The following is a 208197-nucleotide window of genomic DNA, read 5'->3' on the forward strand; positions in this document are numbered from 1 at the left end:
GAGTGTGCTTTCTTTTCCAAGCCAAGGGAAACATCCGAGGAAAAGGAAGCGTAAGGACTGACGATTGGAGTATTGAAGATCAGACGCCTTTGATGTACCAGTCGACTGACCTCGTCAATTGGGAGAATTTCGGCAAACAAGCTCCCAGCGTCACGGGGATGTGGCGTCCCAAGTTCGCGAGTCCCAATGGCTCATAATTTTGGGTAAGCAGCAGCAGTAACACTCTTCAAAGAGGAGGGGAATAGGTAGTATTACTGACGATGAGCCTCGTTGTGTTGATCTAGCTTTACGGCCAACAAGATCGAAACGTCCTGTCGTTGTCCTCCTCGCAGTTTGTCGGGGGTTATAGCCAGAAAGCCAAAGGATTGCTACCGCCCAATAAATATTCGTACTCTGACACTGGGATGTTCTTTGACAAAGCTACTAGTGAGTCTCTCGCAACCATTCGTCCGGGTTTCATTACTTTTCCTGAAAATGAGAGAGCCTCGGCTATCTGATGGGACTGGCTGACTTGTATGTCATTAGATGTTTGGTATCTCTTGACGAGCGCCGACCATAATACGGTACAAATCAACAAGATCAACAGCGACGGCTCTATCGGAAGCCTCGCTAGTACACTGAGTATGCTTTCCCCATTTCGACAAGACTCGATAGCATACAAAAGTCCACTACACACGTCGTGCTGACGAAACCACCTAATCCTCTAGCCAAGGGCGCCTACGAAGCCCCCAGCATCCTCGTGTCCGCCGGCGTCTACTTCCTCCTCGTCTCGGGCAAGACGGGCTACCGCGCCAACGCGAACCAGGCCTTCTGGGCTCCGTCCCCCGCGGGGCCCTGGACGGGGCCGTCCGACATCGCGCCGCCGGCCGAGAAGACGTACGGCTCGCAGAACACGTACGCGTTCGCGGTCGAGGGCAGCCGGGCCACGACGCACGTCTACATGGGCGACGCCTGGGACAGCAAGGGCACCGCGGCTTCCAACTACGTCTGGCTGCCCGTCGCGGTCGAGGCCGGGGCCAGGAAGATCGCGCTGCAGTACTATGCCATGTGGAGGGTCGATCCCGGCACGGGGGGTCGTGTCGTACCCGGCGGCGTGGAAGCGGTATGCGGCGGCGGAGGCCGAGAGGGTGGCTGGAAGAGACGGAGCAGGAGTGCCAATGGCGGCGAAGCGGTGTTTGGGTGACGACAACGTTTGCGCTGCTCCTGCTCCTGCCACCGACAGCGACAACAACACCAAACAACAACGAACCATGGTCCGCCTCTTCCGCACGGGAGACGAAATAGCCTTCCGGAACGTCACCGGCCGCCCTGGGACGCCTCACGAGTGGGTATCGATTCGGTACACGGTCAACGACCCGGACGCGGGCGAGGCGTACGTCAAGGTCAACGACCAGACGGCGCCGGTCAACCTCTCCGAGTACAACTCGCGCGCGGGGTACCACCACACGGTGCCCGTGCGGCTGCGGCTCGACGAGGGCGACGTGAACACCATCACGTTGGGGGCGGTCGGCGCGGCGGGATTCGAGATGGAGGTCGAGGGGCTCGAGCTGCACGAAGACGATTGAGCATAATTGAGCTGCTACGAATAATGGGAAAGAATGGGTCGGGTCCGAACAATAGTGTTTGACTGGGTTTACTGCTGTCTTTATAGTTGGGGTATCATGATTTCTCGCTGGCGGTCACGTTATTTTCTTGACTTAGTGGTACTGTATCGCATGCTTTTTTGATGTACGTTCTCAACTTTTGCCTATTCTTCATTTTAGTAAGATAGGAGTGAATAGTATATACATTTACTTTCCGACTTGTAGACCAAACAGACCGTTGGCCATCTCCTGGGTATCGATGATGTTCCAAAAGCTCATAAACCGTACATGCCCTGCCGGCACCCTCTGCCAGAATACATGAAAAACACTTGGACAACATATAATGCCGTGATACCAAAACAGCAGACAGCTAATGAATGTCTCCAATATCTCAGATATCAGTACTGCCATCATCGCGCCCGGTGAATATCTTATACAGCCGCCTACTCGCAGCCTGGCCGAGAGTGCGGTTGGTCAAAGCGCCGTCCTTGTTCGCGCTCTTTTTGCAGTTCTCCAAAGCCAGGGGTCCCTCTGCTTCGAACCCCCTCACCAGCTCCGACACGGACTTGTACTTGTTGACGATGCCGTACGCCATCGGGGCCGTGATGCGCGCATTCTCCTGTAACATGCGGACGAAGATCTCGTTGGGGCTGTCGCCCGTCCGGACCTGCCCCGACTCCATGCAGAAACCAGCCGAAGCCGCCGTCAGGTCCTTAACCTTGCGGTACGGAATCGTGGAGATGTGCTGCGTGAAGACCGCGATCCACTGCGCCGTCTCGACGGCAACAGGGGTGTGGTGGACCAGCACACCCGGGTGGAGCTGCAGGGCCACCAGCGCATCTTCGATGGTGTCCTCGTCCACAATCTCGTGCGCTGCGACCGCGGTCCTTCGCCGGGATTGACCCGACGGGGGCGGAGCATCATCACCATTGCCACGAACCGCGTTGGTGAATTGGCGGTTGCGAGCGTTCCGGTTCTTCTTCTTCCAGAGCTCGACGCCTTCAAGCAGGTAAATGATAGTCTCGTTGGCAAAATGCATTCGCATCTTCAGTACATGCGCATCGAGGTCGTGGCCCTCGCTTCCGAGTGCGAGCTTAACGAACTCGGGTGCTTCAATAACCACCAGGACATGATTTTCAGGGGCGATACGCAGCGGGACGGGCTCCCACTATATCAATGGGTAAGCAGGAAAGTCACTAGAAGGCAGCAAGCGTTACTCACATATCCTAGGTCCTCGTTGTAGCGCGACTGGACTTTTCTTCGCCACTTCACTATGTGGTCGACGGGGTGGCTATGCCAACTGCCTCGCTGCACTTCGAGGTCTTCTAAAATTTTATTGACTTGCAAATTAATGGCGGGTGCGAAGCTTTGCGGCAGATCAACTATCATTTCGGAGGTGGAGGCTTTCTTGTCGGTTCTCAGCTTGTTGACTTCATCCAGGGCCTTTTGGGTCGCTTTCTCCTGAGCCCGTTGTTCCTTGACACGCTCTTTTTCGATACGCTTACGCTCCTTTTCCGCTTCTCGGGCCTGCTCCTTACGTCTCTTCTCCCATTCTTTCTGCTCCGCAGTCATTGCTGCCGCCTTCTTGGGTGCATGCGCCTGCACCTTTGTAGCCTTTCGGGGAGATTCGCTCAAAGATCGGGCTGTATGCTTCAGCTTGGAGAAGTCGATGGCACTGAGATCCGGCAATTCATCCTCTGAGTCATCGTCGTCATCATCAATTACGAGAACCTCGGCTTTGCGCTTCAATGGTTGGTGGTCTATGGCCTTCTCTGGACTGGACCCGAGCTTCGTGTTGGTTTCTGGCATGGAACTGGATATAGGGTCCCAAGCTGCGTTCTTCTTCGATTTAACGGGCGAAACAAAGGACGGGTCGCTGGGGATGTCTAAGTCAACGTCCACAGCTGGCTTTGGTCGAATTGGAGAATCATCTGCAAAGGGATCGCTGGAGACAGGGGCATTTTCTGTCGGTTCCCGTGTTGGTTTGCTGGTTGCCACTGCGCTGGTTAATTTTGTCGATGACTTTCCCACGCGCGTGGGCTCCGGCAACCGTGAAGTCTCGCGGGCATCGTCTCTCGTCAGATCAACAGCAACAGGGGAGCTACTGTTTTCGATAGGGTCGGCGATCGAGTTCCATCTACCAAAGCTGGTTGGGCGCATGGGACCCGTGGTTCCGGCAGCTCTGGCGCTTGTTGTTGCAGCCCACGTTGAGGACCTGCTGTAGCTGCTACGGGCTTTAGCATCGTTCGAGGACCGCTCCCTGTTACTAGCTGAGTCAAACCCGTCCAGGTCGCCCGTTACATCGAACTCATCCTCAAGGAAGAGGAAATCATTGTCGTGTTTTTCTGTGGGCTGCACAGGCGTCGCTTCGGTTCGCTTCGCAAGGGTACCGACGGGAACGGCGTCCTTCGACTCGAGTCTGTCATTGGCATGATGTTTATCGTGCGCCGAGTCGCGTCGAAGTGGTGGTGGTGAAGATGCAAACGCCACCCGCTCTGGTTGCAGAGACGGAGGTGGTGGGCTGCTCGAGATGAGGTCGATGACTTCGGCGGGCATTTTGAGTGTTTTGGAGCAAGAATTGGCTCCGACACCGGTTGGATTCGACTGGTATCCTTCAAAAGGGCATCATATCATTGTAGCTAGTAGCCCACTTATGTATGCCGTTGACATCCAGCCAGTCGGTTGAAGGACGCAAGGATACCTACTTGGGTAGGTTGCAAGTTGACGGTGGTGGTGACGCGTTGAAGCGCGCTTTGCTTCGCAGTAATTGCCCCACGAGAGCACGTGAGGCCACTTACACCTGGCTTATCTAATTTGGCCGTTTCCAAGAAACTGACGCAGAAGCATCATCAATGCGATCGAATCGATGCATTTCAAAAATTTATAACCATTTTACAGGTGATCAGATTGGGCTCTTCGCGGATCCCTTTGGTCATCAGCGGATGGCTAAAATTCCCAGCTCCCTTACTTGGAAGGGTTGGCAGGCCTATGTCGTTGCTGGGTGAGCACCAACAACAAATGCCAGCCAAAGTTGCCTTGGGCCTCAGTCATTCCAACCTCAAATTCGTTTCAAAGGCGAAGCTATCTTCGTGTGCACTTCCTTCGTTTTGGTCTCGGAGTACTGTCCTCGATGTTCGTCCCAGCATGACAAATATCTAAGTTGCTACTGACGGGCTCGTCCGTTTCAGGATGCTTATGAGAGCTGCGGCTGTTGAATATCTTCTCAATATTGACATCATTCATCCAAAGTATACCTTTTGCATGTGGGACAGCAACAAACAAATGACCATGGCCAAGAAGAAAACAAGAGTACCAACCTGCACACGGGGAAGAGGACCCGAGGCAAGATTCACGCCGGGCTGAATACATCGCTGGAGCCATGGATGTGATGTCACCTCAGATGAGACATTGGCCCAGCTTGGCTGATCTGAGGCTGAAAGTATCTACTTATTGCTCTCATGGGGACGGACACAGAGGACTGCGAACTCATATCACGGGGTGTATTGACACCATGATCATGGCGGTCTTATTGCGTTGCCCAGGGTATTCCAAGCCCGTCTGAGGTATCGGCTGCCTGGATAAGTAGGTATCGACCAGGTATACCTGTTGCACAAACATATCCACCATGCTCCCGGCTGGCTTTTTCTACCTCGCCAATATATGGTGACAAAAGGGCTGAATGTCTCATTTCACTTCATAAGCACTTCAGCTGGGATGTCTGAAAATTCCCCTTGATAGGAGCATCCGCCTTCGGATCGCCCAGGTGGGATGAACTCACCCGTCCCCTAGGAGGAGCACTAAGCTCTTCCGGTTGCCCTTTGCGATTTGTCCTTCACGAATGTCATCTAAATATCTACCGGGACATGGACCTTGCGAATTACAAGTATACCCGAGTATCGGCGGGGCGATCCTCAACTCACCCCGCGCGTGAATTCAGGGGGTCCTCGTCGGAACGAACGCTGTGGCCCATTGATACTATAACAAGAAGTCAACCTTGTTCAACGTGTCTCCTACTCCGATCCCGGCACTCAGGGCCCGTATGCAACGCCAATCGCTTGCTTTGTCATGCCCAAGGCAGGCACAGCACAACTGCCGGGGAGGCGAAGGTGGGCGCACGGGGAACCGTTAGAAGCCCTCACCTGATACCTGCAGCAGCCAGCAACCTGAGATGACGCCTTAGCCCACGACAAGGTAACATCGGCCTGGCATAGTGAGCTGTACATGGGGGGAAAGGCACAGGTCCAGGCCAGGCAATGAAGCAGCTCAAAGGGGCGAGAGCGGTCTTATCTCCACAAGAAGACCGCGGCGGAATACGACGTCGCCTCATCTCGACAGCTTTATTATGAAATTGGAAGGGCCGCTTCTGACGTGGGTTCAACGCTATATCACATGTAGAGCCACCCGCAGCGAGGGCCACGAGGTGAAACCCCTGAAGCGCCTCGGTAGCCGTAAAACAAAACCGAAAATCATATGTGGAAATGGGTATCATTACAGAAGCTTGCACTATTCTTTCTGCTCTTAGTACATATTCCGGTACTCTAGAGGATCGCCATACAGCTAGGCATGGCGGGGCGGGCTTATTTTAGGTTGCAACGGCTTGGAGAGGCTTGGAAGGCATACATAAACACCCACGAAGATAAGAAAGCAACTTAGATAATATTCTCGAAGTAAACAGAGAGAATGGCAAAGAACCAACGAAGCCTCGCGTCGGGGAACCACTTGGCATCTCGTCTAGGTTTGCAGCTGTATGAGAGGGACCAACCATGCTCCCTAGTGGGATATCTCACATCTCATCTATCGCGTGAGAAGGGACGCTGAAGTGAGGTTACATAGTCGACGAGTAGTAGCCCAGAGGCCCAAAAAAGACTTTAACCACCATCGGGCCAATCGCATTGCATATATTCCACGTCTCGTCGCTTGCTATCGAGTCCACTTACAATGGTATAGTATCAGCCAAGACAGGGGGACAAACGTGTGGTTCCCAGGATGATGTGAATCTCAAGACTCGAGGGCCGCTATTCCCGTTCGCACGCCAGTCTTCTTTGAAGAAAATACCAGCAGGGTAGGGAACAAACCATACAATACGAGATTTAAGAAGTCCCGGCTTCATATATGCTCTGCTGGAGGGCACCTATTTCAGCGGCGGCTTATATTGATGATGCGTAGGTTTGACGCGGACCTCTATTAGCAGGGGTAGTCGATCACTGTAGGCGAGATATTTGACGTCCACGCCTACACGCATGTATGTCTATTGCCGTCCCGTCGTTACTCAATGCCGTGCAGTGGGATGGACCTGGCAGCGGGTTGGGTTTAAGCGGGAATGCGGGGTACAGGCTGGATGCCCCAGCAGGCATCGTGATACGCACCGTCGATGTTGTATTTTCTTACAATAGTAAGATAGTGATTAGATAATTAGTAGAGAGTCTCTCGATGCTGAAAAACGACTCTGCTTTGTAAAGCGCATTATATAATAATATCACAGCCACCTAAGCTGAACATGAAAAGTATGTAACCAATACTTAACTTTGCGACGCACACTGACCGTAGCTTCACTTCACGATGCTGCTCCACTATCGGCGGTGCCACACGGATACAGTTCCGCGGGGGTATTTAGAAACTCACTTGTCTTCCGCAGTATGTATGTTTCAACACGAGATTTGACATCGGCCAACACCGATGTCAAAATGGTCTGCCACGTTCGCGACCAGGGAAGTCATGGCGCGTTGCGACTTCATCACGGCGATCAACGTCCGACCCCAACTTCCAAGTAACCTAACCTACTCAGGTTCCTCAAAATGAAATCCATTTTATGAGTATTAACAAACACACCAAAGATAAGGTAGTTAATAGGATTCTTGGAGATTCCTAGGCAGCGCATTTGTTTTGGAGGAGCCTATATCAGCGCCGAGATATAGACGTGCGATCGTCCCAAATTACCGGCTTTGGTGGAAAAGACGGGCAACCAGGATTCTGAGTGACCCATCACTTTACAACCAGTCGCATTTGGTCTCTGGGTGCCCCAAGACCGAATTTCCTCCCGCTCCAGGACCGAGCACACCCAAGACTTGGGTCATTGTCGCTGAGTGGACATTGTCGCATTGCAAGTGTATGAAACGGACCCCGAAGGGTGACGCAAGATCCTACGTATACGAACGGCACTGATATCTTTTGCTCCTTCGATCCCGGAACTGACCCCGGGCACATCACACAAAGCTTCGGGCGCAGACTCTGAGCAGCATGTCTCGGGAACCGGGAGGGGCCTTCTCGTAACACTGCATCCAATAATGACGTCTCCTGAAGTGGCTCACCTACTGTAGGTTAAATGATCCAGTCGGAGGCTATGCATCGCAGAATTCCCAGAAAACGCGTCCTTGCGTTGCGCCGCGATGAAGCAATCGCTCATTCTCTCCCACTTGCACCGCCGTGGTTTAATATGGAAATCCAGGTCATGGCGCAAACAGAACCCCCCCCCTTTTTTCCTGCCTGCCATCTGCATATCAGCCAAATCGGAAATCGGGCTATCCTCATTCGGTAAGAAGAATTGGGCCATCTCGTGCTGCCTCCACGATGCAAACGACTGCACGTCGAGTGGACCGATAAGTCATGCAAGCAATGGATAATGCAATTACCGTTCATGATTCAGTATTGGATACCTCGAGCAGATAGAAGAATTGCGAGCTTCCCCCTCAAAGCTTCCATCGATTGATAGTTCTACAACTAGACTGGAGGTCTGCGGTGACTGGCACATTTTTTCTTCTCCATCCCATCTACTATTTGCTCGCGCCGTTGCACGCTTAATGTTCCGCAAGATTCCAAGCTTCCCGCTTCTGCATGCGCTACGGCGCAACAAGGCCACGTTCCTTTCGCGATTGATAACACTCCATGCCACTTCTAATCATGTGTCATCTTTCACGATGGCATTAGTGAGTCAGTAACACCCTGAATTATTGGTATCCGAAGAACTTGGACCACTTTCCTCGAGCCTGCTACTACCTACTATAAAGATATACCTAGATATATATGACACCGGTAGCTAGGTAGTCCTGACCTTTCCACCACCATTATTGCATCCGGAAGAGGGGACAAGGTCTCGGAGATCGGTTGGAATCCGACTGCGGGTAGGCGGTTCCGCACAAGAGACGAGCCAGGTGCAAAGACCTTCTGCTATCGAGTAGCGGGTGTGCGTACGTTGACTGTGGCTGGCCGGGGGTATGTAGGAGCTGGGGAGCTGGCCTCCAATTGGCTTCCCCCCTTTCCTGATGCGATGCTTCTTTTGCTGCTTGCTTACTTACTGCCGGTACCTTGCTTTTCCTCTGCACTCCTGGTCCCTGGCATGGGGAGCTGCAAGCTTGGTTGGTTCCTGCGCGAACTAGGAAGATATAGACCCCACCACATGCACATACGCTCTGCACCAAAAGCGTCCATAGCGCGCCTTCCACCACCACCACACACTTGGTCAAATTGGTTCGGTCGCCGGCTGATCTTCTCCCTCGTTACCCGTCGACTTCGATTTGGGCGCTTTCTTCTCATTTACGCGGCACACTATCTGTCCACCCGGCACCTATGCACAAACTCCAACTGAGCCGCCTGCTTGTAGCTGTGCGATTTCTAGGTTAACCTGCTACCCAGTAGTGGAAGTTGGTTAGGCCCGTGGCCTGGAGGGAAAGGGGATTTATGCGTCGCGCGCGTGGTCTTCCAAAACCTATCGTGATTCAAGCGTTCCACATCGAACCTCTTGTCTCTTATATGCTCGTCTGAAATATAGGCTCCTCTGGTAAAGTTATCTCCTAACAGATGGCGGGATTCGTCTGAAGCATTCCGGGCACTGCCACTGGATTTTGCGATGGCGGTTTGGTGTAGGTGGGTGGTTCGGTGGCTAGGTGGTTGAACAGCATGGCAGTTTGATGCGTTGCGTTCCGGGTCTCAGATTCTCTCGTCATTTGACAGGACAACTTGAACGAGTCTTCTGCTTCTGTCTCTCTTGCCATGGAACCTTGCCAGAACCGTTTCAGACGTTTCTTCGCCTCCGCCACCAATCAGCACAGCGGCTGCTAGTGACCTCTCTCTATATGTAGCCACAAGAATGTGGTATGCGCTACACAGCCGACCCAACCTACCTGAATCTGTCGTGATGATTTCCCCCTTCGTGCCACCTTGGGCGTTGCTGGAAGACGTAACTCGAAAGGCTAATAGAATGTGGCATATGCATGTACGTACACGCTATCACGCGCATCTCATGCTGATGAACGGACTTTTGTGCGTATGTGTGTGTGTACATCCCACCACCTCTACCACTTACAAAACGTGACGGGTGGTGGTGGTGGTGGTGGTGGTGATGATCTTGGGCCTAATCCGCCATCCCAATCAAAAGGCTGACAGCGCTTGGGACCCTCGTCCTTCCCACATCCCAGCCGGCGCGGGTCTAATTTGGGCTATGCCGGATTGAGCCAGCGTCCCTGCACCTTGCATTGCTGGTCCGCTTGTTTGGGCATGGCGACAGGGACTGGCGAAAGGTGGATATGGCCATTCGCAGTGCCAGCAATGGCCCTACCCCGAATATGTTTCATCAATTGACCCCCAAATTTATCATCTCGGCGCCTCTTAGCCTCTGGCCGACTGCGAGTTGCTTGCCTTTGAAGTACCTACAGCACCAGCCTGCACTCTCCCGTCTCCCACTCGCTGCCCCCCTGATTTAGATACCTACTACTTACTACCTACTACTTACTACCTACTACTTACTACCTTAGATAATAATCATTATACCCCTTGTGTCGTCTGTGACTACCAGCTTTCGCTGCTCGCGACAATCTTACACATACGGTACCTACATACATATCACAAGCAGTCACTTGTTTGCGTGGTGTATGCGAAAGTAGGCCTGATAAAAAAACAAGTTCAGGCAACACGTGCAGCGCTGCCCATCCAATTCATTCATTCACTGATTTCTACCTACATACATCCTCCATACCAACAGGCAGACCTGTCTGTCTGGAATAGGAAGTACTGTGCCGCTGCTGCAGTAAGCGCAAGTCTACATAGGCCTGTCCCTGTTTGCTAATGATCTGGGGGTTTGGGAAATTTACCCAGTTGTTGCACATCCTTCTGCAACCGCTCTACAATCTTTTTCTCTCTCTCTCCTGTTGCGACGAGACACACCCACATGTCGACTTGAAGGAAACCGCGGCAATTTAGTTCAGCGCGGCCGCAAAGAAAGCCCTCATGTAAAGGGGTTTAAACGCCTTCGAGGCCAGACCGACTGCTGCATTCCTTTCCCAGCCGGAACACTAGAATCTGGGGTTCATTTCGCTCTTGAGGATTTCCCACGACAGCCCACCGGCGGCAATTCGCATGAATTGACCTGGCCTTGCATTCCAACGCAAGCAAAAAAAATAACACTCGGCATAAGGCATAGCCAATTTGCCCGTTTCACTGCCTAAGGTTACCAAACCACCCCCGTGGTGTCCTCGCGCCCTCACGAAATTTTGTTGCGTTTCGAGCCTTTTGTCCCGGGTGTCTCTTCGTAGACAGAGACAGCCCTCGCCGTCATGGCCTCTTCACCCCCGGCATCACCCAGCATGATGTCGCGACCCGCAAGCGCCATGATACGGCCCACGCCACGAAGCACCAGTCGCATGAGCTTAAACAGCAAAAGCAGAGCATCTGACGAAGATGGCGGACGGACAGCGGTTAAAGTTGGTAAGTGAACATATGGCCCATTGATTCTCTCTCGCTGGATATCTGGGGCCCCGGGCCCCGGGATAGAGCAGGTTGCGCCGGGCACCACTGCACCGAGAATATGGCTAACCTATACACTCATATGCAGTCATCCGTGTGCGCCCGCCTCTAAACCCTAACGATCCCGGTTTCGATCTGATACCCCAACGTTTTCAGCGTGCTATGGTCCAGGCGACTTCACCTACGAGTCTTTCGATAGATGCGCCGCAGGGCAAGAAGCTCTTTGTATTCGATCGCGTATTCTCCCCCGATACCAACCAGGAAGGTATATGGGATTACCTCAGTGACAGCGTTAATGCCTTTCTGCAAGGCTACAACGTCTCCCTGTTGGCGTACGGCCAGTCTGGAGCTGGAAAGTCATTCACCATGGGTACTTCCGGCCCGGTAGAACAAACGGATCTCGACAGGATGGGAGTTATCCCCCGCGCCGCGACCGAGCTATTCGAGAAGCTTGAAGGGCCCACCAAGAAATCCAATCGCAACTCGATGTCCGGGCTTCGCACACCCCAGCGATACTCCATAGGGCAGACTTCGCCCTCGGGCAGTGCTATCCCGGCCGAGAAGAACTGGCAGCTGAAAGCGACGTACGTCGAGATCTACAACGAGCAGCTTCGCGACTTGCTTGTTCCCGGAGAAACGCCACAGCATGAACGTGGCACGGTTACCATTCGCGAGGATACCAAGGGCAACATCATCCTCACCGGCCTCCGTCAGTTGGACATCCACTCGATGGAAGACTTGATGAACGCTCTGAACTTCGGCTCTACGATCCGTCAGACCGACGCCACAGCCATCAACGCGAAGTCGTCTCGTTCTCATGCCGTCTTCAGTCTCAACCTGGTCCAGAAAAAAGCCACGTCGCAGGGCACCGAGGGAGTCAACAAACGACATTCGGTACCCGTGGAAGCCATGACCGGGGCCGAAACGTGGGTGACGACAGACAGCAAGCTGCATTTCGTCGATTTGGCCGGTAGCGAACGCCTGAAAAACACCGGCGCGCAAGGCGACCGGGCGAAAGAAGGAATCTCGATCAATGCCGGCCTGGCTGCACTGGGCAAGGTCATCTCGCAACTTTCCTCGCGATCTCACGGCGCACACGTATCGTACCGCGATTCCAGACTCACGCGCCTACTGCAAGACTCTCTTGGTGGCAATGCCATTACGTACATGATTGCTTGTGTCACGCCGGCCGAATTCCATCTCAGTGAAACTCTAAATACGGTCCAGTACGCCCAGCGTGCCCGTGCCATCCAGAGCAAGCCTAGGATTCAATCTGTGGAGGAGGGCGATAAGCAGGCAATCATTGAGCGGCTCAAGGCCGAAGTGGCCTTTTTGCGTGAGCAAATTCGTAGTGCTGAGCGTGGCGGAAATGAGCGCCGCAATTTGGCGACCACCGAGAGGTCCGAGCGACTCAACAACGAGCGCGAGGCGGAACTCCAAAACCAGCTGCTTGACGTTCAGGAGAACTACACTACTCTCAGCCAACGTCACGCTAAGTTGATTGCCGAGATGGCGAAGGCACGAGACAACGAGGAGGCTGAGAATCAGCAAATGGAGGAGAGCGCCGGAGACACCGCCACCGAGCGTCTTAACCGCTCCAACTCCTTTGCCCAGGCCGTGGAGCAGGTGGTTCTCGAGTACGAAAAGACGATTCAGTCGCTCGAGCAGTCCCTTTCCAGCACCCGCACTACTCTGTCCAATACCGAGACAACCCTTTTGGAGAAAGAAACCAAATGCGCCTATACTGAGACAATCAACACACAACTGCAAGCCCGTTTGCAGAAGCTGATGGATCGCGAAGCCAACACGGAAAACTATCTGCATGATCTCGAAACCAAGCTTGACGGACATACCTCGGGCGAGGAAAAGAACGCAACGATTATACTCGAGTTGCGAAAGGAAATCGCACGTGTTCGGGAGAATGAGGCTGCCGCAGAGGACTACATTTCGACACTGGAAGAAAGACTGGCCGAGGCCGATCAAGATACTGAGCTGATGCAGCGTGAGATTGACCGCCTCGAACAGGTTATTGAGCGGCAACGAAGTCTTGGAAAGCTTGACAACCTGCTGCACGAACTCGACAGCATCCAACCGGACGGAAAGCAGCCCGATGGCCAGTCTGAATCCAACACGAATGGACTCGGGCAGCGCCGTAACTTCTCCGATCGATCGGTCCGGAGCCACTCGAGCCGACCGCCTACTGTTCAAGGCCGACGTTCTACTCTTGCGGAGGTTGGTGAGGAGGAAACTGACGAAGAGTCGTCTAGGGAAGCTGTCCAGAGTGAGCCATTCTCGGAAGATGAAGAGGCCACCCATCACAACGGCGAGAAGATTGACGCCGACGAAGACGAGCTGCCGCCCCCTAGTCCCGCGCAAAGCAAGTTCGTCGCCGATAAACTGGAAAACGTGACCGAAGAACTTGTTCACCTTCGTATGGAACACGAGAGCACCTTGCACGAGTTCGATGCACTTCATAGCAAATATGAAGAGGCCCTCAAGACATTGGCCGAGCTCCAGGACGCCGTGGACGAGGCTAAGCACCCTAGCCGAAAACGCGACTCTCTCCTTTCGGCCGCATCACCAGGAGATACCCGACCGCCCTCTTTTTTATCAGACGCGCAGTCCAGCGACGTCAAGGATGGGACGCGCTTATCATCGCGATCGCTTTCCTCGGAGCTATCCTCAGCTATGGACTCCCCAGCTACTATCGATTCTACTGAAAACCCGGATGCGACAACGCCCAAACCTTCTGAGTCGAGGGAGACTCTGATTCCCGAGACGGCAAACAATGATGCTGCATTGGCATCGGAGTTAGAAAAGCTCAAGTTGCTTGCTCTCGAGAAGGAATCCGCAGAAAAGAAGCTGGCTGAGAAATACGCCCAGCTCGAGGAACAGCACCAGGAAGCCTTGAATATGGTCGAAGACCTGAAGACCGAAATCATCAAGGCCAGGCACGCCGAGCCCACATCCCCACGGACTGCCACCCCGGTCATTCGCCGCAAGTCTAGTCAAAATGTTATGATCATTGACCGGGCGCATCGGTCCTTCGCATCACTACGAAACATTGCCGCAGATAATTTTGAGGAACAGCCGGACGTGATGCAAAATTTCGAGCTCAATCTCAACGCCGCCATGCACGAGTTGCATGCTCGGTCTGAGCGCATTCAGGAGCTTGAGGCAGATGTTAACAACACTAGGAAGGAAATGGAGACAAAGATGACAATTATCAACGGTTTGACGCGCGAGCGGTCAAGTTTGAAGTCCAGTCCCATGGATATGTCCATGATTGCGACATTAAAGAATCAGCTGGAACAGAACGAGAGCCAACTGCGCCAGATGCAAGAGGTACATGCCGCGCGCGAAACCGAACTCATGAAGGAACTCGAGTCTCTCCGAGCTTCTATGCAAGAGGTCTCTGCTGCCCGATCACCCCCAACGGAGTCTTCGACTGCCAAGGACGAGCTGCTCTCTACCCACGAGAAGAAGATTGCGGAGTTGCAATCGGAACTTGCCGGCTGGGAAGGCAAGCATCAGGCTACCCTCGACAATATGCAGGCCACCGAGCAAACTATGCAACAGACTATCAAGGAGCTTGAGTCGCGAGTCGCCGATGTTAATGCCAAGTACAGCCAGGTCCGTGAGAACTCGCAGGGTGAGGAGCAAAACAAGGAGGCGGATGCTAAGCATCAAGACCTGGTTACGGCCCTAACCAAAGAGATTGGCGATTACAAGGCCATCATCGACAGCAACGCTGCGAAGGTAGCTGAGCTTGAAAGTGCCCACTCTGCCGCAAAGAGCCAGCTTGAGGAGGCCACACGTGCCCGAGACCTGGCCGCTGCCGAGACAGATAAGCACAAGGATCTGCTCGAAAGGCTAGAGGCGCAGATTGCCCAACACGAGGAGACAATCAAGAGCCACCAAGCGAGCTTCGAAGAGCTTGAAACTGAGCATGCGAGGGACATTGACGAGATCCAGGCCGAGTCCAAGGAGGAGTATGAGTCCCAGATCTCCCTTCTTATGACGGAGCATGCCGAGAACATCCGTATCCTGGAGAGCGATCTCTCCGAAGCTCGTGATGAGCTGATGAAGGTAGCTACGGAAGTTGCGTACGCTATGGGTCTCGAGGTCAGCGTCGAGAAGATCTCAGAGCGTGTGGAGCTCCTTATTGCAGACCAGAAGGCGCTTGGTACCGAGAAGCGAAAGAATGCCGAGCTTGAAGGTCACGTTTCTGAACTTGCCTCTATCAACAACACCATCATGCGCGATCTGGAGACAGTCAAGTCGGCATTGAGCGAGTTGCTGCAAGTGGATGGCGAAAAGGTGAAGAGCCCGCACTCGTCCGTCTCGGAACAGATTGCGGCTTTGAAGAAGCGGATGGCGGATCTCGAAGTCAAGAACAAGAAGCACTCTCGCTTGGTAGAGGAGCTCGAGGATCAGTTACAGACAAACTTCGACCAAGCCCAGATTACAAACAACCGTTTGTCAACACTGCAGACTGAACGCCAATCTCAAATTGAGGAAGCCACTACCGCAAGGATCAAGGCCCAGAGCGAGCTGGAGGCCATCAAGGAAGAATATGCCGCCCTTCAGGTATGCTCTCAAACTATTGACATCTCGGGATCCAGAATGCTGACTTTACTCCAGGCCAAATTCGATGAGCAAGGCGCAAACTCGCAAGTCCGCAAGACAGCCTCGCATACATCCTTGCCATCGCCTCCCCCGGCGATCCCTCTCCCTCCTCTACCTGGCATTGGTGGAGCCTCGTCGCCTACCTCGGCAGGAGCACCCGGCGGCGGACGTCCTCAGAGCAACGATATGGCAAACCTGCAGATCCGGGAAGACCAAGAAGCCCGCATTCGCTCCATTGAGCGACACCTCAATGCTGAGAAGCAACTGACTTCGACCCTGGAGGAGGCCCTCACGGACCTTGAGAAGCAGTCCAACAAGGTCAAGACCGACTGTGAGGCTTGGCGCAAACGCGCTGTGGAACTCGAGAACGAAGTCAAGCAACTCAAGGAGAAGCCTCAGCAGGACACCCGCTGGCGCGACAGCCTTCACCAGGTCGAAGAAGAACGCAAGAAGCGCCAAGACGCCGAGAGAGCCCGCGCCCACCTGGAAGAGCGGATGAACGCCATCAACAACAAGAAAAAGAAGAAGGGCAGCCTCAACTGCTTCTAGGCGTGGCCGCTTTTGGCCGTCCTCCTGGTCGGCTTGGCGTTTTTGGCTATATACCTCCTGTACTCGGATGGATACCATATCACCGTGCGGTCTCATTTTGAGCTGGCCCTACCGTCTTGGAGCCAGCTGCTCCGGACGCTCAGGGTGGCTTGATTATAGTTCCTCACCCTGCGGCCACTACTTGTACTCTACTCCACCTTACTGTACCCAGAAACGAAGTGCTCCTCTTTCTAGGTTCATCCCTTCGGGCATTTACGTTTCTTGCCCTCCCCCTTATGATCTTCACTTTACTTTCAACCATGACCCAAACTACACCACATCTTCTTCTGTAGTCAACCTTTGGTTGTTGACCTACAATTTGCGACGACCTTGGACGGGAAACGAACAAAATCCACGCGAGCATAGCAACGTGTCCATGGATGGAATGAAACCTGAGTCCTTCACAACATCTAATGGCAGCGCTTCTTGCCCGCGCCCTCTATACTTAATCTCTCCGCGCCTCTGACATGACGCCCGCTCTCCCCCTTTGCCAAGGGGAGATGGGAGGCTGGGAGAAAACAGAAGGCGGAAACCGACCTACTACATACGAGAAAAGAATGCTGCTTGAGAGGCCCAAGCCGAATTGTCCATTCTGAGATACCACTTTTGCACCCATTTCCTGAATTTTGTCTTCTACCAGTTTTCTAATGTCGTTGCTTCACGTTTTATTTTACTGTGTCTTCCCTTCACTACAGGTGGCAGCGTGTTGTCTACTTCTGCGCGCGTTTTTGATAATCTGCTTTTTTACTGCTGCGACTACTACTACTACCCCCTTTGATGTTCCTCTTACTTGTTTTGATTTCTCGAGCGGGGCGGGATGGCTGGGAGGAGAGGCGGGGGAGGTGGTTATGTGGATGAGAGGGTTGAATACGTGGAAAGAGACAAAGAAAGAGAAGAAGAGAAAGATAGAGAGTTGGGTGTTATGCCTCCCCCATGGGCAAATATGGCACATGAAGATGGTGGTTTTACGTTATGAATGAGGGCGTTGTTGATGATGGTGGACATGAGCGCACAAATCAGCCAGCCTTCTGTTGCTATATAGTTGTCGGAATGTAGAACGTCTCTTTCCACCCTGCTGCATGCTATGCTTGACATATAACTGGCGATACGTGATATTGATGAAGTGTTGTCTAGTTTACCGAAAGGGGGTCATAACCCAGGGCAGACGATACTCCCATTTAAAGTAAAGAAGACTATGGAGGATGGGTCGCCGCAGTGGGAGACAACACTCAACTCAGCGCTATATGTATGATGCATACTCCAAACGCACAAGGTCGCTTGGCACGTTTTTTCTCGGCCGATGCTCGTACCGTGGGATGGGCATGTGCACAATCTGGCCAACACAACATCAACAAGATAGCTCATGGTTTAACTTGCTGTTTCGATTTATTCAACTTATACTTCAAGAGTAGGAACGTTGTGACGAATGAGCGACTCTGGAACACGAATATGTTTGCCATGTTTGCGACAAATGAAACATCCTTCATCCCCATATGCAGTCTCTTCCACACTTTCCCTGGAATGAGATTCACTGCTCCCGATCTGAAAACACAGGAACAGAGGTCGGAGGTGTGACATGCATGTTTGTATGTGCATGTGTCTTCCCTTCCCTCTTAAGCAGCATTCTGCTTCTTGCGCTCCTCAAAGACGGCCAGGACCTCCTCGGCCGCCTTGACGCCCGACAGCGCCATGGCGCCGAAGGTGGGACCCATGCGGTTGGCCCCGTCGACCTCGCTGAGCTCCATGCCGCCGCAGACGAGGCCCGGGACGATCTCGCGGGTGCCCTTGACGATGGCGTCCTCGGCCGTGTTCATGTCGAGGCCGCGCATGCCGCCGAGCTTGTCGAGGGCGCCCATGCCGACGAGGCGCTTGGCGCTGAAGGCGCCAAAGGGCCCGTCGTGGCCCGTCGTGCTGACGATCATGGGGGCGTTGATGGTGGACGGGTCCATGCAGGACTGGTCGTCGTGGTGCATGGCGACGAGAGTCCAGTTGGTGACAACGCCGGCGATGCGGAGGCCGCCCGGGGCGGCGTCGTCGCGGCGCGTGATCAGGTCCTCGACTGTGGTCGCGTTGAAGAGCTTCACGTTGGGGAAGGAGATGACCTTGGACAGCAGGGTCGAGGTGAAGAGGGCGGCGTGTTTGACCACGACGTAGGCGCCCTCGTCCTCAAAGGGGATGCCGAGGTCCGTCAGGAACTTGTCGGCGGGCTTGCGCATCACCATGGCGCTGAACAGCTGGCCACCGAGCCAGGCACCGCCACCTATGTTGTGTTAATTACCTTATGAACAAGACCATAAATGTCACAGGGCCTAACTCACCAGGCGAGACGCTAGCCTCGATGATGGCAATCTTCAAGTCGGGTCGGGCCTTGGCCAGGGTGTAGGCGGTGCTCAGACCGCAGGACCCGGCGCCGACGATGACGACGTCGGACTCGGCGTAGGTGTCCAAGTCGTTGAAGTAGCGGCGGGCCATGGTGCGCGCGACCTGCGACTCGCGGATGGTCTCGAAGGCGAAGTCCTTCCACTTGCCGTCGGCAACGTCGACAGCGGTCTGGGCCTTGCCGGTCCCGACCGGAACGCCTCCCTTGTGGGGGGAGGGTGGCGGGCTCAACGCAGTCCAGAGTCACGGCAGGGGCCATTGTTGCGGTGGTGGTGGTGTATGGTTTCTGATCAGAGGGTTAGCAATTGTGCCAGAGCATATTGGGGGGTTGGACAATGAAGAGCATGATCCTTTCGCTGGTATTATCCAGATCAAGTTTACGCCGTATAATCTCAGAACGAGCTCTGTTTTTTTCTTTCTTTTTCGGGGGAAGAAAGAAGAGCCTCCCTTCATCTCACCACTTCTGGTCCCATATTCCATCTGCAACACGAATAGTGCCGAGTGGGTTGGAAAAGGGGGAGACAAGTGATGGTCCGAATGGGAGGCACAGAGACACGAACACCGGCTCAGCTCGCCTCAAGCCATTACCTAGTAGTGATGATTTATGAGGGTTTGATTTTCACGATCATGACTTCTTTTCTCTAGTCATACGCGGTCACCTATAGTGACTTCTGGATAAACCGTTCGAGGCCATGGCTTCCATCGTCGCCATAGTGACGACCGTACCGATCAAGTGTACAAGTCTGCCATTTGTGTTAGTGGGTGTTGTGGGGGAACAAGGGGACGTAGATATCCGTGATGATGAGTCACGGTGCGTACTAGTGTGTGTTTTCGAGTTTGAATCTGGGTACAGATTCGAATGCAGGTTTGATGATGATGGAACAGAGGGAGATGATGAATGGGAAGAGGGGAAAAAAAGGGAAGGTACAAAAGGGTATGCTCAGTGAGAGATATATACCCTGATATCCGTCGCTTCAGAGAGGTAGGTGGGAGGCGAGATGAGGGGATGAGGGAATGAGGGGTAAGGAAACCGTTACTCACGCCATGTGCAACATCATATCTACACATCGTGTCGTCATGGCCCGGATCGCTTCGCATTTCGCTTTAGTCGGCGTCGAAAACGAATGGTCGAGTTTGATAACAGGGTGGATTCTCATTGGAATCACGTCGCCATCGGCGGGCTGCTGGTTGGACGGACGAGAAATAGGCGAACTGTGTTTCCTCGCGACTAGTGCCGCTCGAATATGCAATCCTACGAAAACTAATAATAAGCAACGGTCAAATGGACAACAACCGCCCGAGACTAAGCGTGTGCTGTACTTTGGCCGACACGGATCTGATGTAATTGCTCGGTACCTACGCTACTGGTTAAAACCTCCGTGCTAGCTTGAACATCACACACTCCCGGCGTCCAACCTCCGTCGAGAACTACCGCGACAGTACCAGGAGGAGTACTGCCCGCCGTTGACGAACCTGCGACGATCTTTCCCTCGAAATCTGGGTCCCTTGCCATCTCTTCCGCAACACAACAGTCCGAGATCAGCAACAACCTGCCTCCGATACTCTGCAGCGCATATCGCGCGCATCTGGATGCCCACAAAGCGTACTGCGCTCCTCGAACCAGCAGAGCAGCTTGCGTGCTCCAGAGCATCGTCATCGTCCCTACGGATCAGCAAAACACCAGTGACGAAATGGCGCGTTCGGATGAGGCGGCCGCTTTCTTCCTGGCCGTGTACAGCGCCGTGCGAGAGATCCCGCCGGGCAAGGTAACGACCTATGGGCATATCGCCAAGCTGGTGGGCACCCCCCAGAGGCCTCGCCAAGTAGGCGTCTGCTTGAAGCACCTCTCGCAAGACCCGGATTCGCGGCACAACCACAACAATGTGCCGTGGCAAAGGGTCATCAACTCCAAGGGCCTCATCTCCCCCAGGTATGTGAACATTAGATCAGGGGAAGACAGGCGAGAGCGAGCCTCTTCTTGGGAGGACAACACCAGGATTCAGAATCCAGAACTCATGGTTGCCCAGGTCACAGTCCTCCGGTGCTCGGAATCAGGCGGCGGCTCTCGAGGCCGAGGGGGTCGAGGTATCCACCGGTTCGCTAGGCGAGCTCTCGGTGGACTTCAGTCAATATGGATGGTTTCCACGCTCGTTGCCGTCCGAAGCCAACGAGGATGACGAGGATGTGGACGACGAAGAGGACGAGGAGGATGGAAGTGAATGATAGCATTCTCGTCCATATAAATTATGTCACACATTGAATCACTAAGCGTCACGTTCAATACGAATTATAAGTATGCGCTTTATGCTTTGGATCGGTTTGTATCATAGATTTCATCTAGAGAAGCTATGTAGGCATAACGTGCAACTTCAACCAAACGGTTGTTTGTTTGTCAAACGTCTCCATGTCACACAATGGGCATCCCCATCGAAGCAGTATGGACATATAACCTAGTGAACCTGATTTTCTCGTAAGCGCATGCCTCAAAAAGGGTTGGCAGAGGAAAAAATGGTAGGAGGGTAGGAATGTCAGATAGCGGTTGGACGAAATCGTTTCCACATTAAAATTCGGAACAGGTCTGTGAATTACGCTTTTTCATCATGAAAAGGGCAGGGTGTAAGAAGAGAGAAAGAGAGAAAGAGAGTAAACATACCATTACGATTGCCATTGGCGATTGGGGTGCCGGACCGAAAAAGCAGTTTTGCTTGGTGTTGTAGTCGGTCGGCCAGACTTACCTTGGCGTGATGGAGCTGCAATCGCGACAAAGGCCCATCATTACAGTGAATGGTCCTGTTGTTGCACAGCGATCTGTACGCAGTCGCGTGCTAGAGAGGCACTGGTAGCATGATCGAGCCTGCCTGGCCTGCAGGCTGTTCTTAATGTTGAAGAAAGATGAGAACTGCAGAAGTTTGGTAGAAGGAATGAATTATATAGCACCAAAGTGGACAGTGGGAGGATTTTTTTTTCTTGGTAGTGGGGGAAACAACCGGCCCAACAATTGACCGAAATGCTTAAAGTTGGAAGTAGGTACTGTACCTAATAAGACCTCCCGCTCCGAGCCCCACTAATAACATTTCCATATCGATACCCTCACCAGACTACTTCCTCATATTCAAGCCAAGGTCTCGTTTCATCTAGTGCAACCAATTGCCCTTAAACAACATCCTGGATGCGCACAGTGATATTTCAAGATACGGTTCGTCTTGAATTCCAGGGTCCTGATCCTCTAGTTGCCCATATGCAAGCAAATCCAACCGCTTGAATGCCAAGTGCCTTTTTACTTGAGGACATCACCCAAGTAGTTTGTGTCTCGGAAGGGAACTGAGGCCGTATTTCCTGCTCGCCCTCGTGGATTCAGTGCAATGGCTGTAGCAGTATGATGATGGAGTCCTATATCAGTGTGGCGAGCGAAACTGGTGTTGTTGTTGGTGGTGCTGCACGACGCTCGGAGAAAAATATACGAGCTACCCCTATTTGCCCGGCTGCCTCGCCAGGTCGGATAGGGGTAGCTCGTATATTTTTCATCGAGCCTCTCCAAATCCTCTGTAACAACCTATGAGCCCTGGTAGGGACTAGTACAACTGTTCCCTAAAACCGCAGGACTGCGTGTCGCCCCGTTTGGACAGTGTTTCAACCTCTATCTGCTTCGGATTCAGCTTTGCGCTTCCTCGACGCCGAAGTGAAGAATGTGTCCATAGTACGCTGTCGAGAGTCGAACTGGGCACTGCCTATACCACCTCGAGTTTTCTTGAGGCCGTTGAGATGGTCTACATTGTTGGTGAATTGCACTGACACGGTGAATTTTGTTGTCGAGGCACTCGGCCGAGACTCCGGAGAGCCAAGAAAATTCCGAGAACCCTCGGTGGTGGTTTCTGCCAACGTTTTGCCGGTACTGGTCCTGCTTTTCACGGCTTGTACCCTTGCCTGCAGCACACCAGTGTTGCCCCAAGCCGCGTGGCTGTCGCCTGGGGCCTCGTTAATGGCGGATGGGAATCTGGTGGCCAAGGCCCTGAGCAGCGAGTTCAAGATGATGCCATGGGCTACAATCAGTACTGTGACGTCCTTGGTCGCGCCGGCCTCAAATACGGGGAGTAAGTGAACATCAACAAAGCGATTGACGCGGACCATCATGGCCTCGCGCGTTTCCGCGTCCGACTCGGCCGCGCGCACGGCGGCATCGTTGGCCTTGGAGCCGAACCTCTTGCCCTCGGATGAACCGAAGTCCTTCTCGCGAAGCTCCGTGAGCTGCGTGACGTCTGCAATGACGAGTTCGGCGTCGTCGCTGGAACGAGCCTGAGCATTGGCGACGGCTTCTGCTGTCTTGTAGGCTCGCTGGAGATTGGACGTGAAGATGTGTGTGATGCGGCCAATTTCAGGGGCGCGGGAGACCAGATGATCTCCTAGCCGTTTGGCTTGGAGAACCCCGTGATTGGTCAGGGGAGCATCGCGAGATCCAGCGCTGTTAACCATAAGTTAGATCAGACGAACTGGGTTTCTATTGCTGATTGCGGTGCCAACCCACTAAAGATTTGCTACGTTATCTGTTGATTCGCCATGGCGAACAAGCAGTAGATGCATTTTCTTGCAACATCCTCCCGGGACGCTCGTTGAAGGGTCTCGTAGATTAGGTAGGCATCGGCGTTAGTGAAGACGGATTGAACAAGGAGGTAAGTGGCTTCCCACGTGACACCACACGCTAACAAGCACCTGGAGCCAGCCCACAGTTGATTGAACCTGGTTGACTCCCAGCAACGATGGCACGATGTAGGGGTCGCACCACATCATATCGCAAATTGTATGGTCGAGGGAGTCCATCTTAAGGACATTGAGAAAGTAACCGCGATTATTAGATAAAGATATCTCGTTTAATATTCCACTATCGTTTGCAGAACTGCGGCATCCTTTCATTTGAAGCATGCAGGTGGCAACTTGAAACAAACAGCGACCTGCTCATTTAGCCCACATATGTACTATCGAGGCTGCCTGCGGCACGTCCACGTCCACACCGTTCCTCAGCGACTTCGTCAAGATGCGTCGGAGGATTGCTAAGTGACTAACAGTCGTGCAGAACTTGTGTAAGGCAAAATCTATCATGCGCGAAGATTCGCTTCGAATCTCAACGATATTTGTCGTATACTTACTTCTCTCCACTTCCTGGTGGTCGCTCTTGTGGCCCGCTGATTCCGGGTATGATGCCCGAAATGCCAGGACGTTTTGGGCTGTAGGCGCCGAGGATCCAAGATTGCATATGAACCTTGATTCAGTGGTCAATCAGAAGCTGTGTGTATCGACTGAAAAGTAAGGGTTCCTTGCTCCAACACACACAGCCATCCTACTACACCTTTATCGTGTCTGTGGGTAGGTATTCAAGATGCGAAGGAGAAGGAGCAGGAGTATGAAATAGCGACTCTCCGACACATGCATTTCCAGTCGCTGCCAACACCTCTTCGTCCATCGCAATGATGCTGCTGCTTCTGTTGTCCATTGATGGTGACTTGCTTAGCTTACCTACAAGTATTGACGCCGACACGCTCATGATGACAACGAAGGGTGGCCCCAAAACGAGTTGGACAATGCACCGGGATCTGCCCCCGGAAATTCAGTGGAGTGGCCAACTGACGCTGATCCACTGGCCGTCTGGGGAAGCGGGGTTAGCGCTACCCTTGAGATGCCTAATCTGGATCCGGCACCACGTGAGGTGTCTCTCACGAAACCACAAAGTGGACAACACGACCGACTTATAGAAAAATCCTATACTCGGATCCATATCTCGAGGTTCTTTCGAACACTGCGCTCGGTTCTGTGTGATTCAATTCGGCATTCCGCAGAGCCTCAGCGAGCAGTCGTCGAGTGACAGACAGCACAGCAGAACAGCCAGTGCCAGGTTACAGTTGGAGTACCTGCGACTGAGTCGTACGTAATACTAGATATTTGTGTGTGTCGCATTGATCCTTGTCGCTGCTGCATCTCACACAGCAAAGCGCAACCCCAATCGGACCATGTATATACTTTGTCACATTCATGCTGGCTGGGTGTCTCCCTGCCAGCCAAAGGATACTCTGCGCCTACATGGTCTGTACTGCAATATAGGCCCCCGATCGAACCACGTCCCTTTTCCTGATGGATGGTGGCTCATTTATTGCTCCGGCAAACATAGGCTGAGGCATCCTTGACTTCCCTTCCGGCACATGATTGGCAACGCGAAGGGAGGCATTGCGACCTTGCTGCCCTTCTCTCATTGATTGGTCTCTTACCCCGCTTCCCATGGCATATCCCAAACAGAGGGAGGATGGACGGTATGCTAGCTGGCAGGTCAGGTAGGTAGGACGAATACCACACGCACACAGAGCGAGTATTATTGATGTCAGCGGGCGGCGCCAGCAACAGCAGCAGCAGCAGCTAAGGCGATAGGGTGGGAGTCTGTGTGTGTTTGTGTGCGTGTGTCCGTCCCCCCTTTATTAATGAATTCCACCCCCAACCCATAATCGTCTTATTACACTGCTTCTCCCGTCTCTTCACTTACACGTTTGTTTGTAAGACGTACACAAATTCCAGCTTTCATAGGCCATCAAGGTCAACCAACCAGTTCCTGCTCAGATCTTGACAACAACAACTACGTTGTCTAAGGCTAAAGCATAAGAGAATTGCACTCTCCCCTGAAGAAATACCTTAGGCGGCTTTACCTCCTCCTTTTGTCGTTTACTTCATCATCATCATCACCACCACCACTTCTTCTTCTTCTTATCCGTCATCCCCATATCACCAGCCAACACCACCACCATGCCCGTCCGCATCCCCGCCGCCCGACCCTCCGAGTACGCCGCCTTCGGCTTCGCGGGCGTCGTGGGCTTCGCGCCCTTCTACATGATGCTCCCGGGCGCCGAGGAGCGCCTCGCAAGCCAGACGATCAAGTGGGCGCCCCGCTGGGAGCGCAACGTCTCCTACTTCGCCTCCCCGGCTGCCAAGGTGGCCCAGCGCGTCGAGCCCCGCGTCGGCAGGACCGTCCAGCGCCTCGACGACCGCCTCCCGCTCGAGCGCGTCGCCAAGGGCGTCGACCGCCAGATCCGCTTCGGCATCGTCAAGGCTAACAAGTACACGAGGACGACTCCCGTCGCCGCTGCTGACAGCACTACTCGTGCTGCTCAACTATAGGGGACGTATGAAGAAGAAACAGTAAGGCAAGAAAGGACACACAAGCCGCACGGAAAGGGTTGTCACGCAACACTAGCATCATCAAATCATTATCACATCAGAGATCCAAAGCATCTAGATGGTTAGAGGCGGAAGAAGAATCAGTATCAAGGCTCTAGACCTAGAGTTGCATTGCAGTCCCTTGATCAGTGCCGAAGAGCATGACGATGACCTGCTCTCGATGATCTTAGCATCACCTTTCTTTCATAAGTAGCTCCCCGGCCTACTTCAATACAGTAAAATCGTTCAAATTTCATCCAAGATACCCTGAGTCCCTTTGTGACTAGCCTCTGTTTACACACATGGTGTCGTTTTACCTCCAGACTATACGCACCACCAGTCGATAAACACACCATCATTGAAACCCTATCAACATTACCGTCCTTCACACTGCCACCCCAAGCCAAGGCAAGTTGCAATCGCGTCCTCAATTGCCATTGAGGGACCATCCTCGCGAGGGAAAACATGCGACCGCTGCTACTCGAGTTCGATACGGAGGGTGTGTGAGAAGTCGCATCTAGCATGCAGGTCCCCGCATAATATAGGCCCAACATCAGCCCACCGATCGCAACACGCCACGATTAACATCAACGCCAAGGGTAGATGGATGGCGCCAGATCTGGAGATTTGGTACGCAACGGCCCATCCCCATCGGCATTTGTTTTTGCTATCCAACAGGTAGAATAGACCCTGGAAATAATATTCGCGAACCAGCTTCTCGATTTGGCAGTCGGTGTTGCCATCACCCGTCCATCAAATCGTATATGCAGCAAGACCGCTACTGTTTATTGGGCGCGCCCTCACCTATTGTAACTCCCATTGGTACCCAGCAGCCTCAACTCAGTAGTCGAGGTCACTGCTCTTGTGGAGGCTGATAGGAAAGCCCGGGTCTTCTTTGGTAAGCCTCTCAGCATGCTGCAAACATGGCCCTGTCACTCGTAGATCTCATTTCTCCGTGGCCCAGGGCTCTGTGAAGAGTATTCTCTTGTCCAACACCCACTTGTTCAATCATGAAAAGTGTCGGCGCTGCAGACCGGCAGCGAGTCATGGACCTCATACCATCATTAAACAGTGCAGAATCTGTTCTGCACGCTACAGCAGTAGCTGCATTGGACCCGTATCTATGGTATTGCTTAGTTGGCATAGAAAGCGTTAGGTAACATACCTCGCAGATCTTGGGTATGTTTGGTCGTGTCATGCCTTCTAGCAGGGCAAAGATACGAGTGAGAATCAAGATGTTGTCGGAAGCAATAGCTGCTGCACCATATTAATGGCCAGCCCCCACTTTGAGCCCCGGTCTCGTCTGTATTCTCCAAGGGCCCTAATGCGAATCGGTAAGAGAAACACAAGCCAGAGTCGCCGTAATCAGGCTAACATCCTCCCAAAGAGTTTTAAGCCTCATACCGACTCGCTCTCATGTTGGCCATATCAGCTGCCACAATACGAAGCCCCTTTGCTTCCCATTGCTATGATTTGGCCGCCGTAGAGCTGAATATAGTCATGGCCAGGCCCACCCGACTGTCGGTCGTCTCGACGGAGGGAGTTTGCCCCATAACGGAATACCAAACGGAGCCGTATAAAGGGGACTCGACTCGGCCCGGCAGCGGCTGGATCGGCGGACCCGTCTGCCAGATGCGATAAGGTTGTTACCACGGTCCTTTGCCTTGGGTATCGAGTCTCAGCTACCCCATATCCAGCACGACTACCCCAGAATGGATCTGACTTCGCATCAATGCGAGTTTGAGAACGCTGTGGGTATCCCCCAACCCACACGTGATCAGACCACAACTTTCAATGTATAGACCTGGTTAGACATAATCGCTGTCAGTTGAGCCAAGAGACCCCGGAGAGAAGCGCACATTGCTTTAAATATAAACTCATCTTCATGCCGACGCCGGAAAACGCTTGTCTCATACACAAGCCAGTCACGTGAGCAGGTGTCTGCTTGTCAGTGCTGCTCTCACCAAATAGACCTACCTACTTTCCAAACTGGATACCCTCATATCTTGGCGTATGATACCTTCAGACTAAGCAGCAGAAACAACTTCCAACTAAAAATCCCACAAACGTGCGGCTTACTCACTCGTGATCAGTGGAGTGAAGCCAACGCCAACAACAACCTCGTGCGTGTTGGCTGGACGTTGCCCAATTGAGAAACACCCGAAGAGAGGACGGTAAGTAGCGGAGTCAAGAGCAAATCGAACATATTTTACCACCGATCAGGAGACGAGGTAGGTATCAAGGGCCAGCACGGCGAAAATCAGTGGCATCCTCGGACCTTAAAGCGTCGCACTCGAAAGAGGAGATCCACCAGGGTTGTTAGTCAGGATCCTGGTCGGCGGGAGTTGAAAGGCAGGGCCCCGAAAGTACAGCAGTACCCGTGCTCCCTTGCTTGCCTCCTGTCTACACCGATTGGACTTTTCGGCCTGCAGGTGGTGGTTCGAGGCAGGATAGTGGATCGTGAGATGAATACTTATGCAGAAGAGTGTGACCACCGAGACCACTCTTTCGAAAGCTTGGACCACGACGAAAAAAGTCGCCTATTAAAACGTCGACCGACTTTGAGCCTTTGAAGGATGCTGTGATCCACGTCCCGGAACAGGACGCCTGATTCGTCTCAGGTGTCTGCAGAGCGGGAAATGGACCAGAACGCCCATTCGAGGCGTTGCAATGTCAATCCAATCCAATGTAGGTACGTGACCAAGGGATGGATGGAATGGCAGGAATGGGATGTACTTCCGGTAGCATTGCAGCACTGCAGCAGCAGCAGCCGCAGCAGCAGGAAGTACAGCATTGCAGCTGTGAGAAGAAAAGAAGGGGAGAAGGCAGAAAAGGCCAGGCCGGGCCGATATAAAATCCCATGCTACATATGCCGACAAAAGCCCTGCTGCACTGGGAGGTGACGAAGCTTGCATTGAAGGGCGAGGATTCCCAGTCCACTGCATTTGAGAGAGCGTAGATGTGGATTTGGGAAAAACCGCCGCCCCTCTATTTGCCAAGTAAGTTGCTTGGGGCCTTGGGCCTTAGGCTTAGGCCGTAGGGGGGCGGCGGCGGAATGGACTTTTGACAGGAAGACAGGCAAGGTACTAACTGCCCGCGGTCGTGACTTATTAGTACTTTGGGTAAGTAGCACCGCGAACAAACGAACAGAATAGCCTGCCTGACCTAATAAGTACATGTAAATAACAAGCCCCCAAGCCCCCTAACGACCACACCACACCACACAACCCTTAACTGACCTAGAGAGCGGGAGGGGAGTTTAGTAGTGGGATTGGCAGGAAAAGGAGCAGGGGGGGGTTGCACACTCGCTCGCTGAATTGGCGGGGCTCAACCGATAGGCGCTCTGGATCTATGTACCAATTCTGCAGCGTATCGTCCATTTGGGGGCTGGCCGATCAGTCAAATTGTGATAACTTATTTTTTTCTCTCTCCCTTATCCCTTCTGCCTCTTTTGGTCCTTTCTCTTGTCTCTACTTTCTATCGGACTGGGGGAGAGGTTGAACGACGTGCACTCTCAATTGGCGGAACCCAACTGGCAGCAAGAATACCAATCCCATCCATCCAATTCCCAGCATCGAACGATCCCAATGCGTCAATTCGTCTCGCCCAGCAGTAGCAGACGGTAGCGCGAGGGAACTTCCCTCTCTCCGTGTCTGCCTCCCGATTTTGATTTTGGTTTTATTTTATTTTTTGTTTGGATTCTCCCACCCCCTTCCGACAGGCCAACTGCCACCTGCCTCCCGCGCACCCCGTCTGTGTGAGAGCAGTACAGTGTGTGTGTGTGCCATGGGCATAGGCATGGCACAACCGCCACACTCGGGCAAGCGCATTCGCTCCAACACGTCCGAGTTCATCAGTGCGACCCCGCAGACCACGGCGCCCGCTCTCCGGCACTCGCCCAGCATCAACAACGCCAGCGTCTCCAACCTCAGCCTCTACAACCCTACCGTCTACAACAATGCCAGCTACGCCGCCCTGGCCGTCGCCTCCGGCCGCCAGACCCCGACCGCTGGCGTTCCCGACTATGCCGCCTATTCGACACTAGATGCCGCCTCCAACGGCTACCCTGGCGAGCCCTTCACCGGCGCCCCTTCTCCCGTCTACCAGCAGTCCTATGACCCCCGCGCCCTCTCGGCCTACAACGTCGCATACGGCCAAGCACACGCCCACAATGGCGGTCTCGGGAGCCCCTACGGCCAGCCGAGGAGCAACAGCATGCAGAACGGTTCGTATGCTCAGATGAAGGTTTCCCATTCGGGCTCCGGCGTGCCTGGCGCCTATTCTCCCCCCGCAGGAGCAGCACCCTTCGACGCCGATACTGCAGCACACCCTGCCCCATCACTTCGGCGGCGAGTCGTATAGCTCCCAACCCGCGGCACATGCCGCCATATTTCAAGGCCATGCCGTGTCCTACCCGGAGCCCACCGTGAACCCACAGTATAGCCCGCCTCCGAGCCAGACGCCCGAACATGGCACGCGCCAACTTCCCCAGACCCCACTTCAGGAGGATATTGGCATCGAAGACGCCCAGGGCGAACTAGAGCAGGGGATATCCGAGGTAAGTAGCCCTTGGCACGGGGCAGGCGTTATTTTGTTTGAATCTCTCTTTTTAACCCATCACTCAGCACATGCAAATGGAATCCCACCTACCGGACGAATCCTCGAACCCGCCAGAATCCAAGTGCGCGTGTAAGAAAGGGCGGGGAAAGAAAAAGGCCTGCACATCGTGCGCCTGTAGTAAATATGGACGCAGGTGTGGTAAGCACTGCTCCTGCGGGACGGCTTGCGGAAACCCTTTCCAGGACTTGACGGCCTTCTTCGGGCCCGCCGCCAGATTTCCCAAGCCCTGCGATGCAAACGCCTGTTTCGCGACGTGGCTCTCGAACCAGCCGAATGTAGAAGAACTCGACGTCGACCTCATGGTAGACATGCTGCTGTATGATGACAAGTCGTGGGCCAACATCAAGGCCAACACAAAAGCCTTCAAGGACTGGGAAGACCGGTGGATCAAGGCGAAGAACTCAAAGGCAAAAAAGCTCAAGGAAGACCGGGAAAAATTGGAATACGAGCTCCTCCGCGGCGCGCTGGGGAACTGCAACGCCAACGATTTTCATGGCTACAACTACAGCTTTTGCCGCGGACAGTGGGTGCCCATGGACGCCTGGGAGCACTGCCGCGAGTGCCGCATGTGCTCCCCCAGCAGCGAGTGGCACTGCGAGCAGCACGGTCGTTGCACCTCGAATCGCGCCTGTCCGGGATGCATGGGCGATGTCCTGCCGTATTCCGGCATGGCCGACTATCCCGTCCAGGCCTGAAGAAATGACCTGAAATGAGAATCATGAAACTGAGGGGAGTTTTTTCCGGCGGCTGCTGATTTGTTTTTACTATATATATTTTCGTGGCTTTTTTTTACGAACCAAATCTCGGTGCTTCATATAGCATAGACATATATACCTAGCATTGGTCGGAGTCAGGGGCATCTAAGCGAGTTATACTAATTCGAAGCATTTACTCATGACTCGGCAGCTTTTTTGTCTTGTCCTTTAGACGTCGAAGCCTTCCTGCCGATCACAGCTGCTGCTATGTTCTTTGACTACGATGCTTGCTCTCAACCGCCTCCCCCGTCATGTACAGTTTTCTGCTTGCTAAGGAGACTTGCATCATCAATGAAAGGACATTTCCCATTTCCCACGACGTTTCTGTACCAGCCCCTGGAGCTCACCACCCAAGTGATTATCTTGTTGTTTTGTTGCGATTTCGAAGGCTGCTTTCAATATCTATCTACCTGTCACAACATAGCGGCCTCGATCTCTACTTTCCCCTCTGCCTCTGACTTCTAGTCAACAGCCCCTTTCGCCAGCTGCTACGGTACAGTCCATTTCGGTCGGCTGTTGCCGCCACTCCACATATCACCAATGGATAGGGGTTACCAATTTCAATGGTTTGGGAAGGAAACAATGATGATTGCTAATCACCTTTCTAGTTGAACCGAGTTTTTGCTGTTCTCAGACTACGTATTCAGCCCTAAGATGCTATCATCATTGTATGCAAATGCTACTAAGCGGCAAGAAGAGGGGATCGTCGCCATGCTACTACCGAAGAAATCCCAAGCCAAAGCTGTCCATTATTGGCGATACTTGGCCTCTCCATTGAGCATATCACCTGCTTAGTCGTCATCGTCGTAGTGGCAGCCACAGCAGAGCCAGCAGCGCAGGCAGATGACCATGGTCGAGCAGCACCCTTCGCAGCAGTCATAATAGTCACCATAGACATCCTCGCTGCCACCACGAAGTGCTGCGGTGGTCGTTGTGTTGGTGCCCTGAGGCTGTGGCTGAGGCGGCGGAGGCTCCTGGTCTGTGACTTCTGTCACGGTTACGCTGGGGATCTCCTTCCAGACCTCCATCGGGCCTCGGACAGGAGGCGGCGTGTAGAGGATCGTGGTGGGATTCTGATGTTCTGTGTTTGGAGGTTCCATGATAGATGTGTATATGTGGGTTTTCTGTGTTTAAGTTACTATTGTGATTTAAGTATGTTATGTTCTTTATGTCTGATATAAAAAAGGGGACACGGTGTAGCCACGAGGTTTGTGCGCGTTTATATACAGTCCAAGTGAGAAGGTGAATACAGGAACATCCATGTCCAAGAATGGGCAGTATATTATATTCACAACAAATAGCTGAGATATGTGAAGAGGTGACAATAATGCAGTTGGCAAACTGCGTGTGATCAAGCACATCCATGGACAGAATCGAATAGGTCATTGTATTCACGTTATACGCGCATTGCTCTTGCCAGAAGTAACATCTAAATGACAAGAGCAATTGGAAGTCATCAAGATTGCCAATGCAACTTGGAAGACAAACGATTGCTTATATTACCACGAGTAGTAGAAGCAGAAGGCAATGCCACATCACAGGGGAAAAGGAGAGAGATCGAACGTTGTTGCTGTTGTTACATTTCAATTTGGCTATCTACTTGGTCTCAATATGCAAACCAGAGGTGGTATCCTGAGCTCGTGATAGAAAGAGAAACAATGTTTATCGTCGTGTTTTCTTCATTACATCTTTGTCCCGTATCTGCATCCCTCAATAATCAAGTAGTCTATCATATCCCGTATACCGACATACCCATCCATAGGCTGCCAACTTGTTACTTTATTCGGCATCAGTCTCAGAGGCTGCGGGCATGTCTTCTGCAGCAGGCTCTTCTGTGTTGGCCTCTTCATTTGTCTTCTCATTCACCGACTCAACGATGGGTGTCTCGAGCGACTCGGCCTCCTGAGTAGACTCTGCCGCCTGAGTAGACTCTGCCGCCTGAGTTGGCTCGGCCTCCTGAGTTGACTCGGCCTCCTGAGTTGACTCGCCTTCCTGGGTGGCATCCTCGCTCGGCTCGCCAGCTGCAGCCTCGACAGTAGCGGTCGGCATCTCTTCCGAATCCGTGGATGTTGTCATTGACGTCTCCTCCGAATCTGTATAAGTTGCCGTCGCCGTGACCTTGACAGTCTCTGTCTCCGTCACAGTCTCAACCACTCGTACCACCTTCTTCTCCTTTACAATTTCGATGCCCTCCTCCTTCTCGGACTTCTCGGACTTCTCGGACTCCTCAGTCTGAACCTCAGCCGCTTCTTGGGTAGCTTGTGGTTGCTCAGCAGAATGTTCAAGAGTTGCTTGAGGCTCCTGGTCCGCCGCGGCTTCACTGGAAGATGCCGCTGTCTCAGGGACCTCAGGGGTGTTCAGGGGTACCTCCTGAGTAGCGGTTGCTTGCACCGAAGGGGTGTAAGAACCTTGAGCCTGCTGTGAAGCTATCGGTTGCGGAAGTTCGGCATGTTGCACCTCGGGGACATAGGCCCGAACCTGTACTGGATGGATAGGAACTTCAGGGACGCGCACCCTAGGAACACTGCTAACATCAAACCAATCATCCTCAGAGCGTTGCATTTCAGGCGCATGGCGCATCGCAAGCAGAACAGCAATGACACCAAGTGCAAGAATAATGATGTTCTTGGAGTCTCGCAACACCACGCGAACAGACTGTAGCAGGAGCTCTGGCAGAGAGTCGGCCTGGCCAGGTTGACGCCGAGGTCCTTTGCGCTCGTATGACGGGTCCCTAGCAGGCGCGGGCGAAGAGGGTTTGGTGGCGAAGGAGTCGTGATGGGCTTCGGAGGCAGCATAATCAGGCTCAGGTGTCGAGCCGTAGACCTCGCGCATACGTGCCTCCTCGCGGAGCCTGCGTTCTTCGCTCAACGATTTGCGAGAATGTACGGATTGGTGACGCTCCTCGGCCAACGGGCTGCGAGAATATGCAGACCCGGGACGCTCCTCGGCGAACGGCTTGCGGGAATACGCTGACTCGGGACGCGCTCCACCTAACGACCTGCCACGAGAATATACGGACTCGGGACGGTCTCCGGCAAACGACCTGCGAGTATCCACAGACCCGCGACGAGAAGCAGATGTGTCTATGTGGGCATGAAGGCCCGATGGTTGGTCTCGCTGCTCTTCCTCCATCTGATGCACAATGTTCGATACGACGTCGAACTCCCGTTGCTTCGCAGCCACCCGTTCTTCGCGGGCCGCTGCAAGACGCACAAGCTCGTCCTGTACGGCCGGCAGGACGACCGGCTCGAGCTCGATGTCCACACGCTCCATCTCCTTCCAGCAAGCGGCCCAGGCGCCGGCCTTCATAAGACCATTACTCGCGTAGACTTTGACTCGGAAGATCTTACCGGGGCCAAGGGACTCGTAACGAATCTCATGTTTGCATGTGTTGCACCAATGGTGCTTGGCTTGTGAACGAACCATATCGTAATCGTCCTCACTGTCTTCGTCCTCGCCAATCGTCTTCTCGTTGGCAGGGCCGAGGTAGTGCCCACATTCCAGTATCCTTGCCCGGCGACGCATGGGGAGTTCTAGAGCCTCGAGTAGGCGCTCCTCCAAAACCTCATAGTCATTCTGGGGATGGCCCAGCAAGATACCTCTCTCCACCACTGTATCCCCCACGCAATCTTGGAGCAGACGCCACGAGTCACGTAGCAACTTGGCATCCTCGCTCATATCTGGAGCTATCCAGGCCGTCAATGATGTCAGCCCACATCCACCTCAGCGGTAGCAGAGTGGCATGGAGAAGAATTAAGGGGGGCTTCTTGCTTCACTTTGAAACGAGAAGGTGTCCTGTTCTTGGGCGAATATTGTACCGAGCCGGCCGGGCTGCCGAGACGTGAAACTGTAGGGAATTTCTTGTTGGTTGAGCGAGGGGAGGCAACAGGTATTGATCCAGATCCATAGACAGACGGAGGAGGTGATGCCATCTGCATAGCTCGGATATCGGAGGGAGTCCTGAAAGCGGGGCGAGATTTGCCGCGCGTGGTCGGGACATAGTCGTCTTTGTCGTAGTGGGAGGAGTATTGCGAGATATCTGATACGCGAGGAGTCCTGGTAGCGACTGTGATATTGTCAGGAACATCGGTCCCCTTTGCGGATCCGGAGCCGCCATCGTAGGACCCCAGAGAGCTTCGAGGGCTTCTCTCACTGAAAACATCTTCATCTACACCTTGCTGGGAACTGCTGTCAGCACCTTCGTCGTCGGCTCGAGCGGCCTCGCCTTCATCGTGATATGCGTCGGAGTCGTCCGCATGGTCATGCTCGTGGTCGATGTTATCCCTAGCAGCAGCTTGCATCAGCTCTTCTGTTCGCGTGGAGGGCCGCCGAGACGAGGTTGGACTATACCCATTTGTGTCTTCGGCAGCAAGATCATCATCCTCAATGCTGGGCAAGATGGTGGACGTGTCGTCGCCCTCCGTGTCGTGACCAGGCTTGTCGTCCTCCATCGGTTCATTCGTTTCCTCGGGTGGCGCGGTGGTATCGTCAGTTGAGGTGGCCTCGTCTGCCTCGTCCGGTATTATACTGGCATCAGCGTCGTCGTGGGGAATGTTGTCCGTCTCGTCGGCGTTGGTCTCTGTCGGCGGAACTTCTTCCGGCGCAATTTGTGCAGCTTCAGCTTCAGCGGGCTGGGGAGATTTGGTCTCGTCTTCCATTGAATCGCAATCGCTCTGGCAAGAAGGGTCGACGTAGATATCAAAGTCGAGATCGGGTCTGGGTTTTGGCATATGGGGGCAGCGAGTGGGAGTCGTAGCGAAACTCAGTTTAGGTTACCTATGGACTTAATGTCCATCAACCTGGGGGATTGACTTTAAGCGGCAACTCGGGCAACGGGGTTCGACTGCAAGCCCGTGTGTCCCAATGGTTCGAGACAAGTGAAATTGTGCAAGGTGGTGCCGGGATACGATGAGCTGGCGTGTCCTGATTGAGTGGAATGTCTCTGCCCATAAGCGAGCGGTGCTTCTTGGTTGGTGGGAGGGAGGGTCGACTTGCAGGTTTGTTTACCCCGACCTCCTCTAGCGGTTGTCAGATCAACCCACCTGCACCCAACCACCACAAAAACCACCAAAAACCACCACACCGACTCGATTGGGCACACACCTGAACCCGAGCCACCCAATTGCCACCTACTTTGCCTAACCTGCCAATTGTATATTATGGATTCCCTGCATCACAGAAGTAACGTCGACATACGGAGTATTTTTTTTATATGGAATAATTCATTGACACGGCTGATTGGTCTCGTACCCGTTGCTGTCTCTTGGCTCCGGCCACGGATCCCTAGCATCAGCACTCTGACGTCATACCAGTGATAGTTCCCTCGCTTTTTTGAGACCAAAAGACGTCGACTTCAGGGGCAATCAATCACTCACATGCTCAGCTGTCTCAGTCGTATTGTTCAATGTGATTACCTAGACAGCTGCCCACTGTCGGTGTCATTCCTAATGCGTGGCATGCATGTACTCTCTCTCCTTGACCGTCAGATTTTCCCATGTCGAGAAAGGGGAATGTCGTCATTGCAACAACCCCCAGTGCCCCTGCCTCTTCTGTCAATCTCGTTTCGATGGTCGCACCACTTCCAATCAAAAAGCTGCGGTAGTACAGGCGGCGTTCCTGACTTGGATGGTCTAGACTCGTTCAGGGTGCAAGCAAGCTGCATAAGCGACGTGGGCGCAAGGAGGCTAGGGCAGCTGGTTGGCCCAGAGTTTGGCTGGATCTGTCCAAGCCTGCGGTAACTCTTACATCCCGCATCCTGTCCAGCCAGGTGGTAATCGCGTGGCTTTCCTCCTGTCACTCTACCGAAGCCGCCTGCCGCCTGCCGCAGGTAGGTAGTGATGATTACTGGCATGTGCAATTGGGTCCTATCAAGTGCAGGAGTGATAGCTGACATCCATCAAGGATGAATGGATGCAGCTTGCCTGCTTAGCTGCACATGTACGACTAGCTAAAACTTGGAATAAACAGGTTGCTCAATATTCTAATCGGCATACGTAAGAACTAAGTTGACAGACTTGAGACGGGTAAGATATCATCAGATGGATCCGTCTGCCTACATAAAGTCACCGCCCTGTCGGCTTGCTACCACTTCATCCCACATGTAGCTGATTCGCTTCTCAGTTCTCTTTATCATATTTTTTTTTGGCTCTGCACAATAATGGTCGCCTTGAGATCTCTAATATAATTATATCTACTCGTTACCACGTAATATCGGCGTCCCGCGAAATTACTCAATATGGCGGAGGAACAGAAGCCCACGCCCGAAAACATGACGATGCTTCAGGGCTTCGAGTGGTATGTGCCTGCCGACCAGAAGCACTGGGTTCGACTCGATAAGCATATTCCGCAACTGAAACACTTCGGTGTGGACAACATCTGGATCCCCCTGCGTAAGAGTCCCCGCAACTCCGTGATAGATAACGCTCGCGTTTCTGACGGTGAAGTATAGATGCAAAGGATCGTCCTCTAAGGGAAATGGTTACGATGTCTATGACTTGTACGATCTGGGCGAATTCGACCAGAAAGGCGGCGTTGCCACCAAATGGGGCACCAAGGACGAGCTGATGAAGATGTGCCAGACGGCTAAGGACAACGATGTTGGCATCTACTTCGATGCAGTCTTGAACCACCGCTTCGCCGCCGACCGCAAGGAGAAGTGCGAGGCTATAGAAGTTGACCCGGATGACCGCAACCAGGAGATCAACGACAAGTACGAGATCGAGGCCTGGGTTGGCTTCGATTTCCCCGGCAGAGGAGAGAAGTACAGCAATCTGAAATACCACTGGTATCATTTCAGCGGTGTGGACTATAATGCCATCAATAAAAAGACTGGTATTTACAAGATTGCGGGTGACAAATCCCATGGCTGGGCCAAAGCTGGTGATGTCGACGACGAAAATGGAAATTAGTACGACAAGCACCAATCTCATCCCTGCCTATGCACAAGTTGGTGGACTAACATTTCTTCCTAGCGATTTCCTCATGGGCTCTGACCTGGACTACGCCCATCCTGAGGTCGAAAGTGACGTCCTCAACTGGGGTAGATGGCTGGCCCAGACACTGCCTCTCAAGGGCATCCGCTTCGACGCCATCAAGCACTACAGCCAAGACTTCCTTCGCAAATTCATCACACTGATGGACGAAAAGTACGGCGAAGGCTGGTTCTTCGTCGGCGAGTTCTGGAAGGATTCTCTGGATGACATGACGCGGTATCTGGAGAGCATGCATAAGAAGTTCTCTCTGTTCGACGCGCCACTCGTCTACAACTTCAGCGAGATCAGCAAGACTAGCGGCGCAGACTTGCGAAAAGTCTTTGACGACACGTTGGTATCTGTCATGCCAGTCAACGCTGTGACTCTTGTCATGAGTAAGTTGCCGCCTCATCTACGAAGGGTTCGTTTACCTTACAGCAACTAACCATTTCCCCAATGCTTGCAGATCACGACACCCAGCCTTACCAAGCACTTGAAGCCCCAATTGAGGGCTGGTTCAAGCCGCTGGCGTACGCTCTCATTCTGCTTCGAGACCAGGGCTACCCCTGTCTGTGGTATGGCGATCTCTACGGTATCGATCCCCAAGGAGAGCACCCTTTCCCGCCTTCATGTGGCGGCGCCCTGCCAAAGCTCGTCCTGGCTCGCAAGCTCTATTCGTACGGCAAGCAGCAGGACTACTTCGATTACGCCACCTGTCTCGGCTGGGTCCGTTACGGCACGTGGGATCGGAAATACGGCTGCGCTGTCGTAATAAGCAACGCCGGCCCCGGCGAGAAGAAGATGCATGTGGGCGAAATACACGCCGGCGAGGTGTGGACTGATGTGCTCGGCTGGTCTGATCGCGAGGTGACAATCGGCGACGATGGCTTTGGTGACTTTGTGTGCGGTGGTACCAGCGTCAGCATATTCGTCAACAAGGAAGCCGAGGGGCGGGAGAAGTTCAACGAGACCTTGTAAGTCGCTCGCTCTGTGGGACTTTACTATTGGCTATACTGACAATTACAACAGCAACGAGAAGATATACGACGAGTAGATGGGGATAACAAAGATGAGCTGGAGGGTTGGGAAATGGCTTGCCTGACGCCTAATAGGCTGAGGTGGTGCCCCTATTCGTGCTTACAAATTCTAATAGACAGCATATTATCAACGGTTCAATTTTCGGCCCATTCAGTGAAAGTAAGAATTCCATGTACTGCCTACTAAGACAGAAACCCTAGGAGCTCACACCTCGCGCGAAATAATACCCAAACACTCTGCCATACATGCTTACCGAGGAGCAGCAGGTGGTATATTGGCAGCCACACCAGCTGAGACCAGAATTAGGATCAAATAATCTCGAAATATGACCTCAATGGACAACAGTCTAGACCGAGTCACTGTGACCTGCCAGAATAGGCAAATCTTCCTAATGCCGGCATATGAACTGGCATGATTGGCTTCCAGGGGAATCTGGGGTATTAGCCGGCAGGGTTGTGCGTATCGCCCACCCAATCCCATCGCTTTGGCTTATTGCAACAATCAACTACATGATACACGGGACCTGGAAGTTACTTGAAGCATATAGTTGTCCAACGTGGTCAAGTGAGATATATATATATATATATATATATAGCCACTCTCTGGACGGCATTTCCCTCTTGGAAGAAGGTACACACGTCCACGTCAACTTCCCAACTTGTAGTGAAGATCGCTATCACCAACATGAGGCCAGGATTCTACATGCTGGAGGCTTTTGCCAGCCAGGCTACAGCACACGCCATCTTCCAGCAGCTATGGGTTGATGGAAAAGATCAGATAAGTCTTTCTTCTCTGTTTTAAACAGCTTGCTCCTACTGTCTATCACTACCACTGCGTATGCCTCGGATATTTCCAAACCGACTGCTAACTGACTGTGTGTGTCCTTCCACGGGTCGACCTGCGTGCGCATGCCAGGCTCCAACAACCCCGTCACCAACGTCGGCAGCGCCGACATGCGGTGCAACGCCGGCGGGTCCCGGGGCGTGTCGGGCAAGTGCGCGGCGGCGCCCGGGTCGACGGTGACGGTCGAGATGCACCAGCAGCCCGGGGACCGCAACTGCCGCAACGAGGCCATCGGCGGCGCCCACTACGGGCCCGTCAACGTCTACCTCAGCAAGGTGGACGACGCGAGCCGGGCCGACGGGTCCGCGGCCTGGTACAAGATCTTCGCCGACGCCTGGGCGCCCGCCGCGGGCGGTGGTGGTGGTGGTGGTGGTGGTGGCGGCGGGTACAGCGCGGGCGATAATGACCAGTGGGGCGTCAAGGACCTCAATGCTTGCTGCGGCCGCATGGACGTCACGATCCCGCCCGATACGCCGGCGGGCGATTACCTCCTGCGCGCCGAGGTCATTGCGCTGCATACCGCGGGACAGGCGGGCGGGGCCCAGTTCTACATCTCGTGCTATCAGTTGACGATCGCGGGCGGTGGTGGCAGCGGCAGCGGTGGAGGGTCGGTCCCGGCGGGGGTCAAGTTCCCGGGAGCTATCAAGGCGAACGACGCGGGCGTCATGATCAATATCCACGCCAAGGTCAACTCCTATGTCAACCCGGGCCCGGCTGTCGTGGCGGGCGGCGAGACGAGGACGCCTGGGAAGGGGTGTACAGGTTGCGAGAAGACGTGTAAGGCCTAGCAGATGGCTGTGGTTCCAAGTTGTGCTTTTCTTGCCTCAAGCTGGCTGGGCGATAGTGAGCATTGTTTTGAATGATCGTTGGGCTCGGGACAGTTTCGTTTTCCCTATCTTCTTTATCACGTACATTACTTGTAAACAGGGCGATACAATGGCAAGAAGTCCGCAGTCGTGCTGAATATGGGTCTCAGTCCATACTGTTAGAATAGGAACCAGACTGTGGAGTGAACGGGTCTCCTTTCAAATTTTGTTTTCCAGATGGCGTTGTTGTTGCAGAGTTTGTGATTGCTTCGTCGTGAATTCCCAGATGGGATCGCGAATACAACAATTTCAATACCAGCGCTATAGTGATGATTCGGTCTGTTCGCCGTTTCGGGATGTATACTTGAATCACAGACCCGCGGCGCATATCCTATCATAAGCTTGAAAACCTACCATATATTGTACATCAGACCCTGAAAAAGAAGAAGAAGAAGATAAAAACAAAAACAAAGAATATTACGTCCCAGTGTTGGCCCATTTCTAGAGTATGTGGTGATTGAGAAGTGGTCGAGTTTCGCACGCCTAACCGAACCCCGTTCCTATTACACTTCTCGCGGCAGCTGCGTTCTGTCCCAACGATCTTTACCTGTGACACTGGCCCCAGGTTGTGTGGAATAACTACCTACTTATCCCACCTGGGACCATTCAACCAGACCAGACGTACATGTATGCAGGCTCGCGCCTCTGCCAGACTAATGTGCATCCCGCATTCGACCTCAGACAAGCCCCTACCCTTCCATCCTTCCAGAGAACCCCTTGTTGAGCCGCCGAGAAATTCTCTATTACGCCACCGTCCAATGCGGCGAGAAAGAGGGAGAGGCTGCGAGGATCCTTTCATTTCCCTGAACTTTGTCGATGGAAAGCACTATTAGCCTGGCCCCGTCTTGGCCTATCAAATGAAGGCTACAAGCACTTGGCGCTGTCTCGCCGCTGCCCTGAACCGTAGGTAGTCGGGCCTCCTGGCCGTTGCCTCGCTGATTTCGTAACCCCCAAGAATCATCCGACCCCCAGCGCCACTGGAGTTCGTGTCCCCTGATTCCGTCTCCTTAGGACGAAACTCTGTCGCGATGGGCTGCATTAGCGCGATCGGTGTTTGGATGAGGTAGGGCACCCACTCAGCAGTCGCGCCGACGGCATCGTGTGGCCTGTGAGGATTGTAAGTCTGTAACGTCTTTCAATGGATACCTCTTTTAGACTTTCCCGTCTGCGCTGTGGCTGGCATTTCCCTTGGCCACAACTCGCCCGTATTAGTCGAACACCTAGTCTGCCGGAAGAGATCATAGCGAGCTACCATCATGGAGACAAACCAACTGCACCGACACCTATCATGGTTGTATTCAGGCCAGCCTCACCTGGTGGATAAGGATAGCGAGAGAGAAAGAGTGAGTGAGAGAGAGAGAGAAACTAAGTCACCACCTACGAACAGTCCACCGACTGAATGGGCATCGAGAAGGATAATTGACATCTTCGCGGTGAATTCACCGTCAATCCATCTGAGGCCCATAGAGTGTGCGCCATGGCTTCGTGCTACCGCGGCTGGATGACTTCGAGATTAAAACTTCAAATCGGGTTCTTCGATACCAATCAACGACCAGCCGCCCCGAGGCTAGGCAAGGTCAGTTAAGGCTGCGTCCGAAATCATCGAGATGGCTTCAAGGTTTCATGGCGTTCTGCCATACCCGTCTGTGCGCTCCACAGGCAATGTGTCGACCTATCTAAGGTAGCCTACATCTCCTGTTTGAGCAGAACGATCCAACTGGCTTTCTTCGTGAATTTCTCACTTAACAGACCTCACTCCTCTTCTCTACTCTGTTTCTTTTGGAATGCCTTCGTCTCGGGAAAGAACAAAATGCTGGTCGTTAAGTGATTCCTGATCCTCTGGGCCCTTTTCTCCACTGTGTGTCGAGCGGCCCTCTTGGAGGATGCGCAACATTTGTCTGTCTGTGCTGTAAGTTGCCTATTTCCTTCAGACTTCTCACAGTGCTATATAACCGTTTGCTGACCTTTCCCTGCAAGACTACTTGCCTAGTGCAATCCATACCTGGGTCGGCCTGCCCAAAGGCCCTCGACACGACATGTTTCTGCACTGATCCTGGATCCCAAAAAGTATTGCAAACCTGTCTGCTAAACAGCTGCACGACCGAAGAGTCCTTGGGTACGTTCCCCTCCACGCGATGAACTTCAGTGTGTTCTGACCGCGGCTGCAGCCGTTGCCAGGATACAGGATGAAGCATGTGGCAAACCACAACGCTCTAGGAAGCCAGACTTATTGGGCATCATGCCAATCGAGCTGTTCACCCTCGTATGCGCTCTCATCCGGATGTACGCAAGATGGAAGACTTTAAACACATACGAAGCAGATGACTATATCATGATTATAATCATAGTAAGACCCTTGGCCTGCACCATCAACATGAAGAACCACGACTTGCTAACAAGTTGGCAGATCCTATTCCTGATTTTCACAATGCTTAGCCAGTACGGTATGTTAGGTTTTGCCAACCATAGCTGCCAAATACATGACTAACGCCCAGATAGCAAGGCTCACAGGATTTGGCGTCGATATGGGGACGTTAAACAGTGATGCTATCACAACAGCGCTCAAGGTATAAATCGACCCAAAACTGAAGAAGAAAAGAAACAGCCGTACTGACAATTTACCTAGGTGCTGTATGTGGACGGAGTATTCTACTTCGCCGTCGTAGGACTTTGCAGAATAGTGATGCTGTGCTTCTTACTGCGCGAGTTTCCGTACGAATGGTTCAGAAAGACCGCCTTCGGTATGATGATTTTCACGGGAACCACGACCGTACTCTGCGTGTTCTTGCAGATCTTCCAATGCCTCCCGGTATCATACATATGGCTAGGATGGAAAGATGCGTCCATGAGTCATACTTGTCTCGATATCAGCGGCCTCTGCTACGCAGCGACCCTGCTTGCCATTAGCCAAGATATCATGATCATCGCTTTACCCCTCCCGTTGATAAGGAGTCTGAATGCTGGTCTGCGCAAGAAGGTCGCCATATCGGTGGTATTATTCCTGGGCATATTCATCTTGACCTCGGCCTGTTTGAGGCTGCACTACTTGGTCCTGTCGGCGAATTCTACCAACCCCACATGGTGAGTAATTCAATCTATTGGAATGCTTGGTATCACTCCTAAGCATACAAGGACGGATTTGATCTGTTTGTGAGGTAGCTGACTCGAAGTTATAGGGACTACACGGATGCTTTGATCTGGACAACCCTTGAGGTGGATGTGTCGGTCATTGTGGTCTCGCTGCCGGCAATCCGCGCATTCGCGACGCAGATCCTCCCCGATGCATATGCCTCTTTCAGGCGGGCCTCGGAGACGCCAGATGCGGACGAGCGCAGACTGACGGCCATGACCAAGATCTCGAAGCAGTCGTCGTGTCACCGGCGTAAGCTGACGGGGTTCTTTACCCCCAAAGAGCCGCATACCGATGACACGGGCGAGGGTGAGCTCGAGTTGGGAGACCGACTCCACGGCACCACGCATACGGAGATTGGGACCGCCGACAGGACGAGCACGGTGTGCGCGGACGGCATCCGGGTCAAGAGGACGATGACCACAACGACAACTAGGTCCGGGGACGGGCCCCGGTACGGACGCGCGTGGGACGAAAAGTCCTTTGTTAGCCTGAGGATTGCCGAGCATGTCCGGCAAGAAGGCATCATCGAGGCGTTGAATTATGATTTTGATTTCACGGCACTCCCGAAGCAGTTGGCCCACAATGTATAAGCGCGATATTGCCTTTCTTGGGCGATAAAATTGAAAAGCTCTGCCCATGTGTATTACACAAACGCGTTTATTTAAGTACGATACGGCATCTGTACATGGTTGAAGCATGCTTTGTCGACTTTGAAGCACCTCGTTTCAGATCACGATGTGAGAATGTGTGAGAATGGGCAGCCTTCCCGATCGACGAGTATTCCTGATGCCCTGACCAAACTTCTTCCAGGGAATTATGCTTGAGGCAGTAGTTGCTAGATGGCTGGCGACATGTATGGTACTAACTGCCACTCCTGCCAATGGTGCTGAGTGTGTAGGTGGTAATTGTTGTTAGTCAGGGTAACAAGAAATGGATGACAGACGCAGTTGGCAGTTGGACCTAATACTCGGGTTAATAAACGGTTAACCCCTAAATCTACAGGCTCTAACCCAAAGAAAGCGCTTGGCCCTGGTCCTCTCGTCGGTGTTTCAGTGGGGATGAGCCCGAATCCCCGCGCTGTGATTGGCACTTGACTGCTCCATCTCCCAAAATGTTCATTTGGCTGTGAAGTTTGACCGTTTCCCCATAAGATCATACGACACATACCGATTCCACAGGTGTTTATTATCCTTTACTCAAAAGCATCTGAGAGGACCCGAGAGAGGAAAGAGGGAGCGAAAGAACGAGACGAGCAGTCCACGGCATTCTGGAAATACGCACAGGATGGGAGGTCCTTCCAAGGGTGACGCGGCCACCAAGGCACGCATCATAAACCATAGTACGTCTTCGATCTGATCCCAGCCCCTTAATTCACCTACTACCTGCTATGTATCCATGTCGTACTTACCTCGAACCAACAACAGTGAACGCCGACCACACGGCAGACCTGGAGCACTACCTCCGCGCCTTCAACGGCCTGTCTGCCTCGGCCGCCGCCAAGGCCCAGCTCGTGGATATGGCGAAGGACAAGCTGGTGATCCAGACGCCGTCGTCGGGCGACGAGACGCACACCGTGGCCATCGACCCGCCCATGTCGAGTCTGAGCGAGTCGCGCGCGCGGCTCGTCGACATGTCGCGCGACGCCCTGCAGCGCCTGGGCCTGAGCGACATCCGCGTCGAGCGGTACGCGCCGCCGGCGGGCTTCGACTGCGTCGTCTTCTTCGGCGTCGCGTTCTACTTCTTCTGCGCCGCGACCGTGTCGCTCGTCGACCGGGGCGCCGGCACGCCCATCTGGGACGCGCTCGACGCCGCCATCCCGTCCGCGCTCGGCGGCGTCGCGGGCTACGTCTGGCTCGTCAGGGCCATCTTCGTGCCCGTGCTCGCGATCCACGTCACCGAGGCCTGGTGGATGGCCAAGACGCGGCTCGCGAAGCACCGGGTGCCGGCGTTCGGCGGGGTGTGGTGCCTCTGGGTCGCCAGCGTCTTCTTCGAGGGGCTCCCGGCCTTTCGACGGCTGGATCGGTTGGTCGCGACGGAGAGGGCGAAGAAGGAGGCGCAGAAGCACTAGATTGGGGCCGGGTTTGCCTGATCGAGCTGCCGTGAGCATGGAGGCATGCTTTGAAAACCGAAGGACTTTGCGACATGGATTTCAGGGCTTTGGCTGCATCTTCTGCCAGTGTTGGGGAAGAAAGCTACCGTGAAAAGCTACATTGAGTTGAGCCAGTGAAATTGAACGATGTCGTAGAAAATGCGATGTCGATGGCCAATCAGATGGATATGTATATTGCTATCAGCTACAGCAATGCAGTGGCCCTCGCGATCTCACGGCAAGGCACATGGCCCAGGCCATTCCAGGAGGTTATGTATGGCTGCCTCAGAAATAAACTCCATATTTTACGTGTCCAGTCATCCGATGATGGTGATAGGCCTCCCGCATAGCTTAGTCGATTGTCTTTGCATCATCCATTCGAGCCCCTCTTCCGCGCGTTTGTTGTAGCACAAGAAGAGCCTTGACGCGCTGGACTTGGTATTTAATGGGGCAATCGAATCTGCAAACACCGACTTCTCTCCCCAATTCTCCTCTCATCACTGCACTTTCCTTGACTCTTCCTACCTTTGAACTGTTTTTAGTAGTTGCCTTTTCAGTGCCTACTTTTGGCCAAATCTCAACCAGGAAACCATCCGCCAAAATGATGACTTTCGTGGTCGTTTCAACTGTAAGTGAACGAGTTCTATCCGTCATCGCTTGAACCGATATTCATGGCCGTCATTCTTCTAGTTCTTATTCGCACTAGCCGCTATTTCTATGTGAGTAGATTGCTTCCGGCCCGTTGTCACGGTTTGATGCCGGCTTGTATCAGCTGGTGCCTCTTGAGGTATCCTTGCGTAGCTAACTGTGAAATCGCAGCTATGCGCTAGTCGAAGCCAGCAGGCTGTCACTTCCCGTCTCGCTGGGTCTGGCCGTCCTCACCTTGCTGCTCCCCTTTACAGCATGGGCCAGCCTCTTCGGCACCCCAATGTTCCGCCGTCTCTCTTCCTTCAAGCGCGGTGGCGGCGGCGGCGCTGGTGGCATCGGGGACCTCATGCGGCATCCGCTCGTCCCGTTCGGCCTGCAGGTGCTCCAGGGCATCGCGAGCGTCGTAATGGCGACCCTGTGGTCTCAGGGGTTCATGGGCTCGGGGCAAGCGGTGGACTGCAATATGCAGTCCACGTGGAAAAGGCTCTGGATGGCCCACGACGGCCGGTCCATCGAGACCATCCAGAACGCGTTCGGCTGCTGCGGGTTCAATAGCGTCCGGGATATGGCGTGGCCGTCCCCCGGGGGCAACGTTGGGTTCTGCAGGGAGCTGACCCATCGGGAGATGTCGTGTGCTGTTCCCTGGAGAGGCACGTTGCGGCGTCTTTCGGGCTTCGAGTTTGGGGTCGCGCTGGGGTGTGTGGCGATTCAGGTAAGGCCATAATCCAATGAAACTGCCACCAAACTTGGAAGACTCGCCACCACTCACATGCTATGATCACACACACCTAGTTCTTCTATCTCGCGCGGACTCTGCTTCGCATCTTTCAGTCGGCGAGAGAGACCATGTCTCGTCGGAGCAGCCGCCACAACACCGCGGCCCTGGAGCAAGGCTCTGACGCTTCTCTGGTGCCCAGGACGACGGGAAGCGGCCACAACAACAACAACAACAACAACAACAACTCGTATCGTACCATGGGACACACGTACGAAGCCCGTGACGCTGATCCAGAAGTGTTGGATGATGACGCCGAGGAAGATGTGCATCGGGATACTACGAGACTTCTGCGCGATAACAACACTAATTGAAAGAATCTCTGGCTGCATGGGTCCTCGAGGTGGACTGGCTGGCTACTGGAATCTCTAGATGACTCTTTGACTGATCGAATATCGTTCTTGAAGTCACTTACCTTTGGAGCCGCAGTGCTTTCGCCGTAGGATACCCTCTCAGAACCTCTGTTATCCGCGTGCCGGGTAATTCCATCTCGCTATCGCTGGAAGAGAGAAACGGGGGTTGCGCACTCACCATAGCGGTGGAACTGGTTTCAAACCTGCTGTATATGTCAGCTTTTGCCATGTTCAGAAGCCAACATGTTTCTGGGCCTTACTCGGCCATCAATGCAAAGATTAGGTCTTTGCTCACTCCTTTTGCTTCCCCGTCAATACTGCTTGACAATTTGCGTTGATCTTAGGAACTTCGGTGTATAACGATGTTCAATTCTCGCTGTTGGCCATGACCACATACATACGACTGCCTATCTTGTGACCAATCTTATAGGCCTTGCTGATCGCAATACATCGCATACGGCAAAAACGATCATTACTGGACGATCCTATACGGGCCGATTAGCTGATCAGGGCTGTATGCGCATACGCTTGAATCGCAGCTGGCGGTTCTCGCCGTCCACACAACAAACACCCTGAGAAATCATGAACACCTACAGTAGCTATCCCCTCCTCTTCCTCCAAATTCTCCCACTGAGGCTAGAAATTCACGAACAATCCCATAGATGTTGGCTTGGACGGGTCAAGACTGGTGTGCGCAGATTTGTGGCACAGTGGCTAACGTTTCTTTTTTCTTTTTCTTTTTCTTTTTCTTTTTCTTCATGTGTCTGCCTGTCTGTAGGCAGCTATACCAAGCTGGACAGAGACTAAAATGATGGGCGTATGTTCTGGACTCCTTCGATTTGGCCAATGTGACTCTCTACTATCGGAGATGGCCCGAAGATTCAGGGGGGATATGTTTTTATTTTTTGCACTTTTCTGGCTGACCCGACTACCCGAAAACTTCATAAAGATGCTGTGCCACATCACCCCTGGCTGTGCACAATTGTTGCTCGCAGTCAAGATTGCCGTCTTCGTGAGGGGGCAAAAATGGTATAATGAGATGGGGATTTTTGAACGGGAACAATCGGTCGTGTGGTGTTGAAGATCAAGCAAGACAGGCCGTTGAAATGAATGGCCCGTTGCAAATTACCCCGGATTCTATTTCAGCCCTACAGCGATCAAACGGTGAACCCAGCTGGTCGGGACAGGGGATGGCTCCACTGAATTGGCTTTAACTGCTCAACCCCCCTGCCAACCAGTGCGTAAGTAAATAAATCAGACGACACCCTCCCGGCAGGACGAGTGATTGAGTGATCCCCAGGTAAGAAACTGCCCTTCTTGGACGTGTGCTAATCTGATGGCATCGTATTGTTCACCCAATGTAGCCTCGGTTGATCGTCTGTTTGGCTGCCGTACCCCCTATCTTGCTGGCGAATGCCTTTGCTCTGCTGAACATGAAAGCAAAGCAAGACCAGATCAAGGCGATCAGGGCCTTCACCACAGTCTCTCGTACGGTCTTTCTACGCACGCCTTACAGCCCCTGTAGTGCCCCACTATTCGTTGAGAGGTTCCATAGCTGAATTCAACTTAAATGGTGCTTTGGTGCGCCTAGGCTTGAGGCACCCGAGCATGCCTCGGGTGGTCGACACAGCTTTACCTGCCCTTACTTGCCAGTTACAGCAATATATAACGACATTTCATTGCACTTGGCTCTAATACAGCAATTTCCGTTTCATCAGGAATTGAATTGGCCGTGACGAGAACAATGGCTTCACACGTCCGTCAGGAATCTCCAAGCATCTTGGTCCCCTATCTTGACCCCCCCTGCTCTGTACGGGAATCCTAAAGCCTAGAAAGACGAGTTGATGCTCGTTGAGTTCGGTACTGTTCTGGTCTAGATGCATTCTCCGTTGCCTATATCAAGCGTACCAGACTTTGGCCCGAGTTACTACAGCAAAGTCCTTCCCAGGAGTCATCAGTCCTTCAACACAGTTCACGAGGCCATCACCCGAGATCTCGTTACCAGAATATAGGAAAAGCTTCCCTCTCAGTCGATTAATTGATCAATTTTCCCCAGGGTATAAAAGAGATCCTTCTTCCGGTTTTTTTTTCTTTTTTTTTCTATTCTCGATTCTATCCATCCAATGTCATTCAAACCACATCTTCTGAGCCCATTCAGACATTCCCACTTGACCAACTGCTACTTCAACCATTACTATATACTAATACTCTGTACTACCTTGTACGCTTACTTCTATGCTTCTTCTTTGAGAGACCTCTATTCCTGAGAACATTTTACTGAGACATTCTATCGAGACCTATCTTCGAGACACTGTCGAGATACTACCGTGACTTGTCATCAACCCTCTCTCTTGTACAACACTCATTTCGAGGCTCAACCCGTATCAACTGTCTACCAAGACGTTTTATATACCCTGAAGTCATCAATTCAAACATAACTCATGGATCCCTACGGTCAAAACACCTGGAACTCTGACAACATGGACTCTATCGACGAGTTCTTTAACTTCGACGCCGCCTCCATGTTTGTCGAAGACCAGAACAACGGCACTGGCAACTTGGATTTCTCCTGCCATGACAACAACATGATCACTATGGAAAATATGCCCAAAAACCCCTTGTCCAATCACAACACTGGCAACCTGCCCGAGGGCTTTCGGCCCGAAACCTACATGGGTCACCAGTACCCAAACCCCATGAAATTGCAGCCCATGGCAGTTCAAGCGGGCAATAGATCCTCAGATCTATCCATGATGAGCAACGCAGGCAATACCACCAACTATGGGCTCATCAACCAAGACACAATGCAAGGCTTCAGGCAGCAGCCTAATATGGACCAGAACCAATTCAACTTCCTGAATCAGGATTTCTCCCAGAACGGCAACTCTCTAGGCTTGACACTTCCCCCCATGAACTACCCATCTCCAGAGAGCTTGGGAAACTCTCTTCCTGCGTCTCAAGAGCAAGCCACTGCCAACATCAACACCAGCAATGAACCCATTACCACCTCCACGCCGGCCACTACACAGCCCGCCAGCACCTCAGGGATGACCTCAGCACCCTGCCAGGTTACCAACTCTTCTGCCGTTCCCGCACCGGCACCCGCTGGCCCAGCCAAGAGGGGCCGCAAGCGGAAGGCCACCGCCGATCCCGAGGCCCAGACCCAAGCAAAGGGCCCGGCTCCAAAGAAGCTCAAGCTGAACGCTTGCAACCAATGCCGCAAGTCCAAGGTCAAGTGCGACGGCGACATTGGCAAGGCCTGCTCCAATTGCACCAAAAAGGGCATCGAATGCGTCATTGACGGCCAGGACCACCGGACCAAGCTGACCAACTTCGAGGAGATTATCGAGAAGTTGGAGAAAAAGCACTTCCTCGTCATGGAGTGCGTGGCTCTCGTCATGCGAGCTTCTGGATCCGAAGAGCATTTTAACATGTTCAAAAGCTGTTGGAAGGAGTTTTCAACTGCGTCCAACGTCGTCGACACTCTCGGGTCGTTTTACCAGGACAAGCTGGACGGCAGTGATGATCAGTCTGTCATTGAGCATGCCCAGGAGTGGCAGAGTGTATCTTTCCGCGGTATCCTTCAAGAGCTCCAGTTCATTGCCAAAGAGAAGGTCAAGGTCAAGGATCTGCGACCCCTCAAGATCAAGCTGAAGAAGGCCGCCCACTGGGTTCTCGCCGAGGCCTATCGTGCACTCGATACACTTGCACAGCAGGACGCCAAGGACGTCGTTGGCGATCCATGGATGAAAGACTACTTCCTATTCATGAACCATCCTCTCGAGCAGTTGGATCTCAGCGACCAAGCTGACGCCTACAACAAGAGTTGCCTGAGACCGCGAGGCAAGCTCATCCCCACGTTCCTCAAGGGAAAGTGTGGTCGCTGGAAGAGGGCGGAGGAATACATGTCACTGGTCCGGCAGCAACTCACGCCTACGGGAAGCCCTGGGTCAGGGCGATGAACGCTAGGTACGACCAAGCCGTAGGGTTATTAGCGATATACAGTTTTGGACATAATATATGACTCTGTTTGGTTTTCTCATTATGCCACTGTTTATTCTATTATGCCGCTGTCTATTCACTGTATTAATGTAGTAGTCGAAATGTGCTGACCATTACTAACATTGTAATAACCGTTTACGCCACGCCAATATTCATTAACCGTATAGGGGGAGGGGGTTCACATGGCTGGTCCTGAGACCGTCCAGATTCAGACACCGTCACTCTCAGCATCCTAGTCTTCTATGCATTCTACCACCGAAAATGGTTTCGTATAAAGTAACATGTCCAACTGCCGACAACGTCTCAGAATCGCAGATGATCACCAAGACCATCTCAACGGCGAAATGATCTCAGCGTGCTTAACAATCTCCAGTTGGCAGACGATCTCTTAGCTGGGTACAGTCTGCTAACTAATAGGGACCCCCGCTTATGTAGGTAGTTAGGTAAGTGGTGAGCAGGCATCTCTCTAGACCGCTTGGCATAGGGTGACATTCTGGCACGACTCGAGAGCAACACGACAGTGGTGGATACATGTAAATTGCACACATATGAAAGAAGTGAAGTAGGGAAGTATGTAAGTCGTCAGGTGCTCGGTAAGGCCACACTGCCCTCGGCCATCGTGACGAGGTTTGCCGAAAGGCCCTCGAATGCTCCGGGGGATGATAGGCCAGCAAGCCAGGTACCCCGCGTAGGTGGAGTAGCAACCCCATGTCTTCCTTCCCCCAGCCGCCCCGATTGACCCCAACGTCACTTTCCCCCATTCGGGACATCGACACCGGTTCCCTCCACTCTTGGCCGCTTTTCCACTGACGAAAGAAAGCACCAGGTTTGCACAACGGGGAAGACGGAGCCGGTTGCGATGGCAGGTATATAAGGCGAGACCGAGGTGGCACCTCGAAGCTCAGAGAATGGGTTCCTTCACCGCGCTCCGAATCCAGATAGTAGGCTTCCTGTCCGAGAACCGCTATCGGTATCTATCGGTATCGGATCCTCCCTCCTGGCCTCGATCGTCTTGACCTCTTCCAGCCGCCCCGGAGATAGAAGCAGCCCGCAATGGCGCCACTTGCTCTCTGGTCCATTGTGCCGCTGCTTGTGGTCTTGGCCCAGTCGGCATGGGTCCCACCGACGCCGATGCTTCCACGAAATATGGAACCGCGATGGCAGAAGGAGATCGCACCGCGGCTAACCAACACAACTGATCAATGGCCGTATGGACCATTCAAGACCCAAGGCCGTGATATTGTAAATAACCGCGGCGACGTCCTGTCCTGGGCTGGCATCAATTGGCCCATGAGCGGTTTGTTACCATCTGGTTTCCGTTCTTAGCTGTTTCTGACTTCTTGCCCCAGGAGAGACTATGGTCCCGGAGGGCCTCGAGTGGAAATCGGTGGATGAGATCCTCGACGATGTCCAATCTGTCGGATGGAACGTCCTTCGCATGTAAGACCTTTTTCAAATAACTTGCTGCCACTCAAGCAAAGTGCTAACCGACGATCCAGGGGCTATGCCACCCAGATGATCGATGAGATCTACGAGCGGGATGGAAACGACGTCTCACTGGAGGTGGCCATGATCATGGGACTCGGCTACGAGAACGGCACCAAAGGGACGAACCAGATCGTCAGCAAGAACCCGGGCTGGACTGCACAGACGACGCGCTTCGAGATCTGGTCCGACATCGCCGATAAGGCCCTCGAGAAGGGCATCTTCATCCACCCGGACGTGCACGTCCACCAGGCCAAGTGGTGCTGCAGCCACACGGACGGCAACGCCTGGTTCGACGACGTCCACTTCAACACGGCCAACTGGCGGCGCGGGCTGGCCTACGTGGCCGACTGGGCCAAGCGACACCCTAGCGTCGTGTCCATGTCGCTGCGCAACGAGCTGCGGTCCTCGTGGAACCGCACCGACCTGTACTACAACTGGCAGACGCTCGTGGGCAACATGAGCGCCGGGTCGAACGCCATCCACGAGGCGAACCCGGACCTGCTCATCAGCTGGTCCGGCATGCAGTACGACGAGGACCTGTCGGCGCTGACGGCCCGCAAGAACATCCTGACCGCCCCCTGCTACAAGTGCGACGCCATCCGGGACGCGCACCGACGGGACCCCGTCTACTTCGACCTCGACAGCTACCCCTGGGCCGACAAGGTCTTCTGGGAGCTGCACATCTACCCGATGAGCGAGGACGTGGACACGGGCACGTGCGAGGCCGTGGTGGCGGCCCTGTACCGGGCCGGCTTCCACGCGCTGGGCATGGAGCCGCCCCCGGGCTGCGGCCGGAACCTCACGGGCGGCGACTGCCCGCCGCCGCAGCGCCTGACACCCGTGATGCTGACCGAGTTCGGCCACGCCCAGGACGCGACGCTGTACGACGACACGCTCCAGAACTGCCTCGTCGAGTACACCAAGAAGCACCGCGTCGGCTGGATGGTCTGGAGCCTCGCGGGCAGCTACCGCACCCGCGAGGGCGTCCAGGGCCTGGGCGATACGTGGGGCCTTACCAGCTTCGAGTGGGACGGCTGGAACGACGCCGAGACGGTCGAGAACTACTGGAAGCCTTGGGTCAAGGCGATGAACGCTACGACCAAGTCGTAGGGTCATTGCCGATATGCAGTTCGGATATATGCGGCAATCGATGGAGAGTAAGTATATATATGCATATATGTATAGGTATACTAGGGTTGTCACAAATGGCCCTACTTAATAGAACTAGTAGTTGGTATGATTATAGTGGTATTGTCTATGGATGAAGCGCAGTGTAACGCTTCTCCTGGTAGTACCGACTGAAGATGCTTTATTCCATCTGCGGGAATCATCCTGCCGGTGTTCTTGTGATATACATTGTGAGTGGCCTTTCAGACGCTGTCACGGTGGTGGTTCTGTATTGTGTTTCAGCATTTGGTATTGGCCAGACGTATCTGGCGTTCCGTAATGCGTCGTCGAGGCCAACAATATGCTGTCGACATGCTCGCAGCCCGGAAGCTGCCGTTGAATGAATACATCAAACGCCCATGCCATGCTGTACCATGCAACACATTCTCGCCGCGTAACTCATGGCACAACTTCCTGCGCCTCGAGTGATCAAGCGTAAAGCGTGGTATGCCGCTGGGTATATATGCTCATAAGCCCGCTGCGCCAAAGAAATAGGACTCGCACCGGGCGTATGTATGTAGGTATGTAAATGGTCGTCATCTTGTTGTTATTGCTGTTTTTCTTCCTTTTCTTCTTCTTCTTTTCCCCCGAAACCAAAGGTGATGGTTTACAGGCGGATGGACAGATCCATGCACTCGATCCTCCACTCCCTCCTCCCCAGGAGACTCCGCAGCCACTCGATGCCCAGGCCCGTCCACTCGGTCCTCCTGCGATCTATCTCGCCGGCCGCGGCGCCGGCCAGGGCGCCCACTGTGGTGTTCAGCATCTCGAGTGCGGTCGCGTTGAAGTTGTCGCCGGCCACGTTCAGCGCTCCGGAGTTGCCGGCCGCGCCCGCCGTCGCTATCGTGTCATTCTTCGGATAGTAGTACGTCGAGGGCCTGGGCGCGAACCAGTTGCTGTTGAAGTCGAAGAAGCAGCGGTCGGACCAGTGGCACGAGGTGACGAAGAGGATCAGGAGCAGCACGGAGCAGTAGACGCAGGGCCGGTTCAGGAAGTATGTGCACACGAAGAAGAGGAAGATGAAGGCCGGCGAGGCATTCGTCGGGATGAAGAGCAGGGGAAGCCAGCTGTTTTCGCCGCAAAAGGAGAAGGTTAGCTAGTCAGTTCCAACGCTGTTGCTTTGCGACGACACATGCAATGGGAGGGGCATCAGTATATGATGGGCAAGAACTCACCTCCGTAAGCAGAACATGGCGCCGTTAAATCTTCGGAGGAATCCTCAGGGAGCAAGCGAGAACCAGGAGAATAGGTAGGTAGCCGAATGCGAGGGATTTTGGGGCTACTTTTTTTTCTTCTTCTTTCTTTCTTCCTGCTCTCTTGCTGCGATGCCGTATGCACAGGTTTGGGTGGCGTCGATCCGCAGAACTTTGGTCTAGGGCCCGACTGTATGGCGATGATGGGGGGCGCAAAGGAGTGACCCCACACACACACGTCGAGGTCGAGCGCACACAGCAGCAACGAACGGGCTATGCGCAATCGATCGTGGGGCCGATGAGGGGGGCGTGGTTTTGGATGATGATGCCACGAGGCCAGAATACCAACAGATCGTCAACAGAAACCTTGAATTGTATACTCAGCAAGGGGGAGAGAGGAGGATGTTGCAGTTCAACCACACGGCAATCTGCAGCCCGATGAGGGAGGATTCCATGGGTTGGCGGAGGCGGCTGACATGACTGGATCTGAGGAACCAAGGAACCCCACTAGTAAATTGTATGCAGACCACATATTAGGTGGGAGCGGGCAGTGTGCCTGGCCTGGCTGTGAGCTTGGATGGTTCCAAGAGCAGGAGCAGCAGCCAGCTCTCGGCCAATTCATAAGACGACGTCCATTGTCACGAAGGTCATTGACGCGCTGGAATCGTAGCATTCTTTTTCTACATGCTAAGATAGGTAGGTAGGTAGGAAGGTAGGTAGGTAGGTAGGCGGAATTGGACTCAGGTCTACCTACCTACCTACCTACCTACATTACATTATCGATATGGTGTCAGTAGGGGACGCGCAAACAGCCATGATCCACCAAACTGATCCGGAGGGGGTGTTGCTAGATCTATGGGCGTGTGCATGTATCGGCATGCAAGTATGTAGGGTAGAGAGAGATACAGCGGTCATCACGGTTGCCTTTTTGGAAAATGGTTCAGGCGAGGATCCATCATCGGCCACAGACCAGGCCGTACCACCATCGACAGCGCACACTTGCATGGATCGTACCCAATGAAGTGGGATGGGGAACTGACTTGACGGGAACGATCTTATTTGCTTGTTCGGTCAACTCGAACCTGCGTTTGCCATTGAATTAATCCCGGGCGCGCTTGATTGCCCACACCCATCCTATCTTTTTGTTCCATGCCCAGACTTGGTGGACGTTGGACGTTGGACGTTGGACGTTGGGCGTTGGACGTTGGGCGTTGGACGTTGGGCGTGCCGTGCGTTCGTCGCAATCAATCGTAGATTTTCCATTCCGTCGCATCAAATCATTAGACGTGGACGGACGGACGGACGGACAAGATAAATCGAATCGTACTCGGCTCGAGTCTGTTGGTTGTCACCTTATTATTAGTCGAGAACCCCAGCCCAGCCACTCGTCCAGTTACTTGTGCTTTTACACTACCACCCCGTCCAAAATAAACTGGGCCTTAGAGGGCCTACTGAGGGCCTCTCGCTGCTCTGCCCTGTGGACTGTGCCGTACCCTCAACTGCAAAGCGTTGAAAAGCAAAAGCCCGTGCTGAAGATACTGCCCGGGGGGGGGTCGAGGTAGCAAGCAAACACGGCCCTCAACATTGCTTTGCATCCTTACAGCTAGCTACTTTACGTTGTACCCTAAAGTACCTGGATTCCCAGCACTGGAGGTGAGTGACCGGAGTGATGGACGGATCGGCTGGAGAGGGAGCTTGGGCGATTTGACTGAAACAACCATCGGATTGGGCAGCTTTGCTAATCCAGAAACTTTTCAGCCATCCATCCCATCCCATCGCATCTAAAACGTCAACCACCATTTGGGGAGATATCTCTGATCTCTCTCATCTTTTTCCCACACCCCCCATCCAACACCATACATTCCACCTTCTGACGGGCTTCAGACCAAGCAAAAGCTCTGTCGCCTGTTCAGACCCTTTCGCGCCATCACAATCAGCCCGCTGTTCATCCCTTCGCGACCACACGGGACGGTAGCTCGCTGTCCGGACTTCGCTACAGGAGTCATGGCGAGCTACAATCAGTCGGGCGGCGGCGGCCCCGACGACCACCTCAATGCAATGCTCGCCCGTCTTAGAGCCAACCACCAGCAACAGCAGGGCCAGGGCCAGGGCCAGGGCGAGAGAAGTTACAAGGACACCGAGGATCTGTCTCGTTTGGCGCTCTCTCTTAACCAAGATTACCTCGTCTCTCCCGCCTCGGAGCATCAGGATGCTTCAGCCTCCGACGTCTTTCCTCCGCCCGCCCCTACGCCGCCGGCAAGCCACTTCTCCCATTCTCACGGCCCTCCGGGCATGTCGAATCTGGGCCCAATTGGTTCTCTACCTGGTTCGCTCGCCAACAACAATTCTGGCAAACAAGCGAACCAGTCCGTCAATCTGCTGGGTCTTCTGAAGTTTAACCCCGCTGGCAACAAGAGTACACTGGCCCCGGCCAACCAAACCCTTTCACAGCCCTCACCATTGTCCCACCATCAGTCTGCGTCATCTCTCGAGCAGTCCATGAACTTCTCTCACGGTGGCCTTCAGCCCACCCTGCATGCCCCCGTTCCGATCCAAGGCGATCCGCAGGGCTATCTGGCCTCGCTGATGAAGGGTGACTCGCAAATGGAATCCGCGCGAAACGATGAGCAGACGCACGCTTCTGCGCCTGCCCCGCCGGAGTGGAACACGGGCAACCCAGCCGATGAGACACAGGCCTATCTGCTCAGTCTCCTGCAAAAGAAGAAGCCATCGCAGACCGACGAACCTTACCATGCCGAATCTTCTTCGCACCCCGATCTGAGTGCACACTCGAGCATGTTAAAAGAGAACAACAATGGAGACCTGAGTGAGCTGTTGAGCCGGGAACAACCTCAGATGGCACCTCAAGACCCGCATTATTCTTTGCAGGCGGAACTGCAGCAGCAGCAGCCTTACAGCCCTTCCGCATCCATAAAGAACGAGTATGCGTCTCAGTCCCCCCAGAATGGTGCAACCCGGAAGTCCACCATGTTCGACTATAATAATCCATTTGAGGACCTAGCTTCATATTCTCCCCAGAATAAAGCTTCCAAGTCCTCAACCCCGGGACAACAGACAGCACCTAGCATCCAGATTCTGAAGAAAGCACCCAGCACCGCGTCTTCTCCCGGTGCTAATGATAACAAACGTCACAGCTTCCAGCGGAGCCACGTCACAAGCCCAGAGCATAGTCGCCAATCACCCTCATCTCTGCGCGTTCAGCACCAGCCTGACGCACCCGAGGTGAGCCACAAGGAGACTGTTTCTGAGGCCATTGATGGTCTTGCAGAGACGGCAGACAGAGAGGCGCAAGAAGCGATAGCGCAGATGGAGCACGAGGAGGCCCAGGCCCAGATTGTGCAGGATCTGGATGAAATGATCCGGGCCAAGTCAAATTCCGAGTTCGACGAGAAGTCGGAACTTGCAGCGCGAGACATCCAGAGAGAGCTCGAGAAGGAGGAAAACTCGGGACTTCTTGAACGGTCAATGTCTCCTACCACGGCGCAGGCTGTCCGCGACATTGTTGACGAGGCGGCCAACGGTCACGGTCCTGTGGCAGACAGCTGGGAGAGTGCCGATGCCGATGAAATTGTCGTGATCGAAGAGGAGCCAACCCCTGTGAAGGTTTACAACTTCCCCATGAAGCCTTGGATCTCCATCTCGTTGCAGGAGAATGAAGAATCTCGCCCCCAATTCCGGGAAGAGGTCATTCTTGATATTGCTAGAGTCAAGAAGGAGTTTGATCAGATTGACCGGAACCTGGTTTCCAGCACCAAATCCTTCATTGTTTACGGCATGTCCAAGGCTGGTGGCATTCGAGTCATCCGACAGGATGATGGACGTGATGCCAAACTATTCACCGAGACCAAGGACCGCATCTTCAACATTGCTGTTTCATCCACCCCTGCCGACATCCACACTGCACAGAAGGAAGCAATCATTGGCACTGGCATTAGTGGCACTGTCTACCATATTCTCCTGAGAAACGGAGATAAGGACTACATTGACGATGCGCATCCAGAGCAGTACGGGTTTGCTCTGCCCCCCCATCAGCACTCACGAAGGCGATGCTCCCGGAGGAGTCCTCAAGACGCGGGCTAGAACCTCGTGTGCTCATCCAGAATACTTCGCCGTAGGCCGCGGTAAGACGATCAGCATCATCTGGCCTTCCTACATCATGAAGCACAAGCTCTTCAAGCCTGGCCACGACCGCGTCGTCGATACCGAGAAATTGTCGAAGCAATGCTCGTTACGAATCAACACTGGTAAGGCCGGCAAAGATTTCACCTTCAGCCAAGACGACAGTACGATTGTGTCTCTGGACAAGTCTGGCCGAGTCAAGTTCTGGGACGTGCGAGATCTTACGGCTGTCGACGAAGGCTCTGATCCCCGATTCCCAATGCCAGCGCAGACTTCGCTAGAGGTCAGGGAGCCATTGATGACTCTCACCACCACACCGGAGGGAGAGAAGGCTTGGCCAACCTCTGTCCTACTGCTGGATAAGCAACGGCCGTACCAGAAGCGTTGCGCCTTGCGCTACATGATTGTAGGTATGAAGCAGAACCACACGCTTCAGCTATGGGATCTGGCCCTCGGCAAGCCTGTTCAGGAATTCAACCTCCCTCACTCCAAGGAGTCGGATGCCGTCTGCAGCGTCATGTATCATCCGCCTACGGGAATGATCGTGGTAGGACACCCCACTCGCAACTCAGTCTACTTCCTACATTTGTCGGCGCCCAAGTACACCATCAAGGGTCTGTCCCAGGTCGACTACGTCCAAAAGTTGGTGGCGAAGGACGCGTCCATTCCCGAGCCCGATAGTACCGCGGTCATTAGTGGTGTGCGCGAGTATTCTTTCGCCAACAAGGGTGTGATTCGAAGCCTGGATATGCTAGGAACCCCTGCGGCAGAGTTAGAGAAGGACGAGCAGACCCTCTTCGAGCTTTACGTGATGCATTCGAAGGGTGTCTCCAACATCTGTATCAAGCAGAGTGAACTGGGGTGGACTCGGGATAACAAGGTTATTGCACCGGTGGATGCCATTGAGACTGGCATTGTGAAAATTACCAAACTTAAAGAGTTGCCCAGCACCCAACCTACCGAGACACAGCCTGTGGAAGACCCCACCACGTTGCCTATCCGCATCGCAGCACGACCAAACCTGAAGGAGAACATCTCGCCTCAACCTCAGCTTGGGTCTGGTCAAGAAGACACAAACCGAAAATCTACAGACGATCTTACCACTGCTACTCGTCAACAGCCTGAACGAAAGGCTTCCGAAGCACCTGTTACGCCTAACAATCAAACAGAGAAATCGGATCGCCGATCAAGAAAGAAGCGAGAAAAGGCTGCTGCTGCCGCGGCTGCCGCGGAGAAACAATCAAACGCTCAAGATCCCATTCAATCTACCAGCAGTGCGCATTCCCCACGCGTGGGTCCGACGATGGCAAAGAACGAGGCCAAGACTTCAGCATCTTCCCAATCCAACGTTCTGCCAGATTCGCTCCAGTCTGCCGTCAAGCAAATCGAGATGACGCTCAGTGGTGTAGTAGAGTCTGCGCTTGTGGAAAATCGCCAAAAGATGGACGATGATCTACGCAGTCGCGACCAGGCCTTCAACAAGAGCCAACTCGATCTTCTCGACAGCGTATCCGCCACATTGGATGACAATGTCTCGCGTCTATTGACGAGAACCATCAGTGACAAGGTTGAAGAGTACGTTGTACCTGAAGTGAACGAGCTCATCACTCGAACCATCACCGAACAATTGGCTCGCACCGTCACGGAGCAGATCGACTCTAAGGTCAGCGGTCGCATCTCGCATGCCGTGCAGAACCAAATGCAGAAGTTACTGCCTGCCGCCGTCAGTCAAGCGATACAGAAACCAGAACTGGCCAAGGTCGTTACCGAGAAGATTGGACAGAGCTTGTCGGTCAATATTGAGAAGGCATTTATGGATGCTCTTCACAAGACCGTCACACCCAACTTCACACGAATGGCAGCTACCGCAGCTGGCCAGGCTGTGGAGAATGTACGTCGACAAGCAGCGGAGCAGATTGGAGAGCTGGAGCTCAAGAGTCGCTCCGACAGCAACAAGATCGACCAGCTTACGGCATTGGTTACGCGACTCTCTGACACTGTCTCCTCCATGGCTGCGACCCAGGCTCAATTCCATGAAGCATTCCTCAAGATGCAGCAACCGGCCGCCTCGCGCGAGCGTCCGTCTCGTGAAGTGTCTCATTCACAGTACTCCCAGGCCTCTCAAGGGCCCTCGTACTCGAACATGCAAGCTCAGAACTACCCCAGCCCCTCGGCACACTCGAACAATCAGATGATGCTGCGTAACACTGCTGGCTCCAACAGCAGCAAGGATCACGACCTTGACCGCAAGGTTGTCGATATCGCAAACCTGGTCGAGCGAGGCGAGCTGGAGGCTGCTCTGGTCAAGTGGCTGCAGTCGGATCGTAAAGATGATATCTTCAAGACTTATCTGATCAAGCTGGATGCTACTACTCTGAACGAATTGTCGCCTCTCGTGTCCCTGGCCGCGATCGCTGAATTGGCACGCGAGCTTGGCGGACAGTGTCTCCGAGAGAAGGTTGCTTGGATGGAGATTATCATCCGTAGCATGCACGACACCTTGCCACACATTGTAAGTTCACACAAGGGTGACCACTTGCAAGCTCCGCGGCTAACCATATTTGAACTTCAGGAATCCCAAGTTCGCGAGGTGGTCCCGAACATTCTCGGTGGCTGTGTGTCCCAAATCGAGCAGCTGTTCATGCGCATCAATCACCTCTCGCCTCAGGAGCCGATTCTCAGACACCTTTCGCAGATGATGAACATGGCAAACACCATCGTGGAGTTCGCAAGCAAGCCCAACATGAGCCTCGGCGGATACTGAGTACATACCATGATCACGGATATGTACATAGACCGGTTATCTACCTGATATATTCTCAGTTGTCCACGTTGTTCATACCGCATAGCGGTTTTATCGAGGGAGTTAAGATTGGTTTTGTTTTGGTTTTCTGCTGCACACAATTCCTGTGCAGCATTATGGTTTACAGTTCTCATCGGCGAGACGGAAAAGAAAATCAACGAGGTTCATGATGTCGACGACGGATGGATGAAACTCGGGTCCTTTTTTCTTCTGTTCCTGCCTTCTTTATACCCCATACCGGCATAATGGCATCACTTGGTGTTCAGGGTCGCAATGCTGTTGTTTGCACGCTCTCTATGATTCTTTTCACAATGATTTTCATGACTCTTCTTGTCTCGTGGCCAGCAGGGAGGGAGGAAAGGGGGTAACATTTGGGGGATGGCGAGAGAAGGATCTCTCACCATTTGTTTCTATGCAGGGACGACGAAGAAACTGAGATGAGGCATTCATGAGGCTGGGGATCATAATACTTTGCATGTCAGACCCCGTCTGTAAGGGTCCCTCAGGCTTGAGTTGGGGCATATTCATCTTCTCTTAGTAGTGCTCATATCTTATTGCGGATGAGCCATCTCCATTTCGAGTGGCAGTTGTTGTAGAGTTGTTGTAAAGCACATAAACCGAGCATTTGGCCCATGATTTTTTGGTTTTGGTTACTGCTATCGCTGTTGCATAATCACGTGAGCTACGAACAATATATGGCGAATTGACACGGCATTGTCACGGCGTCAGGTCGTGCTCTAGCCAATTGCACCAGACCACCGTCCCCAACCGGGCAAAAGGGCGACGTTGTCAAGCCAGTGCCCTGACCGCCTACTAGAGCTTATCACCAACCCTTACACGAATAGCAACATTTGTGAAAGGTTTGATGAACTTAGCCATATATTTTATGTGTATGTTCTTTATTGCGATCTTTCACTACTCCTCGTCAATCGAACTGCCATCACTCTACAACGAAGAAGCCAAGGCTAGCTCGTAAGCGAAGCCAACAGTCATCTTGGCGTGCTGCAGGACGTGGTCGAAGTTGACCGTATCCATGGTATCGCGGTCGGTGTGGATAAGCTGGCTTGTGTCTTCAAAGGCAGATTCAATGACGAATGCAGAAGGGTATCCAGCACGTGAGGCGGAAGCATGGTCACTGCAAGCGTACGCACACTTTGTTTCGACATAGGGGATATCGCAGTACTATTATCAACTTCATTAGTTTCACGGCACGCTAAAGTTTTGGGGTCATAGATGGCATCTATCGCAAGGGGGACGATGTGGTGGTGGTGGTGGTGGTGGTAAAACTCACGGCGGTGATGACCTTCTTAATGAAGTTGGTCAGGCCTGTGTCGACATAGTCGGTGATAACACCGACAGACTCCTTGGTGCCCGACTTGACGTATCCGGTCATGTCCTGCTGAAGCATAGCCTTGACGTCGCGCTTCTGCTGCGAGTATTGGGTGAAGATAGCCTGGCTACCGAGCAGGCCACCCTCTTCGGCGCTGTACCAGTGGAACTCGAGCGTGTTGGCGGCCTGGCCTGCGGCAATGGTGGGGTCCTGGAGGAGGACACGCAGGGCCTCGAGGGTGGTCATAGAGCCGGAGCCATCATCGTCAGCGCCGGGGGAGCGGCCCTCCATCGGACTGCGCTGGTTGATCGAGTCCAGGTGGGCTCCAACGACGATGGTCTTGGCGCTCTTGCCCGGGACGGTGGCGATGACGCTGTTCTGGCCCCATGAGTGCGTGAAGGCCTTGGCGGTGACACCCTTAACACCGCTGGCCGAGATGACCGAGTTGACCTGGGCCAGGAGCCACTCGGACGACTGCGCGCCATATTTGGACTTATAGTACCGATTCTGGAATTCAGAGAAGGTCTGCAGCTTCGTGCACATGACCGACTTGTCTAGCTTGCCCAGGAGGGCCTTGACCTTGGTGGTTTGCGTCATGGACGTGGGGAAGGTGACCGCTGCGGTTTCGACGAGCGCCTTGGGCTGGGCCGCGAGTTCTGCGAGCTCCGGGTACTCGGTGATGTCGAAGAACTTCTTGCCATCCTGTCGCAAAGTTAGTCCACGGTTACATATTGGAGAAGACGGTGGTTTCGGTCCCCATTACATACAGCCTTCAATTCCCACTTCTCGGCTTCTGTGACGACCCTGGTCTCACCTGGCGCGAGTTCGATGGTGTACTGTTCCTGGGCAACCTCTCGTCGGCCTACGGAGAGAGCAGTAGTGGCCGAGGCGGCCAGGGCCGCGACTAGGAGACTGCGAACCATCTTGATGAGAAAGATATGCTTGAGGGGGAGCAGATGAATGTCGAGCACAAACTACCGAGCGAAAGACGGCAACCTGGACCCAGTCGACACAGGGCGATAGACGGGCTTTTATAAGCAATCGGGCGCAGTGTCCCACGAGCTCTCACTTGTGATGCATGAGAAAAAGTGGAGGGCCGGTCGTGGCTACCTACCTACCTATACCGGGTATAATACAGCGAATGGCTCACGACTGCCGATTCGGGAAGTTGGGAGCTGGTGATGGAGGCCGACCAAGCTTTGGTGTGGGCACATCGCGTGCTGGTCTGCCCTCGGCTGCCTATCGCAATTAAGGCCGTTCATGCACTGCAACCGGATCAATGGACCGGACGGATATCGCGCATGGACAGTCCATCTGTTTCGACAGCTCGAGCACCGTCTCCGGCCTCCCAGCCAGCCCTAGGCGCTATCGTTGGCAGTCTAGTGGTCCAGGCAATCAGTGCCTACCAGAGTCGGGTCCCATCTGTACCTATGTGAGCACAGCGGATCAGGGGCCATGGTCACGCTTTCGCAAGTTGTCTCTCTCTTGCAAACTTGCGTGGCCAAGCCGGACGATCCCTCAGCTTGAGAGCGGTGTGGCCAATCAGAAGGCCCATCGTGGCAGGAGTCGTGCCCAAACCGGTAGGTAGTCACACAAGCGCAACAGGATGGCTCTGTTTGCCGAGATGCTCACCAGGGTGAATGCGGGGTGGCTACACGGGTGGCACGTTATCTGGCTGCACCTACCCTACAGAGAGATCAGTCTTGGAGACAGGGACTGGACTGGGACTGGCTGTGTGTTTACATGGAGGTGTGAGGAGGCGGGATTGCAGGGGCATCTCCACGGGCTGGCCTATAACGTCCTTCCATATGCAAGCATCAAGGGCCGGCCCAAGTCGCATTGGCCAAGACGGAGAGTCGGTAAGTAGAGGGGACTCAATGATTTGCCTGGCGCCTGGTGCCTGGTGCTTACCCGTATGCATTTGCGGTGTTGTCTTTTTCAGATGTTCCAGAAAAGTCGGCTCGCTCTTGCTGAGATAGGAAGGTTGTTGGGTTTTTGGGCGGTTGCCAAGACGTGGTATTACACGTCGTAACTGCCGCTGCATTCATGCATTGGCAAGTGGGCTTTTGAGCAGCAAGATAAGACCGAACACGGCCACTGGCTTCTGCCATACAATCCGCAGGTACACATTGATGTACTTTAGGTATGTTGCTGGGGATAATCCAAATCAAGTAATATGTTTTGAACTGCAAATTGCCTTGATTTGCGTACACTGTTCAATTGCTGCCAATGGCTAACCCAGCTGCCGATCTTCCGTTTGTCATCGGTACTGTAGTGAAGGTGTCGTTCGCACCCAGCATCCTACTTGTGGATCGGCAGCAGATCTCTTGTTTCTATCCAATTGATGTGCATCTCGACGGGACCAACCGCAAACGTGCTGTAGCATTCCGAAGAAGCTTAAAAATGTTTCATCTTCAGATCTGGCATCGTGACGGTGGCACCCGCGGCTCCTTGTCTTAGACACCCTCACGGATGACGCCATTATAGCTTCAGTGTCTCGGACGACTCTGGCAATGATCTGCCACGTCAAGCTACGATGCAGTTTGAGGAATGCCATCCCGAGCTATACACGAAATGGCTCGGATATTGCCAAGACAACAGTTTGCCGTTCTCAGCATAACGGCACGGAAGGCAGCCATGCTCAAAACGCTGAAGGCCCTCTATCTAACATGCGCGACGAGCAAGCTCGTGGCTACTTGCTCGTACCAGACTCTCAGTTTTTAGTCAACTCCCTGGCTCGACACAATGGTATGGGGCATTCTAGTAGTCAGCTCATTGCTATGGTCAGCTTGCAGCGCAACAACCATAGCAGACTCAGGACTGAAGTCGCGTCTCCCATATGCCCGGGAACGGGCCGAACTTCGGCCTCGATCAATATGTTACACTTATGTCACGACGATGCTGGTTACGGTAATACCGGGTGCCAATTTTACAACAACCGGGAACGCACCAGGTGGCAAAGGCACCAGATCCCACTTGGAGACCGTATCAAAATTATCAACTACGAACGACACGGCCGCGGGTGGTGAAATCCTCGGTCGTCCAAGAACCTCACCACCAATATCTATATCAGTAGATGAGTCGAAAGGTGTCTCTTCAGGCATGTTAGGAGCTACGCCCGGCACTGGTGGCTCTGGAGGTTCCGGCGGTCAAGTCTCTGGGCAGACAGGCCAGGAAGTTTCTTCCAAAATTTCACGGCCTGTTTCGTTCGATCCGTCCACCGGAATTTTACAGTCTGTTTCGTCCATTCTGTCCACCGGTATATCGCAGCCTGTTTCGTCCATTCTGTCTACCGGAATCTCACAGTCTATTTCGTCCATATTATCCACCAGGATCTCGGACCTAGGTGTCTCTACGGCAGATGGCGGCTCTGATACAACAGCCACTCGGCCTACTTCATTTGGTACACTCCCGCCCTTGACAATAACTAGCGGCTTTAATACACCATCCATTCGGCCTACACCATCTAATACGTTCTCGGCCCTAACAACAACTAGCAGCCCAGATGTAACAGCCACTCGGCCTACTTCATCTGGTGCACTCCCGCCCCTGACAACAACTAGAAGCCCTGATACAACATCATTTCTGCCTACTTCTGATGCACTCCCCCTGGCAACAACTAGCAGCTCTAATACAACAGCTATTCGACCTACATCATCTGATACACTCCCGTCCCTAACAACAATAAGCGGAAGCATCAAGGGCTCTTCACTGGCGCCATCTTTATCTTCACAGCCAATTCTGCCTGGCTCGGCTACCGCGATACAGAATTCTGGGTCAACCTCGCTGTCCCAAAGTCCCACTGTAGAGTCCGAAGGTGCAGAAACGAGTAATGACCCTAAACTATCTGCCTCTTCAACGAGCATCGCTGTGGTTCAGCCCACTGAGTCAAGTGATCAAGCGCAAATATCTTTCAGTGGGTCCGTCGATATCGATACAAAAACGAGTTCAGTATCGGCTACGACTAGCATGGTGACTGGCTCGCGTTCAACTATTACTTCAGCGCCTTCGACTCAGGCTGGTATGGAGATTGGAAGCAGTCTAACAACATCAAGCACTGCATCCAGCTCGACTATATCGACAGTCTTGTTGAGTGTAGAAGTCAGTGCAGAAGTAGCCAACAACAACAATACGCTGAGCAAGAGATCTCTGCACTGGAAACGTGACGAAACCTCTGGTTTCGTTGGGGATCAGACCTACCAGAATCCCGATACTTGCAGCAATGCTACGCTATTCAGGCAGGGTGGCGGTCAACTGGTGAGCCGCCAAAGACCGTTATCTGTTGATCCTGGTGTGGACTACATCAACCTCTCGGACTATCCGGGCGGGTCGATCTCGACTACTTTTTCAGTTGTAGGTCGCACCCTGTTCTGGAACAACACTGCATTCTCCGGAGGGACAGCAAGGTTCTGTCAGCTACAGAGCGGGGCAGTATACGGACTGTTTACGGAGAATCCGGGTCCCGAGAACTGTACCTTGATTAACTTGGTTGTCTTCACAGGTGGGTTGTACCCCTTACCCTTCAGACGGTATATACTGACTACATCCAGCCAATGAATGCCAGAATGGCACCATAGTCGCACCAGACGTCACTTCTCAGCCCGCTTCATCTCGCACCCCAACAGGGAATGGGGCTTCAAGCGCGGCGGAAAGTGATTCAGATGGCCAGTTTACTGTAGATGGAGGTCCCGATAGCTCCAGTACGAACGATGTTTCGGATCCCATCAGCACATCAAATTCGGCTGATGCGCGTACAGATACACCCATCACCTCAATGAGCTCTTCATTACCTGTTGCGACCTCGGCTCTCAGCTCTCTGGGAGATATATCAGGATTGGACACTGAGTCCGCGAGTGGGGCAGCTGATGATACAGTGAGCTCAAAGCCTTCGTCTATCATAGTCTTGCCGGGGTCTTCGTCAGGATCTCCGGCGACAGAAGGGCCAACTGAAAGTCTTGTTTCGGTAAACGAGTCTCCGAGTGGCACGTTATCAACAGCCATTGCCTCTTCTACAATTGAAGCTGTAACAAGTACAGAGGAACGCAGTGCAGGCGGCAAGTCTGCCGATTTCACGGCATCAAGCTCTTTGCAAGACGCTGGTACATTCACCAGTGACGAGCCACCTCCTGGGTTATTCACTGGGAGTAGTTCATCAACCTTCGCAATTGTAAGCTCCGATGTCGACAGGTCTGAACCAATCCCCACATCACCGGCAGCTACATCTACATCATCAACTATACAAGATATCGATACGCTGTCTTTCACATCAACCTCAGCCGGTAACTTTGAGCCACTGTCTAGCACTATACCAACTGCAGGTGTGTCCATCAATACAACTCCGGAATTTACTTCTCCGGGCACGGAAGATAGCACGGCATTTACGACGGGAGCCTCCACGCAGTACTTGTCTGAGAGATCTGGCTCGACGACAGTAGATGCTACTGTAACTCCGTCCGGCGTAATTCCATCGTCTTCGGATTCTTCAGCGGCCGCGACAGGGGGCACAGATAGTGTTTCCACGCCGTTCCAGCCGAGTTCATATTCTGACACAGTAACGACATCGACCATAGTACCGATTATTTCGGACGTTATCACACCCAGCTCCAGTCCCACCGCAGGAGAACCGAGTCTTGGCTCCATCACAGGCTCGTACCTTCCAAGCTTAAGCTCAGACGTGGGCAATATCCTTTCGTCTACTCCAAGTCCAGCATCGGAGGCCACAAACATTGCTTCCAGTACTATAGACACAGAATCATTAAGAGAAGCCTCGACTACCAGTCAAGAAGAATCCAGCAGTGCAACCCCTGGCTCGCTCATTTATCTGACCAGCTCAGGCACATCGTTATCAGACGTCGCGAGTGCTTCAGGTTTAGATTCCTCAGTATCCCTCTCCACACATGCTGAAGTGTCTTCTACAATAGACACAAACTCTTCTGATACAATCATAACAGCCGTGGCTACGTCAATCGTGTCATATACAACTTCGGATGCAGCCTCCACTACAGACCCTGGTACCACAGATCTTATCGGCTCTTCAGGCTCTGCCACGTCCACGAAGGACTATTCGAATACTGATAGTCCCGCTACGATGACAAGTAATGGAGACACCATAGCTAACAGTAACACCTTACCAAGTGAGATTACATCAATTATCGAGACTGGCAATCTGGAGTCGTCTGAAGCCTCTGCTTTGCCGACAACTGCAACAAACTCCTTGGTGGACAGTACGCTGTCCGGGACGGATTCGTCATCAACTGTGACAGTCACACTTCCTCCGGTAGACACCTTTTCCGCGACCGAGCCTACGGCAAGCGAGATTAGGACAGTTGAGTCTATTTCAACCGAGCCTGCGTCAGCCGAACCTACAGCTGAGTCTACAACAAGTAGCTTGTTCAGCAGTCCAGAACTGCCCGAGATTTCAATTACGTCTAGTACAGGCACAGGCTCGCTCCTGGAAACTGGGACACCATCTACTTCAATCGAACCAACAGCGACCACTGATGACACACCGGTAGAAAGTACCGTCAGTAGTGTTATCACCACGGATACACCCACTTCTGAACCCCCTCTAGCTTCTTCGCTGGCTACCACCACCACGACCCAAGAGGGTCTGTCGATCAGCATTTCATCGTCGTTCATTAGTGTTGCTTCTAACCTACCGGCATCTGTAACTGAAGACAGTATGAGCTTTAGTCCTAGCGGCACGGAGACCATAGTTGCTTCAAGCGCCACCTCGGCAAGTAACGTGCAAAGCAGTAGCACAGCCCCCTCGGCGACTACAGATACCGTTAGCAGTACCAGCTTAGCAACCATCACGACTTCAACTGGAATCAGCATTAGTGGTACCAGCACAGCCACGGGTACAGAAGATGCCACGACTACAGAATATGCCACGACTAGCAGCACATCCACGGGCACAGAAAATGCGACGACCAGCAGCACAACCAGCAGCACTGGCAGCTCATTTGATCAGGGAAGCTCTACCACTACCACAGCTACAACCTTCTCCTCAAACACCGACCAGGGCGTGTCTAGCCTTTCGATTACGAGTACTGCAGTATCTATACCGACGATTATATCTAGCTCGCCAGCTGTAGCAACGTCGAGTTCAGCGACTGTTGGCAGTGCTAGCTCAGTCGTCGGTATCAGTAGTACCTCCAGCATTAGCTCCTCTGGTGTCGCTGGTATTACCAGCACAACTCTTACTGCGTCACCGTCATCTTCGGTCGGGGGCGTCACAACGTCATCAACTTCCAGCAGCCTAGCATCTTCAACTGCTTCCTCGCCGGCTTCTTCATCGACTTCTTTGTCGGCTTCCTCGTCGGCTAGCTCGACGGTCTCGAGTCGTAGTAGTACAGCTTCAACAACAGGCGCTATGTCAACTTCGTCGCCCACAACTTCAGCTAATTCCTCATCTACGTCTTCAAGTGTTTCGAACATATCTTCAAGCAGAAGCTCAGCAACACTTTCACAAGGTTATACTACCGTGACCAGGTACGTAATACCCCTACCCTTTTGCACAGTTAGTTCGGATGTAACACAGATTGAAATGATACACTGGTGGCTCACTCAAGATTGGATAGACAATATAATGGTACTTCGGTAACTACCACGACAGTCCCCCTAGCGGAACAGTGGCTGGCACAGGTAAGTCGATTAAGTGGAAAACAACTAGGATTCGGAAGTGCTGATGTTGGATGCCATACAGTGATCGTGCAGGAACCAACAGGATATGTTACCACGACAGTACAATATACAGGGACTGGGAAGATCGGCTCGGCCACCACGACGACCGTAGCGCCCAGTGGAACAGCGCCAGGGACAGTGATTGTGCAAACCCCGCTTCCCACGCTGGACTGCGACCCTTCAGGCTACCTCATACAAAACATGGCTCTCTATCGAGTCAACATTACCACGGGGGCTTCTACTCCGATCAAGAACCCTGTTGGCGATGGACAGCGTGGCATCAATGCCATGGGGTACAACGTGGGCGACAATTTCCTCTACGGCGCGATAGGACAGGGGACAAACACTGACCTGATCCGCATTGCGGCCTCGGGCGACAGCACAATCCTGGGGTCGCTGAACGGGACAGTCGGCGTCAACTTGAACGCGGGCGACGTGGATGAGAACAACCACTACTGGGCGACGGCGAGCGGCAAGCAGTGGATCCAGGTGGACCTGAAGCCTGGGTCTCCTACATTCTTCCGGACATTGGCAAGCGGGACGGCGAACCCAACGTATTCGCAGATCGACTGGGCGTACGTCCCCGGCGGAGGCAACTACCTCTGGGGCCTCGCTTTTAACAGCGGCTATACCAGCACTTACCTGCAGCGGTTCGATCGGACCACGCGCACATGGACTGTCTTCACCAATTTCGGCAATGTCGCGGGCAACAACCAGTGGGGCGCTGTCTACGCCTCGGACGACGGCTTCCTCTACGGGTCGGAGAACGCCAGCGGCCAGATCTGGAAGTTCCCGCTCCCCGCCAACGGCACGGCGGCCGTCAGGATCTCCAACGGGCCGGCGGCTAGTAGTAACGACGGCGCGAGGTGCATCAAGGCGGCCAACGTATAAGGCAGGAGGAGGGAGGTAGGAGTAAAACATATACGTATACGTTAATGAGTTAGTATGAATCGTTAACCGTGAACATTTCCACGTGGATGGATTTATAAAGAGTTTATGCATATTTCAAGGGTGGTCGTTACGTAGCAGTCTAGGGAGCTGAAAGGCCCCTGGCCCCTGGCAGATTGGTGGGGGTGTTGAAACATTCCAGGGGTCGTCACGCTCAGGCCAACGTTTCACCACGCCCCGAGTGCCACCGGCGTAGATCGGCGAACGACTGCTGGCCCGACAGCTTTTCACAAAAAGTATCGAACACGACACATGTGGTCTCATCATCGTCCCTCCTTCCAGTTCACTTACGAGATTTTCGCTGGCGACGTACGGAGACTGTCTTTACCTTCTTCTTCTTCTTCTTCTTCTTCTTCCTCTTCTTTTCGTCGTTACTTCGAAAACTCCATCGCCTGCTGGTCGGCAATCCTGGTTGCGCGTCTGCTGCATATACTTTACATACCATACTCCCGCCCGATCTTCGTAATCAAAGTTAAATATTCGCCTGTAATTGTCTATATCTAGTACAAAGCCTCCGACGTCCCAAGCAGCCACCCGACAACATGGACCACCACCCAAGACCACCGCAGATGCGCGACTCGTGGTTCGCCCCGATCACCATCGACCTCCTCCTCAAAGTCCTCAATGTCACCATCTTCCACCCCTTCATCGCCTGGCTGATCCCGCTGTGCTTCCGCGCCGAGCACATGGACTACGATGCCATGCCCATGCGCCTCACCATCGCCTGGGCCTTCGCCGTCACCATGGTGTGGATGGGCAACCAATTGAGCCACAAGATTGCCTACGGCATGCCCCGCGAGGTCGACCTGAGCGAGGACGTCATCGTAGTCACCGGCGGCGCCAGCGGCCTGGGCCTGCTCATCGCCGAGGTCTACGGCATGCGCGGCGCCACCGTCGCCGTCCTCGACACGGCCGACCTCGAGGCCACCGACGCCCGCGGCATCACCTACTACAAGTGCGACGTCTCGGACAAGGCGCAGATTGCCAAGGTCGCGGCCGACATCGAGCGCGACCTGGGCCTGCCCACAATTCTCATCAACAACGCGGCCGAGGTCGTCGGCAAGAAGCTGCTGGACATGGAGGCCGAGGAGGTCGAACGCAGCATCTCGACCAACCTGCTCAGCCACTTCTACACCATCAAGCAGTTCCTCCCCGGCATGCTGCGCAACGAGACGGGCGGCACCATTGTCACCGTATCGAGCGTTATCGGCCACCTCGGCTCGGCGCAGCTGTCCGACTATGCCGCGGCTAAGGCGGGCGTGACGGCGCTGCACAAGTCGCTGGCGGCGGAGCTCTACGAAATGCCCGAGATCAAGACGATTCTCGTAACGCCCGGCCAGCTCAGCACCCCGCTGTTCCGCGGCGTCAAGACCCCCCACCCGTTCATTGCGCCCGTCGTCGAACCCGTAGACGTGGCCAAGGAGATCATCGCGGCCATCGACATGGGCCTCAGCGACCACATCGCCACGCCCCTCTACGCCCGCTGGGTCGACTGGTACAACGTGCTCCCCGTGGGCGTGCAGAGGCTCGCGAGGCGGTTCAGCGGCGTCGACCAGGGCATGAAGACCTTTGTCGGGCGCAAGGGCGAGAATGTGGCGAGTGGGGGAGAAGAAGGCGACGCTAATCTAGAAAATGGTGTTGCTGGGAAAATATAAGCATGTATGATAGACAGCCATCAAGTCTCGAGGTCATTCAATATCGAGTGGCTTGACAAAACATCTTTGCATTGCGTGTGTGGCTTATAGAGCAAGCATTAGATGATAATTGAATTTACGGCCGGTTTTTCGAACCAAAAGAACTATGACTACATACTTGTGTATGACTTTGGCATACCCATTTCTCGACGGCTTGCATATGATTAACCAATTACCTGACACTGCCTTTCTGTGAGCTATTGTCAAGGTCTCCGTTTCCCGGGTTGACAACATGCTCGTTGTCACCTCCCGATGAACGCAAGATATGATATGACGCGGTGGCATGGATGGGGGTTCTCCTTCTGGGAGAAGTACACATGCCTGTGTTAGACAATGCGGCGGGTGTGCTTGCAGCAGAAGGAGTATGATGTTGGTTCTAAATCCAGTGGGGATGCCTTCGGGTTGTCTCCCATCCAATCAGAGACTTGATTGTCATATCTATTGATATGCTTATTCCTTCTATGTGGCACATGCTATAGTACAACTAGTATGTTGCCATATCAGATACAGGCGATCAGGATATCACTCTGGAGCAGTTTACGAATCCAGTGTACTCGCAAGCACGTATATTGTTTCAGTAGCTCTTCAAGTTGGCGAGAGAGAGATTCTACGGGACATTACGAGAATCTGTGTAACATACGGCGGTGGTGGCCAGCTGTTTCAACAAGATGCCGTATTGCACAGCACGGCAACTAGAATGAATCCAAGAAGGGAATGCCGGTCATTTCAGTCCCACGGTGATACAAGTGCGCCTCCAGGAAACAATACGGCTGGCATTGGGGTGACAAGATGTGTTGTCTGTTCGTCGACATACATGGCTCTCCCAGGACCAGGGGTGGGCGGTCGTTGCAGCCGATTGCTGCCCAGCTGCCACTGCCCTTTCCCGCATGGTGCTACTGGCAGATAGGGTGGCTGCATTGATCTGTGAGTCTTGGGAACGCTTCATATTCCTGGGATGTTCAAGACTATTTCGGGCCGGGCATCACTTCGGTTTGGACGGGGGGCCGCCGTAATCTTGGCATCTTGCAGAAGTGAGCTGGTAGTTTGACATTCTTCGGAGGTGGCTCACTGATCGTCTGTGGTTGCGAGCAGGGGTGGTGGCCACATGTATCTTCGGATCGAAAGGTTCTTGATACGTGGGGGTCTGTCTCGACCATCAAGACGGCAGCTTTGCCGGCGGCCGTAGCTATTTGACTGGCTGCCGTTGTCCACTGACGTCCCGAGTTGAGACCATTAGACCTACACCCTGCACACTCATTGCTTGCCAACGCCTGGCAATTCCTTTTTGTATGAACTATTACAGAAACGATGAAGCTCGCCAAGTAAAAAAACAACAACAGGAGGGGATTCTCTTGCGATCAATGCACCATCCATCCCGCATATGTGGCGTGGCACGATGGATCTGGGCACCGGGGGTGGTGATCCAGACAAATCCGCCCCCAACTTTGCCCAGAGATCCTTATCTATAGCCTCCCACAGCCAATCATGTCCTCGGTGCAATCTTCGACAGTTCAATGGACTCAATGCAAACCCTCCCGCTTCCTGCGCCTCCGACGGGGGCAGTCAATCAGCAAGACGATAGATCACTCGAAAAATAGACAGCCCCAAGATGCTTGGGCCAAGGACTAACACAGGTCACAGGTTTGTTTTCTTCCCCAGCCTGCCGCCAGCAACTTGACCCACAAGGCCTTGCTTTTTACCTCCTTGTGTCCGTTGCTTGCGGGAGATATCGGCAAGCAACTGCCATACTCAGCTGATGTGATATCAGTCCACATACTTTGAAGCCCAAGCCATTGTATGCCGCAGCCTGCTTGACATGTCTTCATAACTAACCCCCCCCTGGTTCACGGCTTTTGGCACCGGTCTGTATTTGATCTTTGGCACCTATACTTACACATCATCCTAACTATTTCATGACCATATTTTGCTCTACTTGGTGTTCGTGATGTGGTGGGACACCACGCGGATCGAAGCGACTGTCACTCGGCAGTTCGCCTGCGACCAGCTCCTCCCCAGTGAAACCCCAAAGCTGGATCAGGCGCTGGGGTTCGGCGGCGGCCTGACCGACGGCACCTATTGGGAATGGATCCGCGAGAAGGCCCCGCGCATCTTCCTGATCATGGTCGACCTCGGCATCCCGGATCAGATATTCAACATCGTGGACGATTCCTGGGATGATGGCGACTTGCCCATACCCCTAAACCAGATTGAACACCTGGCGTTGAGGGCCACACGGAACGGCAAAGTGGACAGAAAATTTTACTACCGGCAATTCCACTATCTGGTTAGAACTTTAGAGAAGGGAGGTCATACTGTGTATAGTGACGACGAAGTCATCCCACTTGACGTCGTGGACAGGCGGCCAGTTGCTGGTCTGAGCCAGAGCCATTCAGTCGATAAAGTCGAGCTGCCCAACTATCCGGGCGAGATTTTCTCGAGACGCCGTATACCCGTAGGGACCGCTCCAGGGATGCTGTCAGAAAGCGACTTTCTGTGGGAAATCAACTGCACCAAGAACGTGCAAAACGAGCATCTTGTCTCCTATTTTGCGTCTTACACCCACCAGGGGTTCGGATACGTGCTGTTCATCCCGGCTAGCGACTATAACCTGAAAACGATATTGGGAGCCCTGCCAGCCCCTTTGAAGGCCTTGTCGAAGCAGGATAGGCGGGTACACGTCATGAATTGGATCCACTGCCTTGTCGACACATTATGCTATCTTCACAGCCGCGGCTGGGCACATGGGCAAATCAAGCCATCGACGGTGCTATTCAACTCAAAACACGATGTGTTCTTTACAGACCTCTCACGCCTCAGTGCCGAGACGTTACCCAATTCATCCGACAAGGCGGCATTCGATAAGGAGTCCTACATATATGCTGCTCCGGAACAGTGGTTCCGCCCGTCTGCTGGCGCCACGAATATGCAGAGGAGACTACCGTTGAGTCCGCCGCCTTCGAGCCCCCCGGGCGATTATGCCTTTTCTATACCAAGACACGGCTCCGAGCCAGCTAGCAACCCTACCCCGGCGGTCCATACCACCACCCCGAACTTAAACCCCCAAGCCGCTGATATCTTTTCCCTGGGTTGTGTCATATTAGAGCTGCTCAGTCTGCAGATGAAGCGGCAAACCCGTTCCTTTGCCTCGCACCGAGCCGCGAAGCACAAGACGCCCGGACGAGGAGGCGCCGTTCCGGATTCGTCCTTCCACAAGAACCTCGGCCAAGTCGAGTCCTGGATGGCGGGTCTCGCCAAGGACGCGAGCAAGAAGAGCGATGCCGTCTTTCGCGGTGTGGCACCCTTGTGCAGGGTGGCGGCGCGCATGCTCTCGGTTGCGCCCCAGGACCGTCCGACAGCCCAGGAGGTCGAACAAGAGACGTACAAGGTCCTGCGCGAGTCCGGGATCAACGAGCCGCATTGTGTTCACCAATACGGCGGCGGCGGGTTGGATTATGGCATGAGCGGCCTACACATTAGCAAGGAGACCAACAAGAAGACCACCACCGCCGCCGAGAACTCAGCAGTTGTTGATGCCGAAGACGATGAGTTTCAGTACAACCCGCCCGTCATCATTGGCAAGCGTCCGAGCATGGTCGGGGGCCCTGCTGGTGCTTCCACCTCCTCCAAAGCCGACTATTATGCAACGCAAGAATACAAGCGCACCAGTAGCAGTAGCAGCGGTGGCGGTACCAAGGATCGTGATAGTCCTACCCTTAGCGGGTTTGAGGCCATCCAGAACATCCGGCTCAACAAGGTGAGGCATTGGCAGGCTCCAGCCTATACAGGTATTTGAGCTTCCTTCTTCTGTCGTTTGGCAGATAGCGCCAAACAGAAGGGATCACTGACGACGTGGTGTATTTTTACAGAGACCTACTAGTTCTACCACCTGAGAGCTATGCGTATCCAGTGCCAGATTTGGCTTCAATTGGCGATTTACTAATTGGTCATTATTGGCGAGATGTTTACCGGTTTGGAAGATAAGAGTCCAAGCAGACTCGAAGAGCGATGAAGCAAGCTGCCAACCAGCCCAACCAGCCAGAGAATGGGCGTTTCCGCATCTGGCATATTGGGTTTGACGCCATTGGGAAATGCACGTGGAGACTTGCTATCAGACACAAGCTAGGGCAAGTAAGACAGAACTGGACCAGTCAGGATGTGTTTTTCTCTCTCTTTCCCCTTTTGCGTAACCTCTCGTTTTAGTTCACTTGGATGACGGTGTAGTCTCGGCTCTTTCGGAAACCGGGTGCATGTTCTAGCTCACAAACGGTTGACGACGGACAAACGTAGCTCAACCCGGCCTGTGGTGCCTGGGCCAATGGAAAGGGCGAACACACGTACTGTTAAGCCCCGCCGGAGTGTTTCATTGGATTATATGGCATTTAACCTAGGGCTGGAAAGCAGGAGAGCTGTTTGCATCAATCTGAAACCTGCCAGAATGCTGCTTCGTGGATGGCTGGATAAGCTACTTACCTGCAGTACCGCATGTGGTCGTGGTCGTGGTAATCTGTGGCGTTGCCTCCCGTCCTGCCAATAAGACAAGACTTGAGCTAAAGATCAGGATTTTGGTGGGAAATAGCAGACGAACTATGGGTTAGCCCCCGTGGGGGTCGAGAGCCAGGCTGGATACATAGACGCCAAACGCTGGCTACAGATACTGCCTGTATCCCTGCCCTCAAGTGAATACGAAGAAGAAGGTCGAGACAGAGATTTCCTTCGACAACCTACAAAACTCGGCCTATTACATCATGCAGCCAAATTGGAGGATGAGAGGATGTGAAACGAACACCTAGCGGATAGGTCATCCGTTGGACAGAATGTCGAAAACAAAACAGCTGTTCATCCACTGTTTGCTAAATAAAGGCTGTTGTCCGTCGGATGACCTGCCTAGGGCTGCTTAACCTGAACGTCAAGGCCGACTCGGTAGGTTCCATCCCGCATCTGCCATTACATCCGTCTTCCGTAATTCAATCAATGTCTGTTGGAGCTGCCATGATGCACCCGCCAGACGCAGATGTAGGCGCACTGAGCTGCGACCGAAAGCAGCCATGTTTCGAGGTGGTGCACATGTGTCACCTGCATAATCCGGCTATCAAGGCACGGGTTTACATGTACCTACAAGCAGAGAAGAGAGAACCCAACAAGTCTCGCTTAGCGAATGGCACAGCAAAACAGCCAGCGCATTTGGGAAAATCCCATACCGGCCCCCTGTTCACGGAGGATCGATGATCACCATGCAATGGCAAGCTAGCTAACCCAGGCTACTAGTAACCCCAATGGCCTGCGGGTGGTCCCACAGCACACACACAGGGGGATGGGACAGAGCTACTGGACAGAGCTACTGGACAGAGGTCCGGAGCTACCAGTCCTTCAAGGCCATTGGACCTATCACCGTCGATCCCCAGCCATGCAGCTCGATCTTTTCGAGTCGAAAAGCAGGGCAGCTTGCCTGCCTTGCCTGCCCTGCCTGCCCATAGCTAGTCGATAGCTGCTGCTAGCATGTTGTCATTTATTAGCCAGGATGGGATGGGATCCTTTCGATTAGTCTGTGTCTGGGAAGCGGCAAAGCAAAAGCGACCTACGGTAGCCCGAGGTTCACCATGCATCTGGAGCTTGGCAACATACGCGAACCTGACACCAAACGGAGAAGAATGAGATGATGGTGCTACTATGTGCACCAGGCCACTTGAATCTATACCGTCCTTCCCTTGTCCTCGTTGACCCCTTCATACATATGTAATCTTTTCCCGCTCTTGGGACGTTGCTGCTTTGTTATTTCTTCTCCTTCCCTCTCCCCACCCGTCGGTCCCATCTTTAGCAACCTGCCTGCTACTACCTTTCGTTTACTCCAGCTCCCATCGTCAGTTTGCTGCGTTGCTACCGTCCGACCACCTCTATCGGTCCGACCCACGATCGTTTGGTCGTGAGAAGTAAACATTGGCAACTGCAACAACAAGGGCAAACCCACGACAGCAAACCCTTGTCCCGTATCTTGGGATAATTGGAGCCTGGGCGACGTTTGGTGGACGACCGGTCCCCCTCCGAAGCTTTACCCTTTAGCAGAAGAAGCTTGTATTTCTTGGCTTCGAGCCCTTGGCGAGCACCAAGCTTCGCTTTCAACTGGGGAAAAGGAAAGATTGAGCGCAATCGCATTCTCTTGAAGCATTGGCACAGCTTGGAAACAAGTGGAAATTCTGGATACGCAACGCTCTCCCTCGATTCCCAGATCCCCCGTCCGTCGATATGCGCTCTTCGGTTCTGGCAGCCGCAGCCGCTCTGAGTAGCGCAGCTGTCGGTGCAAACCTTCCCACCATCGAAGCCGTCGGCAACAAGTTCTTCGACAAGAATGGCAAGCAATTCTTCATGAAGGGTGTGTGTTTCCATTCGACATCGAAACGTTGCGTATGCTAACTGGTCTCGTAGGAATTGCATACCAGCTGACCCCAGGTTCGTCTCTCTTACAAGCCTTCTTGGCAATCACCCGCAAGAAACTCTAACCCTTATTCCCATTGATAGACGACCCATTGGTCGATACGGACCAGTGCAAGCTTGATGCTGCCCTGATGAAGACGCTCGGCGCCAACACAATTCGCGTCTATCATGTCGACTCCAGTTCTGACCACGATGGCTGCATGGCTGCCTTTGCTGACGCCGGTATCTACGTCACGATCGACATGGATACCTTCCACACCTATATCTTGCCCGTGGGTTTCCTACTGTTGGCTTGGCCCCTCATGCGACTAACAATGTTGCTATAGGAAAACACTTCCTGGAACAAGTCTCAGTTGGATGAGTACAACAAAGTTATGGACGCCTTTCACAACTACGACAACCTGCTGGGTCTATACGTTGGAAATGAGATCATTGCCCAGGCCAACCAATCCCTCGCTGCCCCCTTCATCAAGGCTGCGGCTCGAGACACCAAGGCCTACCGAGATGCCAAGGGCTACCGCAAAATTCCTATAGGCTATTCCGCAGCCGATATTGCCGAGCTGCGGCCTATGCTCCAGGACTACCTTACTTGCGGAGGCAACGCGTCGGAGAACGTCGACTTCTTTGGATTGAACTCGTACGAGTGGTGTGACCCGGCGACCTACCAGACCTCTGGATACCAGACTCTCCAGGTGAATGCGAGCGACTTCCCCGTCCCCATCTTCTTCTCTGAGACTGGGTGCAACGTCCCTGGCCCCCGCCTCTTTGCAGACCAAGCTGCGATTTTCGGGCCTGATATGGTTAAGAGCTGGTCAGGTGCCATCATCTACGAGTGGATCCAGGAGGCCAACCATTACGGACTGATCTCGTACGGACCCAAGGTCGACCCCACCGTCACCGGTCCCAACATCGATGGCGGATTCACCCGGAAGGGATCGCCGACTCCCGTGTCGCCTGACTTCGAGAATCTGAAGACACAGTGGAAGGCCATAAGCCCTACGGGAGTCGCTCGGTCTGACTACGATGTCAAGAGTGTTTCCACTCGCGAGTGCCCCAAGTCTACTTCCGGCGGGTGGCTCGTAGACGGCAACGTCGCCGTGCCCACCCTCGGTGCCACCCTAACGGGAAGCTCCTACTCCAAGGTACCGTCCGCCACCGGTGCTTCGGACGCAGCACAGCCTACGGAAAGCAAGAAGAACGCTGTCTCGGGTTCTAATGAAATCGCGGGAATGGCAGCAGGTCTTGTTGGCGTAATGATGATCTTCACCTTCTGGCTCTGAGCCCTTTAGAGCGGCATGGAACTGCAGGTCGGATCACACCGGGCTAGAAGCTTTGCTGTGCTGCTGGATTCATTCACTTCTCTTCTCCCTCTTTTACCTCGAGACCCCACGCTCAATTGCGTGGCTGGCGTTTTGCTGAAAAAGACGACGACACCTTTCGCCCCCCTATCTGCTGGCGCTGGAAACATGGTTACGATGAAGAAGATGTAGTATACGACTAGGATTAATGTGGATTGTACACGGCGTTTGTAAGATGGACACCTAGCTTCTCTCGCGACGATGTCATCTTTAACATGAAGTTTGGAGCCTTGCAAAACGGTTGTTGACCTTGGGTGCATCATAGAAGGGTTTGTGTCTTGCGACTGCTTCCCCTCTTTTGATAGAAACAAGGATAATAGAGTGCCTACGTAATAGAGCATCCCGCCCTATGCAATGCTTGCTTTAGCTGCAGATGTGCCTCGACATGTATTTCTCAATGTCACACAGCCCCCATGACCTTCCATTGTCAAACTCGTATAAGTACATTCGGGAAGGTTCGTTTGCCGAATATGCGGAGGAAGGCACGACTTCCCCAAAACACTGTTTCCTTGAGAGCAGACCAAATCTGGCAATCTTCAATATTGCTACTACCGGTTGGATTTTCCTTTTTCATGGTATATTCCATCGTACCCCTAAGTCCCCTATCACCTATATATTCGTGCGCATTGCTCTCAGACCTGGTCTTGACTCTTACGACAATTCCTGGACACCGATTTATCCTTATAAACACATGCACCGGAGTGTACTACACGATCCTCCATACACTGTACCGGTCCGTTCACAAATTCGGCATGCCACGCAAGAAGCCTGATGACTTTCAATGCGCCTCCCACAATCGTAATCGCAAGGTTTGGAAGATCGACAGGTCCTAGTTGGACCGGCACCGCTTCTACTGTGTTTTCGAAGACCGGCCCCGGCTGCGACGGCCGCTGCTCGCCTGCCTCGTGATGATCGTCCTTGGGGTCATGATCATTGGCATTGTGTCCACGGTTCGGTACACGGCGACGGGCTACGATCTAACCCACACGGTGGAGCTTGAGGAAGGGGCCAATGAGACGCAGATCCCGGCCGGTGTTGTCGCCATGAATGATTCTACCAAGCACGGCATCAGCAACCAGAATGCGAAGAGTTTTGCAACCTCTCAGGACCCGGCGGATATAACTATGTGCGACGACGAGTTGCATGGATGCCAGAGCTTCAACGTACTTGTGAGTACAAACTATGATCTTGCACCCTTCCGCGTCTATTATTTGACGACTTTCCTAATGATGGCTTGCCAATAGAACGTTTGTTGCTCGAGCCCTATGTTCTGTTATAGGACGGATTTCAGTGATTCTGGTGTATACTGCTGCGACAACTCGACAACAGCATGCGAACCGGGGCCGACCGAGTCGGTTGTATGCGCGCCGGGCCTGACCAAATGTAGTTTGGAACAGGGCGGGGGCTGTTGTCCCAGCCAGACGGATTGTTCGTTTTACGGATGTCTGGAGTACGACGTGCCCTCGGGGACGCAGAGCGGGCTTTTGCCAGAAGACACAGCGGTAGCTGCGGCCACTCCCAATGCTACGACGTACAAATTCGGAGAAATCGCTTCGAGTGGCAGCAACAGGTCTACCCTACCTTCATTGTTTTGTACCACCAAACTTCAGATTGCCCACATCTCGACGTTCGTCGCAGTCTTCGTCATGATCCGGCGATTGTTCCTGGGCTAAACAAGAACCCGCTAACATGACCTGGTCTCAGCCATCCAGACCTGACCTTGCCTCGTATATGGCTCCCGCGAGAGCCGGAGCATGTCGCGAAGAGTTAGAGGGCAGCTGGACCTTGCTGCGATGCAAGAGTGAGGGGGTGTCGTGCCAAGTCTGGTAGTCAGTATCAGAAACTCGACACATCTATGCAGGCACCATGCTGATCCTTCCCTGCACCTCGAAACATGCAGAGAGAAAAGCAACATCGCGTAGACTATCTTCGCCGAGAAGAAGAATCAGATCTTCCCCCCAGAATTATGCAGAAAGTCTTTGAGCACCTTTTTCCAACCACAATGGAGCTCACGCTGGAAGGCACGGCGGCACGGCGGCACGATACTCCGGCTGAACAAAGGCTGTTGGGCGTTATGGCTCGTGCTATATGTGAGGGAGCCTTCTTGTTATCAAGATGCGGTTGGTAGGCTTGAAACCAGCACGCACATAGGCGCCCAGATATCTGGCCGTGAAGAGGTGGCCAACGGCCTCGTCTCCAGCTGAGCTGTCTCAGATCTCGAGCGGGAAGTGGGTCACGGAGTCGGTATTCAATGCGACCCCCAAGTCATGGAATATCGCTGGGCATATCAGATGGCGTGCAGAGCCAAGCCCGGAGGGTGAAGGTTCGGGCTTTGCTATGTGTTCGGCTGATGTCTGGATAAGATGCATCGTGTATCCCGGCTCTTACATGATAACTTACCGTTACACTACGTTGCAAAGCGTCGTCTTCGCAGACCAAGACAGTAGAGTGGATACATGGCGCTTGCCTATGTAGGTATTGACGATGCGGATTCAATGCTCACCTAAATGCCACTTGAAGATAATCCCGTCATGGTCGTGACTGTGGTATTCGTTTTGAGATCAGCTGCGTTCGTTTATGAGTCTGCGCGTCCAAACAACGTCAAACTCGGGACAGCGGAGCTTCCACTAGGCTTCTAGATGCTGATCAAGTACGGACTAGGGTGCTACAGAATTTCAGCTTGGTCCAGCTTGGTCCAGCTTGGTGCGTGCTGGGTTGATCCATGGGAAATGCGTAGGGCTTCACATGTCGTTGATACTCCGGACTGTTGACCTAACCCCCCACGAACCAATCGGGCAAAGTTCTGGTCGTGGCTCAGCTTGTATGATCGCCCGGGGTCTTCGAGACTCGGTCTTTGATCTTTGCTCTGGCGCAACGCCCCCAGTATACAAGGGTTCCATCGTAAACGGCGGAAACCACCACCTTGACAGATCATGCCGCAAATACATTGCTCCCCACGGCTGCAATGTGCGAAAAACGAATGCTTGTGCCTGGCGGCTCAACCTGCACTCGAGATCAGACGCATCGTACGCCAAGCTACGAAAGGCTTAGTACATGTTCCAGCTACCAAACTTTCTTGATCTGGATGAGACAGCAATACTTCCACTGATAATTGCCGGCTTGATTCCACCAGGCTGGATCCGTACAGCAAGGCAAAGGCTCCTCTCCTGTGCCTCATGTGCATCAGCCCAGGCCAAGTGCGGAGGCCCCTGATCAGGACAAGGACTACGTCGTATGAATCTGTCGGAGCCGATGGATCCCAGTCGTGGCAGTCCATCGGTTGGTACACTCTTGCAGGATTTACCTTTCTTGCGAACATGTTCAACTTATTTAGACGAAAGCGCATCCGGCAACGTAGCGAACTCTGTCTCCCACGAGTCTCGTCCGAACAATGATATCAGAATTACCACCTGGGTAGACTGCGAATGACTGGCAGAGTACAACCCACCACCACCTGATGCCTCTCCTCTTCTACCGACGCCCGGACTATCTGCGGCGTGACAAGGCGGCCTTCACGGACGCGGACTTCGCCGACTGCTTGGAAAGGGCGGAGTCTTGTAAATCCCATATACCGGAAAGTCTGTCGTTCGAAGAAATTGTGAGGAACCGGACGCTCCCAGTAAGACACAAGCCCCGAATCCCTATAGCAAGTTGTGGACAGATATTAAGCCCTCGTTTAGCCATGTTCCCTCGGCGACTTCATGGACTATCTGATGTACGTCGAGTACGATGCCGAGTGTCTCCAATTCTTCCTCTGGTATTGCGACTACGTTGAGCGATGGAGTCTTTTGCCACAGGAACAGAAGGATTCCTCGCCCATGTGGGATCCGAGCAAGATAATTACCCGACCGGGCACGGCGCGTCCGAGGGCGAACAGCTCCAACGAGAGCGCCGGCCGGATGACCCACATCCTCGAGATCCTGGAGAAAAGCCCCCGGCGGGATGAGAACAGCATCACGTCCCCGAGTAGCGCCACCTCGACTAAGAACTTCTCCTGGCCTAAATCGACCTTCTCGGGTGAATATCAAATCACCAAGGCACAGCGCAATGGCCGGCCCTGTCAGTTGACCAAGAGAAAAACCCCCATCTCCTTGCACTGACCGACTGACCTCATTCAGTTTCCGTCCAGCCTTTTCGCGAAGAACTGACGCGGATCGTGCGCCATTACATCTCGACTAGCGGACCGAGGCAACTAAATCTGACTCACACTGACCGGATTGCATGTATCCAGGCGGTAGAGCAGACCACGCACCCGTCCGCCCTCCTACCTGCCTTTATAGCGGCCGAGACGCTCCTCAAAGGACAGTGCCACCCCGACTTCGTCCAGTGGAGCGTCTCCAACAGCAGCCGGCCCCGTGTCGTGTTCGCGCGGTGGCTGGCGGCCTTGTGCATCCTTCTCGGCCTCGGATCGAACGCTGCCCTGGTCCTGTCGAGCCTTAGCCGATTTCTGCGGCTGATACCGTCGATCTTTTTATTCATGGGCTTCATCTTCCTCTTCGCGTCGCGACACGGCGTCTGCGTCATCTTGCACTGGAACTACAAGCGGAACCTGCGGCCATGGGAGCAGTTCTCGGACGAGGACTTTACCTCCTCCTCCCCCTCCTACGGCGACGAGGACGACAAGCCGCTAGCGGACACGGGAGATGACGAGAAGAGGCCGTCTTCCTCGTCCAGTAGTAGTTCCTTCCCAGCTACCAGGACGGGCAGCATCGACCCGCTGCGCAAGCCCGGCGTGCAGGACCAGAGCCTCGGCCCGGCCCACGACGTGTTCGGCTCGGAGCCGTGGGTCGGCCGGTACCAGCAGAAGTCGACGTGGCGCAAGATCTTTGACGTCTCCATCACGGTACAGAACCGGCACGTCCGGGCGATGCAGGACCGCATCGTGCGCCGGGCCGTGCTTTGGAGCGGCTTGCTCTCGCTGGCGGTGACGGCGGGGGCTGTCAGTGCCCCGGTGCTGGGGCTTACTTAGACGGTTCATATATATATATATATATACTTACTACTTACTTATATATATAATTTGGAGCTATATGGATATATAAAGTTATATAGATGAAGTGAGAGTGGAGGAGGAGGAGAGGTCTTGCTTGGTCTTTTGCTTTTCTCAGCCGATGATTTATCAATACCCTATAGTTTCTTGCTTTTATACAAGCCAGTCTTCCTTCTCATCACGGGCTACGGGTCAGCTTCCAATGGCTTGGTGACTTACGGTCACACGCAAGCCCCAGAAGATCTATATAAGAATGGGTTCCAAAAAGCTCTGACGTGCCGAGAGCCTGGAATGTAGTATCAACCAACATACATCAAGTACATGTTGCAAGGGACAAACGTAATAACCAATCAAATGCACGGGCCAGGGGTCATCCGCATCCCACCTTTTGCTTGCACTTGCACCCTGCATTAACTCAACTTTAGTGCGTCACAGTTCCGCTAAGCCGCCGCGAGTCCGACATACAATTCCCCGGCATCATCACAGGGAGATGATTGCTCTAGTAACTACTGCCGCAATCTTTCATTGTTGGATGTTCTTTTTTTCTGTCCTCGATTGCACATATGAGGGACTGAGCTGCCACCAGTTGTTTCCCCTACCGGCTTCGGTAGAGTATGACGACCTCGGCGGAGGCGCCGCTGATAGCGCATCGAGAAGATGATGATGGGCCCGAGAACGACGAACAGCGCCATCGCGATGACGGCTATGCGGACGGAACAGCACAGGACGAAGAGCCTCGAGGAAGTGGGGATCGGAATATAGGGCTATTCATGTGGCTACTGGCTATCTCAGCGGGCATCAGCGGGTTGCTGTTTGGCTGTAAGTTTCCTTCCCTCCATCTCGACTCCTTTCCCGTTAATGGGGCCCCCCTCGTTACCCCCATAAGCGGGCTTACGTTACTGACTTTGCCTCTCTCTCTTTGCGACACACAGACGACACCGGCGTCATCTCCGCGACCCTGGTATCCCTGGGCACGTCCCTATCCGGCCGCGAACTGACCCTCGGGGACAAATCCATCGTGACGTCGTGCACGTCGCTCCTCGCCCTCGTCGCGTCGCCCCTCTCGTCGCTCCTCGCCGACCGCTTCGGCCGCCGCCCCGTCATCCTGCTGGCCGATGTGCTCTTCGCGGCGGGCGCGCTGGGCCAGGCATACGCCGGCACCGTCGGGCAGATGGTGGCGGGCCGGTCCGTCGTGGGCGCGGCCGTCGGCGCCGCCAGCTTCGTCACGCCGCTGTACATTGCCGAGCTGGCCCCCGCGGCCCACCGGGGCATGCTCGTCACGCTGAATGTCCTCGCCATCACGCTGGGCCAGGTCGTCGCTTATGTCGTCGGCTGGGCTTTCGCGGGCCACGATCAGGGGTGGCGGTACATGGTCGGGCTCGGCGCGCTGCCGGCCGTGCTCCAGGCCGCGCTGCTGCTGGGCATGCCCGAGACGCCGCGGTGGCTCGTCAAGGTCGGCAGGGCGGCGGCGGCGCGGCAGGTCATCGGCAAGACGCTGGGCGCGGGATCTGGGCTGGCCGCCGAGCGGGTCTTGCAGGATATACGGCGCGAGGTGCGGGAGGAGGAGGAGGAAGGGGGTGGCGGTGTCCGGGCCAAGGGGGGCCGCGCTTGGACGGAGGGCTGGCGGGAATTGGGAACGGTCCCCAAGAATCGGCGGGCTTTGACTATTGCTTGTCTCCTTCAGGGGCTGCAACAGCTGTGCGGATTCGTAAGTCAAAGCTCCCGTCTGTATCACTGCACAACTCGACCTATAAGGAGCCCGCTACTAACAAGCAACGCATTCAGAATTCGCTGATGTACTTCTCGGCTACGATCTTTACGCTCCTGGGCTTTTCGATACCGACACTCACCTCCTTGAGTGTTGCGGTCTCCAATTTTGTGTTTACGGTTGCGGCGTTACTGCTGATAGATCGTATTGGCCGCCGCCGAATCCTGCTGTACTCCATACCCTTTATGGCTCTAGGCTTACTCCTGTCTGCCGGCGGCTTCCGGTTCATCAAACTGCCAGATCACGGCCTCGGCGGCATCCCCGATTCGTCCGGCGACGCGGACAAGAGCGGTGGCGGTGGCGGCGCCGCCGTCACCATTCTGATCAGCATGACCATCTTCGTGGCCGCCTACGCGCTGGGGCTCGGCAACGTGCCCTGGATGCAGAGCGAGCTGTTCCCGCTGAACGTGCGGTCGCTCGGCAGCGGCCTGTCGACGGCGACCAACTGGTCGGCCAACTTCGTGGTGGGGCTCACGTTCCTGCCGCTCATGGACGCGCTCACGCCCGCGTGGACGTTTGTGCTGTACGCGGCCGTCTGCGTCGTCGGCTGGGTCGCGGTCTGGCGCATCTACCCCGAGACGACGGGGCTGAGCCTGGAGGAGGTCGCGGGGTTGCTGGGGGAGGATTGGGGGGTCAGGAGAGCTGGGGCTAGAGCGAGACTCGGGGCTAGATCCGGGAGGTAGAAGGAGCGCGTGTGTGTAGATGTAGAGCAAGAAATCATAAATACATGACAAGATTACACTCGCCAGGAGTAAGCAGTGATGAGGTTGTAAGTATGGCCATGGGACTTAATAAGTACTATCTAAAACTACAGCTTCCGGCTTTCAATACTGATACTGTGCATCCGCGAGCCCCTATGTATCCATCTTCGAACACAAGAATTCTCTTAACTGTTGATTACACTTTCACGGGAAGTGCATAACATGAATACATATATCTGGGAAGTTTCGCAGTAGCTAAGGTTAAGCTTAAATCAGAGATCCGAACCGCTGTACTCCGTACCAGTCATACGTTCGTTCGGCTATGGTCCGGAACAATTAATGGACTTCATTTGTAAGTGCAGATCTTTGCCACATTTATATCAGTCGTAGTAGTACGGAGTATTCTTTGATGCATGCGGATATATGGATTTATTACCGGCAACACCTTGCCCGTAGCCGGGCAACGGGCAACTCCGGCACTGTGCTTTAGCAGCTAGAGAGCTTAGCCAGACTGGCGTACATAGCAGGGAGAACGACACGACTCGACTTCCGCACCAGGGAACCGCCCCTCGGCAGATGTGCTGCGCCCGGGTCAATGTTTCTGTTTCAGGGCGCTAGGCGGCTTCTAGCGCTGCCTATCTAGATTCTGTGCTAGATCTGTCAGGGCGGTATGTAGTAGTGGCGCACCACGGTCCGGAGGGAAAAGAAAAGGGGGAGTGGGAAGATCTGTTCCGGGTACATAGCTGTGTATTTCTGCCTTTCTTGCCTTCCATCAATCAGCATGATTGGTGACTGACTGCTTTGCTATTTGCCTGTCGAAAGAACATGCCTGATCATCATTCGGATTCTGTGCCATCCTGACAGAGTCGTTCCGAGTGGTTCGGGCTGGGGACCCGCGGGCCCGTTCCTAGCCGATGATGGCCGCCTAGTGAAAGCCATTATTGATGTTGTGTATCACTATTCGCAGGTTGACCGACACTCCTTGCCCTTTACCGCTTTACGACGACAGGTACGGGAAGGCAGGGAGGGTCTGAATACTCGGAGGGTGGATACTGCTCATCAATAGAGGACGGAGATAAAACTCGCTTCTTAGCCCGAGCGACGTATCCTTTTCTCTTTTTTTTTCTCTTGTCCAGTTGCGACTCGCCCCGCCATTAGGCCAATTGGGCCGCGGAGCAAGCTTGGTATCGAATCAGATTACACGAGTTCTCGTGGCCGTTTCTGGAAGGATACCGTCAGTTCGAAATTAGATAAACGGGGCCCAGGACTTCTGGACGTCTGAGCGGAAGAACCTGAAATCCTTCCTGCCGTCTGGCAGTGTCTTTCACCTCACGTCCCTCACGACCCTCACGACCCTCACCCCCTTGTTCCTGAGATCTCCGAGCGGCAATGTCAAGCCGCATCAGGTTGCGCTCTCTCCACTAAAAAAGTAGAGGGAAAAAGCCCAGTCTGCCAGCCTGACGAGGCCAATCCCATGCATGCATGTACGCCTAATTTCAATATCAAAACGAGCAGTCGGAACCTCGTCATGCCTGCTTAATACTCTGCAGAACACCCTGTACATCGAGCGGCGCGCCTAATGCGCAACATATATCGCCTGCATGCTTCACTTGTTATGTAGCTGTGTGTGTAAGCAATTGTCATGAGTCATGGTCGTCGAAGATGAAACCTGGAAACGAATCACAAAAGACACAAAAAAAATGCGTCTCATCGTGACGGAAGGACCAACGGCAATGTCTGCATGCAGATCCTTGCAGCCCTGATGGATAAGCCTTTCTGCGTAGTCGCGAACGCCGAAACGGTGTCGGGTCATAGCCGCTTGGCCGTGGCGAAGGGGAATAAAAAGACCAATGGGAAAGAAACATGAGGAAGTTTTTGGCGGTGGCAGCAGCTGCAGCCCGGGAAAGGGCCCCGTCTTTCTTAATGTTCTTTCCTGCACCTGCACCTGCACGCACTGCTCGGGTCGCGGATTGCTCCTGCCTCGGGTAACGACATGCTGTTTATCTCCAGCTCCAGCTCCAGTGCAGGCTCCAAGGTCTGGCCAGGCAGTTTGGGGGTGGGTGAGTTGGGGAGGCACTCAGGCACTGGAGCTGGTTTTTGTCCCAACGACCCGCAGGTATTAGCATGCATTTGTATATGCAACCAGAGCCCAGAAACCGGACTGGACTACCGCCATCCCCAATCTGCCCTGATGGATCCCCCCCCCCATACGCAATATGGAAAGCTGAGCATCCACTGTCGTAGTGGCACAGGTGGGCATCGCTGGGAAGATTTTCTGCCGGGAAGCTATGGGTCGGCTTATAAACTAGCAGGCTCAATGGATGGGGGGACCAGACAGGTAGGTACCATTTCATGTGAACGGCAAAGAGGTAATAACAGCCTACCTGCTCTGCTCGCCTATTGCTGCTGCTGCTGCCGCTGCCACTGCCACTGCTACGACCCCATTCCTCCCCGTCTTCGCGAACTTTCTCTGGACCGTTGAGACTTCACCGTTACTCCCCATCCTTCTTCTTGCCCTCGTTTCGGGTGCCCCGTGTTGTCTAACAATAGCTTCATCCTCCCCGTGGTGACTGTATAATAGGATCCTTACACCCGCCAAACCATCATCTACTGGCGTCAGAGTGACGTACGTACTTATTACATACCACAGCCGCCTGAACACAGAGCGCCCCGGTCTACGGTAGCAACAGCATACCCCAACAGTGCTTCGGCAACCAGCCGTGAGCTCAGGTCAAGATGAACATGGACGAGGTTGATCGAGAGCTGGTGCGCGCCCAGGAGGATGCACGCCTAGGAGCCCACGCGACACACCAGCAACAAGAGAAACCACATAGGCATGAACAACAGCCTCACAGAGCTAGCAATGAGATCGAGCGTGTCGTGACGGCGTCGTCCGCGTCGACTTCATCTAGTAGCGAAGATGGCAACATGGCGCGGCAACGCACCGCCGGCATGAGCCGCGTCTCGACCCAGGGAGACCTCGAGAGGCATCCCACCGAGCTGAGCCGCATATACACGGCCCGGAGTCAGCACAGCGAGACGATAGGTCGTAGTCTGCGGAGCCGCCACTCGACAGCCACCAAGCCCCTGCCGGCCTTCGGCGCCGGCAAGCCCTTCCCGCCACCTTTGCCGGAACGGGAGGAGTACGTGGTGGAATTCGATGGCGAGAACGACCCCTACCACGCCCAGAACTGGCCGCTTAAGAAGAAGTGAGTCTCAGCCCCCTACTTGCTGCCAACTTGAACTGCCTATAAGCGATGGTTGATATGCTGACCCGTACTTCTCCAGATTGCTTACAGCTGCTATGCTTGGCTATACGACAATGACTGCTGCTTTCGCTTCTAGTATCTTCTCCGCCGCCACAAAACCCGTCGCCGCGATTTTTGGTGTGGGCACCGAAGTTGGTATTCTTGGTGTCTCCCTGTACGTGCTTGGGTTCGCGACGGGCCCGACGTTGTGGGCGCCTTTGTCCGAACTGAAGGGTCGAAGACTTCCTATCGTGACTGCCATGTTCGGTTTCTCAATATTTTCCCTCGCCTGCGCAACGGCCAAGGACCTGCAGACCGTGCTCATCTGCCGTTTTTTCGCCGGTTTCTTCGGAGCCTGTCCGCTGGCAGTTGTTGCTGCTGTCTTCTCGGATATGTTCGACAATGCCACGCGTGGTGTGGCCATCACCATCTTCTCCATGGCCGTCTTCACCGGCCCCCTGTTGGCGCCATTTGTTGGTGGATTCATTGTCGAGTCCCATCTCGGATGGCGATGGACTATGTACGTTGCTGCCATCATGGGCTTTGTGGCCTTTACTCTCGACCTCTTCTTCCTCGAGGAGACGTACCCGCCCGTGATCCTCGTCCAGAAGGCGGCCGAGTTGCGACGCCGGACTAAGAACTGGGGCATCCACGCCAAGCAGGAGGAGATCGAGGTCGACTTCAAGGAGCTCATCCAGAAGAACTTCACCCGTCCGATGCGACTGCTGTTTTTCGAGCCTATTGTGACTCTCATCTCTATCTACATGGCCTTCATCTACGGTATCCTGTATCTCTTCCTGACCGCATACCCCTTCGTCTTCCAGGGTGTCCACGGTTTCAGCGCGGGCAAATCGGGTCTTTGCTTTTTCGGCATGATCGTTGGTCAGCTTATTGCCGGTACCAATGTGCTGCTCATGCAGCCTGCGTACCAGAGGAAGTTGGCCGCCAACAATGGCGTTCCCGTTCCTGAATGGCGTCTCCCCGTTGTCATTGCGGGTGGTGTCGCCTTCGCCGCTGGTATCTTTTGGTTTGGATGGTCTGGATACCGTGAGGATATCCACTGGATTGTCCCGACGCTCTCTGGTCTTTTGACCGGCTACGGCTTGATGGCTATCTTCCTCCAAGCTTTGAACTACCTTGTGGACGCCTACTTGATGTTCGCCGCGTCGGCCATTGCGGGGAACACTTTCTTGCGATCGCTTTGTGGCGCTGGTTTCCCATTGTTCGCGAGCTACATGTTCAACGGTTTGGGCATCAACTACGCCGCTACCCTGCTTGGATGCGTCGCCGCGCTTCTTGCTCCTATCCCTGTCATCTTCTACATGTACGGCCACAGGATCCGCGCCAAGAGCAACTTCGCGCCTACTCCTCCCCCGAACAGTGGCGCAACAGCCAACAGCAGCATCGAGACGGCAGTCGACGGTCCGGCCGATAATGTCCCGGCTGAGAAGCACAACGGCACCGACACCGCTGACCATGCCGCGTTGTCGAACGTCCCTCGCACCACCGAGCAGGAAAGGCACCAAGTTTGAGCGTTGCTTCTTTGCTAAATAATATATCCGACGATTGTATTGCTTTATTGCACGCTTTGACTTACACGATGACGATTGGTCATGAGGGACAGAACGAAGGGGGCCCTGAAAACTTGGGGGGCCGGTAGCGGCACAGAATCATGTTTGATGTTGTTCAAGATACCACTTTGGTCGCGGTCGGTTGCATTATAGACGCATTCCCACGGGCGTTTCTGGGAAAAAAGGGAGGGGGGATTTTGCCTGCTTATACACACCAAAAGTTTAGGTTGGTGGTTTTCTTGAGATTGGATTTTCTGCGACATAACAAGCGATGAGACAGACGAGCTTCGCACGTTTTCTGTTCTGGATGAGCGGCTTGCTTACACAAACGACTGACTGGCTCAACTAACTATTTACCTAGTCTAGCGACCTTAATAACTATACATAATGAGAATGATACCTGCCACATGATGCGAACGCCGTTGATGCTTGTGATGTGCGTCGTCTATTCTTTGGACGGCTACTCGCCCCATCTGCCCTTTACCGTTCTCTGGCTGCTGTGCCGTATGCAGGTAGCTGGGTCTAACGTAGATGATATGCCTTACCTCAGATTACTAAATCCCGGGATTTCGATCCTCCTGCCGCCTGAGAGAGTACGCTGACAAGATTATCTGCCCCTGCTCTTGAGTACCAACGAGTGAGGGGTATGCAACTAACATACATACCTTCTCCCCTATACCCCCAACAATCAGTTGGTTGCCTAAAGGCTAGGCATAGAGAAAACAGTATGCCAACAAGGCCGGCGGATAGTTGTACCACGAAGAAAGACTCAAGTTGACATAAAATTAAGTCAATTCCTGAGTTCTATACTATATGGGTATACACACAACAGCAAACAAACAAGTCAGCAAGCAGCCAAGTAACCCACCATGTCCACCAGCGCCGCCACGGACGGGACGGGGGAGAAGAAGCCCAGCGGCACCTACGAATGCGGCTGCCACTGCGGCTACATCAAGTTCGCCGTCACGCTCTCGCCGCCGCTGCCCGAGTACCAGGTCCTGCAGTGCAACTGTTCCGCGTGCACACGGTTCGGGTATCTGCTGATCTGTAAGTAGTAATTTTTCTCTTGCTTGCTCCCTACTCTAGCTGCATGCCAGCATCCCCGGTTCCTTGAAGGTCAAATACAACGAGGAGACGCTGACAGGGCCCACCTACCAGACCCCGACGCCGCCAACGTCCAGTGGCACAACGACGGCCGTTCTCGCTGTGCGGCCTACCAGTTCAACACCAAGGCCAAGGACCAGCTCTTCTGCCCCAAGTGCGGAGCCAGCCTGGCCATCGACTTCCGGGACGTCTTGAAGCCGCACACATACGCCGTCAGCGTAAGTTCTCTCTCTCTCTCTCCCCCCTCCCTTTTTGTGCCATTCTTCCATTTCCGTTCCTCTATTCGATAATAGACGAGGAAAGAATAAGAATAGTCAAGACTGGGGTATACGGCTCCGAGCTAGAGTGCCGCGTACATGGAAGTCATGAGAACTAAGCAAGCGCCGGCCTTCTTCACTAACTCACTCCCCTTTTACAGGCTCGCACAATCTACGGTGTCAATCTGGACGAACTGAAGTACAAGAAGCTGGACGGTGTAAACAAAGTCCAACCGGCAGGTGACTTGTCGGGCCACTATTGGGATGAGGAGAAGGGGGAGATGAAGTAGTAGTAGCAGACCAAGCAACGTTGCTTTTTGTGATTTCCGGAAACGCCATGCTATTATTTTACCTTGATCCACACGCAGAATGGATGCCACCATTCGTCTAGCAAACCGATGAACCCGTCTATGGTGGTGAAACGACTCATGACTTCTGTCGCTTGACATATAGCTTTTCCGCCGACGTGATGCACTGTATGTTGGCCGCCAGCTTGTTCATCGTCTCCATCCACTCATCATACTCGTCCGAGTCGAATACAATGCCTCCTCCTATTCCCATTGTCAGTAAGTGGTGCGACACCGGAATGTACCGAACAGGCCAGGCGAAAGAGGCCAAGCAGGAAGGAGGGAATTACTTACCAGCCTGGAGATATGCAGTACCGTCCTTCACCAGCATGGTGCGAAGGGCAATGCAGGTGTCCATCTCGCCCTCGCGCTCCTTGCCGTTCATGTCTACGCTATTGTAGCCAAAGTAACCGACGGCACCAGCGTAGACGCCTCTCTTCTCCTTCTCCAACTCGGCGATGAGTTCCATGGCCTTGACCTTGGGTGCACCCGACACTGTCCCGGCCGGGAAGATCGAGCGCAAGGCGTCGAACCTTGTTTGGCCCGGCCTGAGTACGCCAGAAACCTGGGACACCAAATGCTGGACGTGGCTGAACTTCTCCACTACCATCAGTCGGTCCACGCGCGTCGTCAGGGGGTCGCAGATACGGTTCACGTCGTTGCGCGCCAGGTCTACCAACATGACGTGCTCAGCTCGGTCCTTCAGCGAGTTCCTCAGCTCCAAACCAAGCGCCTCATCCTCTTCGGGTGTCTTTCCGCGCTTGACGGTACCTGCAATGGGGTGCGTGATGACACGCCCGGTCTCGCTCTTCACAAGAAGCTCAGGCGATGCGCCTACGATCTGGAAATCCTTGCAGTTGATATAAAACAGGTATGGCGACGGGTTGACGGTACGGAGATGGCGGTAAATGTTGAACGGGTGCAGCGTCGTGGGTCGGGCAAAGCGCTGTGAGGGCACCGCTTGAATAATGTCGCCTGCTACGATGTGCTTCTTCAAGGTCGTAACATGGCCTTCATAGCCCTTTTGGCCAATGTTGGACGTGTACTCCTGATCGAGCTGGATCGGTCCTTGCTCGGGCAGGGGGATTTCGGGCGCATTGAGAACCTCGATCAGCTCGGTGATGGTGGCTGTGGCTTTCTCGTATTCCGCCTCGAGGGTTTCGAGGTCTTCCGGCACTGGGATGTACGTAATGACCTTGGCGATGCCGTAGAAGCGGTCGAATGCGACAATGGTGTCGAAGAGCATGAAGACGGACTCGGGGATCTTGAGCACGTCGTTCATAGGCCGGGCCGTCTTGGGCTCGAAGTAGCGCACACAGTCGTAGCCAACGTAGCCCACCGCGCCACCCGTCAGCGGCGGCAGGGTGACTCCCGGCACATCGAGCACGACGAAGCGATCGAGCTCGGCCTCGAGCCCAGGCAACGGGTCGCAAGCTTCGCCATGTCCCTCTCCTGTCGTGATAACCTTGCGGGGGTTCGCGGCGACAAAGCTGTAGCGGCCCAGGCGCTCGGTGGCAGCGCTCTCGAAGAGGAAGGAGTATTCGGACTTGGCGTGAGCAGAGATCTTGAGGTATGCGGCGGATGGCGTTATGAGGTCGGCGGAGATCTGGCCGTAGACGGGAACGAGGTTGGCCTTCTTAGGACCCGGCTGAGGCTTCGAGAGGAGGTCCTTTATGGTCTCGCAAGACGGCAGTATCACATCCTGCAAGGTGAAGCATCATCTCGTGTTAGTTTTCCAACACACACACACCAAGGTTGGCGGGGTACAGGGCTGTGTGCGCGAACACTCTTACCGCTTGATCCATGGTGTGCGAGAGTCTGCTTGTTGTTTTTCCAGGCACTCAAGAGGCAGAATGGCAGAGAGAGCTCACTTTGCGAGAGATCCTGAGTCTTAATTGCACCAGAACCGGCGGGAGTAGCAGCTGGTGACTCAGTCTTCCTGGTCGAGAGTGACAGTAGTAAGCTACGCCTTGCTTTGTTATCCCCGAAATTTTGGCAGAACTTCCTGTTATCGGACCGCGGGGCAGTTAGTTAGTTGGACAGCTAAAAGCCCACTATCCATCCCACCAATTTGCGCCGAGTATTACGGTTAGGTGCTGGTATGATGTCTGCAGAGCCTCAGTCAAAGTACCTAGGTATGTAGCAGTAGGTTAATAGAAACCTAAAATATTTCCATCAGATGGATGATTGGTAGAAGTAGGAAATGTGTTCCTCTGTTGGTTGTGAGGAGTGTCATCTCAACCTGAAGGCGATTGTGTCTCCTCCACCAAAGCTCAAGCTTGGTTTCTCATCACACAACCAGGTGAGCGAGCGCCTCTTTTCTTTTGTGGTCTATGCAGTCCGAGATTCACACCCAGAAAGGACTGTAATGATGCGATGAATGGGAATATCTCCGAGACATACTCTCAGAAACACCATCGCTTAGCTGTCTCCTCGGAAGCCTCATGTAGCAGGCCATACAGTTAGCTACTGCCTGATTACATCCGGCGGTACTTATAGCTCTGTGGCAGAAGGACATAGTGTATATCATCCCTAGGTAGTAACTGTCGCTCCCCCAAAACGCCAAACCTCACTCGCAATGAAGAAAACACCGTATCGCCCTTCAAACCGTCACCATGCCTTGCAATATCACCTGCAAGGGCCAAAAACTAGCTCTCGATAGCCAGCGCCTTGACACCCACCAATTTCGCATCCTTGCCCTTGCCTTCGGTGGTGACGACCCAGTACTCGACCCTCGAGCTGTCCTTGGGAACCTTGTAGACCCGGACGTCATTGCCCTTGCCAGCCTTGCGCACAGCCTCCAGGATCTTGTTATACTGGCCCTGAGGGTCCCAGTCCGCCGGGTCTTGAAGCTCGACGTTGGCCGACGACGGGTTCGGGTGGCCTATCAGTTTCGCAAACTCCTCTGGTAGCACATCTGTGTTAGCTTGCAATGTCCCTCTCATGCTACAGTTGTAGACAGAATCTCGCCCGTTCCTGGTAAGGACGGACGGAGAGTAGTGTTCTGAAATGCGTTCGTCATGTGGGTGCCAGCGTACCTTCGTTCGGCAAGCCCTTTCCGCCTTCATCCCACTTCAGCGAGACCGGGACAAACGGCTCGTCCGCATCGCTGACATAGAACGCATCTTGCGTCGCCTCCTTCAGGGCAGCCGGTACTTGGACCCCGTGGTCTGTGGCCTTGAACTCGAGCTTCGCGCCGCCGCTGCTGGCCGGCTTCACATAGCCCTCGTTCGGGTCCTTGTTGGCCTTGTCGAGGAAAGCCATGTAGTCTTCGTCTGACGCCATGTTGAGTGTCCGGCTAGTCGTGAAGATGCGGAGGCTTTCGCGAGTGCTTGCTGATCGAGAAACGGACCTCGGAAAGGTGCCTACGAATGATAAGTTGCGGGGCGTAGAGTCACCGCGTGTTGTGTAGATCTTCGCACACTCTATTCTTGGCCGACTTCGACCTTTCGTAGAAGTCACGATCACGTAGGGTCTCTTCGACGACAATGCACGCAAACGACAGATGGAATGTCTAAGTGACTGGGAAATAGGTGCAATTGGCATTGGCAATGACATGCAGGTGTAGGAGGGTTGAGCAGGGTGGGCAGTTCGGTTTGATTGATCGGTATGACGTATTAAGCTTGCTGCGTTTCTGGCAACGCAAACTGCCGTAAAAATGCTGAATGCCACTAACAAGGTACGTGTATCATCAGCTACCTACACACCAAACCACACAGCCAGCCTTGCAAGTAGAAGGCAGATTGAGATGGCATATGTACAGCCTTAAAAGGTGAATACAACAGTCACAAGATATTCACTAGGTGCCTTGCAAGATAATACTGGGTAGTTTGGGCTTTTGTTCATTGCAACTTGTCATTAGCTGCGGTATCAGATTCCTATTTTCATACCACCATGCCCGTCACGAAAAGCCGTGAGAAAAGCAACCCAGAAACTCCGATACATGGACCAGAACCAGAACGAGGAAAGACGTGACCAGCTCTCTAAGAGCTGGGGGCAAGATCCTTCTTGAGGGTACCCTGGTACTGCTTCTTCTCCGCGGGGGTCTGGAAAGCACCGTGTCCGAACTCGGACGAGGTGTCGATCCACTTGAGCTCGACCTTCTCCAGAGCCTTGCGCGAGGTGTGCGTGAACATGGACTTGCGGAGAGTCATGACTCGCTTCTTGACACCAGGGACGGAACCCTTAACCATGACGAAGTCGTTCTTGACCTCACCATAACGGACGAAGCCACCCAGACTGGAACAATGTTAATAGCGGTACTTTGGTTCATCATCAACAGGGAAACTTACGGAGTGATGGACTTCTTAGTGACGTCCTGCTCGGTGGAAGCGTTGGACTCGTTGTCACCCTTGCCAATACGGTAAACCTTGTGGTTGACCGAGGTACGGTGGTGGTAACCCATCTGACCGGCACGGGCAACAGTCCACTGGACGTGGGACGGGTGCCAAGCACCGATACAAGCGACCTTACGGAGACCCTTGTGAGTCTTACGCGGAAGCTTCTTGGTGCCCCAACGGGCGGTGACACCGTTATAACCGTGACCCTTGGTGACGGCGATGACGTCGATCATCTCATCCTGCTCGAAGATGGTGTCGACCTCGAAGGGCTTCTCGAAGAGGCCGTGGCCGAACTCGACCTTGTCGGCAACGGAGCCACCGTTGACCTGGATCTCCATAAGGTGGGCCTTCTTCTGCTTAAGAGGCGTCTTGCGGATCTGAGTGTGGGCGAGGACACGGATGACGGTGCAGTACTTCTTCATGCGCTCGAGCTCGCGGGTGATGGTGGAGCCCTTGGTCTCGGAGTGCTTCTTGGCGTACTTGGTGAAGGCCTTCTTCTTGGACTTGTACCAGTTCTTGTAGAAGCGACGCTTGACCTCGTCGCTCAGATGCTCGGCCCAGACGGTGGTGAGCGATCGCAGACCGCGGGGAGTCTCGATGTAGCCCACAAGACCAACAACGATCATCTAGAATAAAGATGTTAGCCATAGGCACAAATGAGCCAAGCGGGCTGCGTTGTTCGTACAGGTGGAGTATCAATGATGGTAACGGCCTCAACAACCTCCTTCTTGTGCGACTTGGCACCAGGACGGTCGACGTCGCGGACGATAGTGGTCATACCGGCCTTGTAGCCCATAGTGGCCGTCAGGTGGACGGGCTTCTTGGGGTCATCCTTGGGGAAGCTGGAAGAAAAAAGTCGTGTTGATTAGCAGATATTCTTGAACAAGCACACTCGAAAGCCGGCAGATCCGTCGCTGGGACATTTGTTGTGCCATCCGCTGCCGACTTGACACACATGAAAGCCCAATTTCAGTCCCAACGATTGTCGTCTTCGATCTCCCAGATGCGCAAACCGTCGTGCAAAAAACAACCGGACGGGAGGTACTCACGACTTGACCTTACCCCGATGGCGGGCAGCTCGCTTACGGGGCAAGTATGCCAGCGAACCGTGACGGGGAGCCTCGAACTTTCGGTGAGACATCTTGAAGACTGTTCCTGTCGTGAAGGAGTGCAGTCTTTTTCGTTTGACGATGGGTGGTTGAGGGGGAGAAGGGAGGAATAACTACACAAGTTTTCGACTCTTTTCTGGATGGATGCGCAAAAAGAGTGCTACCCACAAATTTCTCGGCCTTGGGCTTTCTGCAGGTGGCTGCTGTATTGGTGCGCCCTTGCCCCAATAATTGTTGGTGCGGTAGGTGCTGCTGGGGAAAAACCACGGAAAAACCGAAAAAGCCGTTAGGGTTCGAAAAGAAAAATAGAGAGAGATAAGATAAGTACCTGTACTAACAAACGATAGGAGATCTAGGGACCGTCCCCCACCAGACGAGCAATCCGAAGTGATCCGTGCCCATTTGGTCCCTCCCATCAATGACACGACGACGGAACTGGCAAGTATTCACACTCAACACATGTTTTACAGGTATGCACCACCAAGACTGCTACACTCGACTCGTATCGTTGTCTTGTATAAACATTGCATCCCAACTGTACAATTTACGTCGAATATGCAGGTCTTCGATCACGAGTAGGAACCGCATAGTACATGGAAACAAGCTGCAGCTTTTCGTGATACGTAATATGTGATTCATTTTCACTGCAAAAAATGTGCTGGATAAAGTGAATGCTAGCGACTGTCTTTCGATCTCCATCAACCAACTCCAAGCTCAAGCTCGACATCCTAACAAGTGGCCTCCCTGATGATTTACACGCAGTGAGAAAGTTCGAATTCAACAGTAGAACGATTAAAGGAAATTGGGTATGATCATGACTGTGCTTCCAACAAAACAACCGCCACTGCCACCGCCATTACCTTGCGGTGCACTGATAGCATCAATCAAATATGTACCTCCTGACTTTATCATCATTGAAATTTTACGCAGTGCCCTCAGTCTTGGGGGTGGGCACAGGTACTATGCCGTTCATCGTCGCGCTGGTCGGTGTCGTGGTCTTCATGTCACCAGCAGCCGAGGGCGGGCCAGAGGTTGGGCCACCGATGGGGACCTTCTTTTCTTCCTCACCACTGTCGTCATAATCTTCATCAACATCCATTTTCCTGGCGGCACGCTCGGGCTCATTGAGCTGAGGTGGAGCTGGTGTAGGGTTGTGTTCCACCCTGGCGCGCTCGTCTTGGGGGTACTCCTTGGGGGCGGCGCTGGGCGGTGGGGCCTCATGGATGATGCCCTGCATGGGCGAAGGACCCTGCTGCATTGGTGGGAGGTGATTTGGGGGCATTGAGTGTGTTGGGGGGTGATGGGCTGCATCTGACGGGTGGTATTGCTCGTTGCCGTGGCGTTGTTGTTCCTCGGCGCGGCGCTGCATATCCTCGGTACGACGCTGGTCTTCTGCTGCCGCACGGCGCTGGTCATCCAATCTACGCTGCTCATCCGCAAAGCGATGGGCTTCGGGGAGTTGCGGCGGTAAGGCTCGGGGCCACCGCGTAGCGGAGTTGAAGGACGTCGGTGACGCATGTCGTGGAGAATAGCTCTGTTCTCTTCAGAAGCAGGCTTCTTCATCGAGGTGTCCTCTTCCCACTCTCGCATTCTCTTGGGGCCGACGGAAGACGGGCGATCATCACGGTGCATGGGTCCTTCCGGGCCCATCGGGCCTTTTGGGGTATGGACGGTAGTATCCATACTGCTTGAGCCAGCCTCGGGGTGGTGAGCGTATGGTGGTGGGTGTTGCGGGTATGCCGACTTGGGCGAAGGCATTCGGTTGTCATGCATAGGAGGACGCGACTCCGGGCGTGGAGATCCCTGTCGGTAATTCATGAGCGAATGAGGCGGAGGACCTCCGTTCGGAGGTTGCACATTGGCGGGCGTCATACTGGCAGGGATAGTTGGCCCAGTATAGTTGGGGTTAGCAATTCTACCCGGTGCATGCTGCGATCCCGGAGGCGGTTGAGATTGACCGGGTTGAGGCCCATAAGGAGGGCCGGGAGAAGGACCCCGTCTAATAGGACCAGCATTAGGTGCCGGGCCGGGTCCTTGTACTGGCCCTGGCCCCGGTGCTGGCCCTTGAGCAGGCCCGGGTACCGGACCAGGACCAAGGGGACCAGGACGGTTTGGCTCGCCATATGGCCTCATCTGCTGCTCTTGGCGGGGGCTTGGCTGTCGCGGCATGGGCGGAGCTGGGCCACGGAAAGGCTCTCGTTGGTCGTAGGGGTTGGGAGGCTGAGGAGGGTTGATCTCGGAGAGTCTGTAACCATTGGCACCGGCAGGTCCTCCTCCGAGGGGACGGCCAGGCTGTGGCTGTTGAGGCGCACTCGACGCTCCCGTCCATTGAGGGGCCTGTGGGCCCTGAGCCTGGTAAGACTGAGGATGCACATCCGTAGGGGCAGGAGCAGGCCCGCCGGGTACAACGCCGCCATTCGACTGTCCAGCCCTAAGGAGTTGCAGCCTGGCCTTGATGTGGGGGTTCTGGGGATCCAGCTCAGCAGCTCGTTGATAGGCATCGAGCGCATCTGCGATTTGGTTGTTGCAGCTCTCGTACAGAGTACCGAGATCATACCATACTTCCGAGATGTAAGGGTTCAGGCGAATGGCGCGAGAATACGCGTCCAGAGCATCGCGGTACTGGTTGATCTGATAGTACAGCACACCAATGGAGCACCAGAAAGTAGGGTTTCGCCCGTCGCGGTAAACAGCTTGCTGATAGGCCTCATAAGCCTTAGGATACTTCTGCTGCGACATGTAGCATCGCCCAAGCAAATACCAGCTCTGCGCATCGCTGTTATCTAAATTGCAAGGTTAGCGCCATGTCATGAGTCGATTTTTTTCTTGTTCTGTGTTCACTTACCGGCAGCTACAGATTTTTCGAGAAATTCAATGGCGCGCTCCTGGTTCTGGTAACTGCTGCTCTGGTTGTGATGCAGCCAGCCGAGCTGCTGCAAAACCTTGGCGTGATGCGGATCACGATCCAGCACGCGGTTATAGGCAGACTTGGCATTGTCATACTGGAGAGAAGACGACATTAGCTATGTGTGCTCAACGCTATAGGGTTGATGATTACTTACGTCTTTCTGCTGCTCGTGGACATGTCCAATTTGGAACCAAATGTCCTCCTCGGTCAATGGCGGCGGAGGAGAGGATACGATGTATTTGAAGCACTAGAAGAGGTAAGCAAGACTGAGCCGCTTTAAGAGATGGCGGATGGGTGAGACAAACCTCTAGACTTTGACCGAACTTGGATTGTTGCTTGTATATTATGCCAAGTCGGAAGTAAATCTCATTGGCCTTTTCGAAGTCTGGCTGCATCTGCATAACTTGCGAGAATGCTTCCTCGGCATGCTCGAGAGAGCCATACCGGTCGTAAAGAATGCCTATTCCATACCACAACTTGGGTTCCTACAAAGATGTCAGCGATAAGCCAGTGTAATCATGGGCACTGGACGACGAACCTTGGGGTTTGGCAGGTTTACGAGAGCCGATTGATACGCGGCATACGCTTGCTGCAGATCGTCCATCATGAGATAGCAGTGGCCTACGGAGAAAAAACAACAACAAGGTCAGTCAGTCACGATTGGCAACTCTAAGAGAGACAAGCAGGCGCGTACCAAGACTTCCCCACACTTCACCGTTTCTATCATCAATCTTTAGAATAGCCTGCAAGAACTCGACGGCCTTATGAAATTCCTCTCGCGTCCTGAGGATCAGGCTGATGGCGTTCATCGCTGGGATGGATTGTGGGTTCGCGCGCAGTGCGTGTTCATACGCGCTCATTGCATCGTCGAGGCTGCCAAGCAGTTCGGAGAAACTGCCTATATACGCGACGGGGTTAGCGATCTGTTTCGCGTAGAACGCAGAGCCGGGCGAGCTTACCTATTTGCATCCACAGATGCTCGTTGACGGTGCTGATGTGGCGAGAAGGGGCCGCGGCGGCAGCGCCATAGTGAACCGCGGCATTGGGCGGGGGCCCCTGCGGACCACCGTGATGCATCTGCATCGGCATCTGAGGCGACGGGTTGTGGTTTGCCATGATGCCCTACTAGACTCAAGTTTGGTACGAGATGGCCGGGTATCTACGATGAGGGGGGGAGGATGGAGAAGAAGAGCAGGGGAGGTCGAGTCGAGAGCCGACCGATCCAGCTAGGCCCAAGTCGGATCGCGACTGTACGCGAGAAAGCTATGCGCCGGTGATATCAGATTTGAGGCCCGGCCGGGGAACCGAGGCGACAATGGCGACACGGGACAGAGACGTCGTCGTGGTCGCGGTGTATAGTCGGGGCAGGAGGCAGGAGTTGCCAATGCAGCCGGACTTTGCTTGTCCGAACCAGCTGGGCTGCTGACAGAGGAAGCGGAAATGTGCTCGCCAACAAGTCCGGGCCAGGCGAGGCAAGCAAGGAGAGTGATAACGGTACAGGCGAAAAGCTTAAAAGCAGCGACAGAGGTGTCGCGAAAGACCAAGGCTGGATCTTTGGGTGGAAGCTCCAGCCTGTGGATTGTAGGGTGTGGGAGTGAAGGGGGTGAAGGTTAAGAGACGGGTGATAGATTTGGGTGGTGAACGAGTTCAGAAGGAGAAGGACGGGCGGAGCAAGCAGACAATAATTCTGCTCTCTTCAGTCTTCCCTCCTCGCTGCAAACTACCCTTACCCACGGGTCGCTCGTAAGAACAACTTTCGTAATGTGGAGCATGCAGATGGGAAGCGGTCCCCTGGAGCAGGCGACATGAAAAGACCGGGTCATTGTGTACTTCGTTGTGTCTCCAATGTACCCATGCTTACTTCGGCTGATTGTGGGGTCGGCGCTTGTCGTACTCTCACGGGCCTCACCCACACATAAGATGGCACATCCACCTTTTTTCTTTTTCGCTTCCCTGCCCTGCTCTGTGCTGCGCGCTCCCCTTCGTCCACTCGTGCTCCCCCCCGTTATTCTTCGGCATCAAGTATCCATCCCTATATTATTGTTTTCTCATTACATATCGCCCGCCCCGTCACCAGTAACCAGTAGCGGAAGGTCACAGGTAACATGGTGTTTTGAACATGCGCTGCGCCGTGTGTTCGCCTTGCTCCTGCCGGCTCCGGCTGCTGCTGCTGCTGCTGCTGCATTGCTGGCCAATACTGTAAATCCAAATGCCCCATTGGGCTCCGGGTGGAGGAGGTAGGGAGGTATGGAACATCGATGACATGGCGAGCAAGTCTATCTCATCTCATCTCGCCATTGGCATCAGCTATGGCCAACCGGGTGATGGAGGTCACGAAGAAAGAAGATGGATAGCCTCGACGAAAAGGAGCGATATGCTTGTTTCGCCCGGTACCTGATCTGTTCCTGCCATTGTACACGGAAACTCTAACGAGTGTCTGTGTCTGCCCGCATTCAGTGTTGGAGGGAAACTGTCCAACTGTCTCGCTCGTCTGCGCGCTCTACTACTAGGCCTAAGATGAGATGCATTGCATGCTACCGGTCCAGCGAACTGTAACAGTTCGTTACCAGTGCGGCCATTTCCGCCGGCTTCCAAACCACGGTACCCTCTGAGCATGCGAGTAAGTACGTACTTCAGCCCCAGGAACCCGAACGAATCAGTTTGGAACAGGTCAAGGTTAATGTAACGAACGTGGAGACACTGTACTCGCGAGGTACAAAGGGGCGACTTTTAGCCCGCACCAGCCAGAGGTTGCTCCAAATTTGGCCCATCGCCGTGGTGGCGGCAAGGAACATTTGGGAAAAGCGGTACCCTCCCATAGTTTGGTACGGCGGAAGGAGACTAAAAAAACAAGGTGTGCCATCCAACAGCATCCATGGACCATGGACCATGGACCATGGGCCGCCCATACTAAAGTACCTAGGATAGATGCCAGCTGCTAGTATGCTGGTGATACGCCCCGGGCTCGACGGCCTAATCCCCTCCTTGTCCCCCAAAAGTGTCCTTGTCTCCGTTCAGCCGCCCACACACCACACGCCATCCGCCAGGGGGCTATCTACACGCCCTGGCCCCACCCGCACCACACAACACCCGGTTACACAAGCACACACACACACCTGGACGCTCACGCTCACACTCACACTCACACTCACGGCCGCGGCCACACTCCCTCGCCTACTAATCCACCCGTCAGGGAGCCAAGAGGAGGCCATTTAAATTGAGGGACGCTTATCGCAGCTCGGAGTATTTATCCTCGCCAACTGGCCCCGTCAGCGCACCGAATCAAAACAGAAAAACGCGCAGGGTGCATACTACTCAAGATGGTTAATATGTCCCCAGCCTTCTAGAAAATCCTTTACTCTCACACGCTGGCTTACATACGGGACCCCCATAATAACAGCTCCCTGAAGCCTACCTTATGTAGGTAGGTTTCTGTAGGTACTTCACACGCGGCGCGCTGTCCGTAGGATGCCTTTTTGCCCACTCCTTTAGTTAGTAATCGCACACTCCGTCATCGTTCGGCTACCCATTTCGGCGCACGTACACACGCCCTCACTACCGATTTAGCCCAATCCCAACCCGTGCTCTGCCTACATCACACTACGACTACGGCGACATATGCATCATCAGCGTAGCCGGATTGTGGGTGATGGGCGATCTTGACACAACACCCACACACCGAAAAGCAAACACATACCAGTACACATACACATTCACGGTTGACGTGATCATGCTAAAAGAGGCTTTGCCCGCCCTCTCGGTAGTCGCTGAGTTACCTACCTACCTGCCCGCCCTCTTCCTCCCTTCCTTCCTGGACAGTGTGGGGTGTGGAGTGTGGAAGAAGGCGGACTGTGTTGGAAGCTAACGACCGAGAAGAAGAGATTTGGTCTTTTTGCTTCATCTCGGTCGTTAGCGAAATGTTGCTGGCGATGTGACTGTATATGTATGCCAAGAGCGCAGACTATTCCTCTGTTCGGTGCTTTCCTGGGTGGGCCAAATCGTGTCAGGTGAGCCGCTATTGCCGGGCTTTCTTGGGCTTGGCCGCTGGTGTCGAGCATGCAGATCGTCCCATCGGCTGCGGAGACGCTACCGAGCAAGCGCTGGCCAGCCAATATTTCCGTGAAGCGTGAGAGACTTGCCGTGACAGAGTGTCTTAATAATCGGTTCTATTGCGTACGTGCCCCCTGCCTGCCGGCTGTCGATACGCTGTGTCACATCCATCTATCTGGCCCGACTTTTTTTCAACTACGCATCGACAGTGAGAGATAGGCATTCCATACGGATGTCCAGACAAAGTCTAGGGATCTAGGCGTCTGGAGTAGTGTAGTATATCGATCTGGGTCGGGACTATCTCCTCCCTCTCCATTGCGAGGTCGTGGTTGGCAAGGGCCAAGCAAGCAAGCAAGATTGGGCGAAACAGCCCTGCCCCCAGTCGTTTCCAGCACACTTGTTTCGGTCTTATGAGATGGCACTGGCGCATGAACGTGTGAGAGAGGCTGAAAACGGCACCATTGTGAGCAAAGCCGCTGTCCCAGCGAGGGCCCTCCCTAGAGTTCGGGCGGCACTGCTAGCCGGGGCGAGATAAGGTATGCTCTAAAGAAAGTTTTCCCGAAATACATACATATACAACCACGCGTCTAATGCTGTCGTGTGTGTGTCGCATGTGGGTGTGTGCATGCATCATCATGTTTCTCTGTTGTGGTGAAAGGTGGGATTGGATTTGAAACACCATCCTTTGTTGCCGAAAAATAAACCTGGAAGGGGATCCTTCCTGACTCTTTAGCTGGGAGGAAAGGAGATAATATTGCGTAGGCCGGAAACGAAAGCAAAATGCTGCCGCCAAACCGTGACGTGGTAGTACCCGTTCAAGAGGGTGAGACTCGGAAAAAGAATGGCTGCTGCTGCTGCTGCCGCCGCTTTGCTGCTGCTTCTCCAGCATTGCATCCCATTGGGGGGTACTACGAGATAGCAGCCGCTAGACCTGTTTCTGATTCCACCCACGTGTCGAGTGGGAATCGGTTCTGCCCAACTTGAGATTGCTTTCCCTTTCACCGCGTACGCAAGACTGACTGACTGACTGACTGACTGACTGACTCCTGGCGCACGCGCGCGGGTTCCATGTCTTATATCTTGTCTTTCTTGGGAGCTTTCAGTGTGTACCGGTCTGTCTTGACACGGGTGCTTTGTCCCCTTCCAAGACGAACTTTCCAGGCGCCATACACTCCCGCACTGCAGCAAACACGGACAATCGCGGGATCTCAAGCGCCACATTCATTGTACAGCATCTGCAAACATATAGTATAAAATAGAACTATCCACGAATAGAGAAAAAGAATAATTCAAATGCTGAGATATGGGTGCGTTCTATTTAACTCCCTAGCATATTGCTGCTTATACTCCTAGATACGAAGAAAATCACGAACCAGTAGGCGTGGCTAGGCGATGCGGGTGATACACATATGTATGCAGGCATGGCATCGTGGGAGAGTCAGGCAAGCATTCGCCTGCGCATCGTATGTACCGTAGTCCAAGGTAGGTAGTAATCGGTAGGCTCTGTCGTCAAGGTTAGGCCGTTGACGAGTTATTACCAACTTCCTATGTAAGTGGCTGGCGATGCTCGGCTTTTGTAACGAGAGCGGCATTCAATATCTGCGGGCGGTACGCCAGGGTATTTACAGTTTCCCCCTTGAATTATTGTTAATTGGTGGATATCGTTTCACACTTCGGATGAAGTATTGACAGGCCATTTTTGTGTAGGGAGTACATCGATGCTTTATTTAAAACATAAAAAAAGAGAAAAAAATACCACTGTAGAATTTATGCCACTACCGATCTACGAAAATACGTTTCAGCACGATAAAGGTATTGGTGACGCATAAAATACCTATACAAGGGCCCTTGAACGAGCTTATAGGTCCAACAATAATTCAAGGATTAAACTGTATGTGACGAAGTGGTATATGGTTGCCCGGAACGGTGAGGGGGGGGTGCATGTACGGGCGTATATAAGCAGGGGGAGGGTGATGGTAGGTATCATGAGCATATCAGAAGATACAACGGAAGAAACTCCGTTCGACGAGGCGAGAAGACGCATTCTTTCTTTAGGCTTAAAACGCCCGCAGTGTCAAGAGAAACAGCTGATAAAACCTTAGCTAGGATGTTTACAGAGATCCGGAGCGGCAACAGGGAGGTCATGATGGACGTGGTGCCAATTTACGAGTGGTAGAGTCGTTCGCCGTCCGCCGTCCAGACTTTGGGCGGCGGCATGGCTAGGGCGCGGGCTAGATGGGGGGAGAATTCCTGGGGCTTAAGGGCTTAACTCTCGGCCCCAAGCCCTAGCCTAATCAGAACATCTAGATCGAACCCGCCCCTTGTAAACTGTAGGAGGCTATACTTGCTTATGTATTATGTCTGTACGTACATACATACACGTACATACATACATACATGCGTACATACATACATGTGCTGTGCTGCATATGCAGACCAGGCCGCTCTCCTCATTCGCCATGCTGGGGGGTTGATTCGGTACAGCGGTACGTAGGTCGGTTTGTTTCCCCCTGTGCTTCCACCGATGGATGTGTGTGAGAGTGAGCCAGGGAGTGAGTGTGTGCATGTGTGAGGGTGTGTTGTTGTCGCCTGTACGAGTGAGTTCCCCCTCGGCGGCGGCAGCTCCACTCACACACCCTCGCACCTGTGGGCAATACATATATATCCTGTATGTACGCATATAGCATACTTGGAGATACCATCCATCCATGAACAAGAACAGCGCCGCGCGCGCGAGATGCAGTAACCAGATTGCCTTGCCCTTCTTTCTTTGCCTGGCTGCAGACTTGGCGTTCAGGGTGGGTTGACCGGCTCCGTCACCCATGCGTTCGACCCCACTCTCATCCCCTTGCAACCACCTTTCATCATCATCATCATCGGCCGTCAGTTCAGTTTGCCCGCACGAGACAGCCGAGAGATGGCAGAGGCTTGTTGGCTTGGCTAGCTAGGGTCAACTCGGGGGAGCAAGCCACACACCACACAGGGCGATAAGAGACAGAGGGAGAGAGGCCAGCCACTGGCTGGGGGCCCTTCCCATCCCACCGCTGTTTGTTGCATCCGTCTGCCTGTCTGACCACTTACGCTATGCACGCCCACGCCCGCGCCCACACACACCAGATGAGACTCGCTCTAGGGCAGAACTGTGCGTCAGATGTTGAGCTGGTTCTAGTTCCCTGCAGTCCCTATTAGTCCCACGAACCAGTCCCCTTACCGGTCGGCTTGGCGTTCATGGCCACAGACGAAGGTCCGGACGGTACTGATGATTGATTAATGTCTGTTTCTCGTGGCCACTTGTTAGGCATTGATGGATACAAATCTATCTACTGTATGGAGAAAGAGCCTGCACCCACCCAAGTTGCCCTTTGTTTCCTGCTGCGCCATCTCGGAATCCCCCATCTTAAGGGGTACTGTTGCAGGGATGAGGCGTAGATTAGGTAGGTAGTTACGTAGTCACCTTCCCCGGCGCGGAAGCCGAGTTATCAATTCGGGAAACGATATGGTACGGTAACCCCCAGGGTGGTTGGTGGGTTGTTGGTTTGCCGCAAGCCTAGTCTGCCCTCGCTCGCTTATTTACAACGGGCGAGAAAGATGCCTGCCTGCCTACCTAGCCTAGGTTATGAGAAGATACGATACGGGAGGGAGGGGGGTGTGCAGTTGAAACACGGCCATCTTATTTTAGGCAGGCCTGCAGAACAATTCTGCGGGATCGGGACGCATGAAGCGACAAGGAAGACGCCGCTGGGAACGATGAGCGTATGTAGATCGGATCATCGAACCTCCATCAAGGAGCATCTAAAACACGCCCGCCCCATTCGTTTGTCCCCGAAAATAACGAAAGCAAGGAAAAAGAAAAAAAAGGCTTGATCTTAGAGCCACCGACGAGCCGAGCTTTTTCCCCCTAATTCATGGGCATTGACGGTTGTCAAAAGCCAAGAAAGTCAGTCAGAGGTCGTCACTTGTGTGCCTGTGCTGCCGGTGTATCGTCTTGTCTTCCGTAGCACTCGCTCGAAGAGATGTCTGTCTGCACGTACATACATATGCATCCGTTCGCCGCCGTACACAGCCGATCCATCTGTGGTGGAACAGATAGATTATGATTCCCAGAGCAGGTGCCACTTGGCTTGTCAAGGTCGCAGCCGTCTTGCTCCACGCCAGCCACAACAGTCAGGCTCATCTCGGATGCCCGTATATTATTAGCTAATGCCCGCCGTGCGCTTGCGGCGCCACGACGTAGCACGTTGCCACGATGGCTCAAGTGTTTGACGAAACGGCATGTCTGCATCACGAGTGTTTGAACGACGATGATGCAGGCTGGATATTATATAATGCATACATACTTCACAAGGTATTGTTTTTGCCTGGGAGCCCATCCGAAGGAACGCTTTCGTAATCGTCAATGGTCAAGACGAGAGAGGGTCGCATCAAGAATACAATTGACTGTCCGCAACACCAGCCGATTCCAATTCTAAGTCCTCCTACTCCATGCCGCATGCTTGACTAGAATACAATAGAATAATAACCAGACTCCGGTAGGCCCCAATAAAATACAACAATTTCCTATGACCCTTCCTTTTCGTGGTCATGATCCGGGTTGTAGTTCGTCTCTCCCAACATCGCCGTAGGCTGAGATGTCATGGCCGTCTGCGTGCTAGACTGTGGCTGGGTACTTATGGTTGGGCCACTGGTCTGATTAGGCGGTTGAGATGAGCTTCGTGTAGACGTCGCTGCATGGAGCCTTTGGTCCAAAGCCTTGAGCGCAAGAGCTCGTCTCCTTTCTGCCTCAGCTCTTACACCACCAGGGGCACCTCGCGGCAGATAGCTGCCACCCTGGCCGGTCGAGACATCTCCTGGCGAGAATGGTGTGCAGACCCGCATTGCCACCAAGGCATTGAATATCTGGTCCGAGAAAGCGGCGACAAATGGCTTTACGGGTCCCGGGAAGAACTCGGCAAAGGCGAAAGTCTCGCTGGCATCCCCCCGCATCGAAGTCGGTTGCGAGGAGTCGAGGTCAGGGAACACAGTTTTGTAGAAGCGCAGGTACGTCCAGCTCGTCAGGAAGGCGAACAAGGACAGGAACAGGGAGGCGCTCGTGAGGAGTGGCGTCAGCGAAAGAATCGCCACGACACCAGTGTATATGAGAGGGAACTTGGGCACCCTCATCGACAAGATACCACGGAACAGGGTGACAGTATGCGCGGGAACGAGCTGGCTGAACGCGACGAGGAAGGATATCTGCAAAGGAATGGTTCCGGCAATCGTGGTCAGGCTATTCCGCGAACAGCGTCAGTCTATGTTGCTAGGCAGTGCTAATCGCATTTGGGATCGGGGGTTTGTCACTTACGTCCACCTTTCGTTGCGTGTAAGCGTAAATAGCATCACCAACACTAGGAAGCAGAGCATGTTGGGTATCAGAGACACCACCAAAAGAAACTTTGCAAACTCTCTGGATGACCAAGCACGTTCGAGGTAGCGCCCACCATGGAACAGCGTCAAACCAGCAATGGACAGTGTGAAGATGTTACTCTCCACCAACGTAGTCGTGACGAAGGTCCAGGGGTAGAACAGCGACAACTGAGGCACAAGAGTGAGCCACTCGACGACGATTTCCGACTGCGCAGACCATTGTCGGTATCGCACTGCGGCACTCAAGACCGACTGGAGGAGCAGAGCAACCAGCAAGATCCGGGTGACTGGGGGGGATATTGAGTCGCGGAGGCATGGCTGTATGCTGACAATGGCGTCCTGCGTCAAGCGAAGTCGGAGATATCCATACACAACAGTCCCGGTGGGTTATCGAACAGGTTCCTGCCGTCAATCGATTCTTGGGGAATCCCGCTTGCCGGCGTGGTCAAAGTGTGGATGAAGAAATGGATGCTCTGGACGTTGAGATATGTCTAGCTGCTATGCACATCACACCCCCAAAAAGACACGTTCGGGACAGTGTCGCATCACGGCCTAAGGTTAGAGGCAGGATCGATAGTCGCGCCGCAGGTGGCCCAAGCGTTTCAGCCTTCCTCCCTGGATTCCTTTTGGCTGCTGCTAACCTACCTGGAAGGTTTTCCCAGCTCGCCGGTGACAGAAACGCTCACCTTGAAGAAATAGGTTTTGGCACCCAAGATGTGGGGTCTGACGGGACTTGACGAGCGACCCGCAGCCAGGGGCGCAGATTCAAAATCGGTAGTGCAACCAACCGCCTCCGAGTCATGTCATTCATGGATGCTCTACCACGCAAGCGAAATAATCAGTTGAAGTCTTGATCCCTTCCCAACAAACATGCACCGGGTCGGTCGAGGAATACAGCAGGTGTGCACTGCACTGCCTATCCAGAGATGGGGAGGGCGGGATGCAGATGGGCCAAGCCAAGCGATCATGGTGTCCCGTACGGATTCCAAGTATCGGCTTGGGCAGAACTTGGGGTCCGGATCGATAGTCCTTGCCCCCCTTCATGTTGTAAGGTGTCCATTTTTGGGCCATCTCTAATCATAATAAGGACGGAATCAATCACCAACCGTTACGCTTGAAGACCTTCACTCACATCTATGTCATGATCAGCTAACTGTTCATACTCAGGTGGTCTTGTGTCCCTAGCCAGCCGTCCGTCCGGCTCCCGACAACAAACCTCTGCACTTACCCCCCCCCGCTACATCTCAACGCACCTGCAGTCTCGGTAACATTCGACTGCTACCCGGGAGACCCTAGTCTAGTTAGCATCTTACCCGGCCTACTGCCAACACAACACACCTGGCCAGAAACCTGGCTTCCAGGCCGGAGCCCATTGCCGCCGAGGGGCACCATTGAACCCCCGAGTATTGACCGCCTTGGACATCATTTTTGACACCGTCCGACAGCTGCACGCTCAAGCGGCAGTGGCTTGTAGTATTTTTCCTCTTCTTCTTCGTAGACAGGTATTCTACCCGCGTAGCGACTCCTTCTTTCATTGCGGAAGCGAGACCGCTACCGACGACTAGTCAGTCCACTGCCTGCCCAGTCGGCCACTCATCATTGTGGCACTCTCAAATTGCATCATGCGCGTGAGCTGCTAGCTGTGCTTGAGAGAAGCATGGAAGGCTAACCGTGTTGGGATAGTAGTCGGGACACAACGATCATCTGTGACCAAGCGATTGTGTCTGCCGATCATCCACTTGGAATGTTTCTGTTTTTACTCCGTACTCTGCTCCTCTGCTTCACCGGGGCAGCTCCCCACGGCCCAGGGCGTGGCAATGATGTCGAAAGGCCCAGCCGAGCTGCAGTAATACTTTCAAATCCTGAGATGACTACTTTCAATGTCATCGCCAGCCAGCCAGCCAGCCAGCCAGCACAGCTGCTTCGAGCGGATGGGATTGTTCATTTCATCAATGGTCGGTCGAGCAAGCTGATGGGTGAACCCAGTGCCAATCGAGAAACCCAGCCCAACATATTGAATGCTCCTTCGACTAGGCTTGTCTGGTCTTGGCGGCCCATCCTAGCCCCCCCCTGGCTCTTTTCGGGGCTGCCAAGGTTGTGTCGACAAGGAGATTGAATCAAGCATACATACTGTGACTGGGCTGACTGACCATTTGAGATTTGATGTTCCAGCATACCTACCTTGCTCCTTTTGGTCCTTCCAGCCTGTAGGTACCCCTAGCAGCTTCAGGGTAAACCCCACGGTTCGGTCAGCATGCCCGCCCGTCTTACCAAAATGCAAACTTGCCAGGGCACAAGGAGCAGCTCTGGCTTATCATTTGACGCTCCGATATGTAGGTTGAGCGGCAAAAGACATGTATCTACATGTAACCTGCATCCCGTTATCGCGTCCAGAGGGACGCGCGCACCGAGGAGGTGAGAACCATAAAATGCTGAAACAAACAAGGCCTCTCTGATGTGCTGGCCGCTTTCTCTCACCTCCACACATGAGCGTACAGCCTGCATCTGCAAGAGCCAAGACCCGGGCCTCTCCCCCTTCAATGTACTGATCAAGCGACCGTAATCGCATGGTTGCGCACTGCGCTGCAAAGCGAGATCCCGATGCTTCATGTTCTGGAGGATATTACAGACCAAAACAAAGCAGCGACTCCCAGAACATGATTCCTTTCACGATACGGTACGGCACTCAAGTTTGGACGCATTGATCGCGAGGTATCGATTGACGAAGGGCCAAATGGGAGGTACATAACCTGACAGGCAGGGAAGGGTTACATTCATGATGAATGTACACGCGCATGGGATGATACATGCATGGAAGACCATTTGTGCACCCGACATGAAGTACATCGAAACCGTGCGCTACCATACCGGCCCAGCCGTTCACTACAGAGCACACTAGGCAGAGAGACCCTTGGAGATGTGTCGTGTCGGAATGGAGCAACGGTCCAGCTTTTTCCCAGAGATCCAATGCTTTCATCTGTTCCCATGGATGATCAATATTGCATGCACAGCGGTTTATTGTACATACTCCTAGGTCACTTTTACTCCTGTACGCTTTCTCGATTCCTTCGATCAATCTGTAGAGGACACGGAACTGCATAGATCTCTCTCTCTGCTTCAATACCTGGACAGACAGGCAGCAGCGCGCTCTCTCTCTCTCTCTCTCTCTCTCTCTCCTCTCTCGGGTACTCAGCTTATCTTGTGCGTATTACCGCCCGAACAAACTAGCCGCCAGTCAGAAATCTGCAGCCGGGCAAACCAGGACGGTTTGGGATGAAGCTTCTGTTGCTGGCAGCGCAGCCCCAGACAGCAGAGACCGAAAAAGAACGAAGTACCAGGCACACGCAGGCACCGGCAGCAAATCGCCAGAGACAACAGGCCCCAAGATTGACTGGACTGGACTTGACTCTACGTACCGTTTTAAAGGTCCTCCAAGCAGCTAAACCCATCCCGGTCCACTTTAGCACCATCTAGGTTCGGCTTGGCTTCCATGGGAGAAGCCCGCTTTCCACCTTTGAGAGACTGCGCTTCTTGCCATTCTTCAATTTGATTTCCACAGCAAGAAAATCTCACGATACAGACTGACGACGAGGAAAAAAAGACGTCCTGGACTGCGTCTTTCCTTCTGCTCTCTCCTACTGTCAGGCCATCGCCTGATCCAGCATCTCAGCACTTTGAGACTGACGAGAACGTCTCTTACCTCCAACGGCCCGGGTCAGGTTCCCCAGCAACCTTAGCTCATCTGTTTCTTTCCCGCTCTATTCTCGGGCTACACACACGCACTCGCGCTCTCCCTTTCTCTCTCTCTCTCTCTCTTTTCGCAGTCCCTACGACATTACAAACGAGCAGGGGATCTCGAATTCGCCTCGCCTCGACATTTCACCAGGCCGGCCAGTCTCATCTCAAGGGACTCCTTTTCAACGCAAAGCCAAGGGTAGACGCCTAGTTTGCTCGCAATCATGAAGGAAATTCTAAATTCAGAGAGGCTGAATTATCTAATGCATGTCTCTCAACCTCCATCGCGAATGCTGTTTTCGTGAGATGATTGCTAACCTCAAAAACTATAGATGGCGATATCTTATAGAAGGAAGTATGTAATATGCAGAATGCTTCGTGTTGATGGCATGCATCGTTGCGCGATACTAACAGTGGCGTGTCTAGATTACCGAGAAACGGCACTCAAGTTCCAAAAAGAGTGGCACGTTGCAGAACCGCATCGGCAGCTGGACTTCGCGCGCTACGTCAAAAGTCATGCACTGGTTAATGTAGTAAACAAAGGCCTCCTGTACAGCTCGGTTGAGCGAAAATGGACACAATCAAAGGTATGTTTGGTTTTCCCCAGAATGCAGGTTTTCGTTGGAATGCGTTGGTGCGCCGGTGTGGTGCGAGACGGCCGATTGGAGACGGGGTGGCATCTCAAAAAACCAAAACGTTGCGCGGATCCAGCCCAGGGGCAAGGCCACTGACATCTGTTGTGCAGGTGCCTCAAAACGCAGCGGCTGAGGCCGAGGCAGTCGAGCTAGGGGTGTTTGGCCCATTGGGTCAAGACGGATCCCCTCATCAGTACGCCGACGAGGAGGACGCAGACGCAGACCATGAAGAAGACATTCCGGAGCATCCAGAAGAACCTTCGCCAACTTCTGGCGACGTCGAAAATGCTCGGAAACGCCCAGGTGACAGACCACAGCAGCCGCAGCTCAATGGCGGTTCCCCGGCCAAGCGCCCTCGTCTGAGCAATGGGTACGAAAATGGTGTCAATGCAGCCACGGACCCCATGGAACTTGACAATGCCACTGACAACCACGCTTACCCGTCCCCCTGGAAGGCGAGCAAGCGCCGACGCCGACGCCGCGAACCGACGGTACGGATCAGGGCACGCAAGTCGAAAAAGTCCAGGAATTGACGACGGAAACCACCTTCATTCCCTTGGGCGCTGGCGAGGCAGTTTCCTCACCGCAGGCTACTTTCAAGGTCAACAGCGCAAATGCACCCGTCCTGCTGCATTGCCAGTGGAACCCACAAGATCCATCCATCTTGGCGGCTGCTGGAACCGATGCGCTAGCGCGAGTTTGGACCGTCTCGCGTGCAACAACCACTTTGCCCGAACAGGACCCTGCATCTGACGGTCACGTGACCAACGGGGATGTGTCGCCCCCCTTCCACAGCCTCATCGAGGACGACATGACGGCCTCCTCCATGATCACAGCCATGGCATGGAACGGGGATGGAACCGTCATCGCGATCGCCACGGACTCGGCAGAAAAGGGCCGCATCAGTCTCTGGAGCGCCGACGGCACGCACATTCAGCACTTCGAGGTTCCCGAGTCCCCCATCATCAAACTCAAGTGGAATCCGAACAATACGGCCATTCTTGCCGTGGTTCCTGAAAATGGCGGGACTCTGATAACTATTTACGGTGCCACGACATCGAACACCATCTCGTACTCGCTGCCGAACCACGAACTTAATGCAGATCCATTGGACGTGGCATGGACAAGCGAGGTTGAATTCCTACTCTGCGGAGGCAGTCTGATGGCTTCGTTCAAATGTAACGAAGATAAAATCAACGAGGAGAAGAGGTTCGACACGCGCGAGGGCGATAATCTCCTCCAAGTGCAGTTTGATTGGAGATCCTCTTTGGCGGCTACGTGTGGGGAGAAAGGCTTTGTTGACGTGAGTACCAACACTGCGAGTTGCCAGGCTCACGATTGCTGACTTCTATCAGATATGGGATGCTTCGGGCAAGCGGCGTGAAATCAAAGCTCATGATGGCATGACTTCGGCATTGGCCTGGCAGCCTTTGGCAGGCAGCCCACCGGATGACGAAAGGCTACTTGCCTCGGGTGGTGTCGATGGAGCGATCTTCGTCTGGAACGCTCTTTCTGGTGATGGGAAGCCTAAATGTCAGATGACTATGGATTCGCCCATTGTTGCTCTGGCGTTCACTCCAGATGGGGCTTTCATCGCTGGCGCCACGAATGAGAGGATTCTCATATGGAAAGTGGGAGACCACAGTATTCCACGGGCAAGCTGGAGCAGGTCGCCACACCCAGGTTGGCTGAGCCCTCGAATAAATGCCGACTCCGAGGACGAGGATGAGCATTGTCTCTGCTGGGACGCAACGGGTCAAAAACTTGCGTACGGCGTAAATCATAGAGTGGGTTTTCCTGATGTTCTCTCGCGTTTCACTGGTTTACTAACACAATCTCAGCTTGCCGTTATCAACTTTCGATGACTGGTCTAGTTCTCTTTTCCTTTGTAATTGTCGGGAAATCCAGCGTCAAAAGCATGAATGCGGGGGCTTACTCATCGAATTTAACTCCTTTCCGGATAAGGAGCCAATATACCCGGAGGTATATGCGACCGGACCGCTGGGTGGTGTTGAGTATATCACTGATGGTCTACAAATATGTCTGTGGTCTGGGATGGCGTTCGAATGTAAACTATCTAGCGGGTGCGCTTTCCTGCCCTAGGTATGGCATATATGGGAACCGTCTCGCGCGGGACAAACACGGAATTATTTTGTCTGGTCGGCCGACAGAACCCAAGAATACGCAGGGTCCAGGCACTGCTGGCCCGGGCCCTGTTTGGGAACTTGTGGCCTTGACTCACGAGCTGCTCTGGCATGATGCTTGTGCTTCATCGTTCGGGCATCAGGTCGACGAGATGCTCAACGGCTAATGGGGTTTTCCTCAGGTCGTTGGATACCTACCTATCTCTGTTTGGAGCTGATTGGTTTTGTATTATCAAAAGCGTGTTAAACACAGAAATACTTATTGGGCACACATAGCAGATATTATCATTTTACAGCGTACTTATTTACAATATTCCAAAGTACCGTTATCTATCACTAGTAGTACCCAGGCATATATCTCGAATATTTCCCATGCACACTCCTTGGCCAACATCAAGCCCCAGCCCACCTTAACATTGTGATGGAGTGTTTTGAGAATGTGTACTTGCCCTTTCCATCCCATTTCTCCTCTGTCAACTTGACTTTCTCCTCTCCAGCTACATTGGTAACCTTGACGTTATCACCAGAGACCTTGAAGGCAGTTACCTCTTGGCCAACCCCTTTGAGGTCAACCACGCAGTCATCAGTCTCACTGATGTTCACGACAACCAGGCTGACCATGCCCTCCTCATCAACCGAAGCGCTCACATCGAGCCAGGGAGCGCCATGCTCCAGAGTACCCTGCAGCCATTCCGGGTTCGTCGGGCCATCATACGCGCCAGCCGTGACATGGCAAGCCACAGTCCAGCCGCGCATGTACCGGCTGAAGAGCAGCAGGGGCCACCAGGTCGCCTGCTTCGTGATGCCGTCCGGGGAGGTCATGAGCGGGCTGATGACGTTGACCGTCTGGGCGATGTTGGCCATGCCAATGTAGCGCGACTGCCGCACGAAGACGTTGAGCCACACGGCCACGGCCAGCGCATCAGACAAGGTGTAGGCCTCCTCGGCGCCCTGCTCCCCGGGGGCCCGTACGGGGTCCCAGACGTTCCACTCGTCGAAGCAGATCTTGGTCGGCGGCTTCGAGGCGGGGACCTTGTTGCGGACCCGCGCCAGGTCGATGAGCGCGCCCGTCATCTCGATGGCCCGCTCGGCGCTGAGGGGCGCCGTCGCGTTCTTGACGTGGTCCCCGCCGTCGGCCGTGTAGATGTGGATTGAGTGCATATCGACGACGCCGACGCACCGGTCCAGCACGTAGTGGTCCCACGACGACGCGCCCGTGCCGTCCTCGCCGCACAGGATCAGCACCAGGTCCGGATCCAGCAGCCGCAGCGCCTTGGCCCACTGCGCCGCCTTCTTGGCGTAGTCCTCCTGCGTCATCTGCTCGACCTGCCAGGGGCCCCAGATCTCGTTGCCGAGGGCCCAGTACTTGACCCGGTACGGCTCCGGGTGCCCGTTCTCGCGGCGCTTGTTGGCCCAGTACGTGTCGCGCGTGCCGTTGCAGTACTCGACCCAGGCCAGCGCCTCGTCGAGCGTGCCCGTGCCCATGTTGAGGCACAGGTACGGCTCGACCCGGGTGCCGTCCTGGCGGCCGGCCGAGAGCACGTCGAGCCAGGCCATGAACTCGTCCGTGCCGAACTGGTTGCTCTCGACGCCCAGCCACGCCAGCTCGGGCCGCTTCGGCCGCTGGTCCCGTGGCCCCACGCCCTCGGCCCAGTGGTACGTCGCCACGAAGTTGCCGCCCGGGTACCGCACTACGGGGATCTCGAGCTCCTGCAGCGCCGAGACGACGTCCTTGTGGAACCCTTGCTCGTCCGAGAGCGGGCTGCCCGGGTCGTAGATGCCGCCGTATATGCAGCGGCCCATGTGCCTATTTTCTTTACTGTTAGTCCTCTCCCTCAAGGTAGGTTGGGAAGCATGTGAGATATATTTAGAGATATATATGAACAGTAGACTTGGGGACTATCGTACTCTGTGAATCCGCCATAGGTCATGGGATCGATCTTGGAGAGCTTCTTGCGAGCGTCGACCTCTATGAGCGGGGTCTCCCCGGCGCCAAGCTTCGTGAAGGTCGTCATCGTACGCTGCCTGTCAGTTGTCTGCGACGACGAATGCGGAGCTGCGAATAGTCAAGAACAGGATCAACTGTAGATTGTAGTATAATTGGAAGGAGAAGGAGAATAAATCGAATCGATACAAATTTGAATTTATACTATTGCTACTTTATATCATACAACAATGGCAGCTCCGTCTCAACCTCCCATCCTTTCCCCGTCGTAACTTTCCTCGGCACGGTGGGGGGCGGTCAACTTCGGGTCTTTGGCCGGGGAAGTGCCTGTTTGGAGAAGCTTTGCCCCCGCCGCTGGCGGCCCGGATTGGTGCGCATAAACAGACGAACGCGGAGGGCTCCTCTCTGCTTGGCACTCTGGCTACAGCAGTTTTAGGAAGTGGACTTCTGGGGCACCGATCCGATCACTTGACATATTGAAGGTCAACGACCCCGTGTCTTGACCATCCCCCGCTACCATCGTTCGTTTCTACGTGGAGTTACTCTGCAAAGGCGAGGCACAGCGGCCATCGATTCCGATCCTACTTCAGCAGTATTCCCTTAAGTGCCAATTACTGTCCAAAAACCGGAGAACTTTCGATATATATAACCCGTCGAGGTAACAACAGAGGGCAAGGTCCTCGAAGGCGTAAAATCTCAGGATCCGAGGATATCTGATATTTTGATTGGCCTAGAAACTGTTTCCAGTCTTTGGACGGTAGTTGGCACTCAAGGGGATACGTTACACAGGTCGCGTAGTTGTTGATGGAGTATTCTTTGTGTATATTCATTCATATCCGGACGGTTCCCTAGTGAGAGTGGTACCACTTGCGTGTGCTCATTAAACCCCCGATTTCTCACTTGGTGTATTCCAAATCTGACAATAGATCCGAAAATGTCATTAGAGTTGTCTAGCTCCGCAATGCATGTCGAAGCGTGTATTTCTTGGCGATATACCGAAACGCCTTGTCCACGGAAGACAACATCTAGTTCTGGTATTTCTTGAATTTCTGGACGACGCGCTCAATACCGTCACAGCCCAGCTTCAAGGTTTCCATCCTGGGTCCGTATGAGAATCGGACAACTGTAAGAATGATTAGTAAGTATAACTGGTCCAGGAGAGGCATAAAAAGAAGGGGGAAAAAGGGAAGCAACTCACAGTGATGGCAAGGGCTGTCAAACAGATCTCGTCGTCGTGAAGGGTTAAGATCGAAGAAGATGCCGGGGACGACGATGACCTTCTCCTCGAGACAGGCCTGGAAGAAGTTCAGACCGTCGGAGATGGGGCCGGGCAGACCCTCCAGGTTCAGCCACAGATAGAAAGTGCTATCTGGGACGTACTTGATGACGAAGCCCATTCCACGTAATCTGCGGAGAACATAGTCTCTTTTATCCTTCATTCCACGAGGTTAGGGACTGGGTTTTCCAATGAGGTTATTCAGGGGTAAGCTTACTCGGAAGTGGTGTTGCAGTGCCACCATCTCGGTCTGCACCAGCGATGGCTCAAGCATAGGAACAGCTGCCTCCTGGAAAGGCGCGTTGGCTCCACCGTCAAGGTAAGAACCGCAAGATCCAATACTTTGAGCTGATTAGTAATCTGTTAAGGATCTGGGGAATCGCAAGATGTTACTTACGCCTTGATGAACTCCTTGGGGCCCAAGATCCACGCAATTCGCCAGCCTGGCAACCGGAAACGCTTTGTAAGCCCATCAATAATAAGCACGTCGTCTTCGTCCACATCCTCTACATTCTCAGCAGCAGAAATGGTAGTGCCATCGCAGTCGCTGGTGTAGTTGTAGCCCGAGTAGAACTCGTCGCTGATCAGGGTAGCCCTGCCTCGGCAGATGTCCTGGATCTCGGCCAGCTCAGGGTTGGCAACCACACGGCCCGTGGGGTTTCGGGGGTTGGAGGTGAGAATGACCGAGGTGCCCCGGGCGATCTCGTTGGCGATCTTGTCGGGGTGGATGTGATAACCATCACTCTCGTCAAGAGGTGTAGGGATGGCCGCGAAATTTTTGAACAAGGATAACATCTCGTTACTTTTCGCTTTAATTAGTTTATATACGTCTGGTTTGATGTAGGGGGTGTCATACTAGGCTGTATAATCGGGGATGAAGAAGCCGACATAGGCGTTGTTCAGAACGGCCGCGATTCGGATCAACCCAGCACGACCACCGGGGACAATTGCAACGTTCTCCCAGGTGTATTTCGACTCCTTGCCTTGACGGTGATGCTCGTTGTAAAGGTGCGCGACGGCTTCTCTCAATGGCTTGATACCGGCGGTTGGACCGTACTCTCGGGCGGCGGAGGAGACATCGATGGTCTGAGGTCGCGGGAAGCAGCCCTCAATGTCATCCTCGACCTCAGGAGCTCCCTGGCCCAAGTTTGCCCACTCATGGGGGCCTCGAGGAATCCGTACTCGCTGGCTCGCTCGGTACACCAGACTACACCCGTCGAAGCACGACTGGCATCGAGACCAGCGTGGGGCAAATGTCCCTCGTGGGCGGCACGGAACTGACGATGGATTTTGGAACTGGTCTCTGCGCGTCATTGTATTCGTCAGTCTCGATCTGCAGCGCCTTGCATATGCCAAGGTATACCATAACGTTCCCGTTGGCGCCAAGGGGATTAAGACATACCGCTGGTGTTGGGCTCGCCAACACTGAACCGGCGAGACATACGGGGTACACCCGTGTTCCGGTTCATGGAGAATTTGCGGTTGCTGAACATTTTGGCTGATGTTGTGGTGAGGGTTGCTTCTGTTCAAGATGCTTGGCTTTGGTGACAGACTATACGATCAGCCACTATACACTGTGGGGCTTTGGAGATGTAGCGCGATATTGCAGTCTTGCAATCAGTCCTGGCCACAACAACAGGTCGCGACAATTTGGGAAGACTAGGTAGGTCCTAAAGAAAAGAAAAAGAAAAAAGACACAGAAACAACCAGCTTCAATTCGGTTCTCCTGTTGCCAGCCCCCCCCATAAAGAGTGCTGGGAGCGCCTTTTTTCCCTGCCAGGGGTGGGGTCGCTCGCTCGCTCTCAGTACAGTAGTGGCGAGTACGTAAGGTAATACCGCCAACTATTAGCTACGCCTGACCAGCCTGACCAGCCTGATCCCCATGAGCCATCTGGGGTCACCTACTCATGCGTTGTGGGACTGAATTGGTGCACGTTTCAATCACCGACTTTTCGGACTGGGCCAATGATGCCGCAGTTCCGCAGCCTGGTTACCAATGCATAGGGGGAGGAGACGGGAGGCATCCCTGAAAATTGAGACACGAGAAAAGCAAGGACCTAGTGAAAGCTTGACGTGTCACGACGAATGCGACACAAGTGAGGTCAGGTATATAGATCCAATCTATGCCAGACTGACCAAGTGGCCCATGAGAGCCGTGTTCTTATGGATAACCAGAAATGGACACAGTACCTCAGCTCGCGCTCCCCGAAATAAAATGCACATATGTATAAGGCATATAGGTACTCCCTCTACATATCTTTTCCTAAGAAGCCTCATAGTTCAGGTTATTGTCTTCGGTATTCTTGCTCGACCAAGCTGAAAACCCGGTTTCAAGTTATCAAGAATCACGATAAAACATATTTCATTTTTGGAGTATCGGCCATCGAATCTGGGTACCAATGATACGACGAAGCCCGGTCAATGTGTGTATGGACTTTATTTCGAGGAGCACCAGCACACGTAATCTGGCATTATGCGATCAGCACAGCCCATCTGATGCTTTTGGGGTACAAGACTATCAACAACCAACGAGTCTAACCACTCCTTTATGTTTGGCCAAGTAGAGTACGAGCTGAATCGGAATGTTCTGCAAGTAAGGCAAGATCGATTTTGAGGGGTTCGCTCTGCCCCGCACCAGTGAGCGTCAGCGCTATCTGGCTCCCGGTCGTAGATGGAATGAACTAGGCAGGTACGTAGCCATCCTCAATAGCTGCACCAGAATTATGCCACCTATTCTGGAGTACATATTGGTGATGCCTAAGTCCTTCAATTCACAGACAATTATGAGACTGACCAGAATCGGTTATTCCATTCGATTTGAATATTATTCCATGTTTTCCTGTCCGTACGACTGGAATAAGTGGCGGAATGATGACTCTGTGCATCCAGCCACATTGGAGGGGGGACAGGTACCTAGCTGTTTATTCGCAAACTGCGCTATCTGGATAACAGATAGCCTACCAGTAGTCGCTGTGGATCAGAAGTCCTCTGAGCTGACTAGCTCAATGGCACTTAACGCGTCTCTCCAAAAACCAACCGCGTCACGGAAAGTGAGCCAACAGGCACACCACTCGCATATATTGGCACCGACTGATCATTCCGGACCGCAACAGCAACGAAACCTGCAACGACCATAAAAAATGGCTTTGATTGTCGACAAACACCGACCGCGGTCACTCGACCAGCTCACATACCACGATGAGCTGTCTGACCGGTTGCGCTCGTTGGCCCAAAGCGGCGACTTCCCCCATCTTCTAGTCTACGGCCCTTCGGGTGCTGGCAAGAAAACCCGGATCGTTGCGACCCTCAAAGAGCTATACGGTCCCGGTGTCGAAAAAATCAAGATCGACGCCCGCGTCTTCCAGACAAGCAGCAGCCGCAAGCTAGAATTCAACATCGTCACTTCTGTCTATCACCTCGAGATCACACCTTCGGATGTGGGCAACTATGACCGCGTCGTTGTGCAAGACCTGCTCAAGGAGGTAGCTCAGACACAGCAGGTCGATCAGTCGGCCAGGCAGAAGTTCAAGGTCGTGGTCATCAATGAGGCCGACCACCTGACGCGCGATGCCCAAGCAGCCCTCCGACGAACCATGGAGAAATACAGCCCAAACTTGCGACTCATCCTGCTGGCCAACAGCACCGCAAATATCATCGCCCCTATTCGCAGTAGAACGCTGCTGGTTCGGGTTGCCGCGCCATCGATTCAAGATATTACCACAGCCTTGGCCGATTCGGCTAAAAAGGAGGGTTGGCCTGCAGCCGCAGGACTTCATAAGCGAATCGCGCTGGAAAGCGGCAGGAATCTACGAAGGGCACTGTTGATGTACGAGGCAGTGCACGCACAGAAGTAAGTCCCCAGGACAACCTGGCGGCATCATGAATGATGTGCTGACTCTTTGTCATAGCGAGAAAATTACAGATGATACCCCGATACCACCGCCTGACTGGGAGGCCCTGATCGGCCAGATCGCCAAGGAGATCATGGAGGAGCACTCGCCAAACCGTATCCTACAAGTTCGAGCCAAACTTTACGATCTCTTGACCCACTGCATACCGCCCACCACCATCCTCAAGACCCTCACATTCAAACTCATTGCGTTGATTGATGACGACCTGAAGTACGACGTTATCAAGTGGTCAGCCTTCTACGAACACCGCGTCAGGACAGGCACCAAGGTCATCTTCCATCTCGAGGCTTTTGTTGCCAAGTTCATGCGTATCTTTGAGATGTATCTGATGCAAATGGATATGTAATTGGGTTGCGTTGTAAGATTCTGGCGTTTCTTTTTTTTCGGTCTGGGAACTCGGGCGTTGGGAATGATCAACGGTTTACTGAGCCAAAAATAGATGGTTATTTGACGACGAAAGACGAGCTTGGCTTCGATAGCCCGCTGCGGTTTCATGGGAATAGTGCGAGCGACGAGTTGCCAGTATACCCTCTAGAAACTAATGAGAATAATTCACAGAACACGTCTGGGCATTTCAGTATTGGTTTCACAAGCACAATCTTGCATTTTCCCTACATTCGATGATTGCTCCTGTGACCCCTGGCCAACACCACAATACTACTTATGTATCCCGGACATTCCCATTGGAGGTCTGCAACGAGTCGCCAACCCCAGAGACCGACCACTGGCAACCGGACCGTGTTTGCGTACTGTCTCGCTGAGCACTCCGCTTCATAGAGTATCACCTACGTATATCATCAGACATACCAAAAGTCATCAGAAGTGGTTTGGAATGAACAGACCAGGGAAACAGACCACCAAGATCTTCGGTACCATATCTATGTAATATAAGAAGCAAAAAGCGAGTTTGGCCCGATCATCCAGAGACAGTCCAAAGCCGGGGACAGCCATGCCTCCACGACTCAGGGATAGAAGTACGAGCTTGCGCCGATGAACTAAAACCAGATGACAATACTCCTTTCTTCCCGAAGAGCGAAGCGCGCGCTCCGGTTGCCAGGCCACTTGTTGCACATTTCGCTCGCCGAACATCACATGAAGTGTGCCCGTTTGGTCGATAGTCGTAATAACGTTCACCAGGGTAATAATTACACTTACAGCGTTTATTCAACTGGGTGTCCCGTATCACCTGGTTATGCCGGGCATCGACTGCTTACTCACTGAAGTATGCCTGGCCGTGGAAAGAAGTTCGCTTTCTGAGCGCAAAGATCTCCAGTGGATGACATGTGGCCTTCCCTTGGTATAAGGCGGAGATGGCAAAGCACTGACGTCCAATAGACCAGCCGCACGGGACGGAGCACGCCGTGTGGGCGGGCGTCACACATTTCAGGATGTCGTGACAGCATGTCCGCAAATATGCCGGGGTGGCGAAATCAACGGAGCCGTACATGTAACAGGGGCATACTAATACAAGCCGGCAACTTTTCGTCGGCTCCCTTCCTAACCCCCCAAATCATCCACTACCTACCAGCCACATATCATCCCCTTACCGCACATCGTACCATGGGCCCCTTGTAGTGAAGGGAGGTGAATCCGATATCGCATATGTAGACGACGACCACGATGCTGTAGGCGAGTCCGGTGCTAAATCGGGAGGGAGGGGAGTCGCCGAGTATCGGAGCCAAGCAACATACGGGGCTCGGAGGCCGACTTTAGGGAGGTCACGTGAACGAATTCGGGTCAGGATGGCTTTCTGTTGGGATCAAAAGGTGACCCCGGCTTTTGTATGTATGTACAACATCCTGTAAGGTAATGATGGACCTCACAAGAGGACGCCGATGGATGGACGGCCCATCTTCAGGAGGGACTACGCGACAAGACCTGGATGAAGATAATGGAATTGGGTAAAAGATCTCGGTACGTAGTAGGTTGAGGTTCTTTCGGAGGTGGGAACAAAACCAGGGGGAGGGTAGGTATTGGGCCGATGAGTGGGACAAAACATGTATAGAGTGGTCCCATCGGACTTGGGAAGGATATATTTCGGAGAGAATTCAGACGGCTCAGGGACAGTTTCCCGAGATATCTCACGGGATACGATAGTATGAAGACGGACAGCAGTCGGCGTTCGGTCGAGGGTCACAATGTATGCAATGTAGGTTGATACAGGATATAGTAGTATATTTGCTGCTGGCCGAAGGGGTATGTAAGCATGTACGTTACGTAGTCCAGGATGTATGTATATAAGGGAGCCCACCCACCCTTTCTCCTCCCCGTCAGAGCGAGGAGCGAGGAGGCTACCCTATCATCACACCCAAACCGACATGATGCATTACCTACCCACCCAGCGATCCGGGACCGGGCCACTCTCCCACGTTTCTTTATCATCCGTGCGCTATGCCTGCCTACTGCTCTATCGCAAAGCGTAGATTCGGGTACAGTCGCGACGCACTGGTCGTTGGACCTCGGGCCTGAAGGGTCGGTCGGTGGAGCACCGGGCTTGCGGCAGGCTTCACACAGCAGTGCCAGAGCGCCACTACTGCGAGCTTAAATCCAGTTCTACTGTTCTTACAACGAGACCCTACCCTACCTACAGCGCAGCAGGGCCTGCAAGCATGTCAGGTGGGAACGCTTTGTGCAGTGCATCAACGTATGTACGCATTTCTCCATCTGCTTGCATAGGAAACGATTCTGAGTATCTCTGGCTGCGTGTCGCCCGTAGAGAGACTTGATAGCCTCGGCCAGGTTCCGGCTACTAGACCCAAGCACATTAGACTTTATACCAGCATGCAAGTTGCTCCGTTTCGTGATCGTACAACCAGAGGGCGAGGGCGAGGGCGAGCGTGCTGGGATGTGTCGCACCACCCTCGCTTGCATGCAGTTTACATTGTTGGTATGCTGCATGCACTTTCTGCATTCTTAGACCTGGGTCATCAGATTTGCCCATACTCTTGGCTACAATGCCTTATCGATCGTAAAGTGAAACTATTACTCATAAACCTGCCGCCCACTGGCGTGTATGATCTGGTTGTCACATATAGGTCAGGGCACTCTTCCCCTGCTGCTGACTGCAGCGAGACTTGTACCTACGATGTGGTGGTACATGCGGGATGTGCATGTCCAAGAAGAGTATGGCCACTGGCAACTGGAGGTCTTACCCCGCGGGGTCATGAGAAAGCCAAGCAACCAGACCTGGCTAGCATATGCAGTAGGGTTACTACACATACCCAGCTAGCTTCTAGGGATGAAGTAATGGTACGTGAGGCTGTACCCATCATCTGTGCGGTATATACGGCAAACGTGCTCCGAAATCGTCTCCTTGGACCGGCCAGGCGAGCAATACCCCGGACTCTGAGGGAGACCCAAGACCCGATGGTCGCCGCGGCGTCGTCACATCATACCTCATGTGTACTACGGCCAGCTACACCTTCCAGTCAAGTCTGTCCACATCTGAACCAGCCGGGATGGACCTTCTGGGGGATGTTTGGAGAAATGACCAAAGCCCAGCCCGGTAAGCATGCGGGGTTGAACCGCTGAAGGGGGAAAGGCTGGGCTTGGCTTTGCGACTTGATATACGAAAGCGGCAACTGAACTGGCCTTGAGACATGGCATCCAGTGATCCATCCGTCCAATCCAGTCGGCAGGCGCAGAGCCGGCGTCTTGTATCACGCAGAGAAACGCGCCGTATCTTCCTCAGGCCCTGTTGCAATGCAACATTGTAATGGCGGGCACTTGTCGAGAGAAAGCAAGACGATCGCTCGGCGTGTACATTATAACCACGAAAGCCCGAGAACCTGTCTCGGTGGAGAAGGTCCAATGATGACAATTTGGCGACTTCCGGTTGAGAGATTATGATGGGGAAGTGCTAGGGCCTATGGGGACTGGACGCTGGTAAAACCACGTAAACAACGGCAGGTAGACCCTCTATAGAATTCGTCCAGAAACAATCTCGCCGGTGCGGTCCGGTTATTGTTTGCGACTAGGCTGCTCCGGCCAAGCTGAGCCGAAATTGGTGATGGGCCGCGGGTAGGAATTATTGGACAGACGACAGAATATGAGAGCCGTCCTGCCTGCAGCGCTGCATTGGGGTCGCGACTCGGTCTTGTCCTTGCTTGTTGGGGAGAGAAGGCAAGACAGGACAGACATTATGTAGCAATGATATATGCCAATTCACCGGAGCGACCGCAGCAGTGGTAGCAAATGGGATCGGAAAGACTACCAGTGCATGTACCTACCTACATCACAGCTCTAGTCGTTCTCTGGCTGCGATAAAGCCAAGCGCCCGGCCAAGGAAGAACACTAGGAGAAGTGTGTGTACTTTCGGCAAAGGGGAAGTAGAGGTACAGTGCTGATTGCCTGCATCCAATTGATCAGTCATGGTGTCGCTGGTGTCGCTGGTGTCGCTGGTCTCGGGGGTACTAAAATCGTTGGGGAGTAGTCCAATTATCGCCTGTCCTTTTGCGTCCCACTTCGGTCATCCGTTCACTCGGGCAGGCGGAAGGAACAGCGATCAATGAGACGAATGGGCTGGACTCTCTACCCCGCGGACTCGTCTCTTGGTATCCTAGATGGCCAGAGGTCGCAATAGCGGTACCTAGGGCCAACGGTCCAGACAGCTGCGGCATGGCCATGGCCCCAAGTACCCGAGGGTGTGCTGACGGGCGGGCGAGCGAGGGCGCGAGAAAGTGTGTCGTGTCTTGTCTGGCGTGCTGCGTTTGCTGGTGAGCGTTGCGGTTGTTGGCCCGCCTTAGCGCAGCTGCAGGGTCGAATGGAACCTGACAATTGATGGGAACGGGGATCAATGGATGGATCAAGTCCCTTTCGCTCAACTGTCGTCTATCAGCTCATTTTTGCCGTAATACAAATAAAGGTGCTTCCACACCCCACGGCTAACGCTACGCCGAGAGTCTGATCCCTTTTCTATTTCATAACCATTACCTCCTTTCCCGCTTCTTCGACCTTAAGAGTGTCTCTTCTGCCTTGAAGACTCACTTCTCTGACTCCGAGTGTGTGCCAGTGCGTGTGTGTGTGTTTGTGTGTTTGCCGTGTGCACGACCAGCTAGAATACCACCCACCCCGACCTTTGCAATACTCTTTTGGCTTCTGCTTGCATTGGATCAAGCTCCCCCGACCCCGCTGCAACGCATCGTCAGCTACACAAACACACCCCGCCCTATCCGTGTCGCCGACCATGGCTGAAGGCAAGGTTCCCGTGGTCGCCGAGGCCCATGAGGTCGACACATTTCGTAAGAATCCCCAGCCGTCACTCAAGAGCATCTCCTCGCTCTTTGAGGCACGCCCCGAAAGCCGGCGAGAAAACGAAGCTGACAATGTGTTGCAGACCCTCCGCAGAAGATGCTGGACAGTACGTGATTCGCCAATTCCCCCCCCCACTTCCCCAGTGGCACTCCGCGTGTGTCGCGTGCTATGAGAGTGCAAGCTGACCAAGTCTCACAGAGCATCCCAGCAAACCACATATCGGCAGTAAGTTGCACAAGCAGCCCCATCTTTGCATAACGCCGGCCAGCTAAAAATATCTCAGGCATGGAGGAGTACCAACAGTTGTACAAGGAATCTATCACCCAGCCCAACCAGTTCTGGGGCAGAATGGCCAGAGAGCTCCTTACGTGGCAAACAGACTTCAAGACAGTGCACTCGGGCTCGTTAGAAGGCGGCGACAATGCCTGGTTCCTCGAGGGCCAGCTGAACGCTTCTTACAACTGCGTGGACCGTCACGCCATCAAGGACCCCAACAAGGTCGCCATCATCTACGAAGCTGACGAGCCCAGTGATGGCCGCACACTCACCTACGGCGAACTCCTGCGAGAGGTCTCCAAGACTGCCTGGGCCCTGAAGCAGATGGGCGTGCGCAAGGGCGACACTGTCGCCATCTACCTGCCCATGATTCCCGAGGCTGTCATTGCATTCCTCGCTATCTCGCGTATCGGCGCGATTCACTCCGTGGTGTTTGCCGGCTTCTCGGCCGATTCCCTGCGTGATAGAGTCATCGACGCCAAGTCGAAAGTCGTCATCACCACAGACGAGGGCAAGCGTGGCGGCAAGTTGATCGGCACCAAGAAGATTGTCGACGATGCCTTGAAGCAGTGCCCGGATGTGTCCCATGTCCTTGTTTACAAGCGAACGGGTGCTGATGTACCCTGGACAGCCGGCCGAGACTACTGGTGGCACGAGGAGGTCGAGAAGTGGCCTTCTTACATCGCGCCCGAGCCCATGAACTCGGAAGATCCCCTTTTCCTTTTGTACACTTCGGGCTCTACCGGCAAGCCCAAGGGTGTCATGCACACGACCGGAGGCTACCTGCTTGGTGCTGCTATGACGGGCAAATATGTTTTCGACATCCACGACGGCGACAGGTACTTCTGCGGTGGAGATGTGGGTTGGATTACCGGACACACCTATGTCGTCTACGCGCCCCTTCTCCTCGGCGTGTCCACCGTTGTCTTTGAGGGTACCCCTGCGTACCCCAACTTTGCCCGCTATTGGGAGATCTGCGAGAAGCATGAGGTTACTCAATTCTACGTGGCACCGACAGCGCTGAGGTTGCTGAAGCGCGCGGGTGACGACTTTGTCAAGTCCAAGATGCCAAAGCTAAGAGTCCTGGGTTCTGTGGGGGAGCCCATTGCTGCGGAAGTTTGGAAATGGTACTTTGAGGTTGTTGGCCGGGAGGAGTGTCACATTGTCGATGTAAGTGCTTACAAACCTCGCTTGCAATCTGTTTTGGCGTAACATCTGCTAATATTTGACAGACATACTGGCAAACTGAGACGGGATCCAACGTGATCACGCCGCTTGCGGGCGTCACACCCACAAAGCCAGGCAGTGCCTCGCTGCCATTCTTTGGCATCGAGCCTGCCATCATTGACCCCGTCTCGGGTGACGAGATCCACGGCAACGATGTCGAGGGCGTCTTAGCCTTCAAGCAGGCATGGCCTAGCATGGCCCGCACTGTCTACGGTGCTCACAAGAGATACATGGACACTTACCTGAATGTCTATAAGGGTTATTACGTAAGTGATCTGATGACTTAGCGCTAGGCTTAACGTGAAGCTGATCATTATTGCAGTTTACTGGCGATGGTGCCGGTCGTGACCACGAGGGTTTCTACTGGATCCGGGGTAGAGTTGATGATGTGGTGAACGTCAGTGGTCACCGTCTGTCAACGGCGGAGATCGAAGCGGCTTTGATTGAACACCACGCTGTGGGTGAGGCCGCTGTTGTTGGTGTGACAGATGAGCTCACCGGCCAGGCTGTCAACGCCTTTGTCGCCCTGAGGGACGCAAGCGAGAACATCGATGCTCTGCGCAAAGAACTTATTCTCCAAGTTCGAAAGAGCATCGGCCCGTTCGCCGCGCCCAAGGCTGTCTTCATCGTCCCTGACCTGCCCAAGACCAGAAGTGGCAAGATCATGCGCCGCATCTTGAGAAAGATCCTTGCCGGCGAGGAAGATCAACTTGGCGACACGAGTACAGTAAGTCTCTACCGACTCTATAAACGCCACCTGAGCCACATTTACTGACTATATCGATAGCTCTCGGATCCCAGCGTGGTCCAGAAGATCATTGGGACTGTCCAGGAATCGCGGAAGAAGTGATTGCTAGGAGCATCGGAGTAGAGGAATACCACGGGAATTCTTGCGTTTTGCATTCAGAACTTATGACACATTGTAGCTAGTATTCTTTTTAAGTATGAATTGTGCCATAGAGCCTCGAAGCTCGGCTATGCCAAATGAAAGAGATATATTCATGAAGTCACAGCTCCGTCTCACCCAAACCAGACAGGTGAAAGTGTTACGCCTCGTACAGGACCCAGATATGCGCTCTTCGCCAGCAGTGCTTCCGAATACCTCGTGGACATGGCAACAAACTGCCTACTAGCCTCAGTTATGGGCCTTGGTTGAGCGAATCCCATCAACTCGTTCTTGTTGACGCGGCCATTGTGGCCACACGAGGCTGTGTTTTCAGCTGCAGAAGGATCAGTCGGATAGCGTCGTCTAACATACGTAACTGTAGGCACCCTATGCATGGGGTTGGACCGCAGCGGCGCCTTACACGATTGCTAAGGAGAACTAGCGGATCGCAGCCATGAGTCGTGAGGTCAACCGGCCGGCGACAGCATCGGACACTGAATGAATAACAGGCAAAAACGGCATCTTACGGATGCCGAAGGGGGCCTAAGAGAAAGCCAAGGGACCTAGCTGCACAGAAGAACGCGTAATGGCCCAAATCTGGGTTGTATTGGCAGCCTTGGCATACTCGGACTTAAGAGAAATCGGAGGACATCGAAGTGCCGCGAGACTTTCGCCCCGACGGATGGTAAACAAGCGGCCATCGTATAAGACTGGAAGTCATCAATGGCCTTGGATCACTTGGGATGCTTATGAAGCAAAGACCGTTGATGAGGGGGTTTTCCATCCTTTCTAGAAGAAAAAATCACCGTCCGAACTATTGCTGAGGAACTCTGATTGATTCAATCAGACCGAAGGGAGCGCTCCACGTACCAGCAGCATACCAGTGCACACACATTGCACTGTTCCTATGTATTATCCCATACCAAGGAAACTTGGCAGCGCTTCCCAAGGCCGTCCAGGCCGTCTTTACGGACTTTTTGAATAGAAACCCGCTCTCGGAAGAGTGCACAACGCGAATGATCTAGATCTCGCCACGCCACGAGATCTGCGATTGATGCGAGTGGAATACATACCTAATAAGAAGATCGCCTGTTTTACAACCAATCCGATCGGTTTATGCGACTGGAGAAATCGAATTGGCGTTCTCTCGAAGAGCTAGCCCGGGCGAAACTCGACATCGACAATCTTGAAACAGGCATAGCATTACCCGTACCTGGTAAATAGCTGGTATGCATTTCCCGTCTCCAGTCTGTCTCTGGCTCAATCCCAACACCCTGGGTCCGAACAGAAAAGAAAAGAAAAGTCTTATTAGCACTGCCCTACCAGTCGCTGCCGTCCTATCCAGCGCCGAACGACCTGCACAACATCCGAGTACCTACTCGCGCAGCACAGCCTCGAGAAGATAGATTGTTCTGCGCATATACTTACTATACATGAAAGAGCTAGAGGAGAGCTCTATCGGTTGGCCTGTCGCTGTTTAAAGACCCCCCAAATCTATTTCTGTTACTGCTACTGCCGCCTGTTGGCCTGTTAGAAGTAGCGCCCCCCCCCGCAGAATCCGCAGTGCTAAGGGTCCGACCAGCGTCCTCAAACAGGGAGGCTGTCCAGGATCATCCCCGCCAAGCCATCATCTCGCCGGAACACCCTGGCCAATCCATCGCCCGACAGGCGCTGTAGGCTCCCAGAAAGAAGAAAAAAGGAGGCTTGGTACCTCGCCTACGGAGCCCAGAGTTGTCAGCTAAGCTGTCGGGGGTGTCTGTTGAGCGGGTGCAACAGTGGCAATCGCAGCGCAGCGCAGTACTGTACTACTGTACTACTGTATGTACTACTGTACTACGGCACACACAAGGTTGGGTAAGGGTAGGCCTGGCAATCCATCCGCCTTTGCGCAGCCACTTGCACAAACCATCTTCCTTCGGGACGAACACCTTTCTTACGAGCGCGACCGTCATCATCTTCACTCACTTTCGATTATATTGATTGCTTGGATTGGTTTTTGCCCATTCGCCATTCTCCCCATCCTCGCCTTCACCCTCTCTCTATCTTCCTCTCGTTTTTTGTTCGATACCGTACTCTTCTCATCCATCGCCCACGCGCTTCCTCCCTCTTCTCCTTGCGTTAGTTACTCGCCGTCTGCTGGCCAAGCCGGATCCACGGCTGGTTACGAATCTAAGCCCCCGAGAACACTGCCGAGCCTCGCCAATCCACCACGACAAACAGCGTCGCCCGTCTCACTGGTCGCTACGGTCCCTCTCCCACAACCCGCCCAGGTCAGATTCCATCAATCGCCCGATCATCTCCATTGACCAATTCAGTCCCTCTCGGCGACACAAAAGACGAACCTGGCCACTGTTTAATCGTACTGTTTGATATCGGGATATTGAACACACACCGCTTTGCTTTGCATATACAATAGGCCCGACTTGGATGGGATTCTGAGACAAGAAATCCGTCCCCTCCCAACAAAGGGACTCGCCTCTTTTTCAGCATGCGCGGCATTCTCAGCACGGCCGTCGCCTTCATTTTAGCTTTGGCTCCCTCCTCCGAGGCGCACTCGACGAAACGAAATGCCTTGAACTATCTCAGTCGCCTGGATGATCCCACATTGCACACGCCGTCGCACCGCGTACATGCACTCTCGTCCTTTGAGCTTACGTTCCTATTGCACGACAAGAGCGACAAGATCCGTTTGACATTAGAACCTAATCACGATGTAATCGCAGACACCGCGTCGGTGCAGTATCTTGCTTCAGATGGCAGCATACGGCACGAAGAGCCCATCGCGCGTTCCGACCACCGGGTCTTCAAGGGCCACGCTTACGTGCAGCACCCAGGCCACCGGGAATGGATTAATGAAGGCTGGGCCCGCATCACGGTGCATCGCGATGGACCGAAGCCCATATTCGAGGGCGCTTTCCGTGTGAATGGCGACAACCATCACGTACACACCAGCACCAACTACCGGAAAACTCAGCACCACGAGGACCCCGTTGTCGAATTCGCCGAGGACGAGTATATGATTGTTTGGAGGGATTCCGATGTCAAACTTGACCCCTTTGAGGAGGATATGCCAGGAGAGCTGAAGCGCAGTCTCCGTGCTCCTTCTTGCTCGTCGGACAGTCTTGAGTTCAACAACGAGAACACTCATCCTATCTTTACCGGCCTCGATCTTCGCGATACTTCGGTTGTCGACTCGGCGCGCCTCTTTGCTCGCGAAGGCATTGACGGATACAAGGGCGGTAATGGCGCCGGTGTCAACCTGGCCAGCACTATCGGCTCGACTGCGGGCTGCCCTAGTACGCGAAAGGTTGCTCTCGTCGGTATCGCCACCGACTGCACATATACCGCCATGTTCAACTCTACGTCGTCCGTCAAGTCCCACATCATTCAACAAGTCAGCGCCGCATCGCAGGTATACGAAAGCACCTTCAACATTTCTATCGGCATTCAGAACTTGACTATCAGCGAGGCTGATTGCCCTGGCACTCCCCCTCTACTGCGCCATGGAATAAGCCTTGCAGCTCCGATACCAGCATTACGGATCGTCTGAACCTGTTTTCAGCCTGGAGAGGTCAATTCAAAGACCGCAATGCGTATTGGACATTGTTGAGTACATGCAACACTGGTGCCGCTGTCGGTCTAGCTTGGCTTGGTCAGCTCTGTGCTGAGGGCGCCAGTCCTTCCGGCGAAGGAAACGAGACCACTGCTGGTGCCAATGTTGTTGTCCGCACCGATACCGAGTGGCAAGTATTTGCCCACGAGAGTGGACACACGTTCGGAGCCGTCCACGACTGTATGAGCCAAACTTGTTCCGACGGAACAGTGACCCAGAACCAGTGCTGTCCTCTGAGCTCAAACTCATGCGATGCGAAGCAGCAATTCATTATGAATCCCTCGACCGGAAACAATATCGATCGCTTCTCGGCCTGCAGTATAGGCAACATATGCTCTGCGATGAACCGCAACAGCGTCAAGTCTTCATGTTTGAGCAACAACAAGGATGTTGTGACAATCACAGGCCAGCAATGCGGCAATGGCATCGTCGAAGCGGGCGAAGACTGCGACTGCGGCGGTGAACAGGGATGCGGTTCCAACAGCTGTTGCGATGCCAAGACGTGCAAGTTCAAGGGGAACTCTGTTTGCGACCCCTCGAACGAGGACTGCTGCACCCAGCAGTGCCAGTTCGCATCCAGCGGGACAGTCTGCAGAGAGAGCACCGGATCGTGTGATCCCGCAGAAACCTGCAGCGGCAACGCACCGACATGTCCGAAAGACGTCAAGGCTGAGGACGGCCAAAAGTGTGGTTCCGATGGCGCGGGACTTACCTGTGCTTCTGGCCAGTGTACGTCTCGTGACCTTCAGTGTAAGACCATCGTGAGCAACCTCAACGGAGATAACAGCACCAAGTCGTGCGGTTCGGGCGGCTGTACCTTGTCCTGCGCATCGGCCCAGCTGGGTCCAAACGCTTGCTACACGCTGAAGCAATATTTCCTGGATGGTACTCCTTGCGATGGCGGTGGCAAATGCAACAACGGAAAGTGTGAGGGATCCAACTTCATCAATCAAGCACAAGCCTGGATCAACGACAACAAGCAAATCTTCATCCCGGTGGTTGCCGTAGTTGGTGGTCTGGTATTGATTGCACTCCTGAGCTGTCTCTGCAGCTGTTGCCGACGACGACCGAGGCGTGTAATGAAGCCGACACAACCAAACCCCAGCTGGCAAGGCGGCGGCTATGGCGGAGGCGGCGCATGGCAAGCTGCGAACGTGGCACGCCCACCGCCGGCTTATGGTCAACTGCCAGACTGGTCACCGTACCAACAGCAGCAGCAGCAGCAGCAATACGGCGGCAGCATGAGGCGTGTTGCGAGCACGCGGTATGCATAGTCATTGTTCGTTGTTTATTGTATACGTGTGCTGTCTTGTAAAGAGCCGTATCGCGTCGCATAAATAAGATTCGAAGAGGGAGAACACTGGGCTGGAATCTGGTAACCCCCTGGAGACATTAGAAAGGCATTTGGAAGGGGGTTTTCTTTTTCTTTTTTTTCGGGCAACGGCGCTATCGGGGAGATATCTATCAATTGGTTATTATTTCTTTTTTTTTTTTTTTTTGGTCGAAATCAAGGAGATATCTCGGCTGGTTTGGTCTAGGGTGACACATTCGACACCCCTAGAAACGCGACGACACGAACATACTACCATCGTCATTATCGTTTATTGTCTTCATCTCATTGGGAGGAGTTCTAGGAGTCTTCTATATATACCGACGACAGCCCCTCTCCTGGGGGATCGGCCCTCTTATCTTCTCCATCGAGCCCATTGCTCATCTCTCTATTGTCATATCGGCCTTGAAAGGCAGACAGGATCGGGGAGGCTAAACAAGTAGTGTAAGGGAGCAAAAAGGTGGAAGAAACAGGCCGGCCGGCCAACTGAATGATTATTGGGCGGCTACTTTGCACCGGGTATACAGCATAACCGCAGCATTCCGCACATATACTTACAGCGTACGGGACTCCCGTGTCTAGTTTTATAGCTCTTTCCTTGCATATATGCATGTAGCCTTATTGATACATGACCAGACTCTCCCCTTCCTGTACTTGGACTGTGTCTACATTGAAGTGAAATCGTTATTGCCAGCAGCGGACTTGGTAGAGTATACGCGACTTGACAGACCAACTTGGACAAAAAAGGAGTCACGATGCGAAAGGTGAAGGGACAAAAATGTTTGCAAAACTATCTGCTTAAAGCTGAGCTGCTCTAAAACCGTACAGCGAAGATGCTGGATCCAATAGAAAGCAGCAGAGAGCCTCCCGACATTTTTTTTCTTTTATTTCGAAAGGGGGTATATCACCTCGCGGTTTGAGTACGGGAAAATACAAGGAAGACAATCTTTTCCACCATCGCCATTGACAAAAAGCATGGCATAGCCGGCCTCTCCAGAAACTAGGGGAAGAACAACCACCAATTCAATAACGCCTGCGCAGCACACCAGTATATGCCCACGTACCCAAGTTGGAAAGCTGCAGTCATTACCACATCAGATGTACCTCAACCCCGCGCCGAAGTAAAACTTCATGTCCATTATTCCGTAAATTCGTTTCATCCTAACGTTCGTTTTTCTAAGCCCCGTCGGTGCAAGTTAAGCCAAAAAAGAAAAACCACCGCGGTTTGGGGGTGGCGTACACTCAGCCATTGGCTGCAGCGCTGCTCTTGCCCGTCTGACGCCTCCAGGGAGCGAGCCTTGTCTACAGTTTTGTCGTTCGATACTCGGCCGCGGTTGGTTCCGTTGGTGCAGATATAGGATCCGATTGAGTGCTGCTGTTGCCCTGCGGACCACTTTCCTCCTCCGTCCGAAACCCTTTCTAGGCTGTTGCTGTCCACTGGAGAGCTCAATGGGTTCTCGAGGAGCGGTCACTGTGACTACTACGCTTCTTGGGAGTGCTGCTCGAGCTCTTCTGCCCACCGCTACTGCTGTGGCGGGACGACTTGGGCTTCTTCTTCTTGTCCCCCGACTGCTTCGACGCTGAAGGGGCAGCCTCCTCCACTACGCCACACAACATGCGAGTGTAGCGCAAACGCGTGGCCGGTATACTCTGTTGGCAATCATTTGGTAAGCAGGGGTGATGAAACTGGTGAAGATGGTGAAATTCGAGGTGTAGTATAGAAAACGATCGCAATTATGGATGGTAGCATCCTTCTTGGCAGGGTCCAAGGGATAGGAAGGAAGTGACAGGGGCCGAGGTGGGTTGATAATTATGGAAACAACCCTTGTCGTCCCCAAGGTATGAAGTACCGCACAGTTATGACATCAGAGGATGGGATTTGTCCATTTCATCCTGTGGGTGACCATACCAGAACAGACTGGATGAGTAGGTAGTATACAGTTTGGCAGGCGGACAGAGGAGTTTCCCGGGCCAGGGTTGAGGGATGGGGGCGCGTGGGGGTCAAGACTCGAAGAACGGGGTCCAGAACTTACATCGCCCTCGCGTTGGGCATTGGTCATAAGCAACTCTGGGTTGTCCAGAATTTGAGCAGCATGTCGTCGTTGCTCCATGTAGGCGTAGGACTCGTCCCTGAAGGAGGGGGAAAGGGGCACAAGTGTTAGTTGGTCAATTTGCAATGTTTTTTTTGTTTTTGTTTTTGTTTTTTTTTGTTCACTCTTTCTTAGACGTACAAGTGCAAATGCACAGAGACGGCGGCACGTGGGTATTAAGTTCAAATGAGTAAGATGAGGAAACCAAGCATACGTACCTGGAGCCTCGGTTCCGGCCACCCCAATCGCCGCTCGCCCCCTCGGAGTCTTCCCCCGAATCAAGGTAAGGGTCCTTGCCCCGCGCCTGCCGATCCCGCATCTCGGGAGTGAAGCCGTCGGCGGCGACGGATTGCTGGTAAGGGTACTGGGCGGCGGTGGCATGCCGATAGTCGTTGTTGCTCATGGTGGTGCTGTGGAGGTGACTATGAGGATGGTATGTCTGGTGAAACGGTCCTCCCCCATAATAGTGGCTTGTCGCCATTGGAGAGTGGATGGCGGGCTTTTATAAGTCTTAGGGGGAAGCAAGAGCAGAGCAGAGCAGAGCAGATGCGTTCGACCTACTTGCTGGGGGATTATGTAAGTAGGGTATGGGAGGCGGCTGAAGGATCAATATCAGATCAGAAAGAGCTGGATCGGTGCAAGAAGACTACCAAGGGTAGAATATGGAAGCTAGCAGAAGCACGAAAAGTATAAGTCGATTAATCATCCATCCATGAACGACCGGTCAGAAACGAGGACTGTCGGTATGTATTCTTCTCCCCTCTTGCTCAGGTTCCTACACTCGAGTTGGAATGGGAAAGGGAAAGAGTGTGCAAAAGTAGCGACAGAATCGGGAAGGTTGAAGGAAGGAGGCAGGTAGGCAGATAGGCAGGCAGGTAGGTAGGTAGGTAGGTAGGTTGGTAGGTAGGTAGGTAGCCTAGTAGTAGGTAGCTACATAAGTACTTAAGGGACATCAAAAAGTAGGGCCAGGCAAGGTAGGCAGGCACTCCATAGACAGGTCTGGGTGAGGAAGGCCCGTCATGACTATGACTTGACCGAGACTTTTCCTTGCAATTGCCAGACCCGATCCGAATGATTAATCAATCGTGGGCTCTGGCTTTTGGTCGGGTTTGGCCAAGCAAGCAAGCAAGCAGCAGCAGCAGCAGCAGCAGCAGCAGCAGCGCGGTGCAGGAGGTGCAGGCGGTGCAGGCGTCCCAAGTCCGTCCGGGCATTTGTATGGCCGACCTTGCATGTCCAGGAGTGGGGAGTGATCGGCAGCACCAGCCAATAGCCGCCGTGACTCTGGCCGTTAAGCTTGTTCCACGCTCGTTGCACGCCCACTCGTTTCTTTTGCCCACTGGAGGCTGACTCGGCAAGTATCGAGCCCTACACCTCTCCATACACACTACATGCCATGCCATACTAGGCATCCAGCTCACCGAGTCGTTGTTGAGGCGTGCAACCCGAGCCGCCAACCTCTTCTTCCTCATCCTTTGCCTACTTACTACATACTTACCGACGGTCCTACGGTCACACATACCACAAATCCAAAGTGCCATTGGCCTCTCCCCTTGGCTGATGGAATGCTGATGTGGTTATGATCGTGCCGAACGGCGGCTCGGCTACAAATCCCGAGTATGCCTCCTCCGCTTATAATCTGCAACCCTCTTCTGTCACATTTCTCACCAACCCGGCTGCTGGGCCGCCGACGCTGGTTCGCCCAACGAATCCCCGGATGTACCACCCGCCCACCAATGCCAGGATCTGGGTGCAATGCGACGGCGCCATCGAATGTTTCCTGAGATGGTAGATTAACGGTCGCCCTTCCGCCCGTCATGCCCTGTATCCTGAGCGCCGAGCTCAACACCCTCAGGAAATAACAGATAACGGTTCGTGGGTCCCATGCATACCACGTTCGCCCTGGCCTTTGATTGAGCCACTATCGCCTCTCCTGCCGCAACGCTAGTTCCGCGAAGGCTGCGGCGACTGCCATTTGACATGGCCATGCTCTGCTTTTCTCGACAATCCCGCTGCCATGCCTCGTGCCCAATGGCTATCTTGTCCCGTTTCCCGGCCATTGCAACGCTTATGGCGCATAATATAGCCTACCTAGGTGGCCAGCCATGCACATGGCGTGTGGTCTCGGAACCGGGACACCTTTCTACCAACTGCCATATTGCGTTTACCGCAGTCTCCAAAGCTGCTGGCTACAAACGTAGCAACAGCGATCACGATGTCCTCGCCAATCCTTCATATCTGCTGGCGACATCTTCATTTCTTTCCTTTTTTCCTTTTTTTCTTTTCCTTTTTTGCCCCTTCGTTCTTTCAGCCAAGGTTGGTCTTGGCTCTTGGAAGCCCTTGCCCAGGCGCCATGGTTCGGATTTCACGTCAGTTGGGGAGAAGCTGCGGTCTTCCTATCCGTTTGTGGAGCGGCAGCTGTCAAAAGTGCGCTTTGTTTTAGCTGATGCAACCTCCCGTCAGCCACCATGCTTCCACAAGGAGATGACAGCCCATTTGGGGCCTGGCATATGCGGTTCCTCTACATTTGGTGAGTTTGGAAGCATGTAATAGTTGCTGTTTTATATATACATGCGGTGGCTATCCGAACGATCGCATCAAGGTGGCATCCCGATATATTCAGAGGCGCTCCGCCCTGGTGGGGTTGTGGCTGACAGCCTATCTATCTGTGCAGTGTAATGGATACTGGTGGGAGTCTTCACCATGGCCGCTGATGATACAGTTTCCACCCTTTGGGGCGGAAGATGGCGGCTGGAATTCTGTGCCATTGGCTGCGTAGATGTTGGCAGACATGCGGTCCTTCCAAGTATGTACTGGTATATCCATACCTTCGACCCCTCGACCCCTCGACCCCTCGACCCCTCGACCCCTCGACCCTGACCCCTGAAACTTTGCGATTACTCCTCGCCCAAAAGTTCCACAACCTGCTGTCAAAACGCGCACCATTCTGCTAAAAATGTCAGCCCAGACCGAGTCATGCTTGTCATGTAACATCTGGGTTACCATTGATCGCCTGCGAAAGGCTTAGGGGTCCGAGTATTCGCGTCGCCACTAAGATATGCGGTCGTATGAGGTGATCCGGACGAGCAGCAAAACCGGGCCCAATTGGAACTGCTCCCGCTGTGATTCGTGGCGGTCTTCCTTCCGTCGCAGGTCGGCTGTGACTCCTTTCCCTGCCGCAGGATATGACAGGCTTGCCTACCCTGCCCAGATTACTGATTCCCTGGTTCCGGGGTTCGACGTACTTACTACTTACTAGCTCCCGGAGCACCAAGTTGTGAGGGCGGAGAGTACCTGCAGATCATCCGTCATCATCAAGTCATCAACGAGCCAGCCAGGATTTCTCCTGGCGCCGTAATGCAATATTACAAGGCCTTGGCGGGTCGAGAACCGCTCCGACATCGAATGTCTACGAATGTTACTGTGAACGATGCCATCACCCACTATGGTTGGACACAAAGGTTTTGGCATTTGTGTGGACGACGCTGGCATGCCTGATGAGCCATGGCTCTTGCTCGGGGCTCGGCCGGGGTTCTGTATCATCCAACGTCAAGTAAACCCAGTCGAGGCTCCTGGAAAGCTTTGACTAGTCAAACCACCATGAGATGGGTCCTGGCCGGTTCGTCTTCGTCACTCTAACATCATCACCCTTATCATCATCGTCTGGCCAGAAGCCCAACTGCAGCCGGAAGCCAGGTGCAGGGAAATGGCTGCAGAAACCGCTGAAGAATATGTGTAGTCAGGCCGGTGAGTGCATATGTCGGCGAATTATGGCCTGGTCACCGATCTACGGATGCAGAGTGAGTCTGGCCCCCCTCCCTTTTAGTCGGCTCCGTGGCTGCTGAAGCTGCCAGCGCATCCTTCGACGAGCTCTTCTGCTCTCTGCATCCAGCCTCGCCAAATGACAAAGGAGTAAGTCTGCAAGAGGCGAGTGACTCACCAAGTATGCACCGGTAAATCTCGGGTTCCACACACACGCATCAATGCTGAAATTTTTCTTGCTCGAAGCATCATATCCACCACCGAGGTATTATAGTCCTATACAAATGTCCCATCATGTGGGTCAGTATGACACATCACAAAGACGGGGGAGAGAAGACACTTTTCTCGAGGGCCGGCTAAAGTACGAACACGCATTTCCGAGACTTATCACCCTCTCATTCTGCCTCAGACTCCTTACACAAGGCATAATAGACGCCGGAAACAAACCTCTGAGAGCAGTCAGCAACCACAACGATGGGTACCTCGTATGATTACCCAGCTTTCGATCCATGACCAACTACTCCCCTATATTGTGAAAGGGGCTACCGTCCCGGTGACCAAACCGCATTTCCACAGAGAGCCACAAACAGGGTTCACGGGTAATGATGCGTTTGGCGCATCCATGCCCTGGCGATGTTCAGTACGATACCCAGCATCATATCCCAAATTCATTGCCCACCCGCAACAAGCACCCAGAGTTAGTCCAGCCAGTGTATGTCAAAGATGAGAAAGGAGATGGCGACTCGGGAAGAGCAGAGCTTGCTTGGAACGACGCGTGTATAATTCTAGCAGGAACAAGTCCACCGTATCATTCATACCTACCTACCTGTCTGCCTTGAAACCCGGCTTCACCCCCTCTCTTTCGTACAGGGTTGATTGTTCTTGAAATCATCACGAAGTTTGCATGTACCGTCGCACAAGGGGCTGGCTGGCTAGCCCCTTTGACCAAGTTTTCTCCGCGTCCCCATATTGCCCCGGCTGTAGAGTGAGTGGTACCGTATCCTAGCTGTTCCTGGCGCAATCGGGTTTCGATAACAAGGTGCTTGGCACAGATGAACCTTCCGAGGACCTGTTGGATGTGTGTACGTCCGTCGGATCTCAAATAACCTAACGGCACGCCTTCTGGGACGGATTAATAAACACAGTCTAGTTTCTGATGACAGGAACGTTATCCTCACCATTATTATTATCGACGGGCCGCAACGTAACGAGCCATCCTCGCCTCGAATATCGTATGTGATGATATAGACGCCGACCAACGACCGGTCTTCCACATTCCACCCACAACTGAAGGGGACGGGGAGACAGAACGCCACGGGGGCGATTCGACACGTGGATTTGCCCGCCGGCTCGGGTCCTTCGGACCTTATCCTGGTCCAGGATATCTTCGTGCTACTCAAGATACCCTGCTAGCTGGAAGGAGGACGAGCCACTCCCACCCACCATTCTCTACCCGCCCCTCCTCCCCCCATAGGAGGTCGACAAGTTCTACAAGGGGGCTGGCTGGCTGGTTAAAGCCATGGTATTGTATGCGTGCCTTGTTCACACCGAGCATGATTAATCAAAAACTGCACACAGGCCTTCGGCTGACGTACATCATATGATCCATGCATTTATGTATGGTAATGATAATAGCCAAGACGAGCCGGTCGTCGAGGTTATTTGGTACCATACATTACTCCAATGAGGAACCGTCACGTCGAAGGAAAGGTAGAAGGAAATACTGCTCAACTGTGCTAATACTTTGGGGTCGATGTATCCATCTTTCGCTCATAGTAGCAGAATCGTCTCGAAGCTGGCCAACAAAGGGGGTGCTTGTATTCGTTTGATACACGAACCCGAGTTGATAGTCGGATGCAAGCTTGTACTTACCAGGCCATGGCGGCCGAACATGTTTGACGCTACATACCTAGCCGAGCACAAAGAATCAACGTATACATCGAATGGGCATACGTTACTTTCCTTCAGAAACCAGCAAGGCAATATATTACAGAGCTATTTACAACCTAGTATCGCGAGGACAGGGTAGGCTCTGCGAGTTACGAAGTTATCGGTACCAGGCACACACCTCTGGGAGGCAAAAGGTCGTGGTCTATCGCTTCATCTTCATTATTCGCTATAACCACTGAAAAAAAGAAAAAGAAAACCCTGTTCAGACTGGCGTACCAAATGAAGCCAGTGTGAAAAATGATACAGCAACGCAAAACCAGTCCACCCTTCCCCCTAAAACCCGGTTTGCATTTCGTAGGTGACAATTTGTGCGCAAGCAAAGACGACATAATGCCAACCATGGCAAGCAACTGACAACCCAACCAAAGGCCGCTCCTTGGGCCAAGCAGCCTCTCCCTCCAATGTGTATTTCATAAAACGTCGTCCGAGGGTGGTTCACTCGTCATGAAACCGTTTACTGTTCAAGGGTTGTTAGCATACTGCAATAGCTTTCTGTACTGTGTCATAACATACTGAGATCTCGTCTTCCATAGCAGCGTCGTCGTTTCCGGCGGTCGGAGCACTGCCGTTGGTGTTCTCGTTCGGGTTACCCGAGCCCCAATAGTCGGCCATCTCAGAGTCAAGCTCCTCGGCCGTCTTCTTCGCAGGGCGAGCGCTTTTACCGCGGCGAGCAGCACGGCCGCCCCGGCCTCGTGCACCAGCGGCTCCGGCTCCGGCATCCTTGGTTGCCGCGTCCTTCTTGGTAGAGGCAGCTGACTTGGGCTGGGCCTTAGGCTGTGACTTGGGCTGCGTAATACGGTCCGTAAGCGTCTTGGGCGCAGGGAGCATGGCGGCGTTAGCAGCGCTGACGACGATTTCGATCTTGATGGGTCTGTTGTCAACCAAAAGGCCGTTCAGAGCCTTGAAAGCCCTTTGCGCGCCATCAGCGGTACCGAAGGTGACGGTGGCGATGCCGCGGCTCATGCTGTTGGGGCCATATGAGAGCTCAACTCTCTTGACGTGACCGACAGACGAGATGAAGTACTCCTATTGAAGGGCATGCCATGTTAGTGATCAATAAATCCACGGGTGGTAAGCGTTTCGTATCATATCGCCCAAGCATCGCTACTCGGCTAGCGAATGTGAGCCAAGCACCTTTGGTGGCACACCATGTGAGTACCATGAACGAGCAAGCAGTGAGCGTTAATACAGTGTTGGAGTGGGCCGTCCCGACACACAGCATATTTGGTAAGCCGGCAACATCTCAGCCCCCGCGCCCACTAGATGCCATCTTCCAGTAGCCACTTCCATGGCGCCTCGCCTGAAATTACGCCCGACATAATCTCTTCCGCCCAATGAACTTCACTTAAGTAAAGTTCAGGAACCACTTAGGCTCTGTCTCTGCGCAGGATGCCAATCACGGCATGAGAGAGTGTAACCCCGATTGCCCAAACTGGCGGAAGTATCGCATCCCACTGTACTTCACTGGAGATGTACCGGTAGTCTCTTAGGTGTTGCTGTAGCTCACTGCTTTGCTCGTTGCAGGTTGAAGGAAGCACTTGTACGTGCTTGGACTTCACTATGATCGTCCTCGGGGAGAGAGCCATTCCAGCCTCGGAGTTGCATGTCATCAGTAGCGCCATAGTCGACATGTCTACACTGATGGAACTCGCAAGTAAGGGTTGCCAAGCCTTCTGCGGTTGACGCCAGAGCGTAGTGTTTGTTTGACAAGGACCTGCTCAACTTCGGATCCAAGGTGTTGCAACGCAAGGTGCGTGCACAGTTTGATCGTGAAGGAGACTGGGCAGCTGACAGCTTCCACTGCGACCACATCCGTACACCCCTTGACCGAATGGATCAAGTCAAGGCAATGTAGATCGTAGGTTCGAGATGCACGCGCGCGCGATAAAAATGGATAGTCGATGAAATTCCACCGGCAGGGTAAGCCTTAGTGGAAACATACCTTGATCTGTGCCTCGTTTACGTCCTTAGGCTGCGTGGTTTGTTAATGACTGTGAGGTGAAGACTGACGGACTGCGCGAGGACTTACCAGGTTGCTCACAACAACCTTGCTGTCGCCAGCCACAGCGCCCTTGGCGGGTGTTTGCTTGGCTGCGGCAGCTCCCTTCTGCTTTGATGTCTTGGTCACACCACCGACGGGGGCGACGGTGGCAGCGGCCCTTCCGACCGAACGGCGGCCTCCTCGAGCTCCTCCACGGCGACCGCCAACAGAGCGGCGCTGGGTGGAGAGAATCTCGTCAAGAGACTGGTCAAGCTTTCCAGACATGTTGATGTATTGAATAGCGTCCAAGTGTGTGGTATGGATGGTGTGGAGGGGAAGAGACGCGTCCTCGTGTGAAGTTGCGACTCGGTGAGATGGGAAATTGGCTTGGAGATGCGCGCAAGGGTTCGCGTGCGTCGATTAAGGGATTAGAGTCGAGTGAAACGGCGACTGAAACTGAATAGTATCTCAGAGGCGATGGTATTGGCAATATGAGTAATTCCGCGCGTCGGGGATGACTTTGGGCAGAATATGAATGTTTGGCAGCGGAGAAAGTAGTTGAGTAGAAGGGAAAAAAGCTGTCAGACCACGCGGGGGAAAGGTGCTGAGAGCGCGTAGGCGAGGCGTTACAAGTTGGATGCAGCCGGGTACAAGAAGTGGAAAATAGAACAGGTCGAATATTCCTCTTGTTGACACAGAAAAGAGTTTCGAGACGAAAGATGGGGGGGATGCAGATGTTGATGGATGGATGGCGAGGAAAGATTGATTGAACGGGAGCCTGAGAAGATTGGGTTTGGGGGGGGCTTGGCCTGGCCGCAGCTCTGGGGCTGGTGGATGCCTCCCAAATACAATCAATGCAGGGGGGCGAGACAGCGCGACTCAGCGACTGGAGGAGCGAGCGAGGAGCTGAGATACGCTAGGCCCAATGCAGTTCGCCCAATCAGAGAGCTCCAGCCTAGCACCGCACCAGCCCAGCAGCACCGGGCATATGGAGGGGACTGCGACTACCTGCTTGCATGTATGCTTCACTTGATTCCTTACAAATTCCTCATGTTCCTCTACCTACTTCGAATATTCACTTGGGAATGGGTTCAAGAAACACCAGGACCAGAAAGCAATCATCAGTTTGTTTGGAGCGCAGCGACGACGAGACAGGTAGGTCTCAACGGAAGGCTTGTTGATTTTCAGTTGATATCGATATTAGATCTGCTTGCTGCCGCAGAGGTGCGTGTGCCTCAGTATGGTTTCGCACTGCTCTGTGGCTTTGTAGCTCTGTAGGCCTGCATCACCAGAGCGCTCATATAGGAACATCGCTTCCGTGTCGCCAAAACGATGGGTCGTGCCTCAATTGATGCTTGCATTGGCCTTTTGTGTACGCAGGCCTTCCTGCCTTCCGCACCCATGTTTGCAATCCCCTGCTGGCCACCGGCAGGCAAATGCACCCCCCCCCAAAGTCTGGTCGAAGTACCCATTGAACCCGAAATATGTTGGTATTGCGCTATCTCTTTCCCTTCACTTGGTAGCACTCGCCGGCTTTCCGACTGCGGCAGGCTGTTGCGCAGGTCGAGCCTTGGCCGCCTTCTCGGCAAGTCCACCCTCCTCTGTCGAGTTGATCTCGAAGAAATGGTAGACGACAATGAGGACCATGGAAACGGAGCCGAGGAAGATGGCCAGTCGGTACAAGTCGTCGTCGGAAATCATGGTTGCGATTGTCTGTTGTTCAGTCCGCTGTAGTTGATATCGATAAGGAAGCTGGATCTCTCGAGCTAATTCTGGTGCGTCACGTCAGTCCAGTTGCGCAGCGAAACGGGTAGCTGGTTCTTGTACGGTATTCATACCAAATACGAATCGATTATTGCATGCCTTGGCTGTGGTTGTCTCGGATGGCTTCCTGGACTCGAGGTAGATCTAGCTGTGAGCTGTTGTGGTTGCGAGCCAGCGAGGCCACGCAGCAGCAGCAGCTTAGATGAAAGTGGCTGGCTAATGTGTGTGGCTGAAGTGGCTAAGCGCATGCGCTCGGGCCCATTGGAGTTCCAACAATCTGCGGTCATCATTGCCCCACGCCAACCCACCAACTTAAAGAGGTCGAACTGGTTTATCCTGAAGGGAAGGGAATCGACTTTGCCGACGAATCGTGCTGCCCAACACCGAAACGACCGTTTAATCGAACGCCCAACTAATTTGGCCAGATTTTTCGTGCCCATCAAACCGCCACAATGCCTCCGAAGAAGAAGGAAGACCCCAAGGCCAAGAAGCCCGCGGCTTCGAAGGTGATTGCCGACAAGACGTTCGGCATGAAGAACAAGAAGGGTTCCGCGGCACAGAAACAGATCAAACAAATCAATGCCACCGCCACCGGCACTGCCGAGGAGAAGCGCAAGGCCGCCGAGAAGGAAGCCAAGGCCCGTGAGAAGAAGGCCGCCGAGGATGCCCGCCGGGAGAACGCCGAACTGTTGAACAGGCCTGCGCAAATCCAGAAGGTTCCTTTCGGCGTCGACCCTAAGACTGTTGTCTGCATATTCTACAAGAAGGGAGACTGCGAGAAGGGCAAGAAGTGCAAGTTCTCCCACGATCTCTCAGTCGAGCGCAAGACAGAGAAGATCAATCTGTACACGGATGGCAGAGCGGAAGAGGAAGAGCAGAAGAAGAAGGAGACTTCCGATGACTGGGACGAGGAGAAACTCCGGAGTGTTGTCCTGTCTAAGAAGGGCAACCAGCAGACCACGACCGACAAGGTGTGCAAATACTTCATTGAAGCCATCGAAGACGGAAAATACGGATGGTTCTGGGTATGTCCGAACGGCGGCAATAATTGCAAGTACAAGCACGCCCTGCCACCTGGGTTAGTATTTCTTTTTGAAAACACTGGTTTGCACGCTATCAGACACTAACACCCCACAGCTTCGTCCTGAAGACCAAGGAACAGCGAGCCGCCGAGAAGGCCTTGCTGGATAAATCTCCTCTCAAGACTTTGACCCTGGAGGAGTTCTTGGAGTCCGAGAGGCACAAGCTTACCGGAACTCTTACACCCGTCACACCCGAGTCTTTCGCTAAGTGGAAGCAAGAACGCATGAGCAAGAAGGCCGCTGAAGAGCAAGCCAAACTTGCCAAAGAGGCGACTGGTCGTGCTCTGTTCGAGAGCGGTAACTGGCGTTTCAATGCGGACAATGAGTCGGAGGGTGAAGATGAGGATGACGATGGTGCTTTCAGCCTAGAAAAGATGCGCAAAGAGACGGCAGCTCTGCGTGAACAGAAGGAAGCCGCCCGACCGGCCGCTGCCAATGGATCCTCAGCGACGGAAACAGTAGCCGAGCCTCCCGACTTTGGTGATGGCGAAGGCGAGGCCTCGGGTTCTTGAGGGAATTCCCTCACGTCAACTCCAAGCGATGAGGCTTTGGAGGAGCACATCACCAATAAGAGACAGGCCAAGGGACTGGTTGATCGGAGGCGCCTTGAGAGAGAAAAAAAAGGGAGTTGTTGCACCGAGGCGTACACATTGTACACGAATCTGGAATAGCTTCCCACTGCCCCTCCAATATGATGAGAGCTGGGCAGGATTGTGGGCAAGTTATAGCAGTCGTATCCCAACAGAGATTGTCAACAGGTCAACAGCTTTCACATTACGTGGAAGAGCTATCTTCTTACGATACATACTTGATGATGCTAGTAATGCTGACTGACCCATTGCTTTGTATTGTGCGTGGGCTGGAGCTCCAAGGTCAAGAACATGCACAAAAGTGCCCGGGAAAAGCGCAGTAGACTCGGACCGGGCAGTAGCTGGGCTGTCATCCATGCCCTGCCAATACTCGAGTATGCTTACATTTATCTACAGGGACTCAGGGAAGGCCCATGTCTAATAATAGGCACATGCACAGGGCTTTAAGGTGATGGTGAATATTGGATGTCTCTGTGCCGTGATACTGTCCGAGTAAAGTAGGTAGGTGCCTTTGCGGGCTGGGCAAGACGGCCGACGGGCAAAACTGGGGCTTTGACACTAATCCAATGTGCCCCTGCAGGCATGAATGCTAAGGTTGGGAGCGCGGCGCGTCGTGTGTTCACTCCAACCCATTTCTACTCGATCTCTATCCATGTATCTCATCTTAAGATGACCTGAAACAACCATTCGAAAATATTATTATTTGAATTTATTTTTATTTATTTGTACTTATAAATCCTGTTAACCCGTTCCCACTCCCTTGTCACTCAATCTTATCCAGCGAGTTGGGACCGAAAATATTCCCTTCTAATTAATCATTGGCCAAACTCGGCATCATGCCTCTCCAAGAGGGTCTTCGACCTGACGAGGACTTAGTAGAAGGCGGATCGGATGCGAGTGGGCATATCAATGGGCAACCGTATGAAAACGGCTACCCTGGAGAGGGCAATCGCCGAGAAGACTCAATTGTGCCCATCGTTTCGGACATAACTCCATCGTTACTTCCAAATGGGCAGCAAAGTGCAAACCACCTTTCTCATCCGTCGCCCATAGGGTCGCGCTTGCCCGTCGTTATCAAATCATCACCAACGCCATCAGGCAAAAGTCAAAACCTCTTCTCGAGCCCAGCTTCTCGGCGAGACAGGGATGACTTGTCACTAGAGATAGCGCTGCCTACAAGGTTGCAACCGAGGAAAGCCGGGGAAGCCCAGCTGCCGAAGCAGCCATCTTCAACATGAGCGAAAAGGTAGAAGTCACACCGCAACAACCGCGTAAAAGAGGCCGCCCCAAGGGATGGAAACCGGGCACACCTTACAGCTCTCATAACGCAAGAGGTGCAACGCCAGCCAATAAGCCGATAAGGAAAGCAAAATCATCAGCAGCAGCCGCAAGCCAGGAACCCAGGAGAAGAGGCCGCCCGCCTAAGCCACCGGAATTGACGATTAGAGAGTGGTATTTACGGTCAGACCCCAAATACATGCCTTTCGGCTGCGAGTGGCACCAGGAAAATCCGAAGGGGCAGCTTACACAGTGCCCGGCTGAGCTTCAGAACATGGACACGCTGCGGAAACACGTGTTTCTCATACATTGTAACGCGGACGAGCCGCTGGTTTGTCGCTGGGGCAAATGTGGCAGCAAGCTGGCGCAGACAGCGGTGGGCGAGGAGGCTACTACGGAAAAGACAGTACACCAGCAGCCTGAGGAGTTTGAGGACGAGGACGCCTTCTGCGCTCACATTGAGAAGGAGCACTTGGAGCCGTATGTATGGCACATGGGGGACGGGCCGCAGAACAAGGGAATTTGGGCTCTCAGGCAAGAGCCAACAGAGCTGCCGCGATATCTGTTTGACCAGGACGGAAACCAGGTCACACCCTCGATCAAGGACCAGCAATTTGAGGATACCCAAGGAACGCTAGAGCGCAAGCGTAGACTGCGGGCAATTCGGCGACAAGCACTTGAAAATGCGCCAGACGAATCGGAGTTCTTTCTTCAGCCAGAGGATACCGATACATGATCCCCTCATCTCCGATTAGCCACGGCAATCACGAAGGAACGAATGATACCTCGGGCTACTAGATGTTAAGCATCTTTTCGGCAGGAAATAGAGTGGTAGACACACTGTACGGGCTCGCGGCTCTATCAATGTGCCTGGTCGAACCTATAGACAGCTTGCCCATCAGAAGATAGTGGGTAGAGGCAAATACCAGCGATAATACGATGCAGCATTTTGCTGGATACCTCACTGACAGAGCCATTGGGTGGTGCTAGTATTTCACATATGTAGACATCGCAAGTTGGCAGGTTGCGCCCTATCGTCGTACTGACGAAAAACCAGGTGCCATCGGACGATGGACATGGGGGTTGCGGAGTTGGGCTATCGACATGTGGCAGCGTGTAATCGTGACCGCACCTCAGCCAAGCACAGGTGCCAATGCTGACCATCGTGCGTATCAATATGGGTGACTTGCCATGCATGTTTAGCTGCAGTTCAAGAAGTGTATTCGGCCAGGCACGCAACTTCCTTGTTGGCTGTCCTCAAGTCAACTGTTCGTTTGTCGGCCGCGCGCAAGTCTTAGCTTGGGCTCCGTCAGTTACAATAGTACATCCTGCGTTTTCTCGGGGTCGAGAGACGATCATCGAGGATTTCCCACGAGGCTGGAGAGAGTGGATGGCAAAACTCAATAAAGCCCAGACAACTATTGAGAACTAGAAGACTGATTTCAGATAATATGGCTGGAGCAGATCGAACCCCCTGACCCCCCTCATCGTAGGTACGGTACGCGGGAGTCCAAGTAGTGCCAGCCGCAGCACGGGACTGGGAGTCGCCAGCAATGTCAAGTTTCAAGGATGTTGTTACCTGCCCGGCCTGACAGGGGAAACGAGCATCTATTTGGACATGTATATAGCATAAGAGGTCAGGAACCATTGCCTCTTATCAACATCTGGATCAGCACACTAACTTAACATTCGTGACATAAACTGCGATGATAAGGACATTCAATATATATATCTAGTAGCTCTTTCTGACCCCTTTACAATGTACTGGCGGGGACCACCAACGTATGGTCGGACACGTAAGGCTCTTAGGGAAACTACGTGGTGTCCGCTGTGCGAATAAGAAAACATTAACGGTAGTATTCCTGGCACGACGTTACCTGTTTAACAAACCACCGTTTCCAGGAGTCCATGCTGGACGCAGGCATCGGGGATGAAGAGCGTAACGAGAAGGGACTGTCGATATCTGGCGATAGTTCCTGCAAAACAAGCGATACTATGGCCGCGCGTATTTCATAGGGATAAGTGACAATCCTACTCGGTAAGCCATACGTTATATGGATCACTTCCCCTCAATTCGGCCTCTGCGATGTTGTATGAGTAGCAGGGGTTGCCCAAGGCCGTATCTGTTATTCTCTAGGTGGCAAAATACACTACATGGCCATATATTTTGACCAGAGAATTGGCGACAACAATTGCTGTTCCGTTCACCTGAAGCTTGTCAATTCCCATCCGAACATGGCGTTTGGAATGACTCGCCACGTGAGCTCGTGACCGTTGCAGTGGCCGTTCTAAGGCGGAACAGGGCTAATGACATATGGGATTTGTATCACGATCTGGAGAACTCGATTCCTTTCTCTTCGTAGCTAGCCTGGGCGCCTACGCCTTAAGACCACTCCAGCACAGCATATACTCGCGAGCTGTTCTGAACGGACACATATGGACTTGATTCCCACGAATCTGCCACCACATAACTGCCTATAATGATGTCGTTGTGCTCACTGGGGCCCAGGCTATCGGCAATTTTATTCCCGTATCTGCTGGTATTAGGGATGCATACGTACTATGTCATACCATGTCAAGCTTTGAGGCTCCTGTGCCTTACGCCTCGCACGAAACTCTATTTTTGAGCATAGTCTAGTGCAGTTGGGTTGAATACGGACGAGGAATCAGCTTGCAGCGGCCGAGTTCCGTACTAGGAGCATGGGATATTGCGCGTGGGTATGTAGTGGTAGTCGCAGCTCTTTCTGCGTTTCATCTGATTTGACGTGGTTTATCCCCCCACGTTGCGATGAATAGGATGCAATTCGGTAGCAAATCTCCACAGGTAGGTAGCAGTGAGTTTGCATTCAAGTACACACACATGTAGCGAATGACGAGAGGAGAGCAGGAGGAGGATGTTGGCTGACGAGTCCAAAGGGTTTTTGTGTATGTATGGTCGTGGAGTTGATATTGAGCCTCGACGGTTTCGTCCAAGATGCATTGTACCAGTCCAGCCCTGAGGCTGAACTGCCGGCATCAGGGCACTTGATTTTGACTATATCGGAAACGCAGAATCCCTGTGTAACACGCACGCCCTAAATGGCCGCGACAATGCTTTCCGAACACGTCACTGCCGCCTCGTTCATCTTGTCAAGACGATAGAACGCTACCGACTGCAATACCAATGGTGAGCCCTGCGATGGCACCAGAAGAGAAGCACCTACCTAGCCCATCCAACTAAAGACAACGAAACACCAAAATCGCTGCCAGGAACCAACCCGACTTTGTATATTGAGACGCCCAAGTGGTGAGTGTGTTGAGAGGCCGTCTCACAACAGACTTTCATGCTGCGTGGCCACTGAAGACAGAGAAACTCTATGCAGCATCCATTCGCAAATAATGGGCAACTCAAACCTACCTCTGGTAGGAAGGTAAGAGGTAGTCAGGCATTACCTAGAGAGTTTCCCCAAGAATGCCATCTACACAGCTACGTTTGCATCTAGGCGAAAAGCCGATGCTTCGAGAGCTCTCATTTAGACGGACGACGTCGCCAGCCTCACAATTCCATTTCATCTTATTTCGAAGGGCGAACGTCGGAAAAAGGACATAGGCGATATCCACCGAGAGCGCTGCGCGCCATTGAGACCTGTCGCGAAGTCGCGAAGATCATGGTGCCATGCGCCAGGATAGGAGGTAGGGACACCCTGGAGCGGGCCCCCCCCCGAAGGCAACGGGCTTGGCTCCATTCGGCAGGCCATGTCGCTCTGACGTGCAGGCTTGCTCTGACAGAGGCTTGTGTGTGTGTGTGTGTGTGTGTGTGTGTGTGTGTCACCACCAAGCCCCCTAAGACTTACGCGGCGGGCTCCTAATAATGGCTACTGGTTTCATGCTCAATTACCTGGCTAAAAAGTACATATATATGTATCGGTATGTATACACGTGTGTAGAAGGGGTATCTTGTCATGTCAGATCTGGTGATGTGGTAGGTGCACTGGATCGTGACTCTTGCAAACAAAATTGGCAGGTCTTCAACACGGGATTTGGGGACTGGGGAGGGGCTAGAGGGGAAGCGCGTATACGGGCCGACAGAGGATGCCATTCACGAAAAGCAGCGTGAGGAGGGCCAGATGTGATGTCAGGTATCCCCACGTACAGAATCAGTACCAGGATGTCAACGGTTGAGCAAACGGGGGTATTCGCTCTGCTTGGCATGGCATTACAAGTACTGCATGGTAGACGAGCAACAGAGATATGTAGGCCGGTGAGCAACGAATGAGAAAGCCCAAAGGGCCTCCGCCGCAGCAGTTCAGTTCATATCGTGTTGTTCCCTCGTCGGACGCAGCCCTCGTACACGACAGTGGCCGGTTCGTTTCCATGCGGCTCTCGAAACAACGGACCGGATGATGCGGGTGACAAGTCACCAGACTGTGGATGCCAATGCCCGAGGGAGCATTCCCGAATCGATTCATGCTTGGGTATACACGGAGACAAATAGCAAATACGCTTCAACAAAATGCTCAAAGTGTATATGATCCTTATGATCCTTGGTGTGATTCGTTATATATTACGCCAGAGCAACAGAACATTGAACGTATCAATGGATGTATAGCGCCTGCTTGTACGTTCGGTAGTGTATACGATATGTGACTTCTGCAGCTTCTTGGTAAGGAACCATGAAAGTCGCCAGATCTGGCACTTGTTCTGGCTACCTTGTATCAACCCATGGCGCCGGACGATATCAATGGGGTTGCAATTGCTTAATGCAACACAGTCCCGATGTCCCCGAAACCTGCTTGTTCACACCCCCTTCCTAGGTATACTGGGGTGTTGGGTATTCGGACGACGTATTCACGGCATCTCAAAAGACACCTCCAAGCATTGATCTGCTACTAGGTACGATCCCAAACTCTGTCCTCTCATCGCGCTGCATGTACGCACTTTACACATGACTGTGGCTTTCTTGCGACCGGGGCCTAGCCCGGCCGTCTCTGCTTGGCCTTCACCTGTCTTTCTCGTCCATCATTGAAGGCCTGTAGTGCAGCTTTTAGATAGATCTAGGCGTTCAATCAACCAGACTGTAAACCCACATCAAAGATGCTTTGGGGCCCTTGGTGCTTGGGGCTTGGGGGAGGTACATGCGGAATACGTACCTACAACTTAGGAATACATGCAATGTTCCCATCAATCAATCAATCAATTTGGTCAATGCATTCGCAGTGCTGAGGCTGGGGACTCTCAAAAAATATGCCCTGCAGGGAGACGGAGAGACAGAGACAGAGACAGAGACAGAGACAGGGACAGGGACAGGCACAGGGACAGAGACAGACAGCCCCTCCTTGCAACCGCCGACTGAGCCGCGCCTCGATAAACAGCCTCCCCCTCTGTTCCATTCAATCAATTGCTTCGAGAAAGCCAAATGGAAAGTCAATAAACAGGTTGGTTCCTTGACTGAAGAACACAAGGTTGCAACTTGGCCCAGCTTTTCTCCCATCGGAATCAATCATCCATCGCTACTGTAGATTGGCAGCCCTGGATTCTTCACTCCCGTCCGGATTGCCCTCCCAGATCTGATGACTTGCCCATCCACTCCCAACCCATACGACTGGATGTACTTTTAGTGCAAGTTCCTGGTTCAACAGTGCCCCGTCAATCAAAAAGCGCCCCCTCCTGAGGACCGCCAGGGACGATCGACAAGGAACACCTTTATTGGATTACCAAGCACGAGCAGCCCAGCTCAGCACAGGACAGAAAACAAGCAAGGCGACGCAACGGGCTCAATGGACTGGACAGGAGAAGACACACCAGCATCACACACAGCCTGAACTGACTGAACACCACTGCACACCACACTGACCGAACTCGACCCCGAATTGCCCTCGAGCGAGCTGGGAGCGAACGAACACAGCCCATTGGCACTCCTGCAAACTAATCCGTCCCGGCAAAGTGGATCGACCTTACCAGGCCTGGGCCTATCACCGACTGACCGACTGGACTAGAGTGTCTGCTTCCTCCCTCCACCCTTGGCCTCTCTCTGCCACACTCCAGTCCTGGGCAGAGGCACTTACTTGACTTGATCGACCATGGGATCCACTGCTACATCGACAGCCGCCAACTCCAGTCCCCCATCGCCTACACAATTACAGCCAGAGCCTGCACGTTTTCCTCCGGATCATCATCAATCCCAATCTCGTCGGGGCAGCACTTTCCGCATCAGACAGAGACTGGCATCATGGCATTCGTCGCATGATCTGCACCGATTAACCCAGTCCCATCACTTCAACGACTCCAGCGACCCCAACGACACTGACTCCAATCCCAACAACAATAAGATGCCTTCATTGAAGTCGCCGAATGGCAACCTCAACCAGAAGATCAAGAATTTCTTCCGTATCGACCTCAAGTCCAACCACGGTTCCGAGAAGGAGAAGGGTCTCGATGGGTCCCTGAAGAGCAACGAGAGCAAGTCCAATGTGTTTCGCAATACAAAGTTCTTCTCCACCGTTGGTCGCCTCAGGTCTACCACAACCGCCAGCGAGGGCAACCCCTCGACGAGGCCATGAGCCCGACAGCCCATGCGAATCCGTATTACGCCCTCCAAGGCCATCCCGGCCTCCGACACCACAACGGCTCTGTGCCGCCGAGCCCGCCGGACACGCCCACTTTGAAAATCAGTGGTCCTGCCGGTCCTGCGAAACCTCAACCCACGAACGCTACCAAGGAAGAGCTGGCGCGGAAACTCCGCCGCGTAGCCAGTGCTCCCAACGCCCACGGCCTCTTCTCCTCCAAGGGAGGCAAAGGTAGCAACGAGAGACCCGCCACGGCAGAGTTGGGCAAAGAGCCTCTAATGCAGCATCCCGACTCGTCCACCTTGGGCTTCGTGGAGAAGCATGCCGCTTCTGATACCGCAAGCCTTTCCGTGCCCGATGGCGACGCGCTGGGCGCTCTACCGCCCCCGGCCGAAGTCCCTTGGCTTTCCGCAGGACATACAGCTCAAATTCCATCAAGGTCCGCACCGTCGAAGTTGGGCCAGCCAGCTTCGACAAGATCAAGCTTATTGGAAAGGGAGATGTTGGTAAAGTATATCTCGTGAGGGAGAAGAAGAGCTCCAGGTTATATGCCATGAAAGGTAAAGAAACACACCATCACTTTGAAGTGCGCTATTGCTTGGATCGTGTTCTGACTGTGAAATAGTTCTAAGCAAAAAGGAGATGATCAAGCGCAACAAGATTAAGAGGGCTCTCGCCGAGCAGGAAATCCTCGCGACGAGTAATCATCCTTTTATCGTTACTTTGTATCATTCATTCCAGTCTGAAGATCATCTCTACCTCTGTATGGAATACTGCAGCGGAGGGGAGTTCTTCAGAGCGCTCCAAACACGCCCCGGCAAATGCATTCCGGAGGACGATGCGCGATTCTATGCCGCCGAGGTCACAGCCGCCCTTGAGTATTTGCATCTCATGGGCTTCATCTACCGAGACTTGAAGCCCGAGAACATTCTGCTTCACCAATCAGGGCACATCATGCTGTCAGACTTCGACTTGTCGAAGCAGTCTGGCCCCGGCGGTAAACCGACCATGATCATGGGCAAGAATGGCGCGAGTACATCCTCGTTGCCTACGATAGATACCAAGTCCTGCATCGCCGATTTCCGGACCAATTCTTTCGTCGGTACCGAGGAATACATTGCGCCTGAAGTTATCAAGGGCAGTGGGCACACGAGTGCCGTTGATTGGTGGACTTTGGGCATCTTAATCTACGAGATGCTCTACGGGACGACGCCTTTCAAGGGAAAGAATCGCAATGCTACATTTGCGAACATTCTGCGAGAAGACATTCCCTTCCCAGAACACTCTGGGGCGCCGCAAATCTCCAAGTAAGTCTCAGATGTCGCGTATCGCTATGGGGGCAACCAATACTGACTGGATTAGCTTGTGCAAATCTTTAATTCGCAAACTTCTCATCAAGGACGAAACTCGACGACTCGGAGCCCGCGCTGGTGCTTCGGATATCAAGGTCCATCCTTTCTTCCGAACCACCCAGTGGGCCTTGATCCGTCATATGAAGCCTCCGATTGTACCCCACACGAGTAAAGACATAGATACCGTCAACTTCAGAAACGTCAAGGAAAGCGAAAGTGTCGACATCAGCGGTGCCAGGAAACTCAAGGGCGTGCCTCTTGACAGTGGATTGGCGACCCCCGGGGCGGATATCGTGGACCCCTTTGAGGAATTTAACAGTGTTACGTTACATCATGAAGGCGACGATCACTACGACAACCAAGGTTCATCGTCAACAAGGCGTTAATCTTGAGTCGCAGCTGGTTTTGCTTTACATGCCGGCATTTCCCAGAAGGAGACGCGTCCCAGCCGCTGTTGTCGTCCCTCTGCAGCGTTGTCGCATTTTCATGTTATTCCAAAAGCGAAAGACTGCTCGTTGCTGTTATCAAAAGACGGTATCGATCGACTGTATCGGGCGGATGCCTATGATACAGCTAGAGCGACTGTATCTTGTTATTATTACTAAACCAGGGCTAGCCTACGCCGCGAAGCCAATGTCCAGACAACGATGTCATTCTTATCACTCATTCTCAAGGCCAGGCCCAGGCCTGGCGGGGGTCGATTCCGACTATAAAATGGACGGTCATGGCAGAGCATCCCAGCATCAAGTAACATATTGTGGCGTTGTGGAAGTATATGGAGTTTTTTTGGCGTCGCATTACTGTTGATTAGGATCTCAATTTGGGCCAACTTACCGGCTCTATAGAAAGTCGCAGATATCGAGAATAAAAAGAAAATCCAATTCACGTGAGCAATGTCCCCGGGCGGCTGTGGTAATGACATGTTCATGCGTGTCTCACCCAGCCGCGAGGGACCAGTGTCTTCCCGCCGATCGACAGGAGATTTCCTAGGCACAATGCAAGATATTAATTTGCTATACACATCTGCGAAAGCACATGGAGTGTATTTTACTCGATTTGAGAGCACTGGCCTACACGGACAATCTGTTTCTACCCTTAGCCACTTTCCACTTCCCCAGCTTGCTGCTGCCTTACAACACGACCAGTACACTATCATCAGGCTCGAGAATACCAAGAATATCGTCGTGGTCGTATTGCTTCCACTGTCCCTGTACGCTTGTAACCCCCTCCCTTGTCGTGTCTCTGGGAGGCAGTCTGATGGCCGGCCCGCCGGCCGAGACAAAAAACACCAGCGCGGCCAGCTTTAGAGCTACTAGCTTCTGCAGAGGCCGCACGTGGAGCTTGGCAGTGAAAATCAGAAGCCCGCAGAGCAGCCTGCCAAAGTGCATCTTCTGGCTGGGAAGGGCAGGAAGGTGGTGGTGTGTCCCTGAAGCCGCCGTGGGTTCTGGTAAAATCCAACAGCAGCAGCAACAAGAAGACTAGCAACGCAAGATAGGGAGGAGGACAGGGCAAGGGGTAGAGGTTACACACACCCTTTAATGACCCCGGGGGACAAAGAGGTTGTATATCGTCGTTCGGGTGCTCATATGTACTGCTGCTGTGTCCTTTGTGCATGGTGCTGCTTCTTCTTCTCCTGCTTCTTTAAGCTCTTTTTGTCGTGGTTGGGGGTCTGTGGCGGGTCATCATCATAGCCATTTGGAAGGATTCGGACATCCGCCCTCTTATAACGCTTTGTCGCCCTGAGGAGGTAGAAAGAGAGAGAGAAGAAAAAGCCAGGATGGATTGGAGCTTGGACTTCAAAGCTGCTTGGGTTCAAGCCGAGCACTGTTACGTTACGGAGACAGTCAAGTCGGGGGTGCCCGTGTTAATCGACCTCGAAAACGTCGTCGGGGTTGTCATTTTTTTGTTTGTTTTTTTTCCTAATATCGTAGCTGGGCTAGCTTACCAAGGGTCTTGGTTGTATGGGCGTGATGAAAATTATACGAGCTACCCCTATCTCTTGCTACCTGGGAGGTCATGACAATAGGGGTCGCTCGTAGTATATTTCGCTTCTGCTTGTAGGTATTTTTACGGGTGTCATCGCAGCAACTGCACAGCTTTCGTTCTCATCGCGGCGCTATGTTCTTTCTCGATGTTGACGCACAATCACGGGATCGGTCCTGTGAGCTCCATTTAGGGGCCCCAGCTTTGGTGAGTTCACAGGCGCCGTGGCTGAACAACCAAAAAAAATATAGAAAGCAATAGCTTCAATAAGACTCGGGGTGGTCAGGAATGATATAAATCTCTCCAGGCCAAGGAAAATCAATCAATTGCGACTCGCCGATTTATTCGTGATGCATATCATATTCGGTGTGGTCGGAGACATCCGTTGTTACTTGTAATCTGTTACGCAACTGGCTTGCTTGGTGGGTCGGGCATGAAGGGATAGTAGTTAATGTAGATGATGTAGGTAGCAGCAGCTGTGCCGTCATCGGACGTTGCCCCCACCCCCCACCTCAACTTTCTGTAGACTTTTGATCGTGGGCCAGCTTCAAGAATCTCAACTGGCAAGCTACCAAGAAAGACCCTGATCGCCATTGAGAAAAGACCGCATAGTCCAACTACCCAAGATGGTTTCCCAAAAGTGAGTGGCCGCGCCTGCATCCCCCCCCAAACAAAAACAACATACCGAGGGAAATACTGACCGGCTGTTTCTCTGTGCCATCTTGTAGGGTGTTGATGCTCGGCGCCGGTTTCGTCACCCGCCCGACCCTCGATATCCTCTCCGAGCAAGGTGTTGCTGTGACTGTTGGTACGACTCTCCCTCCCTCCTGCTATCCGATGCAGTGCACATCTATATACAGCAACACGTCGTTGACCACCGCACAACACAGCTTGCCGAACCCTGGAGTCCGCCAAGGCTCTCTCGGCCGGCGTCAAGACTGCCACTCCCATCTCGCTCGATGTCACCGACGACAGCGCCCTCGATGCCGAGGTTGGCAAGCATGACCTCGTCATCAGCTTGATCCCCTACACCTTCCACGCCACCGTCATCAAGTCGGCCATCCGCCAGAAGAAGCACGTCGTCACCACCAGCTACGTCTCCCCCGCCATGATGGAGCTCGACCAGCAGTGCAAGGATGCCGGCATCACTGTCATGAACGAGATTGGCCTGGGTATGCATTTTGCTCCCCTCTCCGTCACAGGACTGCTTTTGTTTTCGAATGCTGACTAGCTCCTCTATGAAACAGACCCCGGTATTGATCACTTGTGTAAGAGCCGCTCCATGGTCCCGAGTGCCAGCAGCTTGCCGCAGTACTGACCCTCCCTTCAGATGCCGTCAAGACCATCGACGAGGTCCACCAGGAGGGCGGAAAGATCCTGTCGTTCCTTTCTTACTGTGGTGGCCTTCCGTCGCCGGAAAGCTCTGGAAACCCTCTGGGTTACAAGTTCTCCTGGTAATGTTGCCCCTATACCCCCAGGAACACGATTTTTTGCCAGTGGCTCGGAACGTTCCCACTGGTCTCACGTGTTCAGGGCCGAGAGACTTGAATGCAGTTCATGCTAATATAGATGATTTAAGGTCGCCTCGTGGTGTCCTGCTGGCTTTGAGAAACCCTGCTAGCTTCTACCAAGATGGAAAGGTGGCCAATGTGGCTGGTCCTGGTAAGATAAGCCTGGAGTATCAGCCTCTATATTGAATAGCAGCACTAACAGCGCAATTCCAAAGACCTGATGGCCACTGCCAAGCCATACCACATCTACCCTGGTAAACAGCACCTGTCGCATGATCTGGGCGAGGCCATGAACGTGTGCCCGCTTGTTAATATCAGTGATGACTAACACCGATTGAAGGATTCGCTACTGTTGCGTACCCCAACAGAGACTCTACCCCTTACAAGGAGCGCTACAACATCCCCGAGGCCCAGACTATTGTCAGGTGAGTCGACCAAACCATACTGTTGTTTCTTTGATTCGAAATTGACACGATTATAGGGGTACTCTGAGATACACAGGTTTCCCCGAGTTCGTCAAGGTCCTTGTCGACATCGGCTTCCTGAAGGATGAGGAGCAAAGCTGCTGCAAGGAGTCTACCGCCTGGAAGGAGGCCACCAAGACTATTGTCGGTGCCCCTTCTTCGGACGAGAAGACCCTCATCGGCACCATTTCCTCCAAGACAACCTTCAAGGACAACCAGCAACGCGACCACATTCTGGGTGGCCTTCGATGGCTTGGTCTCTTCTCTGACGAGAAGGTGAGTTTTGTGCCCGACGTTTCGGTTTGATCCAAATTCAAGTTACTACGGAAAGTAAATTGCTGGCGCTTTTCACTAACACTGTCATTTTGAAGACCATCCCAAGAGGAAACCCGCTGGATACCCTCTGTGCCACCCTTGAGAAGAAGATGCAGTATGGCGAGGGAGAGCGTGACATTGTCATGTAAGTGAACAAGTTCCAACGCACATGATGCATACTAATGCTACATAGTCTGCAACACAAGTTCGAGGTTGAGTTGAAGGATGGAACCAAACAGACCAGAACCTCGACTCTCGTCGAATACGGTAGCACCGACCCCAGCGGCTACTCGGCCATGGCCAAGCTCGGTAAGTATCCGTGTTCATTTAAGCACTACTTGGAAGTGAACTGATTGTTTGTAGTCGGCGTTCCTTGCGCAGTTGCCGTTCAGCAAGTCCTGAACGGAACCCTCTCCGAAAAGGGTGTCCTCGCTCCCATGAACAGCAAGATCAACGATCCCTTGATCAAGGAGCTCAAGGAGGTAAGTAAACATCCCCGAATGGTGTTATTACATAGACTGACTTTTGCTCGATATAGAAGTACGGCATCTTCTGCAAGGAGGAAATCGTTGCATAGATGTATAGAAGTGTATGGGGGAAAGGGCGCCGTAGAACAAAATGGAGTTAAAATACCAAAAATGAAATCTATTCGATGACATGCGTTCCATCTCCGCATATTCGTCATTTATCAATGGAGGATAATGCGCACGCTATTGTCAACAACGCGTTGTAGATGACTGGGCTTACGCAGAACATACTGATATATTGCCACACCACAATCTTCTTAGACCGGGGACTTTCTGGCTTGTCCTGGGCTGACGTAGGTTTATAGACACAATAAGATTCCCATTGTAGACCCATTCATACACTAAGTCGTCTCCATTAGAATGAAAATAACACCTACGTGGAATCTTGCCACAAATCCCGTGCCCCCTGCGACGGGGGTGTCACCAAATCCCACGTGCCGTGATTATCTGGCCAATCTTCCATTCCTACGATTCCCGTGTGGTCGGACTTTCAGTGAGCTGTTCAAATATAGGCCCAAAAGAGGGAAACTGGAGTGTTCTATCCAGTCTTCTCGGAATAGCCCAGAACCCAACCGCGCGGCTCGCTGCGTCGGGCATCTTGTGGACGTCCTCGAGCTCTTCATGGTCTGTACCCTCACTGTCGATGCCGTGCTGTAGGATATGTACCTCCCAGCGCTGGACCTTGAGGCGGTGGCTGCTCGGGTAGGTGAACATCAAAGTTCTCTCCTGGTCCGTCTTGAACTAGAGGGGTATCATACGGGTTAGGGAAAGGAACAGGTGCGTATGGTTGCATGTCTTGACTTACCTGGATAGACGCGACCCGGTTGTTCCGTAGAATACCAATGGCCATCCGCGATAGCTGCTCGCCCTCATTCAGGGTCTCGGTTATAGTCTTTTCTCCAGGGGTCCCGAGGGATAATACTCGACCGGAACGAAAAGTGAACGACAAAGCCGCGGGCTCGCTAGTCATCCACTTAAAGGTCATTTGAATAGCCTCCAGCGAATCGCTACCGCCATCGATGGTTTTCTCCTGCAGGAAAACCTGCTCACGCACAGCCCACTCGGCCACTTGTCGATTCAAAGGACCGAAAAGGAGGTCCCGATGGGCCACGTCGTCGTTATGACGAGACATCACCCGGACATGATCCCACTGATAGTTGCAACCCCATGCTATGGCATCAAGTCTCTCGTAAGGGGTTTCCCTAAAGCAGAGGCGGACGTCTCCTTCGGCCGGCCGACGCATGACTTTCATGGTCGCTCCCTTCGAAGTGGTGATCCAAATTCCACTCAAGGGGCCGAACTTGACTCGGTTGAAGCGATTGGCGGCATGGTGAAAGGTGACAATCTCTACCACGCGCTCGTCCCCGCTGATCTCCAGCGACTTGTGCTCCGAGATCCATTGCCCAACCACAACCGGCAAAGCCGAGCCCTCATATTCCAGCCTGAGCCCTGATATATGGTGCGATTCACGCGAAAAACCAACATCTCCGACAGAAACCCGGATCCTGCGCAGGCCTGATAGATTTGCGGATGTGAATGCAAATCCTCCATTGTGTGCCAGAAGCTCATTCGCAGAGTAAAGCATCGGGGTTATAATGGCATCCCATGGGTTCTTGCAAGGTGAAATGTCGTCTATAGACGAATCGTTAAGGGTCTGGCTCGCAGGAATGTCAAGGACAGCAAAATCGCGAAAATGACCCGAAGGTGAGCTATGCAAACTGAAAAAGGAGGTGAAGACTTTGCCGGCGGGAGCCTTCCTATTATTGTGGAATAGTGTACCCTGTGGTAGATTTTCTCCATGTAAACCAAACGCAATAGACCTGTCCGCAGTAGTTGAGAAAGAAAGTCGTTGGATGGTATCATGGGACGGCGAGTATGCAGTGTCCACCTGACAGATCCTCTCGCCTCTCTGTCCAGCAAGGGAGAATGACTGCACGATACAATGGTATTTCGTACCGTTTCGCATCGTATAGAACTTGCGACCAAATGTTCTCTCACTTCCATCAGCGTAGGTGAAGGACATGCCAAGGAAAACTTGAGGGAACATGCCCATGTAGACGTTGACTTGCGTCAACAGCTTCAGTAGTCGACCGTCCTGGCCACCAAAGTCCATGGCTGTACATAGGTTGAAACTTTGTTGAGTCGCAGGGTAATCGTGCTTCCACTCCACTCGAGATTCTGGTGAGGCCGGGGTCCATACCTGAGCAACATTGGTATTCTCTGTCAATGAGGGCGATTCTGTGGCCGGCTGCGATCCAAACAGCTCCAAGGCAACAATCTTGCAAGCATCAAGCCCAACCACGAGACCAATATCTTGCAGCTTTTTGCCAACCTTCAGTTCAGAAAACCCGCTATCCACATCAGTACAGTCATCGAATTGGCCTACGATGTAAGACTTAGGAGATTCCAGGGTCCGCGTCTGAAGACAAAGTCCAATAACCCCGGAGATCGTTACGTGAAACGAAATAGCGTCTACAACTTCCAGAGAGTCCAGTGCCAACGTGTGTTCGTTCGAGGGGTTGATGAACCCAGTTCTCGAGTATTCAAAGAACTCTTCAGATTCTCTTATCGCGAGCACTCGGAGGCCAGAGATGTAGTTTTTGTTCGCGAGTGGTACAAATGAAACTCCCAACTTGAGTATCTGGCTTTGAGCTGATCTGGGGAGACCAATATACTGCTTCTCAAAAAGGCGAGACCCTGCGGCCAACGGGGGGAGTCGTGGACTGCGCAAACTCTAGGGTCACATTCGAAGATACGCTACCCAAGGAGGAGAATTCTTCAGGTATACGAGGCGGTCTTCCTAGATATGGCGACCTAGCGACTGCGTCCATATTCTGGAGGCGCAAAGTCAAGGCTGGTGTGATATGCCACAAGATTTTCCATATACGCCGTCGATTCATGAAACCGGGGTACGTTGGAAAGCCTTTGAGCATGCTTTGGGCTTTCTGGTACAGTTGACGCCAATTTATGGGCTCTGGTGGTAGATGGTCCTCCCTCAGGGCGAAAGCAAAGGCCATCTCTGCGTCATCGTTGAACCGTGATGCCCAAAACCTCTGCGATAGAAGGGATGGTGCTGTGTATGCGGCGACATGTCTGGAAGCAAGTCGTAGGTTGCAGACAGTCCTTGAAGGCAGGCTCGAAAGGATCAACATTATGATCTCGCTCGGAAGTCGATTGAACATATCTGTTTCTCCACCTTCCGCACCCTGGATGCCCATAGACGAGGTGCTGGCCAGCGAGTCTATCATGCTTTCCGCCTCAAAGTCGAACTCATCGTCCGGATCCTGCAATATGTAGAATAGGTCGGAGCCGAAAATCGTCGAGAGAGGATCCTGTGCCCACGTATCATTGGAGCGGAATTGCAATGCGCCCCCATAGTCGTGCCCTGGTAGTAACCCCCTGAAATAGTGGCAGGGGTGTTGTATAAAATAGCGAACAGGTGACGAGCAATAGTCTTGGATGGGAATGATCCCTCTGGGTCGACCGTATGCCTCAAAAGCTTCCAGCAGAAGTCATGAACCGCATAACACCAGTACTGCTGGAACCCTGTATTATGAAGATCGTTGACGCCCAGCTGTGCTGCAGGATCCTTGTAGGACGTGCTCTCATCCGCATCAGCGCAGATCTGCCGGTGGCCATTAAGATAGCCAACGCCCGTAGCATAGGGCTCATGGACGTATGCTCGTGCTCGAATGGCCCGGACAGCAGCATTCCAGCGCAGTTCGCTATCGTCGGCGGTGTCACCATCGTGAACCTCGACCTGAACACCGCAAAGGGCACAGTATATGTCGCTCATTGCGACTGCATAGGCTGTGCTGGCTGCTTCGAATACAGTTGTAGCAGCAAGATTTACCGAGTAGCGTTCAGGTGAATCTCCCTATTTATACGCTGCCCACTTAAGAAGGGAAGACCTTGAATTATCGTATCCAGACACAGCTGTAGTCCTGCCCAATCCACGCATATGCCAGTCAAGGACCGGCTGATGTTATTGCTCGGTCTTGTCTGCACCTTACTGTAGAGCAATAGCAGCGAGTGGCCGTCTGGTTTATAGGCACCTTTGGCAAGCAGAAAGCCACCAGTGCTATGGGAAGTGAGTACGACCCGGCACCCACTGGCTGAGCCTCCGTCGGTGGCGGTCGGTGAAGTAAAGACGTCGGGTGGCGACCTCGAGAACCGAGAAACAGCAGAACCAGAAGCCCAAGAAAGGGAAAAGGACGAACAACTGAGCAGGCAATCGAAGAAGTTTGACAGCGAGATGGGAAACTTGCTTCTACTGAGGACCTCAAACTGGGAACAACATGAAAAGGTGACTCGAGGAGAAAGAGCACAAGCAACATTGAAGCAAGCGATGGTGGTTGCCTGCGGTCCCACTTTATTACATCCTCCTTACATTGATATTGATGCAAATCCAACACCATTTACATCTTACCTGCAGCTGCCCCTTGGGGAGCAAGCGGGGTTGTTGCGTCGTCTCGGTAATTGCTGTTTTATGTATTTTTCGACCTGGCCGTCCTCAAGCCGGCTTTCGGTTGGATCCCGAATCCCGTACGTCCAAGTCCGGCCGGATTCTAAGCGCGACAAAGTTCATCTCGCCTTTGCTACTACAACCATGTCATACATTTTTGCCTACCAAATTATCATGTTGTGATTTTCCTTGTCCGAAATACAGGGCGCTTGCATACATAGCTATACATATATATATATATATATATGAATTGCATCCGAGGTCGTTGCTCGTCAGCCTACCAACGACTATGTCTCCCGGGGTTATGTCTTTTCTTGAACCAAATCCCCGACGAATGCTAGCCTATTCCTTTGGGGATCGACGACTCTTGCGTACTCCAGGAGCAGCCGCCACACGTACAGCAACATATCGTCTTTCCGCAAGGCTTGGCTCGCCCATCTGCTGCCCTCCTCCGCTATCCGTCTGCCCTGCGCGTCGTGGCTCTCTAGGAAGAACTCCATGATCGCGTAGATGTCCATGAAGGTGTTGTCGAAGGGCACGAAGTGCACCCACGGGACCAGCCGGCCATCGTGCCATTCGGTGTAGACCGTCGCCTTCAGGGGGCAGCTCGTGCTCCGCAGAAAGCCGCGCCAGCGGCCGCTGAACGAGTTCCCGTCGATGTCGGGCAGGTACTTGTAGGCGTACTGCTCCTTCATCGGTTTCTCCTTGACCACGTCCAGGAAGGGGCTCGAGTAGCTGCAGGTGTGCACACGCTTCTTCTTGCTGTCCACCTCCCCGGGACAACACATGAGGTCCACGACCCCGACGTCGGCATGCATTGCTAGCCAGCTTCCCATGAACCCATTTCTTCGAGCACTGATGTTGTACACGCTGGGCGGGAGAAGCGCAAACGTGGGGGGCCGCGGCTTCGTCGGCGGCTATGACTTTTTGCAGAGTCGTCCCGTTCATCATCTGGGCCCAGCGGTGGCGTTGAAAGTGCCACCAGTTGTCTACTTTGTTGCGGCCGCCGCTGGCCACGCCACGCCACATGAACCCTTCCATCTTGCCTTCCCACAACCCGCCGATCCTTTGCCGCCCGAATACCGTTTATCGTCAGCAAGATACACGGCCCCTGGGATTAATATCTCATTGTTCTGTGGCAACTTGGAACCCCCAAAGATTGGCAGAAGCTCGTGGGTAGTCGACATGCTGACGCTCTCGACGAACGTTCCGTGTAGGCCGCGGAGATGAGGCTGCACACATGCATCCTGGGAGGTTGTGAAGTTTCGAACGAAACCCTTGTATGTATATGTATCGACAGGCCCCGTAGGGTAGATGTCCTTGACTGGGCCGTTGAACGAAGGCAGACTCGAGATATTGCGGGAGTCACTGTCAGGGGGCATGTGGCGCGTACATGATCCCAGTATTTGTGTGCTTCACCGCCGATCCAATGAGGGTCATATGGTTCTGTTTGCGTGTCGACGTCAGCATACCCGGTATAAGTCGAAACCGCTTCTGATGCAGGGAACATATCCCGCGTCCTTCGCTCCGTTCTCACATATTCGTCGATCTTCTCCCAAGGCACTAACACTCGGGGTTCATCCATAACGTTGATGGCCATGTCTAGATCCGGTAGGTGCCCTATCTCCTTCACCAGCTTGGCCCAAATCTGCATCCACTGGTTGCCTCGCTCGGGGTCTTCTGAGACCAGGGAGACTTTGCCACTGCGGATGCGAATCACCTCGGGTTGCGAGTGGGCACGGCGGCGGAGCTCCGGCTGATCGAGGGCCCAGAAGGGGTTGATGTCGTGGTATATGCGGTCGAAAAAGTCCTCGACGATGACAGCATCCCTCTTTTGCGCGGCCTTGAACCAGTCGTCAAACCCGGGAGGCGGGTGGCGGCCTCGGCGCTCCCTGTAACGACCTGCAGCTTCTTCGATGGTGTTAGAACGTGCCGCCTGAAGCCTTGCGAACTTCTCGTGGCCTTCTTTAATCAAGTCCATAATCGGATGGGGGAGTATGCATTCGGACCATCCGCCTCCGTCTCCGTTGCTCGGTTAGGTTGCCCATTGTTGGTCCATGTAAACGCCGGCGTCGTTGGTGTCGTTGTTTGACTGGATCTTCTCCGAGGGACGATCGTGTATAGGATCAGTGCAGCAACGCCCAGAATGACCACATTCTTCAAAAGCTGACTATTTGAGCAACGAACCATGGCGGCACTCTTGGTGCAAGTGGTGGAGTGCAAGAAAGTGTTATTGCTCTCTGAACCCGAAAGCTGCCTCGCTGCAAATTAACAGCAAGTAATTTGAGCAACTTGCCTCAGTGTACAGCCTTTAGGAGAAACCCAAAGTTGAGCGAGATGATTTCAGCTAACCAACAAAGGGAGGGCACGAACAGAGATGCCTCACATTGCTACACAAGCACAACATGGCCGGATGACAAGCGAGTCACCTCGAGTTTGGTCATTGTACGTACCCCTTCCCACAACGAACACTGCAAAATCCGCAGGACAAGCTGCACTCTGTAGCCGGCCAGTTTACTAGAGACCAGGATAAGCACCTTGCAATTCGAAGACAGCCTGAGCCGCACCGCAGTTCCATCATTGTAGGTGTTCGTCACATACACGAGTCTTATAGGATAAGAATAGTACGGAGACGAAGGTGGTGATTATATATGAACCAGGAATTCAGCAGCCTGCCTTTTCTCCTTGCAAAATCGTCTTCTTTACTGCCTTGATAGTGCTGCCTGAATGTGCCACCACAGAAGATAAACTGTTCAATTGCCAAGTGTGAAACCAAATGCGTTCTTGTACTCTGATGGGACTAATATGCAGCAATCCTACCTCTGCCAAACGTCAAAGAGAACCGGCCAGGGATGTATTCAACACTGAAGCGCATATATGACCAGCCTGGGTGCTATTTAGACTCTGGCGATCCAGTGCTAGCGTAAATTTGAAGGGGTGGCTGACACTAAGTTAGGCCAAATTCTAAAGAAGTCACCTAACCCAGCCGCATCCAATGTATAGGATGCCTCTATCCATATCCTGTTTCCCGAGCACACCTGTTGTAAGTCGAGTCGATAACTTGTACCCTACCTTACCCCATAGAGCAGCGATGCATAGACACTTTCCAGTCCGTATCGGTTCCATAACTGCAGCAACCCGAGGGCCACGATCGTCATTTCACGGGCATTAGCATCGCGCGCTAGATGGCGCTATGCGATCAAACTATCCATTCATGGCGCGCAGAAGCCCTGAAGCAGAAGATTGTTGTTGATCACCCACCCAGCCGCCTGGGACGGCTCGCCAGAATGCTCGCTTCCCTTCAGCTGAGCTCCGATCTGGTGGTTGGAAGTGGAAACAATTTGACTTACTCGAGTTGGTTGCCCAGGCGGTAGAAATTTCAGACGACATGCCAGGCCAACCAAGGAGCTGCCACCGAAGAAAAAACACGCATGATAAGACAGCGCAGTTGCTTTCTCAGTTGCTGGAAGCGGGACTCTCTACTTGGACGATTAGTTAAACATTCGCATCACATACACCGAAAAGTACTGTAATCAATGGCGGCTCCATCGTCTTTTGGCTCGCAGAGCCCCGAGGTACAGGTGCAGTCCATTGAGGTCAACGGAGGCCTCGACGGGTCTGAGTGTGCCATGAGTGAAAGAGCTCGAGCAGAGAGCTCCAGGGCGTACCTGATGGATTTACGAGGCGATGGCTCCTCGCGCCGCATTATACAAGGGCCTGAACATTTGGAAACGGAAATGCGCAAAAGCGTCATCAATGGCAGCGCGCGCCTCCTGGTAGTTCACGGCTTGCCTGTAGACTATCTTGAGTTATTAAGGGATATTTCATGGGTTGAAGCGGACATAGTTGACTCTATGTCCAGAAGGCGACCATCCCGAAATCCCTGGAAAGACGACTACGTCCTTTGTTACGAGTACCCCGAACAACTGGTGGACAATAGACATGATACCCAAAAGTCATCACTCGACTTAAGCTTGCCAAAAGGTTCGCCTTCCTTGGACTTGTTGGATGATCCACCACGGTACTCCATCCCGCAGTCGAATGGCCAAGTAGCGATCTGCCGTGCTACGCTACGGGCGTGTCTAGAAGAAAGACACGGTAAGTGGCTTGGTGGTAGGCAGTGTGGAAGTGCGTCATTACTAACGTCTGTAGTTTTGTTCCTGGACCGCTGCCTATGGCGAGATGGGTCACATCTCGGGAAGGGTGTGGATGGGAGCTTCGTGACGAAGCCGTGTGCTTGTAACAACAATTCCGCTCATGGCTGGGACTTGGACGGCGCCACACGTTCTGAGGAAGAAGCGAGCCTTGAACAAAGAATCTGGGAATACCTCAATAAGACCCGCATTTGGGAAACGCCCATAAGTGCTGGCCACATACCGAGGGCGGTTGGGCTACAGACATGTTTTGCGCAATGCGTATATGCTTCCTGGGCCGAACTGCTCGAGTCTTTGACGCTAGAAGGCGACATGCGGAAATATATGAATCTCCTTCAGCAAATCCAGCGGTCACTGGAGCGGAACATAGACGCAGAGAAAGCCATTCCAGAACAGAAGTTCACGGGACCAGACTGGCGAGAACTCCTGGAGAGAGTGGAACGCAAAGTACGACTGACTGCTCAGCTGAGCCCGGGGGCAGTCATCCAGATGCCAGCCGCCGCCCCAGAACAACCAGCAACAGAAGTGGTCGGTAGCAAGCCAAAGGAGGAACCCACGAGCCCCGAAGCAGAAGAGAACAAGCGAAGCCTGGACCGTGTGGCGTATCTCGGCGGCGTCCTCCTGCCCATGACCATCGTATCGGGCATTCTCGCCATGGGCGACACGTTCGGCCCCACCGGCGACATGTTCTACGTCTTCTGGGCCACGGCGGTCCCTCTGACCCTGCTGACCCTGGCCATCATCTACGCCGACTCCATCCGCCGCGTCGAGGTCTGGATCGAAGAAGCGCAGAGCACCTATGATGCTCAGGCGGCGGCGGCGGCGGCGGCAGCAGCAGCAGCAGCATCGGCATCGGGTGGATTACTGGGCAGGATGAAAAAGAAGCCGCTGCTGCAACAAGGGGCGGCGGCGGCGGCCCCCGATCTGGAGCAGGCGGTCTCCTACAGCGAAACGGTCACCATCGACTATGGCGTGCCCGGCGTGGCCCCCGAGGCGGCAACGACCAGAATCGGCGAGCCCGTCACGTACATGGCTGAAGAACCGGCCATAATGGGACCGGCGGGGGAGCAAAGTGGTGTTGATGGCAGTGAGCCGCGCGTGTGGAAGAAAGAGGAGCTGGGCTGGCTCGGTGCCTGGAAGACGATTTTGGGAATTTACAAACTGCAAGATATGAAGAAACATCCTTGGCATATTCATACTCATGAGAAGACTACTACGACAACGACAACGTAGACAGGCCCAGGGGTTTCAACTCCATTAGACATCCATATACATCATACAGATCTCCATAAGAGAGTAACGATTGCCATTTGTTCATGGCCCGCCCCGGAACGATATCCTGATATCATACTCCGAAGAATGAACACTGCAAGTCTTCACGTTCCGAAGCCAGCAACTTAGAAATCAGGCAGCAGAGGGAGGTACAGGTACATTAGGTTGTTATATTGATCGTCGCATGGTCTTCATAAGGTTCCACAACCTGGTGGTGTATATACATAAGCCGTATTTTTGACTCTATACCTGGGTCGCTTGCTTATTTCCAAGCTATAATGCAATGCGGTGGCACCCCGCCACCGGCCGTCATGAGAGGGAGATTTTTTTGTACACCGACGTGACCCAACGCCAACCGCCAAACAGGCCATCGTAATAATAGTACAGAGCTATTCGCACATGATAGTGATATGATGATATCCGCAGTTGATCGTCGCATTTACTGGTTCTTGACCACGCCAACCTTGGCAGCTCGTAACACGCGGCCGTTGAGCTTGAAGCCCTTCTGCTGCACGTGGAAGACGGTGTTGTCCTCCTTGTCGGGCATGGGCGTCATGAAGGTGGCCTCGTGCTCGTTGGGGTTGAACTTGTCGCCCTCGGGGTCGAAGCGCTCCAGGCCGTGCTTCGCCAGGGTCGACATCATGATGCCGTCGGTCATCTTGACGCCCTCGTAGAAGCTCTGGAGATCCTCGTTGACGGCCTCGCCCTCCTTCAAGGCCTTGAGCTTCTCCTCGCCCATGGTCAGGGCGCGATCCAGGTTGTCCACGCTATCGACGAGGTCTTTCGCGAACTTCTGAATGGCGAAGTCTCGTGCGGACTTCATGTCCCTCGTTGTTCGGTCCTGAAGATTGCGGAAGTCGGCGACGGAGCGCAAGCATTTGTCCTGGAGCAAAAATTAGCCATTTTGGTCGATTATCTTGATGGGTGGGGTTATGTCGCTCTTACTTTCCACTCGGTAGCCTCCTTGTCCTTGGCTTCTAACTTCTTCTTGAGCTCGGCTTCAGCGCTCGACGGTGCTTCGGCCTCTTTGGCCTCGGAAGACTGAGATGGCTCTTCCTCTTTCTTTGTCGCTGACTCTGCTTGGTCGCTATACCATCTTGACCTCGGTGCCAGAGTAACAGCCCTTAGCGGCGCCGGGGCAAACTGGGATCTGAAAATGGGTGTTTGCGCGGAGAATCTCGAGCTGGAGCGCAGAGCCCTTGTGGATGTAGAAATTGCTTGCTTGAACATGGTGGTTGCTGCGGTGTGGAGGCTTTTCGGGTCTTGGAAAAGTTGTAGGCTTAGGGCGACGTTGTCGTGGGGGTGGAAGTTGAGGCCGGCTGGTGGTGGTACTTAAGTTGGTGGTACTGCAAGCTTGATGATGAGCTATCACTCCAGCTTCCGAAATTTTTGGCGAGACAGGCTGGATCGGCGGCAGTCGGGACGGTCCACTAGAGCTTGTGTCATTGGAGGTATCCCGGTACGTACCTCGCCAAAAGGCAGAAGGCCTGGTTTATAGGGCGATAATCCACAATTTATTAGGTACTGCCAACCTCAAGCCGCTTCATGTTATCAAACCATCTCCGCTCCAAACCGACATGCGATCATCGTGGGCTTCGCGGAACATCGATGCCATTCTGCTGCGTCCATATTCATACCATGTCACCCTAGCAGTACCTCAAAGGCCGAGTCTCAATTCCGACATCGGGTTGGGATCGGCAACACCGTCCGCTTGGACTAGCTGCCGCAAACCACCACCACCACCACAGCAGCCTCCGACCAAGCCACACGCTATTCTGACAGCCTTGCAGCAGTCAACGCGCTAAGCAGCTGGACGACCCACCGCGACTCTGTACTGGCTGGTCGGCTTGCATTCAGAACTTCTGGTTGTTCAGCCTCGACGATTTTAGTAGCTGGCAGCATTCCATTCCTGCCTTTATTGTTTGTCGCCTTCGACCTCAGCAACTTTCCGATACCACGGTCATCTACATTCGAGCGGCGAAACCTGCAACTATCCTCATAGAACAGCACCTCAATACAGCATTTCCCTCACCTATCATCCGCGCCTCCTACTGCTAAATTAGACCGCCACGCGCGTCGCGCCGCCCGACCGCCACCATGGAGTACGACACCATGATGATGGACAATGAGTCCTTGGGCCCATCGGTCAAGATCTCTGAAGTATGTTATCGCATGGCAGAGGCGTCGCGCTTCAAATTGCAGTGAAGCTTACCAGCATCTCACTTGTCTATAGGCCGATTCTATCCATGTGAATTTCGAGCTGAATAATGTCGATCTCTCCTTCGCCAACTCGCTACGACGCATAATCCAAGCAGAGGTCGCCACCGTCGCTATCGACCTAGTCAACTTTGCTGCCAATTCCTCTGTCCTCGCCGACGAGTTCATTGCGCACCGCCTCGGTCTCATCCCTCTCGACTCCCGCGGCGCTGATCAGATGTTGTACTCGCGTGACTGCGACTGCGACCAGTCCTGCGGCAAATGCAGCATAACCCTGACGCTTCACGCGAGCTGCACGTCCGACGAAGTCATGAAAGTCTACGCACGCGATCTGCTGGTGGGAGCAGACCGACCCAACGTCCACGTCGGCAACCCCGTCATCACAGACCCCGATGGCCTGGGCCCTCTAATCTGCAAGTTGCGCAAAGGGCAAGAACTGAATATCCAGTGCGTGGCAAAGAAGGGCATTGCTAAGGAGCACGCAAAATGGTCGCCTTGTTCTGCGGTAGGCTTTGAGTATGACCCGCACAACAAGTTGCACCACTTGGATCTTTGGTACGAGAAAGATGCGGCAAAGGAATGGTATGTGCACTTCTCTTTTTCTTGTTTCTAAATGTTCCACCCCGACCCAACTAACACACGCAAAGGCCCAAGAGCAAGTATGCCGACGAGGAGGAGCCTGCACAAGAGGGTGAGCCCTTCGACTACGATGCTGTGCCGGCAAGATTCTACTATGAGGTGGAGGGCGTGGGCAGTATCGATCCGGATGCCATCGTACAATCGGGCATCAAGGAGATACAAACAAAACTGGCATCCCTGATCCATGGCCTGACAGGCAACGACGGCATGAACGACATTTACGATGGTCCTCGGAGTCCCGACGCCGACATGGACGGGGGTGCAGGATGGCAAACATCGTATGGCAACGCACCCGATCAAGGTTGGGGTGGAGGTACTACGTACGGCGGTCAGACTTCATACGGTGCTGATCAGAACGGTTGGTGATCGAAAGTCGGTTGACGGAGGAGAGACACTATATGCACTGGACAGGAGTAAATCGAGTTAGCAGCCAAAGGGTTCAACCAGTCCAGCTGGATCCGCTGCTGTGTAAAACATGACAAGGGGCTCATAAGTCCCAGGAGGTAAGACAAAAAGAAAAGCCTCTTATGAGTGGGGCGCATGCAACGGAACCAAGAGACATGGCTGTCAAGCTGAAGCCTAATCTACCCGTTGCATGCAGACCTTTTCGATTGCTTGCTAGGGCGAATTTCCTACAGATGGCGTGGTGGAGCGCATGATAGGAGGTCGACCCCGAAAAGAAACTTGGTCTAGAGCAGCAAGCGGGATATAATAAAATAAATATTGGATTATGATCCGGCTCAATGTGATTCCTGAACTTGACGCCTGTGATGCAAAATCAAACAACCAACCACCAATCAACGCCGTCGTCTATCTCGTGCGGAAAGGAGTAAATCAACGGGCAAATCAGCCTCCCAGGTATATCCTCCGCTCGTCTATAAAAAACCGTCTAATCGAAGTTGCTTTAAGTCTACAATGCATGCAGGAAAACAGCGAGCACGACTACGCAGGGTCTGGGATTCCCATAAGCCGCCTGTAGGCTTTGCGGTGTGCTTCTAGAAACAGGAATGTACAGATAGTTTGCCTATGAAGTCGAATCAGTACCAAAATGCAGGGCTAGAATTAAAAGGGGCGGATGGGTGGAGCAAAAGAAAGAGACAGCAACTTACGGTCCCAACCGCAGGAAACTCGGGACCCAGCCCTTGAACATCCAGCTCACGCCCTCCTTGGCGTAGATCTCGGACAGCAGGCTGGCCAGCCCCTGCTTGCCCGTGGCGCTCATGACCCGGCTCTTGACGACGTCGACGGGGGAGCAGATGGTGGTGGCGACGAAGCCGGCCAGCAAACTCGAGGCGAAGTGCGTGGTGGTGGTGTCGCCCATGGGGGTGTTCTGGATGAGGAGGCTCTTGAAGGTGTCGTAGCTGGCGAGCTGGCCCGCGTTCATGAGGGCGGCGCGCACGCTGTTGGGCCAGACGCCGCGGAACCAGGACCTGGGCCCTTCGTCGCGCAGCATGCGGAACATGCCGTCGAGGCCGTGCTTGTAGTGGCGGCGCTTCTCCGGGGCCAGGGCCCGGTCCTGCTGCATGCGGACGTTGGTCACGTCCGCGGCGTTGCCCGAGATGCCGCCCAGGAAGCCCGAGAAGGTCGAGAGGCCGATGAGCAGCGGCAGCGAGGGCTTTTTGTCCTGGGGCGCGAAGCGCCGCTTCAGGTCCTCGTACACGCCGAAGCGCACCGTCGAGTAGGTGATCTGGCGCAATAGCGAGGCCGAGAGGCCGCTGTAGAGACCGAGCACGCTTTCATTACGTATTATATAGCCAATGGTGCCGGTCATGTTCTTGGGCGCATCGCCGGAGCGCAACTGTAAGCGTACCTTGACTGTTTTGGGGTGGAACGACGTCGTATGTTAGCCCATGCGCGGGTGTCCTGGGCCTTTCGCAACAGCGGCCGCCCGAAGGCCTTGGCTTAGGGGGGAGCAAGAAGAGGACTCACCGAGATCAAGAGGATGTGTGACGCAGGCCGCCATAGCACTGGCACTGCCGCCGAACCAGAAGGGGTAGTACACGGGCGGGGGCAGGGGCTTCTTCTGCCTCTTGGGCGGCTTGTCTATGGCCAATGCCCGTGCCGAAGCCTCGGGAACGGCCACGGCATCTTGCGAGGCCATTTTCTGTGCCGTGCAAACGTTCGGTTGCATTCAACTTTTTTATACACAAAGTTCTGGCGAGAAACGGTCTTGGATGTGATCGGGTGCCGTTCGGTCGGTCGTAGGTGTTACCGGTCGCTCGATTGGCACATGTCTCTCAATGGATGTCAAATGTAAGGGTCCTCCGAAACGATCGCCAAAGAAAGTCGAAGTATGTCGTGCGTCTGCAGGTCTCTGAAGAGAACAAACCTGAAAGCCGAAGACGGAGAGGGCATCCGCGAGAACTGGGTACGCAGTTGTCTAGGTCGTTAGGGGAGCCGAGGGAAACGAATTACAGGGCCGCGCATAAGGAACATTCGTCAGTAGTAGACCGACCCACGACGATGAATGATTCCGATAAACCGGGCGTAATTTTTTGAGCGGCCGCCCGAGGATGCGGTAAGGCGGGACGCGATCTGACAGGGGGGGCAGCGTCCAAGTTGAATCCACTAATAAAGGTCCTTGAGGTTGTGGACAGGCCGAGAAAGCCTGGAAGTTGACCAAGCACAGGCGAGCACGGGCAACCACAGGCAACCACAGGCAACCACAGGCAGGCAAGCTTCAACCGTTCGGGTGCCGCTGACCTCATCATGCAGTCCATCCGGTGTTGCTATCAATTCGAACGCTGCGGCTGATAGCGACGACTGGATCAAGAGGTTGGCATCTTGGCGTCTTGATTGGTTCTAGGCAGGCCTATTACCTCGTGTCGGCTACGACCGATTAACGCCGAACCTCAATTGAAAGGCACCCACCCGATCGTTACATGCACGAGGTACATGTACGTACGTAGTGATGCACGTACCTGACGGAGGTAGCTGGCGCATGCACTTCAGGGCTCAATTCACTGGGCTCGCCGTTTAATCGTGGAACGACCCACCCAAAGCTTTTGAGCTTCAGAGCTCCGGGCACCGGGGTCGCGACAATTTTCCATGCGACAACGCCGTGTGTTGAGGTAAACCCCAACCCCAGCCTAACATGTGGACAACCAGGTTCACCGCCGTCCATGCCTGCATTGGGAGGAGGGCTCTTAGGAGCGTAGGCGGTCTCGGAACGCCTTCAGCCCTGCGAATAGGCCAACGGAGCTGGTATTCTTCTGGTGCGTTGGGCTCAATTGCTGCTCCTTGAAATCAAAACCAGCGATAGTTCTCAGCTCTGACAAGCAAACACAAGCCCCGAGTCCAGCAACTCCCCAGCCGTCAACGGCGGAAGCCAAGGTCGAGATCAATGGCAACAAGTACAAGACAGACTCGTGGTTCAACACACCACCAAACATAATATCAAATATTCCCCGGCGCCTTCACCTGCAAAAGGACCACCCTGTGTACATAACCCGCCAGATCATCGAATCCGTCTTCCCGGCTCCTACGTACAAATACCATAATACCTTCGACCCTGTCGTCTCAACACACCAAAACTTCGACTCGTTAGGTTTCCCCAAGGACCATCCGGGTCGAGCAAAGACGGACACCTACTACATCAACGAGTCGACCCTACTACGCACCCACACGTCCGCCCACCAGGCCGATACGTTTCGCGCGAACCTCTCGCCCGGCTATCTCATCAGCGCCGACGTCTACCGCCGCGATGAAGTCGACAGGAGCCACTACCCTGTATTCCATCAGATGGAAGGCGCCCACAGCTGGGACCGGGATACCGTCCCCAATGGAGATGTTGCGGCCGCGGTCTGGTCGGATGTAGAAAAACTACCGACGCACGATACCAAGGTTGAGGACCCTAATCCCCCTTTCCACGCGGAGCGAAACCCGCTCCAGTCAGACCATCACTCAGCGGCCGAGGCCGAGGCCATTGGTGCCCATCTGAAGCGCAGTCTGGAGCTCATGGTCGTGGAGATCTTCACGCGCGCAAAGATCGCCGCTAAGAAGGCTGACCCGAACTTTGTGGACGAGCCGCTGAAGGTGCGCTGGGTCGAGGCATACTTCCTTTCACGAGCCCCTCGTGGGAGCTCGAGGTCTACTACGCCGGGGACTGGCTCGAGGTTCTGGGGTGTGGTGTTGTGCAGCAGAGCCTATACATCAATGCGGGTGTGCCCAACCAACTCGGCTGGGCCTTTGGGATCGGCTTGGAGCGCATTGCCATGTTGCTCTTCAACATACCCGACATCCGCCTGTTCTGGTCGCGGGACGAGCGCTTCCTGAACCAGTTTGCCGGGGTCTCGGATAACCTGGGCCTGCTGAAGCGCTTCGTCCCCTTCTCCAAGTACCCGGGGTGCCCCAAGGACGTCTCGTTCTGGCTCAAGGCCACGTCGTCTGCCGGCGGCAACGCCAAGCAAGCGAACAAGCACGACTTCCACGAAAACGACGTCATGGAGATTGTCCGCGGGATTGCGGGCGATGTCGTCGAGGACGTGAAGCTCGTCGACCAGTTTACTCATCCCAAGAGCGGCCGCAAGAGCATGTGCTACCGCATTAACTACCGCAGCCTGGAGCGTACACTCACGAATGCCGAGACGAACGACATGCACGACCGAGTCACCAAGGCCTTGGTAGACGAGCTTGGCGTTGAAATTCGGTAAGAGACAGGTGTTGTATGATATCTACAAACCCAAGCACAGCCAAGTCGGCAGCGGCTGTAAGGGTAGGAACTGGGGAACAACGCTCTTGGCCGCATACGCCGGTTTTGAAGGCCCCTGAAAGAGGCTACGCATATTTCGAAAGTATGTTAGATCTCATGTGGTTGTGTCTGTAGACTTGTACATGACCCAAATGCATGCGATATATTCGTAAAGGGGTTATGTGTTCACAAAAAATGCATTCAGCTGTTTCCCACCTCATCGGACAACATCACTCAAATACTAGATATGAAAAGGGGAATGTTGCAATCCGAGAAAATCAATACATATCGTACACAAATCACCTCATTGCTATCATCGCGACTCTAGGTAGAAAGGCACGCTACGATCGTATATGCCTCAGGCGGAATAACAGCAGGCATCTATCTTGTGGAGGGGCTCAACCGCTCTTGATCGCTCGTCGCGCCCCGAGTTAGCCTCTCCAGACTCACTATGATGGCGCGTTGGTATTTGCCTCGTAGACTATGGTCATCTGCTGCTGCGGCTGCTGGGATTGACGTGTAATGAGAATGCGAAGTACTGGTCTTCGGGGCTGGCGATGCACCTTACTATCGTCGAACTTGGTGTGCCATGTTATTTTACATGGTCATCCCTCACAACAGCCAGGCAGTTGGAGGAAGGCTGATTGTGTCTGGACCACGATAGTCATCCGGGTTTCTTCATCAAGTCTGTTGGGTCATCTGCCCCGCCCGAAAAGTGTCCTCGTTCCAGTATCCCGCTGAGCGGCTTATGGAAATCCCTCCAGCCGGCAACAATGTCGCGCAGCTCGCAAGAGCGCCCCCTTTTTCAGCGCTGGACGCGACGGCGTGCGTTATCATGGCGCAGCGCGTAGCTTGATTACGTTGACTCGTTCGTCACGGGGTATCCTACGCCCAGCATGACAGCCGAAGTTGATGGTGTTTTTGTCTTCTCCGTCGTCTCCGAGGGCTGTTCATCCAGAAAATGCCCCCCCCCATCCCATCCATCACCAGATCAATCTTAAAATGAGATGTTCAACTATTGCCGGATGTGCGGGAATCAAAAAGTTAGTCCCAAGAGGCGAAGGGCGGCTGGGCACGGTCGTTGGCGATGCTAACGGCGCCAAGTATTTGATTGCATTGTTTCCGTGCGAGTTCCGATGGCGATGTAAAGACCAAATAAGTAAAGTGAGGGAGAATTGAGAAGTTGGTCAGTTGAAAAGATGGCTTGGCGTCTGGATTTGCTTACTTGAGCATCGAGACTAGTCATGCAATCTTAACTTTTCTTCTTCTTAAAGGTAGTGAAGCGATTATGCGGAGAGGTCACGATGTGTGTACATAGTGCTTGAGCGAGTCTTGGAAAGGTGGCTCATCAACTTCAGCTAAAGCCAAGCCCTCGACACGAAATGCCTCAATGGCCAGATGGGAGTTTCAGACGGTTCGATCCTGCCGCAGTGACAGTCTCCGCCTATCGTGTCAAACAAAATAACCTTGCAGGCGACCAAGGAGACTAGGCAAGGCTACTGGGGGAGAGATGCGGCTTCACGCGCCTTGGAGAGGAGAGAGGGAGGCTGTAGGTTACCGGAATAGGAAGGCGAAGAAGGCTAATAGGGACTGGGGGCCTATCATCTACGACGACTAGGGTCCGGACGGGAAGGGCCCATTCCAACCCGGCGTCGACCAAACCATCAAGGGCAGGCCGTCTCCTCTTGCCGAGCAGAACATCCAATGTGTTGATTCAGGGAGGCAGAGTCACTGGGGCAAAACAAGGGATGATATGATAGCCGAGAGAGAGAAAAGTGAGAGGGACTCAGGGAGGGAGGGACGATGAAGTCGGACGGGCGCAATGCATTACTCGTAAGATGGGGGATGCCTCGCACTGCCAGAGTCCAAGGGGCAATACTGCGGAGGCCAAGCAACGGTCGGTAAAATGGCTTTACGCGTGTTTGCTTGCAGCTTTGCGGTGAACAAACCCCATGCCTGTCCCGGTGGAGTGTCTCCGAGTGGGATTCCACGTCTGGGCACCTGGAGCTGGAGGAGGAGGAGCTGGAGGAGGAGGAGCTGGAGGAGGAGCAGGAGGAGACGGTATGTTGTAAGCCAAGCGTAGCACAGTTGGAGCTGTTTCTGTTTTGTTGTGGAGGGCTGTGTGCGAAGGAAGGAGGCCAATTCAGTCCATTGATCGTATTTGAAATTTGTTAGCAGGGCGGGCAGCAAGCAGCAGCGCCATTTGGCTTTGTAACTGGCTAACGAGCACTGCCTTGCTTGCTAGCCCTTGAGGAGATGGCAGGCACAGCTGGCACAGTTATTGATTGTCGTTCTAGATTGCGCAAGCAGAGTAGACGCCAGCCAGGTGGCCGGCCAGGTCAGTAGCCAGGTGTTCCGAGACACACACACGTTTTCCTTGCGCGTGTTGTGTTGGTGGTGCAACTCACTGGTGTTGAGGTAGAGCGGCCGTGGTCTCGGCGGATATCCGAAAGTCCAGCTCCATGGCAATCGCGCCAAGACATGATTGGGCAGCGAATGATTGAGGCTGTGCAAGGAAAATAGAGAAGAGGCCTCACACCCTACACCCGACTGCCCGCCCAGATGCCCATCACCTCATCACCTCATGACGCGCGAGGTCCAAACATGTACCCATCCTACCCTGGAATGTTTCAATGTTTCTCCAATCGGTTTAGTAAGGCCATCCGGCTTCGAAACGGATGCGTCTGGGATGAGTGTCGATGCTAAGCTTAACTGGACTCATGAAATTGGAGCAATATGCTGCGCCCACGCTGGGCCAATCTTAATGCTGCGCGCAGCTGACTCTAATCACTATTCACTTTGGTATACACTTGTTGGCCTTTCTCCTTTGAGCTAATAAGTGGGCCAATCGAGAGAGGTCTGATGGCGACTTGGTATCCGACGTGCATACTTACCTAAACCATGAAATACGGGATGAGAAGGAAAGAAGAGAAGAAGAAAAAGGCAAACGAGAACTGCGCCTCTCGGTGGCAAGATCCGTTCTGGCTACCTACCTAGCAAACATTACCAATACGAGACCATGTTGTCAGACGAGCGGAAGTTGTGAGAGCCGTAACATCCTGACTGGAGTCATGGTCTCCATGACTTGGGACGGAGGAGGTTGGAGGCTTTTTCAGACTGGCGGCAGTTGGGAACTTGGACAACGATCGCAGCCCCGGAGGCCGCAAAATGATTGGGTCCTTCTGACTATCTTCAAAGTCGAAGACGATCTTCCGTTTGAAGCCAACCTTGGCGGTGCAGCGCATGGGAGAGCAATATTTTCATGCTGATCATGCATGCATGCAGGTCTGCATACGGCTCACGGGAGACCGCCAACCCAACTGCTCTGCTAGCAGCTCTGCTGACTGCTTCATCCTCCCCACGGCATGATCGGAAGTTTTCTCCTCTATTGGGCCGGGCAAAGCGGGCTGCCGTGCAAACATCAATGAAAGCCCGCACCCGCAAACCCAGCAGTAGCAAGCATGCATTAGGTACCGATCGATCCTGGACAAAGTTACTAGCCCCCCAAGAAACGTTGGCATGGACATTACTGTATGTTTTGATGAAACTCTGAGTGGCCATGGCCGGTAATTAACGTACAACCTCATAACATTGGATAGTACGTAGTCATAGTAGACGTGGTATTGGGGATCTATTGATTGATTGACTGCCCCAATTTGGCTCGATACGCGCACAGGACTCAGCCTCGCTCTAGCCACCAAGCAACATACCTAATGTCTTCCCATCTCTAAAGGTTGTGTTTTGCCTTCGAAGCTGCAACCATGCCATCATATCGCCTGCGGTGTTTTGGTCAGACAACTAACGGGCGCTGCGGGAATGCGCTTGCGCAGCGTGTTGGAGGGGGGCAGGGGGGGCCTTTTAGCCGCGGAAGGCTCTCCAGAACCGTCCAGAGGCCCAAGCACATCGCCAAGCCCCGGCATCCAGTGGGTTTTGCTTTAGGCGTTAGGTGCCTGTTTTTTAGCTGCTTAGGTGGTGTGCCCAGAAGGCTCAAGCCTGTCCAGGGTGATTTGCAGCGCCTACATCTGTGGGCCCTCTAGCAGGAACATGCAGCCACTGGCCACTGATGCCCTCCCCCCGCCTGGACAGTACCGCTGGCCAGGTTCCAGAACTGACGGGGGGTTCCACTGGCTCGTCAACCACTTCCCATCTTCGTTTCGAACGCAGCCACCATCGCGAAAGTACATATTTGCGATTCTGTCCGCTTCCCTTCCACACTTTCTTCCCATCTTCTACAACTCACTCACACAGACACAGACACTACAGGCATCTCTTCCCGTTTGGTTAACCCAAAGATTGTTGATACTTGCAACCTCGACATACCCGAATCTACCTCATACAACTTCGTCAAGTCAGACCAGAACTGGCTTGAAGAACGTCCCTCTTTCGCCACCAAACGAACCAACTCAACACACACCACACAGAACCATGTCTGGATCGCCGGCTTCTCTGCCTGCGCGGCCTGAATTCACCAGGATGAGGAGAGCCTCTTCCCTCAAGCTCGACCTCTCCAGCTTACCGCCGCTGACGCAACCCACACCGCCGACAAACACGCTGTTACTCACCAACCTTGGCGATCTTGATATCTTCCGCCCAGACAACCTACAGACGATCCGAGAGCTCATCTCCACAACAGCACCGGTATACACATGGGCGCCGCTCAAGTCCTTCCGCCGTATCGTGGTGTCCTTCTTCGATGAAGAGGCGGCCATCAAAGTGCGACAGGTGTGGGATGGTGAGGCCATCATGGGCCAGCGCTGCCGCGTCTACTTCGGCCAGCACACCCCGCTGAACCTGGACCAAGACAAGCACCTGGCGCTGCCCGATGCGGGCAAGCTTTTCTTCATCAGCCCTCCCCCGTCCCCGCCGCACGGCTGGGAACAGACGCTCGAGGACGCCCCCAACAAGCTCGTCCACGCCGATGACCTGGCCGCTGCTCTGGCCAAGCTGCACCACCGAGCCCCCGACGCCGCCATGGCGTCACCCGTCTCGCCGACTGATGGCAACTCCGCCACGACGCGCAGCCGTAGCAGCACGCTCATCTTCCAGCCCAAGGAGAGCACCGGCAACAGCCCTACCCTGCCCTCCATTGCTGTGGACGATATGACGGACTCCCCAATGGAGCTTAACAGCCCGAGTCCTCTTTCGAGCCCGAAACCCATCATGGCACATACTTCTCGGCCGCCAGTGGAGCTTATGGAGTAAACCAATGGGAATTACCGGGTGGTTATGAATCATTACTTCTTGCTCTCCTGTAAATGGGATATCAAAGGCGTTTAGGGAGGGAGACCTGGCGGGGGGATCAGGCAGCGCAGGTCAGGAGTTACACGGTTTGGTTAAGAGGCGTTTTCGCATTTCGCATTGGCGACAGAATCTGTACATTATTGCTGAAACTCGCGATGTGTCTCGGGCGGCACAGAGAAAGTTAATACCGCCTTGGCAGAGGGTAGGAAGCGAAACGAAGCTCAGTACGCAACCTTCACATAGGAAAACAGGCAGCACATAATAATAGACTAGAGAAAAGTATCTGACTCCAATTTCTGTTCAACCCAATAGTTTAATTCTTACTCGCTGTCAGTGAACTTATGCAACTGTATATCGTTTGATACAATGCTTATAACTGGTTCTCAGCTTGTATTGGTGGTGGAGTTTATCAAGTAACAAATAAATGTTTGCGTATTTGATCAATATATACCTAGGTATATATACATACCCCGTATAGACAACTACTTGGGCTTGATCTTTCTCAACGGCCAAACATACCTAGAACCTAATATCTTGAACCACGCAGCCGAAGAGAAAGTACTGTGCACTGTATCCACCATCTTATATCCAAGTAAGCAAATACCTAAACTACCTCCTTAAGCATAGGAAACCCGACGGACATACTCCAAGCCTCTGGCGAGCACGTCCGTCCCAGCAACAGCCCGGACCCCGAGCCACGCGACCGAGCCGAGCAAGGCGCCCACGAACAAGAGCGTGAGCAGCGCCGTGCGCTCGACGCCGGCATGCCGCAGCGCGCCCGACGTCTTGGGCCGGCCCGGGATGGGCGCGCCCTGCGGCGTCTCGACGTTGACGAGGTCGGGGACCCACTTGAAGGCGAACTTGGACTTGTAGCCGAGGCCGCCTTTGGACTTGTTGCGGACCAGGAGTTCGTAGAGACCGTGGCGGGCAAGCTGGGAAGGAAGGTTGTCTGGTTAGCATATAGACGCTGGAATACACTCGCCGGAGGGGCGGAGGGGAAAAGGGGGGTTGAGAATCGCCTGAGGCCAAGCTCGCCCAGATGCGTCATGTTTGTATCGGAACCTGACAGGGAAACGTTGAGGAAGGGGAAGAATGGGGGTTGTCAGAATTCACCTGGTGAAGCCCGCTCTAAATGTTTCGAGCTACCCCAGGGTATCCCGGTATAGAAAGACCCGGCATAATGGGTAATGCTCGTCATGACAAGCCGTGAGAATCTGAAACATTTGTTTCTGGGTAAGGGATATGGAACATCGAAGAACCCCATTCAACTTACTTTGATGTGCCGCGAATCGAGCGCGGGGATGCTCCGGCAGAGGTAGCCCGAGATCATGAAGAAGATGCACTGGCCAGCGATGAGCGCGGTGTGGTACAGGCTCGGCCGGGGGATGTTCAACTCGCCCGCGAGCTGGGGCCCGTTGAGCCAGTAGGTCTCGGCTTCCATGAAGCCGCGGGAGGCGTAGGCGGGGCCGAGCCCCTCGAAGCCGGTGATGATGTTGTTGGCGAGGACGCCCGACTTGGGCGAGGGCTCGATCTCGCTGACTAGCAGTGACTCCATCATCGCCTTGGCCTTGGCGGGGTCCGCTAGCCAGTCATGCGGCGTGCCCATGATGTAAGCCACCCAGCGCCAGAGCGCGAGGTAGTCGACGATCTCCTGGGCGCGCGGGCGGATCCCCTGCCGCGGCAGCCCGAGCCAGAGGAGCGTCGCCGAGAAGGTGTTGATGGTGGCGATGCAGTCGAGGTCGTTGACGGGCACGCCGTACGCCGCGACGTCGTAGTACCCCGGCTGCTCGCGGGCCAGCTGCACGATGCGCTTGCGCACCGAGGCGTGCAGGAGCCGCACCCGCACCGAGGACTCCCAGCCGTGGCCCCCGGGCTGGATGGCGTCGAGGCCGTCGTGGACGCCGAGCGTGTGCTGGGTCGTCTCGAGGAGCCGGCGGTTCACCACGTTGGCACCGAACCCCCGGTGCGGGTGAGGGTTTCGACCGGCCGCCTTGCGCCCATACCCCCGAGTAACGAGAGGAACATCAACTGAATAAACGTCAGTATGCGTACTCCATTTTCCTTCTTTGGGATCAACCAAATGCATGTAGAGGAAAGCCTACGGTTGTGACAGAAGGCCCGCCGTACCGCCAGAACACATTTTGGCCCCTTTCTATCTGGTTCCAGTCAACCCAGTCGGGTACAGTGTTGACTTCCGTCCATAGTTTCCCAAGTTTTTCGTCGCTGTTTCGGTGCTCCTTGACCAGCTTGAAGAGGTCTCGGTGCCTCTTCTTCTCCTGAGGCTCGGTCGCCTTGGGCTCGTAGGCTTCCTCGATATCTTTCCGAGTGAAACTCAGGGCCACAGGGGGCACGATCTCGTCCAGACTGTCTAGCACGTCCGCTCCGACTTTGTCGTACGTATAGCGCAAGGGATGCAGGTCTTCGGCAGGAGTGTGCTCGCTTGTCCACTTGAATGTATGGCCGTATACAGTTCTCACACTTGGATCTCTGGTGAATATGCCCATCTTGACAGCGGGCTGACGTGTGGCGATACGCAGCGCTAAAGCACACAAGGGGTATCAACAGAACACAGAATCTATGTCGAGAAGATGAGGAAATGCAAGGTGCCAGCCACTTGCTGAAAGGGAAAGCTAGCGGGTGTTATATACCACCTTTCGCATATTACAGACACCGACGTGAAGGTGAGGCCCAACTATCCCATGGAAACAAGCGAAATCGTCACTATACTGATGGTCACAGCCAGTCTCGTCGGGGTGATGTGTCGTTGGTAGTAGTGATCATCTTGGATCGCTGAAATAGGAAAGCCATTCGCAAACCGAGATCCTGAGGATACCGAGGCACTATTGCCCCCCGACGTCAGAGCATCAAGATCACTGGGCGTGTGGGGTTCACACCATATCGCCCAGACTACTACCCCATGAATCATGGGTGCGCTCAGGTTCGGGCAGTTTGAGGTTTCCCAGGAAGCTCGACGATTGCTCTGACGCGAGTCAAACCGAGTTCATGGCGACTGCCTGTTCAACGGTCTAGATCTTTCAGCTCTGATGGGTGGTGCCATGGATATGCTTCTGCCATAACATCACCGTGCTGAAGGTCGAAGTCTCTTGCCATGCCGTTGGAGTCGAGATGGGACGAGATTGGGGTGGCAATATCCGTTGGCGATAGAGACCTGTTTAGAGTCGGTGCTGCCGTCCTGCGGTAACCGGACTCCGTATTCTGAAATTCGGCCTTTGACCCGCTAAACAAAGCGCCTTAGCAGAGGTCTGATTGGCTCAAACCCGTCTTTTCCAGATTTTAGCGGACAGATTCCGTCGCTTGCTTACCTCCATTGAGTCGAACCAATCAGAGCTCCGATTTCAGAGTGGGTCGGAAGACGAATTTATCTGATTTCCAAAACTTCGAGGTTTGGTATCTGCTTCGAGCTGATCAGTCAGGTCTCTATAGTTGAAACAGTCTTCCACGACGCTTCGTGGTAGCATCTTTCCAAGCTGAAATGATTTGCTCTTGTCGCTCCGCATCATTGCGCATATTCGTACAGAGCCTGACCCCGCTCCAACTGCCCGCAGCCACATATCGTCTCAACCACTCTTCATTGGCCACTTCCCTTCCCGACAAGATGATCTCGTGAGGAAGTCCTTCAGCACTGCCTCGGCAGTTTGCTATCCTAGGCAACCACTACACCACGTTCCTCGGCACGACGACCCCCAAGACTTCCCCAGCCCTTCCGACGGTTACGGGGCGCATCCCGTCTCGTACGCGGACCCCGAAGTCCCTGTTGTGGAACTTGGCGGTGCGCACAATGCCGGCGCCGTTTTCGAGTTTTCGCAAGACTCAATAGATGCGCTCTCCGCAGAGTCTGAGCGCTTGTCTGTCGCCTCGGGTCGTGGCTCCAAGACTCGAAAGAACCGAGCAGACTCGCCCAGATCGAAGTCGAGAGCTCCTCCGGAAAGAGCCTCGGAAAGACCCTACAAAGCAAAGCACATCGACATCCAGCCGAGGGACCGCGAGGCGGAACGTAGCCCAGACGACAGGCCACGGCAGAAGAAGGAGGCTTGGAGGGTACAAAAGGAAGCACTTGACGAGAAGTTCCCAGAAGGGTGGGCTCCGCGAAAACGGCTGTCGCCCGATGCGCTGGACGGTATCAAGGCGCTGCATGCTCAGTTTCCTGAAGAATACACCACCCCGGTACTGGCGGCCAAGTTCCAGGTTTCTCCCGAGGTCATCCGGCGTATACTGAAAGCCAAATGGCAGCCGTCTCCCGAGGAAGAGGAGCGACGCCAGGACCGCTGGTTCACCCGCGGCAAGAATATCTGGGCTCAAATGGCCGAACTCGGCAAGAAGCCCCCCAAGAGATGGAGGGAGGAGGGCGTGACCCGTGATCCCAAATGGAATATGAAAAGGGGCCCTCGGACTGAATACCCGTATGTTCCAAAGTGGAAAGAGGACCAGGCCAAAAGGAGAAAGAGAGTGCCCAACGGAAACTGGGCGGCAGATTACTATGATATATAACTGCCATGGCTGGAGATGAACGCACATGATACTTGTAATATGTACCATTATACTGTATAAGCACACCACTAAACCTACGATGAATGAATAGCAACGTATTCCATGTGCATATTCAGACATCAATCTCTGTGAGAACTTGTGCGCTTGTTGATGATGATGATGCGGCGACTTGACGTTCTAATTCCTATGCAGATACTGGGCATATAAAACCCATCATGGCTCAGTGGCGTCGAAGCCATCGGCAAAACAAGTTGAAGATACATGTATGTGTAAGCACTACGCATTTTGGGACGATATACATGTTCACGCCACTAGTCACATAAACCCGATGAGGCTGACGTTATAATCCCTCCAGGTACCGAGCCCGGTAAGGGAGAGGCCGTGGCCCATGGTCTGCGAATCTACGGGGGGAGATCTGATGCAGGTACACACTCTCAGGGATACTGCAACGAAGCGAAGTCGAAGTACGCTCTGGACAGGGTTTGCAGCCAGCAGCCTCGCTCAGGCGCAGCATTGCACGGCCTGTTCCTCAACATACGGGCTTCATTACTAACGCATTGATTGTGCAACTCCCCCTTCGGTGCTCGGAGCCTTTCGGATATCATGGTGGAATTTTGAACAGACCAAAAGGCGTATGGCACGACAGTGTGTGCCTATCGTAGCTATTCTCATTGCTCGTGCACTCAATGGATGGATACCCCCGAAAGGGCCCTTGTCGATCTGCAAGTAGTACCAGATGCCGTACCTGCAGCTTGATACCGTACTTCATGTTATATGCTGCCATCACTCGCATAACACCGGAATGACATAATAAATCACATACATACTTAAGTCGACAGTCAATTTTATCTCATTGCCATCCGTTGACGACTGGTAGGAGGTTGGCTGCTTTGCTGGTGAAATTGGCCAGTCCCGAGTCTTAGAGTTGTCTGCAACAACCCGCCTCCGCCCAGCCGCACCCACCAGCCCACATTAAGCTAGGTGGACTATTGAGAGCTGTCTCCAGGGACCCCTTGTAGCTCATTATTTCCAAAGTCCCTTTTCCCGCTCGATGCGGTTCATGCAGGCAGGTGGTGCTTGGTCTGTGTCAACCAAGTACATATAGAGATATGCCCCAATGCGTCTCGGCTGGCCGGGCTGTGTAGGTAGCTGTGTAGAAGGAGCTCAAGGTCCTTCGCATGAATCGAGCATCGTAACGACTACTACATGTCTACTGGACGCAGCTGGGGATGAGGCCGTTGAAAAGATTTCCGAGGCGGACGTGCGCGGAACGGGCTTGACGGTAGCAACAATGTTCAGTGACCGAAACTTGACAGCCTGCACACGGGGACGGGGGGCCCTTGTTCACTGGCAAGACTCTGGACCAACCAGATCTAAGCAAGGATGTATGCACCTACACGTGTATAGTAGTAGAACCGCATATACTCCCAGTATGCTACCAAATGAACGCGGCCATCATCCCGTGACAATACACGTGTAATAACTCGGTTTGGTGGCCGATATTGCATCTGTGGACGACGATTGGATAAGGCCGGCTGGTCTGGTTTAGTCCGGTCGGTGTCTTGTCCCAGCCCCTACTAATACTGGGGAATACATCTTCTGGGGGAATGATGGTGCCTTTGTGACGACCCCCGAACCAGGAAAATGCTGTCGGGCAAGGATTGTGATGGACGGTTTGGGAAGAGCCGTCACACTGCAACGGGCAAAGATTTCCAACGACCAGGGTGATGAGGATGGCGACTCGGCCCTCGAGTTGATCAGGGCGTCTGCCAGACCCAATCAACTTCCCAGTCAGGCGGTAACTCTCCCTTGGTGCCATTAAGCTCGCAGCTGCTGGGAGGGGCCGAGGGGGTGCTTGACGGGGGGCTGACGGACAACAAACACAAAGGGAAGCTAAGCTGTGTTGGTCTTTTGCTCTACCGTCCCTGCACATTTTATTATTAGTGGTGGCAGGTGAGCGAGTACCAACTCAGGCATGTACCGGTAGTGGCCGAGCGAAGAATGCATTTTGTGGTGCACAGCATCCGGGGTAGCATATGTTGTGAATGTCGGATGTCGAATGTCGTGCGTGCATGCGTGCGTGCGTGGGAGGGAGGCCACTCACTTCCCAACCCTCACTTCACTCTCCTCTGGGTCTCTGTCTCTCCTTCTAGAATCTATTTTCAGCCTCCTTCCTTGCTTCTCCCGCTTCGACTGGCCGTGTTGGATGCAGGGAGCCGATGCCGCCGCCATTACCTGCAGCTGCAGCAAACAGTAACTCCAGACCGCTTTAGTCCCACTGGGGGGTCACTTACCCATATCCTATACATGCCCGACTAATACTACCTAAGATAAAGGCTTCTTTCACCCAGAGAATTTCTCCCTCGCGTCATTGTGAGTAGGAACAAAAGAGAGAACCAGCCGACGCAGCTGCCGACTGACAAGGACGAAAGCGTGCAACCGCCCTCTTGTGCCCGTCCCTGCCTCCCTCCTGCTTTCCTCGACTGCGATCAGGCCCTTCGATTGAGTCTGTTCATTCCGGCGTTCCAAACTCTCTTCCACCTCTCCCTCTCCCCGTCCCTCGTCCACAGCTGCCCCGACCTGCCTGTCCGGATGCCGGTTGACTTAACAACTACGACACCCAGCCACTCAATGACTTGGGTAATCGTTGGACTTCCTATAACTTACCCATTCTCAGCCTCGATTGGGTCTACTGCACTCTTCTCGCGCCTTTCTTCATATTCTAAAGCATTACTTGGTTCTTCCATGGCGAGAAGATGTCCTCCACTCCGACGAATCGACTCCGATTAACGCCCTCCAATTCGCCTTTTGTGCCACGACCCCCAAGATCCCCCGGTCGTGGGCGACCTTCCCCACCAGAGACCCGCCTGTCCTTGAAGAGGGTGGTCGGCACCACTTGCGCACATCCTACCGGCTTTGATACTGCCCAGTCGTCCTTTGCCTACATTGCCGGAGGGGCCGTCGTGGTGGCCGATATTGGCAGCCAGGACTATACCCAGCGCTTCTTCAGGGCTCGCCCAAATGCTTCTCCCATATACAATACGCCCGCCTTGCCTTACTCGCCATCTACTCCTAATACAAACACCCCGAAAGCCAACGATAGCAGAAACAGACTTCCTATACCGCAAAGGGATTCCTCGTTTGGTGCCGTGGACTGGTCAGAATCGGCATCGTCAAAGTCATGGACAAGCAGAGAGCGGGTCAAGGCTGCGACATGTTTGGCCCTCAGTCGCGAAGGGAGGTTCCTGGCGGTGGGCGAGACGGGCTATGCTCCCCGAGTTCTTATCTTTAGCCTCGAAGACAGTTCCTCGGATACGCCTCTAGTCTCTATAAGCGAGCATATGTTTGGCGTAACGGCCGTGGCTTGGTCACCTGATTCGAAATTCTTGGCTTCTTTGGGAGCTGTGAACGATGGGTTTCTCTACTTATGGCGCATTGACCCGAAGACCGGAGCTGCGAAGCTGTATCAGCAAAACAGATGCACCTCCTCCATCAGAGGCATGATCTGGATGGGGAACAGCCTGATCACTTTGGGGGTCCGGCACGTGAAAGTGTGGCGTGTGGAGGATGGGGCACCAGCCTCTCCTGCGAAGCAGCGACTCCCAGGCGAAGCCAGTTCACCTTCATCTTCACAGTCTACCAAGTCGTTGCACGGCAGAAACATTCTTCTGGGCGGACTATTGGAAGCTACATTCTCTTGCGCAGCGGCTATTGATGAGACGCGCGCCATTATCTGCACCGAAACCGGGGAAATCTGCTTGTTCGACGACACCGCTAAGCAGATGAAACTATCCAAGGTCCTAGAAATAGGGTTTGTTACCACTTGCGTCTCGGTTAGGGACCAAGTTGCCTACATTGGCGGGAAGTCGGGCAACTTCGCAACACTCGACTTGGAGCTATTTCTGCAGTACAGCATAAACTGCATCCTAAAGACGTCCCATTCATCTACAGGGCTGTTGGCGATGGGCTTTCTCAAGGACAACCTCGTAACGCTCGATTCGAAGCATTCGATAGATATTTGGAATGTCTCCTATATTCCAGGAGAGCCAGACACCACTATCACACGCATGCAGATCCCAGGCCAAGGTGACTCTATCCTCGGAGTCGATGTGCTTTCCCAGCCCAACGAAATAGAAGCAGCCTTCTACACATGGTCGGCTTCGGGAGATATAATTCTTTGGGACATGGAAGGAAGGAAAAAAATATCAATCGAGGGGGGCCCCGATGATGCATATTCCGAGAACGAGTGTGAACCGGGGAATCAGCTGATGGTTGCCAAAGCAACGAAAGACGCCAAGTTCTTGATAACTGGAAACCAACTTGGGGTGCTGAAAGTCATCGAGTTGGCCACAAGGAAATGCGTATTCGAGACGAAAGCGCATACTTCCAACTGCCAATCCATTGCCACTTACGAGGACGAGGCCAACTTCCTGATTGCCTCGTGTGCGCGGGACCGCACAGCACAGCTCTTCCACAAGACCACTAGTGGAGACTTCGAGCTCTTCCAAACTCTTGAGTTTCCCGCAAAGGTCGTTGAAGTCCTCATACCTTCTCATGACAAGGTCATAACCTGCGCATTGGACAGGTCGCTTCATATCTACGACTTGGTATCGAGGGACGAAGACCCGGACGTGAAGGCAGCGATTACCTCGCGATCGCTTTCCCTCAAAGCGTCGCCGTCGTCTGTGGCAGTGTGTGCAGGAGGCAAATCGCTTTTCGTATCCCTCCTCGATCGAACGGTATGCCTTTACGATATGGAATCTGGCAAGCTTTCCAACGTATTCAAATGCGGTGATGGTGCAGGTGGCGACTCAGTCGTTCTCGACTCGCTCATCCACCGCGGGGCAACGGAGCAGGATGCAGCTTTCCTCCTGGGTCTCTCGAATACGGATAAATCGATCAGGATATACGACGGCCAGACAGGAACATTTGTAGACCGCGAATGGGGCCACACTGAGGCTATCAACGGAGTAGCTTTGGTAGAGGATGGTGACGGTGGAAGAAAGGTGATCAGTGCCGGGTCAGATGGAACCATTATGATCTGGGGATTGGATCTTCAAGAGCAGGCGTTTGGGTCAAATAGTCGTGATCCATCACCCCTGAAGGATTCCTTCTCCGCGGCCCGGCCACCACTGCGGCGTGTTCTCTCCAAAGCCGAGCTTGCTGAATTTCAGCGGCCAGCATCCGCTGCTGGCAGACGTTCGCCTCCACGAACGCTGACCAAACGACGTTCCCAATACAATCTTGCGTCGTCTGCTTCGGTCAGGACGCCTCTTGCGCTCCAGTCCAGCCCCACGTCGGCCGCTGCTGAAGATACGCCAAGTAGGAGGCCTTCAGCTGACAGCCGGTCAGCGGGGAGCCCGCCTGCTAGTCCCCAGGCGCGTTCCGTGGCTAGGCGCCCGTCCTCGTCTGCGCTCAATGGGGCCAAAAACAAGAGCTCCGCTCCAAGTCTCCGAGGATTTGGTTCCCTCAACACGGCGACCGAGCAAGCCGTCCGGACGTTGCGAACATATCGGAAGAAGCTCGCTGGATCCGATTCGGTGGCAACCGACCTGCTTGCCGAGCTGGACCAGGAGCTACGTCTCACCTCGCTTGCTTTGGGAGATAGAGCAAAGCAGAGCAAAACCATGAGCGATGCAATGCTAGATGGTATCCTCGAGCAATACTCGGCAAGGCTAATATCCATGCTTGATGAGAAGCTGGGATTGAGCAACCATCCATCATTAGAGCGGAGAGACTCCGACTCGTCCAAACGACCGACATCGTCGGGCACCAGCTCTACGACAGCTAGTGACTCGACGTGAGCCGGCAAGATTCGTTCCATATGTGTATTATGCCAACCAAAATCTCTCATTGTTCTTGGGGAATCTTTTACGGAGCGAGACAGGGATCGATAGACGGCCAGTGGGCTATGCAGCGCAAGCAGTAGTTTGGCGTACAGGATACCTCCTTTGGTCTCGAGGCAGGATAAAAGTCTCTGGAGAGCAGACATGGGAATTGGCGTTGTAGGCTCTCTCTTTTTTTTTTGTTTAGGATATTTTCAGGGGATTCTTATCACGGTTTAGAGGCCGACAACAACATGATACCACGGGGGTTGAGGAGTTGGAGTTGCTATCCATCACAATGCCATACATAGCGTTGGCATAGCTTAGCTGCCTAGACTAGGGGTCAGTTGCCTTTGTTTTATCTGCAATCAATATGTCTTTTTGTGGTGAGGCTTATACACCACGAATGATACTACATAGATATACTTGCGGGCGGTGTTTATTGGTGACTGACTCAATGGCTTCTCTTTTTTTTTTTTTTTTTTAATTGTATTCAGCCAATCGTCATTGCCATTTTTACAGGTACACGAGGGGCATACTACCAGCCTCAATATGATGTAAATGCGAATGGATCATCAAGGCCAACCAAGGAGAAGAAGAAAGAAGAAGAATTGAGTCCACCGCCCCCCGAAAGGAGGGACGGTGCATTCATGAATTAGAACAAGGTGAGAGCTGTCAGATACAACATCAAGAAAGGCCCGAACTGGGGTAGCCGGCACTAAGCCAAAGTAATGTAGCTACGATGCAGTAGCAGGCAGGCAGGGCCAGTAGCAGAGCCTGTAGCAGCAGCTGAGGCCAGTAATAAACCGGGCCTTTTACTCCACAGGTGCTGTTTGGTGCTCTCGGGCGCTCTATTCAATCCCTGTTCCCCAGCCCAGCCCAGCCCAGCCCACGGGCACCAGCCAAAGCGACGCAACGCGCATCCGCCGCCATTGATTCAATGGAGCGATTGAATCACGTACTTTTAGCTTGCACAGGCAAACTGCAAGCTCTCTCGACCGACGTAGCTTGCTCTCTCTCTCTCTCTTCCCATCTCGGCCCCGACTCGGATTGATTCGCACGTCAATGCTACAACAAGGGAATCTTCGGCACCTCAAGGTCCGATTAACATGAGGAGGGCACGTCTATGACTGATAGCGTCGACCTCTACGGGATCCTACTTTATGTAATCCCCAGCCCATCCATCTCTACCTACCTACGCACTTACACCGAGCACAGTAGAGTAGCAAGGAGGAAGCAGCAAGCGGTTACATCATGTCGCCCGACAGCTCCAGCAACATCCGCGTCTTCATACACTGGAACGACCAGACCGTTTTCGCTGGCGAGGACATCAAGTGCAACATCACCTTCAAGAACGTGGCCAGACCCATCCAAACCTCGCACAACACCCCGCTCGATCGATCTCGACAGCCTTCTCCCTTGCTCGGCACCCCGAGGAAGCCCAGTTCCAACAGCATTGGCCTCGCCCCTCCTCCCACAGCCCGGGGACGCGGCCATCGATCGACCCTTTCCTTGAATGTCCCGGCCAGTAGTGCCCGCTCCAGAAATGCCACCACCCAGTGGATCCCTCCGCAGCCTCCCCCGACGACTCGACCTGGCCACGCCCATAAGCGCTCGCTGTCTATCGTGTCCATAGGGTCCAACGCGACAGTCGACGAACAATCCCAGACCAATGGTGTCAAACTCTCGCCCCAAAGGCCGGCGCGCGGGCATGGCCGGTCCGCCAGTCTGCAAATATCACCACGAGGGGGTGGAGGGCCCCTTATGAACGGCCCGCAGTCGGCTATGTTGCCTTCTCGGCCATTTACTGGCTCGCAGGCTTCTCCCATGTTCAATACCCAATCATTGCCGCCCTCAAGACAAGGCCTGGGAAGTAGGTCCTCGACGTCGCCGAATACATCGACTCTAGGACAACCGTCGCCTAGACGCGGACCGGGCCAGATGCCCGAGTTCAAATTCCCAATGATTAGCTCCCCATTGTCAGGCCCAGGAGAAACATCACCTGGTACGCAAGAGGGGGAATACAACCTCACGCCTGTATCTACGGCAGGGACGTCCGTGACTCTTCCCGTTCGTTCGAGGGATTCGATCCCCATCATCACAGAAAACCCGGTAGCCCCAGCAGCACGCATACTGTCCACGACGAGTATGGCAGGCGGCACACCTAGGAGCAGTGGCGAGTTCTACTCCATGAGCAACAACTCCAGCGAGACACTGGCGTCTGAATACGTCACACAGCCTCTTCGCAACGGCGCGCGGCCGCCTCATTTTCGGCGGAGTTCGAACATGTCCATGTTGGGCCAAGCAAAACTGCCCGAGGCTCTCATGATGGGATACGCGCAAGTCCAGGGCTCTTTTACACTTGACGGATCGCTGATCGAGCTTGCACCCTTCGAGCAGGTGAAACGGAAGGCAGTATTAGGTGGGCAAGGCGGTGGAGTCATTGGTATTGACACTCCAAAGAGAGACAGCGGTTTACTGAAAAGTCTTGGTTGGGGCTCATGGAGTAGCTCGATTGGTGAGCTACTTGGCGCAGGTGAACTCAGCAGCATGAAGGATATGCGCGGAGCAGCCAGCTCCAAGTCCATACCACTACTATCAACACCGCAAACAATACTTTTTGTTGACTTGAACCTGGCCCCCGGTGAGAGCAGGACTTATGAGTACACCTTCAGGTTACCAAAGGGCTTGCCCCCTACGCACCGCGGCAAGGCCATCAAAATCTCCTACTCCGTGGTAATAGGCACTCAGAGGCCAGGTGGTACCAGAGAGCAGCAAGTCAAGTCCGTCGAAATACCTTTCCGTGTTCTCGGCAGTGTTAATAGCCACGGCGAGATACTCGGCCACGACTTAATGTCACCCTATATCCTCCTTCGAGACGCGGGGAAGTCGCGCTTGCTGGATAAGATGGCCAATGGCTTCGACTTCCCCAAAGCTGAAAAAGGCGCCGCCACCCAATTCGACCATGAACGGATTTCTTGATTATGTGAATGAACTTTTGGACCAGCCTCGGAACGGCATGGGCTTACTTTCTCCGACGGCCGGTGGGCCATCCTCCAGACGTCCTTCCATATTTGAGGAGGCGTCAAGCGCAAAAGAAGCCATTGACTTGGCCATCATGCGATCAAACCTCGCTTCGGAAAGTGGGCAAAGTAACAACCGCTTTGAAATCGCGCGCAATGGCCAACGTGTGGCCGTGGTCATGTTGGCGCGGCCTGCCTACAGACTAGGCGAGTCGGTCACCATGGCCATCGATTTCACAGGTGCCGAGACACCATGTTACGCTATCCATGCGGCTCTCGAGACGTCAGAGCGTATTGATCCCAGTTTGGCGATTCGCAGCGAGGCCAGTGTCCATCGCGTGACCCGGAAGACCTTCGGTAGCGCAAGCGAGGCCACCTTGTTTGCCCGGCGGATCGTGTTTAATCCCACGATACCCATAAACGCCACCCCCGAGTTCGTTACCAGTGGCCTAAGCTTGGAGTGGAAGATCCGAATCGAGTTTGTCGTGCCCTCCTCATCGGTTGAGGATGCCGAGGGCGACAGACGGGCACAGGGCCCCCCATCCCCTATTAGAGGAAATCGCCAGAGATGATCGGGGCGGTCTGGTTCTTGTGGCGGCGGAGAATCTGGAGTGCGAGAGTTTTGAGGTTGCGGTTCCCTTGAAGGTGTACGGTGCCGTTTGCGATGGGCTCGAAAGATTAGAACGGGAGGAGGCCGAGGAAGGCCTCGCTGTTTGATGACGATATGTATGAGGTGAGGGGGTAAAAGGGAAAATTTTAACTGCTGAAATGGCCAGGGATAGATGGGCGGGCTGACTTACGATATTTGTAGATAGGTGTGATGGACGCACATACCCTATATATTTGGATAACCTGAAAAAGCTATGCTGTGGTTAGACAGCTTCTACCAGCGAGATTTAGATATCGCGAACGCCTATCGATGCGATGGATAGGTATATCGTATACATAACATGTACTCAATATCGCAAGGTTGTATATTTACACTACGCAATTACGTATTAGCCGTCCATCATGTTCTGCTACGCAATACTTGTACAAAGTCCGCTGTCCTTGTATACGTTGCTCGTTACAGCAGGAGCGAAAAGAGAGAGGCCGCGAGATTCTAGGTCAACTCGATGAGATCGTAATCCCACATGACCAGCATCAAAACCAACAACCAGAGAAAACCTCTTCCCCCTATCCATACAGAACCCGGATTCCCTCTTGCTTCCCGGCCAAAGAAAAACGTACAAGAGAATTAATAAACCCACCCAAACACTCGCCTAACCCCCCTTTTGTGGCAATTCAAAGAGGGTGTACGCCTGGCCCAATCTTGGTCGACTTATCCAAGCGAGAGACAAAAGAGAACCCATGACCACCACCCCATCTCTAGCGCTGCTGCAAACGTTCAATGAACGCCTCGGCGTTCTCTAGCACCTTCTCGATGGCCTGGTATTCGGCTTCCTCGTAGTGCTCATCTTCCAACTCGGCTTCGGCCTTGTAGAGGCTAGGAGGTGCTCCATCGCCACTGCTGACCCGGAGGCGGGTGTTCCTCATCGGAGATGGGTCCATGGCGTAGCCGCTACTATTACTATCATTATGAAGAGTTTTATCGCCAAGACCGACAGGACCATGGCCACGGCCGATGGTGCTGGGGCGGCTTTGGTCGTTGTTGCGGTTTTTAGGCGTCATCATCTCGAGGTATTGCGCCTTTAGGCGCGGCAGCGGGTCGTCTTCGAGCTCGCCGACCCGGTGATGGTGATGATTGGGGTTCAAAGGAGAAAGGGCACCGGCTTGGACAAGTGGCGAGGGTGTGGGCGAAGGACGTGGTCGCGGCGTCTGGGCGGTCTTGTTGCGAGGAGTGATGGTGGTTACGATTGGCTGACGGTGGGCGTGAGTCTTGGTTACCAGCAGCGGTGACATGGGCGGATAGATGTCGCCTTCAGCGTTGAGTCTGCGAGTACCACCAGCACCACCACCAACGCGACGGCCTCCTCCTTCGTGGCCGTTACCAGACTGGACCTTGCTGTTGTTGTCGTCGTTGTGCTGGTGGCGCCCGGCAGCAGCCGGATGTCCCCCGGCGTCGCCGCTGCCGCCGTCGTCGTCATGACTTGTGCCTGTCAGCTCATCGTACACCTCGGCAGGACTACCCAGGCCGGCCTCGCGACAGAGCTCGGCAATGTCCGTCTCTAGTCTCGCGATGGCGGCCTCATTGGCCTCCTTGCGCACGCGATCGTGTCCCAGCGTTTCCACGGCCCGGGTGAACTTGAACTGTACGTCATTGAGGTGCCCAGCGACATGTTTGCGGATTTGTTTCTGCCTCTTTTCCTCTGGGCTTCTTCTTTTCCTCGAGAGGTTTTGCTGCTGCTGGATTTGCCTCTGCTCTTCTTCCTGTTGGTGCCGGCGGCGCCGGTTGTGGACTATGCACACGGCGGCCGAGAGGTGCTCGCGCTCCTCCTGCAGACATCGGATCTGCGTGGTCTGGTGGCGTAGGAGCTGCGTGACGCCGTCGCCTTGCGCCTCGTTGGCGGCGATGGCGGCGTAGGCTTGGCCGAGGTGTTGGTCTAATTGGGAGGGCGTGACGGGGATGCCTGGATAGGGGGCGTGGTGCCGCGCGCTCGGCGAGTTCAGAATTGCTTCTATTTCGGACTGTTTGTAATGATTAGACGGTATATCCAAGTCAAACGACGATAATGCTCGGGATCTTGGTGGTGGGGCTGGATGAAAAGAAAAGGGGCCGGCAGCAAGGGGCTCAGGGGGTTTATTTTATTACTGTTACTCACATGACCATACTCCTCAACACCGGCATCGGCTGCCGTAGGGCTCGCCGTGGGCGTACTGCCACTACCACCACTACCACTGCCGCTATCGCTGGGGGCGTTGGGGCGGTAGAAGAACATGAGCTTGCGCAGCTGCTTGCCGGCCAGGGGGTCCATGCGCGAGTAGCGGCCCTCGAAGGCGGTCGGCTCCCGGGCGCGGACGGCGTCGACGCCCTCGGGCAGGTATAGTAGGGACGGGCTCGTGGGTACGGCGTAGCAGGGGGACAGCTCGCAGCCCGTCTCCGCGTCGACTTGCCGCTCGACGTCCCAGCCCTGGTAGCGGAAGGGCCGCGGCGGCAGGGGGGCGTGTCGACGAGTTCGGGGGTCGGGGGGCGGTGGCGGGGTTGGTTCTGTGGAAGGGAGGAGTACGTCAGTAACGGTTAGTCACTCTGCGTATGGGAGGTGTCTTCGTCTTTAGGCGGAAAGGTCACGCGGCAATGGTGTTATCCGTGAAAAGAAACAAGGAAGAGAAAGGGGAGAGAAAACACTCGGCTCGTTCGTACATACCTGGTCGATATCCACTTTGATATCGTCTCCGCTCCAGAGCTGGCAGCCTTTGGACCAGGCGAGGAATGTACAGGGGGAGATACGGCCATGGGGGACCAGGGACTCCTCATCTTCGCTGTCGTCGCTCTCAAACTCGAAGTCGGCGCAACAGGCCGTCAGGAGATGGGTCGAAAAGTCGTGGCGGGGCGGGGCGGGGATGTGGTGGTCTGCCTGGGCAGGGCGGTTGATCTCGAACACGGCCTCGCGGGGGGGAATCGCCGGCTGCGTTTCCATGGGAGAGCGTCTCGTCGACTTTGTGGAGCATGCTGGTGGTTTGCGTCAGTAGGTATGTTCATCAAGTCAGTAGGGGGAGGGTGGTGAGAGGGTGGTGAAGGGGACATATGATGACGACACGACGAGATGAAGATGGTTTCAAAGAGGACTTGCCGGAAAATATCTCGCTTGCTGCGAGTCGGGGCCGGATTGTTATCGTCCCGGGAGCTGATGTCTTCGCGAAGGTGGATCCATTCGAATAGGGGGTCTTCCTGGGAGTCCTTGGCTGCTGGGCCTCGCATCATGTTGTAGGCCTGGAGCATCGTGTTGGATATCAGGAGAGGGCCTCCCTTGCCGTGTTCGGCAGCAGAGCAGCCGGGGATTGTTTTCCGGGACACATCTGGGCAGTTAGTCTCGCGGTTCTAAAGGATGGGTCTGTTTTGATGAACAGGTACATGGACACTCTGCCAGTCGAGGGGCAAAGATGAAAATAAACACGACCTTGGAAGACTTCCTCAAGCCCAGGGACGTACCTTGTAGAATATGGCGCGCAATTGGACTTGAATTGGCGCCAACATGTGTTGGTGTCGCCATCTTTTTTGGCTGTTGTTGCTTACTCTCCGAACAGCAAGCTTGGCCGCTCTTGGTGATCGACAGCGTCGGTGACCCTGGCGAGGGCACGTTGGAATGGAGACGAACAAGAAGAATAATCAGAACAGCAGCGAGAGTTGCGAAACTCCCGCCTGGAGGCGGTGGACAAGGACCAAGTGCGAAATCTCCGTAGGCCTACACCTAACAATTGTTGTAACAACCTGAACAGTAATCCAAAACGAGAGCTGACGAGACTCGTCTGCAGTCCGTGGACAATCTGCGAAGTGTTGGTTTTGGTAGGTTTCTGAGTCTCGCCGAGGCTGAAAAGAAGATTTGCGTTGAGGGAAAAGCACAGAAAGAGA

The 208197-nt window shown here is 53.7% G+C and overlaps 64 protein-coding genes across 64 annotated transcripts; 38 read left to right on the forward strand and 26 right to left on the reverse strand.

Annotated features, from left to right (window-relative positions):
* Window positions 1-404: 404 nt before the first annotated feature.
* PG986_009024 (uncharacterized protein) lies at window positions 405-1565 on the forward strand (the record flags this gene model as incomplete). The annotated part of the gene is made up of 4 exons (XM_066845246.1): window positions 405-426; window positions 526-621; window positions 708-1102; window positions 1170-1565. The coding sequence occupies 4 exons, from the start codon at window positions 405-407 to the stop codon at window positions 1563-1565; spliced, it is 909 nt and encodes a 302-aa protein (XP_066697644.1).
* Window positions 1566-1974: 409 nt separating this feature from the next.
* Window positions 1975-4139, reverse strand: PG986_009025 (alpha-mannosyltransferase; the record flags this gene model as incomplete). The annotated part of the gene is made up of 2 exons (XM_066845247.1): window positions 1975-2751; window positions 2805-4139. The coding sequence occupies 2 exons, from the start codon at window positions 4137-4139 to the stop codon at window positions 1975-1977; spliced, it is 2112 nt and encodes a 703-aa protein (XP_066697645.1).
* A 6989-nt stretch (window positions 4140-11128) lies between these two features.
* Window positions 11129-16496, forward strand: PG986_009026 (chromosome-associated kinesin KIF4B; the record flags this gene model as incomplete). Its single annotated transcript, XM_066845248.1, has 3 exons — window positions 11129-11279; window positions 11407-15908; window positions 15963-16496. 3 exons carry the CDS (start codon window positions 11129-11131, stop codon window positions 16494-16496), a joined length of 5187 nt encoding a protein of 1728 aa, XP_066697646.1.
* A 1652-nt stretch (window positions 16497-18148) lies between these two features.
* On the reverse strand, window positions 18149-19969 carry PG986_009027 (uncharacterized protein; the record flags this gene model as incomplete). The annotated part of the gene is made up of 3 exons (XM_066845249.1): window positions 18149-18795; window positions 18854-19140; window positions 19956-19969. 3 exons carry the CDS (start codon window positions 19967-19969, stop codon window positions 18149-18151), a joined length of 948 nt encoding a protein of 315 aa, XP_066697647.1.
* A 636-nt stretch (window positions 19970-20605) lies between these two features.
* PG986_009028 (uncharacterized protein) lies at window positions 20606-21137 on the forward strand (the record flags this gene model as incomplete). The annotated part of the gene is made up of 2 exons (XM_066845250.1): window positions 20606-20844; window positions 20942-21137. 2 exons carry the CDS (start codon window positions 20606-20608, stop codon window positions 21135-21137), a joined length of 435 nt encoding a protein of 144 aa, XP_066697648.1.
* Window positions 21138-22544: 1407 nt separating this feature from the next.
* On the reverse strand, window positions 22545-23384 carry PG986_009029 (uncharacterized protein; the record flags this gene model as incomplete). Its single annotated transcript, XM_066845251.1, has 1 exon — window positions 22545-23384. One exon carries the CDS (start codon window positions 23382-23384, stop codon window positions 22545-22547), a length of 840 nt encoding a protein of 279 aa, XP_066697649.1.
* Window positions 23385-25694: 2310 nt separating this feature from the next.
* On the forward strand, window positions 25695-26066 carry PG986_009030 (uncharacterized protein; the record flags this gene model as incomplete). Its single annotated transcript, XM_066845252.1, has 1 exon — window positions 25695-26066. The coding sequence occupies one exon, from the start codon at window positions 25695-25697 to the stop codon at window positions 26064-26066; it is 372 nt and encodes a 123-aa protein (XP_066697650.1).
* A 3825-nt stretch (window positions 26067-29891) lies between these two features.
* PG986_009031 (uncharacterized protein) lies at window positions 29892-31420 on the forward strand (the record flags this gene model as incomplete). Its single annotated transcript, XM_066845253.1, has 3 exons — window positions 29892-30350; window positions 30400-30663; window positions 30731-31420. 3 exons carry the CDS (start codon window positions 29892-29894, stop codon window positions 31418-31420), a joined length of 1413 nt encoding a protein of 470 aa, XP_066697651.1.
* An 851-nt stretch (window positions 31421-32271) lies between these two features.
* PG986_009032 (uncharacterized protein) lies at window positions 32272-32580 on the reverse strand (the record flags this gene model as incomplete). The annotated part of the gene is made up of 1 exon (XM_066845254.1): window positions 32272-32580. One exon carries the CDS (start codon window positions 32578-32580, stop codon window positions 32272-32274), a length of 309 nt encoding a protein of 102 aa, XP_066697652.1.
* A 679-nt stretch (window positions 32581-33259) lies between these two features.
* On the reverse strand, window positions 33260-35158 carry PG986_009033 (uncharacterized protein; the record flags this gene model as incomplete). The annotated part of the gene is made up of 1 exon (XM_066845255.1): window positions 33260-35158. The coding sequence occupies one exon, from the start codon at window positions 35156-35158 to the stop codon at window positions 33260-33262; it is 1899 nt and encodes a 632-aa protein (XP_066697653.1).
* A 29-nt stretch (window positions 35159-35187) lies between these two features.
* PG986_009034 (Pathway-specific nitrogen regulator) lies at window positions 35188-36210 on the reverse strand (the record flags this gene model as incomplete). Its single annotated transcript, XM_066845256.1, has 1 exon — window positions 35188-36210. The coding sequence occupies one exon, from the start codon at window positions 36208-36210 to the stop codon at window positions 35188-35190; it is 1023 nt and encodes a 340-aa protein (XP_066697654.1).
* Window positions 36211-37715: 1505 nt separating this feature from the next.
* Window positions 37716-39505, forward strand: PG986_009035 (alpha-amylase; the record flags this gene model as incomplete). Its single annotated transcript, XM_066845257.1, has 5 exons — window positions 37716-37869; window positions 37937-38387; window positions 38452-38846; window positions 38918-39425; window positions 39481-39505. The coding sequence occupies 5 exons, from the start codon at window positions 37716-37718 to the stop codon at window positions 39503-39505; spliced, it is 1533 nt and encodes a 510-aa protein (XP_066697655.1).
* A 668-nt stretch (window positions 39506-40173) lies between these two features.
* Window positions 40174-41120, forward strand: PG986_009036 (uncharacterized protein; the record flags this gene model as incomplete). The annotated part of the gene is made up of 2 exons (XM_066845258.1): window positions 40174-40270; window positions 40405-41120. The coding sequence occupies 2 exons, from the start codon at window positions 40174-40176 to the stop codon at window positions 41118-41120; spliced, it is 813 nt and encodes a 270-aa protein (XP_066697656.1).
* Window positions 41121-43190: 2070 nt separating this feature from the next.
* PG986_009037 (uncharacterized protein) lies at window positions 43191-44921 on the forward strand (the record flags this gene model as incomplete). Its single annotated transcript, XM_066845259.1, has 5 exons — window positions 43191-43314; window positions 43367-43642; window positions 43668-43765; window positions 43825-44279; window positions 44375-44921. Coding segments are annotated over 5 exons (1500 nt in total), but the record flags the coding sequence as incomplete, so codon positions are not given.
* Window positions 44922-45615: 694 nt separating this feature from the next.
* On the forward strand, window positions 45616-46399 carry PG986_009038 (uncharacterized protein; the record flags this gene model as incomplete). Its single annotated transcript, XM_066845260.1, has 2 exons — window positions 45616-45670; window positions 45756-46399. The coding sequence occupies 2 exons, from the start codon at window positions 45616-45618 to the stop codon at window positions 46397-46399; spliced, it is 699 nt and encodes a 232-aa protein (XP_066697658.1).
* A 622-nt stretch (window positions 46400-47021) lies between these two features.
* On the forward strand, window positions 47022-48157 carry PG986_009039 (uncharacterized protein; the record flags this gene model as incomplete). Its single annotated transcript, XM_066845261.1, has 4 exons — window positions 47022-47048; window positions 47111-47139; window positions 47240-47780; window positions 47861-48157. 4 exons carry the CDS (start codon window positions 47022-47024, stop codon window positions 48155-48157), a joined length of 894 nt encoding a protein of 297 aa, XP_066697659.1.
* A 2519-nt stretch (window positions 48158-50676) lies between these two features.
* PG986_009040 (uncharacterized protein) lies at window positions 50677-52158 on the forward strand (the record flags this gene model as incomplete). The annotated part of the gene is made up of 1 exon (XM_066845262.1): window positions 50677-52158. The coding sequence occupies one exon, from the start codon at window positions 50677-50679 to the stop codon at window positions 52156-52158; it is 1482 nt and encodes a 493-aa protein (XP_066697660.1).
* A 1093-nt stretch (window positions 52159-53251) lies between these two features.
* PG986_009041 (Glycosyl hydrolase 5 family protein) lies at window positions 53252-54796 on the forward strand (the record flags this gene model as incomplete). The annotated part of the gene is made up of 3 exons (XM_066845263.1): window positions 53252-53495; window positions 53548-53638; window positions 53698-54796. The coding sequence occupies 3 exons, from the start codon at window positions 53252-53254 to the stop codon at window positions 54794-54796; spliced, it is 1434 nt and encodes a 477-aa protein (XP_066697661.1).
* Window positions 54797-55460: 664 nt separating this feature from the next.
* Window positions 55461-56045, reverse strand: PG986_009042 (uncharacterized protein; the record flags this gene model as incomplete). The annotated part of the gene is made up of 2 exons (XM_066845264.1): window positions 55461-55920; window positions 56029-56045. The coding sequence occupies 2 exons, from the start codon at window positions 56043-56045 to the stop codon at window positions 55461-55463; spliced, it is 477 nt and encodes a 158-aa protein (XP_066697662.1).
* A 2005-nt stretch (window positions 56046-58050) lies between these two features.
* On the forward strand, window positions 58051-62950 carry PG986_009043 (uncharacterized protein; the record flags this gene model as incomplete). Its single annotated transcript, XM_066845265.1, has 3 exons — window positions 58051-60071; window positions 60100-62698; window positions 62759-62950. The coding sequence occupies 3 exons, from the start codon at window positions 58051-58053 to the stop codon at window positions 62948-62950; spliced, it is 4812 nt and encodes a 1603-aa protein (XP_066697663.1).
* Window positions 62951-63934: 984 nt separating this feature from the next.
* Window positions 63935-65242, reverse strand: PG986_009044 (Leucine aminopeptidase 1; the record flags this gene model as incomplete). Its single annotated transcript, XM_066845266.1, has 3 exons — window positions 63935-64171; window positions 64281-65021; window positions 65087-65242. 3 exons carry the CDS (start codon window positions 65240-65242, stop codon window positions 63935-63937), a joined length of 1134 nt encoding a protein of 377 aa, XP_066697664.1.
* A 6046-nt stretch (window positions 65243-71288) lies between these two features.
* Window positions 71289-71759, reverse strand: PG986_009045 (uncharacterized protein; the record flags this gene model as incomplete). The annotated part of the gene is made up of 1 exon (XM_066845267.1): window positions 71289-71759. The coding sequence occupies one exon, from the start codon at window positions 71757-71759 to the stop codon at window positions 71289-71291; it is 471 nt and encodes a 156-aa protein (XP_066697665.1).
* Window positions 71760-72206: 447 nt separating this feature from the next.
* On the forward strand, window positions 72207-72896 carry PG986_009046 (uncharacterized protein; the record flags this gene model as incomplete). Its single annotated transcript, XM_066845268.1, has 1 exon — window positions 72207-72896. The coding sequence occupies one exon, from the start codon at window positions 72207-72209 to the stop codon at window positions 72894-72896; it is 690 nt and encodes a 229-aa protein (XP_066697666.1).
* A 599-nt stretch (window positions 72897-73495) lies between these two features.
* PG986_009047 (short-chain dehydrogenase/reductase family) lies at window positions 73496-74608 on the forward strand (the record flags this gene model as incomplete). Its single annotated transcript, XM_066845269.1, has 1 exon — window positions 73496-74608. One exon carries the CDS (start codon window positions 73496-73498, stop codon window positions 74606-74608), a length of 1113 nt encoding a protein of 370 aa, XP_066697667.1.
* A 1984-nt stretch (window positions 74609-76592) lies between these two features.
* On the forward strand, window positions 76593-78440 carry PG986_009048 (uncharacterized protein; the record flags this gene model as incomplete). The annotated part of the gene is made up of 1 exon (XM_066845270.1): window positions 76593-78440. The coding sequence occupies one exon, from the start codon at window positions 76593-76595 to the stop codon at window positions 78438-78440; it is 1848 nt and encodes a 615-aa protein (XP_066697668.1).
* Window positions 78441-80887: 2447 nt separating this feature from the next.
* PG986_009049 (glycolipid anchored surface protein) lies at window positions 80888-82356 on the forward strand (the record flags this gene model as incomplete). The annotated part of the gene is made up of 4 exons (XM_066845271.1): window positions 80888-81014; window positions 81068-81091; window positions 81161-81348; window positions 81403-82356. The coding sequence occupies 4 exons, from the start codon at window positions 80888-80890 to the stop codon at window positions 82354-82356; spliced, it is 1293 nt and encodes a 430-aa protein (XP_066697669.1).
* A 986-nt stretch (window positions 82357-83342) lies between these two features.
* Window positions 83343-84107, forward strand: PG986_009050 (uncharacterized protein; the record flags this gene model as incomplete). Its single annotated transcript, XM_066845272.1, has 2 exons — window positions 83343-83603; window positions 83679-84107. 2 exons carry the CDS (start codon window positions 83343-83345, stop codon window positions 84105-84107), a joined length of 690 nt encoding a protein of 229 aa, XP_066697670.1.
* A 1784-nt stretch (window positions 84108-85891) lies between these two features.
* On the forward strand, window positions 85892-87403 carry PG986_009051 (uncharacterized protein; the record flags this gene model as incomplete). Its single annotated transcript, XM_066845273.1, has 3 exons — window positions 85892-86053; window positions 86115-86493; window positions 86553-87403. 3 exons carry the CDS (start codon window positions 85892-85894, stop codon window positions 87401-87403), a joined length of 1392 nt encoding a protein of 463 aa, XP_066697671.1.
* A 635-nt stretch (window positions 87404-88038) lies between these two features.
* Window positions 88039-89875, forward strand: PG986_009052 (sugar transporter domain-containing protein; the record flags this gene model as incomplete). Its single annotated transcript, XM_066845274.1, has 3 exons — window positions 88039-88243; window positions 88357-89132; window positions 89210-89875. The coding sequence occupies 3 exons, from the start codon at window positions 88039-88041 to the stop codon at window positions 89873-89875; spliced, it is 1647 nt and encodes a 548-aa protein (XP_066697672.1).
* A 2754-nt stretch (window positions 89876-92629) lies between these two features.
* PG986_009053 (uncharacterized protein) lies at window positions 92630-94673 on the forward strand (the record flags this gene model as incomplete). The annotated part of the gene is made up of 2 exons (XM_066845275.1): window positions 92630-93102; window positions 93182-94673. 2 exons carry the CDS (start codon window positions 92630-92632, stop codon window positions 94671-94673), a joined length of 1965 nt encoding a protein of 654 aa, XP_066697673.1.
* A 908-nt stretch (window positions 94674-95581) lies between these two features.
* On the forward strand, window positions 95582-96363 carry PG986_009054 (Mss4-like protein; the record flags this gene model as incomplete). Its single annotated transcript, XM_066845276.1, has 3 exons — window positions 95582-95759; window positions 95871-96034; window positions 96235-96363. The coding sequence occupies 3 exons, from the start codon at window positions 95582-95584 to the stop codon at window positions 96361-96363; spliced, it is 471 nt and encodes a 156-aa protein (XP_066697674.1).
* Window positions 96364-96499: 136 nt separating this feature from the next.
* Window positions 96500-98225, reverse strand: PG986_009055 (anthranilate synthase component; the record flags this gene model as incomplete). The annotated part of the gene is made up of 3 exons (XM_066845277.1): window positions 96500-96624; window positions 96715-98122; window positions 98214-98225. The coding sequence occupies 3 exons, from the start codon at window positions 98223-98225 to the stop codon at window positions 96500-96502; spliced, it is 1545 nt and encodes a 514-aa protein (XP_066697675.1).
* An 843-nt stretch (window positions 98226-99068) lies between these two features.
* On the reverse strand, window positions 99069-99705 carry PG986_009056 (uncharacterized protein; the record flags this gene model as incomplete). The annotated part of the gene is made up of 2 exons (XM_066845278.1): window positions 99069-99325; window positions 99459-99705. The coding sequence occupies 2 exons, from the start codon at window positions 99703-99705 to the stop codon at window positions 99069-99071; spliced, it is 504 nt and encodes a 167-aa protein (XP_066697676.1).
* A 698-nt stretch (window positions 99706-100403) lies between these two features.
* Window positions 100404-101947, reverse strand: PG986_009057 (60S ribosomal protein uL3; the record flags this gene model as incomplete). The annotated part of the gene is made up of 4 exons (XM_066845279.1): window positions 101810-101947; window positions 101446-101602; window positions 100713-101386; window positions 100404-100659 (listed from the first exon to the last, which is right to left on the reverse strand). The coding sequence occupies exons 1-4, from the start codon at window positions 101899-101901 to the stop codon at window positions 100404-100406; spliced, it is 1179 nt and encodes a 392-aa protein (XP_066697677.1). The 5' UTR covers window positions 101902-101947.
* An 844-nt stretch (window positions 101948-102791) lies between these two features.
* On the reverse strand, window positions 102792-105893 carry PG986_009058 (transcriptional corepressor Cyc8; the record flags this gene model as incomplete). Its single annotated transcript, XM_066845280.1, has 8 exons — window positions 102792-103318; window positions 103375-104652; window positions 104715-104871; window positions 104932-105024; window positions 105083-105262; window positions 105316-105398; window positions 105472-105675; window positions 105737-105893. 8 exons carry the CDS (start codon window positions 105891-105893, stop codon window positions 102792-102794), a joined length of 2679 nt encoding a protein of 892 aa, XP_066697678.1.
* Window positions 105894-113384: 7491 nt separating this feature from the next.
* PG986_009059 (riboflavin kinase) lies at window positions 113385-114546 on the reverse strand (the record flags this gene model as incomplete). Its single annotated transcript, XM_066845281.1, has 3 exons — window positions 113385-114093; window positions 114169-114437; window positions 114484-114546. 3 exons carry the CDS (start codon window positions 114544-114546, stop codon window positions 113385-113387), a joined length of 1041 nt encoding a protein of 346 aa, XP_066697679.1.
* Window positions 114547-118393: 3847 nt separating this feature from the next.
* Window positions 118394-120465, forward strand: PG986_009060 (uncharacterized protein; the record flags this gene model as incomplete). Its single annotated transcript, XM_066845282.1, is given in 5 exon segments — window positions 118394-118552; window positions 118711-119091; window positions 119103-119903; window positions 119956-120387; window positions 120442-120465. Coding segments are annotated over 5 exon segments (1797 nt in total), but the record flags the coding sequence as incomplete, so codon positions are not given.
* A 672-nt stretch (window positions 120466-121137) lies between these two features.
* On the reverse strand, window positions 121138-122759 carry PG986_009061 (uncharacterized protein; the record flags this gene model as incomplete). Its single annotated transcript, XM_066845283.1, has 2 exons — window positions 121138-122551; window positions 122653-122759. 2 exons carry the CDS (start codon window positions 122757-122759, stop codon window positions 121138-121140), a joined length of 1521 nt encoding a protein of 506 aa, XP_066697681.1.
* Window positions 122760-123714: 955 nt separating this feature from the next.
* On the reverse strand, window positions 123715-125458 carry PG986_009062 (uncharacterized protein; the record flags this gene model as incomplete). Its single annotated transcript, XM_066845284.1, has 7 exons — window positions 123715-123812; window positions 123888-124122; window positions 124183-124306; window positions 124363-124767; window positions 124822-125098; window positions 125167-125268; window positions 125368-125458. 7 exons carry the CDS (start codon window positions 125456-125458, stop codon window positions 123715-123717), a joined length of 1332 nt encoding a protein of 443 aa, XP_066697682.1.
* Window positions 125459-127105: 1647 nt separating this feature from the next.
* Window positions 127106-128222, forward strand: PG986_009063 (replication factor C subunit 5; the record flags this gene model as incomplete). Its single annotated transcript, XM_066845285.1, has 2 exons — window positions 127106-127815; window positions 127874-128222. 2 exons carry the CDS (start codon window positions 127106-127108, stop codon window positions 128220-128222), a joined length of 1059 nt encoding a protein of 352 aa, XP_066697683.1.
* A 4839-nt stretch (window positions 128223-133061) lies between these two features.
* Window positions 133062-135482, forward strand: PG986_009064 (uncharacterized protein; the record flags this gene model as incomplete). The annotated part of the gene is made up of 7 exons (XM_066845286.1): window positions 133062-133116; window positions 133212-133235; window positions 133328-133354; window positions 133413-134575; window positions 134638-134898; window positions 134955-135359; window positions 135420-135482. 7 exons carry the CDS (start codon window positions 133062-133064, stop codon window positions 135480-135482), a joined length of 1998 nt encoding a protein of 665 aa, XP_066697684.1.
* A 2524-nt stretch (window positions 135483-138006) lies between these two features.
* On the forward strand, window positions 138007-140405 carry PG986_009065 (ADAM 8 precursor; the record flags this gene model as incomplete). The annotated part of the gene is made up of 2 exons (XM_066845287.1): window positions 138007-138884; window positions 139040-140405. 2 exons carry the CDS (start codon window positions 138007-138009, stop codon window positions 140403-140405), a joined length of 2244 nt encoding a protein of 747 aa, XP_066697685.1.
* A 1502-nt stretch (window positions 140406-141907) lies between these two features.
* Window positions 141908-142954, reverse strand: PG986_009066 (uncharacterized protein; the record flags this gene model as incomplete). Its single annotated transcript, XM_066845288.1, has 4 exons — window positions 141908-142111; window positions 142371-142379; window positions 142495-142591; window positions 142770-142954. The coding sequence occupies 4 exons, from the start codon at window positions 142952-142954 to the stop codon at window positions 141908-141910; spliced, it is 495 nt and encodes a 164-aa protein (XP_066697686.1).
* A 5760-nt stretch (window positions 142955-148714) lies between these two features.
* Window positions 148715-150526, reverse strand: PG986_009067 (RNA binding domain-containing protein; the record flags this gene model as incomplete). The annotated part of the gene is made up of 4 exons (XM_066845289.1): window positions 148715-148717; window positions 148774-149286; window positions 150203-150232; window positions 150290-150526. The coding sequence occupies 4 exons, from the start codon at window positions 150524-150526 to the stop codon at window positions 148715-148717; spliced, it is 783 nt and encodes a 260-aa protein (XP_066697687.1).
* A 1227-nt stretch (window positions 150527-151753) lies between these two features.
* Window positions 151754-151942, reverse strand: PG986_009068 (uncharacterized protein; the record flags this gene model as incomplete). The annotated part of the gene is made up of 1 exon (XM_066845290.1): window positions 151754-151942. One exon carries the CDS (start codon window positions 151940-151942, stop codon window positions 151754-151756), a length of 189 nt encoding a protein of 62 aa, XP_066697688.1.
* Window positions 151943-152457: 515 nt separating this feature from the next.
* On the forward strand, window positions 152458-153599 carry PG986_009069 (uncharacterized protein; the record flags this gene model as incomplete). The annotated part of the gene is made up of 2 exons (XM_066845291.1): window positions 152458-153083; window positions 153143-153599. The coding sequence occupies 2 exons, from the start codon at window positions 152458-152460 to the stop codon at window positions 153597-153599; spliced, it is 1083 nt and encodes a 360-aa protein (XP_066697689.1).
* A 1312-nt stretch (window positions 153600-154911) lies between these two features.
* PG986_009070 (uncharacterized protein) lies at window positions 154912-155691 on the forward strand (the record flags this gene model as incomplete). Its single annotated transcript, XM_066845292.1, has 1 exon — window positions 154912-155691. The coding sequence occupies one exon, from the start codon at window positions 154912-154914 to the stop codon at window positions 155689-155691; it is 780 nt and encodes a 259-aa protein (XP_066697690.1).
* Window positions 155692-161014: 5323 nt separating this feature from the next.
* PG986_009071 (Protein kinase-like (PK-like)) lies at window positions 161015-163238 on the forward strand (the record flags this gene model as incomplete). The annotated part of the gene is given in 5 exon segments (XM_066845293.1): window positions 161015-161434; window positions 161449-161895; window positions 161940-162060; window positions 162126-162807; window positions 162863-163238. 5 exon segments carry the CDS (start codon window positions 161015-161017, stop codon window positions 163236-163238), a joined length of 2046 nt encoding a protein of 681 aa, XP_066697691.1.
* Window positions 163239-163982: 744 nt separating this feature from the next.
* Window positions 163983-164240, reverse strand: PG986_009072 (uncharacterized protein; the record flags this gene model as incomplete). The annotated part of the gene is made up of 1 exon (XM_066845294.1): window positions 163983-164240. The coding sequence occupies one exon, from the start codon at window positions 164238-164240 to the stop codon at window positions 163983-163985; it is 258 nt and encodes an 85-aa protein (XP_066697692.1).
* A 1221-nt stretch (window positions 164241-165461) lies between these two features.
* On the forward strand, window positions 165462-167702 carry PG986_009073 (Saccharopine dehydrogenase; the record flags this gene model as incomplete). The annotated part of the gene is made up of 13 exons (XM_066845295.1): window positions 165462-165475; window positions 165564-165643; window positions 165726-166007; window positions 166083-166103; window positions 166166-166289; window positions 166415-166497; window positions 166562-166663; window positions 166687-166771; window positions 166828-167086; window positions 167182-167270; window positions 167319-167434; window positions 167489-167607; window positions 167664-167702. 13 exons carry the CDS (start codon window positions 165462-165464, stop codon window positions 167700-167702), a joined length of 1413 nt encoding a protein of 470 aa, XP_066697693.1.
* A 415-nt stretch (window positions 167703-168117) lies between these two features.
* PG986_009074 (uncharacterized protein) lies at window positions 168118-171448 on the reverse strand (the record flags this gene model as incomplete). Its single annotated transcript, XM_066845296.1, is given in 4 exon segments — window positions 168118-168387; window positions 168458-170375; window positions 170386-171037; window positions 171049-171448. The coding sequence occupies 4 exon segments, from the start codon at window positions 171446-171448 to the stop codon at window positions 168118-168120; spliced, it is 3240 nt and encodes a 1079-aa protein (XP_066697694.1).
* A 971-nt stretch (window positions 171449-172419) lies between these two features.
* PG986_009075 (Lipopolysaccharide-modifying protein) lies at window positions 172420-174098 on the reverse strand (the record flags this gene model as incomplete). Its single annotated transcript, XM_066845297.1, has 4 exons — window positions 172420-172887; window positions 172985-173183; window positions 173261-173485; window positions 173590-174098. The coding sequence occupies 4 exons, from the start codon at window positions 174096-174098 to the stop codon at window positions 172420-172422; spliced, it is 1401 nt and encodes a 466-aa protein (XP_066697695.1).
* A 1555-nt stretch (window positions 174099-175653) lies between these two features.
* On the forward strand, window positions 175654-177504 carry PG986_009076 (uncharacterized protein; the record flags this gene model as incomplete). Its single annotated transcript, XM_066845298.1, has 2 exons — window positions 175654-176215; window positions 176270-177504. 2 exons carry the CDS (start codon window positions 175654-175656, stop codon window positions 177502-177504), a joined length of 1797 nt encoding a protein of 598 aa, XP_066697696.1.
* Window positions 177505-177982: 478 nt separating this feature from the next.
* Window positions 177983-178773, reverse strand: PG986_009077 (GrpE protein-like protein; the record flags this gene model as incomplete). Its single annotated transcript, XM_066845299.1, has 2 exons — window positions 177983-178426; window positions 178489-178773. The coding sequence occupies 2 exons, from the start codon at window positions 178771-178773 to the stop codon at window positions 177983-177985; spliced, it is 729 nt and encodes a 242-aa protein (XP_066697697.1).
* An 867-nt stretch (window positions 178774-179640) lies between these two features.
* PG986_009078 (DNA-directed RNA polymerase II subunit RPB3) lies at window positions 179641-180765 on the forward strand (the record flags this gene model as incomplete). The annotated part of the gene is made up of 3 exons (XM_066845300.1): window positions 179641-179703; window positions 179777-180342; window positions 180408-180765. 3 exons carry the CDS (start codon window positions 179641-179643, stop codon window positions 180763-180765), a joined length of 987 nt encoding a protein of 328 aa, XP_066697698.1.
* Window positions 180766-181504: 739 nt separating this feature from the next.
* Window positions 181505-182500, reverse strand: PG986_009079 (Mitochondrial dicarboxylate transporter; the record flags this gene model as incomplete). The annotated part of the gene is made up of 2 exons (XM_066845301.1): window positions 181505-182214; window positions 182329-182500. 2 exons carry the CDS (start codon window positions 182498-182500, stop codon window positions 181505-181507), a joined length of 882 nt encoding a protein of 293 aa, XP_066697699.1.
* A 192-nt stretch (window positions 182501-182692) lies between these two features.
* On the forward strand, window positions 182693-185051 carry PG986_009080 (phenylalanyl-tRNA synthetase; the record flags this gene model as incomplete). The annotated part of the gene is made up of 3 exons (XM_066845302.1): window positions 182693-182767; window positions 183712-184434; window positions 184482-185051. The coding sequence occupies 3 exons, from the start codon at window positions 182693-182695 to the stop codon at window positions 185049-185051; spliced, it is 1368 nt and encodes a 455-aa protein (XP_066697700.1).
* Window positions 185052-189514: 4463 nt separating this feature from the next.
* PG986_009081 (Calcipressin-1) lies at window positions 189515-190291 on the forward strand (the record flags this gene model as incomplete). The annotated part of the gene is made up of 1 exon (XM_066845303.1): window positions 189515-190291. One exon carries the CDS (start codon window positions 189515-189517, stop codon window positions 190289-190291), a length of 777 nt encoding a protein of 258 aa, XP_066697701.1.
* A 656-nt stretch (window positions 190292-190947) lies between these two features.
* On the reverse strand, window positions 190948-192834 carry PG986_009082 (uncharacterized protein; the record flags this gene model as incomplete). Its single annotated transcript, XM_066845304.1, has 3 exons — window positions 190948-191262; window positions 191604-192358; window positions 192408-192834. The coding sequence occupies 3 exons, from the start codon at window positions 192832-192834 to the stop codon at window positions 190948-190950; spliced, it is 1497 nt and encodes a 498-aa protein (XP_066697702.1).
* A 1112-nt stretch (window positions 192835-193946) lies between these two features.
* On the forward strand, window positions 193947-194839 carry PG986_009083 (Required for respiratory growth protein 9; the record flags this gene model as incomplete). Its single annotated transcript, XM_066845305.1, has 2 exons — window positions 193947-193954; window positions 193999-194839. 2 exons carry the CDS (start codon window positions 193947-193949, stop codon window positions 194837-194839), a joined length of 849 nt encoding a protein of 282 aa, XP_066697703.1.
* A 2756-nt stretch (window positions 194840-197595) lies between these two features.
* PG986_009084 (WD40-repeat-containing domain protein) lies at window positions 197596-200643 on the forward strand (the record flags this gene model as incomplete). The annotated part of the gene is made up of 1 exon (XM_066845306.1): window positions 197596-200643. One exon carries the CDS (start codon window positions 197596-197598, stop codon window positions 200641-200643), a length of 3048 nt encoding a protein of 1015 aa, XP_066697704.1.
* A 1275-nt stretch (window positions 200644-201918) lies between these two features.
* PG986_009085 (uncharacterized protein) lies at window positions 201919-203646 on the forward strand (the record flags this gene model as incomplete). Its single annotated transcript, XM_066845307.1, has 1 exon — window positions 201919-203646. The coding sequence occupies one exon, from the start codon at window positions 201919-201921 to the stop codon at window positions 203644-203646; it is 1728 nt and encodes a 575-aa protein (XP_066697705.1).
* Window positions 203647-203782: 136 nt separating this feature from the next.
* PG986_009086 (Rgp1-domain-containing protein) lies at window positions 203783-204259 on the forward strand (the record flags this gene model as incomplete). Its single annotated transcript, XM_066845308.1, has 1 exon — window positions 203783-204259. The coding sequence occupies one exon, from the start codon at window positions 203783-203785 to the stop codon at window positions 204257-204259; it is 477 nt and encodes a 158-aa protein (XP_066697706.1).
* A 796-nt stretch (window positions 204260-205055) lies between these two features.
* PG986_009087 (uncharacterized protein) lies at window positions 205056-207567 on the reverse strand (the record flags this gene model as incomplete). Its single annotated transcript, XM_066845309.1, has 4 exons — window positions 205056-206315; window positions 206450-206758; window positions 206993-207297; window positions 207381-207567. The coding sequence occupies 4 exons, from the start codon at window positions 207565-207567 to the stop codon at window positions 205056-205058; spliced, it is 2061 nt and encodes a 686-aa protein (XP_066697707.1).
* Between the last annotated feature and the right edge of the window lie 630 nt (window positions 207568-208197).

Source organism: Apiospora aurea, assembly GCF_038362705.1.
Source record: "Apiospora aurea strain CBS 24483 chromosome Unknown utg000006l_segment0_segment0, whole genome shotgun sequence".
Classification (NCBI taxonomy): Eukaryota; Fungi; Ascomycota; class Sordariomycetes; order Amphisphaeriales; family Apiosporaceae; genus Apiospora; species Apiospora aurea.